Source organism: Bos indicus x Bos taurus, chromosome 2 (assembly GCF_003369695.1).
Source record: "Bos indicus x Bos taurus breed Angus x Brahman F1 hybrid chromosome 2, Bos_hybrid_MaternalHap_v2.0, whole genome shotgun sequence".
NCBI lineage: Eukaryota > Metazoa > Chordata > Mammalia > Artiodactyla > Bovidae > Bos > Bos indicus x Bos taurus.
Genome location: NC_040077.1, coordinates 25,596,248 through 25,849,094, shown reverse-complemented (window position 1 = coordinate 25,849,094; position 252,847 = coordinate 25,596,248). Strand labels below are relative to the sequence as shown.

The 252,847-nt window shown below is 40.7% G+C and overlaps 1 protein-coding gene and 1 non-coding gene across 2 annotated transcripts; both read left to right on the top strand.

Moving 5' to 3' along the window:
- The first annotated feature begins 12,814 nt into the window (after positions 1 to 12,814).
- LOC113880971 (myosin-IIIb-like) lies at positions 12,815 to 238,410 on the top strand. The gene is made up of 17 exons (XM_027523683.1): positions 12,815 to 12,821; positions 13,393 to 13,603; positions 14,400 to 14,547; positions 15,813 to 15,966; positions 17,172 to 17,260; positions 18,966 to 19,095; positions 49,525 to 49,604; positions 58,419 to 58,496; positions 60,496 to 60,701; positions 91,806 to 91,917; positions 93,295 to 93,457; positions 118,058 to 118,157; positions 145,273 to 145,333; positions 146,300 to 146,363; positions 234,627 to 234,733; positions 235,108 to 235,154; positions 235,957 to 238,410. The coding sequence occupies exons 1-17, from the start codon at positions 12,815 to 12,817 to the stop codon at positions 236,093 to 236,095; spliced, it is 1,896 nt and encodes a 631-aa protein (XP_027379484.1). The 3' UTR covers positions 236,096 to 238,410.
- LOC113881530 lies at positions 146,676 to 146,779 on the top strand. Its single transcript, XR_003508054.1, has one exon. It is a non-coding gene; the product is annotated as a U6 spliceosomal RNA (small nuclear RNA).
- Positions 238,411 to 252,847: the final 14,437 nt, after the last annotated feature.

Genomic DNA, 252,847 nt, shown 5'->3' with positions numbered 1-252,847 from the left:
TAGAGATAAGAATGTACCAGGTGAGCTTGGATAGAATAATCAAGTAGAGGAAGGCCAGAATATCCAGGATAATATCCAGGAGAAACTGAAGAAAAGAGTGGGGCCCATGTCACAGACAGGGACAAGGAGTAAAAGGAAGATAAGATTTCTTTCCACAGAGCTACATTGGCCAAGGTGAGGATTTGTGAAAATCCTAGGGCATCAACAGAAGATTCTGACCTCCAAAGGAAAGTAAGGATAGAGAGAAGGACTTTTCAAACTACCTTTATTCAAAGACTAGTTTGTTTTTTTTAATAGTTCATGATAAATTGTGATTTTATTTTTGTAAAATGTAATTGAAGTGTATTACCAGAAAAATTATCATACTCTCAGATATCATAGAAATACCACTTACTATGAAATGTCTGGACACAGACTTTCCAGTTTCTTGTCTCATCATAAGCTGACTGCAGTCCACAGACCACACAGACCACAGTCCAGCAGCACCCACCCTGGCCAGAGTGGCCTAAAAACAGGTACCTTCCACAAGACTAGGTAGACCGGTGCATGCCATTTTTGGATTGTATTTGAAAGAATACAAGTTTGAGACAGTGGAGACCTTAGTTCTAGGACCAGTTCCCTTCCCTAACTTGCTGTACTACTGGTGAGCTGCTTCTTGTCTTGGGCTTCAGTGAAGTAGGGAGTTTGGGTGATCTTTGTAAGTTGGATATCACTGTCTCTGATGCAACATGGGCTTCAAACAAGATGTGTGACCCAGATGCACAGTTATGTGGTCTGGAATAGAAAGATCTCTAAACGTAAGTAACCTGAGCTGTTACCTCCTATAAATATTCCATTCTCTAAAGTCTTCTGTATAAACATAAATGTGCTTTATAGTGTGACACTGTGGAAATTGCTATCCTAATCCTATCCCTATTGCTATTCTGTATTTGGGATGTATCATATTGTACTGTGTGCTCAGTGGTGTCTGACTCTTTGCAACCCTATGGACTGTAGCCTGCAAAGCTCCTCCGTCTATGGGATTTTCCAGGCAAGAATACTGGAGTATTCTGCCATTTTCTTCTCCAGAAATGTAGCATATTAATTGCCTATGAACGCAAATTGGCTACAGTATAATATTTTGCATGGAAGGGAAAAGCCATCGAGTAGAGAAGCCCAGAATACGTTATTAACCGTGTCCTGTCCCTACTTTTTTCCAGAGGAGAGAAAAATTTTCACATATTTTACTATATTTATGCTGGTCTTTATCACCAGAAGAAACTTTCTGAGTTCCGACTTCCTGAGGAAAAGCCTCCTAGGTAAGTGTCAGGGGTTTTAGTTATTAATTTGTAATGAATATACAATTAGCAATTGACAAAACTTGGAAATGGAGCTGTTCTCCTAACTGGACACACAGTCTCTTTAGCCAAAATGCCCACATGAGATGGCAGGAACTTTATTTCCCTTTGCATTTTCTAGAAAGCGTAAAAACTCAATTGCAGCCATTTCACTTAGCCATGCACACCATTATTTCATCACAGTATTAGACTGTAAGGAAATAATCTTGCAAAGAGGGAGCCCAATGATACTCTGGTATTTGGGATGCCATTTGCCAAGTCAGTACTCATTCTGTGTGGTCGTACTCCATGTAGGTACCTAGCTGATGAAACTGGAAGGGTGATGCATGACATAACTTCCAAGGAGTCTTACAGAAGACAGTTTGAAGCAATTCAGCATTGCTTCAGGATTATAGGATTCACTGACAAGGTAAGTGATTGCCAGGACAAAAAGAAACTCAAGTGTTCATATTCTTGGGTCAATGAGAATGAAGACCTGAAAGTTCCAACTTGGGGCAGTACCCATGCTTTTCAAATGCCATGCTGGTCATGTTATAAGGTCTTGCTACTTAAAAGTGTGACCCAAGGACCAGAAACATTGTCATCACCTAAGAGCTTGTTAGAAATGCAGATCCTCAGGTCTAACCAAGAACAGATAAATCAAAATCTGCATTTTAGTAAAACCCAAGGGGAACATTGAAGTAGAAGTATTAAAATAAAAACAAAAAAATGATGTAGAAGTACTTTTATAAATGCCAAATACCTGTGAACTGTTACCTCTGTCATCAATTCACTCCAGCTTTGATAACAAACACCAAAACAACACTGCCCTTTTCTGAGCTGGGGTTGTTCCAAACATTAGAGTGAATTGTCTAGTAGGAGAATAAGAATGTGGAGGTTACCCCCAAGCCACAGGAATATATTTGTGTAAGTAGTTGCTTGTACCTCAGACAAATTAAACCTTTTCAATTTTCTTGCAGTCACTTTCTTCTCCATGGTGCAGAATTGCAATTATTAGCTATAGTTCTAAGTATTATCTTGCCTTTATCATACTAGATACAGGCTGTCTCTATTAAATATATACCAGGGGTGACAGAAAATATTTATTACCCTAGGCTCAAATAATACTCTGTGATACATTTGTGTCATAGTTTCTGGGCTTTTTGCCATCAAATTTGTAAAATATACAGATTCTTTTGCCTTTCCAACAAAGGAGGTGAATGATTAGGAGATAAGTGAAAATGTTTAAATCTTCAGGGATTAGATTACAAGACACTTGAGTTAGCTTGGGACAGCCACTCTGGATAAAATATTGCTTTTGTAATCCTAGGAGTTTGGCCAGCCCTTTCCTCCCCAGCTTGGTTGATTTTAGTTATAATAATACATTTCTTCTTTCTAGCTAGCTGTTAAATTTTTCTGTCAGCCTCCCACAGACTTTAAACTGACAGCAGAAAATCCCAAAGGTCAGATACAAATAGAAATATATTTCCCTTGGCTTCGTAGAGGACAGCAATTAAACAGGTTCCAGTATTATTAAAGGACCTTTGTGGTTGTTAATTTATAGAGCTGGTTGTTATCAAAGATGCATCACCAGAAGAGTCAAAGCTTGACAGTAGAGCCATTTAAGGTCACCTGGCTCATGCTGAAGTGTTAAGGGCATACTTTCTTAAAAGGGCACAGGAACAACAGAAAAGTCATTCATAGGGTTCATAATATTTTGCTTCTAATAAGTACAACAATGGTTGTAGAATACTGTGGAAAGATTGATGCCAATTCTAAAGGAAAGGCTATTATATCAGCCCTGTCTTAATGGTAGACATAATAATAAAACAGATGATGTTTTAAGATAAGAAAATTAAAAACAAAAGAAACTAAATGTGCTAAGTATATATCCTTGAAGTAAGCCATCCCTAACTCCTATGGGAATAAAGTTTAGTAGAAATGAATGAATGATTGCATGAACAGCTATGAAAATAAACACAAAAGGTAGTAAATATTTTTAGTTTATGTCTGGTCTGGACTGTTAAATGAATAATCAGACTGTGATTATATGTATGTGTGTGTATATTCATTATGTTCTATGTTAATTCATGCTGGAAATAAACACAGTTTATGTCAGCAGTCCTGGAAATGGAAGGAAGAGGCTGGATCTTTCTTATCCTGATTTCTTTTGTTGTATCTTTGTCTGTATCTCTATAGACAACCTATTTTGCTGAATTAACTTAGTTTGCTTTATGTTTGTAAACTCAAAGTTCAGTTCAGTTCAGTTCAGCTCAGTCACTCAGTCATGTCCGACCCTTTGTGACCCCATGAATCGCAGCACACCAGGCCTCCCTGTCCATCACCAACTCCCAGAGTTCACTCAAACTCATGTCCATCGAGTCAGTGATGCCATCCAGCCATCTCATCCTCTGTCGTCCCCTTCTCCTCCTGCCCCCAATCCCTCCCAGCATCAGAGTCTTTTCCAATGAGTCAACTCTTCGCATGAGGTGGCCAAAGTACTGGAGTTTCAGCTTTAGCATCATTCCTTCCAAAGAACACCCAGGGCTGATCTCCTTCAGAATGGACTGGTTGGATCTCCTTGCAGTCCAAGGGACTCTCAAGAGTCTTCTCCAACACCACAGTTCAAAAGCATCAATTCTTCGGTGCTCAGCCTTCTTCACAGTCCAACTCTCACATCCATGCATGACCACTGGAAAAACCATAGCCTTGAGTAGACAGACCTTTGTTGGCAAAATAATGTCTCTGCTTTTGAATATGCTATCTAGGTTGCTCATAACTTTCCTTCCAAGGAGTAAGCATCTTTTAATTTCATGGCTGCAATCACCATCTGCAGTGATTTTGGAGCCCCAAAAAATAAAGTCTGACACTGTTTCCACTGTTTCCCCATGTATTTCCCATGAAGTAGAGGGACCAGATGCCATGATATTAGTTTTCTGAAATGTTGAGCATTAAGCCAACTTTTTCACTCTCCTCTTTCACTTTCATCAAGAGGCTTTTCAGTTCCTTTTCATTTTCTGCCATAAGGGTGGTGTCATCTGCATATCAGAGGTTATTGATATTTCTCCCAGCAATCTTGATTCCAGCTTGTGCTTCCTCCAGCCCAGCGTTTCTCATGATGTACTCTGCATAGAAGTTAAATAAGCAGGGTGACACTATACAGCCCTGCCATACTCCTTTTCCTATTGGAACCAGTCTGTTGTTCCATGTCCAGTTCTAACTGTTGTTTCCTGACCTGCATATAGGTTTGTCAAGAGGCAGGTCAGGTGGTCTGGTATTCCCCTCTCTTGAAGAATTTTCCACAGTTTATTGTGATCCACACAGTCAAAGACTTTGGCATAATCAATAAAGCAGAAATAGATGTTTTTCTGGAACTCTCTTGCTTTTTCGATGATCCAGTGGATGTTGGCAATTTGATCTCTGGTTCCTCTGCCTTTTCTAAAACCAGCTTGAACATCTGGAAGTTCATGGTTCACGTATTGCTGAAGCCTGGCTTGGAGAATTTTGAGCATTACTTTACTAGCGTGTGAGATGAATGCATTTGCGTGGTAGTTGAGCATTCTTTGGCATCGTCTTTCTTTGTGATTAGAATGAAAACTGACTTTTCCAGTCCTGTGGCCACTGCTGAGTTTTCCAAAAGTAGTTTGACTAAATTCAGAAAGACTTAATTGACTGTAGTCAGGAAGCAGATGCTAAACAACTGATGTAACAAAACTTTCTCTTAAGTTTTTCTTAGGGATATTTCTAGACAGAGCTTGAATGAACTGGTCAATTTAATAAAAATTATGGTCGCTGTCCTTTCTTACAGTGTCACTAATTCCCTGCAGGAAGCCCTTCAATTTTTCCCAAACCCTTAGAGCCAAAAATATCTGAAAGAACCCTTGAACCTAGGTTTATTGTAAAGAAACTTCACTGGTAGAGAGTCTTCCAGTAACAATGAAATCCCTGCGGGCAGCTGGGGCGGGGTTATACCTAAAACCCTGTAATGAACTGTGCTTTTCTAGTCTTATTTTTGGATTAAACCATACTATTTTTGTTTAATATTATACTTGTCTTACTGGTATATGAATCCAGTTCAGTTCAGTTCAGTTGCTCAGTCGTGTCCGACTCTTTGCGACTCCATGAATCACAGCACACCAGGCCTCCCTGTCCATCACCAACACTCGGAGTTCACCCAAACTCACGTCCATCGAGTCGGTGTTGCCATCCAACCATCTCATCCTCTGTCGTCCCCTTCTCCTCCTGCCCCCAATCCCTCCCAGCATCAGGGTCTCTTCCAATGAGTCAACTCTTCGCATGAGGTGGCCAAAGTATTGGAGTTTCAGACTCAGCATCATTCCTTCCAATGAACACCCAGGACTGGTCTGCTTTAGGATGGACAGGTTGGATCTTCTTGCAGTCCAAGGGACTCTCAAGAGTCTTCTCCAACACTACAGTTCAAGAGCATGAATTCTTCAGCTCTCAGCTTTCTTCACAGTCAAACTCTCACATCCATACATGACCACTGGAAAAACCATAGCCTTGACGAGACGGACCTTTGTTGGCAAAGTAATATCTCTGCTTTTTAATATGCTGTCTAGGTTGGTCATAACTTTCCTTCCAAGGAGTTAAGCGTCTTTTAATTTCATGGCTGCAATCACCATCTGCAGTGATTTTGGAGCCCCAAAAAATAAAGTCTGAACACTGTTTCCACTGCTTCCCCATCTATTTCCCATGAAGTGATGGGACCAGATGCCATGATCTTCGTTTTCTTAATCTTGAGCTTTAACCCAACTTTTTCACTCTCCTCTTTTACTTTCATCAAGAGGCTCTTTAGTTTTTCTTCACTTTCTGCCATAATGGTGGTAATGGTGGTATCTGCATATCTGAGGTTATTGATATTTTTTCCAGCAATCTTGATTCCAGCTTGTGCTTCCTCCAGCCCAGCGTTTCTCATGATGTACTCTGCATAGAAGTTAAATAAGCAGGGTCACAATATACAGCCTTGACATACTCCTTTTCCTATTTGGAACCAGTCTGTTGTTCCATGTCCAGTTCTAACTGTTGCTTCCTGACCTGCATACAAATTTCTCAAGAGGCAGGTCAGGTGGTCCAGTATTCCCATCTCTTTCAGAATTTTCCACAGTTTATTGTGATCCACACAGTCAAAGGCTTTGGCATAGTCAATAAAGCAGAAATAGATGTTTTTCTGGAACTCGCTTGCTTTTTTGATGATCTAGCGAATGTTGGCAATTTGATCTCTGGTTCCTCTGCCTTTTCTAAAACCAGCTTGAACATCTAAAAGTTCACTGTTCACATATTCCTGAAGCCTGGCTTCAATGGTATATGAACTACCGTAACATATTAAATAAATTGAGTTTTAGGTATGTTTATATTTAAAAGTACATGAAGGCTTTTCTGGCAGGTTATCTGTGAAGGTCAAAATTGGACATTTATTGCAGATCCCTTGATGAAGAGGTTACGGAGAAGCCTTTGAGATTAGGGAATATTTTTTTCCCTTTCTTCAAAACAGATCATAAATTGGGAGAATACTGCTGAGGATAGACTGGAGGGGTACATATTAAAGTGTTAATTGAGGGTGTTGAGATTTCCAGTGCCTTAATGACAGACAATAGGACTTATCATTGACTTAAAAAAAAATTCTTTTTTCATGTATGATTGACATGCAAAACAAAATTTTTTTTAAACCAACCATTGACTTTAAAGTTATGAATGTTGGGAGCCTCTGAAAAGGAAACTGAGTAAAGAGCCTGTAAGGAAGAATGCTTGTCAGCTGGGCCTAATGCAGAGCTTTGGGCAAAAAAACACACAACTGGTGAAAAACTAAAGACATAAGCTATATCAAATCCTAAAAGATGATGCTGTGAAAGTGCTGCACTCAATAGGCCAGCAAATCTGGAAAATTCAGCAGTGGCCACAGGACTGGGAAAGGTCAGTTTTCATTCCAATCCCAAAGAAAGGCAATGCCAAAGAAGGCCCAAACTACCACACAATTGCATTCATCTCACACTCTAGCAAAGTAATGCTCATAATTCTGCAAGCCAGACTTCAACAGTACATGAACCGTGAAGTTCTGGATGTTCAAGCTGCATTTAGAAAAGGCAGAGAGGAACCAGAGATCAGTTGCCAACATCCTCTGGATCATCAAAAAAGCAAAAGAGTTACAGAGAAACATCTATTTCTGCTTTATTGACTATGCCAAAGCCTTTGACTATGTGGATCACAAAAAACTGTGGAAAATTCTGAAAGAGATGGGAATACCAGACCACCTGACCTGCCTCTTGAGAAATCTGTATGCAAGTTAAGAAGCAATTGTTAGAACTGGACATGGAACAACAGACTGGTTCCAAATCTGGAAAGGAGTATGACAAGGCTGTATATTGTCACCCTGCTTATTTAACTTCTATGCAGAGTACATCATGAGAAATGCTGGGCTGGATGAAGCACAAGCTGGAATCAAGATTGCCGGGAGAAATATCAATAACCTCAGATATGCAGATGATACGACCCTTCTTGCAGAAAGCAAAGAAGAACTAAAGAGTCTCTTGATGAAAGTGAAAGACAAGAGTGAAAAAGTTGGCTTAAAACTCAGCATTCAGAAAACTAAGATCATGGCATCCAGTCCCATCACTTCATGGCAAATAGATGGGGAAACAGTGCAAACAGTGTCAGAATTTATTTTGGGGGGCTCCAAAATCACTGCAAATGGTGACTGCTGTCTTGAAATTAAAAGATGCTTGCTCCTTGGAAGGAAAATTATGACCAACCTAGACAGCATACTAAAAAGCAGAGACATTACTTTGCCAACAAAGGTCCGTCTCGTCAAGGATATGGTTTTTCCAGTGGTCAGGTATGGATGTGAGAGTTGGACTGTGAAGAAAGCTGAGCCCTGAAGAATTGATGCTTTTGAACTGCAGTGTTGGAGTAGACTTTTGAGAGTCCCTTGGACAGCAAGGAGATCCAAGGGGTCCATCCTAAAGGAAATCAGTCCTGAATATTCATTGGAAGGACTGATGCAATGCTGAAGCTGAAACTCCAATCTTTTGGCCACCTGATGCAAAGAACCAACTTTTTGGAAAAGACCCTGATGCTGGGAAAGATTGAAGGTGGGATGAGAAGGGCATGACAGAGGATGAGCTATTTGGATGGCAGCACCGGCACGATGGACATGAGTTTGAGTGGGCTCCAGGAGTTGGTGATGGACTGGGATGACTGGAGTGCTGCTATCCATGGAGCTGCAAAGAGTCAGACATGACTGAGCAACTGAACTGAACTGAACGGGGAAACCAGGATTCTTCTCAGCTTTCCACTTAGCCTCTTCTTTACAGACAGAATATCTGCCTCAGTGGAAGAAGTGTCTTTTGAGAAAAAGAGAAAAAGAAGCCAAGGTCATACATCCTGCATGGGGCTTTGGTAGATAAATACTTTCCCACTTGTGCTGATTGGTGGTGAAACCAAATTCATACTCATCAGCAGTGAACTGGGAAACCTAATTGTAGGAATTGTTTGTCTTCTTGCTAACTGTTCCTATCCTGAGTGAGCTGACTCCATTTTATGATATAGAAAGTTGGAAATTGGTAAGAAATAAAAAGATAGAGTAGGTAGCTAATCAATCCTAAAGGAAATCAACCCTGAGTACTCATTGGAAGGACTGATGCTGAAGCTAAATCTCCAATACTTTGACCACCTGATGTGAAGAGCTGACTTATTGGAAAAGACCCTGATGCCGGGAAAGATTGAAGGCAAAAGGAGAAGGGGGCAGCGGAGGATGAGATGGTTAGATTGCATCACTGACTCAATGGACATGAGTTAGCTCAAACTCCGGGAGGTAGTGTAGGACCGGAAGGAAGCCTGGCATGCTGCAGTCCACGGAGTCACAAACAGTTGGACACGACTTAGCAACTGAACAACCATCAATGGCAAGCAGATAGCAAGATTCTTCAGGAAAGGCAGGAATACCAGGCAAGAGGAAATGAGCAAGGTGAGGAAGGTGAAAAGTCCTTCCTAGGCTGGCTATGAAGAGAACAGAAGAGGCATTGGATTGCATATTGGGGGGAGAGGAGTAATCACACAGGTGGACATATCACTGATTGAATTCTACTATTAGATGAATAATGTTTTGACCTAAATACAGGAATGGATGTAGGTTCCTAGGCCAGAAAGGAAGAACTAATTGGCCCAACAGTGGGACTGAAGAGTCAAAGGGAATAGGCTGGAAACTGCACAGGCAGCACTGTAAGGCTAATACCTCCATAACGAGGGGAGCATTGGGCACCCTTTCTCAAGTCCCCTTCTCTGAACCAAGGAAGGAGACCCAATCTGCTTTTAACTTAAGTCTTTTGCTCAGTGCTTGAACCCAAAGTTCAAAGCTGAAATATATAGGTAGTTTTTCTCTTTGAAAGAGGAAATCTCTGAGTGGCATGCTGGAAAGAATATTGTCAAAGACACACAGGGTTAGATGCTGGTCTCGAGGGTGTGGTCCTTGTCATTTCCTTTGTGGATGGTCATCCTAGTGGTGAAATGTCTGGATGCCTTATTTTGGGAGGTTTCATAGCTTGTATGCTTATACATGGTGTGTGTATGTGTGTTATAATTAGAGGAAATATTGAGAGTTTTACATAAGCTCTTGAGATAACTATGTATAGAAATAATAGATATAGAACTCACTGCTGTGGAGTCTCTGTTTTACTCTCTGGGATCTGCTTCTGTGGGGAGTCTCTGGATGCATTCTACAAGCCTAACGCTATATTGATCAAAGTAATGAGGTTCTGTCATGTTAAATCCACGCTAGTCCCAGAAAACCCATTTCGTAGGTGTTCTCCTTAGCCACTCTTAAGTTGTGTGATTAAAACAGTGATTCTTGAAGTCAGAAACATGACATCTTGCCTTTGATTTAGGAGTTTGAAGAACAGTATTTTTCTATCGTGGAAGCCTAGTTTAAAATCCTCATTTGTCTTTGTAGCATTATCAGGTATCCAGCAGATGTCACTATTATGGTCCATGTTCAGTTTTTTGGCTTTACTGAGCAGTGTTTGCAGAAAAGGCTCAATTCAGAGGCAATGCTTTATCAATGGTCTAATGACAGTTTTTATTGGTTTGCTGCTATGTAGAGTACTCAATCAAGTGCCCAGCCTGAGTATTTTTAGTCAAAGTACTTTATCTATAAGCATAAGATACAGGGATTTCCTGGCTATATATTTCAGTTCTCACCTATAGGAAATGCAAATATTTAAACAAATAATTGTACTTTTTTTTTTACCATTAATTATTCTTATGTATTCCACCTTCAATATAAAAATAGGACTTAGATCATCACACATCATTTCTATTCTTACCAAATGTGTAGAGTTTTCTTCCCCATACTAACCAGTTCTCCTACAGTTCAGTTCAATTCTGACACTTGTCTACCTCAAGTTAGCTTCAAATTATACAAGTTAGGTGCCTACTCCCACAGGACTGCCCCAACCTCAGTTACAACTCCCAAGTTTTCCTATTTCTAATGGACAGCCTGTAAATAGAGAGTTCCCAAGACTCTCCTCTTCAAGTTCAATAATTTGCTAGAAGGATTCATAGAACTCAGGAAAGCAATTCACTTAATATTCCTGGTTTATTATAAAGGATGCAACCGAGGAACAGACAAGTGGAAGAGATTTATAGGGCAAGGTCTTAGAAGAGGAGGCACCACCTCCTCTTTTCACCTTCATGAGTTTGCCAACCCAGAAGTTCTCCAAACCTGGTCTGTTAGGGGTTTTAGTGGAGGCTCTGTTACCTAGGCATGCCTGATCAAGTCATTGCCTATTGATGATTGATTCGATCTCAAGCCCTGTGCCCTCCTTGAAGTCTGGAGTCCGGCTAAGATTTCCAACCCTTTAATCACATTGTTGGTTCCTCTGGCAACCAGCACACCCATCCCCCAAGAGTCTCCTCCTTAGCACAAACTCAGATGTGGATGAAAGGGGCTTACTGTGATGAACAAAGGACACCCTTCTTGGCTCTATCTATCACTCAAAAAGTCCTAGAGTTGTAGAAACTTTTGTGTCAGAAATGGGTATGAAGACCAGACGTTTATTTCTTATTGTAGTAAAACATGACAGGTAATTTCTAGTGAGTCTTTCAAAATGCTTTGACCTCATTCATAACTATATACTCTATAATTTAACTTCAGATGTTCTAATGAAACATCAGTGAATGCCCTCCAACTATTTCATATAAGCTATATTCAAGATGATAAGGAAACATCTCTACTCTTGTCTTGAAGAAAGACCCATACTTGAATTTGGGAGCTGGTATTAGCTAGGGTGGCTATGGTTTTTCCTGTGGTCATGTATGGATGTGAGAGTTGGACTGTGAAGAAGGCTGAGCGCCGAAGAATTGATGCTTTTGAACTGTGGTGTTGGAGAAGACTCTTGAGGGTCCCTTGGACTGCAAGGAGATCCAACCAGTCCATTCTGAAGGAGATCAGCCCTGGGATTTGTTTGGAAGGAATGATGCTAAAGCTGAAACTCCAGTACTTTGGCCACCTCATGCGAAGAGTTGACTCATTGGAAAAGACTCTGATGCTGGGAGGGATTGGGATCAGGAGGAGAAGGGGATGACAGAGGATGAGATGGCTGGATGGCATCACTGACTCGATGGACATGAGTCTGAGTGAACTCCAGGAGTTGGTGATGGACAGGGAGGCCTGGTGTGCTGCGATTCATGGGGTCACAAAGAGTCGGACACGACTGAGCGACTGAACTGAACTGAACTGAAAGGCTAAAAGTGTCTTAAAGAACAAAGAACAGTTCCCTCTAATGTAAGCATTCCAAGGCAAGAGGTTCAGACTGTAGAACATCTCTGTTCCATCGAGTCGTTGGTCTCAGGCACTCTAATCGATGGCATGATTTAAGGTGGTTTGTTGGGAGTTCCATCCAGCAGTAAGGGAAAAAAAGTCTTGAAGGAGGCATGCTCCCTTCTATAAGGAAAGCCCAGAAATGGCCCACCTCATTCTGCCTGTTCCTTTGTTAAGAATTTAGTTACATGGCCTAACTGCAAGGAAGGCTTGGACATTGTTTGTACGCCCAGGACAGTGGGGTGGAGATGGATGTGGGTGGACTAGTGGTTTCTACCACAGTGCTGTAAGTTTATTGGTTTGATTGGCAATGACCAAACATGATTCTTGATGTCCTTTTCAGGAGGTGCACTCAGTGTACAGTATATTATCTGGGATTTTGAATATTGGAAACATTGAGTTTGCAGCTATTTCCTCTCAGCATCAAACTGACAAAAGTGAGGTGCCCAATGCAGAAGCCTTGGAAAATGGTAATTATTTGATTCGTGTGCATTGTGTTGCCAAATACTTTTACTTGGGCAGTTTTTCAAGACTCGAAGATATAATGTGCTGGTCCTTAAATGTCTCTGGGTGTTTTCACTAACCAGTATTTCCCAGAGAATATCTTGTAGAACATCAGCGTTCATCTCATAAGTGGCAAGTACGTAGACATTCTTCTGAAAAGTCCATGGCAGGTAACTTTGGGCAGTGATTCTCACCAGTGGCTGCTTTTAAAAATCATCTACAAATTTTTGGAAAAGATATGAGAGGTTGGACCTCACTCTGAATTCACTGAATCATTATCTGGAGGGGATAACACATGCACCTATTTATTTTAAAATTTCCACAAGTAATAATAGTGGCACAAAGAATAAGATTCCTGAGTTAGAAAAAAAATTTATTTAAATAACATCTCTTGTGTTAAACTGTAGCACTTAACTATGCTAATGTGCTTTGTGATTTTCTGAGAGCAGACTATAGTCTTCAACAGTTGCTCCAACTAATTTGGTCAAAGACCATCTCCTTCCACATTTTTTTCATCTAACACATGTAAAGAGCTTTCAAAACTGTTTGGGAGGCACTGCATTAGTCTAGGTTCTTCTTGGGGTTCAGGGCCCCACATGTTTATCCTTGGCTCTGAAGTTCTGCAGATACAGCCTGGCACATGGCTGATGTTGAATGAATGCTGGCTAACTGGCTGGCTGGCTGGCTGGCTGGACAGTGGATGTCTACCTCCTCCAGCATTATCCTCACCCTCTCTTCTAGCTGCCTCGGTTCTCTGCATCAGCCCTGAAGAGCTCCAGGAGGCTCTCACCTCACACTGTGTGGTCACTCGGGGTGAGACCATCATCCGCGCCAACACTGTGGACAGGGCCTCGGACGTCAGAGACGCCATGTCCAAAGGCCTGTACGGGAGGCTTTTCAGCTGGATTGTAAATCGCATCAACACGCTCCTGCAGCCAGACAAAAACATATGGCAAGTTCCCCGACGGGCAGAGACCTTGAGGAGGGCTGTCATTGACCCCAGTGTCTCCTAGAATTTCCAAGAGGAAGCATTTGGTCTTCTCTTGGGTTTTCTTTAATGAAGATCTCAGGCATCTCCTTTAAAAGATGGTGTATTTACACCGGAGAGGCTCATGATTACAGAGCCACTGCATTATGGTGTTTAAAAGAACAAGCTTAGCTGGGAGCTGGGCAAACTGGGTTTGCATCCGGACTCCATAGCTTCATCTGTGCACATCCTAAGTCATAGTTTCCTCATCTGTAAAATGAGAATAATATCCTCCTCCTGCTGCTGTTTTTAGAATCAACTGAGACATTTCATGAGAAGTGTTAAAGCACAGAAATCTCACAGTATTGCTACTTCTATAGCTTTATCTGTGCTAAGCATTAGTGTTTTCTAGATTGTGGAGGAACTGACAGTATCAAATTCTAGAGTCTTCTTCTAACTAAGCCTTGTGGGTGAGAAAGTAGAAGAATAAATGAGCAGCAGTTCCAACCCCTTCAAATAGGGTGGCTCCTCTTTAATCTCTCTATAGATGGAGTTTCTGAGGAAAATTTGAAATTTTGCTGCTTAAAATAAGAGAAGTTGGAGGTACTGTTGAAAGGCTTAGGAAACCAACTGTTTAACACAGAGACTGTTCCTTTCTGAAAGGCGGCAGGATGCCGCTTGCCCTGAGTAGCTACATGTGTAGATAAAAATGTAGTCAGTCTCACTGCCCTGAGACTGCTGTTTCCTTCTCTAAAAGGTTTTATTCTTCTCTCTCATGCAGTACTGCAGACGATGGTATGAATGTGGGGATCTTGGACATTTTTGGATTCGAAAACTTTCAGAGAAATTCATTTGAGCAGCTCTGCATAAACATCGCCAATGAGCAAATTCAGTACTATTTCAATCAGCATGTTTTTGCTCTCGAGCAGGTAACAGTGAACTCTGAAGGCCCTGGACCTGGTGGGGAACGTGACTGCAGGCTGCCCAGAGTTTGAAGCAGAAACCTTGTTAGTGAGGTTAACAGGTCAAAGACTCCAAAGAAAAACCACTGATGAGGCAGTCCTGTCAAAATAACTCGACAATCTAAATGTAGTTTGATAAAAAGAGGTCTTGATTTCTGTGGAAAGGTACATTTCCTCCCTTGAGTGAAGCTGATGACAAGCCAATTATTTAAATGCTGTTTCCAAACTGATTCATATGCATTACCCAAAATGCTGCATTCTCTTCTGCTTTATTTAACTAAAAATATTTGTGATCATGTCCCAAATGATACCGGATGATCTGGAACTCAGGATAAGGTTCTTGGTTTCCAACTCTCTCACTGACCATATGAATCCCCTGTCTCCTGCATATTAGACCCCACCAGAAGTGGATTGGTATCTTCAGCGAGGAGTAAGATACGTTCTTGGTTTTCTCAACATGGAAATCTTCACCCCCCCCCCCCCCCATGAGTCTAATGGCAAATAAAACAGGATGTAAAGCTAGTGGACCCAAGGTCTGGGGCCCTTATCCTCCACCTTGACCTGAACCCAACCCCAAGACTCTCCTGTATGAAGAGAGAGTATATAGTTGTAAAAACTAAACATTCTGACCAAACTCCTTGTTTTAATGCAAGAGCAAGGAACCCATTAAACTGCTAGGTTAGATAAAGACAAAGTCATGGACTAAAAACACCGATATTGGTTTTATCATGGAAACTGGACAAATCCACAATGCACTCCTCCCCCACCCATCTTGTACAAAACAGGCCTTGTTTCAATCCAGTTTACTTCCATTTATTTTCCCAGGAAATCTGGAGTTCTTTTTAGTTTTTTTTTTAGTTCAAGATGATTCCTTTGCAGAAGACAGAAATCTGCTTTCCTCCTGGTTTCAACCAAACTTGTCACCAGAATAAAAAATTTTCAGCTTCCCTTCCTTTCTACATCAGCTTCTCAATTTAAGTTACCAAGTACATGTCTGAGAGACAGAGAGAGACAGAGAGCCAAGGTTCTGTTGCCAACCTTACCACCTGCCATAGGCTCCCTATAGGTCAGTCTTAAATCCTGAGCTTCAACAGTGCTGGATGCAGAAAAGCCTTGTCCTACTCACATAAAACAGACCCTGTTCAGTGTTGCCAGACAGAGAAAGTGCATGCAGCCTGGTGGTACCTAGGCCAGTACTGGGCTGGAGTGATTCACGATCCATTTCCTTCCAGATGGAGTATCAGAACGAGGGCATTGACGCTACCCCCGTGGAGTACGAGGACAATCGCCCCCTCCTGGATATGTTCCTCCAGAAACCCCTGGGACTGCTTGCGCTTCTGGATGAGGAAAGCCGGTTTCCTCAGGCAACGGACCAGACCCTAGTTGGTAGGTACCTTTTAGAAAAGGCATACTTATGTGCAGAAGAGAACTTGGCTATTTGGCTCATATCATCAAATGGTTTATGGAATCCTTCCTGTGTATTTTGGCTACCTGGCGATTGTGAAAATAGAGACTCTGCTTTTAATAAATTGAAATATTCAGAACACATCCTGGTAGGATTTGTGTGTTAAAGCAAACCCATCACCATTTCTCAAACTCTCCTCACTTTCCTGTTCCTGTAAAGCAAATTACCTTTACCCTATGTCAGTATCATTTTTACACCTTCTGTTCCCCTTATTTTCCATGACCAACACTTGATACCCCTCCTTTTTCATGCCCTTCTCTCATATCTCTATCTGGACCTCCAGCCATTTTTAGTACAACCTTGTATAGAAGCCCTGCTGATGTTCTGGCTTCCTGGCTCATATTTTATGCTGGACATCCCACCTAATACAGTTTTTGTAAAGCTACCTTTTCATTAAATTACCACTGTCTGTGGAGTGATGGTAAAACATCTCCTTCTAGCATTTGGAGTCCTCTGTACTTACCCCCATACCTCTCCATCTCCTCCTCCTCATCAGTCTTCAGCGTTGCGTGTGACCCATCTCTCACTCTGTGAGATCCTTGGGCAACAAAGTCCGACCGCTGCATCCCTTTACTGCTTAGCACGGTTCCTCACACAGAGTAGGCCATCCTTGACCACAGCAGCAACATTATCTGGAGAGGGATGGAGAGGAAGTTTCGAGCCTTTTTCCGAGATGGAAAATTGATTTGTGGAAGAGATTTGCTTCTAGGAGTTGAGAGTGCCACCTTTGACTTCCTTTTAGCTATAAAATTGTCACAAGTTGTCAAGAGGAATATAAACCAGGATTATTTGCCTTCCATGGAGTATCTTTATGGTTCTAAAGCTAATTGGTTGGTTTTCTGGTGTCATCAGTGTTTATTCTTGGAGTTCTCAGAGAAGAACATGGTATCATCGAGATCAGCTTGACACAAAAGACAACATGAAACACCTAGATGAGAACTTGAATGTAAATGCCCATCATGTAGGGGGGTGGGGAGGGGACCTTTCTCCATCCCTGAATAAATAAGAATAATTTCAGGCTACTCTGAAGTTCCTTATTCTGAGTCGTCATGATTTCAGGAGCGTATTTTTGTCTAAAGGACCAAAGAGTTCCCATTGTAACTTTTAAACATGAAAATCCACACAGATAAATTTGAAGATAATCTTCGATGCAAATACTTCTGGAGGCCCAAAGGAATGGAGCTGTGCTTTGGCATTCAGCACTATGCTGGAAAGGTGAGTTATTAAATCTGAATTTTGACAAGGAACAAGGGTCCACAGTACTCTGTTTGTGGCATTCATGAAATTGCTTGCAGATTTCTTTCTCCTTTTAATTCTTCTTGAATACCTAATCATAATTCTTAAATCTTCTCAGTGGTATTGCTCATGGAAAGTAGCCCCTGGCAAAAAAGCAATTTCTCACTGGGGTGGCCCACAGAGCTGCCATCTGCTTCTCACCTGAGGTTTGGCCTAGAAGTGACAGCTCTCCAGGGAGAAAACATGATGGCTTTTGCAGCGTTTAGTGGTGAATGCTCACATTCAAAAGTAATTTGGAGATGTGTAGGCAACGAAGGAGGGTTAATATCACAGTGGGGCTCAATTTTTAGCACTTTGTAGCACAAGCATATGTCTACAGGGCACCAAAAGTGTCTAGATAAAAAGGGGGGGAAATTCACTTCATCATCCAGATGTTAAGGTTTTACAACATTAACTGAAATTTTCACTTTTCATCCATTATTCTTCAGTCTCAGTTTCAAGTTCCCGAACGAGGTTAGTGAGTGATTCAGGAAATCCCCTCCTCCTGTAGCCAACAATTCATTGCTCATGTTACTCTCTAAGGAGCCATGTGAATTATGGCTAATTGGTTCCGGCAGGGTCTGCTGAGGCCCTGGGCCCAGAAAATGGGTAGGAGTTCAATAAAAGGCATTCTGGGTTATATTGTTGATTTAAGATTTGTTGAAATTATTTTTCACATTCATATTATGGCATGGAAATTAATTTTGCCTGACTGAATGTTGTTTGAAAGGCAATTTAATGTAAGTGAAGAGATTGTTTTTGTCTTCACATAATACATGACAGCATCTATCTTGGATCTTGGCTAGAAATTGCAATCCAGTTTTCCCTCCTAAAAACTTCATTTACCCTAGTGTTGGAGGCTGACTGCACAAGACATCCACCCTGATCCCCGGTCCCCATTCTTCTCCTCTCTCCTGCCTTCCATTCTCATCCCCTTCTTTGCACCTCTCTTCCCATCTCTGTCCTTTTACACCTATTTTCTAACTACCACTCTTCTTCCCTCTTGTTCTTTCTTAATTTTAAAAGGAAAAAGAAAAGATCTTTTTCCTTCTGGGCTCTGTGTCCTTTCTTGAATTCATTTCTTTGGAGCATCCCTTAAAAAGTCTCTGATCTAAATGTCCTTTGCCCTGAGAACCAAGAATGCTCAGAGCCCCTGAGCCACCACTCAGGTGCCACAAGCACCTTGGAAAGCAGCGAGGGTGAAATGTGTATAGGCATGGAGCCAATCTGCCCGGGCTGGGATGCCTGCCCACCCTGGTGACATGTGTGGCTGTGGCCACATGATTCAGCCTCTCTCTAAGCTTCTGTTTGCCCACAGTGAAATGGAGGCAATAGCAGTGTTAACCTCATCAGATGGATGCTTCTCATATTGTGAGTGGCCAATATAATTATTCTGAAGTGATTTATCTTTGATAGGACTCTCTTCATCAAAGAATAGTTGAACAAGGAGTTAAGATAAACTGGCCTCTCAAAAATTTCAATTGTCCCCCTTATCTGGTGGCCTAGGTTTAAAAGCATGGCTATGTAAAGATGAATTCTATACAGAGATCGATTAATGACTGACCTCAGGCAATGCCAGTGTTGCCTGGCAACACTGTGATGGGGACAGTATTGGCTCACTTGTGATTTGCTCTTTATGTTGCAGGTATTATATGATGCTTCTGGGGTTCTTGAGAAAAACAGAGACACTCTCCCTGCTGATGTGGTGGTCATACTGAGGGCATCAGAAAACCAGCTTCTCCAGCAACTCTTCTCAATCCCTTTGACTAAAACAGGTACTGGAGGGACTTCCCTGGTGGTCCAGTGGTTGGGACACCATGATGCCACTGGTCAGGGAACTAAGATCCTTCATGCAATGTGGCATGACCACAAAGAATAAATTAAAAATTTTAAAAAGACAACAATCAACAACAACAACAAAAAATTGGGTACTTGTAACGTCTCTGACAGCCCTAGGCCTGCCTCATGCTTCTACAAGCCTTGCTGGGGTTTTCTCGTTCATGTCTAAATACCACCAGGGCAGTGCTACTAACATTTTGAAATTTGAGCAGGGGTAAAAGTCTATTCACCTGAGTTCAAGAAAAAGAAAGTGATTATTTCTTTTGCATTTAACTGCACAGCATCAGCCTATATATACATGTGTGTACACACGCACTTTCCATAGCATCAGTTTTTAGACTTCTCATTTTCTCTGCATGATTCCTTTCATTCTTCCATTTATAGAAGTGCATGTTGGGACTTTCCTGGCGGTGCAGTGGTCAGGGCTCCATGCTTCTCCTGCAGTGGGCACGGGTTTGACCCCTGGGTAGGGAACTATAATCCTGCAAGCCACATTGTGTGGCCAATAAAAAAAATTAAAATAAAAACATGTATTATTATGCACTCAGTCACTCAGTCATGTCCAACTCTTTGTGACCCCATGGACCATAGCCCTCTAGGCTCCCTTATCCATGGACTTCTCCAGGCAAGAATACTGGAGTGGGTTGCCATGCCCTCCTCCAAGGGATCTTCCTGACACAGGATTTGAACCTATGTCTCTTATGTCTCCTGCATTGGCAGGCGGATTCTTTACCACTAGCGCCACCAGGGAAGCCCATAGTTTATATTATCATAAGTAAGTGTTAGTCGCTCAGTCATGCCCGACTCTTTGTGACCCCATGGACTGCAGCCCACCAGGCTCCTCTGTCCATGAGATTTTCCAGGCAAGGATATTGGAGTGGGTTGCCATTTACTTCTCCAGGGGATCTTCCCAACCCAGGGATCGAACCCAGGTCTCCTGCACTGCAGGCAGATTCTTAACCGACTGAGCTACAAAGGAAGCCCATGCTGCTGCTAAGTCACTTCAGTCGTGTCCGACTATGTGTGACCCCACAGATGGCAACCCACCAGGCTCCCCTATCCCTGGGATCCTCCAGGCAAGAATACTGGAGTGGGTTGCCATTTCCTTCTCCAATGCATGGAAGTGAAAAGTGAAAGTGAAGTCGTTCAGTCGTATCTGATTCCTAGCAACCCCACGGACTGCAGCCTACCAGGCTCCTCTGTCCATGGGATTTTCCAGGCAAGAGTACTGGAGTGGGGTGCCATTGGTTCATGCTAAATGCTTTAGGATGGTCTTGGTTTACCTAGAATTATTGAGAAGATTATTTCTATTTATGTATGATTTCAAGTAATGGGACTGGGGCCAATCAGAGTCATCCAGTCAGGCAGTCCTGAAAAGTTACCTGGTCCAACTTCCCACTTAGTCATCGACTAAGCCCACCACTGTTTCTAACCAACTTGGAACAGATGTGTCACTGGCCTATATTCACAGCCTTTGTCTCCTTAGAGTCAGCTTCTGTGTAGTTGTTAAGTCGGGCCTCATTCAGGATTAGGAGGCCAAAAGATGGACCATCCTAGTCTTTACTGTTTTACCCAATGGGTTCTAACTGGGTCACGCGCCTTTGATTTATCTGGGATTCTGCTGCTGTTGGCTGGGCAACAGACTTGAGCTTCCCATAGCTCTCCTCTCAAGGGCCTTATGTTTTTGAGGCTATGTCTGGAAAGAGCTACTTTTAAAAAAGGAGGCAGAGAACCTCTTTATCATTGTTCATAATTTCTTTTTCTTTTCGTGTCCCTTGTCTGATCATTGGCATTGTGTCTAGCTCGGAGCCTATGCAAGCTAAAAGAGAGTGGTTGCCAGGTCTGAATTTTAGCAACGTGCACAGGAAAGAAAAGCTTACTTAAGAAAAAAGTCACAGTCTACAACCTTTGCTTCATCTTTACTTTGAAACCAGCTTTTAACTTTTTTTAAACATGCTCCCTTAAGAATAGTAGAGTGCCCCCCCGAAGGCTGCCCTCCAGCTTCTTCTCCAGACCTCCCTTGGAAACAGCCAGGATTTGGTTTTATTATCAACTTCTGGGAGAGTGGGCAGCTGTGGGCTGAGCTGGGGCTCCCTCACCAGAGACTGAGGGGTATGCTCACTAGGTGACTCTGCAGAGTCAAAGAGGCAGCCATTTTTTAATAGGAGACATCCTCTTTGAAATAAAATATATCCAAGTGACTTGTTAGCTAGCATTTATACCCTCCTGTATATAAGAGTAATGACTTGTCAAATCCATTGACAATTTTGGAATTTCAAATTTTTCGATCTTTGGCAAAATAAAAACAAGTTCAAGTCTTGGCCACTGGGTGGCGCTGTGCCAGAAGTCATGCTCTGCAGCAGCCACTGCTGCCCGTGATCGCCTAAAAGCTGGGGAGGAACAAAAACAAACAGATATCCTCTGCTTCTTTTTGCTTTTCTCTGAAACAACTTTCCTCCTGTCTTATAACCTCTGAATCTTGCCTTGAAACTGCACCCTACACCACCTGGAGGAAACAAAAGAGAGAACTGAGACGAGAACAAACATGTTTTCCTGACAAGCTTCCTTGTATTCTTGAGTTGTATATTATGCATAATAATTTCTTTTGAAATCCTTAGCTTTGCTTTTCTCCACATTTTGAGTATAATTATGAAAACTTTAGTAAGCACGATTCTGTTTTCTTTTTCTGAAATTATTCTTGGAAAAAATACCTTCAATCAACAAACATTCATTGAAGAGTTGCTAAAAAACAAGGCACTGTATAGGCAGTAAATTGGAATATAATGTGGCTTTGCCCTAAAAGCAACTGGAACTTTCTTTTACCTTCACTTTCTACCTAGAATTGAGCACTAATTTATCTCATTATGACAATATTTGCCTTCAAATCTCAGTTTTAAAGAGATTGTATATCCTCTGTTGAAAGTCTGAACGTTAATTAAGCTTCTAAAGTTTAAAAGTGTCACATTCTATACTTTTTGGTTTTACTATATTACATCCCTTGAAAGTAGAAAAACCCAACTGGACAGAAAAGGTTGTATTGTGTTTGCTAAAAATACAAACGCTTATTTCCAGCACATACCCTTTAGGAAGGGCAGTGTGGCTGTCCATCTCAGCATTGGGGCTGGAAGTGAGATCCCACACATCCTAGCATTTTGCAAGAGAATATATATGTGTTAGTCGTTCAGTCGTGTCCGACTCTTTGAACCCCATGGACTGTAGCTCACCAGGCTCCTCTATTCATGGAATTTTCCAGGCAAGAATACTAGAGTGGTTTGCTATTCCCTTCTCCAGAGGATCTTCCTGACCCAGGAATCAAACCTGGGTCCCTCACATTGTAGGCAGATTCTTTACTGATGGAGCTACCAGGGAGCTTCCCTTGCAAGAAAATATGCTAGTATTTTCAGTGCGTGAGAAACTATTTTCTTGGTCATTTAAATTTTTATTTATCCTGCTTGAAACACTTAAAGGGGGCATTAGTTCAATGAGCATAGATATTATGGGCAATTACTTTACGAATTTCTTTTAGGGGATGAACTACAGAGAGGAAGGAGAAAGGTCAAAGATTGGAAGCCTTGGAGGCTATTAACCCCAAACTTTAAAAAGAGGTCCAGCGTTTGGCTCCTCAGTTTCAAGAAGAGAGACTGCCAAGGGGAGTTTGGCAATACTCTGGTTCCTGGTCTTGGTGGTGACTACATGGATATTGGCTTTATAATATTCATTATGCTGTACGTTTATATTTTGGATACTTTTTTACACATGCAATCAATTTCATAATAATACTTGTTTCCCCCAAAGGATAGAGAAAGTGAAAGTGAAGTCGCTCAGTCGTGTCCAACTCTTTGGGACCCCGTGGACTATAGCCTACCAGGCTTCTCCGTCCATGGGATTCTCCAGGCAAGAATACTGGAGTGGGTTACCATTTCCTTCTCCAGGGGATCTTCCCGACCCAGAGATCCAACCTGGGTTTCCCGCATTGTAGGCAGATGCTTTAACCTCTGAGCCAAGAGATGGTATCTTAAAATGCCTCCTCTCCCAGGACTGCTGGGCGGGTGACAATCCCTTCATTAGTGTATTTCAAACAGAAGTATCAGCACTTGGTTTAATCTCTTATCAAGGTTAAGAGGATTAACCTCTGGGTGTGTTTGTGTAAAACTATAATATAAAATCAGAGAGAGTACTCCAGTTGGCATTTTCCTTTCTCCTGCACCCACCTTCCTGTTCACTGAAAAGGTTATAAAACATGGAGCATGAGATCATGAGGTTCAGGGTCCTCAGCTTCTCCCAGGTTGCTGCAGTGCCCTTCCCAGCAGCTGTTTCTGTGGGCACCCAGCTGTGCCTGGTGTGGAATCACCTCTGCCTGATGGGTGCCTTCTTGTTCTGAGATGCCCAGTGACCATCAGATAAACAGGCAGCTATAGTCAGTAAAGATCCTCTCTCTTCCCCTCTTTGCTTTTGCAACCACTCTTTGGCCACTTCAGACGTGATAAAATTTTCTTTGTAATCCTTCCTTTTGATAAGAAATTCTCTGAAGACTTTATATGTGAAAATTTGTTGTGGCAGCAACACTGCTTTCCAACCCTTCAGCTGGGACTTTTCAAACTAATGATCCAGGTAGAAAAACATTAAAAGGAAAGATGTTATAACATGGTTTCATGGCCTATTTTCCTGTTTGGGGAATATTCCACTTGCTACAAGTAAACTAGAGAAAAGTTCAAAAGGCTCAGGGGAGGAAAGAGAAGAGGAGGTTTCAAAAAGAACTTGAAAAATCCATTTCTGTCTTTGAATCATGAATTTTGATTTTCAAATGGGAGTTTGGGGTTTTAAAAGAATTAGGAACTTTGGAGAAGCTAGGGGAAAAAAAAAAACAAGAGTAAAACTAGAGAGTTATTCTCTGAGCCTCAGAGTCTGGTTTTGCTTCAAAATCTGGAACTGAGTTTTTTTATACTGTTGCCTTCTCTCTGAGGGTTCTGAGGTTTCCTCTCTTGGAATATGCAAGTAAAAATCAATGGTAAATTCTATCTTGACTTCATTGGCTCCCCTTATAATTTGGAGAGGGGACAAGACGAGCCCCCCCATTGTATCTGCAGAGCTTTGTAATACCCTGCTGAAATCCTTGCTGTGAATTGCCTGATCCTGATTCTGTAACTCCCCAAATTAACAGCATTAAGGTCGTAAGGGGATGCCTTTTTGTAACCATCTCTCAGAGTTCTCATTTTCCACTTCTGGCTCTTTTTCCATTCTGGCAGTTCAGCGTATGAGTCTGGCAAGATGAGCTGACTCTAGGTGACAAAGTTCCAAGTCACAGACGTGGACAGTGCTTGGCCCTTCCTGAAATGGAGGAAGGCCCGAATAAGCCAACCCTGTTCGGGAGCCCTGCTGACTCATTTCCTCCTCGAACAGAGACCTGCCCTTTTCTTCTAATTTGGGAGTGCATCTCAGTCAACCGATAATATATATTTATCATCTTTCTATTAATAGATATGGTGCTATGCCTAGGTGCTTTTTAGAAGGAATAAAAGAAAATCCCAGCCAGAATAGGCTGACAGAGAAAGAGTGCTAAGTCCTAAAATGTATAAAGGATGCACAACATCCTGTGTGCAGCAATATATGGGGGGTGCATATAGGCACTGTATCTATACAGTAAAAATAGAAGGAAAAGTCATGGAAATATCATAAGTCAGAGTAGGGAAAGAGTTCTCTTAACTAAGAAAGGCTTCTTGGAAGAGATTTTTCCCCCCCCAATAGACTAGAGAAAATTGAACAGTCTGGTGTAATGAGGCATTCTGCACCAGGGTGTACAGCCCTGGAAATGAGGGGAGGTGGCGGGGGGTGAATAAGTGAACAGGACAAAGAGGAAAGGACTCGGGGCAGAGAGAAAAGTGAAATGAAGCGAAAGTTGCTCAGTTGTGTCCAGGCCAGAATACCGGAGTGGGTAGCTGTTCCCTTCTCCAGGGGATCTTCCCAACCCTGGGATCGAACCCAGGTCTCCCGCATTGCAGGTGGATTCTTTACCAGCTGAGCCAACAGGGAAGGGGAAGCAAATGGAAGAACAATAGTGGGCTCCTGATGCTGATCCGAAATGCTCAGGGTCGGGGGCAAGGTGGACTTCTGCAGGGACAGCTTTAGGGTGAGAAAGGAAAACTTAAATAGGGTGTTAAAGACTAATTAGAGAGAACCAGGGTGCCCCAAGGAGTCTATGTGGAGCTCTGTGTGAAGAGATGCTCAATAAATACTTTCACATTCTACGTTTAGATCTAGCATGAGTTATTTTTTATATAAGGTGTGAGATAGAGACTTTTTTTTTTTCATAAATATGTCTAGTTATTCCAAAACCATTTATTGAAATGACTGTCTTCTCCACTGATTGCTTTTACATTTGTCGAAAACCAATTGGTTATGTGTGTGGGTCTGTTTCATTGGTATGTGTCTAACTCATGGATGCCACAATGTCTTCACTCATAGCTTTACAGTAAATCTTAGGAGCACATAGTGTGATTGCCTCGGATTTATTCTTCTTTTTCAAAAACTTTTTGGCTATTCCAGTTTGTTTGTCTTTACATGTAAACTTTAAAAACAGCTTATCTATATCTATAGAAAGGCCTACTGGGATTCTGATTGCTGTTGCATGAAATCTATGGGTCAATTCAGGAAGAATTTTTATGTTTACTACAATGAGTCTTTCAGCCTATGAACACACCATGTCTGTTTATTTGGATTCTCTTTGATTTCTTTAATTAGTATTTTGTTTTCACATGCAGATCTTGTACATGTTTTGTTAGATTTATATCTCAGTATTTCAGTTTTGGGAACTAGTATTGTTCTATTTGGAGAAGGCAACGGCACCCCACTCCAGTATTCTTGCCTGGAAAATCCCATGGATGGAGGAGCCTGGTAGGCTGCAGTCCATGGGGTCACTAAGAGTCAGACACGACTGAGAGACTTTACTTTCACTTTTCACTTTCATGCATTGGAGAAGGAAATGGCAACCCACTGCAGTGTTCGTGCCTGGAGAATCCCAGGGACGGGGGAGCCTGGTGGGCTGTCATCTATGGGGTCGCACAGAGTCGGACACGACTGAAGCGACTTAGCAGCAGCAGCAGCAGCATTGTTCTATTCTACCATAGGATTTTGTGGATTGACCTTGTCTTAAAGGACCTTGCTAAACTCACTTGTTAGTTCTAGGAGTTCTGTTTGATTTTGTTTTTGCAGATTTCTTGGGGTTTCTACATAGACAGTCATGTTATCTGTTAATGAGAACCCTTCTTTATTTTTCTTTCCAATCTTACACCATTCATTTCTTTTTCTTGCCTTGTTTGGCTATGACTTTCAGTATATAGCTGGATGGAAGGGGTGAGAGGAAACGTCTTGCTTTGTTCTGGATCTTGGGGTAGAGCATCCACTCTTTCACCGTTAAGTATGGTGCTGGCTGTGGTTATTATGTAGGTGCCCTTTCACTTGCTATCCCCTCTGTGTGGATATTTCCCCCAAGACATACCCATACCCATTGCACTTTCTTCAGGTCTTTTCTCAAAATCTACTTTCCCTGGCTACCTTGGTAAAAAATTTCAACCTACTGAATACTTATAAATCCATTTCCTGTTTTATCTTTTTCCTTAGCACTTATCACGACCTAACTTACTATATATAATTTACTTGTTTATTGTCTGTCTTCCTCCAGTATAAAGTAAGTATCTAGATAGCAGGAATTTTGTCTGGTTTGTCCATTACTGTCTCTTCAAAGTTTTAGCAATACCTAGTATATGGTAGCCACTCTCTATGTATTTGCTGAGTAAATGAATGGATGGTTGAACCAAATCTACCCATCTTCCTGCGTCTGTTCCCATTTTGTTTTCCTGCTAATCTAAATGACTGAACCATCCTTACTGTCATTACAAGCGACTCTCTGTTTGCCTCTTCATTCCCTTCCTCACCTTCACAAGGGCTTTCATCCCGCAATTATTTCTCCTCTCTTCTGCATCAGCTATTTATTCCTCTTAATGTGGTCATCCTCATCAACATAGTATCTTCTGTCTTTTTGACTGCTTGTTATGGGTTGAATTGTGTCTCCCTCCCCAAAAATATGTATGTTGAAATCCAAACTCCTAGTTCATCAGGATGTGACTCTGTTTGGAAATAGGGCCCTTGCAGAAGCAATTGAGGTAAAATGGAGTCACCAAGATGGGCCCTATGCCAGTATGACTGGTGTCCTTATTAAAAAGGAAAATTTGGACAGAGTCACACAGAGAATGTCAGGTGAAGATGAAGTCAGAGAGCAAGGCGGTGCCTCTACAGCCCCTCTCTCCTGCATCTCCTAACCAAACTCTGCTTCTGCTCTCTCCTCACCCAGCCTGACAGCTAAACAGTCGTCTTTCTAGGAATAGAAATGTGATGATGTCACCGCCCTGCTTAAAGCCTCCCATGGCTCCTCATCACACCTAAAATAAAATCCAGACTCCTTTGCTTACCTGAAACTCTTAACGTAAAGTCCCCATCTTCTTGAACTCTTTCCCTCCCTCTCTGCCTTCATTCTGTTCCTCAGACAGTCCAAGCCTTTTCCTGACTCAGCACCCGCTGCTCACTCTGCCTGGGACATTCTTTGCCCAGATCTTTACAGATCTATCCTTGTGATCCAGAATTTAGCTTAAACGTCACTACCAAAGAGAGGCCTCCTCTGTCTACCCAATGGATGAGAGCCCCCTGCTTCCCCACCCACTCTGTCATGACACCCTGTTTAATTGTCTCCATCAGGAGCTGACATAATCTTGTCTGTCTCTCTTCTATGACCTGCCCCCTACCCTCCTTTCCTAATGCATAGTGAGTCCTAGTAAATATTTGTCAAATAACTCACTAACTCCTGCACGGTAGAAAATCTAAAGGTAAAATCCAATTCTTGACTTCTAATCTGTGTTAGTTTCCTAGGGCTGACATAACGGGGCACCACAGACAAAACATAACTTAAAGGTACTGTCTCACAATTATGGAGGGTAGACGTTCACGATCAAGATGTGTGCAGGTTTGGTTTCTTCTGAGACCTCTCTCTTTGGCTTGTAGTTTTCTGCCTTCTCAGGGCTCTCACATGGTCACGCCTTGGTCTGTGTGTACACTGTCTGTGTCCTCTTATAAGGATGCCGGTCATCTTGGATTGAGACCCACCTGTATGACTTCATTTGCCCTGAATCACCTTTTAAAGGTTCTATGTCCAAAGGTGGTCACCTTCCGAGGGACTGAGCGTTAGGACTTGAACATATGAACTCAGTGTGCAGGAGGGGGGCTACAATTTAGCCCATGCCGCTGCTGCTAAGTTGCTTCAGTCGTGTCCGACCCTGTGCGACCCATAGACGGCAGCCCACCAGGCTCCCCCGTCCCTGGGATTCTCCAGGCAAGAACACTGGAGTGGGTTGCCATGTCCTTCTCCAATGCATGAAAGTGAAAAGTGAAAGTGAAGTCACTCAGTGATGTTTTGACTCTTAGCGACACCATGGACTGCAGCCCATCAGGCTCCTCCATCCATGGGGTTTTCCAGGCAAGAGTACTGGAGTGGGGTGCCAGCAATTTAGCCCATAGCAGACCACTAATTGGAGAAGGCAATGGCAACCCACTCCAGTACTCTTGCCTGGAAAATCGCATGGACAGGGGAACCTGGTGGGCTGCCGTCTATGGGGTCGCACAGAGTCAGACACGACTGAAGCGACTTAGCAGCAGCAGCAGCAGTAGAATCACTAATTGTTGCAGGAGCTGTTTCATATTAGCCCCCTTACCAGGGGGCATGTGAGGCCACCACTTTTTCCTACAAAGCCCAGGGACTATTCTGTTTACCCAGAGAGAGTTTACAGCCTCACCCAGTCAAAGAGATCTCTGCCCGCTCTCCTTTCCTTCATCCCTCCTCCCACACCAGAGCAGCCAGTTCAGAGCAGACTTATGGGAGACAGGCCTCCTTCAAGTCCTGGAGGTATCCAGCCTGGAGGGAAAGGGGCAGTGGGAAAAAAAGCTTTGACTTGAGGTGATTTTAAAGGTCAAAAACAAATAAGAAGGAATCTTCAAGTCCAAAAGTAATCTCTAATAACAGAAAATCTGTGACGTGGAGCTAAAATATAGTTAAGGGAGCTGCCATCCTCAAAGAAAGGAGAGGTAACAGCATGGATGGGGACGTAACAGGGAAAAGTGGAGCTGTTTCTTGTTTATCCCCAATACACTGAAATCCCTGGGTGTAAGTTTCATGAGGATAGGATTTTGTCCATTTAGTAGACTCCTCTTTCTAGCTCCTAGAGAGGTGCTGGGCACATGGGAGATGCTCAGGAGAGTCTGTCTGTTCAGGCAGGGAGTGTACTTTGAGAACGGATTTCCCTCATGGTCTTGAGAGCACTTGAAACACATCAGAAATGTGTGTGAGTCGTCCTGATTTATGGTGCTGACAGGGAGCCCACCAACGTGAGAGATTTGTTTTAACAAGTTGTGAAATTCAGAGCTCCATCTAGAGCTCTGGATTTGGAATCTGGAGAGACAAATGTGATGCCCTGTTAGGACTCAGGTTCTAGAGAAGTGCAGATAGACTTGTAGTTACATCCAGCTGAGATTGATTGCCAGCCCCTTTCCTTATGTGGAGTGGGCAGGGTAGGGCTTTCTCAGAAGCAAGCAGCACACTCATGCTTAAAGCACAGAGTGTACTTTGCTGGGAAGCACGAGATCCATGTTTTCTCTTAGAAACCTCGCTGCCCTGGGGACTCTGGGTGCGTGTGAAGTCACACTCCCTTCTATTGCTGCCGCAGCCGGCTGGAGAACAGAAGGCCTCTGCTGTCAGTTTCCATGAGGAACAGTGTCCCCTTCTACCCTTTACAGAGGGTCCTGGCAGCAGCTGAACCATCCCAGGAGAGACCTGACACCTTCCTACGTCTCCCTTTGTTAATGGTTTTCAGCCCTCGTCTAGAAGAATCACTGGTTGTCTTTGTTAGACTTGTTGAGGACAAAATGGGTGTGTGGTATGGTTGTGGGAGGAAGAGAGCATCTCTTGAAATTCTTTTGTTTTCCTTTTCCCTGAATGCCTTCAGGTTTTGAGTTGTATTCTCCAAGTACTGTTTTTCTTTTTGCTTGTTTATTCATTTGTCTCTTTGTTCACATGTAAGCAGCTTAAAATTTTCTTTCCTTTTAAAAAGTCTACCTGCAGTTTGTTCTACCCTATCAGCTGTGTGGAGAAGGCAATGGCACCCCACTCCAGTAATGTTGCCTGGAAAAATCCCATGGATGGAGGAGCCTGGTAGGCTGCAGTCCATGGGTCACGAAGAGTTGGACACGACTGAGCGACTTCACTTTCACTTTTCACTTTCATGCTTTGGAGAAGGAAATGGCAACCCACTCCAGTGTTCTTGCCTGGAGAATCCCAGGGACGGCGGAGCCTGGTGGGGTGCCATCTCTGGGGTCACACAGAGTCAAACACAACTGAAGCGACTTAGCAGCAGCGGCAGCTGTGATGGAGTAACAAGCCATGGATTGTAAGTCAGTAGACAAGCTGAGCTCCACCTGAGTTGGTACTTTGCATCCACTGGGTTTAATTCAGTTCTCTGAACAAGCTTCCCATCTGCAAAGTGAAAGCTTTGCATGAACAAGAACCTCTCTATTAGAAGGAAGCTTAAGATCAAACAGACCAACCTCTAGTGACTCCGTGGCCAGATTTTGTCTGCAGTTACTGTGGTTTGACTTCCCTGGTGGCTCAGGCGGTAAAGAGTCTGCCTACAAGGAGGGAGACCTGGGTTCAGTCCTGGGTCAGGTAGATCTCCTGGAGAAGGAAATGGCAACCCACTCCAGTATTCTTGCCTGGAAAATCCCATGGACGGAGGAGCCTGGTGGGCTATAGTCCATGGGGTTGCAAAGAGTTGGACACGACTGAGCAACTTCCCTTTTTTTCACTGTGGTTTGAAAGCTCTCACTGGGCTCTCTTCTGTTCTTTGGTCTATTGCACCATGCTGTCCAGTGGGAAAGAAAATGTTACAGGAGCCACATTTTAAAAAGTAAAAAGAAACATGCCTTAGTCCATTTGGGCTGCTATAACAAAATATTAGAGACTGGGTGGCTAATAAACAGCAGAAATTTAGTTCTCACAGTTCCAGAGGGTGAAAAGTCTAAGATCAAGCCACCAACAGAGTTTATGATTGACGAGGGACCATGTCCTGGTTCATAGTTGGCTGTCTTCTCACTGTGTCTTCAGATGGCCGAAGAGGTGAAGGAACTCTCTAGGGCCTCTTTTATGAGAAAACAGATCTTATTGATGCGGGCTCTGCTTCTGCGAATCACCTAATTAACTCCCAAAGGCCCTACCGCCAAATATCATCACATTAGAGGCCCGGACTTAGTGTATGAATTTGTGTGTGTAGGGGACGGGGGACACAAACATTTAGTCTACAGCACAGAAAACATTAATTTTACTAATATATCTTTACTCATGATATCAAAATATTATCATTCAACATTGTAATCAATATAAAATTATTGAGATGCCTTACTTTTTCTGTTTTACTAAGTCTTTGAAGTCTGGTGTGTATTTTTTGCTCATGGTGCATCTCATTTCGGACAAGCCACACAGTTCACATGTAGTGCAGCCACTACATTGAATAACATGGCTTCAGAGAGCTGCTGCCCTGGCCACAGATGCGCCTCATTTCTGCCCTCAAAGAGAACTGAAGAAATGCCAAAGAGCCCTTCTTCTTGCTCGTCCTTCCAAAGAAAATAAATACTTCTTTCTTCATAAAGTAATATTTTATTACATTCATACTTCAGCCTATTTCCCAGTGTGTGAGAAAAGTCATTGTTCTGGATTTGCAGAGCTCCAGCACAAGCCTGTTAAAAGTTCCCGTGGCTCTCTTTGCCGAGATAGAAAGGTCCCATATTATCAGCATCAAGAGCGATGTTTTCCAACATGTGTTTCATAAAACTTAGGTTTGTGAGATGTGATGAGGTGTGATGTGAAGAAATTTCCATGGTAGAAAGTGTGGGGAATACTAAGTATGAAATTCCAATAAGTATCTTTATTGCAGAAATACCGAGAGATGGCTCGCATGTATAGATCTTCTGAAACCAGTAAGATGCTTCAAAAAGCATCTTGAGGATCAAGAGTCAAGTGGCACTCAATGAGGCAATGCTGTTCGGAAAATTTTCTCCCTGAGTCTTTCTTTTCCAGGGCAATCTTCCAGTGTGGCTCTTAAATCCATTTCCAAAAGTTTCTCATACTTTCCTAGCTCTAGGGACCCTGTTCCTACTATGTCCTTGAAAAACAAAAACTAAAATAACCTTCTCTGATGAGTTATAATATAATGGCTCTAATATTGGGAAAGTATCTGTTGTGAATCAGATCCACTATCTTTCCTCAGTCTATTTTAATATACTACTTCTCTCATAGCTCTCACTTGTGACAGTGAATGCACATTTTAGTTTTAAGTGGAAGTACAATTTAGGGCCATTTTATTTCTTTAATGATCTTGGGAAGTACAGCAAATATGGCAGCTTTGATTTTTCAAATGGTCAAAAATGCAAGAAAAACAAATTCTGCTTCTCTCACCAGCATTCCTTCTCATTCATAGAGAAGAAATATGTTCCCATTTAAGATGAAAGGTTCTTTGCATTTATTTCATAGCTCATATTGAGGAAAAGTCTCAAGGCCATTTATAGTTTATTAATTCAAAATCTCTTTATAATGGGGCTTTCAGGTCATCTTCCCTCACCCCTCAACTTACTGGAAGATAACTCGAGGCACTCGAAATCAAGTGAGTTAGAAAACAAAGCCATCATAATTATAATCTCCCTGCTTAGAAATGGATCACAACTTAATGCTTTTTTCCCAGGAATTTGGGTCATGTTAATAAAAACTGTATTTTTCTCTTTAGAACACAATACCAGCTTCTAACAGTCTGGTCCATATGTTAGAAGCATATAAAAGTTAATCATTTTGCTCTGGTGCCAGCATGTTGTGTGCGAAGAGAAGCTGTAAACCACAGCTGTGTGGAGAAACAATTGTGAACTTTACTGGCTTGCACATGTGAGATGTCAGTAAACTAAATAAAATGTCACTTAACTTTACTGGAGAGTTGGAAGTGGGGAAGGAGCATTTAGTAGAGTGGTTCCATTCTTTACATTTCATAAGGACAGTTCAAGTTACATAAAACCCAGATCAACTGTTTTCCAGATGATTAGATTTGGCTTGGTCACAAGGATAATGATTGCTGGGTAATCAATGGAAACTGTGTGCAGTTGACCTGGTTTGGTGTGTAAATGACTAAAAAATTCAGACATCATCTAAAATCAATTGGGTTCAATCAGTTTGGCCAGGGAGCAGGCCCCTCAGTTACTCAGTGGTCTTCCTTGAATATGACCAGAAACCCTGAAATAACCACAAAATCTATAATTAGGCCATCCTAGTTGATGGGCTCTCAGCATCACTGCTCCATGCTTTGCACGGTGGGCATCTGACCTTTGGCCATAGGCCTGTATACTCTGCCACCATTTTCTTTCTTAGTGAACTGGGGACATGGCTCACAATGTTGTATTAAATACTTCATTCTACACATTTACCATAGTGCCCACTACATTGTAAGCATTTAATAAATGTTAGTAGTATTTTCCCAGGTGAAGCTTGTAGTATAGAACCCACCTGCCAATACAGGAGATGTAAGAGATGCAGTTTCTATCCCTGGGTTGGAAAGATCCCCTGGAGGAGGGCACAGCAACCCACTCCAGTGTTCTTGCCTGGAGCATCCCAGGAACAGAAGATGTAACCTAGCAGGTTACAGTCTATAGGATCACAAAGAGCTGGACATGACTGAAGCGATTTAGCATGCAATAAATGTTAGTATTTAAATATTATTAACTCTTTTCTGATCCAGAGTAGAGAGGCGAATATAGAGCAAAATAAGTGGATTTCTACATATATTTCCTTATCTCTGATCGGTTTTTTAAAAAGACAGTAAATAAAATTATATAGTACTATGAGTCCTCCTTCCTTCTTTCCTTCCTTTCCTCCTTCCTTCCTTTTTCTCTTTCTTTCTGTTGAGTGTTTGTGATTTCTCTGTTTTGAAAATAGTATCTTAAGAATATAAACAGGAAAGAATAAAATAAACCCTCAAATCTTACATCCTCAGTTTATTTTCTTTTCTAGTCATCCAATCCAACATTTAATAAGGTTCTAGGCAATAGAAAATTGTATAGTCTATAAAACTCTGATTAGCCAAAACCTCTAGTTAATAACATTTTGTAAATCTCAAAATATATGCTGAAGAGATGACCACTGAGTCAAGTGATTTAGCTTAAACTAAAACTCTTGGCCGAGTAGGGCTTCTAGGGGTTCCATGTGGCTCTAATCAAATCCCCTATACCAGCAACATCTGCATCTCCACTCACCACTGAAACTCTATTCACTGTAAATTTAACAGAAACGCTTTATTCCCAAAACTCAATAAATGTTCATCCAGCCTTCTGGATGATGAAATCCAAATATTAAGAAGGTAAGTAACTCATTCAAGCCTTCCTACCAAGTAAGTGACAGAGCTGAGAAAAATCCCAGGTGGTCCGACCCTAGCACTCACGGTCTTAACCACTTCACCTCTGCAATCTGGGGCTCCAATAGCTTGAGCAAAGATTCTGAAATATGAAGGGAGTGTGCCATGGCCAGAGAGCAGCATAAAATTCAGGGTACGTGGAGGGAAGTGAGGTGAGCTGCGGCCTACTCCTAAAAGGGCATTGGATGTCATGTTAAATAAATGTAAGGCCACACATATTCACTCATTCGTTCACATATATTAACTGAGTGTCTACTACATGCTAGGTAAATTGTGCTAAGTACCAGGTCTAGAGTAGTAAATAGAATGGACTTAGTGCCTGCCCTAAGGGAGCTTAGACTCCAGTGAGGAGTCACAGACAGTGTTATAATTAGATTCATGGGTAGCTTTCAGTGTCACATCAAGGAACATTTTTGGCTTTGATGAGACATTTTCTGCTCATCTATGGTGCTCTACTAACTGTGTAAAATGGTTCACAGTCCATTGCTATTTCTTTGGAATAATGAGTGTTTCTTTTTGGATGACTGAAAGAAGAATCTGTGATACTGAAGTTTGCCAAGAGGTAGTAGATATGATCCACCTATAAGGCAAGGGTAGGAATCATTTGAAATGTAGTTCCAGTGAATTATACCATGTTCAATAAACTTTTTTTTTTTTAGCACCTACTATTTGTAGAGTGGGCTTCCCTGGTGGCTCAGACAGTAAAGAATCTGCCCACAATGTGGGAGACCTCAGTTTGATCCCTGGTCGGGAAGCTCCCCTGGAGAAGAGAATGGCAACCCATTCCAGTATTCTTGCCTGGAGAATTCCATGGACAGAGGAACCTGGCAAGCTACAGTCCATAGGGTTGCAGAGGCTACAACTGAGCAACTAACCACACACACACATTTGTAGAGCTCTTCACAAGTCTTGTAGAAGGTGCTGAAGAAATAATTTTTGAATTAATGAATGAGAATAGAAATATTTAGAATAGAAATATTTAGTGCCTGGCTTCAGAGATCTTGTAACTGGTATAAGGAAAAAAGCCATTTCTAAAGACGAATACCAATATAAGGTAAAATATTTGCATTGACTTAAAAGGACTCAGACACATATCCATTGACTACCTGAAGCCTTTAGAATTAGTACAGAATTGTGATGCTTGTAGAGTTCCTTTATCAGAGAATAGGATAAGATTTTAATTAAGGGAGATTTGGACATCAACAGTTATTCTGAATGCTGTGTCACAGTTTCATAAAGCCAAGTTCTCAGAAACAGCAATCAGTTCAGTTCAGTTCAGTCCCTCAGTTGTGTCCAACTCTTTGCGACCCCATGGATTGCAGCATGCCAAGCCTCCCTGTCCATCACCAACTCCTGGAGTTTACTCAAACTTATGTCCATTGGGTTGGTGATGCAATGCAACTATCTCATCCTCTGTCATCCCCTTCTCCTCCTGCCTTCAATCTTTCCCAGCATCAGGGTCTTTTCAAATGAGTCAGCTCTTTGCATCAGGTGTCCAGAGTACTGGAGTCTCAGCTTCAGCATCAGTACCTCCAAAGAATATTCAGGACTGATTTCCTTTAGAATGGACTCGTTGAATCTCCTTGCAATCCAGGGGACTCTCAAGAGTTTTCTCCAACACCACAGTTCAAAAGCGTCACTTCTTTGGTGCTCAGCTTTCTTTATAGTCTCACATCCATACATGACTACTGGAAAAACTGTAGCTTTGACTAGACGGACCTTTGTTGGCAAAGTAATGTCTCTGCTTTTTAATATGCTGTCTAGGTTGATCATAACTTTTCTTCCAAGGAGCAAGCATCTTTTAATTTCATGGCTTCAGTCACCATCTGCAGTGATTTTCAGTTCAGTTCAGTTCAGTCGCTCAGTCGTGTCTGACTCTTTGCGGCCTCATGAATCGCAGCACGCCAGGCCTCCCTGTCCATCACCAACTCCTGGAGTTCACTCAGACTCACGTCCATCGAGTCAGTGATGCCATCCAGCCATCTCATCCTCTGTCGTCCCCTTCTCCTCCTGCCCCCAGTCCCTCCCAGCATCAGAGTCTTTTCCAATGAGTCAACTCTTCGCATGAGGTGGCCAAAGTACTGGAGTTTCAGCTTTAGCATCGTTCCTTCCAAAGAAATCCCAGGGCTGATCTCCTTCAGAGTGGACTGATTGGATCTCCTTGCAGTCCAAGGGACTCTCAAGAGTCTTCTCCAACACCACAGTTCAAAAGCATCAATTCTTCGGTGCTCAGCCTTCTTCACAGTCCAACTCTCACACCCATGCATGACCACAGGAAAAACCATAGCCTTGACTAGACAAACCTTTGTTGGCAAAGTAATGTCTCTGCTTTTGAATATGCTATCTAGGTTGGTCATAACTTTCCTTCCAAGGAGTAAGTGTCTTTTAATTTCATGGCTGCAGTCACTATCTGCAGTGATTTTGGAGCCCCCAAAAATAAAGTCTGACACTGTTTCCACTGTTTCTCCATCTATTTCCCATGAAGTGATGGGACCAGATGCCATGATCTTCGTTTTCTGAATGTTGAGCTTTAAGCCAACTTTTTCACTCTCCACTTTCACTTTCATCAAGAGGCCTAATTAGTTCCTCTTCACTTTCTGCCATAAGGGTGGTGTCATCTGCATATCTGAGGTTATTGATATTTCTCCTAGCAATCTTGATTCCAGTTTGTGCTTCATCCAGCCCAGCATTTCTCATGATGTACTCTGCATATAAGTTAAATAAGCAGGGTGACAATATACAGCCTTGATGTACTCCTTTCCCTATTTGGAACCAGTCTGTTGTTCCATGTCCAGTTCTAACTGTTGCTTCCTGACCTGCATACAGATTTCTCAAGAGGCAGGTCAGGTGGTCTGGTATTCCCATCTCATTAAGAATTTACCAGAGTTTGTTGTGGTCCACACAGTCAAAGGCTTTGGCATAGTCAAAAAAAAAAAAAAAAAACAATGCCTGTACTTAAAAAATAAAACTTACATAAACTTCATCCTTCAGCACTATGACACATATCAGATTCAGTAGAAGAGTCTTTTTGGTCAGTGCCATTTTATGAATCGTAAAAACGAACAAAAATTTGAAAGAGAGAGGAAGGAGAGCAAAAGAAGAGAGTGAGAAATATGTATGTGTTGGTGTCTAGAAAACCTGTGGCACTGTAGCTTAGACACAAGTCACACTGGCCAGGTAGGCCTGTTATAAGCTTTGTTGCCTATAGAGTGTGTCTTTCTCAGTTTGCCTCTCCTTATTTTCTGGAATTTTAAGCAGCTACAGTTTTTCTCCAAGTTCTGCACCTGAATGTTTAGAGTAGGTCTTTGAAAAGGTGTTAGGTGATAATAGTCATTCCTTGAAAGAAAGCAAAATAACTGGTAAGTGAGAAAACTGGACTTGAATACCTATAGACCAAAAGTTAACCTTGAATGCTTTCAGAGTCTCAATCAAAAAAAAAAAAAAAAATGACTTATATAAATGATGGTTGCATTCATATTAGCAATCAGCTTTTCAAAATGACTGGTATTTGCTAATATCCAAACTGAAAGAAGCATAATTTTTCATTTGGAGAATACATACTGTGACGATGCTGAAGATAAGCACCTTTGAAATCACAGAATGTGTTTCAGGGCTTAGTGAAACAAAGGATTTTCTGTCTTGGTGTAGAAATAATTCAGTGAGAGTTAGAGTGACAGGCAAGGAAGGAGTATATTAGTGTAGGACACTTGTAAGAGATGCAAGCAGGCAGGCAAGGCAGTGCTTCCCTGAGAACTTAGTGGCTACATTTTTATAATCAAAGGAAAAATGGGGAGGGTTGGAAAGACCGTATTCTGTATCTTTCTTGAGTAGACATCAAGTTTCTGTCATAAACCACTCCTCCACATTGGGAAAGGGAGTTTTTTTGTCCCTATATGGTCAAACGGAAACTGTCATGCTGCTACAGAAATAGACCAAAAGGCAGTAACATACTAAACTGTGATAAATCATTTCAGGTTTTAATATAATACTACCTTTTCCTGTATTTTTGTTTTTAGTGAATGAGGAGAAGCATGTGCGAGGAATCATTCACTTGCTGAGCTCACTGGGCAGGAGGCACATCTCATTCCACCATTGTTTCACTGTTTTGGGGGTGTGTCTCATGTTTCTGTCACATGGTTTTATTGCTAAGCAAACCTGCTTTCTGGGATGATCTTTAATTTACAGGGGTCTCCTGTACTTTTTCAGTTTAATCACCTACTTTCTTCCTTTACTCTGTCCCTATCACCTTGAATTACTTAATCTTTAAAACATCATTGGGGGGAGCAAAATATTATACCTCTATCCCCTCTCTCATGTATTATGTAGAAGAGTGATATGCAAGTTAGAGATCTGAATAAGCTCACTTTCGCCAAAAAAGCAAAGGAAGTGGAGGAGTAACTGGAAAGAGACCCCAGAAACAGAGCCAGGGTTTGTTTCTCATGGTGATCAGCTGTGAAGAGAGAGTTAGCAAATTAAATATCCTCGCCTCTGTCAAATCATTACTTAAGCTTCCTCAATTTATCTAAGCTGGGCTTCCCAGGAGCTCAGTAAAGAATCTGCCTGCCAATGCAGAGACACAGTTTTGATCCCTGGGTTGGGAAGATCCCCTGGAGAAGGAAATGACAACCCACTCCAGTGTTCTTGCCTGGAAAATCCGATGGACAGAGAAGCCTGGCAGGCTACAGTCCGTGGGGTCACAGAGAGTCTGCTGAGCACAGACACGTGCACTATCATCGCCATCCTCCCCTCTCCTGTTGCTTGCCAGATTGCTAGGAAATAATACATCACGTAGACTTTAGCTTTATCCCCTTTGTTTTGTTCTCTCTTGTTTTCCCTAACTCAGCAGTCTCTTAAAATTTATTTCACAACCATCAATAGACTTTCAGACCTGAATGCAAACCCAACACTCCTTAACCTTTTTTACTCCAGTTCATTTACTATATTAATTTCTTCCCTGAACCCATGATCTTTTTATTGTCTGCATAGTTTTGCCTTTCCTATTTGGCATAATACATTTTCCATTTGGAATAATATAATATCTAGCCTTTTCAGATGACTTTTTTCACTTAGTAATACAGATTTAAAGTTCTTCCAAGTCGTTTCATGATTTCATAGCTCTTTTTTAAGAACAAAATAATCCATTGTCTTAGATATAACTCAGTTTGTTTTTCCATTCACCTACTGACATCTTGGTTACTTCCAATTTTTGGCAACAAATTTCTGTGTGAACATGTTTTCAACTCCTTTGGGTAAATACCAAGGAACATAATTGCTGATCATATGTAAGAGTATGTTTATTTTTATAAGAAGCCACCAATCTGTCTTCCAAAGTAGCTGCCCCATTTTGTATTCCCATAAGCAATGAATGAGAGTTTCTGTTGCTCTACATCCTTGGCAGCATTTAATGATGTCAGTGTTCTGGATTTTGGCTATTTTAGTAGGTGTATAATGGTATCTCATTTTAATTTGCATTTCCCTGATGATCTATAATGTGGAGCATCTTTTCATATGCTTATTTGCCATCTGTGTATCTTCTTTAGTGAGGTTTCTGTTAAAGTATTCGGCCCATTTTAAAATCAGGTTGTTTGTTTTCTCATTGTAGAATTTCAAGAGTTCTTTGTATATTTTGGATAATAGTCCATTGTCAGATGTATCATTTGTGAATTTTCCCCTTGATGTTGCTTTTGATCAATATTGTTTACTGCCCTGACCGACCAGCTCTCTGATTTACAGCCTAGGTAAAGTTTTCACATGCCCTGGCCCCAGATGTCATGCAATCTTTTTTTGGTACCAGGTAAACATTACACTATCCCTTGTAGTCCCATCTCTTAAGAGTCTACCCCTCTTATAGCACATTAGCAGACAGTGATCTAGATTCAGCTGCATAGCACAGAGGATTTGTTCCATGAGTGCCATGGCAAAATGCTGCAGCACACAAGTGGAGGACCGCTCATCTACTCAGACTTCTCATTTGAGGTGTCATACTGTTGAGTCATAGAGACTAGAAGTGATCTAAAGTCAGAGATAGGCTTGGGATAAGAATTCAGGTTTCTCAGTTATGAGTCTAGCATTCTTTTCATTGCTTCCAGGCTAAAGAGGGAGAACTAAATAAGCACTTATAATTTCAAGCACTCAGTCATCATTCTGCAACATGTGAAGTTACCAGCCTCTTGTTTTCTGAAACACTGGGTGGCTTTTTCAGACTTAATTGAAAACATAATGTTATACTTTACATAGAGAAATCCATAACTGACCTACCATCAATAGATAAGTTGTGTTGAGCAGAGCTTCTAGGGAGGGATTTTTTATCCTATTTTATATTATATAAAATATAATATTATATAAAAATATAATTATATCCCTATTTTATATTATGTAAAATATTTTTTATTATTTAGTAATCAGTTTATTCTCTCTTGCCTTGTCATTTAGCCTTAGACTGTGAAATGTGGGTTCCCTGTATTGCAACAACCTGACCCACAAGGGATTTTACTCAAGACTCTGCCCCCTGTAGTAACTAACAAATGTAAGTCCCATAGTGGCTTGTATCCAAACCATTCACCTTTGGCCACATGGTTGGATGAGTAGCTACATAAGGCCACTGGAAGAGCAAAATTAGCTAAGCTTTTGTCTGTGGTCCCACCAGTAACTTATGATGTCTTAATAAAGTCTTCCTTTTCCATGTTTTCTCCCTCCAAAATTCTTTACAAAAGGGTCATTTCTACTCAGTTTTCAGAGCCTCTCCTATGATGACTATTTCTTAAAAATAATTAGCCTGAAATAATACTTATGCTAGAGAGGCATATTTTGGGATGACAAATTCTGCTCCCCTTCATATGCAAACATCTCACCTATGTGAAATAACACATTTATCCAACCATGAGGAAAGTGGACCTGGATTAGTTGTCAGGGAAGAATAGTAACATGAAGGTTTAGAACATAGACAGGGGAGCTTCAATGGGAGTATGGAGAAGGTCTGCTAGGGAGATTTCCAGGGTGGGGCAAGGAAATAGGAAAACTGGTTGTTGGGATAGGGAAGAGACACAGCATTAAAGCCATTTTGACCTTCAGAAGTGGGAATAGGGATGTGAAAAGCCGTGTATGGGACTTCGAATATACCCTTTGGCTAAATTACAGTTTTGTCCAAGACTAGGTTTCATTGGACTCAAAACCACTCTGCTGCATATGGATGTTGCTCTGAGACGGAAATAAATGATGCTTATGTGTGTGAGTACTGGCAGGTATGCGTCTGTGAATGTCATGCTTTTCTCAGTGGCTTAAGTCTTCATGGATAGGTATCAACTGTCTAGGTTCCAGCACTTCTGTGAACACATGTCATGCCACTTGGCAGTCATGGTATTTCCAAGCAAACTCCAAGTGAAACATGTGGGGAAGGCAGACAATACTCAGGGCTTTTCTTAACTAGCTCTGTCTTTATTAAGATAGGCTGAACTGGCAGTTTCCACCCATGTGCAGTAAACTGCAGGAAGCAGGAAGCCTCAGCTCCACTATAGACTGAGTTGAAGGGAAGTCTGGTTGCCTCCTCGACACGTTCTGATGATTTGATGCAGTTGTTTGCTGAGATGACATCCTGTTTATGAGTTTTCAAACTTAAAGAGGAAAGGAGTTATTAGTTTTTCCTCAGCTATACAATTTTAGAATCTCTGGGCCACAGATCTTTAAAGCTGTAGTTCTCATTTTAAATGGAAAAAAAAAAATCAGTGGAAACCTTGGTTTGGCTTCCTTCAAGCAGATAGTGTAAAGGTGTTCATTGTGCAGAAATTCCTTAAATTTCCAGACAAATGCCAGTGAATGCAGAAACGGGGAAAGGTTCCCTTTGGGCATGAAATTTCCCACATACATGATAAAGTCTAGGTTGTGCATTCAGAAGAGAACATTTGCTGTATGTGCGTATCTTTCTTCATTAGAACAGCGTAGAGTACAGGCTGATCTCTTTATTTCTTCCCTCCACAAAACTACAGCCACTTCCATATATACATAAATTACCTGTGTTCTTTTCTTGAGAGATTAAGTAGACTGGGAACTCTTCCACCTCCCCCTTGTCCATTTATTGATATTAACACTCAAAGCCATAGATAAAGGCCAGGAGAGAGTGAAATCTGCAGAACAAAATCTAACATTACCCTTTCTCTCTCCTCCTCCTACAACTGTGTCATTTTCTTGTCACTATTTTAAGTTATCTCAGTGTATCAAATCTGAAACAAGTTCTTGTTATATAGACTTATAGGATAGATCATTATCTAAGTGGTTTTTTAAAAAACATACAAAATACTCTAGTATGTTTTATACAACTACTGAATTTAACCCCTTGCATTTTTATTGATTACAGTGTTATTAACTAAAATGAGAACATTTCATTTACTCCAAGCATCACCCCTGCATAAGTCTGTCCCAAGCTGACCCCCTAAACATTACTCACCCTGCCTGTTATAATTAGACAAAGTAGAGTTCGTTGCTCCCCACAGGAAGGGAGACCACCATCTCTCAAAGCTTTGACAGTGTCTTGGAGAAGGAAAGGCTGGGTCAGAATTTGTTGAGAGGTCAAGTTTGATTTAAGATGAGTCGGAGTGAGAGGGCTTAATTAGAACTGCATAAGGATCACACGAGTAAGTGGAGAGGAATGAAAGAAATTCTTGATGAGGAGTGAAGGGGGAGAGTGAAAGAGCTGGCTTAAAACTAAATATTAAAAAAACTAAGATCATGGCATCTGGCCCCATTACTTCATGGCAAATAGAAGGGGAAAAAGTGAAAGTAGTGACAAATTTCTTCTTCTTGGGCTCTAAAATCACTGCAGATGGTGACTGCAGTCATGAAATCAGAAGGTGATTGCTTCTAGGCAGGAACGCTATGATAAACCTAGACAGTATGTTGAAAAGCAGAGACATTACTCTGCTGACAAAGGTCTGTACAGTCAAGGCTATGGTCTTTCCATGTAATCATGTACAGTTGTGAGAGCCAGACCATAAAGAAGGCAGAGCACCTTCAAACTGTGGTGCTGGAGAAGACTCCTGAAGGTCTCTTGGAAAGCGAGGAGATCAAACTAATCAATCTTAAGGGAAATCAACCCTGAATATTCATTGGAAAGACTGATGCTGAAGCTCCAGTATTTTGGTCATCTGATATGAACAGCTGACTCATTGGAAAAGTCCCTGATGCTGGGACAGATTGAGGGCAGAAGAAGAGGGTGTCAGAGGATGAAAGGGCTGGATGGCATCACTGATGCAATGAACAGGAACTTAGGCAAACTTTGGGAGATGGTGAGGGACAGGGAGGCTTAGTGTGCTGCAGTCCATGGAGTCACAAACAGTTGGACACGACTAAGGTATTGAACAGCAATAACAAGGATCACATACAATGTAACCAGCCCATGATTGATGGAAACAGCAATGTGTGAATTTGAAACAAGGAATTCACAGAACCATGGAGTTTAAACAAGGGACATTTTTCATAAAGAGTTGATGGGTCTTGGGTCTTTGGGGAAATTCTTGTAATGAACAATCAAACCATTTGTCTGGACAGGAGACTCCTGGAAAAGAAATTCATGTTAATGGGGACAGGAATAGCACAAGGTCATTCTCATTTAGACAGAAAGGTGTGATTTTGGTTTTCAGTATTCAAACTTGGCTTCCCTGGTAGCTTGACAGTAAAGAATCCACCTGCAATGTGGTAGACCTGGGTTCAATCCCTGGGTTAGGAAGATCCTCTGGAGAAGGAAACGGCCACCCACTCCAGTATTCTTGCCTGGAGAATTCCATGGACAGAGAAACCTGGCAGGCTTGCAGTCCTTGAGGTCGCAAAGAGTTGGACACGACTGAGCAACTTTCACTTTTCACCCACACTGACTGCGGGGTACACATAGTAGTTCTCAGGTATACTCACATAACTTAATCTGGCGAAAAAAAGAGCTGATGTTTTCTTTGCAACTCCTTTTCGGGCAGCAATTGACACCAGCCTTTTACTTTTCAGCATTTCTTTGCAATCATTTATTAGCTTATTAGCCTATTTCTTGTGTTATGCAAAATTGAAACAGGAAAATTTCCTAAACAAATGCCCACCAGCAGTCACCACCAGAACCCTGCAACCAATCCTTTAAACCCAGAGGGGGCAGCAGAGGGAAGTCAAATTTCAAGCCTGATTATTTAAAACCGCAACCCATCATCTCGGGCAACTCTTAAGAGGCAGCTGAAATCCTGGGTGCTGGTTGCTTTCCAAGAGCTGAAAATCCTCTGAAGCAGGCAGGAAATTGCCATCTTTTAAAAGTTTCAGCCCTGTCTTCAGACCACTTGTCTCTTTCGCTTTAAGTTGGAAGCAGAGAAATTATCTGGGATCATTGCAAGCTCCATTTTAGATTCTTTCCTAACCCAGTTCCCACATAGGATACAAATTCCATCCAATGCCTCTGACTTCCATTTTTTCCCTCTCCGATATGTCAGTGAGTCACAGGAGGGTGCTCTGGAGCAGTGAGGCATCCTTAGCCAAAGAGACTGGGGGGTGAAGCACTGAGGATGCTTAACATTTGAAAGAAGTGTGAACACTGTATTTACATTTAAATTAAAATGGAAACTTCTTATAGGTTATGTTTCTGAAAGGTGTGTGTGGCACATCTGCTGAGGTCTATTGTTTATTCATGCTGTAAATCCTTTGAAATGTGTTAAAATGCTTCCCACTCATTATAAAGCTCCTGCCACCCCTGGATTACGACTTTGATGTCACCAATCCTGCTTCAAAGGATTCTTTCTGGGCTATTAATCACAGTTTAGCCTCTGAAGATATCGCCAGAGAAAACATTTGGACATCTTTGTGCTAGACTTGCTAAAAACTTTGAAATCTTTAGTGTCTTGCAAATGCACAAATTGCAGCTTCTCCTTCCACTGACAACTTTTTATTTTGCTACACAATCAAATGACATTTTAGGTAAAACAGATCTCTTGGTTTGGGGGGCTAAGTATGAGAGAGGAGATGAAGGGTGGGTGGAGAGGAAGGGAGAAGAGAGTTCCAGCAGGCCACTCAGACCCTTCAAAGGCAAAAAGCAGCAGAAATCAGAGAGGCTAAGAGATGGACGTTCAAAGTGGAGTTGCCTTATCATTTTTTCTCGTCTTTCATTAATTTTTTTTTTACAAACCAGGGTTCACAGTAGCAAATTAGTACAAGTCCCTGTTCTCTTGCCCTCTACTGAGACCGTGTGAACTGTTCACAGCAAATCATCATCATCAATGCTAGTAACACGAAGTGAGCACTTTCCTTGTACCAGAGCTGTGTTTATAATGCTTTTCATGAATTATTTCATCCAGTGCCCATAACAGCCCTGAAAATCATGTAGTCATCCTTCTCTTTGCAGTAGGGAGAGGGAGATGCCTTTACATATGGAGATTCATTCCTCTTGTAAAGTTTTCTTACAAAAGGGTAATTTCGGCTCAGTTTTCAGAGCCTCATGTGTGTCTACATTTCTCAAAAATAACAACTTAAAATAATCAGTATGCCAAAGGGAGATATTTTATTCCTCTTCATTTATAATCTCCACTCGAACAAGTATGAGGTGATATCTCATTGTGGCTTTGATTTACATTACCTTGTTAATGATACTAAGAATCTTTTCATATACCTTCAGGTCATTTGTATGTCATCTTTGCAGGCATGTATATTCAAGTTCTTTGCCCATTTTTAAATCAGCTTATTTTATTTTTTGCTGCTGAGTTATAGGGCTTCCCTTGTCTCTCAGCTGGTAAAGAATCTGCCTGCAATGTGGGACACCTGGGTTCAATCCCTGGGCTGGGAAGATCCCCTGGAGAAGGGAAAGGCTGCCCACTCTAGTATTCTGGCCTAGAGAATTCCATGGACTATATAGTCCATGGGGTCGCAAAGAGTTGAGTTGTAGGAGTTCTTTATACATTTTGGAAAGTAACCTCTTACGAGATAGATGGTTTTCTCCCATCTTTTTTCCCCTGTTGATATACAGTCCCAATTGTCTATTTTTGCTTTTTTTGCCTGTGCTTTTGGTGTCGTACCTGAGAAATAATTGTCCAGACCAATTATTGGCTTTCCCCTATGCTTATATAGTTTCTGGTCTTACGTTTAAGTCTTTATTATGAGTTGATCTTCGAGTATGGTATAAGATAGGGTTTCAGTTTCATTCTTTTGCATGTAAATGCCCAGTATTCACAGCACCATTTGTTGAAGAGATAATCCTTTCCCCACTGTGTAGTCTTAATACCCATATCAAAGATTATTTGACTATATGTGCATGGGTCTATTTCTGGGCTCTCTGTTCTGTTCCATTGGTCTATATGTTTATCTTCATGTCAGTATTGTTTTGCCAGACTATTTCAACTACTATAGCTTTGTAATGTATTTTGAAATTAGGACATATAAGGCCTTCAGTTTTTTCTTTTCCTTCTGAAGATTGTTTTGGAGTCCTTTGGGGTTCGATATGAATTTTAGGATTTTTTCTATTTGTCCAAAAATGTCATTGAGATTTTGATGGGGATTGCACTGAATTTGTAGCTCTCTTTGGGTGGTGTGGACATTGTAACAATATTAAGCCTTCTAATCCATGAACACAATCCAGGGTAACAGAATATGCCACCCCAAAATATGCCAGTTTGCCATAAGGATTATTTTAAGCTGAAAGCAATTGAAAAGGAGCAGATATAAGAAAAGTTCTCTGCTTTCCCTGCATTTGTCCAAAAGCAGGGCATAAATTTGTAAAAATGTGCCCCCTTTCCTCTCTACCAAAAAAGGCAGAAGTTAATCACCAGAGACAACTCTAGACCCTATCAACTCAGAGACAGCACCATTAGAGGAATTTATATAATAAATTAGCCTTTATCTTATAATAGCTTCCCTATGTATTTTTTGTTGTTTAATGGCTAAATTGTGTCCAGCTCTTTTGCGACTTCATGGACTGTAACCCACCACAGTCCATGGAAAATCCATGGGATTTTCCAGGCAAGAATGGAGTGGGTTGCCATTTCCTTCTCCAGAGTATCTCCTCGACCCAAAGATAGAACCCACATCTCCTGCATTGGCAGGTGGGTTCTTTACCACTGAGCCACCAGGGAAGCCCTTCCTTATATATCTACCCTTACCATAATTTCCCACCCCTGGAAACTCAAAGTTCTTTTTCTTTGTCTTTCACTTCTTTATCAATTTATTGTTCTTTTGTTAATATCTATATAAATCCAAGTTCTAACCACCCCTTAGAATTACTCATCACTGAGTAATCCTATATATATGTGCAATGCATGCATTAGTAAACTTCTGATTGTTTTTCTCTTGCTACTCTATCCTCTGTCAGTCTAATTTGTAGGGCCCCAGCCAATGAACCTAAGGTGGGTATTTTGTAGGAAAGGGGACCCCTTCCAGGGCCCGAAACTGGGCTCTTGTTAACACTCGGAAATGAATTGTCCGAGGAGACACATCTGCTGACAAAGCAAGAGATTTTATTGGGAAAGGGCACCTGGGTGGAGAGGAGAAGGGTAAGGGAACCCAGGAGAACAGCTCTGCCACATGGCTTGCAGTCTCGGGTTTTATGGTGATGGGTTTAGTTTCTGGGTTGTCCTTAGCCAATTGTTCTGACTCAGAGTTCTTCCTGGTGGTACACGCCTTGTTCAGCCAAGATGGATGCCAGAGAGAAGGATTCTGGGAGGTGGGCGGACAGGTGGTGTCTCTTTTTGACCTTTCTCAAACTTTTCTGGTTGGTGGAGGCTTATTAGTTTCCTGTTCCTTACCAGGACCTCCTGTGATAAAACAACTCTTGCAAATGGTTACTATGGTGCCTGGCCAGGGTGGGCGGTTTCAATCAGTGTGCTTCCCTAACAGGTAGAGGAAAAAGTATATTTTTTTCTCCCTCACAATGGAATAGCTTTCCATTTATTTGTGCCTTTGTTGGTTTCTTTGAGGAGTGTTGTATAGTTTTCAGTGTATAAATTTTCACCTCCTTGGTTAAGTTTACTCCTAAGTATTTTATTCCTATTGATGCCATTGTAAATGGAACTGTTTTCTTAACTACCTTTTCAGATTTTCATTGTTAGTGTATATAAATGCCACTAACTTTTTATATATTGATTTTATATCCTACAACTTTGAATTCATTTGCTAGTGCATGTGTATGATCTTTAGGGTTTTCTATATGTAAGATGATGTCATCTGTGAATGGAGATAATTTTACTTCTTACTTTACAATTTGGATGCCTTTAATTTCTATTTCTTGCCTAACTGACCTAGCTAGGGCTGTCAGTATTATGTTGAATAGAAGTGGTGAGAGTGGACATTCTTGTCTTGTTCCTAATCTTAGAGGAAAAACTTCCAATTTTTCACTGTTCAGTGCATGAGTTATGGGATTTTCATATATGGTTCTCTTATGTTATAGTAATTTCCTTCAATCTCTAGTTTGATCCCTGGGTTGGGAAGATCCCCTGGAGGGGGACATGGCAACCCACTCTGATATTCCAGCCTGGAGAATCCCACGGGCAGAGGAACCAGGCAGTCTACAGTCCATGGGTCGCAAAGAAGCAGACACGACTGAGCGACTAAGCACTAGCTTGTTAAGTGAATGGGAGATTTTGTGCTTTCTTATTTGCTTATTAAACTAACATAAATTTAATTTATATTACAAATTATAGCTTATAAATATTATATTTTACTTATAATTTATATAATTGAATTTCAAAATTTTTCCAAATGTTTCAAGTTCAGGGCAGATCATTTAGAACATTCTGAAAAATACAGGGACACAAAGGGAAAAATTACTTATCATACTATTCTTTAACTTTTCCTTTGCCTTAATTTTTTGTCTTCTTTGCACAGGTAACTTGGCCCAGACAAGAGCCAGGATAACAGCAGCCTCAAGATCTTTGCCTCCGCATTTCAGTTCTGGGAGACTCAAGGTGAGTTGTAGGTTTATACCCAAAGTACTGTGGACCACAAGACGTTCCCACCCTAGGGATCATCCTAGGTGGGCAGGATTAGTTTCCTTTATCTGACCCACTACCCAGGAAGTCTAGAATAGAGACTGAGGCATTTAGGAATTTGGGGTTAAGAGATTTGAAACATCATCATGGAATCCTTTACAATCCTGTGTCAGGGGAAAAATTTTTTTCCTCTACCCTCTTAAGTTCAGTGTTTGATGACTGAATTCAACTTGAACGGACAGATTAGCAAGAGAAAAAAAACATATTTTAATGATATACATACAGAGGTTCACCAAAATAGTGACTCTAAGGGCCCGTTAGATTTTGAGGTTTCTATACCATCTTAATAGGAGATGAAGAGAGGAAGAAGGACACTTCTGGGACAATCAGTGACTTTTGGGAAAAATAAATGGTCCTTAGGAAAATAAATGGAAAGTATAACAGTTTTATATGACACTATCTATTTCGGTAATTTCTTATCCCAGTGCTGACCTCTCATCTCTGGTGATAGGAATCAGTCTTCTCTGATTGCAAAGCTCCCAGGGAAGGGATTTATGACAGTTGAATTATTTTTGGAGGCTTTGCTTTTAGGCAGATAAGGGGAGTTCATAAAAGCTTCTTCTTGCAACTGTTGTTACTTATATGTCTTCAGTTCAAAATAATCCTCATGCCACATGGCATATGCAGACCCCTTTACCTGATTCTCAGAAATACTACTTAAGTTTATAGAACAATGACACTTGAAAACAAAGTCCATCTGGGAAGATATAAGGGCTTCCCAGGTGATGCGAGTGGGAAAGAACCCACCTCCCAGTGCAGGAGATGTAAGAAAAGCAGGTTCAATCCCTGGGTTAGGAAGATCCCCTGCAGGAGGGCATGGCAACCCACTCCAGGATTCTTGCCTTGAGAATCCCATGGATAGAGAAGCCTGGTGGGCTTTGATCCATGGCGTTGCAGAGTCGAACACGACTAAAGCAACTTAGCACACGTGCACATCCACAGCCACAGGAAGAAGTGCACACATTCCACTTTTTCTTGAAGCTATCACCAGTGTAGAGTAGGATAATGAAAGGAGTCAGCAGGGAAGAAAGAAACCAAGCCCCCTCCTATTACTCCGCTTTGCTCTCTGAAAAACGAGTGATGCACTTATCCATGCAAAGAGGGTGTTAGACAAGTTGCTAAATGTCCGGTTGTAAAATATTTTTAACTGTTGCATTCTTCCTGCTAATGTTTAGCCCAAATCTCAAGGAATGGCTGCTTAATATTCATTGTGTACACTAGCAGCAAGAAATAATGATCTGAAAGTTGAGGGGATAATAAACAGGGGTCATGTCTCTCAATTTTCTTACCCTTTGTTTATACTGAATATTAAATGATTCATTTGATAAAGAATAATCAATACAACCACATATAATTCATGAATATTACCCCCAAATTGATACAGACATACATATCTATACTCACTTCCTCTGAGAATAAAAGACCTGCACATAGTAAGGATTCAGATCATCTTTGTTAGCAGTAATTCTTACATCCACATTGTTAGCACAATCCTATAGAATATTCCACTTTTCAACCATGTGCATTTGTGGCAGGATATTAGGGCTATTTAACATGAGTTACGTGGGACCCTAGGTCAGGTTTACAGAGGGGTTTCAGTGGTTCTGAGAGTAAATGTATGTACATATAATGAGACATTATATGTAAATGTTGTTTGTGTTCAATGCACTTGATCCTCATTATTCACAAAAGTTATGTTCTATGCGGCTTCTGTGAATGCTGAATCAGCAAATCTTGAAGCAGTGCTCCTAGAAATACACGGTTAGGCTCCTGCAAGCCTCTGGTCACAATACTGTTGTCAACTGATTAATATATAACCTGTATTGTGTGTGTTTCTCTTTAAAAACATTATATTTAATGCAGGTGACCCTTGAAGAACACGGAGGTTAGGGACACCAACCCTCCATACAGTCAAAAATCCACTAATAACTTTACAGTGGGCTCTCTGTATCCACAATCCTACAGATGCAGATTCAATAAGCCATAGATTGTGTAGTAGTGCTGTATTTACTATTGAAAAAAATCTGCATGTAAGTGGATCCATGTAGTTCAAACCTCTGTGGCTGAAGGGTCCACTGTAGATACTTCTTATAAATAATTAACTATATGCCGTATTTCTTTGTATAAACATTATTTCAAATACAGTATTTGTGTCATTGAACTCAAGGCCAGCAGCACTGTGACTCATGCCTGAGTGAAGCTAAACTAACACACAAATATGTTCCAACAGGCACATCAGAGCCTTCTTACTCTTAGGAACTCTCAATAGGACTTCAGTCCTGTGATTAGGTGCTATTCTGAACAGTATAATCACCAGTCTAAAGCACAAAAAAAGGAAAAATTCTGGCACTTAAGTACACCTTGAAAAAGATACTTGTTTATGGTGTGAGAGCTGGAACAGGAAGACAGAGAGTGTCGCTTTGTTCAACCTCAGCTGGGAGCATGCACATCCGGGTATAAGTTTCTACCACTCTGCATGTCTGTAAGTGACCATGAAAGCATGTGAGCATTAATTGATTTGGAGATTAAAAGTACATTTCAAAAAAAAAAAAAAGTACATTTCAGCAAGTAGGCAAATTCACCAATGTAGATCCACAAATGATGAGGATCAACCATATGTGTGGTTTTTTTTTTTTTTTTTTTTTTGAGTCATTGGCTTCCACCAGACTCCTTCTCCAATACTTTGGCCACCTGATGTGAAGAACTGACTCATTGTAAAAGACCCTGATGCTGGGAAAGATGGAAGGCGAGAGAAGGGGATGACAGAGGATGAGATGGTTGGATGGCATCACTGACTCAATGGACATGAGTTTGAATAAACTCCAGGAGTTGGTGATGGACAGGGAGGCCTGGCGTGCTGCAGTCACTGGGGTCACAAAGAGTCGGACATGACTGAGCCACTGAACTGATTAACTGAGACTCCTTCTAAAAAGGATCATGACCAAAAAAAAAAAAAAATGAGAGTCTCTTGTGTACTATTTGATGTCAGCCCATATTGCCCTCCTTTGCTCAGTTTGATGTTTTGACCTCTGGATTCTTCTAGGACCTATTCCTCTGCCTTCCACACTCCCTATCCACACATTGTTATCTCCTTCCCTGCACTGCCTATGTGAGAAGTGTGCCCTCCAGTGTGTGGCGTGTATTTACATCACTACAATATATATATATAGGTGAGATGAAAATGACTAGAGATTTATTTTCCCTTGGAGAGAAGATGAGTTGAAAATTCTAATTAAGGCATCAGAAAATATGAGGGTAACAACAGCAATAAAAAGCTCCACCAATTCCTCTCTGCCTTATCCAAGAAAAAGTAGAAGAGGTGGCCCTGCCGGAAGCTAGCCTCCACCACATTCAGCACCCCAACCCTGGGCTGGTGTCCGCACCAGCCTTGCTTCCTCATTCAGCGCCATGGAGACTTTTGAGGGGAGTGATGCTGCAGGGGCTTTTTCCTTAAGAGATGGATGCATAGCAGTAAAAATTCTTGACCAAAGGCTTTGTCAGGAGGCTAAGTATAAACACTTCTGAGGTTTGGAGATGCAAATCGTAGGTACTTACTGAGACCAAAGGAAAAAATTCCTCCAGTTTTTCATTTATTACTGAGATGTAGATGGTTTTCAAGGCTTTTTGGAAGCTGTGTCTTTATCCTAGAGTAAATTTAGTTGACAGATGAGGCAGATCTTTTTAATAATACCGTGCTTTCAGACTGATTTTTATAACTTATAACAAATCACATATAAAGGCATTATATTATGTTTAAGGAGTAGGTTTTGGAATCAGAACTGGGTTCAGACTTAGGCATGGCCAGTTACTGGCTGCAAGACTCTGGAAAATTTACCTAAAATCTTTGAGCGTTAACTTCCTTATATGTAGAATAGTAGTAACAATGATGTTTACCTCATAGTGGCCTTTTGAGAATTCATTGACATAATGTAGGCAAAGTGTTTAGTATAGTGATTTCACATTGGAAACAATAAATGTTTTATTACTCATGTTTTGATAACCATCTAAAATTCCATGTGTGTAGTCCATATGTATACGGAAGCTTGCTCATTTCCTATGGGCCTGGAGTCTGTACCACAAACTGTAAAGCTTATTCATGACTATTTTGAAGGCTAACTAGCACCACTCACAAGGAATCAGGCAGGACATTTGTCATGTGGACTTTCTTGACAAAGCAAGCTTGATTAGCTCCAGTTGGCTTATATGGTTATATCAATTGATGGTGTAGAAGAAGGGTATACTGGGTTAGACAGACGATGTTTTTGTCCAGAATATTGGTTATACTGATCATTTTGAAATTGGTTTCATTGGAAGTATTTTCTCTGCCAATAAATAAAAATATTTCCTTCCTATGTTGCATGGGAGCTAGTACTCACCTTGCTGCTAAGTCACTTTAGTCGTGTCCGACTCTGTGTGACCCCATAGACAGCAGCCTACCAGGCTGCCCTGTCTCTGGGATTCTCCAGGCAAGAACACTGGAGTGGGTTGCCATTTCCTTCTCCAATGCATAAAAGTGAAAAGTGAAAGTGAAGTTGCTCAGTACTCATCTTATTCCATGAAATAAAAACCCAGCATCCTTAATATTGATTATTGTTGTTCAGTTGCTAAGTCATGTCCGACTCTTTGCAACCCCATGCATTACTAAACTAAAACCGAATCAAACATGGTAATAAAGGATGGGGAACTGACTGACCTTTTCTGTGTGTGCGAATGTGCAAGACAGTGGTTTTTAAATAACACAGACTTTGGAAAGTTAATAAGTCAAAGTCCACATAGCTATTAAGCACAGGAGCCAGAATTTGAACCAAGTGTGTCCAATTCCAAGCCCTGGGCCCTATAGCACAAACCCCCTGAGCCTTGGAAGCTCTCCCAACCTTTTTCCTCCTATCTGAGGTAAAAATTTATAAGAATCTACAGAAAAGACTTTGTTGTTGTTGTTGTTGTGAAATCCCCGCCTTTGGAAAGAACAGTTTGCTAGATGATGGCTTCAATAGAATCTACTTTCTGGATCATTTCTAAGAAACTTTATTTTTTAAATTAAAACCATTGCTTGGGGGCTTCCTGGGTAGCTCAGATGGTAAAGAATCAACCTGCAATGCAGGATACTTAGTTTCTATTCCTGGGTGGATGAGATCCCCTGGAGAAGGGAATGGCAACCCATTCCAGTATTCTTGCCTGGAGAATCCTATGGACAGAGGAGCCTGGTGGGCTACAGTCCATGGGGTCCGAAAGAGTTGACATGACTGAACGACTAACACTTAGCTTTAACTATTAACGAAATCAGTTCAGAAAGACAAGCTCTTAATTTAGACAATAACCTTTGCATTTCTTTTGGCTTTGAGTTTTTTGCTGTTCTGTAGAGTTCATGGTCGGAGAAGGCAATGGCACCCCACTCCAGTACTCTTGCTTGGAAAATCCCATGGACGGAGGAGCCTGGTAGGCTGCAGTCCATGGGGTTGCTAGGAGTCAGACACGACTTAGCGACTTCATTTTCACTTTTCACTGTCATGCATTGGAGAAGGAAATGGCAACCCACTCCAGTGTTCTTGCCTGGAGAATCCCAGGGACGGGGGAGCCTGGTAGGCTGCCGTCTAGGGGGTCGCACAGAGTCGGACACGACTGAAGTGACTTAGCAGCAGCAGCAGAGTTCATGGTGGGCTTCCCTGGTGACTCGGCAGTAAAGAAACTGCCTGCAATGCAGGAGATGCAGGTTCTATCCCTCAGGAAGATCCCCTGGAGGGAAGGCATGGAACTCACTCCAGTATTCTTGCCTGGAAAATCCCATGGACAGAGGAGCCAGTCCATAGGGTCACAAAGTTGGACGCAACTTAGCACAGCACAGCACAGAGTTCATGGCAGGCCCAATGCAGACAAAGTCCTCCTACTTTAAAAGTTCAAGAGAGGCAACTTCTGGTATGTCCCTTGTCCAAAGTGCAAGTCCCTCTTTTAGATCCATTCCATGTACAGGGGAACTTCATAACTATGCAAATACCCTTTGCCAATCCAAGAGACCCTTGACCAACCCAAGACCTTTCCAAATTCTAAAATCAGAAGGAACCGCAATCGTATGTTATTTGTTCTTTAAAATATAGTACTAGATATGTAGGTGGTGAACTACAGACATGCATTAACATTTCCAAGTTATATGTAGGAGAATAGGTTTTTACTACCCAAGAGTTACTCTGTATGTGAGTAAAAGAGCAGAACTTGAAGTCATGCTGGGTGATTACTAAAACTGAATCAAACATGGCAATAAAGGAAAGGGAACTGACTGACCTCATGTGTGTGTGTGCGCACAGCAGTGGTTTTTAAATAACAGGCTTTGGGAAGTTAATAATACTTCCAGCCCTGTATCTTGGATTGCAAACTGGTGCTTCATTCTATATTTTTCCAACTTGCTACAGGGGATGGGTACTGATCTTGAAAACAGTATATATCACACTTTTAAAGTTGTATCTTAGCAGAATTAATATACATCAAAGATTTTCCTAATCACTAAACTGTTAAAATTCTCAAATGCCAAGGGTCTGCTGTATGTTCTGAAGAAGGGTAACAGGTAAATTCTACTAATAAGAGAAATATGGATGAGTTTCCCAGATGCCCTTTCACAGTGGATTAGAGCCTGGGGGGCTGGCACTAGCCGGCTAATTTGAATAAAAAGGGAGGGAAATGAAGGAGGAAAAGCAGAGTTCAAAGCAAGCTGTGGTTCTTCAGGGAGGATCTCTGAATAAAAAGAAATAGTGGAAAAATTCTCAAAAGTTGTGTGTGTGTATGAAAGTCAGGTGGGGAGAAAGAAAATAAGGAGAAAGAATGTTTAGGAAAACTGTCAGAATTTACAGTTTGGCCAAAGGCAGACCGTAGCCAAGATCCTCCTTGCTTCAGTCCAAATTAGCTTTCCCCAAATCTCACCAATGCTGAGCTGTGTCCTCCTAGTGAGGGTGAGATAGGGAAGGAAGCTTCCGTGTGGTCCCTGCAGGTAGCGCCATCGGACCTATGCAGGTGGGGCGGGTATGTTGTGTTTTTTCTTTTCTATGTGAGAGCAACCTTCCTTTTCAACACAGAGCTGTCATTTCCTCCTTTCTCATTAAAAAAACAAAAACAGCTACAGGCAGTTATACTGTTGCTCAGCTACATCCAGATGAAACGATGGCTCTGGGAACAGATCCAGTCTGCAGCCTAGAGAAAGAAAGCTGCACTGCCCCCCGCTCATGGCACTTTGCTCAGAGACACCCTCAGATTCCTGCTCACTATTTAGGTTGCTTTTCTAGTTTGAAAACTTAGTTCCTTGTTTATTCCCCTTCTTAAACATACCTGTTTTCTTTATACAAGCCAGTTGAAGCGTTTTCTTCAGTTTTGCAAACAGTTTCCTAAATGCCCCTCGAATAAGTCTCGTTATTCAGCCACCTCCCATGGCCCTGTCCCTTCTAAGTAGCCTCTTCTCACTGTTGTTGAACAAGGCTGCAGACATCCTCACCCTGTGGGGAGGTAGCTGCCCGGGCAGCAGTCCACTGAGTGGAACACGCGTGCTGACAGCAGCGTCTTCCAGTTCAAATGTTCCTGCTTCATACCCCTGCCACCTGTTCTGAGCAGATGGGAGGCTACCACGGAGGCTGGTGCTGAGACGCTGCTCATATGCTCTGCAAACCAAACAGCTCTGTGTGTGCAGAAGCAGGCATTTTATCATTGAGATAAAATGATGGAATACAGGGTGCCTGCAATTGTTTGCTACCGTGGTTTTCATTCATAAATTCTTCCAGTCAGCCCAGGTATTTGGGGCAGATGCTTGGGAACAGGTGTACTCTAAGCTCTGGTCCACAGTGAACACGTGGGAACTGTGGGCAGCAGGAGGGATGTTGCAGGGTCAGAGTCTGATAGCAGGAAGGCAGTTAGGATTTCACTAATTCTCTTGTGGTGCAACCTGGGCTTTGGGTCTGTGTTTTTGTAATTACAGTGCAAGTGAAAGCCGCTCAGTCTTGTCCAACTCTTTGCGACCCCATGGATGATACAGTCCATTGAATCCTCCAGGCCAAAATTCTCCAGGTTGGGAAGATCCCCTGCAGAAGGGAAAGGCTACCCACTCTAGTATTCTGGCCTAGAGAATTCCATGGACTGTATTGTCCATGGGGGTCGCAAAGAGTCAGACATGCCTGAGCGACTTTCACAGCTCAGACAGTAAAGTGTCTGCCTGCAATGTGGGAGACCCGGGTTTGATCCCTGGGTCGGGAAGATCCACTGGAGAAGGAAATGGCAACCCACTCCAGTATTCATGTCTGGGAAATTCCATGGACTGAGGAGCCTGGTAGGCTACAGTCCATGGGGTCACAAAGAGTCGGACACGACTGAGTGGCTTCACTTTCACTTTGAAATTGCCCAGCTTCATATGTTATTACCCAGTTTTCTTTTTAAAAATAGCATGGTCTCATATGACATTTTTGGAGAACTAAATAAGGGCCCAGTAGAATGTGGAGAAATACAGAAAGAACATGGTTGGGGTTTGTACTGAGACCATATAGTATATCACAGAGTGTGGTCGTTGTCAAATAAGTAGAACGGTGTAAATTCTGTTTTTCTTTAAGATGTCTTTAAATGAGTATGTACTATAGTATGTACTATTACATCATAAACATCAAGGCCCCTCAGGTATTTGATCAAATAGCCTTTCACATTTTGGGAAATGTCAGAAAATAAGCTGTCTCTATACCCAAACCACTGTCTCTGCTTATGTTCCAGGTGGACACTCTGGAGGTGATACGGCATCCGGAAGAAACCACCAACATGAAGGGGCAAACCATGGCTTCTTACTTTCGGGTAAGGAGTCTTCTTGATCTCTTCTCTGCCTGTTTTCAGAAAAGATGAGTCAGCCCTTCGCACAAGAGGCCTAGATACCACAGAGTCACTGAAACAAGAGCAAAGCTCAGAGTCAGTTAGGAAAGATGGAGGTGTAGGGAAAGGAGAATTATAACAGGGAACCCACCCTTGAGTACAGCGTGAGACCGCAAGTGTCTACAGAGGGCCCTCTGCCACTGGCACATAGTCCACTGAATGTGCTGATTCTGTTAGTGTTTCAGCTGCTTCTTGGCCTTAAAGCTACTGGAGTCAGCCACTTTCCCAGCATATTTACTGAGAAGTAAAGTAGTTAATAAAATTCCAGAAGGAGGCTTATCAAGTTCATGAGAAAATATGTCTTAGCTTCAACTTTATTTTCCTAGACTGAATTGACCCATTGCAAGAGCCATTTGCCTGAGCACAATTATTTCCCATCTCTGTTACCCCAATTCCTGATATTTTTACCTGGTGAATGACTCTTTTGAGTGAAAATGTTGTCTCCATAAGGACTCTGTCAAATGCGCATTAGAGAGGAAAGATAAGAGACTGTCACTTTGTACTGATTTGCACAGATTTGTTTATTTTCAAATTATGAAGCACTGGGATTGGGAACCCATTAGAGATCACTCACCATGGGGAACTGAGGTCCAGGCAACTTCACGATGGAGATGCTGTTAGTCCAAAGACAGAAGTACTGAAACCAGGGACAACAACATAAGGTTGTAAGGTGGGGTTGCCAAAGTAAGGGACTTGGCAGGGACAGTAAGTCAAGTGGATCATGAGCTGGAGTTGCCAGGCAGGCTGGAGGGTGGGCCTGGGAGCCAGCATCATGGAAAGAAGGTTCCACCCAAAGCTAGTGGGTTCAAGAAGGACCTAGAGCCAAGAAGTCTGACCTGTGCTTTAGAGGTAGACTAGAATGGGCCTCAGTGTATGGATTGTAGGGACCTAGAGGTCTTTGGGTCCAGCGTTCCATCGATGTAGTGATGCCTGCTACAGCTTCTCCAACAGGTAGGTTTTCAGCCCCTGTTTCATCACTTATGGTTGGACATTTCTAATTGCCATTTATTTCTTATCCTGATCCCCTTAGTGGTTTGATTATACTCTCCTAGTTTCTGCATGTATGGGATTTGAAGGCTCTAACTATAAGGTTATCCTCAAGATCCTAGAGTCCCTCTTTCAGCAGAAGAAGCCATTGGCATGCACTTTTCAGAAGTATATCCATAACAAACAATTGGGTGTCCTCAAAATACTAGTCCCCAAATGCTAAAAAAAATGGCGCATTGCCAAGCTAGGTTAACACCATTTTGGATCAGTAGCAGGTAAAATTATGAAATAATGGGACTGATTTTATGTGTGGCTTGTAATTGCCCCAAAGACATGTCCAAAAGAACTGCTGCTGTGAATGTCTGTGAGAAACAGAGAGCACGCCTAGTTTTCCATGTGCTCTTTCTGCTCTCTGCACAGCCATTTGGTGTATGTTAATTTATCTTCATTAGAATCTCCTTTTACCGTCCAGTTTTCTTGTTTTCTTTGCCCTCTTTATTCTTCTCATTTTGCTTTAGACTTTCTGGTGATTGTTAGGTTAAGGAGGCAACTGACCCCTTCCCTGAAAGCTGGACCTGTGAAATTACAGATACAGTTGATGGAGCATCACCGTGAAATATCAGAGACAAGCTAGTTCTGGCAACAGAGTTATGGGATAATCTAAGCAAATTCTTAGATGGCTGAGTTTCTGCCAAGTGGGATATTGCTTGGCCCTAGGTAATGTTTAAAGAAAATCCACAGGCAGCTATAAGTACAGAACAATATAAGTCAGAACTTATATTGTTATTTCTTTTTGCTGAATTCTTGTTTAGCCTCAAAGGTTCCATGAGTTGTTTACAAGGTGACAAACTGCCCTGGAAGCCTGGGCCAGCCACTGTTGTAATTATCCATTATGATTTTGGTAACCTCACTTCTTGTGCATTTTTTCCCCTGGTAGTATTCTCTGATGGATCTGCTCTCTAAAATGGTGGTGGGACAGCCCCACTTTGTACGCTGCATCAAGCCCAATGATGACCGAGAGGCCCTGAAGTTCTCCACAGACAAAGTGCGGGCCCAGCTCCGCTCCACGGGCATCCTAGAGACAGTCAGCATCCGCCAGCAGGGGTATTCTCACCGCATCCTCTTCGAGGAGTTTGTGAAAAGGTCAGGCTGGTATTTTGGGAAATACATTATATTAAACATAACTGTGCCAAAGCTATTCTGTCCCCTGGGATCATCCCCAGCCCTCTTGCCTCCAAACACGTGATTGGCTAGTTTGTTCTTTAGTCGTTAAGTTGTGTTCGACTCTTTTGGAACCCCGTGGACTCTGCCAGGCTCCTCTGTCCATGGGATTTCCCATGCGAGAATACTAGAGTGGGTTGCCATTTCCTAGTCCAGGAGATTTTCCCAACCCAGTGGTGGAGCCATCGTCTCCTGCATTGGCAGGTGGATTCTTTACCACTGAACCACCAGGGAAGACTTTCCAGCTGCCATTTACTTGCTTAAATGTTGTTTCTGTTGTACTCCAACTGAATTACAGTCGTCTGGAAGACAAATTAAGCTCCCTTCTGATCAGTTCAATTCAGTCACTCAGTTGTGTCCAACTCTTTGCCACCCCATGGACTGCAGCACGCCAGGCTTCCTTGTCCAACACCAACTCCTGGAGCTTGCTCAAACTTATGTCCATGAAGTCAGTGATGCCATCCAACCATCTCATCTTCTGTCATCCCCTTCTCCTCCTGCCTTCCATCTTTCCCAGCATCAGGGTCTTTTACAATGGTCAGTTCTTTGCATCAAATGGCCAAAGTATGGGAGCTTCTACTTCATCATCAGTCTTTCCAATGAATATTCAGGACTGATTTCCTTTAGGACTGACTGGTTTGATCTCCTTGCAGTCCAAGGGACTCCCAAGAGTCTTCTCCAATGCCACAGTTCAAAAGCATCAATTCTTTGGCACTCAGCTTTCTTTTTTTTTTGGCACTCAGATTTCTTTATGGTCCAACTCTCACATCCATACATGACTCCTGGAAAAACCATAGCTTTGACTAGATGGACCTTTGTGGACAAAGTAATGTCTCTGCTTTTTAATATGCTGTCTAGGTTTGTCATAGCTTTTCTCCCAAGGAGCAAGCGCCTTTTGATTTCATGGCTGCAGTCACCATCTGCTGTGATTTTGGAGCCCACAATTTTGATTTAAAGTCTGTCATTGTTTCCATTGTTTCCCCATCTATTTGCCATGAACTGATGGGACCAGATGCCATGATCTTAGTCTGAATGTTGAGCTTTACGCCAGTTCTTTCACTTTCCTCTTTCACTTTCATCAAGAGGACCTTCAGTTCCTCTTCACTTTCTGCCATAAGAGTGATGTCATCTATATATCTGAGGTTATTGATATTTCTCCTGGCAATCTTGATTCCATCTTGTGCTTTATCCAGCCTGACATTTTCCATGATGTACTCTGCATATAAGTTAAATAAGCAGGGTGACAATACACAGCTTTGATGTACTCCTGTCCCAATTTGGAACCAGTCTGTTGTTCCATGTCCGGCTCTAACTGTTGCTTCTTGACCTGCATACAGATTTCTCAGGATGCTGGTAAAGTGGTCTGCCTGGCTCGTTGCGAGCTGGTGGACTGTAGTCTGCCAGGCTCTTCTGTCCATTGGATTTTCCAGGCAAGAATACTTTAGTTGGGTGCCATGCCCTCTTCCACAGGATCTTCCTGACCCAGGGATCGAATCTGGTTCACGTGCATTCCAGGCAAATTCTTTACTGTCTGAGCCACTAGGGAAGCCCCTCTTCTTATCACATCTGAAAAATACAAATGTCTTTAGGTATTTTTGTGTTATAGATAAACATATATATAATATGTGTTATATATAAACATATATATAAACCTTAGGTTTCAAAATCTCCAGATTTTTTTTTTTTTTTTTTTTTGCTGTAATGGAAGTATTCTTCCATGAATGGCTCAAGATTCTGGCAAATGTAAATGCACACAACACCCACTCCTTTGTCAGGATCTGGCACGATTTAATAGGATAGCTAACATCTACATAGCACCGAAAATGTCCCAAATGTGTAATCTCCTTTTGATCCATACAGCAGCCCCATAAGCTAGGCTTTATTATTATCCCCATTTTACAGATGAGGAAATTGAAGCACAGAAGGAAAGTAAGTGATTTTACCAAAGTCCAATGCTAATAAATGATAGGACCAAAATTTGAACCCAAGGAGTCTGGCTACATCAGCCACAGTTTTAATCTCTTCAGTCTACTCCATTCAATAAAAGTTTGCTGCAGAAATTGCTGTAGAGCTTCCTAAACCCAGAAACTGCCTTTACCTAAGAGTGAAATGTTGCTCTTTTCTGAACAGCTGCCATAGGTATGTCTTACATATACATGTGATTATAGGTAGAATTTTCACAAAACTTTCTGTGAAGAAATAAGAATAACAACAGAGAATCTTTGAGAAGCATTATTATCTGAGAATATCCAGAGAGGAAAATTAAAATTATTATAAAATCTGCTGTACCCCACCAACCATCTTTAGTTTCTTTTCACCACCATGCTGAAACTTCTGTCCAAGGTCATTTTTCCAACTTTTCCTCAGGGAAGAATGGATCCTAATACGGCAGGTCACTTCATTGGATCTTCCCAATGCCACTAAATTCCATGCAGATGAAAGAGCAAAAAGAGCTTTTGGCAATGAGAGCTGTTAAATTAAAAATAAGAATGAAATGGCTTTTTAAAAGGAAGTATCTTTGAGCCTCTTTTTTCATCTTAAATTTGGAGGTGGAACAAACAAAAAAAAAGATGATTTTAGCTCATGAATGTGACTAGTCAAGTATTTTTAGCTACCAAGAGTTGAATACATAAAAAATATTTAAGAAAACAGGTCAAATGCTAAACAGATTGGCACTTCTTTGTTCATAATCAGAAAGCCAGTAGGCAAGTATGAACAGGAGTTTCAAAATGTCAGTAAATCTGAGGGTATCAGAGATTTCTGAGCCAGCAAGTTAATTGGTATTTTGATCCTTTTGAGCAACTTAACAACAAAATGGATGAGTTAGCAGTTTCCCCCCTTGATGTTATTCAACAAATAGGGGCGCCTCTTATCTTCCTGTTCAGGAGTGCTGTTTTGTAAACTCTTAGCAGGAAATATGCAGACAAAACAATCAAAGGCAGGGCTTATCAGGTGGCAGTAAATAAAAGATAAAGACTTGTTTAGTGTTACTCTTTACCTTTTGTGTTTTCTGGCACTCGGGACTGAAATCCTGACTTGCACACACCTGAAAGGCAGTGTTTTGAGGATTATGTTGTCTGGTTCGAAAATGAGGAAGGACTTTCCCAAGTCACCCATGTCTGCAGACTTGGCCAAAGCTAAAATGTTTCCTTGCCTCCTCATCCTTGAATTTCCTGGCAAAATGACTTAGAAATGCCCTTCCAGTTTTCTACTCGTGGCACCTTCAAGAAAAGGGCTATTTTCAACACCCTCTCAAGAGTGGGGCCAGGTGGGTCGGAAGCATTCATCTATTCTCAGGCAGGCTTGAAGAAGGCTGCCTGACAGTACTGGGCAGGCAGCTGAGACCTCCTGGAAGTCCTACTGTTGAGCTATCACAGGAAAGATCTGTGAATGCTTGTTGGCTTCATGGTCAGTGGACTCTGAAGCATGGTCCAGCAGAAGGTCTGCTCTGAGACACACGTGTATGATGCACATACTTGGATGTGTTCTGGCAAATGTCTAAAGGATAGTACAGCATATTCAGTTCAAAGTCTTATAGTTTGTTTACTAAACTATTGTAGAAAATAGTATAATTTAGTGATAAGATTGAAGTTCTAGTCTCCTCTTAGATAGAGTATTTGGCAAGTAACCTAATATTTCCATAGAGGATGTTTCATCATCTGCATGGTAAGAAATCAGGAATACACAGAGTCCACATCCTAAAGATTTTCAGAGATTACATGTGGATTCCTGGGCCTTAGCCTCTAAGTTTTCCAGAAAGGCCCACCTCTCCTGGTTTAGCTCACAGGACGGAGAACTGCATCTCCCAGGACTCAGTTCATAATAATTGTTAAATCAGTGTCTGTTGAACAAAGTGAAACTTTTGCCATCTTCTCGGTCATTCAGTTCAGTTCAGTTTAGTCGCTCAGTCATGTCCGACTCTTTGCGACCCCATGAATTGCAGCACGCCAGGCCTCCTTGTCCAACACCAACTCCCGGAGTTCACTCAAACTCACGTCCATCAAGTCGGTGATGCCATTCAGCCATTTCATCCTCTGTCGTACCTGTCTCCTCCTGCCCCCAATCCCTCCCAGCATCAGAGTCTTTTCCAATGAGTTAACTCTTCGCATGAGGTGGCCAAAGTACTGGAGTTTCAGCTTTAGCATCATTCCTTCCAAAGAAATCCCAGAGCTGATCTCCTTCAGAATGGACAGGTTGGGCCTCCTTGCAGTCCAAGGGACTCTCAAGAGTCTTCTCCAACACCCCAGTTCAAAAGCATCAATTCTTCAGCGCTCAGCTTTCTTCACAGTCCAACTCTCACATCCATACATGACTAATGGAAAAACCATAGCCATGACTAGATGGACCTTTGTTGGCAAAGTAATGTCTCTGCTTTTGAATATGCTATCTAGTTTGGTCATAACTTTCCTTCCAAGGAGTAAGTGTCTTTTAATTTCATGGCTGCAATCACCATCTGCAGTGATTCTGGAGCCCCAAAAAATAAAGTCTGACACTGTTTCCACTGTTTCCCCATCTATTTCCCATGAAGTGATGGGACCAGATGCCATGATCTTCGTTTTCTGAATGTTCAGTTTTAAGCCAACTTTTTCACTCTCCTCTTTCACTTTCACCAAGAGGCTTTTTAGTTCCTCTTTACTTTCTGCCATAAGGGTGGTGTCATCTGCATACCTGAGGTTATTGATATTTCTCCTGGCAGTCTTGATTCCAGCTTGTGCTTCTTCCAGCCCAGCGTTTCTCATGATGTACTCTGCATAGAAGTTAAATAAGCAGGGTGACAATATACAGCCTTGACGTACTCCTTTTCCTATTTGGAACCAGTCTGTTGTTCCATGTCCAGTTCTAACTGTTGCTTCCTGACCTGCATACAGGTTTCTCAAGAGGCAGGTCAGGTGGTCTTGTATTCCCATCTCTTTCAGAATTTTCCACAGTTTATTGTGATCCACACTGTCAAAGGCTTTGGCATGGTCAATAAAGCAGCAATAGATGTTTTTCTGGAACTCTTGCTTTTTCCATGATCCAGCGGATGTTGGCAATTTGATCTCTGGCTCCTCTACCTTTTCTAAAACCAGCTTGAACATCTGGAAGTTCATGGTTCACATATTGCTGAAGCCTGGCTTGGAGAATTTTGAGCATTACTTTACTGGCGTGTGAAATGAGTGCAATTGTGCGGTAGTTTGAGCATTCTCTTTCATTAGCAACTTCCAATTTTCTCATGATTGCATGAGAAACCCATGGTGCCCTGGTATCTTCTTCTTCCTTCTATTCCTCTACTTCCTGTCCTTCAGAAAGCTAGGTGTAACCTCTATCTTCTCATTCTCTTCAAACAGTCCATCAAAAGTCCTGTCAACTTTACCAGCTAAGGTTTATCAAAAAGATTCCTTTGGGAATTTCCTGATCCCTTCTCCCAAGCCTTGATTAATCTCCCATCCTTTCTCCCAAGGTCTTTTAATAATAATAGCAACAGCTTGAGATATAATTCATATATGATAAAATCACCTTTTAAAGTGCACAATTCTATGGTTTTAGTATATTCATGAGTTGTGCAACTCACTGCTATCTAATCTGAGCATCTTTTCATATGCTTACTGATCATTTATAATATTTCGTCCAAAGAAATGTTTATTCAGATCCTTTACCCATTTAATTGTTGATTTTTATATATTCTGGATACTAGAATCAGATATACTATTTTCATGATGTATTTTTCGCATGATGTACTCTGCATATAAGTTAAATAAGCAGGGTGACAATATATAGCCTTGACATACTCCTTTCCTGATTTGGAACCGATCTGTTTTTCCATGTCCGGTTCTAACTATTGCTTCTTGACCTGCATACAGATTTCTCAGGAGGCAGGAGGCACATAAGGTGGTCTGGTATTCCCATCTCTTTAGGAGTTTTCCAAAGTTTGTTGTGATCCACACACTCAAAGGTTTGGCGTAGTCAATAAAGCAGAAGTAGATGTTTTTCTGGAACTCTCTTGCTTTTTCGATGATCCAACAGATGTTGGAAATTTGATCTCTGCTTCCTTTGGCCTTTTCTAAATCCAGCTTGACTATCTGGAAGTTCACGGTTCACGTACTGTTGAAGCCTGGCTTGGAGAATTTTGAGCATTACTTTACTAGCGTGTGAGATGAATGCAATTGTGCAATAGTTTGAGCATTCTTTGGCATTGCGTTTCTTTGGGATTGGAATGAAAACTGACATTTTCCAGTCCTGTGGCTGCTGCTGAGTTCTCCGTATTTGCTAGCATATTGAGTGCAGCACTTTCACAGCATCATCTTTTAGGATTTGAAATAGCTCAACTGGAATTCCATCACCTCCACTAGCTGTGTTCATAGTGATGCTTCCTAAGGCCCACTTGATTTCATCCTCCAAGATGTCTGGCTCTAGGTGAGTGATCACACCATCATGATTATCTGGGTCATTAAGATCTTTTTTGTATAGTTCTGTATATTCTTGCCACCTCTTCTTAATATCTTCTGCTTCTGTTGCTGCTGCTGCTAAGTCGCTTCAGTCGTGTCCGACTCTGTGTGACCCCATAGATGGCAGCCCACCAGGCTCCCCTGTCCCTGGGATTCTCCAGGAAAGAACACTGGAGTGGGTTGCCATTTCCTTCTCCAATGCATGAAAGTGAAAAGTGAAAGTGAAGTTGCTCAGTCGTGTCTGATTCTTTAGCAATCCCATGGACTGCAGCCCATCAGGCTCCTCCATCCATGGGATTTTCCAGGCAAGAGTACTGGAGTGGGGTGCCATTGCCTTCTCCTCTGCTTCTGTTAGGTCCATACCATTTCTGTCCTTTATTGTGCTCATCTTTGCATGAAATATTCCCTTGGTATCTTATTTTTCTTGAAGAGATCTCTAGTCCTTCCCATTTTATCGTTTTCTTGTATTTCTTTGCATTGATCACCGGAAGCCTTTCTTATCTCTCCTTGCTAATCTTTGGAACTCTGCATTCAAATGGGAATATCTTTCTTTTCCTCCTTCGCATTTTGCTTCTCTTCTTTTCACAGCTATTTGTAAGGCCTCCTCAGACCCATTTTGCCTTTTTGCATTTCTTTTCCTTGGGGATGGTCTTGATCCCTGCCTCCTGTACAATGTCAGGAATCTCCATGTGTAGTTCTTCAGGCACTCTATTAGATCTAATCCCTTGCATCTATATTTCTCACTTCCACTGTATAATTGTAAGAGATTTGATTTAAGTCATACCTGAATAGTTTATTGGTTTTCCCTACTTTCTTCAATTTAAGTCTGAATTTGGAAAAAGGAGTTCATGGTCTGTGCCACAGTCAGCTCCCAGTCTTGTTTTTGCTGCCTGTATATAACTTCTCCATCTTTGGCTGCAAAGAATATAATCAGTCTGATTTTGGTATTGACCATCTGGTGATGTCCATGTGTAGAATCTTCTCTTGTGTTGTTGGAAGATGGTGTTTGCTATGACCAGTGCATTTTCTTGGCAAAACTCTATTAGCCTTTGCCCTGCTTCATTCTGTATTCCAAGACCAAATTTGCCTGTTACTCCAGCTGTCTTTTGACTTCCTACTTTTGCATTCCAGTCCCCTATAATGAAAAGGACATCTTTTTGGGTGTTAGTTCTAAAAGGTCTTGTAGATCTTCATAGAGCCATTCAACCTCAGCTTCTTCAGCATTACTGGTTGAGGCATAGACTTGGATTACTGTGACATTGAATGGTTTGCCTTGGAAACGAACAGAGATCATTCTGTCATTTTTGAGATTGCATCCAAGTACTGCATTTCAGACTCTTTTTTTTTACTATGATGGCTACTCCATTTCTTCTAAGGGATTCTTGCCCACAGTAGTAGATATAATGGTCATCTGACCATTAAATTCACCCATTCCAGTCCATTTTAGTTCGCTGATTCCTAAAATGTCGATGTTCACTCTTGCTATCACTCATTTGACCATTTCCAATTTGCCTTATTTCATGGACCTAACATTCCAGGTTCCTATGAAATATTGCTCTTTACAGCATTGGACTTTACTTTCATCACCAGTCACATCCACAACTGGGTTTTGGTTTTGCTTTGGTCCATCCCTTCACTCTTTCTGGAGTTATTTCTCCACTAATATCCAGTAGCATATTGGGCACCTACTGACTTGGGGAGTTTCTCTTTCAGTATCCTATCATTTTGCCTTTGCATACTGTCCATGGGGTTCTCAAGGCAAGAATACTGAAGTGGTTTACCATTCCCTTCTCCAGCGGACCACATTTTGTCATAACTCTCCACTGTGACCCGTCCGTCTTGGGTGGCTGTACGTGGCCTGGCTCATAGTTTCCTTGAGTTAGACAAGACTGTGGTCCACGTGATCAGCCTGGTTGGTTTTCTGTGATTGCTGTTTTCAGGTTAACCTGAAAGGTTAACCCGTCTAACCTCTGCTTACTCCTTCAGACTTTGAACAGGCACTATCTCCTCCTTGCTCCCCCCAGGCTAGGTTTGGAGACTGTGATGAGCTTCACTAGTAGCGCTTACTACAGTGAGGTGGAAACTGGCTGCTGGGATCTTGCCTTGACATTCACCACCTGGGAGCCAGGGGTGTTTTCCAGCTCACTTCGTATCTGTACTGGCCAGCACTGTGCCTGATACACATTAGGTGTTTAATAAATATTTACTGAATTGAAGCAAACTCTTATTCCTTCCTCTTCATTACTACCTTCTTTTATCACCTCTTGGTTGACTCTGGCCCTCTCAGTTTTAAAATGCATGACAGGAGCTGGCTTTGTTGAGGTTAAGTTTGGCTTGCATTGTAAAAAGTAGCATCTAGATTGTTAGAGCATAAGAGTTTAGGTAAGTGCTAAGTAGCTCTTTGTCAAGAAAAGGTAAGAAACCGTAATAAGTTAATAAAAAGTCTCTAACCCAGCTTGAATTATTAGAGTTTAATACACTAAAAAAAGTAGCATTTAAACTAATTTGTCTTACTTCTCTCTACAATAAACACTGATCTTCCCCGCCTCCCACCCCCCCTGCACCACCCCCAAAGAAAAGACAAACTTCACAGGACAAGGAAGATTCTCTGTCTGGCTTCTGCCTGGATTTCTAGCCTCTTTTCTCATCTTCTCACCTCTTGGCTCACATTCCAGAAAAGAAAGAATCAGTTAGAGCTCCCTAACCAGCACAGCATATGCCCTATTAAGGCAATAGCCTGTTAAAGAAGGCTGCTTACCCGATGTATTCGTCAGGAATCTTTTAATAACAAGTGACTGAAGCTCAAATGAGTTGAAGCAAAATTTAAAAGGGGATGATATAGTGGCTACATAACTAGAAAGTTCAAAGATATGTCTGGATCCAGGTCATCCAGCAATTTTACCAAGCCATTGTCTTTTCTTTTCACCAACTTTGCTGTCCCTCTTTTGAGTTTTTTGTCAGGTAGGCAGTTCTTTGCCATGTGTTCACAAAGATGGTCCCTGGAAGCTTCTGTAGGAAGCATCCTAAAGGTTTAGCAACGTCAGCCGCAAGCAAGTTCCTGAGACTTCCCATTCAAGGAACACTCTTGTTGTCCCACCTTGGGTCACCTGCTGGTGTTTAATTGGTAGAGTCTTCAGCCAAGTGCCAGGGGATGGAGGTCTGCCCTATGTGAACCATGGTCTGAGGGGCTCTGTTAAAGGAAGGAGAGGAGAAAGATGGATAGGCTAAAAGAATAAGCATTCATTACCCCTTGTTTGACCATGCCATATCTTGGAATCAACTGTAACAGTACAGAAAAGCTCACCCCAACATGGATAGCTAGAGGAGTTTTTGTTCGTTTGTTTGTTTGTTTTACTTATTATTTATGTATTTAACTGCACCTGGTCTTAGTTGGAGCATGTTGTGGCATGTGGGATCTAGCTCCCTGACCAGAGCTCAGACTCAGGCCCCCTTCATTGGAAGCATGGAGTCTTAGCCACTAGATCCATCAGGGAAGTCCCTGGAGGATGTCTTTAGTTTAGAAATTTTCTAAGACGAATATAACTTTTGTTGATAATAACAATGTTAACACTGGAATGAGAACTATATACAGTTTACTAAGTTAAGCTAAGCATAGTCTGCTTTTTGTTTGGGAAGGTATTTGTTTTTTGAACCACAGCTCTACCATACAGCAGGTTTCTGATAACAGTTTCCAGCTCTACTTAACCAAGGGATTAAAAAAAACTCAATCTGTTCTGGCCTAGTTTGAGTTCATCTTCTAGCATTTTGGACACTTTTCTCTGATCCTCATCAGTATAGGTCATGATAGTCTTGTCCCATGTGGGACTATGTTGGATGTCACTTTTCTTTGTCAGAGTCTCTCTCCTGGCCTCTCTTTGTGCTCTAAGAATAGTCTTTAGTAATTAGTTTGCTCAAGAAAGCTGCTTCTTCCCTTTTATACTGCAAAATTATTGCTATGATTTAATATTTCCTTAACAAAGCCTTCGTTCTATTTCAGTTTTTACTCTGAGAGAGAAGAGCCATAAAAGTCTACACTGTGGACATCTCCAGAGTTGACCAATTGACTTTCTCAGATTCTAGAGCAATCCTTTGAGATCCAGATATTTTTTCCAGTGGATGGTCTGGAGCAACTCTAGGCATCCATACATATTTGGAATTAACCTTGGTTTTCAAGTCTTTCATATTTGAACTTTGATCCTTGACTGTACTCATTTCTTAAATCTCTAGTGTCTTGTTTTATATGATGACTGGCCCATGGTGTATATTTAATATTTCCCAGTTAAAGGACTCTTATCAGTCAGCAATGCATTTGACTATGAATAACAAGCAAGCAACTATTTTTGGTGGCTTAACCCAGAGTTTCTCAGTCTCAGCACTGCTGACATTTTTGACCAGGTAATTCTTTGTTGCAGAAGGTATCCCTGTGCCTTATAAGATGTATAGCAGCATCCCTGGCTTCTACCTATTAAGATACCAATAGCTTGCATTCCAAGTAGTGACAATAAAACTTGTCTCCAAATATTGGCAAATGTCCCCTGGGGAGCAAAATTGCCCATATTGAGAACTATTGCCAAAGAGATTTGTTTGTTTATTGGTTTCTCACAAAAAGAAATTGATAGGTAAGGTATTTTTAACGTTAGATTAGCTGTTCAGTGATGTCATCAGGGCCCTGAATATCTTCTGACCTCCTTTAATTCCTTTTTACCATCTTTAGTGCATGGATTGGCTTAGTGTCTCATGGCCACAGTGTGGCTACTTCCTCTCCAGGCATTACGTCTGCATTCAAAGCTGGAAGAAAGGGAAGGGGCAGGATGAATGGCTAAGTCAGTCACATTTGTCCAGCTTTTATTGGGAAAGAAAACATTTCCCCAGAAACCACTTCACATAACCTCTCATTGGCCTGAACTGAGTCAAATGACCCTTTCTAGCTACAAAGATGGGCTTAGAAAGTGAGGACCAGGACTGGGGCTGGGCGCATCATGACCCAAAGAAAAATTGGTTCTCTGTGAGCTAGGAAGAAGTGGGAATGGAAATGGGTGAGCCACTAATAATGCTTGTCACAGAAAAGAAATCTAATGTTTATTAATTAAATAAAGGAGTGGATGAATGACTAAGCGGCTGGATGAATTTGAATAAATAATTTCAGGTCTTCACAACCCACTCATTTCTTACTTCTTGCTACCTAGGTTCTTCCTCAGGATTGTAGTTTTAGAATTAAAAATTCAGAAGTGCCTGAGTAGAAAGTGGCAAGATATTGAGGACCGTTTAATTCCATTGTCATGGAGAGGGATGTTTGCAGTTTTAAGCCTGCAGCAAATTCTTTTAGCTCTTGAACTGAACTATTATCAGTTACCCTGTGAAAACTTCACCTATGAGGACAAGGTCCTTGACATTTCCTTATAGAGCCCCAGGGTTAGTTCTAGCTCACAGGACAGGAGTTGAGAGAGAAATCAGGATCACAGAAGAATCCAGACATCTCAAGAAAGACTGAAATCCAAATTTTCAGTTTTCAAAGAATAAAGCTGCTACTTTCTTCTCTGGGTAGTTGGCAGTGAATAAGAAAACACAAATCCTCCAGGAGCTAGGATGGTGATTCACTGGGTTTTTAATTTTTTCTTTTCACTTGCAATCACACAGGTGAGAACCTGACATGAAATAGATTGAAATGTGCCATTTAGGTGAGCTAATATATCTACAACTCAGTGAACAGAATTCTCAGTGCATCAGTCAATGCAAATGATTTACATAGTTGTGAGGGATATGTTAAGAGATAATGCTTAAGGAGGATAATGGACTGCTTCAGCATTGTGAGTAAAACATACTACATGCTTACGTGAACAGTCTCTGCATTTATAACACCTTCTGGGGCAGCAGCTGCATGGTAGCATTCTCTGGGCGGGATCTAGAATACTGCTGTTCTTGTGTCCTGTCATTCCCACCCTTGTTTTTTGTTTGAGAGAGTGAGTTGCTTACTGGTCCCTAACTGGGTGTGTTGATGTGTTTTATGTAGGTGAGACTTTGGATGACTTTTTTTCTCTCTTAACTCTTCTATTACCATTGTTACAACTTTGATTAATACAATCAACAAAAAGCATTCTAAAAGTCCCTTTTATAATATCATTAAAAGACTCTAAGTGATGGCCTGGTCCAACTCTTCCATTTCACAGATGAGAAGGTTGAGGCCAGAAAGATGAAGTAGCTTTCCCAAGGTCCCATCTCAAGAAAGTGGCAATATCAATAACTCTCCAGGTTACTCTAGACCGAAGAGAATTTCTGTAACCACCTCTGCATTCTTAGCATGCAGTATGGATTCAAATTTGCCTTGCTTGGCCTGACGATCCTTCCCAACTTGCCTGTAGATGATTTAGAATCCCAAAATTCATTCCTGTAAGGTCCTGCCTTTCTCATAAAGCCCACACTGCTGACAGCTGTCTCTTATCTAGTCAGAAAAATCATCTCTATAGCTGAAAGCGCTGCAAAATTCAGCCTAAAATCTATAGTAGTGATTTAAAAAGTGGATACAAGAAGTAATATCAGTCTCACTGGTCTCCAAAGATACTGAGTAGCAGCAGTAATAAGCCCAGGCTATCTTTCTTGCTTCCCTTAGTGTCTGCTCTGTGTGCAGCCTCATGAGCTAATTCAGTGATAGGGAGGAACCCAAGTAGAAAAAGAAACACTGGGAACAGCTATGTAAACAGTATATAAAGAAATAATAAAGGAAAACCAGAAGAAAGATGCTATAAAGATGTTAGACAGTATCACTGCAGTTGAAAAGACTGCCACCCTAGACTTCTAGATTGGCTGCCCAGCTTATTCTATGAAAATCAGAGGCTAAATTAAAACTCTATGTTCCTGCTTGGAGATTCCTTAAAACAAATTTCCAGTGAACTGGCTTCTGTTGGATGATAATGATGAAGTAGCAGAAAGAAAAAATAATGAAGAAAATAATGAACAAAGGGAAGAAGAGGAGGAGTATGAAAGGAAACCTCCTGGCACAGAGACGGCAAATGAGCGCCACTGACTCTCCAGCCCCAGCTGCAGACCTGGCTTCTCAGTCAAGGCACATTTCCTCCAGAGCCCAGATGGGGCTTTGTAGTTCCCTTTCATACGGTGCTCTTGCAAACCACTGCCCAGTCCGTCAACTGACCTCTCAGTCATTCTTGTTCTAGTGTGTTCTGTTCACTTTATGGTACGTATCAGCCCAACCCTAAAAACCTTGTTTTAGGGATGACTCAGAGGAAAGACTGCTAGCTGCTTTGTCATAGACATTTGAGTTGAAGAGGAGAAAAATGCATTTTTGTCAAAGAAAGGAAGAGAAGAAAGGAGAGAGGGGCATTTATTGACTACTTGCTTAAGCCAGGCTTCCTGTCAGTGCTTTACATATGCATCCTACATTTACCACTAGCCCCCAAATAGATGAAATTATTCCAGTTTTACAGATGAGGAAACTGGTTAAAGTCATCACACAGATAGTGTATGGTACAGTCAGGACGTGAAATGAGAATCAGTCTGGTTTCAAAGCCCATCCTTAAAATACATAAATGACACAGTTGAACACATCCAAACAATCATTGCAAAGTCAGTAGAATTCAGGCAGAAAAAAAAATTAATAATTTTACTAGTGGTGAAATAGAATGATCAGTTTAAATTTTAACTTTCTATTACAAATTAATTTGTGAATAAACTCGGACACAATCTCTAATTCTGTTCTTTTTTCTTTAGAAAGCCTCCCATTTAGAGCTGGATTAGGAGACAGCAACAGCATCAGAAACATTTATTAAGCACCTATTGTATGCACCAAGTGCTATAGTAATACTGAATTAGAATTTACAATCTCAGGACTTCCACAGTCTAGTAACACAGATCAATGTGACTTTTATCGCAAGGCCAAATTTGAAGAGTCTTCCTAAGGATATAATGGGTATAATGACTTTTTTTTGGTAGCAGATGGTGGCCAGCTGTTCTCTCTTTATTAAAGGCAAAACATGAAGGGAAAAAATTAAAATAAAAGGGACTTATGGTAAATATGGGAAAGAAGTTAATAAACTAAATCTGGATTTTTATACACACTAAAGGGAAATGGGCAATTGGGGATAATTACCAAATTATCCAGGCCAAAATAGCTCAGTTTCCTCTATTATCTATATTATTAGACAATATAGAAAATTATTTTTATGGATTGAATTGTTTAGATAATTGTCCTGTATTTTGGGTGTCTGAGTAGACGATCTGGGTGGTCACTGATAGAAATTTAGGGTTCCTCAGGGGATATTTTAAAATATGAAAAGAATTGATACTCTTTTGCCATATGATTAAGAATGTCTCTACTTAGATAGAGGAGATATTAATCAAACCTGGTCAAATCAATATTTGACCAGGATTTGGGCCCATTGTAATGAAATCATAACAATTTTTACTTAATATTTGAAATTTAATTTTCAAATTGTAAAAATAGTATATGAATACCTTTTTCTTTAAAAGTTTAAAATATTGTATGTTAGGATAAAGTCTTTCTTCCTGCATCTCTAATTCCATTTCCCAGTATCCACATTATGTCCCCTCTCTAGAGTAGCCATTACTATTTTCAGGGTAGTTTTATCCTTTCAGAATACACCCACCCGCCTCCCACACACAAATACCAGGAGAAAAACGAACTGAGAAAAGAAAAACCCCTAAATTTTCAGCTTAACTTGAATCACACTTTATACCATTTGGCAACTTGCTTTCCTATTTAACAATAGGTATTAGAGATAAATCCATGGTGTTCTATAGCTCGGACAGATTCCTTTTAACTTTATCATTGAAATCTATGGCATTTATTTAGCCATTCCTCTCCTTGTGGATATTGACATTGTGTCCAATTGTTTGCCAACTGCTGCTGCTGCTGCTAAGTTGCATCAGTCGTGTCCGACTCTGTGCGACCCCATAGATGGCAGCCCACCAGGCTTCCCTGTCCCTGGGATTCTCCAAGCAAGAACACTGGAGTGGGTTGCCATTTCCTTCTCCAATGCATGAAAGTGAAAAGTGAAAGTGAAGTCGCTCAGTCGTGTCCGACTCTAGCGACCCCATGGACTACAGCCTACCAGGTTCCTCCATCCATGGGATTTTCCAGGCAAAAGTACTGGAGTGGGGTGCCATTGCCTTCTCCGTGTTTGCCAGCAAGGCTCCATAAATAATCCTAAATGTTAAACATGTGTGAGTATGTCTTTAGGGTAGATTTTAAATGGTTGCCCTTTCCAGGAAAAAACAATGTGCTCCAGAAGGTCATTTGAGCCTAAAAAAGAAAAAAGATGACAGTTATAGGAGCCAGGTTTCTTTCCTCAGCTAGACTGGATCACCTTAGGCAAGCCACCTGACTTCCATAGGATTCTGTTTCTCCAAATCAGTGATTTTTCAACTTTCTCCCACATGAGACTACCCTGGAGGGCTAATCTGTTCAAACACAGATTGCTGAGCCCTAGAGTCTCTGCTTCAGTGGGGAGGTGTATGTGCAAGTTTCCAGGTGATGTTGCTACTGTAGGAGACTTCCAACTTACCAAAGGTAATAACAATAACCCAGGATTTGTGACAGTAGCAGTACTGGGTTAAGGGTGGACATCAGTTCTAAAATCCCAGAAGTAGCTCTATAGGCCAGGTGACAATTCAACATAGACTCTATTGGAAGGATTCTTAAAGGGTCATTCAATTCAAGTACATACCTTAAAACTAGAATTTCTTTGGCAATGTGCTTGGCCTTGTCATTCTGCTTCCTCCTGAATAACTCTGGGTCTGAGAATTTACTCTCTAGCTCCTGAGGGTAAATGTTTTCAGATGTTTGATCACAACCATGTCCTTCCTAACCTTGACCACAATTAGCCTTCAGGAGACTCCTATGCAGCCATCCAAGTTCTTCTCTCTGGATGTAAGACAACAAATCAGCTGTGTTCTCCACTTAAACTTAAGTCAGCTATTATGGTCCCCTGAATTCTCAAACTCTGCTGCTGCTGCTAAGTCGCTTCAGCCGTGTCCGACTCTGTGCGACCCCATAGATGGCAGCCCACCAGGCTCCCCCGTCCCTGGGATTCTCCAGGCAAGAACACTGGAGTGGGCTGCCATTTCCTTCTCCAATGCATGAAAGTGAAAAGTGAAAGTGAAGTTGCTCAGTCGTGTCCGACTCTTAGCGACCCCATGGACTGCAGCCTACCAGGCTCCTCCGTCCATGGGATTTTCCAGGCAAGAGTACTGGAGTGGGGTGCCATTGCCTTCTCCTCTCAAACTCTACCATGTATCAAAATCTCCATCAGATCAGATCAGATCAGATCAGTCGCTCAGTCGTGTCTGACTCTTTGCGATCCCATGAATTGCAGCACTCCAGGCCTCCCTGTCCATCACCAACTCCCGGAGTTCACCCAGACCCACATCCATCAAGTCAGTGATGCCATCCAGCCATCTCATCCTCTATCGTCCCCTTCTCCTCTTGCCCCCAGTCCCTCCCAGCACACAGTCTTTTCCAGTGAGTCAACTCTTCGCATAATGTGGCCAAAGTACTGGAGTTTCAGCTTTAGCATCATTCCTTCCAAAGAAATTCCAGGGCTGATCTCCTACAGAATGGACTGATTGGATCTCCTTGCAGTCCAAGGGACTCTCAAGAATCTTCTCCAACACCACAGTTCAAAAGCATCAATTCTTCGGCGCTCAGCCTTCTTCACAGTCCAACTCTCACATCCATACTTGACCACAGGAAAAACCATAGCCTTGACTAGATGAACCTTTGTTGGCAAAGTAATGTCTCTGCTTTTGAATATGCTATCTAGGTTGGTCATAACTTTCCTTCCAAGGAGTAAGCGTCTAGCTTGTTAAAATAGAGATCTTGAGCCCTGACCCAGAGATTCTGATTTTGTATCTGGAGTCTGGCCCAGGAATCCACATCTTTTATGAAATCTCCACATGGATCTGGTGAAGGTGGTCTGACAATTTAAGGGCCTGAGTTCAGGCCGTACTACCCCAAACTATGACACATGGCATACTGAATATTTTCAACTGAAAGAATTTGAGAAATGGTGTCTGTAGAAAGGACTTTCTGACCTTCCATGAAGTAAGCCACAGAACTGTCTTGTGTGAGATTTTTCTCTTACCACAATTAAGAGTTTAGATTTTTCTTGCTCTTTCCAGGTCTATAGTTCTTCCTTGCTAGTTTGTAGCAATTTGAGAGTCCTAAGCATCGCCTCAGAGAAGGCAATGCAACCCACTCCAGTACTCTGGCCTGGAAAATCCCATGGATGGAGGAGCCTGGTGGGCTGCAGTACATGGGGTTGCGAAGAGTCGGACACAACTGAGCGAATTCACTTTCACTTTTCACTTTCATGCATTGGAGAAGGAAATGGCAACTCACTCCAGTGTTCTTGCCTGGAGAATCCCAGGGACGGCAGAGCCTGGTGGGCTGCCATCCATGGGGTTGCACAGAGTTGGACATGACTGAAGAGACTTAGTAGCAGCAGCAGCAGCAAGCATCACCTAACTGAAGCAGAAGATGTTAAGAAAAGGTGGCAAAATACGCAGAAGAACAATGCAGAAAAGATCTTAATGACCCGCATAACCACAATGGTGTGATCTCTCACCTAGAGCCAGACATCTTGGAGTGTGAAGTCAAGTGGGCCTTAGGAAGCATCACGACAAACATCGCTAGTGGAGATGATGGAATTCCAGCTGAGCTATTTCAAATCTTAAAAGACGATGCTATGAAACAGTTGCACTCAATATGCCAGGAAAGGAAAGACTCAGCAGTGGCCACAGGACTGAAAAAGGTTAGTTTTCATTCCAATCCCTAAGAAAGGCAATGCCAAAGAATGTTTTGCACTCATCTCACACACTAGCAAAGTAATGCTCAAAATTCTCTATGCGAGGCTTCAACAGTATGTAAACCAAGAACTTCCAGATGTTCAAGCTGGATTTAGAAAAGGCAGAGGAACCAGAGATCAAATTGCCAACATCTGTTGGATCATCAAAAAAGCAAGAGAGTTCCAGAAAAATATTTACTTCTGCTTTATTGACTATGCCAAAGCCTTTGACTGCGTGGATCACAACAAACTGTGGAAAGCTTTTAAAGAGATGGGAATACCAGACCACCTTACCTGCCTCCTGAGAAATCTGTATGCAGGTCAAGAAGCAATAGTTAGAACCAGACATGGAAAAACAGACTGGTTCTAAATCGGGAATATACAACAAGGCTGTATATTGTCACCCTGCTTATTTAACTTCTATGCAAAGTATATCATGAGAAATGCTGGGCTGGATGAAGCACAAACTGGAATCAAGATTGCCAGGAGAAATATCAATAACCTCAGATATGCAGATGACATGACCCTTCTGGAAGAAAGCGAAGAAGAACTAAAGAGCCTCTTGATGAAAGTGAAAGAGGAGAGTGAAAAAGTTGGCTTAAAACTCAGCATTCAGAAAACTAAGATCATGGTATCCGGTCCCATCACTTCATGGCAAATAGATGGAGAAACAGTGGAAATGATGACAGATTTTATTTTTGGGGGGGGGGGCTCCAAAATCACTGCAGATCGTGACTACAGCCATGAAATTAAAAGACATGTGCTCCTTTAAAGAAAAGCTATGAACAACCTAGACAGCATACTAAAGAGCAGAGACATTACTTTGCTCACAAAGGTCCATCTATCTAGTCAAAGCTATGGTTTTTCCAGTAGTTATGTATGGATGTGAGAGTTGGACCATAAAGAAGGCTGAACACATAAGAATTTATGCTTTTGAATGGTGGTGTTGGAGAAGACTCTTGAGATCCCTTAGACTGTAAGGAGATCAAACTAGTCAATCATAAAGGAAATCAGTCTTGAATATTCATTGCAAGAACTGATGCTGAAGCTGAAGCTCCAATACATTGATCACTTGATGTGAAGAACTTACTTATTGTAAAAGAACCTGATGCTGGGAAAGATTGAAGGCAGGAGGAGAATGGGATGACAGAGGATGAGATAGTTGGATGGCATCACCGACTCAATGGACATGAGTTTGAGCAAACTCTGGGAGTTGGTGATGGACAGGGAAGCCTGGCATGCTGTGGTCCATGGGGTTGCAAAGAGTTAGATGTGACTGAGTGGCTCAACTGAACTAAACTGAAGCATCACCTTCTACTGGACCTCAAAAATCTAGGAGAATCTTCAAGCTGTGACTAGACTTCCAATGGACTCATCGGTGCTCAACCCCACCTGGACCCTGGAGCCTCCTCACATGTCCGTCAAAGAAAATTTCCAAGAAGTTTCAGCTGCCTCTTAACCTGTCTCTGAAATGTTTATAAAGAAACTTAGTAACTCGCCTCTCAACTCTAGTACCAAATTCTCTTCTCTTCTACCAAAATATCCACCTCAGTAGGATGGACAGAGACTTAGTAAAGGCATACTCTATAGGAGGAGAAGAATGAGGACATTGTTAACTGCTCAGAAAGAAAGGATAGAAAGGATGATTCAGATCATGAAATAGTACTATGGGAACCAATCTCCTCTAACTCAGAGAGAACTTTGGCAGAAGGTAGTTGAGACTGAATCTCTGGAAAGATTTAAATGTAGCTGTCATTTTTGCCTGTACATAGAGATCCTTCTGAGCATATGCTCACAGAGAATAATTATGACATAGAGTCAGTTGAGCCAGAAACTTTGTTCTTGTACTGTTTTTTTCTTGCTAGTAATTTTAGGATCATTATTAAGCAGCCTGGGAAAGCTGCTCTACACTAGGACAGACTGGGTACCAATATTGTAATACCTGTGATAGAAGGTCTGTGATGTCTTTTCTTCTTACATCTCTTTTCTACATTAATACAGAAACTTGCATTTGGGTGACTTGAAGATATTTTAGTTCCACTTCTTGATTTGACACAAAGAAGCACTAATAGGTCTCAAGTATCACTGAGCGACTGAATTGAGCTGAACTGATCACCTGTTTTGGGGCTTCCCGGATGGCTTAGTGGTAAAGAATTTGCTTGCCAGTGCAAAAGATGCAGTAAATGCAGGTTCGGTCCCTGAGTCAGGAAGATCCCCTGGAGAAAGAAATGGCAATCCACTCCAGTATTTTTGCCTGGAGAAACCCATGGACAGAGGAGCCTGGGGGGCTATAGACCATGGGATGGCAAAAGTTGAGCATGACTGAATGACTAAGCATGCACATTGTTTTAAAAGTCTGAAGTCGGTAAGATGAAACCCAATATCAAGAATCTGAAACAGATTAACTTATATGGAAGGAATGTAAAGAAAACATTGGGTAGTGTGGCCAGAGCATAATTAGAGAAAGGTATATTAACTAAATTATCTGGTTTTCAAAAATTTGAACTGTAATAAAAATTTTGATGTGCTATTTCAATTTTCATTAGTAAATAAATGTATATTATTATATGTAAATGGATATTTATAGTAAATAAATTTATAGAGAAAGAGCTGGTCACCACTGAGCAACTAACACACTGATAGAGAATCTTATTAAAATTTGAAACATATTTGAGTACCTTACCAAAAAAACTGTCTTGTGAAAGGTGCCCTTGTTAGACCCAGAGGAAATAAACATCCTTATCAATGAAGACAAAGGGACACAGAGCAGAATCTGGACAGGCCTTGCTAAGTTTCTCCCAGTTTACTATACTTAGCTCATCCCCTGTCTTATTACACATTTCCACACCTCTCCACTCTTTCATCACACCCAGCATAAAAACACTCACATCTAATCATTTCTTCATGTCTTCCTTATGAAGGCTCCTGTGTTACATAAAACTTGTGTGAATAGATTTGAATGCTTTTCTTCTGTGAATCTGTCTGTGAAAGTCTAATTCTCAGACCCCAACAGGGAGGGACCCTAAGAGAGTCAAAGAAAACTTTTTCCTCCCATATAAGACCCTGTTAAATTTTTTGTTTCTAAGTTTGAAGCCCCCAAAGTCTTCACCATTTCCTCAGATAACATGGTTTGAGTTCCCTCCCCATCCTGGTTGCTAAAGGCTGCCTGCCCAAAATATCCCCCAATATACTAATGAACCCCTCTGCCCTGTTTTGCTCTTCTTCACAGTCCTTGTCCCTACTCAAAATGATGTCCTTTGTGTACTTGTTAATGTTTGTCTCCCCCACTAGAATGGAAGCTTTGTGAGGGTGGGGAAATTGTCTGCTTTGCTCGCTCATGTCATTCCAGCTCTTCCATCAGTATCTGGTACATTAATAGGTCCTAAATGAAGTTTTATTTAATGAACAAATGAGTAGTGCGTGCTCAGTCACTTCAGTCATGTCCGACTCTTTGCGACCCTATGGACTGTAAGCCGCCAGGCTCCTCTGTCCATGGGGATTCTCCAGGCAAGAATACTAGAGTGGGTTGCCATGCCCTCCTCCAGGGGATCTTCCCAACCCAGGGATCAAACCTGCATCTCTTACAACTCCTGCATTGCAGGGGGGTTCTTTACCACTAGAGCCACCTGGGAAGCCCAAACAAATGAGTAGAGAGGGGATGAAGAGTCAGTGAAATTTAGAAAGTGATGAACAGTAATAACACAGTTGTATCAGAGCTCTGACACTATACAGAATGAATGACTCTTTGTAAAGGAAGTTACTTTTTAAAGTTTTTTTTTTTCTTTAAAAAGGAAAATAAAATTGTTTGTATAATTAACCGTTTTTAAAATGACTCACTATTGACTTAGTGCACATCTTCATTTAGAATATAGATGTTTTGCTTGCCTTTGAGAGCAAAATTCAAACCAGAGGGATGAAAAGCAGAGCTCATTCAGTATAGGTTGGGATTTCAAAAGCATCTTTAAAGGAGGCACATCCTTCCCAAACAACATAAAGATGCAGGAGGAGAATGATTAAGGTAAGAGGTACAGATTAAAAATGTCAGGCATAACAAAAAGTAAGTGATCGCCAATGCTAATATAATTTTTACCTAAATTAGATACTCTTAGTGTTTTGGGGGGTTTTTTCCTCCTCTTTTCCTTTCCCATTCTAGCCATATGGATAATCATTAGGAAAAACTAGAAGAATTAAATTCATTATATATATTGTTAGAAGATGTCATTGTCAGAAGACTGTTGAAAACAAGAGGAAAATTTCAGCCACATGAGTAATTAAGGAAATACAAATTAAAACCACAATGAAATACCACTTCATACCTATTTTGGCAGTAATCAGTAAGTCTGACAATCTCCAGGGTTGCCATGGATAGACGGCAGCTGGACTCTTGTACTCCACTGGTGAGGCTATAAATTGCTGTGATCACTTTGGAAAATAACTATTTTTTTCAGTAAGTCCCCAAATGAACCTATTGCACTAACCAGTATTTGCATTTCAGAGGTGGAAGAGTGGCAGTATTTCTGAGCACACGAGACCTTTTAGGACTGCTTGGTAGCACTGGGTCTGCCAAGGTATGAGGACTTCCTGCCTCCACTTGCTCATGTGTTTGTGCTCCTTTGGGTCAAAACTCCATAGCCTGAATTTCTCGACTTCTTTCTTCCTCTTGTTTAAAGATAATTTTCATAAAATAAAATCATGACTTACATACAGATATAAAAGTGAATGTGTTTAAAGAATTTATTTTATTTATATGATATGAGGGAACCAGACAGATGCTATAATCAGTTCAAAGGAAAAGTCAAACCAGCACAGGCTTATATAAAGTAAAGGAATGTTAAGATGAATCATGAATAGAAACACCAGTGGTTTTTCCACAGCAGAGAAGAAGTCAATTAAAATTATCACCAGAATGGACAGAATTTATGTATCTATCAGTTACCTACAATTTAGAAAGAGTTGCAAAATAGCTCAAAGAAGATGAACCAGGGCTAGAATCTGATAACCCTGGAGAATACGCTAAAGACAATGTAGTTTTCCATTGAAACAGCAACACCTTACTGATACACTAGTGCAAATAGAGTATTATTTGGATCATGTATCAAGGAGTGCCTGACAGCTGATGTTCAGATGTAGGTAATAAACACTTCTAAGTCAAGTCCCAATATTCCAGATCACTGTAGACACTCCAGTTAGCTGGAAAGTGCTGAAGGATCAAAGGTCCCTGTTAGAGAGACAATGATACTACCTGTGTATATTATAATAGCTAAGAGTAAACACAGGTTAGATGAGTATAAAGAAGCCTGAACTTGGGATTAGAGGACCAGGCAAAGCCTCAGCTCTTATTCTAGGTTTGTGGCCTTGAAGCCAGTTGCTCTGGCTCTCTGGCTTTCTCCCAGGCTTTCTCCTCTAAACAAAGTAAGAATTTTTATTGACGAGTCTAAATTCCCTTCAGGATCTAAATGTTTATTAGATGAGCCAGCTAATCCCCTGCACAGATGGCCCTGCAACAATGCCCAGGCACAGAGAGTTTTGACACAGGACAGGGAAGATCTGTATGTGAACATGTGGAGGAACAGCTGGATTTGAATGTCCTGGACCCCCAGTGTGTGGTACACAAACCCAACATCTGTGGGAAACTTGGGGAGTTCAGTGACAAAGGGGGAAGAAATGAGAGAGAGGAAAGGAAGTTACTAAAAAACAACCTACCAAACTCATTACTTGCCTCTACCATTAGTAGGAAGTTTACCACCACAGTTGGCTCCATCTCCACTCCATGTTTGAATAACAGCAAAAAGGAACTGGGACTATATTAGATTTCACCAGAGAACCCAACCAATAGGATGTGTGTGTATTTATACATACAGATACAGATTTGTCTCTCTCTCAAGGAGAAATTGATTTACGTAATCAGCTCAGGTAGTTGTGGGGGCTGGCAAGTTAGAAATCTGCAGGCTAGAAATTCCAGCGGGAGTTGATGTAGTCTTGTGTCCAAAGGCAGCATGGTGATAAAATTCCTTCTCAGGGGACCACAGACTTTTAAGGCTTTCAGCTGATTGGATGAAGCTCACTGCATTATGAAGGGTAATGTGCTTTGCTGCCGCTGCTGCTGCTGCTAAGTTGCTTCAGTCATGTCCGACTCTGTGCGATCCCATAGACGGCAGCCCACCAGGCTCCCCCGTCCCTGGGATTCTCCAGGCAAGAACACTGGAGTGGGTTGCCATTTCCTTCTCCAATGTGCTTTACTTGAATATTAACAATATTAAATCTTCTGACTCAGAAATATAATATCTCTCTCCATCTATTTAGGTCTTCTTTAATTTTTCTTAGCTGATGTTTTATGATTTTCCGTGAACAGGTCTTTTTATTTTTTTTTTCTGAAGCTAATTAAACTTTATTAAACAATATTTGACAAAAAGACCAAAGTTAAAAAAAAAAAAGCTGAATCTCCAAATCACCTGTATACAACAGAAACACAAAGATGCTATACACTGTTCCTTTCAGATCTACCCTGGCCCTCTACTGTGTAGAACTCTGGCTGTTGTCTTCAAAGACTGAAGAAATGGCACTTATTGTCAGATTTATCACTATTGTATTTCACATTTGTAAATGTTATAAATGATATAGTTTTTCAGTTTTACTTTTTGTTTTTAGTATATAGAAGTACAATAATTTTTGTATATTGATCTGTGGCCTTTTGTTGTTGTTCTCTTGCTCAGTCTCATCTGACTCTTTGCTATGTCATGGATTGCAGCATGACGGGCTTCCCTGTCCCTCACTATCTCCCAGTTTGCACAAACTCATGTTGACTGAGTCAGTGATGCTATTGAACCATCTCTTCTTCTGCTCCCCCCTTTTCTTCCTGCTTTCAATCTTTCCCAGCATGAGGATCTTTTCCAATGAGTTGGCTCATCAGGTGGCCAAAGTAGTGGAGCTTCAGCTTCAACACTAGTCCTTCCAATGAGTATTCAGGGTTGATTTCCTTTAGGATTGACTGGTTTGATCTCCTTGCTGTCCAAGAGACTCTCAAGAGTCTTCTCCAGCACCTCCGTTGTAAAGCATCAATTCTTCAGCACTCAGCCTTCTTTATGGTCCAACTCTCACATCTGTACATGACTACTGGAAAACCATAGCTTTGACCATACGGACCATTGTTGGCAAAGTGATGTGTCTGCTTTTTAATATGCTGTCTGGATTTGTCATAACTTTTCTTCTAAAGAGCATGTGTCTTAATTTCATGGCTGCAGTCACCATCTGCAGTGATTTTGGAGCCCAAGAAAATAAAGTCTGTCACTGTTACCATTTTCCCCCCATCTATTTGCCATGAAGTGATGGGGCCGGATGCCATGATCTTGGTTTTGATCTGTAGCCTACAACTTTACTAAATTCACTTATTAGCTCTGGTAGGATTTTTGTTTGTTTGTTTCATACATTCCATGGGATTTTCTACATAGATAATGTGTCATCTTCAAATTAAGACAGTTCTACTTATTCCATTCTTATAGAGATACCTTTTATTTCTTTCTCTTGTTTGCAATGGCTGGAACTTTTACAATGCTGAATTGAAGTGGTAATGATGGATATCCTTTATTTTTTCCTAAGCTTAGGGGAATAGTATTCAGTCTTCCACCATTAAATGTGGTGTTAGCTGTAAGGTCTTCATAGATACTTTATTTTTTCAGATTGAGGAAATTCCCTTGAATTGAGCTTGTTGAAAAGTTTCTTTTTTTTTTTTTTTAAATTAGTGTTGGATATTGGATTTTGTCAAATCCTTTTCCTCATTTAGTAAGATCATATGTTTTTTCACTTTTATCTCGTTAGCATGACATAAAGTTTGTGCGTGTATGCTAAGTCACTCCAGTCGTGACCCTGACTCTTTGTGACCCTATGGACTATAGTCCACCAGACACCTCCTTCCATGGGATTGTCCAGGCAAGAATACTGGAGTGGGTTGCTGTGCTCTCCTCCAGGGGATCTTCCTGACCCAAGGATCAAACCCACGTCTCTTATATCTACTGCATTGGCAGCAGATTCTTTACCACTAGGCCCACCTGGGAGGCCCCCAAAGTTGTTTCTAATATTCCCTTATTGTATTTTTAATATTTGTAGAATCTATAGAATATCACTAATCTCATACCTTTGTTTGCTTTCCTTTTCCTAACCTATATGGCTAAAGGTTTACCAGTTTCATTAACCTTCTCAAATAACACTTTTCAATTTCATTCAGTGTCTCTTCTTTATTTCAATGATTTTTCACCATGATCTTTATTTCCTTTCTTCTGCTGATCTTGGGTTTTATTTGTTCTTTTCCTAATGTATGTTAGAGGTTGAACTCATGTATTTGAGACCATTCTTCTTTTTTGTTATAGGTGTTTAATGGTATATATGTCTAAACACTACTACTTTTGCAGTATCCGACAAATTTTTGACAGGTTGTGTTTTCATGTTCATTTGATCAATCTGATTTCTCTTTTGATTTGTTCTTTGATACATGGGTTATTTTTCCATGGAAGTCTGTTCATAAATATTTGGGAATTTTCCAGGTATCTTGTTGACTTCTAATTTAATTCTGCTATGGTCAGAGAATGTACCTTGTATGACTAAGTCATGGGGTTTTTTGCCCAGAATATAGCCTATTGTGGTAGATGTTTCATATGTAATTGAAAAGAAAATGTGTTCTATTATTTTTAGCTGGAATTTTCTATAAATGTCAGTTAGGTTAGGTTGGTTATTCAAACCTTGCATATCCTTGATGATTCTTTTTCTTTGGTCTACTTGTCCTATCAATTACTGGAAGAGGGTACTGAATTCTCTTGACTATAATTGTGTATTATTAACAAGACACAATTAACAGTATTAGCACCTGCAGCATTAATACTTTTAGGCTCATGTATTTTCAAGCTGTGTTATTAAGTGAAAAAATGCTTAGAATGTTTAATTTTTTTAATGGATTGACCTCTTTATCACTATGAAATAAACTTCTTTATCCCTCATAATATTTATTTGCTCTGAAATCTACTTTGTTTATATTAATATAACCAGTCCAGTTTTAATTTGACTAGTATTAGTATGGTATGTCTTTTACTTTTACTTTTAACTTATTTTATTGTATTTGTGCATTTTTTGATAAGAGTTGATGATTCAGAGAGATTCTTTGCAGTGGTTTAAAGATATGGCCACAAATTACTTGATACTTAAATCCCTTTAAGAGGTAAAACTTAAATTCTCTCATTAAATGTAGTCTGGACTTTGAGACTTGCTTCTAATGAATAGAAGAATATGGAAGAAGTGATGGTGTATCACTTCTAAGCCTCAGTCATAAAAGGCATTACAGATTCCTTCTTGCTTTTTCTCTGGGATCCGTTGTTCTGGTAGAGACCATCTTCTGTTATGAAGATACTGAAATAGTCCTCTGAAGAGGCCCATGTAGCATAGAACTGAGAAGCATCCTGTCAATAGCCAGAAAGAAACTAAGGCTTTTTACCATTAGCCTTGTGGTGGCACCATCTTGAAAATAGATCCTCAAGCCTTTAGATGACTGAAGCCCTGGCCAACATCTTGACTGTAATCTCATGTAAGACCCTGAGCCAGAAATTCCCAGATAAGCTGCTCCTAAATTCCTGACCCTCACAAACTGTTAGACAATAAATGTCTACTATTTAACCCATTAAGTTTTGAAGTTTTTTGTTATGTAGTAACTGGTACTTCTAGTTTAACTAGTTTAAAAACTCTTCCTTGAAAAATTTGTATTTCATACAATAAAACATTTTAGGCAGAAAACTAAAGAACATTTTTGGATAGAGATTTTTCAACTGGATATTTACTCTTTTAATAACTTATATGTTTTAATAAGATAAAGTATTGTAAAATTTATCACTTTCCGTAGAGCTCTGAAATAGGGAAGGGCTCTTAGGTCGTTGGAGGGCCAACACGAACTATGTGGAACCCTTGATACTGTGTGCAATATGTTATATCAAGAGCATTTTCCTAAGAAAAAATGTTTATAGCTTTTACCAGATTTTCATAGAGTCTTCCACCACGCTCCCCCTCACCTAAGAGCTAAGAACCACTTATCTGGTTCCCATTGCTCCCTTTGAAAATTCAGATACAAGTGACTTACCTATGGTTAGAGATGAAAGACCTTCTCACTCTTAACTCAGGGCTCAAACTCCAATCTGAGAGATGAATTCTACCTATCAGAGACAGCTCAGGGCAGAACTGGTGAACAGCTCAGGGCAGAACTCTTGAATAGAGAGATAGAACTGGTCTTTACAATGTTCTCAAGTACTCAGACCCTCAAGACAAATCTTTACATGTATTATTTTGCTATTGCATTGTCTCCTGCTTATTTAACTCATCAAGCTGCTTCAAGAAGGGGGTGGAATGGATCTTCTCAAAAAGATGTCCCCTTGGTGGCAGGCCTTTTATCTTCATGCCTTTCATTTCATTTTTGCCCTTATATTGAAGCGTTTAAGCATACAGAAACTCAGCCAAAGTGCTTATTTGTCTTGTTTTGTTTTTAACCGTATTGTCTATTAGAATACTCTGTGGAGAAAACACACTGCACTGATACCTCTCTGACCTGACTACTGCAGACATATCACTTGAATGTTCCCTTAATGTTTTTTGAAATCTTCACGTCTTGACCGTACTGTTATCCATCTCTTTCTGAACTAAAAGCTATATATGAATGTTATTATCATAATAAGAGATTTGAATTGAAGTGCTAAAAATCAAAGTTAATTTATAATATTTATATTAATTCAAGATATATTCTGTCTATTTAGAAATGGCTAAGAAGCATCCATGGATGCCCCCAAAACAAGGATAAATCCTTGAACGGATAGTTAGAACATATCTTGTAATCTCATATACTGCATAGTTCTGGTCATTCATTAGATTATCTTTAAATATTTCATCACTAACAGTATTGAGCAATCAGCCTGAGCAAGCCTGTCTGTTTAAGGCCAAAGTGAAAGTGAAGTCGCTCAGTCATGTTCAACTCTTTGCGACCCTATGGACTGTAGCCTACTAGGCTTCTCCATCCATGGTATTTTCCAGGCAAGAATACTGGAATGGGTTGCCATTTCCTTCTCCAGGAGATTTTCCCGACCCAGGGATTGAACCCGGGTCTCCCGCATTGTAGGCAGATGCTTTACCGTCTGAGCCACCAGGGAAGTAAGCCCTTAATCATATTATAAACATATAATCATGCCATATGTTATTTATAATATATAGCCCATTTTATAAATGGCCAGGACTAAAGGAAAAGAGAGTAGGGAAGTCCTGCTTTTATCAATGACTTTTACATCTTAAGCTATCTGTACTTTACCTTTCCCAAGATGTTCACTCCATAGAGATTTGCCATCTATTTCTACCACCCCCATGCACTCTAGTACACAATCTTCTTGCTTTAGCCCAAGCCAAATCCAAGAGCCTATGATTGGAATTACAGTCCTTGAGAAACTAGGGCTAAAGAATCTGTGCTGATGCCATGAACTGCCCAGACCTCAGCCTGACTCCTGGCTGTCCCTCCTCCCACCTAGCTCCAGGAACATTTACTCTGAACAGGTTCCTGGGCTTGGCCAGACGACCTAGCATGGTCCTGGCCACCATTCAGGGGTTCTGAGAGAAAACTGCTTCTCTTCCTCACAGGTGGAAACAGAGACTCAGAGTCTTAGAAACATTCTCAGAATCTCTGAATGCAAATGTTTTCGGCAAAATCAGCATTCGATCCTAACTTGTACAACAATCTTGTAGCACAAAGATAAAGTTAAATGGCTCAAGTGCTAATCAAGTGTGTTTATCTTTCCATAAACAGAAAGCATGGGCATATTTGGTGAGAGGAAAGGACATATTTTATATTTTGGTGATTTTCTTAAAAAGTATAAATGGCTCTACATTTTAAAGCAATTCTAAAATAACAGATCACCCTTGTCTGAGCAATGACAGGAAAATCCTCTGACAAGGAAATACTTCCAAGTGGTTGAATTTAATTACAGATGGCAACAAGGAGCAGAGGAAAGATGCTTGAAAGTTTTTAAAAGAAAAGCTAAGATAAAGTTTTCTAAAAAGATAATATATTCAACATCATGTACATATATATGCATATACATGTATATAGACATACGTATGGACATACACACATATACATATACAAACTTACATATATATATATAATCTGGTCATGTTCTTTGAATCTACCCAGAAACTCTTTCATCTGAAAGTACAGAAGTTTATTAAAATGAGTAATTTAGGAAGACAAATGTGGTTTTGGTGATTGTCTCAAGAAAACATACCCACTTTTTACCTTAAAAGAGACACAGAGCTTAACAGACAAAATCAGTAGTGTCAGGCTGTGATCATTTTTGCTCTCTACACATTGCTTCAGATGGAATTTTCAAAGCAGAGCCAAATTCATACAGTGAGATGACAAATTATTTTTAAAAGAGTAATACATTTAAAATGGTAACTTTTGCTGGGAGAGCTGTCTAAACTTCAGTTTTTTAAAGGATTACATACTTTGATTTTGCATGTAAAAGATGCCAAGTATGCTTTGAATGTGAATTACAAGCAATACTAAAAGGAAAATACATGTAGCAGAAAATATGAAAGTAGATAAGTGCTAATAAGCATGAATTGTGTGTCTTCCACTACCTAGTACACTATTATTGATGCTCAACAAATATTTGATATTGAAAAACAAGGCATGTCAATGGGCCCAGAGCAACTCTATGATGCTGAATCAAATGGTGACTAAAAATGCTTTATTTCACTGTTCTGTTTTGTAGGTATTATTACTTGGCATTCAGAGCACATCAAACACCTCTTGCTAGCAAAGAGAGTTGCATCGCTATCTTGGAGAAGTCCAGATTAGATCACTGGCTGCTGGGAAAAACAAAGGTAGTTCTTACTTTGTTGTTTAGATTGTCACTTGAGATGCTCTGCTGTGTACCTCGGTCTCTTATCAGTGATTTGAATAGCTCTGTAAGTTTTGCAACTTACCAGACAAGACCTCAACCTAACAGTGATCTTTGCTGGTCTTGGGTCTGGAGTCCCAGGATCTCAGAGGCCAAAAGAGGAGAGTTTCTTTCCTGTTCTGCGTGTAGTTTGAGAACCATTTAACATTTCTAGAATGAGATCTTTGAGCTCATTTTTAAATGTCCTTTTTTTCAGTGCTGCTTATTCCAGCACTGCAGGCAAATACACAAATCATGTTAATGACAATAATGAGTATCTTTTATACTTTTGTCCTTTTTTCCTTAGACTCATGTTGTTTACTGCCCACTCTGATTAGTAGTCTCATCATGTCTAGCTTTTCATTTGGGGGAACATCATATTCCTACAAGATTTCAGGTTTTTGTGGTCCCTTCTGAATTGCCCTACAATGCCAGCCTCAGCCTGAGTGTGGATGGCAATGCTGCTGCTCTTCAGCAGAAATCAGATCACTGTGGCCCATTCAAGCCCCCCTCCCTCAGAACTTCTGTCAGCCCTGGTCAGTTTTTCTGGTTTAACACCTCCATCAGAGCTGAGGGGGAAAAGAGGAAGCTGAGAAAATGGAACTCATGGCAGAACTGAGGCCTAGAGAACATTTAGGATCTCCTAAAACGCTGTTAACTTCATCATCTGTGTATATTAATAGTCCCATATTGGCTCGACCCTACAAGGGGAATTAATCGTATTTGCTTCTAAGAAATCAGTAATGTTAGCATAAATCAAGTCACTGTAAACTTTATTTAGATGATGTTTTAATATTTATGTTAATTTGTTGGAGCAGAGTGAATTTCTTTGTGGGAGTCCATTATTCTTGTTTTTTAGTCGCTCAGTCGTGTCTGACTCTTTTGCAACCCCATGAACTGTAGTCCGCCACACTCCTCTGTCCATGGGACTTCCCAGGCAAGAATACTGGAGTGGGTTGCTGTTTCCTTCTCCAGGGGAGAACCCACATCTCCTGTATGGGGAGGTGGTTTCTTTACCACTGAAGAATCACTGGCAGGGTTTATCTGAACCTGGTGGCTCAGACAGTAAAGAATCCACCTGCAATGTAGGAAACCCAGTTTTGATCCTTGAGTCAGGAAGATCTCCTGGAGAAAGGAATGGCTACCCACTCCAGTGTTCTTGCCTGGAGAATCCCACGGACAGAGGAGTCTGGTGGGCTACAGTCCATGGGGTAGCAAAGAGTCAGACACAGCTAAGAGACTAACACACTTCTTTACCCCTGAGCACCAGAGGAGCCCTTGGGAGCCTATATGTAATGCTAAAACTGATGTCTTATTTCAGGTTTTTCTCAAGTATTATCATGTTGAGCAGTTAAATTTGCTGCTGCGGGAAGTCATAGGCAGAGTGGTTGTGCTGCAGGCCTATGCCAAGGGGTGGCTGGGAGCCAGGAGATACAGAAGAGTCAGAGAGAAGAGAGAGAAGGGGGCTGTTGCCATCCAGTCAGGTAAACATCCCTGAATCTTGGCATTTCATTAAGTGCTTGAGGCCACTCACCTTTTGTTCTTCTCAGTGGTGCCTTTTCTTCCCTCCCTCTTGCCTTCAGCAAATATTTATCAAGTATCTACTGCAGGCCAGGCCTTGTGCTTGGTGCTGGGGGTATAGCTGTGAGCAAGACTGCCACAGTCTCTGACCTCCAGATAAGCAAACGAGCCATCCTTACCCACGGCAAGATAGAGGCAGTAGCAGTGGGTGGATGTAAAACCCCAATCACACAGACATGTGCCCCAGCTCCCAGATGACCCACCTCATGCACACTTCATGTCCATTACCAGGTTTTCAGCCTCAGAACTGCTACTGTCACATCTAGGAGGCTTTCCTGGCTCAGACAGAGCTTGTAAACCAAGGCAGCTTATCACTAGGCTCTGTCCTACACCCAGCCCTGTCAGTGCCTCTTTGCACACACATATGTCATTTGTGTCACAAACAGCGTCTGAGCTCCTGTGCTACTGCAGGCAGTTGTCCCAGGTCTTGAGCACAGCAGATGATTTCCTTTGTGTTCTCATAACCCAGAATCATAACGTCCACATGGACTCCATGACCTCATTCAGTGACATGGAGAGCTGTAGCGCTCAGGGAGGAAGTGAAAAGGAGAGCTGGTCATGCTGCTGGTGGCAGCTCAGTGCCTAGCGCTCTGAAGGACTCAACACCCTGCCCCTTGCCCCAGGCTCCCTTTCTCTTCTCTTCATTCATTTCCCACGCATTTTCCCTTTCCGTCACGCATTCCCTCCCTGAACACAGTTCTATACATAGTCTCCCCTCACCAAACGCAAATGTGATGCTACTAATCATTATTATTTATTTTTCTCTCCTTCAACTTTCATGTTTTATACCTTTCTCCCAATAAAAAATACAGAGTGAGTCAGGCCATTCCAGTCCTCTCCTACCCCTCAAGTCCTGAAGGCAGAGCTTCCTCCATGGGTTGGAATGACAGGGACCCACCTCACCTGCACAGGGCTCCAAGTGATTCCTAAGTGGAATCCAGAGGTTGCAGAAATTCACTGCCTGAACCAAAATGACTCCTTCTCAAAAGCATCTTGGAGGCCGAGCTGAGAGTACAGAGAGGCCCCTCTTCCCCACCATCACTCACGTAGCTCTGCTTATTTTGCTCAGTGAGAAAGCAGTGGGGAGGAGGAGAGGGGTAGAGGATTGGAGGGAAACAGCTTATATCAATTCTCTGGCACATTCTTAAATTAATCTCATTCCTAGCACATGGTTTTATATTTTTAGCCTGGAGAGGATATGATGCTCGGAGGAAATTTAAGAAAATAAGCAACAGAAGGAGTGAGTCTGCTGTTCATATTCACGCAGGTAATTAAAACATCATTTTCATAGCATCCACTTGGAAATCTTCTGTGATTAAGTTCATATGAGTTTCAAAAAGCTGAAAGGTTAATAATTCAGGAGCACTGGAAGAGGAGTCAAGAGTTCTAGTGGGTCTAGCGCTTGTTCTGATTCACCCCCGTCCATGTGATGATTGAGAGCACTGGCTGCATGCCAGACCTTGGCTAAGGATGCTCCAAGTCGGTTCTCTTGTATTCCCAATTTTATACAGGGGGAAACAAGGCACAGAGAAGTGAAATAACTTGTCCATAGTCACACAGCCAGTCAGAAGTCGAGTCAGCATTTATTCACAGCCAGTTTGGATAGAGTCCATTTTACATACTGCCAACTGAGCAATTCCCTTCCTCTCCTGGAGTCACCCGTCCCTTGTCTGCAAACAAGAACATTGGCTAGAAAGGTCTGAAAGGTCTTCCAACCTTGGAATTCTCTAACTATATGCTCAGCCTATCTCTTCATAGCACAGAGATAGGACTAACTCAGGTACTTGCCTGGCAAACTGTGTTTCCCACACCCAGGCCTGTGTGTGACTGCAGTGGTCCTCTGGGCCCCCTGGGGTTAGCATGCTGTGGCTCAGCTTGTAGCTGCCTGAGCACCTCAAGCTCTGGCTCCCAGGTCACTCTGTTCTTCTGCAAAGGGCAGTATCCCCAGGGGCTGTGGGGCTCAGCTCCCTCTGTCTTTTGAAGCTGCATGTGCCTAATTGAGGCTTTGGAAGAGACAGGCCCCAGAGCAGACACACCCGGGCTCTGAGAGCACAAGATATCAGAGACAGAACGAGAGAGACGTGACCAGGCCAGCGGACTTGCAGCAGAGAGAGAGGATTTCAGATACTGCCACACTTGGAACAAACTTTTAAGGGAAACAACTGCACCCCTTTCAAGGAGATCTCTACTCAGAGCCTGGCTTCTTGAGGCACTTCTCAGAACTCTCTGGCCCTGTAAGGCCAGACAACTTTATTCAAAAACAAAATGTTTGGGAGGAAAGAGTGTCATTTCAACCCCAGAGTGCAACTTTTAACACCATCCCCTAGGAATTCTAAGCTCCACAGCGTCAAAGCATCAGGAAGAAGGATCCAGCTCTAGTTGCAACAAGTAATACAACTCAAAATGCATTTTCTCTCTTCCTCCCCACTGTCCAACACACACACACACACACACACACACACACACACACACACACACACACACAGTTCCCCTTACCCTCGCCCACACCAAGAGAAGATACTGGACTGATCACACTGTTTGGCTCAAAACCTAACATGTATTTTCAAATATAAACTTTGAGCTTATCTATTGTTGATTCCCTTATCATAAAGTGTGTAGGATCATAAATCAAATTTTCCCTCTCTGAAAATCATCTTTAGATGGCTCCCTTTTGGACTCTGTTATTGCCACATGCATAAGAACAGACATAAGAAAATGCATAAGAACAGACAGGTGAGTGGCTTCATTATATCAGGACGCTCGGCTGCATCTTTTCAGCGCAGCACCTGTGGGGTGGGTACACTATGAAAGGGTCCTTTTGTTTCATGGGACTGGAGAGAACACATTTCTTTAAGTAGCTTCTTTTTTTTTAAACCTTGGAAACATGCTCCTTCTTAGCCTGGCAGCCAGTGTCCTGCATATCAAGTGGTATTGGGAGCTTCTGAGTCCCCATGGGCTTGGGTGGGCATGTAGTTATTGAGGGTGGTACTGACACCACCTCACCCTCTTGGCAGGAGAGTGTGACAGCCAGAGCAAGGGCGGGCAATGTCTCATTGCCCTTCAGCCAACATCATGGACAGGAGTTGAGGGGCTGGTTTTGTGTAAGTGGTAAAGATACTCAGATAGGGTAATGACATTTGCAATTTTATGGGCAGATTACTTTTACTTGAAAATGTTCTCCTTATCTTTCGATTCAAAGGCAGTGTTGATCTAAAAGCAAGACAGCTCATTCCAATGTCTCTGTTTTGGGGTGTGTTCTTCCTAAAGTATAATCCTCTCCTTACAAGCTCTTCATGTCCCGGGGACATTTCAAGTAGAACAAACTCCAAATATAGGGGTACTCTTACTTTTGAAGCCTGCAGAAGTGGCTTAGGGATGCTATCACAACATAACCTTTTCTGGGTATTTTCTACGGTTATTCTCTAATTTATTATTTTTTCAACAGATCATTTCATTTGAAATGTAGACTCTTCAATGTGTTTGGTTTATATTTCAAGTTCTGGCCTATTGTCTTTTTTTTTTTTTTTTTTTTGCTTGTTTAAATCATGCTGCAACGCTATGTTACATAGTTTTTGAAAGAATAGCCCTTGAAATTTAGGAAGCATTTGGCCTACATGTTGCTACAGAGCGGCGCATATTGAAATTTATTTTCCTTTCATCTTCTTCCCAATAAAAGCAGCCGCTCGGCTTATCCCTTTAGCTTCCTCAGAACTTCCTTTCAGAATTCCCGATCTATTACGGCACATTCACATACCAGAAACAAGATGCCTTTTCATGCTGTCAACCTTTTTCATCTGAAATGTAAATTAATTCTTGCTGGTATGCCTTGACAGAGATCAAAGTCAGGGTATTAACCTTCCCGGGCTTTCTCCAGGAATCTGTCCCCAGGACAGGGCTTTGGCTGTTAGGAGACTGGTGTCAGTGTTAAGGGGCCCTCCTCCAGGCAGTACTTGGCCTGGGCACCACCATCTCCAAGTCCCAGGGTACTTTTGGAAATGACTCAATCAGTACTTTAAATCAGGTGAGCTATGATCCGCCGGGCTAGACTTGGGAGAGATGAGCCTGCTCGTTTGAAATGTGGGCCGTTCGCTCAGACTCCCGGAGCTGTTCAAGTGGTTCTGATGGCGAGTGATCTCAGCGGGCATGATCGAGGGAGGGACAGGGCTCCAGACTGGATACCTCTCCCTTTGCTCCCTGGTATTTTCCTGCCTGTCAGTCTTTGAGGTAGGCCACATTTGCATTTTCAAAATAAACAGATGCCTTTCAAATACATGAGCTGGTGGTCTCAAGCTCTCTGTGGGCCTGAACTGTTCACCAGCCAGTGAGCAATGCTGGAAAAGAAAACAAACGGGGGAACATGCTAGGCACATGCACACACATTTCCTGTGTGCGGAACATTGTGCCGGCAAGAAAGGGCCTTTGTGAGATGTGGGTTCACAGGCAGAGAGCCTGCTGAGGATCTGGGCAAAAATGGCCTTCCTCAGTTTCTTTTTTCAAGGAGAGGGAAACGACTTCAAGTGTCACCTTGGTGAGAAGTGGCATGCTTTATTGTGTTTTTATTATTATTTTTGTGTGTGTGTGTTTTTATTTTTGATTAATGCTGATAATAGGCTCTTGCTATGGGAAAACATAACAAAACAATTAAAAATATGTACTTTTTTAATCAGAAAAATAATTGCAAACATATTCCTGTTTGGATAGATGGGATAGTAGAAGTAAAAACCAATAGTTGTCACCCATCACTAATGTATTGTTGTTGTTTTTTCTTAATGAATTCTTAACTTTCAGAGAATGGATATAACTAGATTTTGTCAACTAAAATTGCATACGTTCCTCAGTAAATACTATCAAAACAAACAACCTGCAGGGAATTTTTTTTAAAGGTCTACAATGTCTCATTCTCTAAGTTTTTGAAAGCACAATTTTTAAAAATTACCCCTCTAACTCAAGATCTGTTTTTTAAGCAAGAGCAAAGTGCCAGGCTCCTCATCTCACAGGGGAGAAGCCCTCAGTGACAGCGGAGCCTGAGGGACTGGGAAGGAACTTCAAAGGGTGTCTCCAGGAGGAGCTGGCTCTTGCAGCCTCTCTTCCCCTAGCCCTCCAGGAGCAGGAAGTGCCCATTGGTTTATAGCACTTTCTCATCTAATTGCTTCAGTGCTTTGGAAATTGTTTTCTCTTTCTCTCTGTTATCTGATTAGCTTCCTACTTACTCCCCTCCTTGGTCCTACAGGGGATAACAGCGCTAAAATCTATTGCCATTTCTCCTTCTAATGCCTTCTGAGGGGAGTGGTTTTTGGAACGGCATCCTCAGTCCTGCCAAGGCTGAGAGGCCCTCTTGCTTGAGCCTGTGAGCAGGCATTTTAAACCAGCTGCAGCTGGAACCCCTGGGCACATCATGTGACGCCAGCCAATGGGAATTGCTTTAAATGTAGTTTCCAAAGAGGAAAGCAAGCATAGAATCCAGACAGGCTCTCCCCCTTCTCCAGGTTAACTTCTTTTAAAAGTCTGACCCCACATCACGGCAGAACCAAGTTTTAACACTTAAAACGCCTGAACTTTTAAACCTCTCTCAGGGTAAGCCTTCCTCCTAGTCTTTTCTAATTTTGAAAGGTTGATTCCTTTAGCATTGTTGGTGGGTTGGCAATGACTGTGTTGTTGCAATAATTTCCTAGAACTAGATTCCCAGAAATATCCCTAGGTGCACAGAACAACTATATTTCAAATTAGGAAATGTCTTTATTTCATTCACTTATTCAACTACTGTTTAAGTAACTGCTTTATGCTGGAGCTACTCTCAAGGTGAACAATGGGATTTAGTTTGGGGCTTCAGATTTTTCATCTTCAACACAGAGGATTAAAAAACATGCTTCCCTCAAATGGACGCTGTTTATATAATCAAGTACTCTATATTATGTCAGCACTCCTTGGAAGGGAATTCTATTAAACACCAAAGAGTCAAAATCATTGTGATATATAGCTGAGGATATACTTTGAAATGGCTTCCCCTGGTGCCTCAGTAGTAAAGAATCTGCCTGCCAATGCAGGATATATGGGTTCAATCCCTGGGTCAGGAAAATCCCCCAGAGAAGGAAATGCCAACCCACTCCAGTATTCTTGCCTGGGAAATCCCATGGACAGAGGATCCTGGTGGGCTACAGTCCATGGGATTGCAAAAGAGTCAGACATGACTTAGTGACTAAACAACCAACCATAATACATTGAAATGGCCCAAGCTTCTTGAAGGTAAAAATGATTAGGCAGATGTTTTTCAGTTTGATGAATCTGTGCATAAGCACATTGTTGATCACGAGTCAAACAGTAGAGGAAAGTCAAATGAATGTACCCAGTGAGGGAAAATATCCACTTTGGACAGATAGGAGGAAAACAAGCATGCTCCTCTATGCATCTCTATCATTCCACCCTATTCCATTGTTTCTTCACTCGTTCTGTTTCTGTCTTTTGGAAATATTCCTGGTTGTTTTGCACAAAACATGTGATTTCTCAAAATGTGAGGGAAGAAAAGTTCCAAACTCTTCTTGGCAGGAGCCAGCTGCCTCTCCATTCCTGGTATTTCAGGCCATTTCCACACAAGAGTAAAACAACATCTAGGGGAAGGAATTAACTGGTGCACCTGAGCTTGAGGTGAATGGAGAGCTCACGCTAGCTCCACTGTCTTCCAAGCTCTGATTAACTGAAGGAAGGTGCCTTTCAGGCAATGTGAGGGTCCTGCAGAGTCTACTTGCACTGTCTGACCTTCTCTGACTCTCTGTAGGTAAAGGTCTGCAACTGGTTTCTGATAACCACAGGTATAACTTCTTAGAGAAGGAGAATGTTTTGGGGGGTGATTGTTAAGGATTGTGATTTACTTTGGGAAAATGTGCCTTGTCTGTGTGAGCTGGGTCAGGACATACAGAGAGCTCCAGAAACATGGCTTCAGGGAAGTGGTGTATAGCAGAGACAGAGTCTGGCCTTAGCCTCGAGATTTCTGTCAAGAAATGGGCTCTGCCAAACCTCACTGGGCACAAGCAGTAAAATTCTTACCATAAAGTAACTTGTGATGCAAAGGAATGTCCTTTGTTCTGAAATCAAATTATTGCCCATGTTAGAATTAAACACCCAGCAGGTAAAGTACTGTTAACCTAATTAACAGTTAGAGAAGAAGCTGCAAAGCCAGTGTGGAACTGAGGTCTGCTTTTTCCTGGTATCATACTGACACGGCATGGAAATGCTGAAGATGAAACTTTGGTGCAGTGGTTGGCATCACAGGACTCAAGATTAAATTTCAGAGTAAACCCATGGATAGAACCTCTTTGGGTGGGAATCATTTCCTCCCTTACGGACTTCATGTAGAGCTCCAGAATCTGGCTGCAAAAAGGCAGTTCTTCAGATGGTATCTTTACCACCTCACCATTGAGTGAAGCAGCATTGTAGTCAATAATTGATTAATAATGATGTCAACAACACTCTTGAATTGCATTTATGTATTTCATTTTTTTCACATAGAATCATAAAATGTGATGTCACATTTTATGAAACCCTTATTAGTTTGGGGACTCTGTCCAAGTAATAGTAAAGAAACCTTGTAGGAAAATTAACTGATGTGACAAGAATTATTGAACTTTTTCCCTCAAAAGACTTCTGTGTGTAGAAAAGCAGATTTTGTTTTCTCCCCAAACAGATCAAACAGAAGCACAGAGAGTCTACATAAGTTGTCTCCCCTTATGTGTTACATAAGCTTAATGACAAATATCAGAGCCCTGTTCTGAGTCTTCACCCAATGCTCTTTTTAGTAGACCAGCTCTAACATTGATTTCCATCTTGGATATGGCACCAGTCAAAGCTTTGGGGAGAGTTTTATATACCATCCTAAGCATGTGGACTTGGGAGTCAAAATTACTTTAAATCCTGGCTGTACCACCAGGTTTGTCATATGGTTTAGGGGAAATTGCTTAACTTCTGAACCTTGGTTTCCTTAGCTACAAAATGGGACTCATTAAGGTCTAATTCTCAGGACTGTTGTGAAGATCATAGCAGGTAATTTACACAAAGTATCCCGCATGGGACCTGGCACATGGCAGCTATTCAGTAAGTGTCAATTTCCTCTCTGTCCCCACTTCCTAAGTATGAAGTTACTTGAGGGGGGAAAAAAAATGAGTCTGTGAAATACTCTTCTATGATTAGAATAATAATTTTGTAACTTCAGAAAGATGAAACTATTTCTCTCACTTTTGGAGGAAAGACAGCAAAAGAGACACTGATGTATAGAACAGTCTTATGGACTCTATGGGAGAGGGAGAGGGTGGGAAGATTTGGGAGAATGGCATTGAAACATGTAAAATATCATGTATGAAGCAAGATGCCAGTCCAGGTTCGATGCACGCACGATACTGGATGCTTGGGGCTAGTGCACTGGGACGACCCAGAGGGATGGTATGGGGAGGGAGGAGGGAGGAGGGTTCAGGATGGGGAACACATGTATACCTGTGGCGGATTCATTTTGATATTTGGCAAAACTAATACAATTATGTAAAGTTTAAAAATAAAATAAAATTTAAAAAAATAAAAAAAATAAATAAAATTTATACGGAAGTAAAAAAAGATAGTGCATGTCAGATCTCAAATACAGTTATAACAAAACCTTTATAAAAGAGAGAATTTTCTGAATCTTATGTCTTTGCCTATCTGACAGGGAAAAATTAAAACACAGCAATAGTATGTGAAAGATTTCAGGCAGCTTTCTTTTTGTAATGAGCTATGATCCATTATGCCAAGAGTATGGTTCATTTGTGTGGATACATTTTCCAGTGATCTCAAAATTGTTATGACTTAGGTGATATGCTCCTGACATCATTTTTCCCACTCATGGGTTTGAGGCCCTTCTGCAGCTTGTTCTGTAAAATAGCAAGTTTCCTCTGTACTCTGCCCCCCAGAAGTCAGGAATTCTAAAATCCAGGAGTTGAATATCACTAAGACTGCTGCCTCCTGCTGTGGAAGGCAAGTTGCCTTTGAGATGTCTGAAGAGTTGGAAGATATGGGTAAGCCTATCACATTTAACCCTCAGTGACAGGTGATTGGCAGCATAACAGCTGAGCAACAGCCATTTGGCCAGGAGTTCAAACCCCAACACGAAGAGCCATAGCAGGATCATGGCTTGATTTGCTGTGGCCACGCAGTCTGAATCACCAAGCACAGAGGCGGAGGCAGAGGTGACAGCTGGTAGCCATCTCGTCAATAAAGTTGTGATGGGTGAGATGTATAAGCAACCACAGCCTGCTAATTTCATAGACTTTGAGCCAACTGCTTAGTGTCAAAACCAGCTATGGTCAGTGATGCAAACGTTTTGTGAAGTGTCCCTCGTTGACAGCAAGGCTCTTCCCCCAGACTCTCCTCCTAGTGGGTTAGAAGCAATTGCATCCTCCTGTCCAGAAACAATCCAGTTTGGGGAGAAGGAGGCTTTACCCTTTTTGTTTTTTAATTTGGTAAATTTTTTAAAGTCAGATTCATTGAGGTATAATTTACATATAGTGAAACTCAGTTTGATAAAATTGGGTGATCACATATAGTCAGGTAACCCCCAACACAATCAAGAAAAAGACATTTCCAAAGAGTTCATTCATGCCCTTGCTGGTGTCCCTCCCTTCCGCACCCCCAGCTTCTGGTGACCATACTGGTTTTCCTGTCCCTGTCATTTTATGTTTTCTAAAACACCATGTAAGTAAAGCATATAGTATGTAGATATTTGGCTCTGACTTCTTTCACTTAGCCTCACGCTTTGGAGAGTCGTCAGTGTTGCTCCATTATCAGCAGTTTGTTCTTTTTCATTGCTGAGCAGAATCCTGGTCTGCGGATGTGCCACAATTATGTCCATTTACCAGCTGAAGGACATTTGTTTCCAGTTCCTGTGATGATGAATAAAGCTACTATAAACATTCAGAGCTTTGTCATTTTAAGAAAAATTTAGAGCAAAGTAAATAACTTTGTTTTATAAGAAGACAGAATGATACTGGAGGTAGGAGTTGCTTCTTTCTTGACTAACCAATAGAAATACTTATTTTTACAACATCTTATACTTTTTGCACAGCAGTTTTAAAATTCATGCATTCACACAAAGGACTTCCAATCTCCTTATTACTATAATATCATAGTAACGCTGAGAAGGAGGTTAGAGATTTTACCTCATTTTACAGATTGTGGCTAAGAAACCTCCCTGCAATTCAGACTGCATAACTCCTGATCTCCTGCCCTTCCCTCAAAATGTATTTTGAACATCCTGTCATTCAGAACACTCTGCTGGATGCTTTTTGAGTGCTCACATAAACTACATAAAAATACTGATTTTTTTCCTTCAAAAGATGGAAAGACAGTTGGATGCTCTACATCATATATCATCAGGGAAATAAAATTAAGACATCAATGAGATACCACTGTTCACATATTAGAATAGCCAAAATCTGGAACACAAACAGCACCAAATGCTGGTGAGAATGTGGAGCAATACGAACTCTCACTGCTGGTGAGAATGCAAAATGATGCGGTTACTTTGGAAGAGAATGTGGCAATTTTTTATAAAACTAAACATACTATGTACTCCAGTAGTCATTCTCCTTAGTATTTACCCAAAGGAGCTGAAAATGTATGTCCACACAAAAACCTGTACAGGAATGTTTGTTTAAGACAACTTTATTTATAATTACCAGTCTTGGAAGCAAAAAAGATGTCCTTCTGTAGGTAAATGGATAAGCCATGACACATCCACACAATGGAATAGTCTTCAGTGCTAAAAAGAAGTGAGCTATCAAGCCACTAAAGACATGAAGCTGGAGAAGGAAATGCAAACCCACTCCAGTACTCTTGCCTGGAGAATTCCATGGACAGAGGAGCCTGGTGGGCTACACCCCGTGGGGTCACGAAGAGCCAGACACGACCGAGTGACTAACACACAAGGACATGAAGGAATCTCAAATGCATTTTACTAAGTGAAAGAAGCCAATCTGAAAAGAATACACACTATGTGATCCCAACTATATGACATTCTGGAGAAGGCAAAATTATGGAGACAGTAAAAAGATCAATAGTTGTCAAGGGGTGAGGGGCTGTGAGGAAGGACAAATAGGTAGAACACAGAGGATTTTTAGGGCCATTGACAACACTCTGTGTGGCGCCATAATGATGGATATGTGTCATTATAAAGTCCAAACTCATAAAATTTATAGCATCAAGAGCGAACTGTAATGTAAACTATGGATCTGGGGTAAGTATGATGTGTCAGTGTGGGTTCATCAGTTATAACAAATGTACAGTTGATGAGGGATGTTGATAACTGGGGAGTCTGAGTATGTGTGGGGGCAAAGGGTATATGGGACATCTCTGTACCTTCCCGTCATTTTGCTGTGAACCTAAAATTGCTCTAAAAATATAGATTTTAACAAGGGAGGGGGACAGTCTCAGATGAAACCTGGCCTACTACAGGCTTGAAAAGAGGACTAAGCCAGGTCCAACTAACACAGTCACAAGGAGAGAATGATCTGTGACGTGTCCCTGCCTCAATCCTTTTTGGAAGCAAGCAGGGCATAAATTATAAGAAGTGAATCCAACCTAAGGCTGCTGGGAGTCAGGAGACAGGAGAGCTACTGTCCCTAGATGCCTGAAGGGAAGAGGAATTCCTCAGTGATGCTCCAGGACAGGCAGGAAGCTCATCTCCAGGGGAGAGGAAGGCCTCCCTCCTTAGCCTCCAAGTTAGAGAAAGTGGTTACCAGACGAGACTTTCTTTGAACTCTGTCAAAGTTTGATTAATTTGAAATTAAGTAGTGAAGAATCAGAGTGGAAAATGCTCATAGGCCTAAAATTACTAGATTTGTTTTGTGTGGTAGAGGCGGAGGCCAGGCTTTGTGATACAGCTGTAGGGGTAAAAAAAATTGTGTCAATGAGATTCTGCCCTTTAAGAAAAGAATTCGACTTTGGGCTGCTTTTGGTGGCATTTGCTTGTTGGACCTCCCACAAGTTGGCCTCTTTAAATTCCAGTAAAACAGCTACTGACCAGCTGTAACTCCAGCCAGAAACCACACGGGCTTCTCGTTCCACTGGCCAGCAGCAGTGAGGAGGGGAAGCCTGGGTCTCTGCACCTCGTCTGTGAGCACCCTCTGTGCCAGGTCCATGGTGAGGAAGGCTCAGCAGGCGAAGATCACCAGCCAGGAGACCTACCCAGACAGTGTCCCTGCTGGAAGCAGTGCCTGGGTCTGTCCTCTAGGTGGGTCATCAAACACCAGGCAACGCCAGAGCCACCTCCTGCAGCAGCTGAGCTGTGGGACTCTAAAAGGCCCAGGCACGTGAATGAAATAAAGTCTGAATTTTTATTTCCATTACTAAGACAGTGAGGGTTAATGATTTTTAAATGTTTAAATAAATGGGCTACACCCTGTAATATTTAGGAATTCAGACTTCAGGGCAAAACTGCATGAGTTTGAATTCTGACTCTGCCAGCCTCCAGCTGTGTGTGATTTTCTGGGGAAAACCGTTTAAGCTCCCTGTGCCTCTCCTTAGTTGTAAAATGGGAATGATAGTGGTCTCTATCTTTGAGAGTTCCTGTAGGAGTAAATGAATTAATTTTTGTAAAGAGCTTAGGACAATAGGCAGCCATTCCCTTCTCCAGGGGATCTTCCCAACCCAGGGACTGAACCCAGGTCTCCCACATTGCAGGAGGATTCTTTACCATCTGAACCACCAGGGGAGCCCAAGAATACTGGAGTGGGTAGCCTATCCCTTCTCCAGGGGATCTTCCAGACCCAGGGATTGAACCCAGGTCTCCCTCGAGAGAGAGTGTATCCTAACATGGCCTTAACATGTCCTGTGTCTTAACATGGCCATCTTATAAGAATACTGATGATTGGGTTTAAGACCCGCCTTAATCCAACAGGACCTTATTTTAAACCAATTATATATGTATACACCCTATTTCCAAAGAAGGTTACATTCTGAGGTGCAGGGTAAACATCTCTTTGTATGCTCAGTCTCTGTGTCAGAACGCAAGCTCCATGAGGACAGGGACTCTGTGTGCCTGTTTAAATGTGGTCCAAGGCAGCCTGCATTACTTATCACAGAATACTTATGGGCTGCCTGCAAGGAATGGAGAGACATGGTGCCACCAGGAGGGCCATGCTTGAGGGAGGGGAGCCATCCAGGAGGAGGGAGAGAGACAGGATAGAAAGAAACACATCTGAGGAAATAAAAAAGGAGAAAGTCCCAAATATTCTAGTATGATATGTCTAGAAGCAGTTTTGGCAGAATTAGAAACAGCCTGAGTTAGGAAGCAGTGCAAGATGAAAGCAAACAGCCTGTGGATCACAGGCCAGGGAGGAAGGAGACAGGACAGAGTTAGGGTTGAAACCTCAGGGAGGAGCCTGCTGTGGAGAGGAGGGCCCCGCTGGCAGGACAGTTGCTTCTAAAGCCAAGGGGTCTATTTGGAAAGAACCTGGCTTCTCTAGATACCTGAGGTGGTCTGAGATGTAGAAACATTTTCAACCCATTGTGACCTTGTGGGTCATGGAGCATGGAAGAAGACCTGGGCCAGCCAGGAACATCCCTGCAGCACTTTCTCACCCAAGCCATTAGTGGTCTTGGTAGAGAAGTCTTTAGATGTTTATCACTGTGAAGTAAGCTAGTTCAGTTCAGTTCAGTTGCTCAGTTGTGTCCGACTCTTTGTGACCGCATGAACTACAGCATACCAGGCCTCCCTGTCCATCACCAACTCCCAGAGTTCACCCAAACTCATGTCCATTGAGTCAGTGATGCCATCCAACCATCTCATCCTCTGTCATCCCCTTCTCCTCCTACCCTAACCCTCCATCTTTCCCAGCATCAGGGTCTTTTCAAATGAGCCAGCTCTTCGCATCAGGTGGCCACAGTATTGGAGTTTCAGCTTCAATATCAGTCCTTCTAATGAACACCCAGGACTGATCTCTTTTAGGACTCATCTCCTTTAGGATGGACTGGTTGGATCTCCTTGCAGTAAGTTAACTGTAGTTACTGAAGTATGCTAACTGGACTATGAAAAACTGCACTGGTGATGTTCCGCCACTAAAGATAGTGTGTAGTCTGTCTTTTCCATGACAGCATAATTGACCATGGACCCACAAAGGTCAGTGAACAGGACTGAAAGACAAAAGGAATAGAGAGAGGCCTGCCCCAGGGTAGACATGTGGAGAGACAGAGGAGGCCTCATCCCTCTTTTTCTCTTCAGGTGGCACCGCTGAAAGGTAATGGGAATGCTGTCCAGCTGTCACATCTGGAACCCCCACCTGCTGCACTCATGACCTCGGTCACCCAACTCCCTATTTGACCAATGCAATCAATGAGACAGGTTACCCAACCTCCCCCATGTCACCAAGCTGGTAGAGAGTCCGGCCAGGAGAGTTACTAAGTCTCCTGTTCCCTATACTGGTGCCCTTTCACAACCACCCTGTGTTAACTCTTCAAAATAAGCTCCAAATCCATGGCTGAGATTCATCACCTCAGAGCCTCAAACCATAAGAAAAATGTGGATGTCCCTAGCCATGCTGTATCCTCCACTTTGGTAATTCATCCAGGTGGAGGGCATAACCTTGAAAAGATGCTGTTTTGTTTCATTCCACAGGGTGCCCTTCAGACCAAAGCAGTGATCCACAGCCCACCATCACAGGGGGTCGCAGTGGAACTGCACAGGGTCAGTTCTCCAGCGAGCCTGGCGACCACAAAGGTGAGGTCATTAGAAGTTTGGGATGGGTGTCCTTTATTTATGGACTCTCCAGAGAAGATTCCCGAGCTGGAAATGATCACCTGATGTGATCCCTCTCTCTGGCACTCTTTTTTTTTTTTTCTACAGGTGACAGCTGATTAGGTTCAGGGGCAGTCTTGCAGGGGAGCCCCTTATCTCTGGTGCTCAACACCTCTGCAGCTGTCTGGGTGCCCAGTTACCTGTTCACTGGGGAAGATGGGCCAGTGGCAGCTCTTGCCAACTGCCTCCCTTCAGTTCATCTTCTTGGAGCAAACACTGACATGTTTCTATCTTATTTACCTTAAGACCTTTTGAAAGTTTAGCTTCTCAGGACTATCTTTCTATGATCCTGACACTGATACATTGAGCACATCCATAGGGGGAAGGAACACTGTGGACAAGAAGTTAAGACTTGAGTATCTAGTCTAAGCCTTCCATTAATTACCATCATTGTATAATGAGAGAATTGGACTAGATCAATGGTTTTCAAACATTTAAAAGATATTAGAATCCTCCATTTTTTTTTCAGTTTGAAGGTCCCTGAACTTCTGCTTGAAGAAGCAGCTATGACTTTAAAAATACGACCTTTAATGCTGATGCTCACATGTATGAAATGTGAGGCTGAGTTGCCCTGAATCTCACCATAGAGCTTGGAGGTACAGTGTAACTCCAGGCCCAGCAGTGAGGTCCAGGTGCTTCCTGCTTCTTTGGAATCTGCAACCCAGCCTAGGTTTCAAGAAAATGCACAACTGAAGCCTCACCTCAGGGCAAGGAGGTTAGGGAGAGGGAAAAAAGAGAAGACGGGGAGCCCCAGGAGCAGCAGTATTTCTTGAACTTGAGGAGGCTTGGAGGTGAGACAGGGAGACACTTCAGTTTCAAAAGAAGGCTGTCTAGATGTTACAGACCTACAGTCTAGATCCGTTCTCCCTAGCAGATGTCAGAAACAGGAGGTCTTCCTGTTGTAATCAACACACAGGTATGGTTTGTTTGGCCAGACCAACTTTTTTTTTTTTTTTAACAGAAAACATTGAACCCAAATGTTTTCAAATTGGGTGTGCATCTTCTGGTTCTCCACAAACCTCATTTGTTGCCTGAGTGACCCCAAAGGCATTTTTACAACACCTGCTATGTTGTTTTCTTTTTTTTTTTCTCCTGATGATCAAATGCTCTTTCATTTTATTTCAATGTTTTTATGTTATAGCTTTGTGAGTAGTGCTGCTATGAACATTCAGTTCAGTTCAGTTCAGTTCAGTTGCTCAGTCGTGTCCTACTCTTTGCAACCCCATGAATCACAGCACACCAGGCCTCCCTGTCCATCACCGACCCCCACAGTTCACCCAAACTCATGTCCATCGAGTTGGTGATGCCATCCAACCATCTCATCCTCTGTCATCCCCTTCTCCCACCTTCAATCTTTCCCAGCATCAGGGTCTTTTCAAATGAGTCAGTTCTTCACATCAGGTGGCCAAAGTATTGGAGTTTCAGCTTCAACATCAGTCCTTCCAGTGAATACTCAGGACTAATCTCCTTTAGGATGGACTGGTTGGCTCTCCTTGCAGTCCAAGGGACTCTCAAGAGTCTTCTCCAACACCACAGTTCAAAAGCATCAATTCTTCGGCGCTCAGCTTTCTTCACAGTCCAACTCTCACATCCATACATGACCACTGGAAAAACCATAGCCTTGACTAGACAGACCCTTGTTGGCAAAGTAATATCTCTGCTTTTTAATATGCTATCTAGGTTGGTCATAACTTTCCTTCCAAGAAGTATAAGCGTCTTTTAATTTCATGGCTGCAATCACCATCTTCAGTGATTTTGGAGCCCAAAAAAAAACAAAGTCTGACACTGTTTCCACTGTTTCCCCATCTATTTCCCATGAAGTGATAGGACCAGATACCATGATCCTAGTTTTCTGAATGTTGAGCTTTAAGCCAACTTTTTCAAAAACTTTAAAAGTTGAGGTATAATTGACCTACAACATTATATTTGTGTCAGGTGTACAACATTTCTGATTTAAGTTTATCTCTTCGACTCAAATCCTTGTCGCTGCTCTTCTGACAAAGCTGCAAGACAGAGGAGCAGACTTCGTCTAATCTTTAATAAGAATATTCTGTACCTTTCTATTTGGCTTTTAAACTTCAAATAACTTTCAGAAATCAATATTTTGATGACTGAAGTGCAAGTGAATAAGAAGCAGGAATGAGTTTTCCCTTTAATAACATGATCAGAAATTCTATGGGTTTTTATTGGAAGCCTGGGCAGAGTAACTGGGGGCGATTGCTAAGTGTCAGACAAAGGCGTCACTGCCTCCCCTCTCCCTGGCAGTGGACACAGCACCTTCATAAGGAGAGCCCAAACCAAATGGGGTTAATGGTCGTCCTCGCTTTGCTTGTGCTTCTTTCTCTCTGAATTGCTATTAAACTGCTATCTCTCATTTTCATACTGAGGATCTCAAAATAGATGCAGACAGCAACAACGTCAACCTCCTATGTGGACAAGACCATCTGTGCTTTGGTCAGGGAGTGGTAGCCCTTGGTGCTGCTGAATTGGGCCAGAGAACAAGATTAAAAATGATTTCTGTTGATTTTCCTTCTTAACAAGGAAATAGATATTTTTGTCCCTAAAGTGAGCTTCTCTTTTTTTCTTTTCATATCATTTCTCACTTTTATATTGCTTCTCATGGTATTACAAGTGAGCTTGGGTCAAACAATGTTTAATATCTCCAGGAGGGGGAAGCTTGCCTGGTCCTCTAACCAGAGGAGTTGATCAATCAAGAGAAGGCAGGGAAGGGAGGAGAGGGGATCAGTTCGTGAAATTCTAAAAGGCTGCAGCCATTTTTCTTGATTTCTGCTTCCCACTTCTTTTAATATTGTTGTTTCATGGTTTGGTCATAATGTGTGTTTGCATGTGAGTGTATGTATATAATAATAAAAATGTAATAATGTTCCATATAAAATTTTCTTTTTATCCTTTTGGTGTTTATAGCAATAATAATAACAACAGATGGTCTTATCTACCACCGATAGTGAAAAAAAATCACATTACTGCTACACAAGAGATAAATATGCCTAAGGAACCAAACAAATAATATAAAATCATAGCATTCTCTTCACAGAATAGACAAAACAAAAACAATTGATTTCCATATGTCTTTTATTTATTTTTTTAAATTTAAATTTATTTATTTTAATTGGAGGCTAATTACTTTACAATATTGTATTGGTTTTGCTATACATCAACATGAATCTGCCACGGGTGTACACATGTTCCCAATCCTGAACCCGCCTCCCACCTTCCTCCCCATACCATCGCTCTGGATCATCCCAGTGCACCAGCCCCAAGCATCGTGTATCCTGCATCGAACCTGGACTGGCGATTCATTTCTCATATGATATTATACATGTTTCAATGCCATTCTCCCAAATCATCCCACCCTCTCCCTCTCCCACAGAGTCTAAAAGAGTATTCTATACACCTGTGTCTGTTTTTCTCTCTCACATACAGGGTTATCGTTACCATCTTTCTAAATTCCATATATATGTGTTAGTATACTGTATTGGTGTTTTTCTTTCTGGCTTACTTCACTCTGTATAATAGGCTCCAGTTTCATCCACTTCATTAGAACTGATTCAAATGTATTCTTTTTAATGGCTGAGTAATACTCCATTGTGTAATATGTACCACAGCTTTCTTATCCATTCATCTGCTGATGGACATCTAGGTTGCTTCCATGTCCTGGCTATTATAAACAGTGCTGCGATGAACATTGGGGTACACGTGTCTCTTTCAATTCTAGTTTCCTCAGTGTGTATGCCCAGCAGTGGGATTGCTGGGTCATAAGGCAGTTCTATTTCCAGTTTTTTAAGGAATCTCCACACTGTTCTCCATAGTGGCTGTACTAGTTTGCATTCCCACCAACAGTGTAAGAGGGTTCCCTTTTCTCCACACCCTCTCCAGCATTTATTGCTTGTAGACTTTTGGATCGCAGCCATTCTGACTGGTGTGAAATGGCGTGAAATGAACCTTTGTGGTTTTAATTTGCATTTCTCTGATAATGAGTGATGTTGAGCATCTTTTCATGTGTTTGTTAGCCATCTGTATGTCTTCTTTGGAGAAATGTCTATTTAGTTCTTTGGCCCATTTTTTGATTGGGTCATTTATTTTTCTGGAATTGAGCTGCAGGAGTTGCTTATATATTTTTGAGATTAGTTGTTTGTCAGTTGCTTCATTTGCTATTATTTTCTCCCATTCTGAAGGCTGTCTTTTCACCTTGCTTGTAGTTTCTTTTGTTGTGCAGAAGCTTTTAATTTTAATTAGGTCCCATTTGTTTATTTTTGCTTTTATTTCCAATATTCTGGGAGGTGGGTCATAGAGGATCCTGCTGTGATTTATGTTGGAGAGTGTTTTGCCTATGTTCTCCTCTAAGGGAGTTTTATAGTTTCTGGTCTTAGGTTTAGATCTTTAGTCCATTTTGAGTTTATTTTTGTGTATGGTGTTAGAAAGTGTTCTAGTTTCATTCTTTTACAAGTGGTTGACCAGTTTTCCCAGCACCACTTGTTAAAGAGATTGTCTTTAATCCATTGTATATATTGTATAACCCTAAAACTTCCAAAACTATGTTGAATAGTAGTGGTGAGAGTGGGCACCCTTGTCTTGTTCCTGACTTTAGGGGAAATGCTTTCAATTTTTCACCATTGAGGATAATGTTTGCTGTGGGTTTGTCATATATAGCTTTTATTATGTTGAGGTATGTTCTTTCTATTCCTGCTTTCTGGAGAGTTTTTATCATAAATGGATGTTGAATTTTGTCAAAGGCTTTCTCTGCATCTATTGAGATAATCATATGGCTTTTATTTTTCAATTTGTTAATGTGGTGAATTACATTGATTGATTTCCGGATACTGAAGAATCCTTGCATCCCTGGGATAAAGCCCACTTGGTCATGGTGTATGATCTTTTTAATGTGTTGTTGGATTCTGATTGCTAGAATCTTGTTAAGGATTTTTGCATCTATGTTCATCAGTGATATTGGCCTGTAGTTTTCTTTTTTTGTGGCATCTTTGTCAGGTTTTGGTATTAGGGTGATGGTGGCCTCATAGAATGAGTTTGGAAGTTTACCTTCCTCTGCAATTTTCTGGAAGAGTTTAAGTAGGATAGGTGTTAGCTCTTCTCTAAATTTTTGGTAGAAATTAGCTGTGAAGCCGTCTACCTGGCCTTTTGCTTGCTTGAAGATTTCTGATTACAGTTTCAATTTCCGTGCTTGTGGTGGGTCTGTTAAAATTTTCTATTTCTTCCTCGTTCAGTTTTGGAAAGTTGTACTTTTCCAAGAATTTGTCCATTTCTTCCACGTTGTCCATTTTATTGGCATATAATTGCTGATAGTAGTCTCTTATGATCCTTTGTATTTCTGTGTTTTCTGTTGTGATCTCTCCATTTTCATTTCTAATTTTATTGATTTGATTTTTCTCCCTTTGTTTCTTGATGAGTCTGGCTAATGGTTTGTCAATTTTATTTATCCTTTCAAAGAACCAGCTTTTGGCTTTGTTGATTTTTGCTATGGTCTCTTTTGTTTCTTTTGCATTTATTTCTGCTCTAATTTTTAAGATTTCTTTCCTTCTACTAACCCTGGGGTTCTTCATTTCTTCCTTTTCTAGTTGCTTTAGGTGTAGAATTAGGTTACTTATTTGACTTTTTTCTTGTTTCTTGAGGTATGCCTGTATTGCTATGAACTTTCCCCTTAGCACTGCTTTTACAGTGTCCCACAGGTTTTGGGTTGTTGTGTTTTCATTTTCATTCGTTTCTATGCATATTTTTATTTCTTTTTTGATTTCTTCTGTGATTTGTTGGTTATTCAGCAGCGTGTTGTTCAGCCTCCATATGTTGGAATTTTTAATAGTTTTTCTCCTGTAATTAAGATCTAATCTTACTGCATTATGGTCAGAAAAGATGCTTGGAATGATTTCAATTTTTTTGAATTTACCAAGGCTAGATTTATGGCCCAGGATGTGATCTATCCTGGAGAAGGTTCCATGTGCGCTTGAGAAAAAGGTGAAATTCATTGTTTTGGGGTGAAATGTCCTATAGATATCAATTAGGTCTAACTGGTCTATTGTATCATTTAAAGTTTGTGTTTATTTGTTAATTTTCTGTTTAGTTGATCTATCCATAGGTGTGAGTGGGGTATTAAAGTCTCCCACTATTATTGTGTTATTGTTAATTTCCCCTTTCATACTTGTTAGCATTTGTCTTACATATTGCAGTGATCCTATGTTGGGTACATATATATTTATAATTGTTATATCTTCTTGGATTGATCCTTTGATCATTATGTAGTGTCCTTCTTTGTCTCTTTTCACAGTCTTTGTTTTATAGTCTATTTTATCTGATATGAGTATTGCTACTCCTGCTTTCTTTTGGTCTCTATTTGCATGCAATATCTTTTTCCACCTCTTCACTTTCAGTGTGTATGTGTCCCTTGTTTTAAGGTGGGTCTCTTGTAGACAACATATATAGGGGTCTTGTTTTTGTATCCATTCAGCCAGTCTTTGTCTTTTGGTTGGGGCATTCGACCCATTTACATTTAAGGTAATTATTGATAAGTATGATCCCGTTGCCATTTACTTTATTGTTTTGGGTCCAGGTTTATACACTTTTTGTGTTTCCTGTCTAGAGAATATCCTTTAGCATTTGTTGGAGAGCTGGTTTGGTGGTGCTGAATTCTCTCAGCTTTTGCTTGTCTGAAAAGCTTTTGATTTCTCCTTCATATTTGAATGAGATCCTTGCTTGGTACAGTAATCTGGGCTGTAGGTTATTTTCTTTCATCACTTTAAGTATGTCTTGCCATTCCCTCCTGGTCTGAAGAGTTTCTATTGAAAGATCAGCTGCTATCCTTATGGGAATCCCCTTGTGTGTTATTTGTTGTTTTTCCCTTGCTGCTTTTAATATTTGTTCTTTGTGTTTGATCTTTGTTAATTTGATTAATATGTGTCTTGGGGTGTTTTGCCTTGGATTTATCCTGTTTGGGACTCTGGGTTTCTTGGACTTGGGTGATTATTTCCTTCCCCATTTTAGGGAAGTTTTCAACTATTATCTCCTCAAATATTTTCTCATGGTCTTTCTTTTTGTCTTCTTCTTCTGGGACTCCTATGATTCGAATGTTCAGGCGTTTAACATTGTCCTGGAGGTCTCTGAGATTGTCCTCATTTCTTTTAATTCATTTTTCTTTTTTCCCCTCTGAATCATTTATTTCTATCATTCTATCTTCTACTTCACTAATCCTATCTTCTGCCTCTGTTATTCTACTATTTGTTGCCTCCAGAGTATTTTTGATCTCATTTATTGCATTATTCATTATATATTGACTCTTTTTTATTTCTTCTAGGTCAATGTTAAACCTTTCTTGCATCTTCTCAATCCTTGTCTCCAGGCTATTTATCTGTGATTCCATTTTTATTTCAAGATTTTGGATCATTTTCACTATCATTATTTGGAATTCTTTATCAGGTAGATTCCCTATCTCTTCCTCTTTTGTTTGGTTTGCTGGGCATTTATCCTGTTCCTTTACCTGCTGGGTATTCCTCTGTCTCTTCATCTTGTTTATATTGCTGTGTTTGGGGTGGCCTTTCTATATTCTGGCGGTTTGTGGAGTTCTCTTTATTGTGGAGTTTCCTTGCTGTGGGTGGGGTTGTATCGGTGGCTTGTTAAGGTTTCTTGGTTAGGGAAGCTTGTGTCGGTGTTCTGGTGGGTGGAGCTGGATTTATTCTCTCTGGAGTGCAATGATGTGTCCAGTAATGAGTTATGAGATGTCAATGGTTTTGGAGTAACTTTGGGCAGCCTGTATATTGAAGCTCAGGGCTGTGTTCCTGTGTTGCTGGAGAATTTGCGTGGTATGTCTTGCTCTGGAACTTGTTGGCCCTTGGGTGGTGCTTGGTTTCAGTGTAGGTATGGAGGCATTTGATGACCTCCTATCGATTAATGTTCCATGGAGTCAGGAGTTCTCTGATGTTCTCAGGATTTGGACTTAAGCCTCCTGCTTCTGGTATTCAGTCTTATTTTTACAGTAGTCTCAAGACTTCTCCTTCTATACAGTACCATTGATAAAACATCTCTTTTTGAAGACAATGGGCTGCTTTTCTGGGTGCCTGATGTCCTCTGCTGGCATTCAGAAGTTGTTTTGTGGAATTTACTCAGCGTTTAAATGTTCTTTTGATGAATTTGTGGGGGAGAAAGTGGTCTCCCCATCCTATTCCTCTGCCATCTTAGGACTGCCTCCCCCATATTTCTTTTAATGCACTCCATTTTTATCATGTTATATTTTCCATCATTATAACAGAAACCTTCACTATTTTATGCACCTTCCACACTATGTCACAATTGAAAAATGTGTAGATTATCTTCATTGGTTGTATTTTGGTTTGGCTCTTTCTAGATGATCTAAAATAAGGAGAGAAAATAGGTACAGAGTCTCCTTCTGACCCTAATGGATTGGTGGTAATGATGTGTAACTATGGTTCTCAACCCTGGCCACACCTTAAAATTATCTAGGGAGCTTTTTAAAAATGATGCCAACTCCACACCAGACCAGTATCAGAATCTCTGGGAGTTGGGTTCAGGCATATTTAAAATCTTACTGGGTGATTCTAATGTACAGTCAAGATTAAGAATTGTTGATCTGAAGCAGTGTCTTCCAGACCTCAACATCAATCCTGATTACCTCAAGAGCCTGTTAAAAACACAGATTGCCAGCCTCCACCCCCAGACTTTCTGATTCATTTAGGTCAGGGTGAGGCCCAAGAATTTTATTTTCTAACAAGTTTTTAGGTGATGTTGACATTTTCTGTGATGTGTTTTTGATTAGCTGTGATAATGTGGGGCCAACACCTTGAGAACCACTGACATGAAACATTGTGTTAGAAAGGAACTTGAAGCTGAATGAAAGTTCAAGAGAAGAAGGCAATGGTTAGTTAGTCACAGCTGCCCTGGTCATAAAAGGAGGAATTGTACTTGTCACTCTCACTCTTGAGAAACTCTTCAGTGAGCTGTCTTCAATCACAGTACAGAACTGAGTTCCTCCTGAAATGAATCACTAGTTGTAGTAATCCTACCCACATTGTCTGACGGTAGAGAATCTGCCTGCAGTGCAGGAGACTTGGGTTTAGTCCCTGGGTTGGGAAGATCCCCTGGAGAAGGGAATGGATACCCACTCCAGTATTCTTGCCTGGAGAATCCCATGGACAGAGGAGCCTGGCAGGCTACAGTCCATAGCGTTGCAAAGGATCAGACATGGCTGAGTGACTAACACTTTCACTTGCTTACACACATTGTGAAGGTATTTCTTGACCACCATCCTCACCCACAGGCAGCTCTGCCCAGCCCAGCCAGGACTGGAAGCTGGACTCCTAAGACTGTCCAGCACCACACCACTCCAGCTCATGTGTTCTGCTCACCAACTTCCTCACCTTGGGGCCTCCAACCTGTCTACTCTTTATATCTATTGTCATAGACAGGTGGCTTGTTTTCCTACAAGATGAGTTATTTTATCCAGTTTGTCAGCTGGGACTGAGGTCAAAGCAAGGCCTGTCATCATGGAAGAAGTCACTTTTGATGATGTGTCCTAGACAAAGGTTACAGAAAGTCAGGGAGTAGCATGACAGGCAGCAAGGTGCTGCAGAGAGAATAGATGGCTACTGAAATCAAACCCTACCTGCCTCTGAATTTATCCTCAGTCTCTAAGCACTTGTTTGTTTTCTCTTAGTTCTGAGGGGCTCTGGCAATCATAAAAGCAGCCCACAAGCAGAATCCAGCAATGGCCATGCAGAGGCTTCAAGCACCTCTCCTGTCACTGAGAAAAATTGGTGAGTCTTATCTGTAAGATTTTATTCCAACAGACAATGAAGCAAAAGTATTTCTCACTCTGTGTTATTTTGGTGAGTTGGAGAGAGTGGAGCCAAAAAGTGTTGCCCACCAGATTCCCCCATGTCAGAAGTTCATTAGTCTGTGGGCAAAAGTCTTTGATCTACAGGGCAATCTGGTTACAACCTTCTTGTGAGTTCTCCTTGTAGTGAAACCTGTATTTGGCCTCAGTAGGTTAAAACAGTGGTTCTCAACTGGGGGCACTTTTGCCCCCTCCCGCTCTCCTTCTGAGGACATGTGTGGTTGTCACAACTCTTCACAGGGGGTTTGTGTGAAGGATGTCTAGTGGATCGAGGCCAGGGATGCTGCTGCCCAGTCTACAGTGCGCAAGACAGCTCCCGCCCACCAAAGAACTGACTAGCCTAAAAGGACAAAAAACTGTGGGCTTAAGCTAATGCAAAAAGGGTATATCGTTTTCATTAAAAGTTTACTCCAGGATTTTGAGGAAGTAAGCAGGCCATTAGAAAATTCATTGTATCTTTTTGGAAAAAGAGGTGGTCTTAATTTGTAACTTCTAAAAATAATTCTTAATTTTTTGAGACATCTTATTCGAAACTTGACAAATTAAATCCTCAGTACTTCTCTAGCAGTCTCAAATTGCTTGAGCTGCTTTTAAAGTAATTTGTGGTTGTCTCTCAGTAACCACAGGGAATGGTTCCAGGAGCCCCCACAGATACCAAACTTTGCTGTTGCTCAAGTCCTTTACATACAGAATGTTGTGGTACAGTTTGCCCTCCACATCCATGGGTTTCACAACCACAAATTCAACCAACCTTGGATTTGCACAAAACCCATAGAAATGGAGGGCAGATTGTACTTAATAGTCAGAATAGCTCATATAAGGGTACTTGATGAAATATTGTAGGCCTAGTATCTCATATTAGAGATGCTCTCATATTTTGAACAAAGTTCAAAATTTCTTTCAGCAGAAAGACCAGTGAACTTGGCAGGTGGAAGACTTGGGTTCTGATCCTAAAGCTAGCATTTTCCAGCCCTGTGATCTTGGGCAAGTCAATGAATATAGTTTGGGAAATGGCTCCAGCCCCAGCCTGACTCCCATCAACCTCCACTGATGACCAGCTTTACTCAGAATATCAGGGCTGTGCTGTGAGCAATGCCCACTTCCCTTCCCTCTACCTTAGAACTGCTCCTTCTATTCAGCTGTCCATTCTTCATTTGCTCACCCAGGTGAGCTCTCCCTGGCTCACCTCTGTGATGTTCCTGCTCTCCAGGTCCTGCCACCATCAGGCAGACAAGCCTTGGCTTTCACATCTTTCTCCCTCTGCTGCCTCTTCCCCATTTGCTGATTCCTCTTCCATGTAACAAAAGTCTTCCCTGGGCCCTGTTCCTCCCTCTTCTTACTTTTATACCTCAGACTTCCTCAGACTGACTTCCAGCTTGGTTGCCTCATTCCCTCACCAACCCCTGCCTCTCTAAACCCAAAATCATCTGTGCCCTCACCACATCCCTCAAACAGTCTTGGGAAGCTTAGCTCCCAGCTAAGAGAGCCTTGTATTCATCAGTTTGTGCAACACTTGGTGCCATGGACCATGGTTTCTATGAATTGTGCTCGTCCATGGTTTTGGCAGCACCATGGTCTTCAGCTTCTTTCTCCCAGATGTCCTCCGTCTTTATCCTGCTCCTCTTCCACACACCTTGAAATACAGGCAGTTCTCCAAGTCCTTGACTCTCTTCTTTCTTCACTTCTCCCTGGGTGATAGCCTCTCTCACTAGTGTATTCTGGTACCAACTCTCAGCTGAGACAGCATGATTCTCAGGTCTCTTGTTCTGAGCTCCACCCTACTACACCCACCGCCTGCTGCCCGTAGATTTCCTGATCTATACACCAGAGCCTCAACAGAAAAGCCCACCAAAGGACCTCCACCAGCTCACCAGACCTCACCACTTCCATGAGTGCTACACACATTCTCCTGTGACCTGGTCTTCAAACCTGGTGCTCATTTTTGATCCCTACATCTCACTTAACCCCACCTCCAATCACTTGTTTAGCATCCTTCCCTAGCCCAGACCTACCATTATCTGTTTCTCTCCACTCTCTCCTCTGTATATATCAGCTTTCATTTCTAACACCTTATCAATTGTCTTAAAGCATATTCTGACTTCTCAAAGAACTTTAGTGGCTTCCTATTTCAGACCAAAAGAGGTTCAGACTCCTCAGTCTGCTTTTGCAAGCCTCTCTCTATCTCACTCCAGTTTGTCCTCTAGACTCAGCTCCTGCGTGACCCTTTATGCACCCTCTGGCTTCCTGGAGTCAGACTTCATATTGTTCCTACAAGTGCATCTCCTTCTGTTCTGTCTGCCCTCTCCTTTCAGTTCAGCTCTTACCTATTTCATCAAGATACAACATCATATCTCTCTTCTCTACAGAGTCCTTAATTCTCTTTAACACTCCTTGAACCATCATGGTCCATTTATGACTGTACTACTCAAAGGGCTGGTTCATAAGAAAATGAGGTTGTGTCCTAATGTACATCAAGCTACTGTTTCTTCAAGGAAGTCTTGCTCCCCCTCCCCCATGTATAGTCTCAGCCAAACGAAACAAGATACTTGGTAACTAATTGAACTGATTTGTATTCTGACACAAACTCTTTATGACATTGTGAGTGATAACATTGACAGACTGGGTCCTCGGACCACTTTGGTATATTACTCTCTGTGGCTCCCCATGTTTTGTCTGGTGTTGTGGTTGACCATGTGCCAGCAGTTCAGCTTCTCAAGGGCAAGGGCCAAATTTTCCTTCTTGTTTCTAGTACATGCAATGGGTCTCAATAAATTTGTCAGGCTGACTTCCAAGACCACTCCTCAGAACTCATATTTTTATGAAAGGAATGTTCTCCCTCAATCTTTAAGTGGTGGTGGCAACAACAGGATTCAGAATAATTCATCAGATAGTGTTTCAGGTCATCCGTGCCCTAGGGAAGGTGGGAGCCCATCTTTCTCTCTGTATTTGATGTTTACCTCAATGCCCTGTGGATCAACCCAGGGATTGAAAGGAAAGAAGTCTTGAGGCAGTCAGGCGGGGCATAATGAGGAGAGAGCTGGGTCATGCCAGTGGTGACTCTCCCAGCAGCAAGTAACAAAACTCAGCAGATTCAAGGACCCCTCAGGGTAACAGGTCTGAAATCAGAAGTTCCAGTGCTGGGCTGGCCACTCAGATATGTGGACACAGACTCCTTCCATTACTTTGCCGCTGTATCCCAGCACATCAGAACTTAGAAGCACAAGTTAGCTGAAGCAGCATGCTAAGGATCCCTTGTTCACATGGCATTGTCCAAAGAAGGAAGGAAGAGATGGATGGAGAAGGCCTATCGTCAGGAGTCTCTCCCTGTTGGTCATGAGGGAGACCTTTCCTAGAAGTCCCCAGGACACTCCTCTCACATCTTATCAGATGAAATTTGCAGAGGTGGCTCTGCAGGGGAGAGGAGTCCAGCGAGGGAAGCTGGAAAGGTGAGCATTTTCAGCTTCTGCAGAAGAAAGTAAGCAAAGAATAAAGGGGTTAGAGAAGCAACCCATAAAGTGTTCTAGAAGAATCCTAAAGAGGTAGCGACAGAACAGATACATTCAGGGAATGATGGAGGGAAGGCAAAATCAGAAGGAAGAGTTTATAAGGAAGACCCAGACATAAGAATAAACACTGTGAGACTAGAATGACAAGGACATGTTGAGGACATTGTTCTGACTCACCCAACATTTATGGCAGTGGCGAGTCTTCCTCACAGTTATCTCACAGAATGCACACACCAGTCTTTTGCATGATGTTCTCTATGAGTCAGATGAATACAGGGATGGCTACTCAATCAGCTCTCAAATGCTGGACTGGAGGCCACTACTGGGTTGGAGGCATCAGATTTACCTGCTCCTGCCCCAGTCGGCTAGCATGGGGTTCCCTCACTGTCACAGAGAATAAATGGCAGGTCTAGGGTTTGAGTCTGGATTTTCTGTCTCTAACAATAATAGTAACAACTAATATTTGATATTCATTAACAACTTCCTCAGAGAAGGCAATGGCACCCCACTCCAGCACTCTTGCCTGGAAAATCCCATGGACAGAGGAGCCTGGTAGGCTGCAGTCCATGGGGTCTCTAGGAGTCGGACACGACTAAGCGACTTCACTTTCACTTTTCACTTTCATGCATTGGAGAAAGAAATGGCAACCCCTCCAGTGTTCTTGCCTGGAGAATCCCGGGGATGGGGGAGCCTGGTGGGTTGCCGTCTATGGGGTCACACAGAGTCAGACACGACTGAAGTGACTTAGCAGCAACAACTTCCTAGGCACTGTGTTAAGGATTTCGCATGAATGATTCTTTTTAATCCTCATATTAATCCTGTGGGAGAGGCGCATATTATAGAAATTCTGACATTTAGAGAGTACAAGGGACTTGCTGTTGATGTTACCTTGTCAGCAAAGTGACAGAGTCAAGATTTGAACTCAGCTCTAACTCCAGAGCCCATGTTTTTAGCCAGTACATTCTGCTGCCTCTCCCAGCTCCAAATGCCTAGCCCAGGGTTTTTTGTATTTTTTTTTTTAATTCTATATTCTCTATTTGTCATTGCAACAAATCTTGAATCACAACCAGCTAAGGAGTAAATTCTGATGGGCAACAAACTCTCAGCCTGTGATTGGTGGAGAAAATTCCAGGTCTCAACCTTGGGAGAAAGCTTCTGGCCTCATGGGAAAGGTGTTCCCATGGGTACGTGGTGGGGCGGGGCTCACTTGGCTGGGGAGAAAGAAACCTCATGTTGCAAGTCCAAGTCAGTGGTTGGCCCGGTGCTCCTCTGTTCCACTTCCTGTGTAAGCCTGTAACTGTGTACAGTGAATGACAGAATGGAAGTAGTCTTTTATGCCATGGGGCTTTGTTCCCATGATGGTAATCCTCCATTTTAATGCTGATAAGTACAATAGCGAGGATTATGCCCCTTAATTTAATTTGGCCTGCGTATGGCAAAGCTCTCACAAGGCTTTTATTTGACATTCTTTAGCACAGCTAGCCTGTTGTTGTGTAAAAAGAAGCCCCTATGAGGGACGCAGCAGATTGACCATGCTGGTGCAGATGTTTTTACCCAGCAGCTTGTAACACACCCCCAGAGAAGCTGCTTCGTTGTTGGCCACTTCAGGCTCAAGAGAGACTGAAACTTCATGACTCAGACAGCCCGAGGGGAGCTGGCACTTTGCAAGAGGGGAAAATGGACTCATATTTCTCCCGTTTGTCATCCTTACGGCCCGGGGCTTGAAGCCAATTGGGCTGACCTCAGAATTGATGAGCCAGAGCAACAGCCTTCCCATCAGGGCTGACTGTGGGCCAGATTTTCCTGTGGGCTGTGAAGTACAGATTGCCACATATCTTGACAGACTGTGTGGGGGGTCCTTGTAGAAATATGTGGCAGTGCTAAGAAGATTCAACAAAACAAAACTTTTCTTTCCATGTCAGTATCTGGAGGAGGTCCCCTTTCCCACCTTTCCTCTCCCACCCTTCAATTCCCATGCTAATTTTCCTTCCACTTTCATTTCACTCACGCAGGGGGCTAGTGCACATTTCCTGCCCCTGTGGCCAAGTTATTGCACTAACATATTAAGAGACACCCCCACCTCCCCATGACACCAGGGGAGAAATATCAGCAGGTGTGAGAGGAGCTAGGGGTGGTGGCCTTCTTTTATGACATGCTTATGATGCTATGGGTTACCTTCTTCCAGTAGAAAATCAAGTAACAGACCTGGGATTGAATCTTAGTTTAGCTACAGTAGGTCCCCTGCATACAAACGAGTTCCATTCTGAGAGCACATTCATAAGTCAAATTTGTTCATTAAGTCAAACACGGTTTGACAGGGAGGGCTTCCCTGGTGGGTCAGCGATAAAGAATCTGCGTACCAGAGCAGGGGATACAGGTTTGATCCCTGGGATGGAAAGATCCCCTGGAGTAGGAAATGGCAACCCACTTCAGTATTCTTACCAGGAAAATTCCAAGGACAGAGGAGCCTGGCGAGCTGCAATCCATGGGGTCACAAAGAATTGGACACAACTGAGCATACACACACATGCCCCACTGACACAATCGAGTAGATAGGTCTGTCCTGTAATAAGTTTATAATACTTTTCATGCACTCTGATCAAGTGGGACTTATCCCAGGGATGCAAGGATTCTTCAATATACACAGTCAATCAATATGATAAACCACATTCAGTTCAGTTCAGTTCAGTTCAGTTCAGTTGCTCAGTTGTGTCCGACTCTCTGTGACCCCATGGACTGCAGCACACCAGGCCTCCCTGTCCATCACCAACTCCCATAGTTTACTCAAACTCATGTCCATTGAGTTGGTGATACCATCCAACTATCTCATCCTCTGTTGTCCCCTTCCCCTATACCACATTAACAAATTGAAAAGTAAAAACCACATGATTATCTCAACAGATTCAGAAAAAGCTTTTGACAAAATCCAACACCCATTTATGAACAACAACAACGACAAAAAAAAAACCGCTCCAGAAACTGGGCTTAGAGGGAGACCAGTCCTGGGTGTTCACTGGAAGGACTGATGTTGAAGCTGAAACTCCAATACTTTGGGCAGGAGTTGACTCATTTGAAAAAACCCTGATGCAGAGAGCTGACTCATTTGAAAAAACCCTGATGCTGGAAAAGATTGAGGGCAGGAGGAGAAGGGGACGACAGAGGATGAGATGGTTGGATGGCATCACCGACTCAATGGACATGAGTTTGAGTGAACTCCGGGAGTTGGTGATGGACAGGGAGGCCTGGCGTGCTGCGGTTCATGGGGTCGCAAAGAGTCAGACACGACTGAGCAACTGAACTGACTGACTGACTACCTCAACATAATAGGGATCGTATATGGCAAACCTATAGCTAACATCATACTCAATGGTGAAAAGCTGAAAGCATTTTCTCGAAGATCAGGAACTAGACAAGGATGTCCACTCTTGCCACTTTTATTCAACATAGTTTTAGACATGTTAGACTCAAGAGAAGGCAATGGCACCCCACTCCAGTACTCCTGCCTGGAAAATCCCATGGACAGAGGAGCCTGGTAGGCTGCAGTCCATGGGGTCACTGAGGGTCGGACATGACTGAGCGACTTCACTTTTACTTTTTACTCTCATGCATTGGAGAAGGAAATGGCAACCCACTCCAGTGTTCTTGCCTGGAGAATCCCAGGGACGGGGGAGCCTGGTGGGCTGCCGTCTATGGGGTCACACAGAGTCGGACATGACTGAAGTGACTTAGCAGCAGCAGCAGACTCAACATAGTTTTAGAAATCTTAGTCACAGCTATTAGAGTAGAAAAAGAAATAAAAGAATCCAAATTGGAAAACAAGTAAAACTGTTATTGTTTGCAGAGGACATGATACTATACATGTAATGATGCTACCAGAAAACTACAAGAGCTCTTCTATATATTTGGTAAAAAATGTAGGATACAAAATTGATACACAGAAATCTCTTGTATTTCTATACACTAACAATGAAAGATCAGAAAGAGAGGTTAAGGAAACAATCCCATTTAACATCACATTAAAAAGAATAAAATACCTGTGAATAAACTTACCTAAGGAAATGGCAAGCCACTCCAGTGTTCTTGCCTGGAGAATCCCAAGGACGGGGGAGCCTGGTGGGCTGCCGTCTCTGGGGTCACACAGAGTCGGACACGACTGAAGCGACTTAGCAGCAGCAGTAGCAGCAAGGAGGCAAAGGACCTGTACTCAGAAAACTATGATACTGATGACAAAAATCAAAGATAAAACAAGCAGATGGAGAGACTTGCCATGTTCTTGGACAGAAGGAATCAACATTGTCAAAATGACTATACCATCTAAAACAATCTACAATTCAGTGTAATACCTATCAAATTACCAATGGCATTTTTCATAGAACTAGAACAAAAACTTTTACAACTTGTATGGAAAAACGAAAGACTCCAAATAATCAAAGCAATCTTGATTACTACAAAGCTACAGTAATCGAGACAGTATGGTACTGGCACAAAAACAGAAATACAGATCAACAGAACAGGATAGAAAGCCCAGAGATAAACCCACATAGCTATGGCCACCTAGTGCACAACAGAGGGGACAAAACAAAAGAAAACACAATCTTTTCAAGAAGTGATGCTGGGAAAACTGAACAGCTACATGTAAAAGAATGGAATTAGAATACTCCCCAACATCATACACAAAAATAAACTCAAAATGGATTAAAGTCCTAAATCTAAGGCTGGATACTATGACAAAACTCTTACAGGAAAATCTAAACAGAACTCTTATGGACATAAATTGAAGCAAGATACTTTTCAATCCACTGCCTAGAGTAATGAAAATAAAAACAAAAACAAACAAATGGGACCTAATTAAACTTAAAAGCTTTTGTACAGCTAAAGAAACCATAATAAAACAAGACAACCCTTGGAATGGGAGAAAATATTTGCAAACAAAGCAACTGACAAGGGATTAATCTCCAAAATATACAAATGGCTCATGCAGCTCAATATCAAAAAAACAAACAATCCGACCAAAAAATGGGCCAAAGATCTCAATAGACATTTCTCCAAAGAAGATAGACAAATGGCCAAAAACACAGAAAAAGATGCTCAACATCACTAAGTATTAGAGAAATTAAAATCAAAACTACAAGATATGACCTCACACCAGTCAGAATGGCCATAATCAAAAAAATCTACAAGCAGTAAGTTCTGGAGAGGGTGTGGCAAAAAGGAAACCCGCCTACACTGTTGGTGGACATATAAATTGGTACAGCCACTATGGAGAACAGTATAGAGGTTCCTTTAAAAACTAAAAAGAGCTACCATATGATCCAGCAACTCTACTCCTGGACATGTATCTGGAGAAAACCATAATTCAAAAGGATGCATTCAGACTGATATTCACTGCAGCACTATTTATAATAGCCAGGCCATGGAAGCAACCTAAATGTCCATCAACACAGAAATGGATAAAGAAAATGTGGTACATATATACAATGAAATATTACTCAGCCAAAAAGGAATGAAATAAGACATGGATGGACCTAGAGATTGTCATACAGAAGTAAGTCAAAAAGAGAAAGACAAATAATTGTATAATATCACTTATATATGGAATCTAGAAAAATGGTATAGATGACCTTATTTGTAAAGCATAAACAGAGTCACAGATGTAGAAAACAAACATCATTAGCAAGGGGGAAGAGAGTGGGATAAATTGGGATTGACATACATACACTACTGTATATAAAATATGTAACTGATGAGACGGAGAAGGCAATGGCACCCCACTCCAGTACTCCTGCCTGGAAAATCCCTTGGACGGAGGAGCCTGGTAGGCTGCAGTCCATGGGGTCTCTAGGAGTCGGACATGACTGAGCGACTTCACTTTCACTTTTCACTTTCATGCATTGGAGAAGGAAATGGCAACCCACTCCAGTGTTCTTGCCTGGAGAGTCCCAGGGACGGGGGAGCCTGGTGGGCTGCCGTCTATGGGGTCACACAGAGTCGGACACGACTGAAGTGACTTAGCAGCAGCAGCAGCAACTGATGAGAACCTACTATATATCACAGGGAACTCTACTCAATGCTCTTTGGTGACCTAGATGGGAAGGGAATCTAAGAAAAAGTGGATATATGTGTACGTATAACTAAATCATTTTGCTGTACAGCAGAAACTAACACAACATTGTAAAGCAACTATACTCCAATATCAATTAATAAAAAATTAAAAATCAGTTATCTGAGATTAGATCTATACAAGATTAGATGTAATCTATACAAAGGCATTAGCACAGTTGTAGACATAATAAATGCCTGATAAAAGATGATGGCAAGCTGTTGTTGATCGTGGTGATAGACGTAGTAGCAATAATAGTAGTAATAGTAGTATGTAAAAGTTTCCTGCAAAGCTACCATTATATGAAAAGTTAAGACCTCTGGTTTAGCTCTAGCGCTGTGATCTAAAATAAGCACTGAGGATTCCAGTACTTTAGAACAATGCTCACTCTCAGCTTGACACTGAGAGCCAAATTTTCTTTTCTGTGTTCCTGGTTCTTACCTCAGGAATAAATCTGAGGTTGATTTTGGGCCCAAGACTCACCCTTGTCAATATAGCTAGGTTTCATTGGCAACACCCTCAAATGATAACTTTCAGAGTTTCCGTGATTTTTAGCGCCTTCTTAGAGTTTCTAGATGTTTAAAATAGTAATTGATCACGTGTATTTTCAAAACCTTTTTGAAGCCAGAAACCTTATCACCAGCTGCAAGGATCTTCAACAAAAAGTCTGTTTTGAATTATATTTTTCCTTGTGGATTTGCTTATGGCTGTACATAAATATTTATCGGAACTGTTTCAGCAAACCTTAAATCATCAGTGATCCTTATGCAAAGAACTCTTTTAGAAGGACTGTGGATGTCCAGGATGTCAGTAATCAGAGTTCTGTTTATAGGATCAGATTCTCAGGGCCAAAAACCTTTTAAAATGTTTGATGGTTTTCAAAATCTTTTGTTTTCCTATTTCTGTGTAGTTTTTCATGCTGTTCCTTCTGAATAGAATTCCCTTGCCAGTTCTTTCTTTACCTGTTGGTATTTAACCATCCTTCAAGGTCTCACCCATGAGGCGTCTCATGGTGCAGTGCTTTGAAGCAGACTAGAGCCAGGAGAAAAGTAGCCTAGGTGGCAGAATAGAGTGGGCCCTGGCCCAGAGGCAGGATGTACGGGGGGTGTTGGGGCGGGTATGGCTCTGGGGAGAGATGTCCAGTGGGATAAGGACTGAGTGTGGGTAGAAGTGCTGTGATGCAGGGAGAACTATGATACGGAATCAGGCAGATGGGAACTGGATATGGGAGACCTTAAAAGCTGCATGATATTATGGACATTATTCTATAAGCTAAAAGATGCACACCCACAGTCATTGGATAGAATATGGTCTGCAGACATATTTTCTTTAACCTGAACAATATCTTTGAAATTCTCAATGTTTCTAATATATAAAAATAGAAATATTTCATATCACAACTCAGAATTCTGATAGCTCCTGAAAGCTGGAGTATCTAAGCAGCAACCACTTAGAACTGAGTAGAGGCTATGTTCCATTGAGAGTAACTCACAGTCCTGCTTAGTTCATGGCCTGGCCCCACCAGCATCTGAGTCTGATTCCTGCCCATGTGTATTAGGGGCTCTGTGAAGGTAGAGGAAACAACTTAGGCTACAGATTCTGGAGACAGATTGTTTTCTCTTCTCACCTGGGTCTGTGTCCAAGTAGTTCAGTGACAAGTTACACACTTGTCACTTGGGCAAGTTAAACAAATTTCTGATAATGGTACCTATCTCATATGGCTATTGTGAGAATGAGCCATAGGAAATTTTTAAAAGACTACCTAGAATGTAGTAAGTACACAGAAATGTTAGCCATTATTACTATATTCTACATGAGATAATAAACTCCAGCACTGAAACTGTCATTTATTTCTGTACGACTCACTGAATCTAGAATCTAAAATCTTCAGCTATTATACGCATAAAACAAAATGAATGGATGAATGGACGAATGAATATACGCTCCTTGAATTTTTATTTCTGTTAGATCTAAAGCTAACTTTCATTACTTTTACTTAAGAAATGTTTCCTATTTATCTTGAGTTTAGCTTGAACACAATAACTAATTTTTGATAAGGTAGGAAGCTGACTTTCTCAAAAGTCAACAGTGCTAACGATATAAATAAAGGGAGATGCTGTTAACACTATGTAATTATTCTGTAGTGGATATACTTTCCTAGCTCAAAAATAAGCCCTGAGTTTGGAAAGATGCTTAATTGTGTGTTTTCTTTAGAAGCTTAGTTATTGGCAGGTAGCCGTCTATGGTTGATATCTTAAAGATATCAGTTGCCAGGAACCAGCATGTAATAAAGTTAAGCAGAAATGATGTTAGAATGCATGTCTGACTTGGGTTCTCTGGCCACCTCTACCCCTGTGTGAGACCCACACTTTAAGGCAATGTTTTTGTGTCTGGTACCTCAGACAAAGACAAGAGCGTGTCCAGAAACAATTTAGACAGTTTGGCATGAGAGCTAGTTTCCGATATGTCCAACACATCTTACAGATAGACAACGTTACTCTACCACCCCAGCAACATCTTTAACGTGATCACCCGTGGACAGACTTAATCTGTCCCTAAACATATTTGCCATCAGCAAATGATAAGAACATTAGCAAACAATGTCTTGAGTTCAGCAAAGTTGGCCTGTAGTGTTAGATTCACTCTCTGTCTGGAAAACTTGCACATTTACAGAGAGCTTGGGTCCAGCAACAGTTGGAGAAACATCATCTAAAACTAAAAGATATTTTCAAAAGTCTAAAAAGCTGCTTTCTAACTGTATACTGTAAATGTCAAGCAGTTCTCTTCTTTTTTTTAAAAAAGGCTTTTTTTTTTTTTTTTTAGTATGATAATGCCTGTACTTTTTCTAAAGAAATCTCAACCTCTATCTGTCTCCCTTTCCTTCTTTCTCTCTCAATCTCTCTTTCTTTGTCTCTCTCGCTATAGAATTAATACCTCTAACATTCTGATTTCTAACCTAAAGGACAACTTCAGGACAATTTCCAGTAATGACAAAATCTGACAAATTCTTCTGACCATTTTGCCATCCCTTGTTCCCTTCCTGCATTACTCATTCCATGAGTTTAGGAAATTCTAGAAATTCAGCACATTTCTGGTGTCAACTTTTGCTTGTGTCCTCATCAAGACCTTTGTTCAATTCAAGCTCAGAATGAGTTTTTGACAAAAAAAATACGTTTGCATATGGGGCTTCCCTGATAGCTCGGTTGGTAAAGAATTCACTTGCAATGCAGGAGACCCCAGTTCAATTCCATGGTTGGGAAGATCTGCTGGAGAAGGGATAGGCTACCCACTCCAGTGTTCTGGCCTGGAGAATTGGGGTCGCAAAGAGTCAGACACAACTGAGCAACTTTCGTTTCATTTTCACCTTTGCATATGGAGGCTATTTTGAAAGAAAAGAAACTTGAGAAAAGAAAACTTGCTAAAGTTGAAAATATTGTAGGAAACAATATTTGTGTAAAAATGAATTCTATGTGAAAGCAATTCTTTATGAACAGTTAAAAAAAACTGAGACTATAATCCTCCAGGTTGAAAGAAGATTAATTTTGCATGTGTCCACAGCCTTTTAAACCTTATTTCATTTTACCCTCTGGATTAGAAGGAAAAAAATATTAGTGTTTCAGCTCTAAGTGTATTTTGTGAATTAAACAGCAGCTTGCTCCTACCTGTAGGACACAAATATGCAAGCATATTTCCCATTAGCATTGCTATGGTTACTTTAAATTCAGAAGGAACCCTAACAAGTGTTTGCCACAGAAGCTGTTGACAGTGGCGATGCCACACTCTCCGTATGCATCTTGGTAACTTCTCAGACTTGTCTCCTTAATGAGTAGACATAACAGGAGGAGAGTTGAATTTTTTCTTTCCCTCATGAATGGTGTAGGTCAGGGAGACAGAGAAGTAGAGAGTTCTGGTGAAACAAAGCTCCAGCAACTGCTGTGATTGGGAAATTAGATAATAAACAGCCCCTGATACCGAGATTCTAATGGCTTAAGATCAACACAGTCTGGAGAGGCAGGCAGGAGTGGCCTTCCACACTCTGGCCCAGACCCTCCCTGGAGAGCTCTTTGTGTCAACAAGAACAGCTAGAGCTCCTGGCCAGCTCCCAGCACTCAGAATGGGGCTATCATTTTTGTTTGCTTTGCAAATATCTTAATGGGAAGTGGTTCAACACCACCTATGGGTTAATCTGAGAGGTTCTGCTTGGCAGCTGTTAGCTCTGAGAACCACATGGCCATTCTCCAATGGAGGGAGTCAGGCTGACTGTTAACTGCCCAGTGCCAGGTTGAGGCATCTTCTTTGCTTATTGGATTTACCAACTGGCAGGAAGCACCTTGTTGTCTTTTATTTTTAGTTTCTTCCTCCTGGGAGGGTAAGGATGCTATTCTCAGATTCAATTGTGCTTTTCCCTCTAGGGCAAAATGGTTGTTTGAATTAGTTTCACTAGCAGGTAATATGTTTATTTCACCCAAACTTATTTTCATAGGATCTGAAATATAATAATAAAAGTGGTGTGATGGTGATAGAGATGCTAATACTGTTGCAGGAAGAAGGATCTTGTATGTTAGCCTTGGTGGGAGAGCTACACAGCCCTGTCTTCACTTGGGATCTCAAGAGATGAATAGATACTGAATTTCTTCAGAATCCCTACTCTACTGTTCCCTCAGTTGTCTCTTCTCTGCCTAAATTCGGGTTTCACTTGTCTCGACCCATGGGAATGCTTCCTTTGGTGACTTGGCCAACTCATGTCTTTCTGGATCTGTGTCAGCTGACATTGGCACAAATGAGTCCTTTATGCTTTCCTCCCTGGATTTTAGGCAGGGTTAGATGCTTTTCACAATGCAGGTTAGGGAAGTTTCTACACTAATGACAGAATTGTAGGCAATTATTGCCCCATTTGTAAAAATACAAAAAGCTTAGATGACTCTGCAAATCCTGGTACTAATGTCCAGCTGCCCACAGGAACAGTGCAGCCTTGCTTCTAAGACCTTTTCCTTTCCTGAAGGTTTCCACCCCTATTTGTAGGGTTGCCTAGTGGTTGAGAGCAGGGACCCTGGAGTCCACTAGACTTGCTACTACTAAGGGTAAGATCTTGATGAACTTACTTATTTTCTCAGAGTCTGTCTCCTTATCTTTAAATGGAATGTAAAATTGACACAATGACAACCTTACAGGGTCATGAAAGTTAAATGAGACAACTTACACAAATCACGCGGCATCTCATCTGATGCACAAAAGCACTCATAAATAGTAGTGATAAGGAGAGTTATTGTTTTTTTGGAGGAATTCACCTTTCTTTATGTACTCCTTAGTATTATACATTCCTTTCTGAAGTCCTTGTTTTGAAGTCTGTTACTCCCAACCCATTAAAATTAAGCCAAATGGAGGACAACTTCACTGTCAAAGTAAATAATGATAAAAGAATATAATACATTGGATAAAGTAAGAATTCATGAATCCACATTGATAGAAGGAAGGAGGAAATGAAGGAACAAAGGAGGCAGAGGAAGGAAGGGAGGTAGGGGAGGAAGTGAGGGAGGTGGGGAAGGAAGAAAGAAACAGTCAAATGTGAAACACATGTAAAAAGAATGATGAAGACAGAAAATCACCATTGGCAGCTATCAAAATAATCATTGTTTCAGGCAGGAATCTTCCACAGATGCTAAAACAAATAGGTGAAAGCTTAAGGGGTAACAGTGTTTTAGAAAAAATCTTCATAAGATGTTTATTAGTTTCAAAAGAACAGTGGGAGAAACCTGGTGGACACCACCTTAACCAAGTGATGCAAGTTAGTATCACCAATAATCAGACAATTGACAGCACGTGCCTCCTGATAGGATGCACCGAAAACAGCATCACTTCAGTGGATTTCCAGCACAATGTGCATAACTTGAATTTAATCATGAAGAAACAGCAGACAAACCAAACAAAAGGCCTTCTTCCAAAATGACTGACCCGTGGGCTTCAAAATCAAATGCCAAGTGTGGCTGAGGAAGTGTTCCAGGTGAAAGGAGATTAAGGAACATGACAAATGAATACAATGTACCATCCAAAATTTTCTTTTTCTATGGAAGACATTGAGACAATTGGCAAAATCTGAACGTAATCTATACATTGGGTAATAGCATTGTAGTAATATTAATTTCCTGACTTTGAGCGTTGTGCTATAGTCATATAGGAGAATACCCTTGCTTTTAAGAAATACACACTTAAGTATTTAGGGGTAAAGGAGTATCAGGTACAACTGACTCTTAGATGATTCAGAAAAAAGTTTATGTATTTGTATGTGTGTATTATCAGTATACATGTACCAAAAGAAAGTCAGAGACACAAAGAGAGGATAAAGCAAATGTGCACGTTCTAATATCTGGAGAATCTGCTGAGGAATATACAGAACTCCATACACTATTCTTGTGTCTTCTTTCTAAATATGAAGTTGAGTTAAATTAAAATGCTAAAATGAAAAAAAAAAAGGCAGTACTACATCCCTCTTCTAGACAGGGCAGTCCATCAGCCACTTTCTCTTTAGAAACTGATCCCTCTCCATCCACACCTGCATCTCTGACCACATCAGCATGGCACCGCCAGGTATCTGTCCTTGAGCTCCGCTGTGACCTCACTGACCAGTCAGCACCCACCACACACAATCTTGGACTTTTTCACCTCATTTTTCAACACTTCCTAAATAGCGTTTCTTATGCCCCCTCCTCATCTGTCTGTGGGTCCCATCCCTTCAAGCCATGCTCATCCTGCTCTGCGTTTCAGTGCTTCTTGCTTTTCTTTCCGCAAATGGAGCACTGCTTTCAGAACTAAGGGAGGAAAACGGGACTGAATATTATCTTTGAGGACTGCACTGCTGACAAGAGCATCATCCAACGAATGTGGCTGTTAGACCCGTTCTCCCTCTAACTCACTTGAACATGTTATATCAGCCCCTGGGCCTCAGTTTCCCCACTTACAATGTGAAAAAAAGTGTAGTGAATGGTCTCTGAAGTTTGCTTTGCCTCTACAAGTCTTTAAAGTGCTAAGCCTGTAACTTAACCCACAAGTTACCTATGACCCCACCCAAAGGAGAGAGGAAGGTGACAGGATGAAAGCCATGCCAGATACTTGTCACTGTCATTCTCTATCCTGTGCAGCCTGAAGTGTCCATGTTCAGGGACTTGTCTTGCAGAACTGCAATAAGTATAACACGTTACTGAGTGTGTGTTTTATTTCTAAATTCTAACCATATACACGTCTCAGTTTAACCCTTTTTAAACCCTGTTATATTTTTATTTTATTCTGCCAGAAAGGACAAGTTAATCCTTTTGCCCCAGTTTGGCAAGACTTTTTATTTATGTTTTGCTGATGAAGAAGCTGAGTGGCTGATTTGCCCAAGTTAGACTTGCCATATTTGGCAGATAAAGATACAGGATACCCACTGATATTTTAATTTTATGTAAAAAACAGATTGCTTTTTAACATAAGTATGTCCCATGAAGTATTTGAAAATTTTTATAGTAAAAGAACTATTCATCTTGTACCTGGAATTCAAGTTTAACTGGGTGTCCTATATTTTATATAACAACACTAGCCTAAGTGCTTTGGAACTAATGTATCATGAATATGTGTATATATATCATGAATATATATATATATACACACACACACATCATAAAGTGTGTTGCTAAACTTTTACCAAGTGTTTACATCAGTCCTCCAGCCCCAAGGTACCATAACATATAAAGTTTTTTTACCCATTAGGAGTTTTTTATTGATAACACTTTCAAAGATGTGAATTCTCTTTTATTTAGTAGTGTTAGGCACTCAGTCATGTCTGATTATTTGTGACCCCATGGACTGTAGCCCGCCAGACTCCTCTATCCATGAAATTCTCCAGGCAAGAATACTGGAGTGGGTTGCCATTCCCTTCTTTAGGAGATCTTCCCGACCCAGGGATCGAACCCAGGTCTTCCACACTGCAGGCAGACTCTTTACTGTCTGAACCACAAGGGAAATATATTTATTTACTAAGATCTTTTACTTATATATCACCTTCTGTACCCACTTAATCTAAAATTGCAGACCCTGCCTCCAACACTTCTTTTACCCCTTCTTTGCTTTAATTTTCTTCTTTGGCTCTTCTGTTTAACATACTAACATATTTACTTATTTTTTCATTTATTGTATACTTTCCCTGCTAGAAATATAGTTCTTAGGAGCAGAGGCATCTTAGATTTCCCGTTCACTTTTGTATCCCCCCAAACAGTAGGAGATAAAGGGGCTCAATAAATATTTGTGGAATAAATGAGTGATGCCTGAGAGGCTATTCAGGACCTTATATTGTCAATGTATCTATTGTTCTTACAATCATACAGAATCTCAAAGCTTGCCACCAAATTGCAGCCTTGAGTGTGGCATAAATGTTTATAATCTTAATATTAGCCCACAGACATAAGGTGAGTAAAATGTCAGCAGGTCAGGGTTTAAGAGTTATCTCCAGACCTAGTTTAATTTAATCTGCCCCCAGCATGTTTTGTTTTGGAGAAAGCAATGGCACCCCACTCCAGTACTTTTGCCTGGAAAATCTCATGGATGGAGGAGCCTGGTGGGCTACAGTCCATGGGGTCGCTAGGAGTCAGACATGACTGAAGCAACTTAGCAGCAGCAGCATGTTTTTTATAGTTAGATGTTTGTCACCCCAGGTGTCATTTATTAAGATCCCAGATATGATTGAGTGAATATCTGGAATAGTCCAGTAACAAAATGGCACTGCAGACTGAGACCACAGGCTCTGCGTCCATGGGATCTGGATTTGTATATGCAGATCTAGGTGCCTCCAGAGCGGGCTCCTCAAAAAACCTAAGCTTGAGCTGTGAAGTGGAGACCCTGGTAGGCTCTATATTGCTCATGTAGATGTGGTGACTGAATGGTCAGCTCTTCTGGCTGTGCTGGGGCCCTCAGCCCGTGGCACTACAGCCCTCTGGGTCATGTGTTCTTCCTCACTACTCTATCTTAACTCCATCCCCAAGCCTGAGGTCAGATTTTCTCATGGCTCCCGTGGTTGCTAACAAAGAACTGAAGTCAGTTTTATGTTGAGTGTTGAGTGTCCTTTTTTTTCCCCCCAATAAGACAAGAATTCTCAGCAGAATGAAGAAAATCTTCTGCTCTTACATTTGACTTTACACAGTGATAGCTGCCTGTAATAAAATAGTAAAGGAGAAAAAAATTAAAGAAATGAGGATACAGAAGTGGCAAATTAAGGTTGTATGGACTCATGGTTGGGGAAAAGCAATGAGGCAGACAAATATGATCAAATTTAAAGGGCTCAGTGGGATTTGGGAAATTAGCATAAGTACATAAACTAGTAGTGCTAACTTGAAGCAACGGCATCATGAAACATTTGTCAGCCTTTTTGAGCCCTTTTATGAATTTCTCCTTGAGCCATGTTCTAAAATTTAGAATGTGTCCAAGAGCAAACAAATATCCATATACTTAAGCATAATTTGCATATTCAACTTATTGAGTAATGGTACTTACTTGGGGTAAGATACAGTGCATGCATTCAAAACAGAAAAGTTACCAAGTAGCAAACCCAATGGAAAAAAAAAATACAAAAGCTGTGATCATTCCTTTATGTTTCCTTTTTTCCTACTATAGTGGTGATCTTATTTTGTATGATTACTCTTTTCATTTCTCCTATGCTTTTTATATTTCCTTCATATCATATATTAAACCCCAGGAATAATGTTTTCCCTTTTCAGAATCAAGAAATGTCAATTAAAATAAAAATGAGTTAAATTTTTTTTTTTACTTAAGAGGTAAGCAAAGATGAAAAATACTGATAATACCCAGTGTTGATGATATGACAAGTGGGGCCTTTCATACTTTTATAGTTATGAATGTTAATTTTTGTTACTTTTTAAAGGAGAATTTGATGATACAATTCAAAAGCTTTAAAATAGAAAATTTGTTCATCATTTAAGCTAATAGCTTTAAATTAAATTTATCCTAATTAAAAATTGGAAAAATTTTGGAAATTAAATTGGATATACTCATAACTATATGCACATATCCTTAATGACCCATTATTTACCAGGTGGTTCTAGTGGTAAAGAATCCATCTGCCAATGCCAGAGACAAAAGAGATGCAGGGTCAATAACTAGATTGGGAAGATTCCCTGGAGTAGGAAATGGCAACCCACTCCAGTATTCTTGCCTGGGAGGACCCATGGACAGAGGAGCCTGGTAGGCTACAGTCCATGAGATCACAAAAAGTCAGACATGACTAACTGAGCACATTTATAATGTCATAAAACTGGAAACAAATATCCAAAAATAAGAGATTACTTACATCACTTGTGATACCAACCAATTATGTAGTATTGTACAGCCATAAATATGACATAGGTGTATATTACATAAATGTTATATTGTATTCCACGTACATATGTGGGAAGATGCTCATAATACAAAAAGTAAGTTATAATGGCAAATATATCATGAGCCATTATTTTTTAATGTATATTATATACATAGAAAAGCATCTGAAAATATGTGAAGCAAGATATTATATCTGGGTGTGGATATTCTTCCATTTCTTTATTTTCTTCTCCTTGAATATCTATATTTTATACAGTACAACAGTGAATATATATTTTTAATCAGAAAGAGGGAAAAAAGGAAACATTTTGCTACCAGTTCGTTTAGTCATTTACTTTGGGGAGAAAGTCAGATATTGCTTCATTTTCATTGATTAGTGATTGGTGAATATTCAGACCACTTGGGAGTTGAGAGCATTTTCATCAAATAAAAACTAGAGAAGAAAAGATAAAACTGATGAGCACAGCAATAGGAACAGCTCTGATATCTCAAAAGCCAAGAATATTATGGTGCTTGCTCTTTGCTTTCTCTCCCTTGATCAAAATTTGATAAAGCTCACCTTCAGTAGATGATTTTCAGACGTTTTTAATTGGTCAGGATGTAGTACCAGATAAGTCAGTTGCAGAACCAAGTTTTCAGTATGGTTATGCTCAGTAGACTGTGGAAATACACCAAGGACCTCCAACTCTGCCCCAAGTGGGAGAGGTAGCCGGGGTGGGGATGGGGCAGGAAAGACTCTTCAGAGGAGCAAACGCCAGAGCTAAAGGGTAAGGATGCAATGGCCAGGTGGTCAAGGGAGAAGATGACATTGCAGATAAAAGCACAGAAATATGAATACAACCCTGGGGAGATTTAGCATGTGCTTGGCAAATATTTATTGTGGTGGTGGTGGTGAATAGAAAACAACATAGCATTCTAGAAATATTAACTTCCCAGTTTTTGTAATAAACATGCATTAACTTATATACTCTGGGTGTCTTCCAACTTAATAATTTGTGTTCTTAAAACATTATCCTCCAATCTTCTGTGCTTTCAAAGCTATTTAAATAAATGTAAGCAGTAAGAATCAGAGAAGGCAGTGGCACCCCACTCCAATACTCTTGCCTGGAAAATCCCATGGATGGAGGAGGCCGGAAGGCTGCAGTCCATCGGGTCGCTGAGAGTCGGACACGACTGACCGACTTCACTTTCACTTTTCACTTTCATGCATTGGAGAAGGAAATGTCAACCCACTCCAGTGTTCTTGCCTGGAGAATCCCAGGGACGGGGGAGCCTGGTGGGCTGCCGTCTATGGGGTCGCACAGAGTTGGACACGACTGAAGCGACTTAGCAACAGCAAGCAGTAAGAATTAGCAATGACACCGAGCTGATATAATTCAGGAAAGAGTTAATACATAGTTGATACAATGCTGGTAGATTCAGATCTGGATATTGTTTCACATTTATACCCTCAGCCCTTTGAATGTTCACATTCCATATAAGAACTAAACAATAATTCTTGAGTTGCCATTTGGGTTCAGCCTATGGCCAGCTCACATAGAAGCCTTGTTAGCACTCAGGTTAGCATGGGATCTTTTACAAAGGGCAGTGTCCTCTTCTCTGATACCATCCCTTAAATGTCTTAATTTATCTTTAGAACTTGAACTTACTGAAACCATTTCTCAAGGTGTTTATGTTTTCTATTACCTTTCATAGTAATAACTTCCAGAAGGAAAATTGTTTGACTTATTTGCCTGAAGCGTGCCTCCCTCAAGATTCATGGGTCTCCTACTGTGTTAAAATATCTTAGTCTGAGCATAACTTTGGCAGGGTGGATTGATTGCTGCTTCTTAGAAAAAAGAAATTGACCTCTTCATATTAAAAACTCCATGTACAAAAGGTTTTTTTTCAGAGTTGTCAAAGAGGCAGGAACAAATTTGCTTGGTTATTCTGATTAGCCTTTCTCCCAGGGCTACCAAGTAAGACAAGAGTTTCCAGGAACTATTCCCAAATCTGAAGACAGTAGGAAGCTAAGAAAAATCTACCCACAATGAATAACTGCCATCTTATTTAGAGATTGCAGAAATTAAGGTTGAGTAACCTTAATTTCAAAATAAGCTGCTTTAAAATAGAATGTGCTTGTAAGTGAATGACTAATTGTCTCATTAGTGAACAACTAGTGGGTTTCTCAGTTCTAGAAACCATTCTACATTATAATTGATAAAAGATAAGATACAATCTTGCAAGTTTTATCAAAATTAATAAAAACTGCACAAAGAAATTTAAATGAAATCTAGAAAATGGCAAATCAAAGGATAGCCAGCATGTCTCTATTCCTGTCTAAGAAAAAAAGTGACTGATTCTAACCCTAAAGTTAAAAAAGTCCAGTTATAAGACCAGCCTGATTGGTCAGATCCTCAAAGAGCACCCTGCTTCCTCTGTTTTCCTTCTAATGTGTAATTTGGTCTGCAGAGTATAACAACGAATTAGTTAGGGGGAAAGTTTGGTCCAGATTATTGTACTCACTGTAAAGTCACACAATAGCATTCTACTTTTCAAATATGACTGTTTTGAGTTTGGTTAGTACAACTCAGCTCCCGAAAATACATTACCCCTCAAAGAACTGGCAGACTAATTTTTGGAGGCTGCAAAGCTGAGACCCAGTTTTGGACCAAGGTGACTTCCCCTAGTGCTGCCAGCCCAGCATGACAAAGCCAGCTGGCCTCATGGATCTTTGCTGCACAGCAGAGATGCTATGGCATTCTCAGTAGCCATGTGCTCGAGAGCCAGCCTTCACCCTGCCCCTCATCCTGTTGCACTGGGATTGGTTTAAGAAAAGAGAATTAGATTTGAGTTTATTTGGGGGCTTATTCAAGGGAGAGACCGAGCAGAAGGGTTTTCAATGGTGACAGAGTTTTCATCTCCCCGAGAACCTACAATTCAATGAATTGACTGCAATAAAGCAGCGGAGTGGCCAAGCCCTTGAGGCAATCTGCTTGAGACCTCAGTCGTGGCTTCTGAGAGGCTACAGGAGCCCTGGAAATATGCAGTGGATCATTTCCAGAGAGACAACTACCTCCTATTCACCGCCCTTTGATAACCAAATGGACTGCTTCTGTCATTTAGCATCAGATTTCTAACAGAGGCTGAGAACAATATGTTATTTCAAAAAATTTCTCCTACAGGTTCAAAATAATACCATGCTTTAAAATAAATAATTTGTTATTATCATCTAATACCAATAAAAATTTCCTAGATGTTTGAAGAATGGTCCTTTATACCTGTTTGTCCAAGTCAGGATCTAATGTAGGACATTACATTATATCAAGTTGTTATGTCCCCTAAATCTCTATTCACATACAAGACTCCCCTTTTTCATGACACTGATTTGTTAGAAGAATGAACCAGTCATCCCATAAAATAACTCATCTTCTATATTTGCCTGCTTGATTTTTTGCAGTCCTAGTTTTCCCCCTCTATACTATGTGTTTTAGATAAACTATACATTAGATCTAAAAGCTTTGATTAAAGTTAAGTTTTTAACTAAATGAAAAAATATAAGTATCCTGGGTGATGTTGAATATTTCATATTGTCTCACGTCACAAGACAGTGTTGTGTGGGCATCAGTGGTGCTAAGATTGGCACTGAATTGAGGTGGTATAAATATCCAGTACGCAGTTCCCTTACTCTCCTTGTGACCTAAAGAAGGAATCTGTATGGTGGTGCTTTGGCACCATATTGCACGTCCTATTCACCATCAACCATTTGTCTAACATTTTATCAGCAATTAATCGTTTGTATCTGAATCAGTGATTTCCCTTTGGAGTCTCCTTTTTATGTAGGCAGGTTTTATGCTGCACTGTTTACTAGTTATGACATTTAAACAAGTCATTAGCTTGAAAGTGAAAATTGCTCAGTTGTGTCCGACCCTTTGCAACCCCATGGACTATACTCCAGGCCAGAATGCTGGAGTGGGTATCCTTTCCCTTCTCCAGGGGATCTTTCCAACCCTGGGATTGAGGCCAGGTTTCTCACATTGCGGGTGGATTCTTTACCAGCTGAGCCACCAGGGAGTCATTAGCTTTTTGATCCTTAATTCCCTCATCTGTAAAATGGGTATAAAAATAGAACTAATCCACATGGTTGTTGAAAGTATTAGGTGGGATAACCATGTATCCACGTTTGACCATGGTCTGGTGGCACATACGCAGGTAATAAGTATTGACTGTGTTTTGGTGATGACAACTTGCAAAGTGTTATCCATTTGCTGCCAGGCTCAAGTCCCTGAGGCAAATGACAAGATATCTGATAAAATTGCTACAAAAGAGTTGAAGCAGTTATAGACTTTTGAAGAAAAGTGACTTATACCCCTTTTTTTTTCTTTTAAGGCAAAAGTTGTTTCACATAAGGGCTGCTCAGATTAGTGTTTTCTAAGATGTGTTGTAAGAACCAGGGCCTCAACATGCCCCAGTGAAGGGAGGCTTCCACTGTCAGGATAATGTCTGGGAAATGCTGCCTGTTCTCTCCTACTGTTGAGGTTTCATTGTGCATATTATTAAGTTAAAGATTCTGGAAATCTTAGGAAAGAAACCTGCTTAACTTTGTTTAATCAAGTATTTTCTAATCTGTTTGCCTTTGGACACTACTCATTCTACCTTTGCCTTTTAAAACCAAGTAACACATGTAAAAATTATATTGAGATGCGTTAGATCCTCCCAAAGATTTGAATGACAAAGTAGTCAAACTGATGAGCCAACCCTCAGTGTATTGTTGGAAGGTATGTGCACTGACCTTTGGGTCCTGAAAATCCTTGCAAACTAGAGGAGTTAAAAGGTTTCATTCTTTTGTTGGGGCAGGAAAGGCAGAAATTAGAGACCCCTTGGTAATTCAACAGCCAAATTATCTTCCTTAGATTTTCTCCAGAGCCCACCAGGACTCCTGGAAGACCTGAATCCACCTCTCTGTAGGTGTCCCACTGCCACTGCGACCTGCCTAAGCTGACAGGAATGCGTTCCATGGGCCCAAGGGCATGGGGGTCATTCTTCAGAGGGAGAGCAGAGTATTTGGGATCAGACTAACAGGGCTCAGTGTCTTAGCTCTGCCAGGTATGTGCCATAATCCCTGGGCAGACCTCTTAACCTCTCTGATCTATAGTTTCTTCATCTGTATAATATAGGCAATTAAAGCACTTAGCTCAAATGATTGTGAAATCCTTATTAGATATATAAACACATTTTTAAAATATGAAAACTATATAATTGCTAGTTAATTCAATTTTAATGTAAAGGGTATTCTTCATGGTCCATATTTTGGGAGTCCACTAGTCATCATTTTATTCATTCAACTTGTGAAATATTTATTGAGCACTTATAGTGTACTAGGTACAGGGTTAAGTGTTGATACAGAGTATATAATAAAGCAGACTGTGTCCCTACCTGCTTGGAAGCTAACATTCCATAGTGGGAGACATATGACAAACAAGTATATATACAAATAAATATATCAGCAGAGTCTCCTCTCCACAGATATTGATGTGATATTTTTAGATGGGTATATTGCTTATAACCTGGAGTAGGAAATCGCCACCTACTCCTGTATTCTTACCTGAAAAATTCCATGAACAGAAAAGCCTGGCAGGCTACAGCCCATATGGTGGCAAAGAGTTGGATATGACTGAGCTCTTACATACATTGCTTATAATCTATATATAGATGCATTTTGAAGGTAATACTAATGAACCATTCACAGAAATTCAGAAAATGAAATGCTCAGCTTAAATAAACAGTTTTTTAATGTAGAACTAGGAGAGTTCTTCAGTTCAGTTCAGTTCATTCGTTCTTTGCGACCCCGTGAATCGCAGCACGCCAGGCCTCCCTGTCCATCACCAACTCCCGGAGTTCACTCAGACTCACGTCCTTCGAGTCAGTGATGCCATCCAGCCATCTCATCCTCTGTCGTCCACTTCTCCTCCTGCCCCCAATCCCTCTGAGCGTCAGAGTCTTTTCCAATGAGTCAACTTTTAGGAATAGTTTATTTCAATCCCCTCATTTTATAGATGAGGAAAACTAGAACCCAGAATACCATAGAAATTTACCCAATTGAATGTGTGTAAATGTGCATGCCTGTGTGTATGTGTAAGAGAGACAGAGACACCCAGAGAGAGAGGATGGATTTTGAAGCAGGACTTAGATACCCAGACTTCCCTTCGCCTAGTCAGTGCTTTCCATACTCCTGGCTTCCATCTGAAAGGAATTGTAAGAGCCGGTTTTAGCAGTGAGTGAGTTATAATCATCACACTCTTAAAACATTTTTAAAAAAATAATTTCTACCATTTTTTGGCTATAATGTGCAGCATACGAGATCTTCATTCCCCAATTAGGAATCTAACCCATGCCCCCTGCAGTGGAAGTGCAGTCTCAATCACTGGACTGCCAAGGAAGTCCCTCATCACACTTTTATACCATGTGTTCCAATTTCTGGATTTTTTATATAAGTTGATTTTTCCAAACTTTGCTCCATGAAACAATAGTATTTAAATAGATGTTAATTATCACTTTTTAAATTTCTTGCTCAAAGTAGTTTAGGGAACTGAATTCTCCCCCTCCCTCACACACCCCATTTTAGAAATCCTTAAATGCATATTGTCAAAGATCATTCTGCAATAAGGAAACCTCTTAAACTACACACAGCTTAGCATTCCCCAGACTTATTTGACTACAGGATCTATTTTGAATTATTTAACAATGTGATTAAGGTGCTGGATTGGAGGTTCAGCCTTAGCATCATGGTTGGCTACTTGGTAATGTTTGTGAACACCCAGCAGTAAAGTAGATTAGATCACACAACTTTAAACGGGCAGGGTCTTGGGTCTTAGGATCTCAGGCTGACTTGAGCAGCACCTGATAGGATACATTTCCTTAAGCTGACCATGTCCTCCTAACCAAGGATTGGAATGGAAAGCAACAGATGCTGAATGAGAGTTTGTTCTGATCCATCTTTGGAGGAAAGCAATCCTCTGTAAGTTTTTTTTTTTTCAAGCCTTCTAAAAATATTATTATAATAATTATTATTATATTTTTATTTTTAGGCATTCACAAGCCCAGAGTTCTTCCAAAGGGTGTGATGTCTTCGCAGGACACTCAAATAAGGTAGCTGGACATCCTTGACTCTGAAGTAACTGTCTATCCTTATTACAGACTCGTCCTAGTCTGTGGTCATGGTGCCTGTCTGTGGCTGCTTGGTCAAGCCATCCAGACATGAACTGTTAGTGATATTTTGAAGGCTTTGAGACAAAAGCCCAGCTTGCTTAAGAATTTTGGTTCAGCAGAGAGGCAGGGAGGTACAGCGAAGAGAGAATCAAAAGCCTGGAAATTTGCTGCTGAGAATAAATGCTAGCTGATCCCTGAGGTGGTTTGTCTGTACACTCCACTCTCTACAGATGTTAGAGCCTCTTTTTGAGTAAGGACCTGAGGTTCTTTGGTAGCACTTTGATATCCTGCTCGAATTCAATATGTGAAATGGAGGCGTCTCTCTGTGACTTGGAGCCCACAGCAGGCTTTGAAGTCTGATCCAATTTTTGCTGCCTACTATTTGATGTTGAAAGGATGAAATGAAGAAAATGTACAGTTTTTGCCAGTAACTCTGCTGAGCATATGTAAGATTAAAAAAACAAAATCCTTTGGATGATGTACTTAGAAATGTTAAGTAGATTAATACCTTCCTATAGGTTTTCTTTTTTCTTTCTCAGGGATAAAAATTAAGTATAAGAGAAAATCGGCACAAGCTGTTTTTTATACGGACTATAATTAATTTACAAGGGGGCTAGGTTGGCTTGTTCAGAGGAATAAATAAATGGATGAGGCAAAGGTGTTGAGACTTTGCAGCTAATTGCCCCCAAGGAGAGGACCTCCACTCAATTCTACTGTAAGGCATGAGCAACTCACCACATGACCCCAATATACTTAAATTTTTCCCTAGTATGATTGAAGTTCAGGGTCCCTTAGTTAAATGGAAGCCGAGTTCTAAAGGCTGACTCATCAGAGGATAAAAGTAATAATTATTTTACTGGGTCTTTCTGAAGCACTCAGTTTCTGGGACTGATTCTGTCTTTTCAGACATGCCATGCTGCTCCAGATTGCCCAGGACTGAGTCCTTCGAGGGGAGCCCCTGCAAAATCTGGTAAGAAGAACATTTTGAATTGTAAGCTATTTCTACTATTTGCATGCTTGTGTACTTTTTAATGAGTTGTTTAGACAGGCTGTGTAGAAGGCAGTACTCTGATGCTAGTATGGGCTAATGTTAGCAGAACATTCAGATATAGAAAGCCTTAAAGACTGGAAACAAAACTTTCATTAAAAGTAGCAGTTTACTACCTATCTGTGCCACTTAAGTTTACTTTTTCTAAAGGAAAAAAAAAATGAATATCAAAGATCATACTTTTCCCTTTACTTGTAAGAAGCCTAAATTAAGAAACTCCTTTAAAACTTTCTTGTGCTCACTTCAACAGCATGTATACTAAGTTTGGAAAGGTACAAAGATTAGCACGGCCCCTGCACAAGGACGGCATGCAAATTTGCAAAGCATTCCATATTAAAAACAACAACAACAGGGAAGATAGACAACTGACCGAAGCAAATAGTTCAGAGTCAAAATCTAGGGCTTGGTAAAGAATATGGATTTAGAGAGTAGTTCTGCCCTTTTGGCAACATGGCTATTCTTTTAGCAAGAATACAGACATCTTGCCACACTCATGGAAAATGATATTTTTTGCCCCCTTTCTAAATTCTTGCTACAGAATATGGTAAAAGTCAGTTTGGGGTGTTATGAGTAGCTATAATCAATACTTCTGGAAGATAAACTAGAAGCAAGATCATAAGAAATATTTATGAACCAGAAAATACTAAACACATTTTGGATCATTCCCAAGGAAGAAATCTTTTCAACTTAAAATACGAATACTAAGAAACTACTGTGCCTTTACTGTTGACCTCATTTATTTTTCTGCAATATATAGTAGTTTCTTAGACTTCTCAAAGTTTCTTCTTAGTCTGTTTCAGTGATAAAGTGGTAAAATATGAAGTAGAGAATGTGTGATATATGTGTTAGGACCTTCAGTCCATATGAAATTTAACTCTTCAAGAGAGATGAGAGAGGATTCGTGTATTATGGCAGAACCTTTTAAATGAACATGCAGAAAATGATAAATATGTCCAATGGACTAATTTCCTCACAGCCAGGTAATATTCAGGAATAAGGCCACACTGAGGTAAGGGGAAGAGTGGTGCAAAAATGGAAATTGAGGAAAAAGATCACATGGTGGAATAGAATCTATTATGCAAGAATTTGGTTGGCATTTTTCACTATCCAAACAGATAATCTCTACCTTTTAATTTGGATGTTTAGACCATTTACATCTAATGTGACTGTTGACATACTTTGGTTTATAGCAGTCATCTTGTTATTTGTTTTCTTTGTTCCATCTGGTCTTTGTTCTCTTCTAGCATTCTACTTTAAAATACGTGTAAAAAGAAAATTTTAAAGCATGATTGAATAGCCAAAGGCACAGATTCTGCCTATGGAGTCAGATCTGCCTGGATGCAAATCTCTGCTTTCCTGTTACATAGCTTTATGTAACAATTCCTTACCTCAGGACTTACACATGTAAGATGAGGGAAATGGTAATTCATAGCCAAAAGGTTGTATTGAGGATTAAATAAGCTAGTAGAAGTAAAGGGCACAGTGTGGTGTCTGGCTCATCATAACGGTACACTATTATGTCGGGTGTTGCAATGGTACTTATGCTATTGACATTATACAAATGCAAAGTTAAATATGAAAAACGGGTCGAGAAATAAAGTTCTTATTTTGAGGCATCAAGTTTTGGTGGTATCGTTTAGGAGGAGTAAAAATATATTGCATTTTGAATTAACTACCGAAGAGACATGTTGGATTATAATCATCTTTCCCTGCCTTTAGATAAGTGTCCGCAAAAGTCAAACTTATTAATAAGTTGCTGCAAATGTTCATATGTATTTCCTGTCACTATTGCTCCTTCCTTCCCATCTAGAGGTTTCTCTGTTTGGTTTGCCACCATCACTATGAGTTCTCCTTAAACTCTTGTAAACTGTATCCTAAGTGGTCTTCCTGCTTCTTTTCTTCTCTCAACTTGCCTCATGCATGGGTATCTGAGGAGCTCTTCTAAAGCATTCCCTAATCATAACTTTCTCTTCCACCATAATCTCCAGTGGCTCCCTGTTGTTCTAGCATCAACTTTAAGCTTCTTGGCACAACATACAAGGCTGTCTCTGTTCTAACTCTTCCTGTCTTCCTTTCTAGCTCTGTCTTCACTGGTGTCTCTTCCTCATTTTGTGCTTTGGCATACCAAACTACTCTCTGTCCTCCATGCATGCCAAGTGTGTCCTTTCTCTCCTCTGTGATTTTGTTCATGCTGTTGCCTCTGCCTCACTGTTCATTCTCAAGGTCCCCTCCATTCTTCAGAGTCCACCATGGCTCCCTCTGAGTGCTTTGACTTTCCTTTAGTACTTATCACGTCCTTCCTTGTATTACAGTTATTTACATGCATCTACTAGATTTTAAACCCTCTAGAACCATGTCTTTTCATTTCCGAATTCTGTCCTTGCAAACTAGCCTGGGTCCCCAAACTGAATTCTTAAGCATTCACAACTGTGATAGGATATAGTGGAAGCAAGAATGAAATAAAGCTCAAGTAAATGAGTCAGAGAAGTTTTAAACTGTACTTCTAACAATCCCGGAACAAAATAAAGGTCTCTTGTGCTGTGCTTGGTCGCTCAGTCATGTCTGACTCTTTGTGACCCCATGGACAGTGCCCCGCCAGACTCCTCTGTCCATGGTCTCTTAACACCCCCAAAGAGGTATAGCATACCAGTGGGACAAGTTTAAAAAATCCAAGCCATTTCATTTTGTTGTTATTGTTTTGAACAGGGGGAGAGGGAAGGAAGGTTTGGGCAGGAAAAAGCATTTTATAAACCAGATTCCTCTTGACCTTAGAAGCCAACAAAGATGGCTGAAGAACAAAAGATTTCCAGTTTTATTTATATGTTCACAGTGATAAGCTGCAGAAATGAGTGTATTTACTCTGTAAGAGACATTTTAGCCGGTTATACCTTTGTGTTCAATTCATTGCCTTAAATGATCCATTATTGCAATCCATGATTCTATAGAAGCCTGAGAATATTATGACCTTTTCAGTTTTAAGAAAACACTAACATCCAACAAGCTTGCCTTCTAACTTTCAGTGAGTGCTAACTGCATTGTTTTATAAAGAGATGTGAGGGAGGTGAGGGTAGGGGAAAGCAGGGAATAAATCTAAAGTTACTTAATCAGGCCAGCTTTGCTCAGAACAGCCAGGCAAAAAAGTGTCCAGATGTGGGGCTTGGACAAAGGCTATCTTCAGTCAGTTATTCAGGGAGTCTCAGAAATTTCCTTCATTGATCATTTGAGCCTTATATTTTTCACATGGGACAAGAAAGCACAGTATATCGAGGAAGTGCAAAACATGAATCACGTTGCCACTAATCCAGGCAGAAATTATTTAATTGGACTGCCAGGCATAGATACAAACCTGATTTGCCTTTACTCAGTTCAGTTGCTCAGTTGTATCCAACTCTTTGCGACACCGTGGACTGCAGCAGTCCTTTACTATGTAAAAGTTTATTCTTCAGGCATTTGTTCTTCTCTTTATTTCTTCAGCAAACAATTATTAACACTAAGTGCCAGGAACTTTCCTGGGCCAGTGCTTCTCAAACTATTTTTAAAAAGACCAAATTGGGAAAAAAAAAAAAAAAAAAACAAATTGGAATTGGATGTTTTCATTTTCAAACTGCACAGTCTGATATTTTTGTAAAATACAGTGAAATGAATTACTAGGTAAATAATCACCCATTTAGGTGTTGTGTCAATATCAAATTGATTTATAATTTTCTAAATTTCTTACTCTAACTTAAACTACTCTAAGTTTCTTCAGTGATCCAGTTGAGACCAGAGGCGAGAGTCAGCCTGTAGACTACACTTCATGGGCACTGTTCTGGTCACGTGTGACATCAAGGAACAACACAGTCAAAAAGTCCCAGTTTCATGCTGCTGCTGCTGCTAAGTCACTTCAGTCGTGTCCGACTCTGTGTGACCCCAGAGACGGCAGCCCACCAGGCTCCCCCATCCCTGGGATTCTCCAGGCAAGAACACTGGAGTGGGTTGCCATTTCCTTCTCCAATGCATGAAAGTGAAAAGTGAAAGGAAGTTGCTCAGTCGTGTCCGACTCTTCGAGACCCCATGGACTGCAGCCCACCAGGCTCCTCCATCCATGGGATTTTCCAGGCAAGAGTACTGGAGTGGGATGCCATCGCCTTCTCCATTCATCAAAGGGACAATAAGCAATAAGCGTAATCCTAAATCAGTTGTGTGGGATGTTAGAAAGGTGAAGTATTATAGGGGAAAAAGTACAGCAAGGGAGATCGGGGGTGGTAAGCATGGAGGACGAGGATGGAGGATGGTTAACTTTTAAACGGGGTGGTCAGAGAGCACTGCACAGAGAGGGCGTGAGGAGAACATTACAAGCAGAGGGAACCGCTGAGGCAAATGCCCTGAGGAGACAGTGTGGAGTACAGGAGGAGTAGAAGGAAACCTGGGTGACTGGACCTGAGAGAGCAAGAAAGAGAACCATAGAAGGTAAGGAGCCAGGTGATGCATGTCCTACCAAACCCTGAGAATCTGGTTAAAAAGAGTGTTCTGATTCAGCAGGTCGGGGTGGCTCCTGAGATTCTGCAGTGTTAAAGAGCTTCTAGGTGGTGCCATGGTGTTGACCCAGGGTCCACATTTTGAGTAGCAAGGGTGAAATGGAAACCACTGGTTTGAGGAGAGACGATAGACATCATCAATGAAATGAGATATTCTATTAAGTTACATATTCCAGACAGCTGGAACTTTCTAAAACTATGACTCCCCTTTCATATTGAGTGTATTGGACACAGTTCTCCTTACTCACAATGTCTTGGGACATGATTATTAGTAACAGTTCACACTGGTGCTAATGCAGAGCTCCTTGGAGATCATTGTGAAATGGGACCACCTCGTGTGCTCAGTCACTCAGTCATGTCCAACTCTCTGCGACCCCATGGACTATAGCCCACCAGGCTCCTCTGTCCATGGAATTTCAGGCAAGCATACTGGAGTGGGTTGCCATTTCCTTCTCCAGGGGATCTTCCTGACCTAGAGATCAAATCTTAGTCTCCTATGTCTCCTGCATTGGTGGATAGATTCTTTACCACCGAGTCATCTACCCTTAAAATAGATGACTCTCAACTGTTATGATTTTTAGTTAATGCACCTGTTTATTTTAACTTTCTTCTCTCTCAACACAAAGCTGTTATTTCCTGCTATTGCTAATGTGCTCATTTTTTATAACATACCTTCCTTTTGCCTTCTCTCTTTTTCTCCTTGTGATGGTATAAAAACCAAACTTTAATTGTTTTTTCTATATTTTAACAAAGGGAATCTGAGTTGAGGGTGTGAGGAAATCCCAGTGAAAGAAAGAAAGGGAACTGCCACAGATGTACTATCGACTTTGGGCACATACTAAGTATTTTACCCGTATTTTCTTAGTGTAAAGTGTACGCTACTAAGTTTGTGACCTACTTATTCAAGGGCCTTCATTGTCAGGGCCTGTGATACCTCACTGACATTAGGTAGTCCTGCCCTTGGTTATCTTCTTGTCTACGAGTGGTATAAATTATTCATACTTCTTTTGGAAGGTAAAAAAAGTCATTGCATTTGCTAAGAGTAACTTTAGCTATATGGCTTTTTAAAATGGAGTCTAGTACATTTTCAGGGAGCCAGGGAGAGGTGGTATTATACTAGCCTCCCCAGGGGGGTGCCTCTGGTAGCTTGCAGTGTCGGGGTATGGTAGAGTCCCCATCAAAGTGGCTTTAGAATTCAGTGATCTGGTTCCATATTGTCTTCAGATTTGCTGAGCAAGTCATACACATTTTCTTTCACCCACTACTTCTCTAATGCCATCTACTCTTATTTTCCTGCCTTTCTCACTACTTATTACTAAATTTTATTGGTCTTGGCAGAAGTTCAGCTATCAGAAAGCAAACTTGGGCTGTGTTTTTATCCTTGGAACCCCAAATCATTAGGGTGACCAAACATCTCAATTTTCTTGGGACTGAAGGTTTTCCAAGATGTGGATTTTTTGGAATTTTCCCAAGCAAACTAGGACAAGTTGGTCACCCTATAATAATATTGGAAGTTGAACTTGACTGGTGAAAACTAACTTTTAATTAGATCATTGTATCGGGCAAAACTGAGCCTTAGATTTATGCTACACTCTGCTACAGCTCACACTGCTGCCTGTGTTTGGAAGGGGATGCAAGCAGCTTGCCAAACCACAACCACTGTGATCGTAAAGGGCTCAGATGTCACCCATTTGACAGGGAGAGCATGTTCCTACAACAGAGACTCAAAGGCAACATAATCCCTGTTGGGAAAGCACGTGGGAGCCAGACCCTATGGAGGCAAGGCTACTGGGCCTCCCCGTTCCCACACCCAGGGCCACGACAGAAAGCCACATACAAGACTTGGAGACCACTAATAATCTCTCAAGCCTCGAATCCCTGCTCTTTTTGACTCCCATAATGCTGAGCCATCTTTTCTTCTTGCCTGGGTGTCACAGAATTCACCATAAACTCTCATCATGATGCCTCGGTCTCAGGACTTTTCTCAGTGCAATAGTGAAGGTACTATTGGTGTGGAATTCTTAACCTTTAGTGTGGGAGGTTCAGAGAAGGCGATGGCACCCCACTCCAGTACTCTTGCCTGGAAAATCCCATGGATGGGGGAGGCTGGTGGGCTGCAGTCCATGAGTCCGTGAAGAGTCGGACACGACTGAGCAATTTCCCTTTCACTTTTCACTTTCATGCATTGGAGAAGGAAATGGCAACCCACTCCAGTGTTCTTGCCTGGAGAATCCCAGGGAAGGCGGAGCCTGGTGGGCTGCCGTCTGTGGGGTCGCACAGAGTCAGACACGCTGAAGTGACTTAGCAGCAGCAGTAGCAGCAGTGTGGGAGGTAATCTTTCTTAAAGGATCCTTTTTAAATTGGTGATTCTCAGACTTCAGTAAGTGTTAGTATCACCCGAGTGATTGTTAAAATACAAATTACTGGTCCATTCCATAGTTTCCAGTTTTGTGTGGGGTACAGGAGAGGAGGGATTTGCATTTTTATCACATTCCCGGGTTATACAATGCTACCTTTTGAGAACCACATCCCCTATCTCTATGATATTACATTGAATCAGAAAAAGTAAACTTTATATAGATGCTTTTTTATTCTTTCACTTAACAAACACTTATTGAACACTTACTGTATACCAAACACAGGCCAGGCAGTGAAATAAGACACTTAAGAGACAAATGCAATTATAACAGCTTGGTCTTTGCAGCTGTCATTTTCCAAAGCAAGTTTGGTAACATATTGAGTGTCCATATTTATCTCAAGTGGTCTCATTGAATTGTCAGGAAATTGTCCGGAACAAAGTTACAGTTACTTGTCACTTTGCTGTAGAGGAGGATGAAGGGAGTGTCCCAGACTTTTAAAAGTGTCTCAATTTATAAAATTATTAGGAATTACTGCCTTTAAAAGATTTTTGTCTTTTATAAACTCTACTACCTCTGCCAGCCTCCCACAAGGCAAAACTGCTCCAAACTCTACCAGATCTGAATATGTGCATGTATCTCTAATACATATGTCATTGCCATAAAGTTTGTTACCTGGCTTTTTGCAAAAGAATTGAAAGCATGAGGACAGATAAATGGGCAGATAAATAGAAGTAAAAAGGGGAGAAATTATAGTTCTCTTAATCCCAAATTTGATTTCTAACCTAGTGCCATTTATGTTAATCACACACCTTTCCTTTAAAAGACTTTCCTCATTCTTACTAGATCTTGTCTGGCTGTTGTTTGGTTTTGTCTTGCTTAATTTCATAATTTTGGAGAATGCAGAGTGCTTGGGTCATCAGTTGCTGTTCATGGCAGTTTACGCCGACTGAGGCCTCTGTGCAAAATTGTGGCTTTCTATAGGAACTGTGCAGAATACCTAGCAAGAGGCAAAGATTCCTTGACAGACCATTTTCCCGGAAATTTGGAGGTGATGATGATAAGGAAGAAAGGATGCAGTCCACATAGGTTGGCACCATCCACCCCTCAGCCAGCTGAATTGGTGAGATCCTGTCTCCATTGCAGGAGTTGAGGCTAGAGGGAAAAGTGGCTGCCCTTTGAGGGCTGGTGGGTAGAAGATATGGAGGTCATTTGTCAGCCACAGTTCTTATGGTCATGTACCTCAGGGAAAGCCCTGTGACAGCATGTTCTCATTCCTGCAGCTCATTAAAGCATGTTACAAAGTTGCATAGTTTTGGGACATTATTTCTGCTTAGATTGTTAATGTAAATGTATCTGAGGAAGATCAGTAGGAACTTTTCTGGTGCTTTCCTGAGTGCATTAGGTCAGGATGCACTCTTTGCCAATGCCAAGTTAGATTCTGGCATTGACCCAGGACATCAGGAGCACAGCTGCCAAACAAGCAGGGTGGGGAGGGGTGGAGGGAGTGAGTCAAGTTAGGGTGCTTGGCTTCCAGAATTTGATGTTGATGGCGTGGCTGTAAAATGTGCCAAGAGGAATTTAATTTTTACATTCTTTTCTTACTTTATGTATTTGAAACTGCATAAACTCATTGTTAACCTTGGCTGGCTCCTTTGTTTCATTTTAAAGGATTCTTTTCAACTTTAAAGTGAAACACACAGTTGTGTAGTAGGAATGGAATGATTTTTCTTCTATTTACTTTTGTTTGTTTTCCAAGATTGGGAGTAATAAATTTTATTAGTTTTTTTAAATTAATAGCTTTCTCTAGTAGTTTTGGGTTTTTAGAAAAATTGAGTACGAAGTAGCAAGTTCCCATTTACTCTCCTCACCTTTCCCTCTCTCCCCATTTTCCCCTATTATTAACATCTTGCATTAGAGTGACTTGCTTGCTACAGTGATGAGCCAGTATTGATATATTATTATTAACAAAGTCCATAATTTACATGACAGTTCAGTCTTTGCATTGTACAGTCTGTGAGTTTTGAAAAATATATAATGACATGTATCCACCATTGCAATATCAAACAGAATAGTTTTATTTGCCTAATAATCCCCTGCGCTCCATCTATTCATCCCTCTCTCTCTTACCTTAAGCTCCTGGCAACTGTTAATTTTGGCTTCCCTGATAGCTCAGTTGGTAAAGAATCTGCCTGCAATGCAGGAGACCCCAGTTCAATTCCTGGGTCAGGAAGATCCCCTGGAGAAGGGAAAGGCTACCCACTCCAGTATTCTGGCCTAGAGAAGTCCAAGGACTGTATTTTCCAGTCCAAAGAACTGGAAGCGACTTTCACTTTCACATAGTTTTACCATTTCCAGAATGTCGTATAGTTGGAATCAGACAGTATTTAGCCTTTCCGTATTGACTTCTTTCCATTAGCAATATGTATTTAAGGTTCCTCCATGTCTTTATGTGGCTTGACAGTGTATTTCTTTTTATTGCTGAAAATAATCTGTTATATGGATGTATCACAGTTTGTTCATCCATTCACCTACTGATGGATGTCTTGGTTGCTTCCAGGTTTTGGCAATTATGAAGAAAGCTGTTATAAACATTTTTGTACAGGTTTTTGTGTAGACATAAGTTTTTCAAGTCCTTTGTGTTAATACCAAAATGTGTGGTTGCTAGATTATATGGTAAGTGTGTATGTTTACTTTTATAAGAAACTGCCAAACTCTCTTCCAAAGTGCTGCACCGTTTTGCATTCCTACCAGCAGTGAATGAGAGTTCCTGTTGTTCTTCATCCTTACCAGCATTCGGTGTTGTCAGTGTTCTGGCTTTTTGCTGTTTAAATAGGTATGTAGTGGTATCTCATTGTTGTTTTAATTTTTGTTTCCCTGATGTGGAACATCTTTTCATATGCTCATTTGCTATCTGTATAACTTCTTTGGTGAAGTGTCCGTTCAGATCTTTTGCCCGTTTTTAAATTGTGCTGTTTGCTTTCTTATTTGAGGGTGTACCAGTTCTTTGTATATTTCAGTACCAGTCCTTTGTGAGATAATGTGTTCTGCAAATATTCCTCCCGGTCTGGAGCTTGTCTTTTCATTCTCTCAGCAGTGTGTTTTGTGGAGCAGTAATGAATTTTTTTATGCACGTAATCAAGGAGAAAAAATTTTTTAAATAAACCTGACTCTCGGCATAGTACCTACTCCCTAAGAAAATGAAACAGCCTAAGAGGAACAAGGTGATTGGTTGTTCAAAATGAAACAGCCTAAGAGGAACAAGGTGATTGGTTGTTCAGTAGTTGAGCGTGTAAGGACCATGACACAAATGTGTTCCTTAAATTAAATGTAATCAATTCTAAGTGTTACAGGGAGGCAAGAAAGACATAGTCCAAAATTACGTAAGTGGGGCGGGGGGTGGGGGGTGGAATCTGTGGTTATATGACTGTGTGCAGAACCATGGTAAGGTTTTTCTCTCTTTTCATTTTTATCTGACTCTTTAAAGTAACTAGAACTCCTAGTTACTTAAACTTGCCGGAGGAAGACTCTGGGGCTGTCTTCTTTCAGTAAAAACTGAATTTAGCAAGGGAGAAATTGTTGGTTTAAGTTCAAAGAGGGGTGGGGGAGCATGAAGTGCACCTTTACTACTCATTGATTCAAGTATTCAGTCAGCTGGTGTTTACTGAGCAGTTATTAAGTGGTGGTGGTGGGTGCTGTGTTGGGTGCCAGTGGTATATAATGGAGCAACAGCCAAGATTGTCTCGTGGGTTTACATTCTAAGGGAGAAATAGACAAGTAAACCTGAAAGCAGATCTCTGGACAGGATATTAATAAGAGTGGCCCCTGGAGCTATGCTCTGACAGGGGTACCCTTGTGATCTTGTGGGAGCAGAGAAGGGTCAGTGGGCTGACACCAAAGCTGAGAACTGAAGGGGATCAGGAACTGACCAGATAGAATGGAGAAGGATATCTCTGGCCCTCTGCCTGTTCCTTTTTTTGTCTTTTATATTTTTCCTACCTCCTTTCGAAGACAATGGGCTGCTTTTCTGGGTGCCTGATGTCCTCTGCCAGCATTCAGAAGTTGTTTTGTGGAATTTACTTGGCGTTTAAATGTTCTTTTGATGAATATGTGGGGGAGAAAGTGGTCTCCCCGTCCTATTCCTCTGCCATCTTAGGACCGCCTCTCTGCCTGTTCCCTTTTCACACCAGGAAAGGCTCTCACATGAGAGATGTAACATTGAGGTTGTTTTAATGTGCGTGAATGCTTAGTTGCTCAGTCATGTCTGACTCTTTGCAACCCCTTGGACTGGAGCCTGCCAGGCTCCTCTGTCCATGGGGTTTTTCAGGCAGGAATACTGGAATGGGTTGCCATTTCTTCTTCCAGGGCATCTTCCTGAACCAGGGATCAAACCTGTGTCTCCTGCAATGCAGACAGATTCTTTACCCACTGAGACATCAGATACCTTTTAAAATTCTGAAATGTAACATGCTGACAGAAAAAAAAGAAAAAAGGTTTATAAAAGAGATGGACAGTGTAATGAATTATTATGAAGTCTCTATACAATTACACCTGAGGTCAGAAAACAGAACTTGCCAGCATCTCAGAAGCCTTCTGATACCCTTTCCTGATTATGATTCTCCTCCTCCCTAGAGGTCACCCCCTAAGTGTGCATCCTAAATACCATAGTTTGACTCCAGATTATGGGCTTAATGCATGAAGACAGAGCCTGACATGTGTAAAGCACCTAATAAATGTTTAGCTGTTGCCACTGCGTTTTCCCCACTCCTCAGATAATCCTTCTGAGTACTTAATTTCAAGTTAACAACTCCTTCCTTCCTTTCTTCTGCTCAAATTGCCAAGTCTTACAGAGTGTGCTGGTTTCTAAAACTGCACTTGGTTTTTTCCCATTGCCACCACAAGTCTGAAGAGTTTATCACCTTGAAACTTTACCACATTTAAAACGAGTTGGACTAATTTGTTGATATTTTCTTTGTCTGGCAATTTGTGTATTGGGAAAGAGTTATGTTTCATTAATCCACCTAAATGGTATAAGGGATTCTGAGAGCTCCCTCTGTCTCAAAACCCCGTTTTCGTTCTCCACTATGCAGAAGGTCCGTTAGGCTGCTTGGCAGTCAGCAATTAGAACAGCCAGTCTACCCAGATATTAGGCTGGATTTGTCTAACCTAATATACATGGCGATCAGTGGTCCCAAAGGGACCCTTCCTTTTTAAAGGAAGAAATTAATGATATCCCTTTTCATTACATTGGTGCCGGGAATTTCTCTAAGCAGCCTCTTTAAAAGAACAAATTCAAACAGGCCCCAGAAACAAATGCAAGAGATCTGCAAAGCTCTTGAGGGATGAGTTACACACTATCCTAATTTCAAAGGAGAAGTTTTGATGCCAGGATACAATGGCTGGGCTCTCCCAGTGGGCTTTAAATGCCAAATTCTGCCTTTGTGTAGAAATCAGATAAGTGCAAAGAGCTCGAGGCTTGTTTCAGCTCTTAACTGATTTGTCCTCCAAAAGGACAGTTCGCATGCTAGTTCATTACCCAGGGTCTGAATGTTTGGGGTATGAGCCGGGGACAGAGCATCCTAGGATCCTCTCCAGATCTCCAAGGGTCAAATTACAAAGTGTCCATTCTGTTTGTCCTTCACTGCTATATTTATCCATGCCCAGAGCAGTTCAGCTCCCAGCCTCACACTTGCACTCTGCGCTCTGATTTTCAACTTCGGTTGCCATCTGGGGACCAGGTTCTTCTCATCTGCTGTGGGCTGCCATTCTTTGTTCTAGACTGCATCCTCTCATTCAGTTTATTAATGGTGAACCCACTTCATGTTGCAGCTTCTACCAAACAAATTCTGTGGGAAAGCGTTGGGAAAAAGTACATCACATTATCTTGCCCCATAAAGGGGAAGTTAAAATAGATGTTCCCTCCAACCCACCACTCTGAGCAAATTAACCCATCTGAAGGACAACCTATAAATAATGACTGAGTGATTAGAGGATTGAACACACACTGCATTAAAGTTCTGCTTACATTATCTGTAACCATTGAATTATAAACATTGAGCTTAGAGTGATTATCTTCTCTGTAGCACTCCTGACACATGGTCATGCAGGCTGATTTCACACATTCTTTTGCAGACCTTTTTATATCCAGAGCCCCTCTGAGAAACTAATGTAATCCACATCCCCTAATTCCAGAAAAATGGGCAAATGCACAGCTATACTATTTTGTGCATAATGCCAGGCTCTCCCCAGACATCTTCATAGTCCCATCGGGGTCTTCATCCCAGGTTAAGAATCTGTACTGGTGAAAGTAGCTGACAAACTTTGAAGACTATCAATTTTATAGTTAGAAAGCTTGATAGAAGGACTTCTCTTCCTGTTTCCCAATAACTGAACAAGAAAAAAAAAAAAGGTACTTCTTTTTCCGGGTTTAGTTCTTCAACTATTTGTAGATTGTTATAGCTTTCTCTTTGGGGCCGTTCATTCTGTAATTCATCAAATAACCTTTAAAAGCTATGACCACATCCAAGACATTATTAATGCCAAGATCTAAGGTCTTGGGACTAGAAGACACACATGCAATCCAAAAAAGATAGAGCTACCTAGTTCTCAAAAATGCCAAGGCAGGTTGCTATAGTATTTTCCTTCTTCATTAAAATAAAAAAACATTGATCCCTTTAAAAAAATTTTTTTTAAACCTCAGAATTCTTGAAAAGACTAAAATATTGAACCTCATTTATTTCTCCATCACCTTAACTCTTTTTTTAATTAAAAAATATTACTTAGCTATTGTTCAATTTTCCATGCTTCATAGAGAAGGAAAATTCTTAGAATTTTAGACTGGAAGTTGGAACTTAAAGATTGAGAAAAAATTATTTTGCTTTTTACTTTGAACTCCCTACAAAATGGGATTAATATTTTCTGAGCCACTTGTAAATGCTCAGATAATTTATACACAACATATATTAGTATTTATGCTCTCCTTGAAAGCAGTTTCTTCTTGGTTCTCATTAATATCAGTCTGAACTTAGATGCTACCCTGCTTTGACTTCTTAGGCCACTAATTTTGTAAAAATATTAATGGTCCCAGGAATCTCATATGTTGTATTTTAGAGTTTTAAAACTGCTGTTGGTTTTTCTCTTTCATCGAAGGCTGAATTATAACTAGATAGAATTTAGAAAAAAATCAAGATACAGATAAAACAAAACAAAACCTCATAAAATCCCCCAATTATAACAACAAACCTGATCAAATGTCTAGAGACGAGGTGTTTGACTTGATTTTAGGCAGTCGGTTAGCCCTCACTAAAAAGTGAATAGGTTTGATCAAGTCATGCCAGAATTCCCTAAAAGTTATATAATTCTGTAAAGAGAAGATATCTGAGTTGGTAACGAGGTATGTGTGTTGACAGAGTCTTGACATCTTCCCCCCAGGTAGTAAAATGATTGCAATGTCTGCATTTTAGAAAATATTTTTCAGAAAATGATTGTGATTCACTATTGTAACATTTTACATACTTCCTTTGAGTCTACTCACCACCTAACAGTGTTTTCTTGCCTATCCTATTACAGTTAGTGCTCTTTACCTTGACATGGAGGCCTGAAGGTGTGAGTCTATACATGTGTGTGTATATATGAGTGTGTGTGTGTGTGTGTGTGTGTGTATAGATAGATAGATACATGCATGTATGTGTATAATAAGAAACATATCAGACAGCATCCCTGCAGGAAATAGATTGTACAGTCAAATTAGGATAGATTGAGAATTGTTAAGGGATTATTTTATAGTAAAAGGTTATGGATAGAATGTAAGGAAACTATATAGGATACTATCGTACCCTGGGGGCTAGTGCGAGTGGCGCTGTTAGCATATATACCTAAAAGGTAAGGAAAGGACATGGCATCTGGAACCCAGAAGGAAAGAACCATGTGAGTAGAGGGGTCTTGAGAAGACAGATGACCTTCAGTCAAGAACACAGTCAGCACAGTATGGTACTGGCACCAAAACAGAAATATAGACCAATGGAATAAGATAGAAAGCCCAGAGATTAACTCACACACCTATGGGCACCGTATCTTTGACAAATGAGGCAAAATATACAATAGGGCAAAGATAGTCTCTTTAATAAGTGGTGCTAGGGAAACTGGTCAGCTACATGTAAAAGAATGAAATTAGAACACTTCCTAATTACCATATACAAAAGTAAACTCAAAATGGGTTAAAGACCAAAATGTAAGACTGGAAACCATAAAACTCTTAGAGGAGAATATAGGCAGAACACTCTATGACATAAATCACAACAAGGTCCTCTATGACCCACCTCCTTGAGTAATGGAAATAAAAACAAAAATAAACAAGTGGGACCTAATTAAACTTAAAAGCTTTCATACAGCAAAGGAAACTATAAACAAGGTGAAAAGACAACCCTCAGAATGGGAGAAAATAATAGCAAATGAAACAACTGACAAAGGATTAATTTCCAAAATATACAAGCAGCTTATGCAACTCAATACCAGAAAAACAAACAACCCAATTAAAAAGTGGGCAAAAGACTTAAACAGACATTTCTCCAAAGAAGACATACAGTTGGCTAATAAACACATGAAAGGACATCACTCATTATTAGAGAAATGCAAATCAAAACTGCAATGAGATATCACCTCACACCAGTCAGAATGGCCATCATCAAAAAATTTTACAAACAATAAATGCTGGAGATGGTGTGGAGAAAAGGGAACCCTCTTGCACTTTTGGTGGGAATGTAAATTGATACAGCCGCTATGGAAGACAGCATCGAAATTTCTTTAAAAACTAGGAATAAAACTACCATATGACCCAACATTCCTACTACTGGGCATATACCCCAAGAAGACCAAGACTGAAAAAGTCACGTGTATGCCAAGGTTCATTACAGCACTATATACAATAGCTAGGACATGGAAGCAACCTAGATGTCCATTGACAGATGAAAGGATAAAGAAGCTGTGGCGTATATATACAATAGAATACTAATTCAGCCATAAAAAGGAATGCATTTGAGTCAGTGCTAATGAGGTGGATAAACCTAGAGCCTATTATACAGAGTGAAGTAAGACAGAAAGAGGAAAACAAATATCGTATATTAATACATATATATGGAATCTAGAAAGATGGTACTGAAGGTACTGTTTGCAGGACAGCAATGGAGATGCAGACATAGAGAGTAGACTTATGGACACGGGGGTGGGGGCGGCAGGTAGGAAGAATAGGGTAGGACTAATGGAGAGTAGCATGGAAACATACACTAACATGTAAAACAGATGCATGCTAAGTCACCTGAGTCCAACTCTTTGTGACTCCATGGACTATAGCTCACCAGGCTCCTCTGTCCATGGGATTCTCCAGGCAAGAATACTGGAATGGGTTGCTATTCCCTTCTCCAGGAGATCTTCCCGACCTAGAGATTGAACCCACATCTCTTAAGTCTCTTGCATTGGCAGGTGGTTCTTTACCACTTGCGCCACCTGGGAAGCCCATAGCCAGTTGGAATTTGCTATATGACTCAGAGAACTCAAACCAGGGCTCTGTGACCACCTAGAGGGGTAGGATGGGATGGGAGGTGGGAGGAAGGCTCAAGAGGGAGGGGACATATATATATATATATATATATATATATACCTATGACTGCTCTGTGTTCATTTATGGCAGAAACCAACACAATATTATAATTATCCTTCAATTAAAAATAAAAAAAAAAGAATGTTGTCAACACACAACAACCTGACAGGAAGGGAGCTGTGGAATAAGAGAAAGTATTTTATCTCTCTTTGCTCACTTTCTTCCTTCCTTTATGTCCTGTTAGGACCCCTTATTGGCCAAGCCACTGGGAAGACAAAGTACTCCATACAGGTCAGTTTCTGGGTCAGAAACTGTGGTAGACATAGATGGAGAATGGATATGCTGGGAAGAAATGCTGCACCACTTAAAAGTACCCAATATAACTTCAGTTACTAATAAATTCACATTCCTAATAAGTTCACTCCCTTTGACAGATGAAAGATGAAAACACTTCTCTGAAATATATTTTTTAAAACAGTGCCTTAGTTAGGAATTGTTCTGTATTTAAATAAACAGACTGCAATACAGTGACTTCAACAGATAAATGTTCATTTTCTTCATGCCACCAGAACTCTGGGGGTATGCAGTTTTTTATATTGACTGAAGAGATCAAGAATGTCAGGCAAGGCCATGCCTCTGCAATTCTCTTGGCTTTTTATGATCTCAAGATGGCTGCTGGAGCTACAGCCATCACAGCTGCATTCTTTGTGAAAGGACAAAAAGGATTTTCCTGGAGGCCCTATGAAATGCCTTTTGTTTACTTCTCAGGGCCCTCCTTTATCTGCAGGAGAACATAAAAGAAATTTGAGTTAATCAGTTTGTTGCCCCTATGAGAAAGCATTCTGTTGGGAAAGAAGCAAGCAAGAATGAATGTTGAGTAGACAACCAGTAGTGCCTACCCAATATAGACTTTAATCATCTCAGGCACATATGCTAAGGACAGAGTTTCTTGCTGGTTTCTGAACTGGGGAATTTTCAAGTCATATGAATAAAATAGTCCCTCCTTAATGATCAGATTTAGCCTTGGAGCTCTCTTCATGGAATACCAAGGCCTGCAGGAAAGAGGCCACTTATAAGAGATGGTTATAAAATCCAGCTTGCTCCTTGGAAGGAAAGCTATAACAAACCTAGACAGCATATTAAAAAGCAGAGATATCACTTTGCTAACAAAGGTCCATCTAGTCAAAGCTATAGTTTTTCCATTAGTCATGTATGGATGTGAGAGTTGGACCTTTAGAAGGCTGAGTGCCGAAGAATTAACTGTGGTATAGGAGAAGACTCTTGAGAGTTCCTTGAACTGCAAGAAGATCAAACCAGTCAATCCTTAAAGAAATCAACCCTGATTATTCATCGGAAGGGCTGATGCTAAAGCTGAAGCTCCAATACTTTGGCCACTTGATGCAAAGAGCCAACTCATTGAAAAAGACTCTGATGCTGGGAAAGATTGAAGGCAAATGGAGAAGAGGGTGGAAGAGGACAAGATGGTTTGATAGCACAACCAACTCAATGGACATGAATCTGAGCAAGCTCTGGGAGATAGTGAAGGACAGGGGAGCCTGGCATGCTGCAGTCCATGGGGTTGCAAAGAGCTGGACACAACTTAGAGACTGAACAATAACAACAAATAAAATTCTAAGACAGATATTCAAGTATGTTTTGTGGAAACAGTTTGTTCAAACAAAGTGAAGCTACTTCTTATGGTAGAGTCGAGAAATGAGAGCAATGGAAAAGACACACTTTTAGAATGCTGGTAGAAGTATAAAGGAACAATTTTTACACAGAAATATTTTTCAGTGTATATTGAGGGACTTCTAAAAATGGTCAGATCCTTTATCCCAATAATTTACTCATAATCTGCCTTTTTAAAGTCTAGAAAAAGTTATGAGAACAATTAAATTTGATACTACTGTACCCTATGGACTATAGCCCACCAGGCTCCTCTGTCCATAGAATTCTCCAGACAAGAATACTGGAGTGGGTAGCCATTCCCTTCTCCAAGGGATCTTCCCGACCCAGGGATCAAACCCAGGTCTCCTGCATTACAGGCACTAGTGAAACCCATATATTATGGAATAATATATAACTATTAAAATTATATTACAAAGCATTTATGATAGCATGAGAGAATTGATTTCATTATCACATTAGCCAAGATTCTGCTGCAGTTTTTCTTGAGTATTTTAATTCTCTAGGTCTCCTTTTGCTTTAATATCCACTGAAATGACCAGAGCCTAGTATTAATAGTAGGATTATTAGTATTCTAGTATTAATAATAGGATTTATACCCTCAAACTGCCCATCAGCACCTCAAACTGAAGGAAAAAACAAACACCTCTTTAGAAAGAATTGATCAAGAGCTTTAAAGGGAAGTTCATAAAAGGAAAAAAAAATACAAATGACCTAGGACTCTATGCAAATGTTCAGCTTCAAATTTAACACAAAAAAATGAAAATTTCTTTTTTGCTTTACAAATGAAAATGAAAGTGTTAGTCACTCATCTGTATCTGACTCTACAATCCCATGGACTGTAGCCTGCCAGGCTCCTCTGTCCATGCAATTCTCCAGGCAAGAATACTGGAGTGGGTTGCCCTTCCCTTCTCCATCAGATCTTCTTGACCCAGGGATTGAACCCAGGCCCCCACATTGCAGGCAGATTCTTTAACATCTGAGCCAGCAGGGGAGCCCCAAGCTATGATTTTTTTAAAAAAAAGATAATACCTGGGCTGTCAGGAAAGCAAGGAAACAAGGGCACTCATAGAATTGTTTGTGTCAGGGCAACACCCTCTTTGAGGACAAATCTGCCAATATATCAGTTGACTCAGAAACACCTGCACCATAAACTTATTCTCTGTATGTAATTGGACAAGCGCATTGGAAGCAATTTATACTATTCTGTGGCTAGTTGTATTGAAGTATAAAAAAGAACCCAATGATGTTAATTCTTGGTCACTCTGAGAATTTTGATAGATGAGAAATAAGAAAGTGCTTGACATGGTACCTAGCACACAGTAGGTGCTGAATAAGTGTTTATTAAATGATAAATTGATTCAGATGGGTAGACACTTTAGGGGAAAATGAATTTTGTCTAAAAGAGCATCTTGCATTTTAGTCTCATGTTGTAAATATTTCTGGTCAACATTGGTAACCGTGGACTAGAGCTTAGGAAACAGGACACAGCCATCTGTCAAGAACAGTGGGAGACTTTAGGGATGAGATTTCTTTCTGTTTGTCTGTCTTTCCTTTCTTTTCTTTCTTGTACAAATCAGCTATGAAAATGAATGTGGTCTCCAAACAAGGCTGGAGAAAGAGATTAGTAGTGAGCCTTGGAAAAATCTGTAGGGAGCAAGGTAGACCAAATCAGGTTGCTCGGTGGTTTATTTAGCTTATGCAGTGCTTTGACTGAGAGAAAAACTAAACTGGGTCATCTGATTGACAAGCATAATCATTTTAGAAAAATTTGCATAGTCTGGAGAGATGATCTCAGGCCCTGCTGAAAGGAGGGTGTAGCTTACTTTAAAGTCTTTTCTCCTCCTTTCCTCAAACACTTTTCCCATAACACACCTGAAAAATCCCCTAACCTTTGTTGCAAAAGAATTTGACTAGAGTAATCAGTGAAGACAGTTTGAAATATTGGACTTCATATCAGCAGGTTATAGCACATTAAAATACTCTTGGATTTTAATGATGAAAATATGTTGAAATAGAAACTTCTGCAGGTTGCATTATTTTCTCAGAAATTCCCAAAAGAATATGCTTAAATCACTTAATGTAAGAAAGTATCTAAAATAGGTTAAGAGACTTGTTCTTCACTGTTTAAGCTACAAAGGGAAGGATGAAGTAATGCTGCTGAGTTAGAAGGACTTTGACTAGAAAATTCAGTTTATGTGCATAACATGGTATCTAAGAAAAAATGAGCTTTAGAAAATGGCTATGGCATTATTATTTTACTGATTGTAATACTTGAGAATTTTTACCATATAAATTGTATAGACAACTAAAGAAAATAAAGCTTACATTTTAGGTTCATTTTGAATATGCATTATGGCTAGAATTCCATCATTTGAATTTTTCTAAGTTCTGCTTACCCCAGAAACTAAATATCATTACCCATTTTATGGGGAAAGCTATGAGTGGCTGGTGAGAAAAATCTTAATTTTTTCCACAGCATTAACATTATCTGCACCAAACTTATTCAAAGTATGGGAATCTATGGTATTATCAGATCATGCCAGCAAAAGAAAGCTCAATTTTTAAAAAATTATACACCAAGTGTGAATGGGTTTGGCATTTTGAAAAGGGTCTCATTCTCAGTACGTAAATCCTCTCTGTATCATTCTGAAGCTCAGATGTTTCTGATTAGTGTCCTGCTGTCTCACTGGTACCTCCTAGAAGTCAGGAAGATTAGTAGAGTGCATGCAGTCCTCACATCTCAGCATGATTGAGTCCAGGTTTGAGAGGAGGGCAGTGACCTGATGAAGAAATACAGCCTTCTCTGCCTGAGTCACACACTTAGAGCCCTAGAACTTTAGCACAGATATTCGTCAGCCATCTAACCTTTAATATTGTCATATTTTTAAATGAGAACTCAACCCAGTGGCCTGTAGGAAACAGATTATAGAATTTTTGCAAGCAACCTTTAGTTAAAACAAAAATTTGAACTGCATTCATTGTCATGAAGAGAATGTTGTCTTTCCAGAGACTCTAAGAGCAAAAATAAAATGATGCAATGCAGGATGAAGAGGGAATGATTTCAGTTATTAACCTAATGTTTAGTTATAAGCTTATTATTATAATACGATTATATATTTATATGGTTAGATAGCATACAAGATGGTTAGAGAGCATCACCAACTCAATGGACATGAATGGGAGCAAATACCCGGAGGTAGTGGAGGATAGAGGACGGTGGGCCACAGTTCATGGGGTCACAAAGAGTTGGACATGACTTAACAACTGAACAACAACAATAATAATTATAATATATTTCTACTGAAACTGTCATTCTGATGCCAAAATCAAAACTAGATGAGTGTTAATGAATTTAATAAGAATTTCAATAAGATCTTTGTAAATTTCTCTAAGTTTCGCAACTGAAAATATTAAATTTCTCCCCTACCAATGAATTTTAGGTGATGCTAGTGAAGATTGTGGGAGATTCAAAGAATGGGACTTATAGAAATATTTGAAACTCTTTGGACCTGAAAGTGTGACATTGCTTTGTTCATATAAAGTCATGTAATGAAAGGTTTAAGAAAGTTAACAGGATACAGATCCAATCAGAGACTGAAGAAGTTTTAAACCACTGAGCTTCACTTCTGATCAGCATAAGATGTTTTGTTTGGGGCCTTTGGCTGAAGTTGGAAAGGAATGATTTGACTTGCTGAGTGGATGCTGAGATGCCTCCAGGCAGAAAGTCCAATGGAAAAGAACAACACAGAGCCAGAGTCACAAAGTGAATGCCACTGTGAAGAAAGCCATACCTTTTACTGCTTCTTATGTGGAACAGAAATAATTACAAGTGTTTGGAAATTAGGGTCTTAAGTAGTCTTCAGTTCAGTTCAGTCGCTCTGTCGTGTCCGACTCTTTGTGACCCCATGAATCCCAGCACGCCAGGCCTCCCTGTCCATCACCAACTCCCGGAATTCACTCAAACTCATATGCATTGTGTTGGTGATGCCATCCAGCCATCTCATCCTCTGTCATCCCCTTCTCCTCCTGCCCCCAATCCCTCCCAGCATTAGAGTCTTTTCCAATGAGTCAACTCTTCGCATGAGGTGGCCAAAGTACTGGAGTTTCACCTTCACCATCACCCCTTCCAATGAACACCCAGGACTGATCTCCTTTAGGAGGGACTGGTTGGATCTGCTTGCAGTCCAAGGGACTCTCAGGAGTCTTCTCCAACACCACAGTTCAAAAGCATCAATTCTTTGGCGCTCAGCTTTCTTCACAGTCAAACTCTCACATCCATACATGACAACTGGAAAAACCATAGCCTTGACTAGACAGACCTTTGTTGGCAAAGTAATGTCTCTGCTTTTGAATATGCTATCTAGGTTGGTCATAACTTTCCTTCCAAGGAGTAAGCGTCTTTTAATTTAATGGCTGCAATCACCATCTGCAGTGATTTTGGAGCCCCCCAAAATAAAATCTGACACTGTTTCCCCATCTATTTCCCATGAAGTGATGGGACCAGATGCCATGATCTTCGTTTTCTGAATGTTGAGCTTTAAGCCAACTTTTTCACTCTCCTCTTTCACTTTCATCAAGAGGCTTTTGAGTTCCTCTTCACTTTCTGCCATGAGGGTGGTGTCATCTGCATATCTGAGGCTATTGATATTTCTCCCAGCAATCTTGATTCCAGCTTGTGCTTCTTCCAGCCCAGCATTTCTCATGATGTACTTTGCATAGAAGTTAAATAAGCAGAGTAGCAATATATAGCTTTGATGTACTCCTTTTCCTATTTGGAACCAGTCTGTTGTTCCATGTCCAGTTCTAACTGTTGCTTCCTGACCTGCATACAAATTTCTCAAGAAGCAGGTCAGGTGGTCTGGTATTCCCATCTCTTGAAGAATTTTCTACAGTTTATTGTGATCCACACCGTCAAAGGCTTTGGCATAGTCAATAAAGCAGAAATAGATGTTTTTCTGGAACTCTCTTGCTTTTTCCATGATCCAGCAGATGTTGGCAATTTGATCTCTGGTTCCTCTGCCTTTTCTAAAACCAGCTTGAACATCTGGAAGTTCACGGTTCACGTATTGCTGAAGCCTGGCTTGGAGAATTTTGAGCATCACTTTGCTAGCATGTGAGATGAGTGCAATTGTGCAGTAGTCTGAGCATTCTTTGGCATTGCCTTTCTTTGGGATTGGAATGAAAACTGACCTTTTCCAGTCCTGTGGCCACTGCTGAGTTTTCCAAATTTGCTGGCATATTGAGTGCAGCACTTTCACAGCATCATCTTTCAGGATTTGAAATAGCTCAACTGGAATTCCATTACCTCCACTAGCTTTGTTCATAGTGATGCTTTCTAAGGCCCACTGGACTTCACATTCCAGGATGTCTGGCTCTAAGAGAGTGATCACACCATCGTGATTATCTTGGTCATGTAGATCTTTTTATACAGTTCTTCTATGTATTCTTGCCACCTCTTCTTAATATCTTCTGCTTCTGTTAGGTCCATACCATTTCTGTCCTTACACAGATCTAAACTGTGAAAAGCTGAATGAGATTTAGGAATGGAATGATGAAGAGTCATGCACATTTTTGGTGCTAAATTGCTTCAGTTGTGTCCGACTCTGTGCGACCCCATAGACGGCAGCACACAAGGCTCCACCATCCCTGGGATTCTCCACGCAAGAACACTGGACTGGGTTGCCATTTCCTTCTCCAATGCATGAAAGTGAAAAGTGAAAGTGAAGTCGCTCAGTCGTGTCAGACTCGTAGCGACCCCATGGACTGCAGCCCACCAGGCTCCTCCATCCATGGGATTTTCCAGGCAAGAGTACTGGAGTGGGGTGCCATTGCCTTCTCCACCATCTCACCTAATTCTAAGTTATCTTCAGCTTATGGTGATAGTTAAACAAGACAGCATCCTTGGTATATAAGGGCAGAGTGTGGAAGAAGGCCCTGGAGGAGTTCAGGGGACTTCCTGTTGGGTTTGTTTTGTTTTTTTTTTTGCTTGCTTCACTTGACCACACTGACACTCTAACAATAAATACTCAGAAACATTCTAGCAAATGTTCAGGAGTGGTGGCATATGGAGTGTTTGATTTTGTTTGTGTTTGAAATATGATTTCCACACAGATGGCATTGGTTTAGCGGTTGTGTGACTTTGTTTGGATCTTTTTGTGCTCAATAAAGAGATGAGAACCATAGCTCTTTGAAACATCCAGCTCCCAGGTTTGATTGTGTGATCTGCCTCCCCACATTTGCAAAGGTATAGGCTTTTCTCCCTAAGATACCTTTACTTGTCAGTGAGATTTCAGTGACTCTCAACAGTGGGTTTCAGTTGGATCTTGGAGTATTAAGGTTAAGGCAATAAATGGAGGCTGTGAAAATTCCACGGACCAAAAAACTTTGATATTTTGATTCCAGAATGCAGTTACTATAGTAGGAATATGGTCATGATACTAGAGCCGACGAAGCCAACTGTTTCTTTGAAAAGTTGGATTGCCAGGGACAAGGCCTAAAAAATGAAGTCAGTGGCATGTGTGTCCTGTTAGATAAGTTGGTGTGTAATATCCATAGATATTTTTAGACATCCAGTCTGTCATTTTCTCTTTCAACCTTGGTGGTAAGGGAGGTTGGAGGAGAGGGGGAAAAAAAAAAGCTTAAAATACTAGTGATTCATAAAATTGTGAATGTCACTGTTTTGTTTGTTAATCATCATACCTGTATTTTCCCATTAGCTGGGACCTGAATATTATTGCAAGGAATATTGGCATGCCAGTTTTGTTTCCTTTTGTCTGTATTTAGCTTTCTCTGATGGCTGTTCACCCATCTTTCCAAAAGTTAGCTAAAGTCAGTGTCTTTCTTTTACATTCCCCACAAAAAAATGCAACTTCCAGTAATGTTCAAGTAATATGTTCTTCTCTTTACTAATGTGGTTGATGTCTTAGGTAAAAATGGTTGTATAAGAAGATACACATTTCATCACCAATAGCCTCTGAAGGATATTTCACTGGAAGTTATGAAGCTGCACTTGAATTGTGTATTAACTTATAAGCAGAGGAGTCATTTCCTTCCTAGGACCTTGAAAGAGAGAGACTCTATAAAACCAAACCGGGTTATCTTCTCAAACTTCAAGTTTTGAATTGTGAATGATAGAAAACTGAAAGTCATGGAAAATATTTTGCTCTTTTAATCCCTAAATTCTAGAATTCAGGCTATTTTGCTAATTTTTTTTTCCTGCAGGATCTGGCTCTTTTAACAATGTTTTCATTATAAGGTAATGTGGATTATTTGAAGATGAGAGTATTTGGTAAATACTTCATCCACCTAAACCTAATTTAACTAATTTGGAAGAGGATTAAGGAGACTCAGACACGGGTATGATCCAGGGAGAAGAGCCAAGATTAACGTACTGAGCTGCCAGAACTATTGTTTCAAACATTGTGAAATCAAATTTAGATCTCATACACAAGTTCTTGGCTGAAGAAAAAGAGTTTTCCAGTTTGGAGTGAAAACCAACTTCTCCCAGCTGCTGTAACAGGAGCATGAAAATGGTGTTTGAAGGAAAGAAATTGCATGTAAAAAATTGGTTTAAAGGATTGGAGTTGAGTTAATTTTCTGTCTTCCTTTTTATTTAGCTCTTTCCTTTATGCTTGGTAGCCTTGGGTTACTCTGAATTAAAATTAATCTTTTTTAAATTGGATCTTTGTGAACAAAATAGCAAAATATCTCCATTTCACAGATAAGGAAACTGCTGTTCCAAAAGGTTAGGTGCCTTGCCCACACTCTACAGCCAGGAGCCAAGATTCCACATGGGTTTTTCTCACTGAAAAACCTGGGCTCTGGACCGCTCTATCATCTTCCACAGCAAATACATTTCTCCACTTGGTGTCATTACACATTGCCTCCATCTCTTCCAGCTGCTATAACAAAAATACCACAGGCTGGGTGGCTTAAACAGAAGACATCTCTTTCTTACAGTTTTGGAGGCTGAGAAGTCCACGATCAAGGTGCCAGCAGATTCAGTGTCTGGTGAGGGCCTGCTTCCTGGTTCATAGACAGGGGTCTTTTGAGTGTCCTCGCGTGGCAGAAGTGGTAAGGGACCTCTCCTGGGTCTGATAAGGGCACAAGGCCCATTGAAGGCTCCTAATCACCTCCCAAAGGCCCCACCTCCAAATACTACCACACTAGGGATTAGGATTTCAGTGTATGAACAGTTGAATCAGGGTGGGGGGACACAAACTTCTAATGTAGCGGATACCTAACCCTGCTTTTTGGTGGTTTTCCTTAATCATTCTTGTATGACTGGCAGGGCTGATTCTATTTAGCAAATGGCCATTCTGATTATTGGTCCTTGAAGAAATAACCATTTGTGTTTTATTCTGGGCTAGTTTTTAGATTATTTGCAATTTTTTCTTTGTAGTTTTGCAGCGCCCCAGACAGTTTCTCAGTTATCACACAGATATCTGTATAAACATTTATTTCACAAATTATCAGCACCCCAGCAACCCATCTGTGAATGATAGGCAGGAATCTGAAGTTCTCACAGCCTTCTCCTTCAGCCTTTTGCTATTGTTGTTCCCTAACGTGGTACTTGGAACACAGTTGGGACTTCATCTTTGTGAAATAAATGAGTCTATCTGATCATCCTGGAAGACTCACCAATAACATCTCCCTTGCTAATTTAGGATTACCTTCTAAAAGCCTGCTGTTCACATAACCTTGTATTTATCAAGATAGTTAACACTTATATTTATCAGGCTAACTGGCTTTCATTAGCAGTGAGTGTGGTGCTGGAGAAGACTCTTGCGAGTCCCTTGGACTGCAAGGAGGTCCAACGAGTCCATCCTAAAGGAGACTAGTCCTGGGTGTTCATTGAAAGGGCTGATGCTGAGGCTGAAACTCCAATACTTTGGCCACCTCGTATGAAGAGTTGACTCATTGGAAAAGACCCTGATGCTGGGAGGGATTGGGGGCAGGAGGAGAAGGGGACGACAGAGGATGAGATGGCTGGACGGCATCACCGACTCGATGCACATGAGTTTGGGTGAGCTCTGGGAGTTGGTGATGGACAGGGAGGCCTGGTGTTGCAAACAGTCGGACACTACTGAGCGACTGAACTGAACCGAACCGAACCAAACCGAATTTCTAAAGGAATTGGAGATGTTGGTGGATATTTTTAAGCAAGAGCAACTAAAAGATTTATTCAGTTCTTAAATAAACACTCATTTATTATTTACTTTGATATAAGCCGCAGAAAGAGAAGGATGAATATGGTTTTATACTTGTCAGGTGGGATAACTGTTATTATGTTGTTCTGTACAGGTTGAAATGGGAACCCAGAGTTAGGGCATTCAACTTGCATTTAGGACTCAGGAAAGGTTCCAGGAGAAGAGCAACCTAGAGATGATTCTTCAGGGCTAACAGATGGAGTGTTGTGCTGGAGCCTAGGCCAAGCTCTGAGGAGCAGTAGGAAATGAGCTATAGAGGGAAGTAGTTGTCAGATCAGAAAGGGCCTTGTGTGCTGAGCTGTAGAGTGCCATCTTCTGAAGTGATGACAGACAGAATGATTCCCATAGAGAAGCTAAAAGGGCCTGGTGATTGATTCATGGTAGAAACTACTGGAGAGAGATTCTGGCTTGTGCTCTTCCTCAACACATTGTAGAAAAGTGATGCCTTTCCAATAACTTTTTAAGGCAATGAGTCTCAATGGCAGCTGTTAAGGTTATGATAAGTTGAAGCTAGAGAAATAAGTCTGAAACAATGGTTTGTCTTTAATGCACAAATGAAACTTGGTGGTCAGGTGGTGGAAAAGTAGAGGAGGCTGTCAAAGGCATTTTCTCCACCTGGCAATGGAACAGGCCCTGCCTCATGGCCAAGGTTGGCACCCACTTATGTAAGACACCCCCTGGTGCAACATGGCAGATTTTGATAAGCATAAATATCCATAAGCATGTTTGGCTAAATTTGGGAAACAAATTCGCAGTGTAATTCACAGTGTAAAGTGGGGAAACAAATTCACAAAATTGTGAAGCTCTGCCTGTTCTCATTTTTCCAGGTCAGTCTGTTATGAGAATTAATCTGTGTCATGACTGATTTTCTTCTAGGTATTCCTCATCCCTTCAGTAATTTGTCATATAAACTCCAATCTTCCATACTTGATATTCAGCTATACCTTGAAGTTGGTCTCAGTGTGCTACTAGTCAGGAATAGGGCTCAAACAAAAGGTGTGTGTGTGTTTGGATTGTATATTGTAAATTGTAAATTCTAAAGGATTGTAAATTCTAAAGCAAAACCCCCTCTCTATAGAAGATATTTGTTATTCTAGAGATTCGACTTCTTCTAGGAGATATGTATGTAGACTGTTGTATCAGCAAAGTTTTACTGAACTGAGAATCAAACTGAGTTATATAATAACTAGTAGGATATAGGATGTTTGTTGATCAAAGTCCAAGAAATTAGGGAGTGGCTATTTTGGTAATTAATTCACAATGTACACATGATTACACTCTTCCAGAAGGAACTGCATCTGGACCTAAGAACTCTAGTCCTCCTACAGACCAAAGAGGGTTCTTACCTCCATTATGAGCCTGGGAGACTTTATTTTCCAAAGTAAAATGAACAGCTGACAAAAGGAAATTAACCTTATAAAATAAGAAGAATAAATTGTGGCATGCAGATTATGGACCTTTGATTGACACAAAGTTTCCCTAAAAATATTTTATACTATTAATTGAATAAGCTCGAAGGGGAAGGAAAAACTATCCCAGCAATAGCTAGGAGAATACTTCAAGTTAAGAGGTGAAAAGATAGTGCCAATATATATTTCACAATACATTTTTAAATAAAAAGCTTCCTAAAAGACTGGATGGCCTTAAAAAGGATATATAAATGGTCTTGTTTAGGATAATTTCCATCAATCAACCATAGGTGCACTTTTTCTTCTCCAGTTCTTAAATTAATTAGTAACTACAGTCCCCGTTAAGTTTAAAGTTCCTTTAACATATGTTACATAACAGCCCTGTTATTACTTCCAATTAGTGCTTAGAGCTGGAATATGCCTTAGAATTCAACAGCCTAATCACCCCCATTTTATGGTGAAAGAAACTAAGGACCAAGAAAGTAAAGTGAGTTGCCATAGCTCAAAACAAATGAAAAGACTTTCACCCAGAACACTGAAGCACTTAATATAGCATGCTGATCTTTGTTAATCAGAAAATCTTTATTGTGTTCTGTTTATTGAAGTTAAGTAAATCACAAAGCCTTAACCAGTTTCACCCTGAAACGTGACCATCTTGATGATGTGCATGCATGGGGGGGCTCTCATTAACCTTCATCAGGTTTAAGATATTTAATTCTAATTGGCTTCATTTTCAGTTGGCCATTATTTAATCTATTGAGATTGACCCGTGTAATATATAGTTTTCAAGATTTCAACACAATTTGGGGATTTTTTGCAATGCAGATATTTTCCTTTTGCCCAAGGCAATAATAGACAGGGATGCAAACACTGCTTTAAAGAGAGTGTCTGCTGATTTACATATTTTAAAAGTATTAAGATCAAAGGTAATGAGAATTTAATCCATATGGCATGCAGAAGATAAATAAGAATATTAATACTGTATCAAATACTAATTAAAAGAAACACATGGATCTAATTTTAAGAATGTAACACAGGGATGAAATACTGTTTGTAAAGTGAAGACCCAATTCTCTCATAACAAGGACAGTTATGGTGAGTGGCTTTTCCACCCTTGCGGTGAACTGCTGGCTGTTTCAGATAGGTAGCTTTCATGATAGTAATTATGAGACAGTGGTCCTTCTTTAACAATTTACAAAATGCTTTCACATCTTTTTTGACCCTTAAAGCAAACCTTGTAGTTCCAGAGCTCTCACCAGCATATCACTGAAGAGGAGCTATGCTTGTAGACCTGCACCTAATCTCAATGTTAACTTCCCCCTTTCTCTTTGTCTCCCCTTCCTCCTCTCCTTTTATCTCCCCTCTCTCTCCTTTAATGATGGGTACTCGGAGGGTACTAAGAGACGATCACTCCCACTCACTGAGAATAATGGATGTACAAATTGATACCGCATTTCTTTAGAGTATCTATAACTATCCATATAATTTATGCTAGTCATCTCCCTTCTAGGAATCTAATTTTAGGAAATAATAAGAGATATGGTCAAATATTTATGCCTAAGGATGTTTCTGAAAATTATAAGTGAACATTTTTAATAAACCAAATATCCAACAACATCTTAAATGATGATGTAATACTAGGAAGCTATTAAGTCATGCATTGGAGAAGGAAATGGCAACCCACTCCAGTGTTCTTGCCTGGAGAATCCCAGGGACGGGGGAGCCTGGTGGGCTGCCACCTATGTGGTCGCACAGAGTCGGACACGACTGACGTGACTTAGCAGCAGTAGCAGCAGCAGCAAGTCATGTTTACAATGAATATTTACAGTGACCAGTAAGTGTCTGTATTTAAGTGTTAAGAGAAAAAAGTAGGATATAAGATACATAATGTAATACATAAACCCACATATTTATATTTATTTTATCTACATCAAAGGTTAGCAACTATTTTCTGTGATGAACCAGATATTTTAGGTTTGGCAGGGCACAAGATCTGCTGTTGTTGAGTAAAAGACAGTACATAAGCTAACCAGCATTATTATATTCCAATAAAATTTTTTTATAGACACCTATATTTGAATTTCATATAATTTTCACTAGCCACAAAATTTTATTACTCTTTTGATAATTTTTCAACCATTTGAAAATGTAAAAACCACTCTTTGGTCACAACCATTAAAAAAATAGCAGTGGACAAGATTTGGCCTGAGGGTCAGAGTTTGCCAACCCCTAATTTACGTCACTGAAAGAAACACCCTAAAACAGCTGATTACCTCTGGGTAACAGAACTATGAGAGATCCTTATTTTCTTCCTTAACATACTTGCTTGTATGTTTTACATTTTCTATAGTACATATATTATACTTTAACAATAGGAAGAAAAAAATAAGCATTATTTCTTTTTAAAGAGAGACTTTGTCCAAGTTTGACAAATGGTAAGTGGCAAGGGCAGGTTTTAAACAGAGAAACCCTTTCTGCCATACCCAGTGCCCTCTAGAATCACATGACTGGAAGAGTCCTTAGAGATGTGTGAAGAGTCCAGCCTTTTATTTTACAAAAGGAAGTGAAGACTCCCAAAACGTAACAGCTCACTCAAGATACATGGCAGTCAGCAGCTCCAGGCCCCAGCCCAGGAGCAGTGCTCTTTCTACTTCCTCCCTAGGCACCATTAGATAGAGGCATGGGTGGGTGGGGGAACATCTGTTCTTTTGAGGCGGGGGGAGCGAATCTCCAAGTCACTTTTATTTTGTATAGTTCCCTTTTCTTTGAGGTTCCTTTCTTTTTGTTTTTAATCCCATAGCCAATTCTGTAGGCCATTGTGCAAAAACACCAGAGGCCTGGTGGCCTACTAATTCTCCGTGAGAGAGTCCCACATGTGGAAGGAGGTTTGTGGAGTCAGCTTTGTCAGAAAATGAGTCAGTTGATGAAGGCTCGGTTTGGTGGTTAACCGTCAGCCCTACCCTATGCAAATATGTCCAAGCCGGCCCCCTCCAGACGAGCTTCTCTGTTCCTGTCCCAGTTCCACCACTGAACTCTGCAGTCCTAAGAATGTTGTAGGGAGAGTCACTGTGCCAAAGCTCCTTTGTCTTTCATTTTCATTCACTAGCCTGTATTTCCTGATCACCTCTAGTTACATCAAGGTCACCGTGCTAGGTTGGCCTGGGGAAAGAAGTCAATCAGGATAAGTCAGTCATGGCCCTGGTCTTCCATGTCAGTAAAGTGGCAATACCTCCCCCGTTCACCTTCTGGGAAGTTTGGTATCCAATTTAAATTATCTGTCTAAAGTATTTTGAAAATTAGAGCACTATGCAAATATGAGGGGTGATTTTTATTACTGGTGCCTTTTCTCCTCACGAAAGTGTCAAAGGCCCAGGGTTGAGGCTTTGACAGTGTTTAAGAATGTATAAGAAGGAGAACAGGGAATTCCCTGGCAGTTCAGTGGTTAGGACTCTGATTTTGAACTGCAGAGGGCATGGGTTCAATGGCCAAAAAAATAGGAGGTCGGAGGCAGAGGCGGGCCCTGAAGGAGCCTCAAGATCTCAGGTTTCTAGAAATAAGAGCAGGCTGCCACTGGTCGTTTCCTCCCGATTGGCCTGTCAACATGCTACCATAAGAAGCTGAAGGCGAAGCTGATGGAAATTAGTTTCCAGGTTTTGATTCATTTGAACTTGTATGTATTCTAATTGATCTGAATTCCTATCCCCAGAATATTAGAAATACCAACCAAAAAAATTTAAAAATAAACACATTTCCATGTCCTGATGAATATGAAAAACAGACTCAGAAAAACTTTTCCTACTCAGATAAAAAAAGATTTTTTTTAAAAAATGTTTAAGGTACAGAGGGAAGAAGACAGGTTATAAAAGATAACTCTAGTTGCAGGACCCAAACAAAGGTGAAGGACTTGCCATTCTTCAGTATTTACTGTATTCTTCCCATTTGGGTTACGTGCTCTGTGAGTGCTTAATGCAAAGCATGTATATAAAACGGTATCATAATGTAAGTCCGTATGGTCCTTTCATTTCAGTTCAGTTCATTTCAGTTCAGTCGCTCAGTCGTGTCCGACTCTTTGCGACCCCATGAATCGCAGCACGCCAGGCCACCCTGTCCATCACCAACTCCCGGAGTTCACTCAAACTCATGTCCAGCAAGTCGGTGATGCCATCTAGCCATCTCATCCTCTGTCGTCCCCTTCTCCTCCTGCTCCCAATCCCTCCCAGAATCAGAGTCTTTTCCAATGAGTCAACTCTTCGCATGAGGTGGCCAAAGTATTGGTTTCAGCTTTAGCATCAGTCCTTCCAATGAACACCCAGGACTGATCTCCTTTAGAATGGACTGACTGGATCTCCTTGCAGTCCAAGGGACTCTCAAAAGACTTCTCCAACACCACAGTTCAAAAGCATCAATTCTTCGGCGCTCAGCTTTCTTCACAGTCCAACTCTCACATCCATACATGACCACAGGAAAAACCATAGCCTTGACTAGACGGACCTTTGTTGGCAAAGTAATATCTCTGCTTTTTAATATGCTATCCAGGTTGGTCATAACTTTCCTTCCAAGGAGTAAGCGTCTTTTAATTTAATGGCTGCAATCACCATCTGCAGTGATTTTGGAGCCCAAAAAAATAAAGTCTGACACTATTTCTACTGTTTTCCCATCTATTTTCCATGAAGCGATGGGACCAGATACCATGATCTTCATTTTCTGAATGTTGAGCTTTAAGCCAACTTTTTCACTCTCCTCTTTCATTTTCATCAAGAGGCTTTTCAGTTCCTCTTCACTTTCTGCCATAAGGGTGGTGTCATCTGCATATCTGAGGTTATTGATATTCTCCCGGCAATCTTGATTCCAGCTTGTGCTTCTTCCAGCCCAGCATTTCTCATGATGTACTCAGCATAGAAGTTAAATAATCAGGGTCACAATATACAGCCTTGACATACTCCTTTTCCTATTTGGAACCAGTCTGTTGTTCCATGTCCAGTTCTAACTGTTGCTTCCTGACCTGCATATAGGTTTCTCAAGAGGCAGGTCAGGTGGTCTGGTATTCCCACCTCTTGAAGAATTTCCCACAGTTTATTGTGATCCACACCGTCAAAGGCTTTGGCATAGTCAATAAAGCAGAAGTAGATGTTTTTCTGGAACTCTCTTGCTTTTTCAATGATCCAGAGGATGTTGGCAATTTGATCTCTGGTTCCTCTGCCTTTTCCAAAACCAGCTTGAACATCTGGAAGTTCATGGTTCAAGTATTGCTGAAGCCTGGCTTGGAGAATTTTGAGCATTACTTTATAGTCACACATATGTTTAATTATAAGATGACTTCATTGTAAGGCTTTTGCTGTCAAGTAATTGCACACCTAACTCAAAATAGCTGAAACAGTAAAGAGGATTTATTGGCTCACTTAATTGAAATGTCCTGAGTACATGAGGCATGACATGCTCAGGACTTCAGGCTCTGTTCTTTGAAATTCCCTTGACTCTGTCATCCTGCCTGGTTTAGCTTCATTCTCTCTTTGGTTTCTTTTAAGATGGCAAAATGGCTTCAGCAGTTGTAGATTTTACATTTAAACAAGGCCCTGTTCCCATGGAGATAGACCCTCCACCTCCCACAATTTTAGTGGACTAGCCTAACCAGTCCCCATGGCTGTGAGCTAATTGGCTGAGGCCTGGGTTGTATACACCAATCATCTAAAGAAGGGAATGAAGCTGCTCTGATTTAGACCAATTAGGGCCTATCCCTGGGTCAGGAGCAGGGTCAATCTTTCCCAGACAGGACTGCTCTGTATAGTTGAAGGGGTGGAAAGGATATTGGAGAAATAACAGTGTGTATCAGTCAGGAGACAGAAACCACACCAGTTACTTTAACTGGGAAAATTTAGCTCTTTGGTTGGTAACCAGTAATAGAGAACTGAAAAGGCAAAAGAGACCCTGTAGTTTCCTGGAGATAATAGCTTTAGGAAGCAGCTATCACTCTTAAAGCTTGAGGAGCAAAAGATGTTGATATTGTTAGAATTTAGACTTGGATGAGGAGCCTCCCAGAGCTGCAGTCCAGACCTCTGGGAAGGGTCACTGTCCAGCCAGTGCTGGTATCTGAGGGGAGGCAGTGAGGCTGGCTCTGGCAGTGTGTGGACACTGCATGCTGGGACCAACTGTGACTGCTGGAATTAAGCATTGCTGCCAGGATGAAGATTCCTGGCTGTGGTCATGTTGTTTGGAACAGGAGCAAACAGGAGGAATCAAACCTCACCTTCCCCCCTCCAGCCTCACAGCCTCCCTCTAGCACCTCCTGTTGGCAGAGCCTAATAGGAAGTCATATAGCAAAGGAAATGTGATTTTTGTCAGGTCCCATCCCACCATCACAAACTGTGTGAAACTGAGGGTATTGGTTAATAGTATGAGAACAAGAAGAAAAGGAAAAAGAAATTAGTGTACTTGTGTATACACACTTGTGCATAAGAAAGGCTAAAAGAAAATACATAGAACTGCTATAGTCCTTGTATTATAACTGAGAAAACCATAAAGCTACGTGTTGTGCTGTGCTGTGCTCAGTCATGTCTGACTCTTTGGGACCCTGTGGACTATAGCCCGCGAGGCTCCTCTGTCCATGGAGATTCTCCAGGAAAGAATACTGGAGTGGGGTTGCCATGCCCTCATCCAGGGGATCTTCCCAACCCAGGGGTGGAACCCAGGTCTCCCAAAAGGCAGGTGGATTCTTTACCAGGTGGGGAAGCCCTCATAATGCCTTAGTTGATGCTTATAATATCCTTATTACTTACCCTGTGATCTCTCAGACAAGATTTCAGCTTGCTTACCGCATTCTTAAAGGGTCTGAATCTTCACTAGTTCTACATATTTCTGCTTGCTGTAGTTTTCCATTAACTTTTACTGTTGGACATGGAAATACTGAGAAGTATCTGGAGAACATCCCGAGTCCTCGCTGACAATCAAGATCAATCCATCCAGTAATCCCTTTCGGTAACCCGTTGGTTCAGTGAAATATAGAGCTGCAAGGGCCAAGTGGCAGCCTCATCTTCCAATTCAGTGGAACCACTGTTATATCTCCAGGTGGAAACACTCCTCTCTTGGGGACCAAGGCCTTCAGATTAGGAGAGGTAGAAGTTGTGGGGATAAGAAGCAAAAATTTCATATCTAACTATTTTATTTAGGAAGTAATAAAAAATTATAGAATGGGCCTGTTATCTGATTTATTATCCACTGGGAAAAATGTTTTTGCCTTTAGACTTTAATCTCCTGGAGGGCAAAGTTTACAGCTCATTCTTGTTTGGATGCCTAATGGGGCCTTTTTTATAACATCTGTAACCTGAGAGGCAGTCAATAAATGCTGGTTGAATGTATTGGTAAATAGATAGCTAGATATGGGCTAATTGGTTTGTATCAGAAGAGTAAATATTTTTGTTTTTGTTTTCACTTTAATATTGCTAGCTCACACATAAAAACTAGGTTTCTTCAGTCTCTGGATTTAAGAATAAATTCTAGTAATCTGTGACTCAGCACCCCATTTATCAGTATTGGGTTGAAGATTACTAGGATGTGAATTTCTTCAAGGAGATGATGGGTCCCTATTTCCCTTTGGAGTATCATGGCTTTCAGGTAGTGGTTTATATTACTATGCACTTTAAAATGGAATATCTTAAATTTTTAGAAGATTCATTTTCCTGTGACTTTAAACAGGGAAATATTTCATTAGCTCCTCTTCCCAAATTCTGAGGAGCTTCTGAAATGTGAAGCAAAGCAGTCTTCCACTGCCTGGAGCTCCTTCACAACATCAAACACTTAATGAAAATGTTTTCCTCAAACCTCAAGCATTTCCAGATATTGAATGTGAAGAGGAAAGATTTTGCTCTAACTGCAAAGTGTTCCACAACTGCAGGGTATGTGAGAATGTCTCTGTGCGTGTGCACGTGCATGCATGCCATATGTGTTTCTCATTTAATACTTGAGATAAATTTAATGTTATGCCCAAATCCTCTGTAAACAAGGTTGCATAAACAATACTTGTTTGGGGTAGTCTCCAGGGTTCGTTATGAAGAAGCAGGAGGTACATGTGCCCTCCCCCAAATACAACCACGCTGTCAGCCTGCGAGAAAGTGGGTTCCCACACACAAGGTTGCTGTGCCCTCTTAGGGCTATAACCTCTAGTGACTCAACATGGTTTGTTTCAGGGGAAGAGGCAGGAATGGGCAAAAAGGTGACCAAGCAACTTAATGTTAATTAGATCTGTTTTATAAAAACACAATATTAAAGGCTGGCCTGGACTTTAAATACAGAACAGCTGTTCTGTATTTGAAGTTTCACCCTCTCCTGAGTTGCTATGAAGTACTTTGTTTTAAACAAATAATATCAAAAGTAATTCCCTGTGAGAGAGTATTGGAAACTTAATAAACATTTCCTGTTAAAGGATCTCAAAAGCATCCTAAGGTAAATACAGTGAACACTCTTAATTACTCTTAAAATTTGCATTTTACATAATTTATACTTTGTTTGAAATGTATTAAATATCTTAGGCTATTAATATATTTGCTGTATTATCCACAATCTGCACATATTCTCTGAACTAACTGTTAAAATATTTACATTGTTCACCTGTGAAACTTGCTTTAAAGAGTAGATACTATGGTCTCAGCGAACAGAGCCCCCAGGATTGTGTTTTCCCCCGACTGCTGGCAGCATTACAGGGAGGGCCTGGAAAGCTTACTGAAGCCTTGGGTCTTTAGCAGTAGCTCCAAAGAGCTTATCGCTTTCTTAGAGAAATGACTTTATTACAGAAATTCTATATGTTATGGGGAACAAGTTATTCTTTTTAAGAAATTCATATTCTAATTAGTCCATAAATCCTAGGCAACAAAAAGTTTGTGGATTGAATGTAATTACTCAGCATGTCACTATAGAAGTAACTATTCATATTAAGGCTATGAAATGTGCTTCTTGGTTGTATAATACAACGGAGAAACTATGACCAGCAAAGGACTGGAGAATAAGCATCACCAAATTTAAAGATCTGTCATTTTTTAAACGATATCCTTTCTTTGGACAAGACCTTTTCAAGTCATTTGAGCATGGAGGGGGCACTGCCAGTTACAACCCCAGCAGTCGGTGCTTTGATTTTTATAGATGTATAAAGTAATAAAATATTTTCAAACATCCAGAAAAGAAGAAAAATAGCATGAAAATAGCCCCATAAGTGGTCTTAATATCTCACCCTATTTGCTTCAAGTTTTTTTTTTTTAATTTGAAATACTGTTGAAACCTCCCTCACCCTATCCCAATCCTACTGTTTGTCTCTTATCCCCACAGTCATCACTATCCTGAATTTTCATTTCATACCCTAACAAGTTATTAATCTTCTGTTGAACGTGTAGTGACTCGGTTCAGGACACACTACTCCAAACTATGACATGCTGGCAAACTGACTATTTCAAGCTGAAGGAATTTCAGAAACGTCATGTGCAGCAAGGACTTCCTGCCTTTTGTGATGAGAGCACATCATAAAGCGCTCATATGAGATTTTCCTCCTACCTATGCCCAGAGGAAAGGAGCATCCTTATATCCCAAGAGAAGGGATGCATAGAACAACCTGATTAAACACACCTTGCTAAGTTTCCCCTAGTTTACTACACTTAGTTCACCTTTGTCCCTTTGTCCTAGAACATCTTTCTACTCTTCAACACACCTAGCATAACCATTTCTTTGGGTCAACCATTTCTTTGAGTCTTAATCATTTCTTTGGGTCTTCATTTCCTAATGAAGGCTCCTGTATCATATACAATTTATATTAAATAAATTTGTTTTCATCCTATCTATTTGTCTTTGTCAGTCTAATTTTCAAACCCCTGGGGCTGCCAAGACTACCTCTGTAGCCTTCCAGCTCCCAGAAGCCAGAAATGTTCTGCCCCTGATAGATTGCCCCCGGTTGATTTCCCTCAACCTCAGAGAAGAATCTGCTCCTTGCTCAGAGGCCAGGCTCCAGGCCGCCCTGGGAGCCCTGCCCAGAAAGGTCAAATTGCCATTCTGCTGTGCAAGGACAGAAGTTAGAGTTGTGATGCTTAAAGAATCTTCTCTAAAGGATCCTTTTTTGTCTTTTATTCGTTGATCAGCCATGCCAGAAAAAAATGGAATTGTCTTTGAACGCTCACTATAAAAAAAAAAACCTGTTACAAAATTGCAATCAACTTGGATGGACCTAGAAGTTGTCATACTGAGTGAAATAAGTCACACAGACGAGAAATATCATATAACATCCCTTATATGCAGAATCTAAAAAGAAGTGATCCAAATAACTTATTTGTAAAACAGAAACTCACAGATTTAGAGAATGAACTTAAGGTTGTGGGAAGTGGTGAAGACTGTGGAGAAGAGATAGGGAGTGTAGGATTGATATGTCTACCCTGCTGTATTTAAAGTGGGTAACCAGCAAGATTCCATTGTATAGCACAGGCAACTCTGCTCAGTGTTCTCTGGCAGCCTGAATGGGAGGGGAGCTTGGGGGAGAATCAATTCATGTGTTTGTATGGCTGAGTCCCTTTGCTGTCCACCTGAAACTGCCACAACATTGTTTGTTTATTAAACTCCAACATAAAATTAAAAGTTAAAAAAAATTTTTTAATTGCAGTCAAGGAGAATGAAGCTAACAAATATAAGAAAACGTTGTATTATATAAAGATGTGTTGAATAGCTAGTAATCATACTATGTTGTTTTTTCTGGATTTTATTATTCCAGATATTTGTCAGCTTTTTAAAATGTGTGATTTGTTGTGTTTTCCTTATTCAAAATTAATATTCAATTCTGTACCTAATTTTATATTCTATTTTATATTTAAAATTTTTATTTATAATCTTTTTCTTAGTGAGGATACCGCCTGCAATTGTATAAGCTTCAGATCCTATACAAGCTTCTCTATACAAAAGCATAAATAGTGTATATATTTTTTAAGCTTTTTATTCTGTATCGGGGTATAGCTGATTAACAACGTTGTGATAGTATCAGGTGAACAGCAAAGAGACCCAGCAGTACATATACATTCTCCCCCAAGCTCCCCTCCCATCTAGGCTGCCACATAATGTTGAAAAGTATTCCATGTGTGAAAGGCATTACAAGTATTCCATGTATTCCATGTGATTTTAAATACAGCAGTGTGTGCAGGCAACCAAAAGTTCGTTCTCTAAGTCTGTGAGTCTCTTTCTGTTTTGTAAGTTCATGTATGTCATTTCTTTTTAGATTCCACATGTAAGGGGTATCATACAATATTTCTCCTGCTCTGACTTCCTTCACTCTGCATGACAGTGTCTAGGTTCATCCATGTTGCTGCAAATGGCATTCTTTTATTCTTTCTAATGGCTGAACAATATTCCATTGTATAAATGTACCACATCTTCTTTATCCATTCATCTGTCGATGACATTTAGGTTGCTTCCATGTCTTGGCTATAAATAGTGTGTCTTTGAAGCCTTACAAGTGCAGAATGTATTCATCACGCTGCAAGTTTAGTTTTTTCCTTAAAATGTTTCCAGTGTTTATCCATGTTGACACATGTGGCACTCTTTTATTAATTCATGGAAGCAATACAGCATCTATTTTATTTTTCATTGGCATTTAGATTGTTCATGAGTTTTCACTGTTCCAAAGGATGCTATGACAGATGTTCTTGTGCACGTCACCTTATATACAAGGGCGCATCCCTGCCTAAATAGGAATCTGGGTCACACAGGATGCACATATAATGTTCAGAATACTGCCAAATTTCTCTCCAAAAACAAATTACAGATTTGTATTCATTCCAGAAGACTATGACTCTTCCTTTTTCCCATATCCTCACCAATCCTTAGAATTTTCAGATTTTTTAAAAAAACTCTCCAGTCAGATATACAACAATGCATGGCTTTCTTTGCTCATCTCTGACTGATAATAAAGATCAGCACTTTCTCATATGTTAATGGGCATTAGAATTTCTTTCTTATGAACTAATTATTCATATCCTTCATTTGTTTTTCCAATGGGTTGCCTTTTTTTCATTGATTTGGAAAATTTTTTTCTATATTGTGAATATTAATTTCTTGTGTCTTAGATGCATTGCACATATATTCTCCTAGTCTGTGTCTTGTTTTCGGTATTTATGTATAGTATCTTTTCCTGAACAGATGATTTTAATTTAAATATAGTTCTGCCAATTTCTTTTCTTTATGGCTCATGCTTTTTGTGCCTTGTTTAAGAAATGTTTCCTCTCCAAGCTCATAAAAATATTAAACTTTATGTCTCTTAAAAGTTTTACTATTTTGCTTTTCACATGTAGGTACTCACTCTACCTCAAATTTGTTTTTGTATATAACATGAGAGAGGGAACTGATTTTCTTTTTTTTACATAGGTAACCAGTTGGTCTCACTCCACTGGTAGACTAGTACGTTCTTTACCTGCTGGCTTGTAACATAGATTATATTCATTTCCTATGACTCCTGTAACAAATTACCACTATTTGGTAGTGTAAAACAACACAAATTTATTATCTTAAAATTCTTGAGGTCAGAAGTCCAAAATGGGTCCTAGGAGGCTAAGATCAAAGTCTAGGCAGAGCTTCATTCCTTCTGAAGGTCCTGGGGGAAGATTCATTTCCTCGCTTTTCCATTTTAAGCATGCCTTCTGCATTCCCTGGCTCATTACCTCTTTCCTCCATCTTAAAAACCAGCAATGCCAGACCAAGCCCTTCTCACAATGCCATCTGTCTGACACTGACTCTTCTGCTTCTCACTTCCATTTTTAAAGACTCTTGTGATTATACTGTGCTCACTCAGTTAATGTAAGATACTTTCCCTATTTTAAAGTCAAGTCAGTTGATTAGCAATCTTAATTCCATCTGTACCCTTAATTCGCCTTTACTATGTAATCCGCATATTCACAAATTCTAAAAACTAGAATATAGGTATCTTTTGGAGGTGGGGATTGGGCATTATTCTGCCTATCACATCAATCAAGATTCCAGCTCTCTTTCTGGGCTTTCTATTCTGTTCCATTGATTTGTTTGTCTATTCTTATGCCAATACCATGCCATGTTCTAGTTAAGCTAGAACAGCTTTGTAATAAATTTTGATATCTGGGATACAAGCCTTATCTATCCCGCTCCACACACCTGGAGTTATTCTTCAAATTTTTCTTATTCTTGCTCTTCTGATCTTCCATGTAAATTTTAGGATTAGCTTAGCAAGTTGCAGGGGAGAAGGCAATGGCACCCCACTCCAGTACTCTTGCCTGGAAAATCCCATGGATGGAAGAGCCTGGTAGGCTGCAGTCCATGGGGTCGCTAGGAGTTGGACACGACTGAACGACTTCACTTTCACTTTTCACTTTCATGCATTGGAGAAGGAAATGGCAACCCCACTCCAGTGTTCTTGCCTTGAGAATCCCAGGGACGGGGGAGCCTGCTGCCCTGCCGTCTCTGGGGTCGCACAGAGTCGGACACGACTGAAGCGACTTAGCAGCAGCAGCAGCAGCAGCAAGTTGCAAAGGACATAGATTTGGGATTTTGCCCTGAATGCTGCTGCTAAGTCGCTTCAGTCATATCTGATTCTGTGCGACCCCAGAGATGACAGCCCACCAGGCTGCCCCGTCCCTGGGATTCTCCAGGCAAGAACACTGGAGTGGGTTGCCATTTCCTTCTCCAATGCATGAAAGTGAAAAGTGAAAGTGAAGTCGCTTAGTCATGTCTGACTCTTAGCGACCCCATGGACTGCAGCCTACCAGGCTCCTCTGTCCATGGGATTTTCCAGGCAAGAGTACTGGAGTTGGGTGCCATTGCCTTCTCCATTGCCCTGAATATGTAGCTTAAATTGGAAAGAATTTCTCCCCTTTAGTAAAGAATATTGTAGTTATTTAATGTCTTTTATGTCATTTAATAATTAAAAAAAAATAATTTTCTATGTCTTCATATCTTTTCTTATATTAATTTTTGAAATTTTTCTGAAACTTCTTTATCTATTGTTGCCTAATTAGCCTAAAACTTAGTTACTTAGAACAGCAAACATTTACTATCTAACAGTTTCTGAGGGCCAGGAGTTCAGAAGTTTAACTGTGATTCTAGCTTAGCATTTTTTATTTATGAGATTTAAGTCAAGATATCAGCCAGGGCTGCAGTCATATGAAGGCTTAATTACGGCTAGAGGGTCTGCTTCCAAGACAGCTGTTGGAAGGAAGCCTCAGTTCCTGGCTGTTGTCAAGAGGCTTTACTTCTTCATCACATAGGTCTCTTTTGAGGGCTGTTCTAGTGTCCTCATGACACGGTGACTGGCTTCCACCCACAAGTGATCCAAGAGGGAAAAGATGAACCCACAGTATCTTAAATGGCCCAACCTTGGAAGTCATACATTGTTATTTATGTGTTCTCCTATTGCTTACACAGGAATACCAGGAAGGCAGGGTTTGTGGGCGGGGGTTCATTGGGATCATCTTGGAGATGGCCCGCCACACTTATATTTTCTGTTGTTATTATTATAAGTGGAACTGAAACACTGTTGATTTTTGTATGTTGATTTTGAATATCAACTTGCTAGATACTTATTACCCACTCCAGTGTTCTTGCCTGGAGAATCCCAAAGCCTGGTGGGCTTCCGTCTATGGGGTGCACAGAGTCGGACACGACTGAAGTGACTTAGCAGTAGCAGACACTTATTAGTTTCAATAGTTTATGGATTGTCTCAGGCTTCCTATATAGCCTATAACAATGCTACATATAAGAGGAAAATTATCTCTTCGTTTCCATTGATAGCTTTCTTTTTTTTTTCTTGCCCCATCATGTTCTCTGGAAGCTTCAATACAGGATTGGATATTAGCAGAACTAATGAGTATGACTATGTATTTCCTGACCTTAATGAAAATGCCTCTAAAGTTTCACCGCTAAGTTTGATATTTACTGTAAATTTTTAATAAATTAATTTTATGAAATTATCTTCTATTCCTAGTTTGATAACATGTAAGAGTACCATATTTTGTCAAAATCTATTTCTTCATCAATTTAGATGAATCACAGAACTAAAGCTTTTCTTTAACTTTCTAGGTAGTGTGGTATATTAGCATTACACATTTCTAAGACTATAAAAACACTGAACCATCCTTGAAATCTTGGTATTCTATTTGATCATAATGTATTTTTTATACACTGACCTCTGCTTGCTAATGCTTTATAGCATTAAGTATAGTTTTGTAGTTTTTCCTCAGAGCTTAGCATAGTTCTGTGGAGTCAGTGACTTATGTAAATGTCTTGCAGAGGTTTATATGCAGAATCCTGACAGTGCTCTTGGGTGCTTTCTTACTGTTGAGCTTTTGGTCAGCCAAAGCTCCTGTGATGTCACTTCACTGATAGTCGTAATACTGCAGACAACTTGCCTATTTAGAGAAAGCTAAGACTGAACACTGTGCCCCTGAAATACACACACACACACACTTTTTAAAACTTAATCTATAGAGGAACAAAATTGAGACTGAGTTCCTTTTACTCATTCTCATGAGCAGTGGCTAAATATCTACAACAGTAACAATGACCATAGGGAGGAATTGAAATCCATGTGATATTACTCAATATTAGGAGAATCAGAAACTGGCAACCCTTGGTTCGGAATTTTTTCTTTGTGCTATTGTCCGGTTTTAATTTTGTATACTTTAAATATATACACGCACACATATACTTTGGCATTTATCTGTACTTTTCCCCCCTCTCTTGTGAGAGGACTTCTTCTAGGCAGGGGACATTATATTCAATTAAATAATTCTTATAATAAACATGAAGCAAATTATGTACTAGGCATGAAGTTTTAAGATATTGGCACATAGTTATAAAGAAGACAGAGAGCTCCCACCTCATGAAATTTACAGACAGGAAGAAAGACATTTAAGCAGCGAAAAACATGAAAGGGATTATGTGAAAAGGGAAGTTCAGGAGGCTATGGGAGCAAATAGAAAATTAACATAGCCTTGTCCCAAGGATCAGAGAAGACTACCCTAGAAAACTTATAATTAAGCTTATATTTAAAGGATGAGAAGAAATTAGTTTCATACAATATAGCAGAAAGTATGTTTCAGGCAAAAAAAAATGATGAAAAAACTGGGAGAAAAAGGAAAGCAGGGAACATTCACAAAACTTGAAGGACTGGAAGAAGTTCAGTCCACCTGCAAAGGGCTGGTTGTGTCAACAGGCTAAGGATTTGGGATGTTATACTCTGGACATTTTCTGTGACATCTTAGTAGGGCTCCTTGCTCACTGGTAGATATTAATTAATGTTTGTTAAATGATTTAATACAAAATCAGTTGGATTTCCTTCCTTCTTTGCATCTCCTCAGTAAATGGGAAACTCCAAACACTGCTTCTCAGATACCTATAGCCAGTGCTGGCTCTGGAATCCCCACATGGGCAGATATTAGGGACTGTAAGCTGTTTGGAGAACAGCTAGGAGACTGGCCTTGAAGCTGTGTTTACACTGTAGTCCCCCAGCTTCTACCGATACTGTGTGCTTATTGAGGCTGCTGTGGAAGGGCTGCTGGTCAGATTATAAGGAGGAATCCCCAGCTGTGCCCAACTCTCATTTGGCCTTCTGATGGCTACAGCCTCCTCTGCAAGCTTGGGTCTTGCTGAACCCTCACAATTTTGGCTAAGCAATTTAATTTCTATCTAATTTATTACAAAAGCTAATGTTTACTTTAGATACAACAATACCATTATGCTCTTGATGATGGTATATGTTAATAAGCTATCTTTTCAGGTAAGAATCTTTTGTGGCAATTTTAATAAAACTTAAAAAATATGTGTTGGAAAGCAGCTGAAAGGTATGTGTCATTATTAACAAGTGAAAACAACCCAGAAAGCCAAGACTTATCTTAATCTAACGTTAAGATACGGGCTTCCCAGGTGACACTGTTGGTAAAGAAGCTGCCAGTTCAGGAGACATAAGAGACATGAATTTAATCTCTGGGTTGGGAAGATCCCCGAGAGGAGGGCATGGCAACCCACTGCAGTATTCTTGCCTGGAGAATCCTGTGGACAGAGGAGCCTGGAGGGCTGCAGTGCACAGGGTCACAAAGAGTCAGGCACACACACAATGTAAGATAACCTCAAGTTGGATAGGGTACAGTTGTAAGACACCCAGTTGATTTGTAAACTACCTTCTAACCACTTAACTTTTGCAGGGGCAAAGGAAAGGCTCTTTCATGTTACATAACTTTGTGAGGAAGAGGTTCTAGGACTGTAAGCAGATTGAAGTTGGTGATATCTGGAGAGACACACTACTAGTAAGTAGGTCTGGAAAATTCCCAGGAAGCAAGGAACCTGAGCTCCTGGGTTTGATGTTACTCAGAGAAAACAGTTTGGGAAGGGTTGCAGGTGGAGATAGGAAGTTTGGTGGACAACTGCTACTTTTTGTCTTAGACTTTGGAAGAAAACAAAACAATATAGGCTTGGAGACAAATGTGTGCAGGACAGAATGAAGTCTTGGGGGAAAAGCACTGTTTTGGGGGAAGGATGACTTCACCACTCTTTTCTTTAATTCTGGGCCCATTGCTGGGGTCACTGCGTTTATTTACTTATTTACTTATTATTGAAATATAGTTGATTTTCAATGTTGTGCCAACCTCTGCTATACAACAAAGTGATATACACTTATATACATTCTTTTTTATAGTCTTTGCTTTATGGTTTACCACAGGATATTGAATATCGTTCCCTGTGCTATACAGTAGGACCTTGTCTATCCATTCTAAATGCAATAGTTTACCAACCCCAAATTCCTAGTCCATCCCTCTTCTACTTCTCCCTCCTCCCCTCCCGCTTGGGATTGCTGCCTTTAAATACACATCCCTGGCTAGTCTCCAACACACATCACTGTCTAGTCTCTAACCGGCGCCTGGTGAGAACTCTCCAGTTTTCCTCACCCTCTTGCTTTTACTCCCAGTTCTCCTCCTTCTTCTTTGCCTCTCTTTCCTTCCTCTACTTATTTCTTTCTCTCTCATCTTTTTCTTTAAGAAAATACAAATCCCACCTAGAGTTGTGACTTTGAGGTCCCCCAGAAGACTGAAATAAGTGCTCAGCAATGTTCAAACATTCAATATTTAAACCTTTCATAGTTGTGGCTTTTCTCTCTTGGGGTCCAGGGAAGAGGAAATGGGACTATTTCTTTCGCTCTCCCACAGAATGCCCTCCTGAGCTTACTCTCTAGAGGTTGACAGGTCCTTTTCTGCAAACGCTCACTTCAAAGGCTGTGAAAGTCACAGCTTGCAAGGAGACATAACCCCTCTGCACAAATGCAAAAGTAGCCTTGGCCAGAGCACCAGGAGCCCAACCTTGCCTCGGGCCCTCTGGCCACTCCTGTCACCCCACTGCCCCTGGACTGCTGCCACACTGCAGAGTCCACCCCCAGGTCCTGATGGAACTCAAGGGGCTCTGATTTTGGTGTTTAAGCATATTTGTGTTTCGCTAACTCTGGTCTCCACTAATAGCTTGATAGATTCTTGAGAACAGGTCCCCGCTGGTCCACCTCTGGGCCCCGCTGCATCCTGACTCAATGGAGGGAAGCTCAGCCTTGCTGTCCCCCTGAGTCAGAGGCCCCCAGTGAACAGTCAGGTTCATTCTCCCTGAGCATTTTTCCACAGGCCGTGGCAACACTGCATCCCTTCTAAGCTTGCTTTCACCATTCCCTTGGCCACATCCAAGATCTCCATGAGAGATGAGGATGACAGGTCAGAGCTCAAGGCATCAATTTCCTGAATTTTCATTTATTTTATGAAGGATCATTGATCTGTATTTACATCTGAATCTGGGTCTTTGCTCTGTTGGATCTATTTCTGTAAGAATTGAATTTCTCTAGGAAAAATCAAGACAGGTAGTAAGCCGGTAGTAAATAAAAGCAATAATAAGTGTTTCATGAGCATTTTCTTCTCTGCCCATACCTGGTTAAAATGTTTTTCACACAGTATCTTAAATAAGATAATGTCTCTATAAGTAGGTACCATTATTCTCCCCAGATGGGGAAAGATGTTTAGCATCTTGCCCAAAATCACACAGTGATCAAGTAGTACAGCCTGGCCTCAGACTGAAGTCTCATAAGTGAAAGTTGCTCAGTCGTATCTGACTCTTTGCAACCCCATGGATTATATAGTCCATGGAATTCTCCAGGCAAGAATACTGGAGTGGGCAGCCTTTCCCTTCTCCAGGGGATCTTCCCAATCCAGGGATCGAACCTAGATGTCCCACATTGCAGGCGGATTCCTTACCAGTTGAGTCACAAGGGAAGCCCAAGAATACTGGGGTGGGCAGCCCATCCCTTCTCCAGCGGATCTTCCCGACCCAGGAATCAAACCGGGGTCTCCTGCATCACAGGCAGATTCTTTACCAACTGAGCTATCAGGGAAGCCCAGGTCTCATGGTGAGGGGAAAAATGTTTCTCTCTGAAGATGTTATTTTCACATATGTGCTATGCTGTGCTGAGTTGCTCAGTCGTTTCTGACTCTTTGCAACTCTCTGCAGCCCACCAAGGCTCCTCTGTCCATAGGGATTCTCCAGGCAAGAATACTGGAGTGGGTTGCCATGATCCCCTCCAGGGGATCTTCCCAACCCAGGAATTTTCATATATAGCAGAACCTTATAAGATTTAAAAATAAATAAAACCTCAGATAGCAAGCTAATTTACAAAGTGTCTCTTCGTGTTCAGGGGATCCTGGCAAAGATGTGTTTTCATCCTCTCCTGTGCCTGCCTTGTTTCCTCTTCCTCTGTCTCTAGTTACGTTCATGCAGTGACAAACAACTGGACCAAAACAAAAGTGTGGTAACACCCAGATTTAGGGTGTCTCGTGTACATGCTACCGGGCATCTGGCTAATTAAACAAATCTGAATTTGTCACTTAATTATAAACTTTTCACCCAGAATTGTGGCCCACCCTGTGGGGCTTTATCTTTGTGGTATAACTCCCTCCAACAAACTCAGCAGTATTATAAAATCAAAGTGTATGAGGTGTGGTTATCTCTACCGAAGCCATAGTTAAAAGGTTTTTATGGTTATTTTTTCTTTTTAAAAGAAAAACAGAATCTGTAGACCCATCACCATTTTCATGAAGTATTTATTTACCAATTAGTCAGCACTGTGAACTGGTTGATTTAATGATCTCTCCTATGACTTATGCATAGCTTTTATTAATTGAGCCTGTGGAGATGAAGGGCAGATATAAATTAATGTGGAAAATGTATCACTTGCCATTCCTTTAAGGAAATACAGTTCTCTTCAAATATCTTTGCTGGTTTTTTCTCCTTTAAGTGTCTCTTGAATTTTAGGTAGAAGGTTATGTCGGCACTGGGGTATACTCAGGGTTTGTTTTGGAGCTTTCATATTTGTTAACACAGTGAACAAGACTTTTTATTGATCTGTAAGGTGATTCTTAATACTTAAAATATTTCGAAGGGAGAAGACAATAAGCTTAAGTTAAAAAACAACTTAGAACTTCCAAAATTTTCATCAACCAAACAAGTTGTTGATGAGTTATTTTTCGGTTGTGTGCCTTTGATTCTGGCCTTTAATAGGAAAACTGAAATAACTTTCCAATAGACGCTAGGTAGTACTAGTCAGCGTAACTGACAGCATTTCCGTCCTTCTCAGCTCCTGAGTCGGGGTCTGTGCTTCAGACTGTCATTCCTCTGATACAGCACTTCTCAACCTTGGCTGCATGTTGGAATCACCAGGGGAACTTAAAAAAATATTGACCTGCCTGGATCTCACCTGCAGAGATTCTGATATGATTGTTCTGGGGTGTGGCCTGGCCATCAAGATTGTTTGAAAGTTCCCCAGGTGACTCTAACGTGCAGCCAAGGCTGAAGACTATAGCTCTGGGGACATGCAGAGAGAGGAAACCTGACAACTAAGTCTTGCACATAAATTCCAGCATGTCCTCAAGTTACAAATGTTTCTACTAGCCTGAATAATGCATCCCAGGTGAATAATGTGTTACTCCTAGTGATTCTTTGTGTCCTGAGTCAAAAAGAGTTTCAGGAGTCACTTGAGCATATCTTTCTTCTAAGAGGGACCAAAAGAGTATCTGTTCTTATACCTCAGTCACCTTTGAAGGCGTCTCAGGGTGGAAAGAAGTAGTGCGGTTGTGCAGTCTGCTCACCTTCTCAACCCCACTACCCTCTTCTTCCCCCATCCCTCCCACCCCACACTGTAGGGCCTTGAGCTCTTGTAAAGCCGCCTCCACTTTTGCAAACGCTTTCATGATTTTCCAGGAGTAGACACAGGGGCACATCAGGCACAGCTGTGATCTCAGACTTGCCTCTGGTGACATTTGTGAGATGACCAGCCAGCACTGCGGTACCATTTGTTTTTTGTTTTTTTTTATTTTATTTTATTTTTAAACTTTACATAATTGTATTAGTTTTGCCAAATGTCAAAATGAATCCGCCACAGGTATACATGTGTTCCCCATCCTGAACCCTCCTCCCTCCTCCCTCCCCATACCATCCCTCTGGGTCGTCCCAGTGCACTAGCCCCAAGCATCCAGTATCGTGTATCGAACCTGGACTGGCAACTCGTTTCTCACATGATATTTTACATGTTTCAATGTCATTCTCCCAAATCTTCCCACCCTCTCCCTCTCCCACAGAGTCCATAAGACTGTTCTATACATCAGTGTCTCTTTTGCTGTCTCGTACACTGGGTTATTGTGATGGTAACAATAACCCGGTGCGGTACCATTTGTGACCAACGGAACAGACCCAGATAACCTACAGCTGTGACTTCATTAGCAACAGCCTCTGAACAAGCAGCTGAACAAAGAAATAAGTAAAGTCACAACTCTTGGAGTTGGAAATCACTTTAAGAAATCACACGGTGTAGGTGCAGGGAGAAGAGGTTTTATTATCCTCAGTTGGGAAAGTGGCACCTTTGGCGAAGTGAATTTAGTGAGCAGTGGAATGAATAGTAGAAACTAGAATGCAGGTCTCCTTCTGGCACAGACTCTATCATAAGACTGTATCATAAGCTCAGGTTTGGTCTTTGACTTGGTGCTCTGTACTATTTGTTTCAGTTGCCTTTACCTTATGACCTAAAGTTCACAGGCCCAGTGGATTTTTGGTTCCTCCGCACTAGACTCAACAGAAATATGAGGCTGAGAGCTGTCATTTTCACAGCAGGCTGGGCCTCACCAAAGTGATTTATGTGTTTTTACTTGCAGGCTATATTTTAATGCCGAGATTTTTCTGATTATCTTTTTTTGTGTGCACCCGCTCACCACATGGGCTCTTAATTTAGAAAATATTCAGCAATTACATGTGGAATTGATACTTTACATAAAAGCAAAAATGGTGCCTGGTTATGTGTGTAACTGAAAAATTCGATGCCTTTTATTTTTCTGGCAACAGAGATATGTGACTCAAAGAAATTGCTCATTATTTTTCATTTTCTGTGAGATGAAAAGTTCTTAATTGAAAAGTAGACCTGCCCCTAAATAAAGGTCACATGGTGGAAGCTTTGGTTTCAGTGGCCAGGAAGACTTTGCCAGGCACCAGAGACTCTGCTGTGTGCTCGTAAAGTTTAATTATCAATGGCTCCAAATCAAACCTAAATTTGATTTAAACTAAATCTAAAATTTTGAGAAATTAATTTTGATGTTGAAATCAGATATTTTGGCAGCTTCATGAAAAATGATTCTTTCAGGAACCGCTACTTTGACACTTGATTATCCAAATATTTAACAGTTTGGGTAAACAACACTTAAGTAAAATCTCTGGAACTCAATTCATTTTTAATAAATGGATATGTTAGTTTTCTGTCTTGCCAACTCTTCCCAGTGCCAGCAAAGTAAGAAATGCAGCACCTTTACTGAAGGGACACTTTGTGATAAAGAAAAATCAACCACTGTAGCAGAGAACACTTGGATAACTTTTCACACCTGCTTTTGCAACAGTGCATGGTATGGGTTTTTGTTTTTTTGTTGAAATCACAAGACAGGTAAAGGAAAGAAAACGACTGTTCCCAAACACAAAACCATAGAGGACTTATGTCTGTATTATCTTGGTCAAAATATGCCTCAAACTTATTGCTTCCTATAGTTAATATTCTTATCACAAGCACTGTCTAAATTATGTGATCTCAGAGGCAAAATTATTATCAGTTCAGTCGCTCAGTCGTGTCTGACTCTTTGCAACCCACAGACTGCAGCATGCCAGGCTTTCCTGTCCATCACCAACTCCCAGAGCTTGCTCAAACTCATGTCCATTGAGTCAGTGATGCCATCCAACCATCTCAACCTCTGTTGTCCACTTCTCCTCCTGCCTTCAATCTTTCCCAGCATCAGGGTCTTTTACAATGAGTCAGTTCTTCGCATCAGGTGGCCAAAGTATTGGAGTTCAGCTTCAGCATCAGTCCTTCCAATGAATATTCAGGACTGGTCTCCTTTAGGATGGACTGGTTGGATCTCCTTGCAGTCCAAGGGACTCTCAAGAGTCTTCTCCAACACCACAGTTCAAAAGCATCAATTCTTTGGCGCTCAGCTTTCTTTATACTTCAACTCTCATATCCATACGTGACTACTGGAAAAACCATAGCTTCAACTAGATGGACCTTTGTTGGCAAAGTAACGTCTCTGCTTTTTAATATGCTTTCTAGGTTGGTCATAGCTTTTCTTCCAAGGAGCAAGCATCTTTTAATTTCATGGTTGCAGTCACCATCTGCAGTTGATTTTGGAGCTCAAAAAAATATAGTCTGTCACTGTTTTCATTGTTTCCCCACCTATTTGCCGTGAAGTGATGGGGCCAGATGCCATGATCTTAGTTTTTTGAATGTTGAGTTTTAAGTCAGCTTTTTCACTCTCTTTCACTTTCATCAAGAGGCTCTTTAGTTCTTCTTTGCTTTCTGCCATAAGGGTGGTGTCATCTGCATATCTGAGGTTATTGATATTTCTCCCAGCAATCTTGATTCCAGCTTGTGCTTTATTCCACTCGGCATTTCACATGATACACTCTGCATATAAGTTAAATAAGCAGGGTGACAATATACAGCCTTGACGTACTCCTTTCCCAATTTGGAACCAGCCTGTTATTCCATGTCTGGTTCTAACTGTTGCTTCTTGACCTGCATACAGATTTCTCAGGAGGCAGGTAAAATGGTCTGGTATTTGATCTTTTAAAGAATTTTCCACAGTTTGTTGTGATCCACACAGTCAAAGTCTTTGGCATAATCAATAAAGCAGAAGTAGATGTTTTTCTGGAACTCTGTTGGTTTTTCTATGATCCAACAGATGTTGGCAATTTGATCTCTGGTTCCTGGTTATATATATGTAACACTTTTGGCAGAGATCAAATTGCCAGTATCCATTGGAAAAGTATTTTATATATATAGATAGATAGATAGATATACACACATACATATGCACACACATACATGCACACATCTCTGTGTATATATATACAGAGACATACTATATATACACATATGTATATATTATATATTTTTACATCATAGACATATATACATATATAAACAACATACACATAAATATAGAAGTATACATATATACAAATATATATAATTATATGTATCTCTCTCTGTCTCAAAGTCGCTCAGTCATGTCTGACTCTTTGCAACCCCATGGACCATACCCCACCAGGCCCCCGTCCATGGAATTCTCCAGGCAAGAATGGGTAGCCGTTCCCTTCTGCAGGGGATCTTTCCAAGCCAGGGGTCAAACCTGGGTCTCCTACATTGTAGGCAGATTCTTTACCATCTGAGCCACCAGGGAAGCCCAAATATGTGTATACATGATAAGAAATTACTTTCAAGAACAGAATACTTGGTACAGTTACTTTCTCTGAAAACAACCAAAAGCCATAGGAGAGTGAATGTTTCCTATGAATAAAAGGACAAAGATTCAAAAATTAAAAGGTGGTTTTTTTTTTCTCCCTGTAAAGTTCTATCCTAACTTATCTACTTTGAGAATAAGAGTTGGCCCACCCCCACTTTAACTTATTTTATTTTTAATACATCTGTAATGAGGGAGCCAGGTCCAAGAAGGCCAGGACCCAAATGCTCCACTCCTTGCACCAGCTAAGACTACTGTCTTCAAACTTTTTTTTCAAACATTTTCATTTCCATTATCAGAAGTCATGCACCATATGGTTGTTTGTTTCTTTCTTTCTTTTTGTTTTGTTTGCCTCAAATCTCTCTGAATCTACAAAATCGTTTCCTGAGAGATCTTTCTTCATCTGCATATTTACCTCTGTGAAGGACAGACATAGAACCGAGCCAAGAAAATCTGTCTGAATTTGGAGGGAACAAAAATGATCCACTGCTCTCTTTTAAATGTACAACGGAAGAGTGGGAGGAGGTGCTGCACTTTGATGCCAAATTTAGAATTTCCTGGGATGTGGGCTGGAGTATTCACCTGGCTTCTCTCCATTAGGACCTCTAGGGTGCTGCTGGGGAAAACACTCGGCTGAACCACTCTCTTCACGCTCGCCATCCCTCAGGCTTTCGATTTTGTAGTGGAATCTTTGAGTAAATTAACTTGAAAGAGTATGTCCCGATATTCAGAGGCCACAGAGTCCTGTCACAATGGGCCGAGAGAAGAAAACTGTCATAATACCACATTTGCTCTCAACATTTAAAAGTGAACATCACCAAGCTGAACCTTTGGATATTTTACTACCTCTCCTCCTTACTTGGAACTTTTTTTTCCAATAGCCTCAGGCACGATAATTTTTTCCTTGCCTTAGCAAAATTTATTGACACAATAACTAGTTTAGGTTTTGATTGCTGTCCTTTGAGCACCAGAGGATTCCTGGGGATTTAGGGGCTTGTTCAATGTCAATATGCACCTGCAATTTGAGACCTTCACCCTCATTCCCAGGAGGGGAACTCTCATCTCTGTGTGAAAGGCACACAGGGCCTCTGTTGTTTCTCATGATTATGCTAAGTGAGTTCCAACCACTTTCTCTAAGATAAAAAATTAAAAATCAAAGTATGGTTGTAAACCATACTTTCACATTTCACTGAACAAAACAGATTTTCTATGAAAACATAAGGTTATGACAAGACAGGTTGGTGGCCATTATTTGACAAGTCCAGTATGGAAAGAGAGGGTGAAGCAGAGCAGGACCAAAGAATTTTTTTTCCCCTTTTGGCAAATTCCCCCACAGACTTTTTTTAGCAAAGCCTGGAATTCGAGAACTTTAGAGTTTAAAAGAATCTTCAAGGTCACCTAATCCAGCCCTCTTGTTTCATAGGTGAGCATTGCACTTCCTAATTAACTTTCATGATATCTCTTCCCCCAACCTTCTGCTAAAAGAAAAATGTATTAACAGAATGCACAAATATTATGTACTACACTCATTTAAAACATAATAAGATTAATAGTTCAAATTTAGAACCAGCTGCAGGTGCTTTACTTTCCAGCAGAAGTTCCTTACATTTACCATTTTGCAGTTAACAGCCAGTCACTTCTCAACTCAAAGTAGTATATGCCATTTACTAATACACTCCACACCAGGCACCACCCCCATACATTATCTTATTCAATCCTCACAATAACCCTGTTGAAGTGGATTTTTTTCTCCTCTCATTTACACGTATGGAAAATGAGGCATGAAGAGGTTAAATCATTTGTCCAAAAATTCCTTATTAGTGCTGAGATTTCAGCCAAATCTATCTGAATGAAAGCCCCCGTCATAACCACACTCTCTTACATGTCTTATAAAATCACTCTCATATGTGCCTTTATGTTGATAGAGGTGCTTATTGAGGCTGATTCAGATGGGTGGGTGTAAACCTCTGCAAGCTTCGCATTGGGGTCAGGTTGATAGCGTGGGTGCCAGCTTGGCAACAATAATAAAGCTGCCCTTTAAAGCAGGATTTAAGTGACAGTCCCCAGGGAGGTTCCCTTAAATAAGCCCATTTTCTGTGCCCTGGGTGAAAAGGAAAGAGAACCAAAGATCTGCAGAATTTTAAAGCAAGATGAAATATTAGAATATCTCTAAACCCCTCAAAAAACCCATGAGAAAACTGAGGCTCAGAGAAATTAAGAGATTTGCAACCATTTGGGGATTAAGACAAGATGCGTGAGTTGGTTGGCGGGAAAATAATTCATAGTTATTAAGCACTTACTGTGTACCAGGCTCTGGGCCAGGTGTCTTTTGAATATTATTTCCTTTCATTGGTCTCCTTCGCTGATGTCAGGGATCCTGTCCATGCTGTTTAGTGCTGTATCCTTGGAGCCCTTCACACAGCCATGCTAGATGCTCATCACTGTTTGAACATAGTAATGAATGACTCTCTCACCAATTTTAATGAGAGTCTTAACATTTCTGTTTTACAAAGAAGAAAACTGAGGTTCGGTGACCTGACGTACCTCAGCCAGGTTCAGAGAGTTTCTCTAAGTCCACTGACTCCAAAGCCCATGGCCTCTTGCACACACCAGCATAGAAAATGTACATCTCCAAGCAGATAAATAGATCTGAATATCAACTTTCCTGCTTCTCTCCCAATTCTTAGCAAGAGCTGAGAACACAGACCCAAGTGAGGTCTGTGACTTCGACGACGTCATTAGTCTCACAAAACATACTGAGATCCACTTACAGTATGCTGTGAGGTATCATAAATAATTAAAAGAGAACTGCACATCTTAAAATAATGAGCTCCATATACTTGAACACGATGCAGCCTTGGCTTTCCACTGTTATTTTTTTTCCCAGTTCTCTCTGATGTGCACCCTGGTAGTCATTAGTCAGGAGCATCTGTGAGGTTTTCCTGTGTCATGAGATGTTAGCCCATTTTTCCTAGAGAATCCATATTATTTCATGGAGCTCTCTGAATTTGTACACTGTGATATTCATGACACTGTAACCAGCAATGGTTAGTGTCAGCATTCCTTCTCCTCCACTTCTTCTGATCTTGTCACTTTCCTTCCTTTGGGAAATTGCTCCCCAACACATACACTTCATGTGGTTCTGATGAGGCTCTCAGGCAAATTATGCCAATTCCTGGTCTAAACTTGGACTGTGTGACCCAGGCCTGGTATCTCAGGTATCCCCTCAGCCACTGTGACTGGCGCAGGGTGGGAGAAATGCCCTAAGTTAGGCCCACTTATAATTTTTTACATATGGCTGCCTCCCTCCCCCAGATCACATCCTCTGGCATTGTCACTCCCCCATCCCTGCCAGGGAGAGAAAGGCTGTACAAAAGAGTGTGGTCAACGCCTAGGGAGGAGCAGAGTTTAGAGACAGAGAAAAGCGGGGTCACTGGGTATACAGGAGACAGTAGGAGAGAGAAAATCCAGGTTAGATGATGCGAGCCCCCCAGAACATCTAAAGCCAACCCTTCCTCACAGACTATTCTGTCAAGTAAACCAATGTTTTCTGTGCTGGGTAAACAGACTTGAAGTGGCTCCTATCACCTCAGCTAACAAACATTGAACACATTATCTAACAGCAAATGGGACTTTACCACAGAAGTAAACAACAAAATGGCTAACTTGTGCTACAAGATTATTTCCCTGTGGGTGGCAGGTCCCGAGCATCTCCTGATGCCCCAGCCAGTGGCAGATGTGTTGAGGTAAACTGTGCCCCAAGACCAGCCCCTCATATGCAAACCCAACCCCACCCATGTTCCAACCCCCTCCTTCTTGCAGCTTTCCCCTTGCTTTTCCCTGTTGCTCTTGGCCACCCCGTGGCCATGCACCCTCTCCCAGCACACACACCCTTAGGGCCAAACTGCACTTACACATCTTCATCTGTTACTTTTCTATCTATTTTGCCAAAGGCAGCCCAGTACCAGGCACAGAAGATGATCATTAAAGCCTCACTGGCCCCAGTGGACTCAGCTGTGAGGGTTGTGTGGAGCCCAAGGTCAGGGAAGTACCCCGCCAACCCCCCCCCCCCATTCCCCATCTACAGAACACCTGTGCAAGAGAATGACATGGGCTCTGGAGCTGTCTGCTCCCATATTCACCAGCCCTTGGGATCTTGGGCAAGTCACTTACCCTCCCAAGTTTCATCTGTAAAGTAGGAACCATGACCACCATTTTACAGAGTTGTGGGGAGGACAAAAGATAATATATTCTAATCAGGCAGCCCAGCCCTCATGGGGATAGGAGGTGTTCAAAAAATGGCAGTAGTTCTTGCACTGCTGCCTTAACTAAAGATGGGCAGATGGTAGGTGGAAAGCTTATAGCCGCTGGAGAGGTGAGCTGTCCAGTACAGCTTGAGACAGGCAAGACTAGATGATGAGGTAGAAGCTGTTATTAGTCCTATACCTCTGCCCCCACCCAACACAGCCCACTTCTCCTTGTTTTCTGTTGCTTTCTAAGTGCCTCAAGGGTGTTCCAGGGTCTCCCAGCTCCAAAGGACATACCATCTGGGCCTTCATAGGCCTCCCTTCTCACTAGTAACCCCAACCAATTCTTGCCCCTTTCTCAGCTAGTCTAATGAATGAATGAGGCTCCTGTGGTCCCTATACCTAATGAAATCACGCTTCCTGAACCTGGCTGCATTTTAGTGGAGACCTTTCCAGTCACACCTGGAGGAGGGCATGGCAAACCACTCCAGTTTTTGTGCCTGGAGAATCCCCCTGGACAGAGGAGCCTGGCAGGCTGGAGTCCTTGGGGCTGCAAAGAGTTGGATACAACAGAGCAACTAAACCCTTGCAGTCAAAATGCACAAGTGCAGGTGTTCCCAACATGTCTGGTCACTTACAATACCTACTATTATTTCTCTTGTGGATAATATATTTTGAAATTTTATCTTCTCCCAAGCATATAGTTTATTTAGTAAAATTAATTTCACCACTTTATTAATTATGGGAATGGTTGCCATTCGGGCTTAACCCACCATGATACAGTCAATGGCACTGCATTGAGGAAGTTCATTTCAGGCCAAAAGGAAAGAAATTTGAGTTTGTAATTAGCCCGTCTTTGATGCGGCTGGGTTTTCTCAAATACTGAAAATAGTCTAAGAAGCTTCATCACAACCATTCTGAGAGGTATCCCTCCCTTAACCCCTGCCCCCCACCCAAGAAGCTGTTGCTTCTGGTACCAGCCCCGAGAGAGAGTGGGCCCGTCAGCCCCTCATGTCTCACCTCCTAGGTGGGCCTTCTGTTGACTGGTTCCAGCCTGGGGCTCTCCATCTGCCCCTCCTCATCTGAGCTAGATCTTACCTAAGTTTAGCTGGGCCTCAGAGTACAATGTAAATCGTGCAGAACGCTGCTTCTAGCTGTTCCACATACCTAAGCATTACTGCACATTCCTAATTGGCCTTAATTTGGCCATGAAATTCCTTAATTCTGATTATGTGTTTTCTTCCTACCCATAACATTCAAGGGGGGAAGAAGCCATTTTAAATAAGCATCCGTTCCTCTGTTCTTTTTTCCACTTCTGCCTTCAACTACCGCTACCCGCCTGCCTCACTGCTTCTGGAATGGAGAAGGCCCTGTAAGAGGATAAGAAACGAAGCATGTGGTAGAAGGCAACCTCCCAGCTGAAGTAGGCCTAGGAAGCCATTGCTCTAAATGGCTCTAAATGCCCCCTAGGATACCAGTCATAAGCCTGTGAAAAAAGCTTCAATTCTTTCCGGAAGGAATCTTTTTCGCTTGCCAGTGTCTGCTGATTAGGTGTTGTGTCTTCCTTGGTGGCTCAGACAGTAAAGCATCTGCCTACAATGCGGGAAACCCGGGTTTGATTCCTGAATGGGGAGGATCCCGTGGAGAAGGAGATGGCAACCCACTCCAGTACTCTTGCCTGGAAGATCCCATGGACGGAGGATCCTGGTAGGCTACAGTCCATGGGGTCGCAAAGAGTTGTACACGACAGAGAGATATAACTTTCAAGTTTCACCCTACCTTTATATTGTCTGTGAACCTCATAGAGTTGGTTTTCTATCCACACATTTTCCTGCTTAGGTAGGAAAACATGGCCTAAAAATGGCCTCCATTTTAGAAGTGTGGTACCAGAATTTTTGGCTGCCTATTGTTGACTCTCAGCAACCCCATCTTTTGGGGGTAATTTCCTTACCATCTAGGTGGAAAGTATGAGCAATCCTGCCTTCTATTATAGAACAGCCATGGAGCAACCCTTAAAAGAGGTCCTGCCAAGGTGGTGCCCCCCAGGATACCAGCCAACCAGGCAAGGACATGGGAAAGAGGAGGCGGAGGCATCAACACAGCAGTGGTCATGCTTCTTTCCACTCCCGGGCTCTCCAGAGTGCCTCTAGATCCTACCAGGCTGGGTTCACTACCTGCCCATCCATTCTGTGAGTCCCTGACTTCCTTCCAGTGAATTCCCCTTTTTACTTAAGATGATCTCAATTGGTTTCTGATGACTGCAGCCAAGATGCATAGCTCATTCTGGTACCAACCGCATTGTGAAGGACTCTTCCGACCAAGTAGATACAGCAGTATCTATTAGTGGTGGTTCTGCTGCCAATATTTCTGGCTCTGTGGCTCTGATGTTTATTGGAACTAAAAAGCTTTGTATTTTGGTATAATGAATTGGAATAAAATGGCTAAGAGAAAGATCAGCACAGTACTGGAGTAGAGAACAAACAATTCTAAAAAGGTCTAGTTGTGCAACTTATTTCTCAACATAGCATCTAAACGTAATCATAGCATTTGGGGACAGCTAAAGTGATTGATTTTGCAGAAAATATTTGTTGTTTAATTACAGGATCATATGGGTCTTTTGGCAACCAACAGATGCCAAAACAGACTTTAAGCACCATCTTGAGAAACTTGTGATTTGCTTAGTGTGCTTTTAATTTAAAGCATATGGCTTCACATTCAAGTGCAGTGTCCAAAACGAAGACATTAGTAATGAATCACCCTATTGGAGAAAACGCAGTGCTCCTGGACCAGGTCTTTGGTCTGTATACTCAAATGGTTCTATTTAGAGGCATAAACACGAAGCAGCTCTCCCTGTTTTCGCTGGATGTTCCTGGGGTGCATGGGACATCAAAGGACCACACGGACAACTTCCCCGGCAACGTCCAGCACTTGGCACCAGGGCCTGCCTCCATCTGAATAAACAGGGTGCAGCTTGGTCACTGAAAACTAGAAGGCCTAGAGAGACCATTTCTTTTGTGGTGGCTTTTCCTTTTTTAGTCTCTCAGCCTCCTAGCCTAGCCTGATACTTCATGGCACTTGGGGAGTTCAGCCATCCTATGTGGAAATTCAGAACTACAGCCCTTCTACCAAGAGTCGTGTTTGTGGCTGCAGGCTGAGAACCTGGATCCATTCAGACCACATGTGGTATCCCTGGTAATAAGAGATGGCCAGTGAGGAAATGACCAGAGTGTAGTAGTAAGAACATGGGCTCTGGTGTCAAATTTTAATCCCCTGGCCATTTTCTAGTTACGTGAACCCACGCAAGGCATTTCAGTTTCCCGAGTCTCGGTTTCCCAATCTGTAAAATGGGGGTAATAGTACCAATTTTCAGGAGTTGCTATGAGAATTAAATGAAATTACCTATGTCAGACCTAAGCTAAGCCTCTGGTACCTAGTAAGTCATAATCATATAATTAGCTATTATTGTAATTATTATTAAAGGGAGGGCCTGCTTCCTTTCACTTTTCACTTTCATACATTGATGAAGGAAATGGCAACCAACTCCAGTACTCTTGCCTGGAAAATCCATGGACGGAGAAGCCTGGTGGGCTGCAGTCCATGGGGTCGCTAAGAGTCGGACACGACTGAGCGACTTCACTTTTACTTTTTTGCATTGGAGAAGGAAATGGCAACCCACTCCAGTGTTCTTGCCTGGAGAATCCCAGGGATGGGGGAGCCTGGTGGGCTGCCGTCTATGGAGTCGCACAGAGTTGGACACGACTGAAGCGACTTAGAAGCAGCAGCAGCAGCAGCTTCCTCTCTGCCTCTAGTTTGTCAAGCCTTTGCTTAAATTCAGTACACTTTTAGTAAAGTGTCTTACTGCAGGCTGGGTTCTGTGTTTTAGATGCTTTCACATTCTTAGTGTGTTGTGTTGCTTGAAAAATAGATTTACTATTTCTCTGCTATTTTTTTCTGATCAGGAACATGACCCAGAAAGGATGTTTGCACACATCCTTTCTTCATTTTTATAAGACCTACCCCGTCTCCATCGTGTTCTTATTTATCCTGTCTCCTCACCAATCAGCAGAATGGACTATATCAAGCTAAGGTATATAATTCTGTTAACACTGGGAGCATCCTTTGGCCATACTCTGGGTAACTATGACTGCCTTTCCATCAAAGGAGAGGCATTTCAGGTTTATCCAGTGGGCTGTATTCCCTGAAGAGAGCTCTGAGTAGGAAATACCTTCCTTGCAAACATTTATGATAGACGTTTATACGTTATGCATAGTGATCTGTTGTTAAATATAAAAGTTGTGAATATTTTCCACTTTATTGTTTGTGTTTTATATATTTTCTCTTTTTTGTTTGCTCTTTCACTGTTAAAAGTTTTTTATGATTTTTTTTCTCATTTTAATGTAGTCAACTCTATATTTTCCTTAGAGTATCTGCCTTTGGTATAATACTTATAGAGTTCTTTCCCACCCCAATTATATATTCACCCATATCTTTTATCATTTTAAAGACTTCATTAACATTTAGATTTAATATAAATATCCTTAAAGTGTTTATTCTTAAACCATCTGGAATTTACCTAGCACAAATGATTAGGTTCATGAATCAACCATCATTGCTATCTTCTCTTCCTGGAGGTCTTGCCTTCCTGCCTTATAACAGCAATGGCTCATGAAAGGCACCAGAAAAAAAAAGCAAAAGCAGCCCATTCAATGTAAGCAACAGAAAACTCTAAAGACACTCACTTCCTTGTTTATATATTTTAATGATTTGTTGTGACATGCTTTAATGGTTTAGCCTTTTAATTGAGTTTTCTGCTGCATTTATAACAAAATTTTGAATGTAGAGTGAGTCAATGTTAATTAATGGGATTTGTCTCACTTCTCAGGGGTGCTGGGACAGAGAAAAAGGTTAAGATTCACTCTTAGGTCCTTTTCACATTTTGTTTCGTCTGTTCTCACTCTAGCCAAGGTTTTCATCACCTCAGCTTGGACTCCTGCTGTGTCCTTTTCCATTTTCCCTTTTCCCTCTCCTCTAATTCATTCTATTACACTACTACCAATTACAGTCAGCCCTCCCCTCTGTATCTGAGGACTGGTTGGACCCACAGATACAAGGGGCCATTTTATATAAGGGACTTGAGCATGCATGGATTTTGGTGTTCTTGGGGTATCCCAGAACCGATCACCCTCAGATGCTGAGGGACAGCTGTACTGTGTCGTGTTCCTGATCAGAAACCTCAGTGCCTCTCCAAGGCTCACAGGATAAAAGACAAAATCTTTAAGATGACTTCCAAACCTTCACAACTAAACCTTATTTTATGTGTTTTCAAACAAATGTCCAGCTCCCTAACCCCTGAAACACACCTTCCTAATCAGTGATGATACTAGGAGAGGGCATTTGAGCCCTTTACTTCCATAATACATTAATTTTGTTGTTTAGGTGCTATGTCTGTTTCCCACTCTTTTGCAACCCCATGGACAATAGCCTGCCAGGCTCTTCTGTCCATGGGGTTACTGGAGGAGCAAGAATACTGGAGTGGGTTGCCATTTCCTTCTCCAGAGGATCTCCCTGACCCAGGGATTGACCCCTCATCTCCTACACTGGCAGACGGAGTCTAAATTTTTTTATTTTTTAAAATTTTTATTTTGCATCAGACCATAGTTGATTAGGGTTTCCCTGGTGGCTCAGATGGTAAAGCGTCTGCCTGCAATGCAGGAGACCTGGGTTCGATCCCTGGGTTGGGAAGATTCCCCTGGAGAAGGAAATGGCAATCCACTCCAGTACTCTTGCCTGGAAAATCCCATGGATGGAGGAGACTGGTAGGCTACAGTCCATGGGGTCACTGGCTCAGAGGTTAAAGTGTCTGCCTGCAATGCAGGAGACCTGGGTTTGATCCCTGGGTCGGGAAGATTCCCCTGGAGAAGGAAATGGCAACCCACTCCAGTATTCTTGCCTGGAGAATCCCATGGACGGAGGAGCCTGGTGGGCTAAGTTCATGGGGTCGCACAGAGTCGGACATGACTGAGCGACTTCACTTCAGTTCATAGTCGATTAACAATGTTGTGTTAGTTTTAGGTGTACAGCAAAGTGATTCAGTTATACATATACATGCATATATTCTTTTTCAAATTCTTTTCCATTTAGATTATTATAGAATATTGAGCAGAGTTCCCTGTGCTATACAGTAGGTCCTTGTTGGTTATCTATTAGAAATATAGAAGTGTATACGTGTCAATCCCGAACTCTCAGACTGCTCCTCCCCCTCAACCAAAAGCAGCATTATTGTTTGAAGTTGAAAATACTAATTGTTCATGTAACATAAAGTGTGAAAGAAAGTATCTTTAGAAAACCTTGCCAAGTTGAAAAAATCTAGTAGCATGTTTATTATTCAAGAAAATAAAACACCATGTACTTGTTACATAAGCCATTTGATAGCCCATATACTGTTTCTTTACTCTAAAGGAGTGTTTTTCCTAAATGATTTAAAACTTCCATATTCATTCTTTCCTTAGTATTCCTATGACTTATGCTTATTATTTTTAAAGGCTAAAGCTGCTGACATCTCCAAACATCATAAATGAAAAAGTCACGAGGACACCAACTATCTTTCTTATCACAAAATATGAAATATCAGTTATTCCCAGTCTAATCTTCTTTGGGATTAGGGATAACAGCTATTTAATTAATCTGGGGCAAAGTTTTCTGTAATCACTTGACTTTTTTTTTTCTGGTTTTAAAATGCTAATAACCTATATCTTCATCAATAGAAACTTAACAAATGATGGTGCAACCATAAAAAATGTAATATTAGGAAGCCACAAAAAGTGAGTTGTATCCATATGTATTCTTATAGAACAGTCTCCATATTATATTGAAATATGAGAAAAGTCAAGGCACAGAGTGTAGAAATATGCTACATTTGAGGGGCTTGGGGGTTTGGGTTTTGCTCTAACAGCAGAAGTGACTGCTTTCTAATTGTATCTACATAGGCTATTTCACACAATACTGTAATGCCAGTGATTCCTCTGGAGCAAGGGGTAGGGGTCTGGAGAGGAATTAGTCATTCTGTCCTCTTTTGTGCTTGTCTGGTCCTATACCTAAAGTGTGTAAATTTTTCAATTAAAAATATTAATTAAACATTGTTTTGACTAAAATGTATAATGAAATTCTACTCTCATCTAATAACCCTTAAGCTAAGAGGAAACTGAACTGTACCAAGAGATACAGAATCCAGCTAGGTCAGCATTTTCCATAAATATAGGAAAAGAAAGTGGAGGAGGAGACTGTGCTTGAGGAACATGGTATTTCAGAGAGTGGCCGTGTATTGCAGATGTGCAGGGTTATAACTGGCTAGCTAGTTCTCAAGCCTACATTTCTGCTAATGGTAGAAAACAATCTGGTAGCTTCTAGGTATAAGCTCAATCATTTCCAGGGTTTTCCACAGTCTTTTTAAAACAAATACAGTTAATTCTGAACTCTCTTCCCTCACCCTTCTTCTCTGTTCCACTTCTTAGCCAATTGTTTTTGCTGTTTCAGATTTTGCAAATGTACTTTTTTTTTTTTAACCTTTTTACTGGAGTATAGTTGATTTACAGTGTTGTGTTAGTTTTTGCTATATAGCAAACTGAATCGGTTATATGCATACATAGATCCACTCCTTTTTATTTTCCCATGTAGGTCATACAGAGTACTGAGTAGAGTTCCCTGTGCTATACAGTAGGTCCTCGTTGTTTATCTATTTTATATATACCAGCGTGTATATGCACTGGCAACCCACTCCAGTACTCTTGCCTGGAAACTCCCATGGACAGAGGAGCCTGGTAGGCTGCAGTCCATGGGGTTGCAAAGAGTCGGACACGACTGAGCGACTTCCCTTTCACTTTCCACTTTCATGCATTGGAGAAGGAAATGGCAACCCACTTCAGTGTTCTTGCCTGGAGAATCCCAGGGACGGAGGAGCCTGATGGGCTGCCGTCTGTGGGGTTGCACAGAGTCGGACACGACTGAAGCAACTTAGCAGCAGCAGCAGCAGTGTGTATATGTCAATCCCAAATATTAAAACATCTTTGGTACCTATTGCCTTTATCTCCTCCCTTACAGAACTTCTTGGGTTCATCACTCCCCTGAAACACACTCCCAAGTCATTGGAACACCTCCGATTTGCTAGGTCCAGGGGAGCTTCTCTGTCCTTTTCCTATTTCTCTTCTCTCGGCCTTCATAAACCAGCCCCTTTCTTAGTGTCTGTGAAGGTTACTCTCCTGGCTTTCCCCCAGCCTCATGATTACTCTTTGATTTCCTACTAAAACCTCTAAATGCTGGGGTTCCTCAGGCATCCAATAATCATCTTTCTTCTTCATCTATATTTATTCCCCAAACCTAAAATCCCGCTGAGGTGTTGATGACTCTTCAGTTCCTATGTCCAGCCCAGATTGTTTCTCTGCGTTCCACACATGCTTCCCATTCAGCATGTCCACTCAGATGTTTCGTAGACATCCCATGCTTCACGTATCCAAAACCGAACCCCTGATTTCCTCATAGCCTCGGAAGCCTCTGTCTTCCCTGGGTGTTCCCTATTTCAGTACATGGCATACCGTCCATTCAAGGACCCAAGCCAGCAATCGGGAAGCCTCTCTTGATTGTGCCCTTTCCCTCACCTTCTACATCCAGTCCTTTAGCAAGTTCTGTTTTTGTTTTGACTTCAACGTTTCTTGATTTTGTCTCAACCTCTTCTTCACCACCACAGCCTCGTCCAAATAGCCATCACCTCTGACCTCCTCACTGGTCTTCTTACTTCCACACTTACTCCAGCCAGAGAAAATGATTTTCATTAAAGAAGTAAACTGTTGCATATCTTTTTTCTTCCCATTCTCCTTCAGTAGCTTCCCATTGGCTTCAAATTCAGATTCCCTCCACGGACATCAAAGCCTTGGATGATTTGTTTCATTTGAGATCATTTGCAATAATCTACCTGTTTAGAGTTGAACTCCACCACTAGAATGAATGGACTGTCCATGAAGACGGGGATCATGTCTGTCTTGCTCACCAATGCATCCCTAGGACCTGACACATGGAAGACGCTCAGTTGATCAGTGATATTGCTGTGGATTTAGGAATGCATATTTAAATTCCCACCATTTTCTGACTTTGCTATGATATTCCTCATAAAAAGAAAATAAAAGTAATAATTGTGCTCTTAATAAGCAATTACAGCTTAGAAGGAAAGCAGTCATGAATACAAATTTATATTACAATTTTTCTCAATTATAATAAGCTGAATCACATGAGATTGCTCTATTAGATCATTTATTACAACCAATGGCAATTTCATAAGATGCCAGCTAACAAATAGTTAAATGAAGTGTCTATCTCTAGTTTAAGATGTTGTGTCAGGATAGATTCGATTATGCTGCAGAAACAAACACCCTGCACATCTTAGTGGTTTACAACCACAAAGGCTCATTTCTCACTCATGCTGTACCACTGTGGCTTGGCTGTGGCTTTGCTTTGTGTCATCTTCACTCCGGGGCCCAGGCTACTGTAACAGTTTTCATCCAGATCATTGCTGGTAGAGATGGTGGCAGAAATTGAATGAACCACTTTCTAGCTTGTACCTAGAAATACACACATCCTTTTGTGTTTCATGGGCCTAAAAAACTCACATAACCATTCCTGAGTTCAACAGGGCAGGGATGTGAATCTTTCTGCTGGGAGAAGCACTTGAGGGGTAGCAATAGGAATATTTGGGATAAAAGTAACACCCTATGACAGTAATCCTGAGCAGCTACTGCTTTCACTTGATGTGCACGCACGTGTGCTCAGTCGTGTCTGACTCTGCGACTCCATGTACTGCAACCCGCCAGGTTCCTCTGTCCTTGGGATTTTCCAGGCAAGAACACTGGAGCAAGTTGCCATTTCCTTTCCCAGGGGATCTTCCCAACTCAGGGATCGAAACCTGCATCTCCTGAGTCTTCTGCATTGGCAGGCGGGTTCTTTACTGCTGAGCCACCAGGAAGCTGCTTTAAGTAGTAGGTACCTGAATTTCAGGTCTGTGTCCTAGTAGTACATAGGACTAGGTTTATGCCATTTAACCCATTTGTGAAAGCAATATTACTCAGAATATGTACCTTAGAGTTCTGACTTGTATTTAGCATTTTATAAGTAATAATGTAGGCTTGTTGTATATGGCAAGCTCTAGGTAAAGGCACAAAGCTCGTAGAAATCAGGAATTTCAGAGAGTGACAGAAATCTCTCTGCTTGCTGATTTGAAAGATTAGTGAAAGGGAAATAATGATTAGGGGTCACTGATTTTTATGTACTTTTAAAAACTTGTATACCATTAAAACAACCTATAGACAAAATCCAGGGATGTTTAAGAAGTTGCCTGAAATTTGGGGACTGGTTCATTTTTGGAGGCTTTCTATTCTGCTAAGTTAGTCTTGTGATATAGTTATAAGCATGATGTTGGTGAGGGAACAGAGTGTAGGGTTAATCTTTTGTCTTACTTGCTATGTACTTTCTCTTTATACAAGATATAAATATTTATAGTGTGTAAGTTCCACAGACTTCTCAGTACAGTTCACGGGCCTCAAAGTAACTGGTAAGCAACTAACAGAAGGTAAAACGATGGCACTTGGTAAGCATTGCTCAGACTTCCCAGTGAGATTAAATAAGATGGAAAGATCCAAAATTCACAAATGTTTCCATAAGTGATAAATAGCATTCCTCACAGGCTCCTCACCTTCTCTTCTCCAGAGCCAGTACTGCAGGTTCTTATTAATGTCTAAATGCCCTTTACATAGAAGCTCTTGGAAAGACATCACCCAGTAAAGGGAAGGAAAAAAAAACCATAACTTTTCTTATAGCCTCCATGTACTCTGAGCATCTTATTCGAGCCTGAAGTCCTTTCTCTATCATCCTCCCCTCCCCATGCTCCTAGCCTCTCTTGTGAAATTAACCATTGATCTGAAAGTCAGAGATGCAAATCCCAAGAAAACTGGAAGCATTCCAGGGCCCACAAATACGAAGTTAATTATCTAAGGAAAACTACAAGAAAGACTTTTGTTTTCCACCAAAATCTCCTCCCCAGGCTGTTAGTTATGTCGTACATGGGCCCGATCGATACATTAGCGCTTGAGAACCAAAGTCCCTTGGAATAAATTAATCTGTCAGGGAAAGAAATAAACAAAGAACAAATTAACATGTTTTAAGACATTGCTTAAATTTTCATAAATATAGACCTTGAGATGGGATGATGAGTTCCCTGGGGCCAGCTAATATTTGGTTGTAATTAAGAGTTACTCTTTCATGTTTTGTCTGATGTAGGTGGGAAATTGCCCACGTGCTTGCTGAGTTCCTTGCTCATGTTTCCTCATAAATGCCTCTGTTTACTTCATTAATAAGAAATGGATGCCTCACAAATTACACTGGCACATTTAGCTTGTTCCACCCCTAGCTAATATTAAAATTATGAAATGCTATACACACACACACACCATACATGATATTTCTTTGGGAACCTCCATGTATTAACTTTTTAGAGGCTCAGAAGGACCTAATGACCTAATCTGTGATGGACTACACCCATCTGAGAAACTTAGGCGTTCCTGAAAAAGGGACCCAGTGAGCTCCATATTGGGTGCAGTTTGGAGTGTCAATGCTGGTAATTAGCAGGAAGGACAATAACTATTTAGGTTACTTGTTTGTAAGAACTATGCAAGGACTCATATAGATCCAAGAACCAGAAACCCATCTCAAACTAGCTTACGCCACAAAGCACTTTATTAGGGTTTAAACAATGTCATTAGGCCTCTGTCTATGTTTCCCTCTCTCGGTGCTGCTCAGCCTTTCGGGATGTCACTTTCAACGTTAGTAAAATGGCCACTGCCAGCCCTGAGCCAATATCTACTAGGTAGAACTTGAGATCTCAAAGAGCAAAGGGCTCTTTCTCCTCCAGTGCCCTATCTCAGATCTCCTAGAGGAGCTCCAGCCCTGTGGCCTGTGTGCCCACCCATGAACTCGTTTCTGTAGGAGACACTCTTCCAGGCTCCCAGGCCTGGAACCAGACCTGGACCGTGTGTTCAGCCTGGTCTGGGGAAGAGGCAGAGGACGGGCAGGCAGCCACATCCACATTCCTGGAATATGTTGCCCACAGGAAAGATAAAACTCTTTTACCAGAGCAGAGGGGAGGAGATATTAAGGCGAACAACCAGTATCCACTTAGAAATTTTTATTTCCAATATATTCATCATGCTCTGTGGCTGAATGTAGCAAATTTTCAAAAGGGGAGGCTGACGCAGAGATCTCTGATTACACATGTCTAGGTTCTGTTGATGAAATTGACTGTCCTCTATCAGGTGGTCAGTACTGTTCTATAAGTTTTAAACAAAACTCCCAGTGGGTCTTGAAGAGCAGAAGTGAAGTACCTTTGGATATTCCTTTTCCAGCTATGGTAGTTCTCACAAATAAATTAAAATTGCTTTCCCTATACATGTGTAAATATTATTCTATTTCATAGAACATATTGATATTTACACTAAATATCCTGATACTTAATTATTACTAAATCATACCCAGGAAAAAGAAACAGGGTATAGTATTTTTTATCAGTTGAAAACTTTTTAGAAATATTTGTTTGAATAATTTCGTAACTCAGCCCTCTCAAGGATTTTGTATTTAGGTAGTAGATAGAATCTGAATTGCATATTTTGATGTGAGATGCTTGTTCCAATTATTAAGCAATTTATATATTGTGAGCCTCAAACATGTAATTCTCAGTATGTAGAGACAAAGCTGGAAATATACTCTTTAAAGCTTTGTTATCACAGAATAGGGACTAAAGTCTCTGGAGCAAGTAGTTATAGACCTTGGAGGTCAGAAAAATTCAGAGTCTATTTTATTGTTTGTGATTTTACTAACCTTCATGAGGATTTACAGATCAACCACAGTTAATAGCACAGTAAATTCATCAGCACTGCAAACCAACTATGTTCTGGAATGAATAGAATTAGAAGCTTAGCTCTGTTGGCAGTTAGATGATATATCACCTAATCTTTATGGAGCAGAAATTTGGCTGCTGTGTTTCAAAGTAACCTATGTAACATCACACAGAAGCAGGACATTTAACCCAAGATTGGGAAAACTTGTCTAAATAAAGATTCTATCAACAAGTCGTATGTGTTAAACAATTATGTTTTTGTTTCTTTGTTTGTTTTATCCTTTTAAAGAGCAAGGGCCAGAGTCACTTGGCAAAATGGAATATCCAACAACTAGCTCTTGGAATAATATCTATTGTGGCAAAACTTCACCAGTTGCACAAAATGGGAGCATTAAGCACAGGGGAGCCTAAGGGAACTCTGCAGATTGGAAATGGAATCAGTTGTTCAGTATTTCCTCTCTGAGGACTTCCTTCCTAGGGATGGGAGAGGACAAGGCCGAAGAGCGCAAAAGTCTTCTTCTATTGCCTTCAATAAAATAAAAGATGTCACGCTAAAGAGACAATAGTAATCTGTAGACAGATCTTTTGTGGAGTTTTAGTATGAGATTGGCAGTAAGTTTGTATCAAGTTTGGATGTTTTTACCAAACAATTTATTTGAAAGAACTTTCTCATATCCATTCCCAGGAACCCATAACCCTAATCAGTGCTCAGTTTCCATTGTTTAGAAGTCACGTTCACGTAGTCACACTTATATACCTAAGAAAACTTCCCATGGGAACTGTCCAAATCAGCATGAGCCCAGCTATAGAACTTTAAGCGTAGAATTCCTCCATGCCTTGAATCTACAATGTTCTGTCTCTGCAGATTTGTATATCTCCTTTTAAATAAGCTCTGTCCTGTGTGACTGGACCTTTGTACTTCTGACAGGATAGCCAATAATGGATATAAATTTGTCCAAAGTTTAGGATAGGATGACTAAAAATTATCCAAATCCCAACTCTCAGAATCTTGTGTTTCTATTGGCCTGCCAACCACCTTGATTTCTTCTCCAAATTATGTATATTGCCTGGATCAGCAGCCAGTGCCCTCTGACCCTCCACTCCACTCTGGTGACCCTAAATCTGAGAGACTACTGTGTCCTAGATCTTCCTTGTTTCTTTTCCCTTTCCCAGGCATCTATAAACTTGCCAAAAACTTCTTGAGGATGATTTTACCTACTATTCATTCTTAACAATTCCAGAAGAGTACATCCAACCGTGTAAAAACAAATACAACCCTGAGTCTGCTTGATTGCACTGGCTTCTTTGTTATCAGGGTTAAAGGTATACTGAAGACCAGTGTTAGAATCACACAATAATGAACTTGGGATGCAAATTCCTCTTGAAATTCAACTATAATATTAATGATTCTTACAAAGAGATTAGCAGCTTGTTCTAAATTAGTCTTGTAATATATCTTAGGGATCACGTTATAAGGCTTATCTATCTGTAAACCTACAACAATCTGTGACCAAAAGAAATACAATTCTGTATTGTAAACATTTGATTCTTTCTTATTTATAGATAAGGTGAAGTGGGAGGAGGGACCCAAAGTGAAAAAAAGAGAGAAAAGCAACTTAATGAATAATGTGACTGTCAGTGACCAGGTAGATGCAATTATGACATCTATGACTGCCTGTATTTGCTACCTCTTTGTACAGATTGCCTAAGAATGACCTTAAGAAGTGAGCTTGGCTTGTTTTTAAATTTTCATAGTGTCAAAAATTATAACTTGAATGATCAACTTGGAATATCCTAAGTAAAGCTGTCAGGTTTTCTCTTTTTTGTCACAGATTGGTTTATAATGCACAGACATACAGTTAAATGTGTTATTTGCTATGAAGTCTGCCCCTCACTCAGGCTTCGCAATGCCAGTACCTCATTATCCAGCACGGATGTTCTGATCACTACCCACTATCAAGCCATTAGATAGTCCTGGGCTGGCCCAGCCCCAGGTGCCAGCCACTGGTCCATTATGGCCAGGGATTGACCTGGAAATGTGGCTGTTTGGCCCCGCTCTCAAAAAGGAAGGACCCACTTGGAAAATAATATCACTGTTCATGTATCTTCAAGAAGGGGATCGCCACACAGTCTTTTTTTTTTTTTAAATCCAGCTTCGACAGCCTCTTTTCTTCCAGATGGTGCACGGAGCCAAGCCTGTCAGAGACCCTTAGTCTCCTGCTGCCTTTTAATGCTGGTCCTTGATTGCTAATGACCCCCAGCTGGACTGGCTCCTCAACCCATTTAACCCCTCCCTGCTGGGTCCCCGGCTCATGCAGGGTGAGAGGCAGTGAGAGCTGGAGGTGGGAAGGTGCCAAGTCATCCAGGAGCTCCGGCCCTTCCAGAGCTAGTGGCGCGTTTCCTCTCACCATCACACACGTCCAAGATCGCTCCAGTGGAGAGCTCCTGTTAACATGGTTCTCCCTACATTGTCACATCAATGCTACCAGGCTTCTGATTGCTAAAATTTCATTTGAATAAGCCAGGAAACACTGAAAGAGTGTTTCCTGTAGGTTCAAGAGTTGAAGACTTCTGATATGAATCCCCTGAAATATGTTAGTTTGGAAACTTAAAATTACACCAGAACGTGTCTTTTGGTCAAATTTAGTAATCACAACTACTCATATGTGTCAGTATACAAAATCACTCCAAAAGAAGCCTGAGGGAAGGTGATAATTTCCTTCTTAAGGCCTAAATCACTGTATAACCCAGGAGATACCCATTTCAGGTATGCTGATAATAGCTGTAAGTATTTACTTTGGTTAAACTTGGCTTGTTTTTTTCTGCAACATGTTGGAACATGCTTGTAGCTATACTGGTCAGGTGACTCAGAAAAGGGGGGTTTAAAGGGGAAGAAAGTTGATGATATTCATTTGTTGAGAGATCTTGAGTCCAGTGGAGAAACTCAAACTCAGGTCTTGTATGACCTGCTTATGACAAAATAACCTTCTATAAAAATAAAGGGAAGTAGAGAGCATGAGAGATCAGTATTTTGTTTATGAGTTCATACCACTAGGAACCATATGAGGTTTTTGTTAACCTCATATCAAACTGTAAGAAAACAAGCAAAAGAAATTAAGTAATTCTGTATGACCCTACAGAACTGAAGTCTGAACTCTTAATCTGAGCAGAGAACTGAGAGCTTTGAGTCTCACTATTTTTATAAATCTTTATATGTTTACTGGATAGTTGAATCAGATTTCATTTACAGTGTACCAAAGAATTTTTTTTCCAACATGAAGCACAAAATAGGAAAATAACCCAAATGTAATTATTTTCTATTTAACCTTGTCTCCCCCAGATACGTCCTATTTTATTGGGTTTTTGGAGATTAAAACTGAGAGAACGAGAGGAATCTATTTTTTCACCACTAATACTACATTGATTTCACTTTTGCATCTCATTAGTTTAATGCAAACAAAAATCATACCTGTGATTTCTTTTCCTCTGTTATTCACATTCTCTCTGTTTCCCACAGGTACACACATACCTGTCAGTCATTTGTGTGTATAATCTCCCTCAGACCAACTCATTCATACTAATGACTGCTCTCTCTATTTGTAAAAATAATGTAGAATTTATGAACCTGGGTGAGTGTTTGTACAGCTGTATGACATTAATCTGTAAATTGCAGGTTTTGCTCATGTCTGGGGAAAGACTAAGTGAGCTTAAAATGTGGTCTTTTAGTCCATCAGTAACCAAATGACCCAGAAAGGTGTTCAGATGAGGCCACCTTGTGCAGCATTGCATTTTAAATGACTGAATTGTGTTAGAATGAAGTTCTGGTGTAGTTATGGAGAATTTAACCCCCCGAATGTATTTTGATTGATCATCTTTAAATTCCATCAAGCCAGTAGGGTCAACAGCATTTATGTCCATTTTTCAGATGAGGTACTAAGAGGCCAAATGGCAGGAAGTCTGTAGTTACAGCATCTTAAAGTTGGCAAGGACCTTACAGAGCATCTCAGCTAATGGTTCTCAGCCTTTACCTGCTCTCACACTGGTTTCATGCAACAAACCTCCATCAGGTGCATCTTTCACTGTACACAGATGCTCACACACTGGGAAGGAGCGTGACCCCAGGGAGAACAGCTCAGAATCTCCAGGCAAGCCCACATCACCATCCTCTGTTGAAAAAAAAAAAAATCACTGTATTAGTCCAACTCCATTTTACAGATAAAACGTGGCGGCCCGAGGAGGTAGACAATTCACCCAGAACTTGAACTATGCCCAGGCCTTCTGACCCCAAGTCCAGTGCTGGTGTCAGTACAGCTGACTGGCCCTTTGCACACTCACAACAGAAACCGGAACCAGGTGCCCAATTTAGAGAGCCAGGCAGAGCTGGGGAGGAACAGCCCAGAATCCCCTGCCATGAGGAATCAAAGACCCCGTCACAATTAGTTTAGTAAAACCAGCACTATCTGGTGTCCCATATCCTCAAGCATTTAAAATGTCGTTCCAATCTTCAAAGACATTCTTCGTTCCATTTTTATCTGCTTTTACCCAGGACATTGTTTCCCAGCACCCGAGTAGTTCACTAGGTGATTTGCATCTCATTAGGAGCTCCAGAAATGACATCTCCCAGCCTGCTGCCTGGCACTGTGGGTCTGCTAAGCAGCAGATCCAGGTTGTGGATTTTTTTCATGTTGACATTTTTGAAAAAGCTGAATTAATGCTGTTTACCCACTGGACACAGTTTGGGTGGCCATTTTCGCCTTAATTCCTGTCCCCCTACAGGACCAAAGTTATAGAACAGAAGAAGTGGGTCATCCCCACATGAAGACACCTGGCTGGAAAGGAATGCTGTGAGACCTCAAAATAAGCAGTTTAAAAACTCCTAAAAGCAGAGAGATGGGACATGTTATAAGCATTCTGACCACTATGCAAAGTAAAAGAAAAAGAAGGAAAAGTAACACAACCCACTGGAATCTGTATAATTGATTCTAAGCTTGTACCTTTTAAACATTTTTGACCAGTTTCAAGCCTCCTAACACCTCAGAGATTTTTGCCTTGCATTTGTTTTGCTTTAAAGGAAGTCTTAGTAGGTTCAAATGGCTTTTCAGCTTTGTCACACATTCATATAGAAACTTCCAGAAGAGTACTGAGCAGCATTGTACTTCTGGAAACCAGATATAATGTTTCCATGATCAGCAAAACTTTTCTTTTGGAATAAGAGAAGTGATTTTCCCAGTGTCCAGGGAAATCAATGTCTGCTTTGGGCTCAAGCCATTGGATGCAGCTTCCAGGGCAAAGAAAATGCTTGGTCACGTTGAGGGCCCTATTGGAGATGCTTCCCCTTCCCAGAATTTCTTCTATCCTTGCAAAACCTCTCATCCTGGGCTGACTTTCAAGATGGCAGCTAACAAGTCCACAAAATCAACCTAAGCTCTTAGGAAAGAGTTAAATCTCTGGTCTTTTCCAATCCTGGCTACAAATTAAAATCATCTGAAAGGGGGAGGGGCATTTTTAAAATAGTAACAATTCCAGAGACCTAATCCTAACCAACTGAATTAGGATTTCCAGGGGTGAGGCTGAGGCATTAGTGCTTTTCAAAAGGTCTTTAGGTGATACTAATGTATAAACAAGGCAGAGAACCACTTTCATGTACCAAAAATTATGGCAGCCCCTTAAGCGTACCCGCTCCGCCTCCGCTGCCATGCTTTCTCTTTCCGTGTTATATGCCATCCTCACTGCAGCCTTACCTGCATGATCATCATCAGCAAGTTCAGACCTGTAACAAGTCCTAGAGCTGGGATTCGTACTTAGGTTTTTCTGACTCCCCTGCCTTTTTTCTTCTGCAACATTCATGTTTCTTAAAGCGTGGGATGTAGATCTCTGATAGTTTGCACGTTGATTTTAGATGGTGTGTGGCTATGACCTTAAATAACATTGAATTGTGTAAAAGAAAGTTATTCCTTTTACAATTCTCACTTTAAGTTCTTCAGATTAAGGAGAAAGTCTTAGTGGTATTAGTATGTCTTAAATTCTTCTCACCTGTCTTTTTAACAAAACTTTAAGAAGCCCAGAACATTCTGTGGGAAATAGAATCTAGCTCAGGTGTAATAATGTTGTTTTATTCTCACTGAATTTACTTTGTGATTTTCTTCTATTTATGGCAAATAACACTTACAATAGTGAGTTTCCACTTACAATAGTGAGTAAAGCTTCATTTTAAAAGAAGTGTATTTAAGTTAAAAAAAGAAATTAAGTTGATTTTTAAAATATTGAAGAACAGTACAGGTGTCTTGAATATAGCAAAAAAAAAAGTTTATGTGGCAGCTCAATGACGGAAGTTTGAAAAATACTTTCCTGCAACATGGCAATTTTAAAAATAGGCATCTCCGCACCTGTTAGCCAATGGGAACTTTCATCTACCATTTGATTACACCAGACAGGCAACTGGTTTCTCAGGGTCCATGGTTCCAAAGTCCAACTGGTTCCTCAAAGGTCCAGCCAGGACCTTTGAACTTTGTTGCTGCTACCAGCTCAAGAGGAATCCTGAAACACAGGTGACTGATAACCATGGACAGCAGGAAAGGGCAGGCATTCACCCTCTCAAGTAGTTAATGAAATGCAGATCAAAACAAATGATACGCCATTTTTTTCACCTATTGAATTGTCAGGCTTTTTCTTCAAGATGCTGGTCCATGATACTGAAAGCCTTCAGAAACAAGTCATCTCAGGTACAGGTGACAGAAGTGTATTTTGCTACGTACTTCCTAGAAGGCAATTGGAAATAAAATTTGTAAATTTTAAAAATATATATAATCTGTGGCCAATAATTCCACTTCTAGGGACTTATCCTAAGAAAATAATGTGAATTGTCAAAGCTCAAACTATGAGTATGTTCCCCGCAGCATTGCTTATTATTGAAAAACATTGCAAGCAACTTCTGTGCCCAAAACAAGAAATTGTATAAGTTAATTATAGTTCATTCATAAAAAGAAATAGCATGCAACTTTAGAATTGATGCCATTTAGATAAATCTGGAAGACAGATAAGAAATATGTTCCAACATTTACTGCTATTATGGCAATGGGATCAGGGTTTTTTGTTGTTTTGTTTTGTTTTCATTGCTTAACTTCTTTGAACATCATGTTCATTCATTACTTTAAAAATGTAACTCAAAGTATGATACTATTTTTAAATTAGGCTAAATAATGGAAAAATATTTATGACTTTACTGTTAAGTATGAGGAAAAGTAGTAACAAAGTATATGAATGACTAATTTTTTTTTAAAAAGTGAATATATATTCCTAGAAAAAATATTGAAATGATTTTAAGAAAAAATTACACATGAATCTTGTTTGTTAAAGGCCATTTTCATCTTCCTTGTTGGCAGACTAAGGTTCCCTAGAGGTATCCTAGGATAAGAAAGTCCTTGGCAATATCCCAATTGACAGAAACAAAGAGTGGACCACAGAAATGGAACAGGCCTTAACAAGAATAATGAATAGTCACCATTCATTCATTATTTGGTGAGTGTATGCCAAGCCCTGAGCTATGAAATAGTTTCAGGAGAAGTTATTACCACTTCCCTAACTAATAAGGAGAAAATTCCACACAGACAATTTAAAACTGCACCATCTTCCACAGGCACTAATGTAACTCAGGGGTGTTTTCTTTGTAGCAATTTTGCAATTTTGAAGAAGATTGTTCATGACATAACATGGCAACTGGGAAAATTTGTAGCTTTCCTTTCATCTTAGAAAGGAAGATCTGAATTACATGCACCCCAGGAGAAAATCTCTCTTTCTGGTTGTGTGTGTGTGTGTTTTACAAAAACCTACTGAATTCCTTAGTCTTCCCTGAAGTTAGATGTAGTAAGCTGAAAACTTGTCAGAATGTCTCAGTTAAAGAACAAGCATCAAAATACAGGCCATGACCTAGGCCATGGGGTTCGAATCAAAAGACCTGAGTCCAAGCCCAGGTTCTGAGCAGAGGCCAGCAGAGGGGCCCAAGCTCCCTGACCTTCAGAACCCCTAGACATAAGAGCAGGGAGCTGAACCACAGAGATTATCATCCTCCATATCATGACTTAAAATGGAACATTTGAACTTCCAAGGCATGATTTCTCCCCTTTGACTCCCTATCCAGTATGTATGGATATGAGAGTTGACCCATAAAGAAGTATCCAGTACGTATGTAGCCAGTACATACATACTGGATACTTACTGTACATACATACTTACTGTATTCAGTATGTATGGATGTGAGAGTTGGACCATAAAGAAGGCTGAGTCCCAAAGAATTGAAGCTTTTGACCTGTGGTGTTGGAGAAGACTCTCTTTTTTATTTATTTATTCATGTATTTATTTTAATTGGAGGCTAATTACTTTACAATATTGTAGTGGTTTTTGCCATACATTGACATGAATCAGCCATGGTGTACATGTCCCCCATCCTGAAACCCCCTCCCACCTCCCTCCCCATCCCATCCCTCAGGGTCATCCTAGTGCACCGGCCCTGAGCACCCTGTCTCATGCATCGAACTTGGACCGATGATCTATTTCACATATGATAATATACATATTTCAATGCTGTTCTCTCAAATCATTCCACCCTCGCCTTCTCCCACGTGGAGAAGACTCTTGAGAGTCCCTTGGGCTGCACGGAGATCCAACCTGTCAATCCTAAAGGAAATCAGTCCTGAATATTCATTGGAAGGACTGATGCTGAAGCTGAAACTCCAATACTCTGGCCACCTGATGTGAAGAGCCAACTCATTGGAAGAGACCTTGATGCTGGGAAAGATTGAAGGCCGGAGGAGAAGGGAGTGACAGAGGACGAGATGGTTGTATGGCATCAGCGACTCAGTGATGAGTTTGAGCAAGCTCCAGGAGATGGTGAAGGACAGGGAAGCCTGGCATGCTGCAGTCTATGGGGTTGCAAAGAGTCAGACATGACTGAGCAACTGAACAACAACTCCTTATAAGACTCTGAGCTTCTCTGACATAGCCCATGTCCAACAGCATATCAGGAGCCAGTGGTTTACAACACACTGGTTGGTTACCTGAAATTCAAATCTAGACAAATATTTTTTTTTCTTTTCCTAAGTCTGGCAACCCTAATTCCACAGACTTCATAATTATACAATTCTCTATAGACTGCATTCTTTTTTTTTTTTTTTGGCTGTGCCCGAGCAGCACGAGAAATCCTAGTTCCCCAAGCAGGGATCGAACCCATGCCCCCTGCAGTGGGAGTGAGGAATCTTAACCACTGAATCACCACCAGAGAAGTCCCCACAGACTGTGTTTTTAAAGTAGTACAAATCATTGAACACGTTATGCCAATGTGGTTCCTATTGGTCTAGTACCATGGCTGTCAACCATGCTGCACATTAGAACCATCTAAGGAAATTAAATCTGTCTATCTATCCATCTGGTCTTCCCTGGTGACTCAGCAGCAAAGAATCCATCTGCAATGCAGGAGAGACAGGTTCTATCCCTGGGTCAGGAAGATTTCCCCTAGAGAAGAAAATGGCAACCCACTTCAGTATTGGCTCAGACAGTAAAGCATCTGCCTACAAAACTGGAGACCTGGGTTCAATCCCCAGGTTGGGAAGAGCTCCTGGAGAGGGAAATGGCAACCCACTCCAGTATTCTTGCCTGGAAAATCCCATGGACAGAGGAGCCTGGGAGGCTACAGTCCATGGGTTCACAAAGAGTCTGACACAACTGAGCGACTTCACTTCACTTCACTTCAGTATTTTCACCTGGGAAATCTCATGGACAGAGGAGCCTGGTAGGCTACAGTCCATGGGGTCCCAAGAGTCAAACTCAACTTAGTGACTAAACTACCACCAGCACCATCTATCTGTCTGTCTGTCTGTCTGTCTGTCTATCTACCTGTATCTATACGTATCTATATACAGATATGGGGCTTGACTGGTGGCTCAGTGAACAATCTGCCTGCAACGCAGGAGACCCAGGTTTGATGCCTGGGTTGTGAACATCCCTTGGAGGAGGGCATGGCAACCCACTCCAGTATTCTTGCCTGGAGAATTCATGGACAGAGGAGCCTGGTGGGCTATAGTCCATGAATGTGTAGTAGGTCCTGATCTGGGCATTGGTAATTTTTTAATTTATTTTTTAATTGGAGGAAAATCGCTTTACAATGTTGTGTTTGTTTCTGCTGTACAACAACTCAAATCAGCCATCATTATACATATATCCCCTTCCTCTTGAGCCTCCCTCCCCTCCTTCCATCCCACCCCTCTAGGTCACCACAGAACACCAAGCTGGGCTCTCTGCATTATATATGGACACTGGTACTTTTAAAAGCTGAACATCTGCTTTAGTGTGAAGAAAATGACCCTAAATAGAATGTATCTCATAACCTCATATAGGATTTGCCATCTGTAAATCCAAATTCTGTTTGCTTCAAGAGGATGTTTTACTTGGCAAGCAAGCCTGGAAATGCCTCATCCACAAAATGGCAATCAAACCAGCAGTCCTACTGCTCTGAAAGTATCCATGTCTGCTGAGGCCCTCAAGGAGGGTGCAAAAGTCTGGCTTTCCCTGGAACTCTGCTCCCTGCCTGCCCACTCCTCAAGACTTGGAATCCGTACTGTCCCACCAAGCCAGAGAATATTCAGGCTGCATGACCCATCCTGCCATCCCTGTGGTTGTCTTTCCCTTGCTGTAACCATGCTAGGAAATTTACCAGAACTGGGACATCCAGATTAGGTGATAAAAAGGGAGACAGTCTTAGGGTCAATGTTTGGGAAGAGCATTTGTAGCCAAAACAGCTCTAGCTCAGCAAGTCAAATAGAACAGAGGAAGTCCTTGTTTATCTCTGAGATGCTAGGAGAAAAACAAAAAGCCTCATTTGTGACTTAAAATTGTGTTTGAATTAGGGTTGCCAGATTTAGAGGAGAAAATAGGACACCTGGCTAGATTTGAATTTCAGATAAATAATCAATCACTTTTTAGTATATGTCCTGAATATTGCACAGGATATACTTACACTCACAATGGCACCCCACTCCAGTACTCTTGCCTGGAAAATCCCATGGACGGAGGAGCCTGGTAGGCTGCAGTCCACGGGGTCGCTAAGAGTTTACGACTGAGCGACTTCACTTTCACTTTTCACTTTCATGCACTGGAGAAGGAAATGGTAACCCACTCCAGTGTTCTTGCCTGGAGAATCCCAGGGACGGAGGAGCCTGGTGGGCTGCCGTCTATGGGGTCGCACAGAGTCGGACACGACTGAGTGACTGAACTGTACTTACACTCAAAAGGTATCAGTTGCTTATCTGAAATTCAAATGTAAGCAGGTACCCTGTATTTGATCTAGCCACTCTAGTTAGAATATACCTGCATGTTCAGTAAAGAAAATTGAAATATTAAATTCCCAAGCAAGTCATTTAAAGTTACAGAACAAAGCCATCAACTGAATTCAGCCATTTGTTTCTCACCACAGGCTTGAACAATTGTGCAGTCATGCCATGTAATGACTTGGAATTAAGGAATAAGGAGTTCAGTTCAGTTCAGCCACTCAGTCGTGTCCAACTCTTTGTGACCCCATGAACTGCAGCATGGACTATGACCCCATGGACTCCAGGCCTCCCTCTCCATCACCAACTCCTGGAGTTTACTCAAACTCATGTCCATTGAGTCGGTGATGCCATTCAACCATCTCATCCCCAGTTGCCCCCTTCCCCTCCTGCCTTCGATCTTTCCCAGCATCAGGGTCTTTTCAAATGAGTCAGTTCTTTGCATCAGGTGGCCAAAGTATTGGAGTTTCAGCTTCAACATCAGTCCTTCCAGTGAATAGTCAGGACTGATTTCCCTTAGGATGGACTGGTTAGATCTTGCAGTCCAAGGGACTCTCAAGAGTCTTCTCCAGCACCACAGTTCAAAAGCATCAATTCTTCTGCACTCAGCTTTCTTTATAGTCCAACTCTCACATCTATATATGCTGCTGCTGCTGCTGCCAAATTGATTCAGTCATGTCCAACTCTGTGTGACCCGTAGACTGCAGCCCACCAGGCTCTGCTGTCCCTGGGATTCTCCAGGCAAGAACACTGGAGTAGGTTGCCATTTCCTTCTCCAGTGCATGAAAGTGAAAAGTGAAAGTGAAGTTGCTCAGTCATGTCCGACTCTTCACGACCCCATGGACTTCAGCCTAACAGGTTCCTCCATCCATGGGATTTTCCAGGCAAGAGTACTGGAGTGGGTTGCTACCTTCTCTGCATCCATACATGACTACTGGAAAACCATAGCTTTGACTAGATGGACCTTTGTCGGCAAAGTAATGTCTCTGCTTTTTAATATGCTGTCTAGGTTGGTCATAACTTTTCCTCCAAGGAGCAAGCATCTTTTAGTTTCATGGCTGCAGTCAACATCTGCCGTGATTTTGGAGACCCAAAAAATAGTTTGCCACTGTTTCCCCATCTGTTTGCCATGAAGAGATGGGACCAGATGCCATGATCTTAGTTTTCTGAATGTTGAGTTTGAAGCCAACTTTTTCACTCTCCTCTTTCACTTTCATCAAGAGGCTTTTCAGTTCCTCTTCACTTTCTGCCATAAGGGTGGTGTCATCTGCATATCTGAGGTTATTGATATTTCTCCCGGCAATCTTGATTCCAGCTTGTGCTTCATCCAGCCCAGCATTTCTCATGATGTACTCTGCATATAAGTTAAATAAGCAAGGTGACAATATACAGCCTTGATGTACTTCTTTCCCTATTTGGAACCAATCTGTTGTTCCATGTCCAGTTCTAACTGTTGCTTCTTGACCTGCATACACATTTCTCAAGAGTCAGGTCAGGTGGTCTGGTGTTCCCATCTCTTTCAGAATTTTCCAGTTTGTGGTGATTCACACAGTCAAAGGCTTTGGCATAGTCAATAACGCAGAAGTAGATGTTTTTCTGGAACTCTCTTGCTTTTTCAATGATCCAAAGGATGTTGGCAATTTGATCTCTGGTTCCTCTGCCCTTTCTAAAACCAGCTTGAACATCTGGAAGTCCATGGTTCACGTACAATAAGGAGTATTCCCTAAATCAGACATGACTTAGCATTTCCTGGTGCTATTGAAACTCCCTCCATATTTCTTGCATTTTCTGACAGATTTATATCCAGTTTATTATAGAGTTCTGTGACAACTCAGAAGAGAAGGGTGTGTTCAAGATCTCAAAAATGAAATCGAAAAGGTGCAGGGGGAAAAAATGTACAGAGATTCTTGAAAAGGAAAGAGACCTATGTTAAATGCAAACCGGTATTCATGATATAATATACTTTTAAAAAGCACAGTAGATAGGTGGCACCCAGAGTACGGGCTTCCCGGGTGGTGCTAGTGGTAAAGAACCCACATGCCAGTGTAGGAGCTGCAAGAGACACGGGTTCAATCTCTGGGTCAGGGAGGTGTCCCCTGGAGGAGGGCATGGCAACCCACTCCCGTATTCTTGCCTGGAAAATTCTATACAGAGTAGCCGGGCTGGCTAAAGTCCATGGGGCCACAAAGCACAGGACATGACTGAGCATGTACACACAAACAAAACCAAAGTATTACAAACTGAAGTTTGGCTTGGCTTACAAGTATTTATGTGAGGCAGAAGTTGGCTACTTACAGAATATGAACTTCATTGTCTCCAAAGTAAATAACTCCTATTCTAATGTATGTCTTCAAACTCAAATTGCCCAGTTTATCTACATAAACTAGTCAAATGAACTAGGAAATTGCCAGATAATCCTGTTGCTTTGTATCTCTTATGGGCAAATTGATTGGCTCAAAGGCTAAAAGACAGGGATTCGTGCATCCACTCTGCCACTTACAGACTTAGTCTTTCTCACTTGTAATTTCTTTATATACTGAAAGAAACAATAATTTTTGTTCTACATGCCCCATTATTTTTTTTTTTAATTTTTAAGGAAAAAAATCTTGACAAACTTCTCAAAGTGCATACATACATAGATTTAATCAGTGTACCATATGCTATTTTGTGTTTTGTGTCTTTTTCTTAATTTTGAATTTTCATGTATCAGTATCATAGCCATTTTTATCCTCATTGGTGCTTTCATGACATGACGTCATATTTATATCTCAGCGGTAATTTCTCCCCAATTATTAAATATTTATTATGATTCTAGCTTTTTTCTGTTGAAGAAAGTGTTACATCCATCTTCATACAAGTGGTCTTTTTGTTCTCTTTCAGTTTACTTTGTTGGAACATGGTCCTTGAAACAAGTTGCTTAGCTTTTGTTATCTATTGTCAAGTCACTTCAGGAGAGGGGAAGCCTATAGACTCATCTGTGTATCCAGGGCCACTGCCACATTGTCTTTTGACCTTTCAATTTATTCTAATAGAAAGTCAGTAGTAATTGTTTTAACTGAAGCTCTTTGTCAAGGTGGCTGAATATTTTTTCAGTATCTCATTTCATAATTGTATTTCAACATATATAAATATATGTTAGCTCAGTTGGTACAGAATCTGCCTGCAATGCAGGAACCCAGGTTCAACTCCTGGGTCAGGAAGATACCCTGGAGAAAGAAATGGCAACCCACTCCAGTATTCTTGCCTGGAGAATTCCATGGACAAAGGAGCCTGGCGGACTACAGTCTATGGGGTCACAAGCGTCAGACATGACTGAGTGCCTAAACCACCACCACCATCTTTGTCCTTCCTCAGCCTTTCCACATTATGTATAATATCGTGTCTCTATATTTTAATTTGTTTTTAATCTTTCTGTTGCGCTTTCTTTCATCTTAAGGTTTTGTTAATGTTCATCATATAGAATATTTTACTTTAATATAATTGAACCCATCCTTGTCCCTATTATCTTCTTCCACAGTTAAGATAGGTAGTCTATTTCATTTCCTTCCACAGTTTTCATGGGGCTATTTAAAATGTTTAACTATATAACATCTGGAATTTATTGTGGCCTGTGAGAATCAAGAACTGTATTGAGAAAAGTAAAAGATATAGAATTTAAAAAGAACTAATTTGAGATCAGCAGCAATAGCTATGGCCTTAGGCAGGTCACTAACCTCTTAAGGCACGGTGTCCTCTACTAGACTGAAGGCAAGGACCTTGTCTTATTTCTCTTTGTCTTCCCCACGTTATCAAGCAAACTACCTCACATATAGAATATGATTTGTAAGCTCTGTATTTAAGTGATATTTTTGCACACTGCTGTCCAGTTGTTGTAACAGCAGTAATTGAATTTGTTTCTCAATTTAGTTGGCTGCTTGTGATTGACCATATATCACTAATACTCAATTTTGTTCCAATAGCAAAATACCTGTTCCAGTGTTTTGAAAAACATCATAAAATATGGAGGTATTAAAGTTAAAATAATAAAAATTAAAATTTGATGCTAAATCAGACATCAACTTATGCTAGATTCTAGTATGGTATCAGATATTAATATTTTGTTTTAATTTATGGGAAATTTTAAAAAGAGAAAATTCAATGCAATAACTGATTCTTTATAAGGATCGGGAAAAGAACACCCACCCATGGTACAGCAAGTTCATCAGGAGCAAAAATTGAGAACCACATCTTGTATTAAGCATTTCTAGTGGAGAATATAAATAAAGGCTTCTGATCAATTGTAATCTTTACATAAAGAACAACTGAACTGGGCTGAACTTCAGCTGAATCTCAAAACTATTTAAGATCAGTCTTTTGAGGTGCTAGGGTTGGAATTTCTGTAATAGTAGAAAGTCTAAAAGAGAATAGATGTCAGATCTTCAGTACATGCTTAAAACAAGCAACCTTAACTCTAAACACTTGTGTTCATTAATCTATAAATCTGAAGGTATAATGTAAAAGCCTCACAACCTCAGGTTCTACCATATTACAAAATATGGACTTTGCAAAGCATATGGAGGTAGGTGTGTTGGAACTATCAGAAAGTACCCATTTCAGTTCTGGATTCCTTATAGTCTGAGGTTGCTGCTAGTACAAGAGGCTGGAGTCCTGTTCTCTGCACAGCTCCTGAAGAAGTGGATGGGGATGTCTGTCCAGGCTACTGGAATCCTCTGCAAGCACCATCATTCTGCTGTGCTAATTAATATTTTTTCATGGAGCTTACTTTTATGCAGACCTTTGACTTTTTAAAAGAATTTTGTATTAAGACAACATGATATAGTTTTTTAACTGCTAGAATAGGAGGTAGGAGATCTAGGGTTGGGTCTCTACTCTGCCACTTAAACTGGAGTGAGTCATTCCGCATTTATGGGCCTCGGTTTCCTTTTGTGAAAAAATGGGTATTTAGAACAGACAGTTCCTAAAGCCCTGTGTGGTTCTAATAGTCATGTTCAAACATAGATGTGTTCCAGTTAAAAAAAAATGCAAAACTTCATATTTAGGAAACTGATAATTTGCTCTTCATAATGGTCTTTGCTGAGTCATTCTTCACTTAGAAAATTCCCCTAGAATTTCCTTGTAGAGTAAGAATCTCTAATAAAATCAAACTGTGATTCCAAGTGCAAATCATTCTCATAATTAGTTTATGGTATACATATCCTTGGTTGAGGAAAGTGATATCTCTTCTCTAGACCATGACACTCATGAGCAGTATTTTATGGCAGCTGTGTGTGTGTGTGTGTGTGTGTGTGTGTGTTTGTGTCTGTGTGTGTGTTGGCAAGAAGTTAGAACTGCTGAATTCTGATTCAGATATAGTACAAAAGGATAGCAGGTTTCACAGAAAGCACCTGCTTGGAAGAGAAATAAGTCATGACTTCGTTGTACACGTGGCTTCTTAATCTCCAGTGCACCCTTGGTCCAGGGTTCTGAAATCAGGACTAAGACAGAGAGGCTGCTCTGTGAAATCAAGCAATCATCCTTTCCCCTTCTCCTTTACACTACCTCCAGGGACTGCATGGATCAGTGGCATTGTTCAAAGCATTTCAGAAAATACTAGCTGAAGCCACTTTGCCTCCAAAATGTATCCCACCAAAAGGTTTGTTTCTCATCTACCCAGCAATGTGTGTTCTCCAGATGTCTTTGAACTCTCACTGTAGGACGTGGTACAAACTGCCCCAGATTGCCTTCATTGCCTTAACTATCTCACCAAGAGGGCATTCTCTACTCTACAAAGGCTGACCACCAGCCTCTACTTCACCAGCATGGGCAAACCAACTTGCCTTCTGTCACTGTTGACTGCTGACTCAGATAGGAAAGATGAAGGCAAAGTCCCTGATAGCTGCCCTTGTTTACACTTAGCAGTCCGTGTGTGTGTGTGTGTGTGTGTGTGTGTGTGGCGTATTTCTCCTGATATTAGCAAAGCTCTAACTTGCCTGTTAAAATAGGACAGGGTTTCTGCTAAATGCATTTATGTGATGAGCAATTTTACACTTCATTTTCCCAATACCTCAGATAGTTGACAGAAAAGTTCTGCTATCCTGTTGCAGATTCAGAAAATGGTCTTGCACAGAAGCAGCGAACACCTCGCCGAAGATGTCAGGAGCCCAAAATGTTGAGTAGCCCTGAGGACACCATGTACTATAACCAGTTAAATGTGAGTTCAAAGTGGCCATAAAGCGGTTTCACTGGCTTTGTTTCCAGTTAATAATTCTGTTATTAATACCTGTTCCAGCCCCTCCAGCCCCACCCCCACTCTCTTATACTCTCGTCTTGAACATGTGCTTAGGCTCTTTATCTGTTGCTTTCATGTCAGGATGTCTGCCTTCACGGTGAATAATTGATGTGGTTTATCAAAGACGAGCAAGATGCATGCTTCATCAGGCTCACTTGAGCCCTTTGATCAAAAAAATTATGCTGTGACTTCTGATATTATCAGCATCTGCTTGCATTCAACACAAAATCACTTTGAATTAAAAATTAACGACTTGCTGCTTTGCTTTGACTGTGTGTTCTTGGCCCTCTCCACAGGGAACTCTAGAATATCAAGGGAGCAAGAGGAAGCCAAGAAAACTTGGGTAAATATCTGTCTTCTTAGTTCTAAGCAACTGTAAACAGACGGGGTCCTTTGTGATATTCAGAAAATGCAAAACTTTCTAGAGAGGCTTCTAAAAATATGCAGTGGGGATATCATCACTATTATTGACATTGGAAACTACTTTTCACAGTAGCAAGTATACAAAACTTGAATCTATTCTGTCTGAAAAGACTGAAATTGCCACCAAAAGGTAAATGTTTCTCATAATTATCCCAGGGAATTATACTGTCTTTATAATTCAAGACATGTATTGGGCTATATAAAACTCTCCCACAATCAGAGCACCCCAGTTGTGCAAATACTCCTTCCTCCACATTCCTCTACTCCTGAGCCTTAAAGGTACACAGAGGAAATTTTCTCCCAATGATTAGCCAGGGGACACTACAGAGTTTGTGGCTGATGTGACTGTTAGCGTCTCTATTGAGAATAGCAATGAGATAGGTAATTGGTAGTAGTTTGAGAGCTAAAGATGGTCAGGAGGGGAACTTTCTCATCTAGAGGGAACCAGACAAGTTAATTCACAAAAATCAAACTGCAATATGATCACAACTTCCAGACACCACTAAATCTGGCCCGTTATTAGTGTGTCACCCAGATGTGAAAGGCTTTGTGAATCAGACCCCAGTTTCCATGCGGGGAGGCCCTGAGCTACACTAAGCTCTGCCCCACCACCCAGTGTGAGGGCCCAGCCCTGTTCCAGGTACTCACACAATTTTAGCTGCCCCATTGATGACTGCTGCATTTGTTTTCTTTTTCTGCTGAAACTCTTTCCTTTGTTGCAGCCAAATCAAAGTGCTTGATGGAGAAGATGAATATTACAAATCTCTGTCACCTGTGGACTCTATCCCTGAGGAAGACAGCTCAGTCCACCCTTTCTTTTTTTCTTCATCTTCAAAAGGGGCATCTTTTGCTCAGCACTGAGCTATACTTTCTGCCTCCCAAGTCTGTTGAGGGTAAGAACAATCATGGTAATTCACTGACTGTCATTTAATAAGAAAGGTGCAATGGGACCAACTTCTTTGATTGATCTTGATGTGGTCTGTGCTGGAGCCTTACTGAACAATTTTCAGATTCCAAACCATTTTCTCCTACCTCCATCACCTTCTCCCCTCCCCCTGTAACATCTGCTCTGTAGCCTGAGCTGGGCAACCCCTCCTTTTCTTATCTCTTGAGTCCCTGTAGGACATGAGCACACCTCCACTACAGCAATACCCATAATTCATGCCCCAACATCTACGAGAGTAACAGTCTCACCTGAGGACACTGATGATATTTCTTTATTTTTCCTACCACATCGTTCCATGCAGAATCTGCCCCTGTGAAAAGCCAGGAGTCCCTTTCCTCCTCACCTCTGCACTGCATCCTCTTTCCTTTTGCTGGTCTTTTCTGTCCTTCCCGCCTCACCACAGTGTTGGGGCTCCATTGCTGAGTGCCCCCATCCCAGAAGGATACACTCAAGGTCTCTGAGGCCAGGATAATGTTTCATGCTTAGGGGAAGAAGCCTGAACCTTTCAGGTTCCTCCTTTAAGGCAAATGAACCCCTCTGCTGCTAGTTATTATTCTGATAAAGCTTTGCTTCTTTATTCCACCTTACTAAGACACCTTCATCACCTTGACGGTAAAAAGAAAGGAATGAACTGGAAAGAAAATTTGGACTCATCAGAATTCGTGTCACATCATTTTGTAGCTGTCCATTCCCTGGTTGACTGTCTCCATGGGGCCATGAGTAGCTGCAGAGGAAATATCTTGTCTCGTCCATCTTTGTGGCCACAGAGTCTAGCACAGTGCCCAGCACAGGGAGGACATGCCCACCTTGAGTGAGTGGAGAGACTTAGTTACACAAACATATCTGAAGTTACTTTCAATTATATGTGATATAGGATTGATCACTTTTCTTATACCATAAGCTCTGATTTTTCACTGAAGCTTGGACTAGTCCTATTTAATCATATTATACCATATATGACTCAGTGTGATCCAATGCAACAAACTCTTTTGAGTAACTACTCTGTGCAAAACAATATGTGAGACTGCTGTGTGATATGAAAATCCAAAAAGACCCTTTCTCTAGAAAAGATGTTCTTTATATTCTTTCTACTTTAAACATATTTGGCAGATAGTACACATGGGAGTACCTAAGTTTTGACAAAAATATACTTGAGGAAATAGAAAAAATAATTGTTACCAAAGTTTTAAAGGGGAGAGTTCTAATAAGCATTTTACAAACACAAATGATGAAATGAGGTATTTAAAGATCTCAGAAATTGTAATGTTACAAGAAAAAGAAATAGAGCCAATTATTCAATAGTTAAACTTTACTGTTTAAAAAATGAGTCTTGATCTTTTTTCCAGATCTTCACCCTAAATGTATGTTCATAAGGTATGCAAATAGAGCAGAAACACAAATGCATTTTATTTTATTGTTTAAAATATAGTATATAGAATATATAGATTTTAACATTATTATTAATATGAGTAGTTTTGGCAATTTCACTTTCATCATTGATTCATCTACTTTTGATTTGATAATGTTAGCTGTTCAAACTGTTGAATATAAATGATCGTAATCTCCCACTTGTCTGTGTACAATTGTATACACAGGCTTGTTTCTAATTAAAATATATCCATAAATAAAGTTTAAAAGGAAATAGAAGTAATTATAAAATCATAATTCAGAAGCTCTAAAATATCTGGTCACACAGAATAACTGCTTCGGTAATATCACAGGTCCTGACAGTACTTTAGAAATGCTGCTCATTATCAGTCACTGCATAGAGAAGACAGACTACAGATGTTACTCTTTGACTAGTTATAATGCCACAAACTCAAAGAGCATTCTTAAATCTTTAGATGAGAATGATGCAAACTGGAATCTCATAGATGTCTTACTAGATTTATGAAGGTAATGTACATATAGCAAAACCAAAGCAAAAGTCAAACAGTCCAGAGCATTCTTCTTCTCGATGCCCCAAACTTAGTCCCTCTCCCAGAAGCAGTCATTTTTAAAAATTATTTCTAATTCTTTTAATGGTTTCCATCATGTCTCTGAATAATTTGCTTTGATGTTGATTTGTCATTTTAGACAATATCTACTCTCCCCTCTATGAAAGATGTGCATTTATGTCAATTTCTTCACCCCTCTCTTCTTCCAGTGCTTACAATTTTGTGTTTAAATTGTTGTTGATTACCTTTTAAACTTTAAATTATATAATTAAATACCTATTTTTTGTGCCATTGACTTCAGATAGTAGCTCTGTGAGAATGCCTGGCATGAAGAAAACCAGAAGACTGAAGGATAATATCAAAACAGATAGAATAATGATCCTTAGACAAAATAGAAATAATTCCAAGAATAGTAGAACAGTAGTTTTAAAACTTCATGGAAACCATTGGTGTTCATGTTCTGAGCTACTGTTTCTTCCTCCATTTTGGTTCATCTGCAGATATGCCTCCATCTCCTTTCTAAACTTAATTTTTAAATATAGTACATATACAGAAATAGGCACAAATCAGAAGGCTTAGCTCAATAAGTTATCAGAAAGCGAGTATCTATGTAACCACTCCTACAGTCAGGAACAGAGCACTGTCAGCACCCTAGAAGCCTCCTTCCTAATCACTACCACCCCCACCTCCCTCCCCAAAGAGAAGCACTCTCATGACATTATGGTAAATACTTTTTGATCTTCATCATAGTTTTACCATTTACAAGTATCCCTAAACACTACAGTTAGGTTTTATCTTTTATAGATAGATTTGAGAAACTGTATATAAATGGAATCATATAGTATGTAATTTGAGAGGGCCTTGTTCTTTTTATTCAATGTTATATTTGTGAAGTTCATCTGTGTTATGGGATGTAAATGTAGTTCATTCGTTTTCATGACTGTATAGTATTCCAGGATATAATTATGCCATAATTTATTTAGCCATTCTACTTTTGATAGACAAATATGAATTGTTTCCAATCTGGGTCTGTTTTGCAAATTGCTACCACAGCATTATTGTATATGTCTCTTATTTATATTTGCATGCCTTTCTACTGGCTATATACCTAGGATTAGAATTACAGGATCCTAAGGTACACATACCCTCACTTCAGGAGATGATGCCTAACTTTTTTCCTAAGTGATGTACCAATTTAGCCATGCTGGTAGTATAAGAAAACTCCCATTGTTCTGCATTCTCACCAGCTCTTGCTGTGATCAGTCTTCTTCATATGAGCACTCTGACAAGTATATAGTAGGGTCTTACTGTGATTATAGCTCACACATTGCTGACTAATAATGATATGGAGAATATTTATATGTGTTTAATGGCCACTTTAGATATCTCCTTTTGCTACGTGTCTGTTTTTTATTCATTGACTATTTTTCCTTTAATTTGAAGAATGTATTACACATTGTTAGTTATACGTGTTGCAAATAATTCCTCAACTAGGTGGCTTGCCCTTTCTTCTTCTTAAAAAGCCTTTTGATTGAAAAAAAGTTTGTCACTTTAACATAGTACAACATATCAATCTTTTCCTTTTTGATTAGTGCTCTTTTATAGCCTGTTAAGAATCTTTTACTTAACAAGGTCATAAAGATATCTTTAGTATCTTCAGGAAGCATTAATTGCTTTGCCTCTCACATTTAGATCTTCAACCCACACAGAATTGACTTTGTGGATGGTGGAAAGTAAGGGTCAATTTTCAGGTTTTCTGTAATAGATAGTTGTCTCAGCCCCATTTAAGGAAAAGGCTATCCTTTTCCTGCTGTTCTAAATTACTACTATTTACATAAACCAAGTGTTCATGAGCCTGTTTCTAGATACTCTATTCTGTTCCATTGATCTATCTGTTATCCTTACCTTAAATGCCATACTTTGATAATAGGTCTTAGTATATAGCAGAGCAAATCTTCCAACATTGTTTTTCTTCTCCAAAACACCTGTGATTAGTTTGGTCCCTTTGTATATTGTAGAATTAGTCAACTTCTAGAGGAAATAAAACCTGTTGGGATTTCTTTGGAATTATCTTGAGTCTATAAGTCAGTTTAGAAGGAATTATCATGTATACAATATTGGATTTTTTAATCCATGAACATGATATATCCTTCTACTTATTTATTTCTTCTCTCAATAATGGTTTAGAGTTTTATGTGAGAAATCTTATACATATTTTGTCAGTTGTATTCCTATGTACCATATGTAATTTGTACCATATGTAATTTTTATTTAAAAATTTCTATTAGTTGATTGCTATGGACTAAATGTTTATGTCCCCACAAAATTTGTATGCTGAAACCTTAATCCCCAATTTATTTGATGGCATGACCTTTAAGAAGTGATTAGGTCATGGCTTCCCTGGTAGCTCAGCTGGTAAAGAATCCGCCTGCAAAGCAGGAGACCCCAGTTTGATTCCTGGGTCAGGAAAATCCTCTGGAGAAGGGATAGGCTATCCACTCCAGTATTCTGACCTGGAGAATTCCCTGGACTGTATAGTCCATGGGGTCAAAGAGTTGGACATGGCTGAGCGACCTTCACTTTCACTTTCATGAGAACAGAGCCCTCATAAATGGAATTAATGCCCTTATAAAACATATCCCAGAGAGCTTGCTTGCCTCTTCTGCATGTAAGGATACAGTGAAAAGGTAGCTGCCTATGAATCAGGAAGCAGGCTCTCACCAGACACCAAATCTGTCAGCACCCTAATCTTGGACTTCCTAGCCTCCAGAACTGTGAGAGAGAAATTTCTGTTGTTTAAGCTACCCAGTCTATGGTATTCTGCCATAGCAGACTGAACAGACTAAGACATTGTCCTTATATGGAAATGCAGTTGATATTTTGCACTTGAGATCTATCAACATGGCCAAATTTACTCATTAATTCCAATAATGTATCTGTAGATATTTTTGGATTTTCTACATATAAAGTTAGACACTCTGCAAATACTATAGATTTTTTCTTCCTTTTCAATATTTGTACTTTGTTTTTTCTTGACTCACTGCCTGTTTCAATTAGTTATTGCTGCACTGTAAACCACCCAAATCAACCATATATTTCTCACAAGTCTATGGATATTTTTGGATTTTCTGCATATACAGTTAGACCCTCTGCAAATAATTATAGACTTTTTCTTCCTTTTCAATATTTATACTTTGTTTTTTCTTGACTCACTGCCTGTTTCAATTAGTTATTGCTGCACCGTAAACCCCCAAATCAACCACATATTTCTCACAAGTCTATGGGTTAGCTGAATGTTTCTGTTATTTGAGCTGTTCTTGCCAGGGCCCACTTGTGCATCTGAAATTAGCTGCAGGTCAGCTAAGCAGCTTTACTGATGTTGGCTGGGTTCCTTACATATCTAGAGCCACAGCAGGGACAGGTGGGCTAACTTAGTTCTATTCACTGTGGTCTCATCCTTCAGTTTGCTGTTATCCCCAGTGGCAGTGTCTGTCTCCAAAAGAGAGAGATGCCTCTTAAGGACTGGCACATTGTCAATTCCACCACATTCTTTAAACCAAAGCAAAATACAAGGCTAGCCCAGATTTGAGGTGGATAAATAGAATCTATCTCTTGATGGGAGATATGCTTCAAAGTCAGATATGTCACAAAAGGCATGTACACGGAGAGACAGAAAATGGAATCATGTTTATAATCAATCTGCCATACTGACCTGGCTAAGATTTCCAATACAATAGTAATTAGGAGGGTTAACAGTAAGACTCTTATTTTTTCCCCAATCTCAAAGGGAAAACTTTCAGTATTTTACCAAATGATTGCTATCTCTTCTATATGTAGGAGAGTTTTTTCTTTATAAGGAGATGTTTGATTTTATCAAATACTTGGTTTTTGTGTGTATTTAAATTACCTATGAATTTTCTCCTCTATTTTGATAAATAGTGAGTTATGCTGATTTTCTAATGTGAATAAATCTGCATTCTTATATACAACTCTATCAGGTTGTATTATCCTTTTACATATTGCTGCATTTGATTTGTTCATTTTTTAAAAAAATTTTTATAGCTCTGCTCATGATAAAATTGGCATGTAAAATTTTAATTCTCATAATATCCAATCTGTCTTTCTTTGGAATAGTTGGTATAAGCATGACAATAATCCCTTCTTAAAATTTTTTTAATTTACTAAGGGAGCTGTTTGTGCCCACAATTTTTTATAAGGGAAAATATTAATTATGGAATAAATTTCTTTATTAAATGACTATTCATATTTTCTATTTCTTTCTCTGTCAGTTTTGGTAGGTTTCCTTTTTCAAGGAATTTGTCCATTTCTTCTACATTTTTCAGATTTGTTTAGAATTGTTCAAAAACTATCTTAAGATATTTTTTATATTGTAGAATCTACAGTAAAGGTCTACTTTTTCATTTGTGGTAACTTGTGTTCTCTCTCTTTTTCCTTGAGTAGTCTTTTCAGGTTTGTCAATTTTATTAGTCTTTTAAGGAACACAACTTTTGATTTTGTTCATCCTTTTTAGTATCTATTTGATTTCTATTTTACAAACTTTTCCTGCTATAGTTATTATATCTTTTCTTTGATATAATTTGCTGTTATTTTTCCTAACTTTTTAGAATTTTATGACTTCCTTTCTAATATATTCATTTAAGCTATCACTTCCCTCTAAGTATAAAATTAGCAGCAACATACAAGTATTTTTTATTATTGAAAGTGAAAGTTGTTCAGTCATGTCCAGCTCTTTACGACCTCATGGACTATAGCCTCCCAGGCTCCTCTTTCCATGGAATTGTCCAGACAAGAATACTGGAGTGGATAGCCATTCCCTTCTGGGATCTTCCCAACCCAGGGATTCAACCCAGGAATCAAACCCAGGTCTCCCACATTGCACTGGATTCTTTACCGTCCCAGGAATTGAACCAGGGTCTCCTGCATTGCAGGCAGATTCTTTACCAGCTGAACTACCAAGGAAGCCCATTTTTTTCTGTTGGGCTCAAAACATTTTCATTCCTTTTATAATCTTTTTTAAATAAGATTTTTGGAATTTTATTAATTTCTAAACATACAGGCATTTTCTCTTCTTTTTGTTTTTGAACCTAGCTTAATTGTGTTATGGCCAAAGAATTAATTTACTATGATTTGTTGAGACTTTCAGTTCAGTCACTCAGTCGTGTCCAACTCTTTGTGACCCCACGAACCACAGCACGCCAGGCCTCCCTATCTATCACCAACTCCCAGAGTCTACCCAAACCCATGTCCATTGAGTCGGTGATGCCATCCAACCATCATCCTCTGTCATCCCCTTCTCCTCCTGCCCATGGCTTAGCATATGATTTTTGGAATAAAACTTTTATAAATAGTCCATATATACTTTAAAATTAGGTGTGTTCTACAGCCTTTAATTTATACACAGTAGTTCAAATTTCGGAGAAGGCAATGGCACCCCACTCCAGTACTCTTGCCTGGAAAATCCCATGGAAGGAGGAGTCTGGTGGGCTGTAGTCCATGGGGTCCCTAAGAGTCGGACACGACTGAGCGACTTCACTTTCACTTTTCACTTTCCTGCATTGGAGAAGAAAATGGCAACCCACTCCAGTGTTCTTGCCTGGAGAATCCCAGGGATGGGGGAGCCTGGTGGCTGCCGTCTATGGGGTCACAGAGTCGGACATGACTGAAGTGACTTAGCAGCAGCAGCAGCAGCAGTTCAAGTTTGACAGTTGTCATCTTCCCACTCTTACTGATTTTTTGACTGCTTCTGTTAGTTGTTAGTTGTTAAGAGAAATATGTTACAATCTCCCTCTGTGATTGTGAATTTGCCTATTCCTTTTTATTTTTGTCAATTTTTTTCTTTTTACATTCTGAGGCTATGTTATTAGGCATATACACACACACTTTTATCGTTCTCTTACAGTTACCCAAGAAATTACAGTGTGTACCCTTGACTTATCAAAATCTAATATTACTTAGGCTACTTATACCCTCTTCTTAGATAATGCAAGAATCCAAGGACCTTAAAACACTATTCACAGTATCTATCTATCTTTTGATCATATTCCTTGACTATATTCCCACTGTTATGAGGTATCTTAATTTAACACGTATTTTATATCCCACAAGACATTATTATTGTTTTCATTTCTGTTCATTTTTTCCCACATCTCTGACCTTCTGTTCTAGAATCTGATTCCTTCTGCCTAGAGTTTCCTTTAGTGTGAGTCTGCTGCTATAAGGTTTTGTTCAACTGAAAATATCGTTATTTGACCTTAGTTCTTGAAGGATATTTTTGATTAGTGTATAATGCTATATTGGTAGTTATTTTCTCGTAGAACTTTATTTTTTTTTCTCTCTTAGAACTTTAAAGACAACACTTTATCTTCTGGTTCTCATTGTATCTGTTGAAAGGTCAGCTTTAGCCAAATTGTTCTTTTGAAGGTAATCTGTCTTTTTCCATGGCTGCTTTTATGGTTTCCCCTCTCTTTGGTTTCCAACAGTTTTACTAGATATGGTTCTCATTCATATTTTCTTCCTGTCTTAGTTATTATTTATTTCATGATGGAAATTATATGTACAAAGTTGTTTGTAAAGGTAATTGAAGGCTCAGAATAGTATTCTCTTCCTCCATAAGGCAGTAATATTTGCTGGGGCATGAATAAATCAGGACAACTTTAATCCAACTTCAGAGTCTGGGATGGTTGGAAATGGACCTGCAGTCCCTGTGAGAGCAGCTGCATCTGGTTCCCTATCTGCTAGAGGGGAGCTCTTTGCAATCCAAGTCAGAGTATGTGTGCATGTGTTGGAGGTTAGATGTTTAAGAGTCCAACTTTTGTCCCATTGGCCCCACACTGCTCAACCTAACAGCCTCTTCTTCTTAGTTGTCTGTTCTGGAATTGGCAAATGTCTCCCAGAAGAAAAGTTACCCCCAGTGCTGAGCTATCCTCTTAGAATTGCTGTCTTCTCCTAGACCTTGGTTCAGTATTTCTTTACTCTCTTGCTAGCTTTCCAGTGCCTTTAGTTAGGTATTTTTAAATTTTTTTTCTTAATTTACTATTTGACCTCAAAGAAAGGCAGTTTGAATTACCTATTTCTTAATGACTGGAAGCAGATACTTTCTTTTTCCACTTTTCATCTTCCAGAAATATGTTAAAATCATTTCCCTTGACAATTCCGTCTTTGAGTTTATTCCCATGACAAATTTGCATTTATTCTTTTCAGTTCTTCTTTACTGCCATTTAAATGAGATCTCGGGCTTCCCTTGTGGCTCAGCTGGTAAAGAATCCACCTGCAATGCAGGAGACCTGGGTTCGATCCCTGGGTTGGGAAGATCCCCTGGAGAAGGAAAAGGCTACCCACTCCAGTATTCTGGCCTGGAGAATTCCGTGGATGAGTCCATGGGGTTGAAGACAGTTGGACACGACTGAGAGACTTTCACTTCACTTCACTTCACTTCAAATGAGATCTCAAGAAATAGAACAAATGTGTGAATGCTTTATTTGCTTTGTTGTAACTTTTCCTACTTAAGTGTTAGTCACTCAAGAGTGTCTGACACTTTGCAACCCCATGGACCATAGCCCACCAGGCTCCTCTGTCCATGGAATTCTCCAGGCTGGAATACTGGACTGGGTTGCCATTCCCTTCTCCAGGGGATCTTCCTGACCCAGGGATTGAATCCAGGTCTCCTGCATTGCAAGCAGATTCTTTACTATCTGAGCAATAGGGAAACCCAGTGCTCTGCTTAAAATTATGTAAATGATTTTAAATTATTTACAAATATTAGTATTTGAACTTCCATTTTTATGACAGCTTTATTGAGATAAGTTTCACATACCATATAATTCACGCTTTTAAAGTGTACAGTTCAATGAATTTGAACTATTATTAAAAATAAATGATTTTATATAAAAATAAAAAATAAACCTCCAGATATTACTGTTTCAAGACACTATTATTGAGCTGATCTAGGAGCTTACAATATAGAAAGGAAAATGTGACACATGGATAAATATTTATTAGGAAATGGCAGAGTAGTAATATTAGAGGATAGAACCTAAAGGAATGTTTCATGAAGGTATCAGTATTCATCCTGAATCTTGAATAGTGAAGCAGCAGGAAAATTCAGGTTATTTTCTGGTTTGATTAGTGCATAGAACATATATAATAGGTAAAACTAGAGACATTGATTATAGAGAACTTTGAATGTTGTGCTAGGGAGTCTGTACTCTACTGGCAAAAAGAAACCACTGGAGACTTTGTTCAGAGAAATGCCATAAACAGAGCTGGGATTTGGCAAAGGCTTGTTGGCAGTAGTGTAAAGGGGAGAAGTGAGCAGCAAGATCAGCTGGAAGTCTTACGTGTTAGTTCAGCAAAAGGCAGCAAAGGCCTAGGCGGTGTCAGTGGTAAAGAACCCGCCTGTCAATGCAGGAGATGTAAGAAACATGTATTGGATCCCTGGATCTGGAAGATCCCTTGGAGAAGGGCATAGCACCCCACTCTAGTATTCTTGCCTGGAGAATCCCACGGACAGAGGAGCCTGGAGAGCTACAGTCTATAGGGTTGCACAGAGTCAGACACAACTGAAGCGACTTAGCACACGAGCATGCACCTGAGTGAGAGTATGGAAGGAGAGTAGAAAGGGTATGAAACCAATACCTCCTGCAAAAACGTCATTTATGTGTTGAGTGGTAGGGGATAGGGAAGGAAGGGATAGGGAGGGATAAATTAAAGATGACCCCATGCAGAAGAAACAGGTTAAGGTCTGGAACTGCTCTGTAATTTATTAACTGGATGTCTGGGACAGTCACTTTAGTTTCCTGTGGCAGCTGACCACTTCTCCAGAAGCTTAGTAGGAAAAAGAAGGAAAAGGATAGAAAGTTAATTCAAGAAGATTGTAGGATTATCCAGATTTTTAGGATGGAAGCAATCAGAGACTGCAGAGAAGGAGTAGAATTGAGATTTAGAGTGAAAATGGGAGAGATTTAGTTTTTTATTAATGAAATAGGTGAGGTTCAAAAGTGAAAAATCATTGTAATAACTAGACTGCCCTAGACATCAAAGCAGTCATTGAAAAGTGGTTTGTTCAGGGCTGTGAGTGTTGGTTTTTCATACTGTTAATGTTGCTTTATGGGATTTCATAAGTTATTTAATGCCAGTTCCCTGATAACAAGTAACATAACCTTCAAGAGGAAGAGATTATTATATCATATATATATACATACACATATGTGTGTATGTATATATATGTGTGTGTGTATATATATATGTATATATATGTGTGCATGTGTATATATGTATATGTGTGTGTGTATATATATATATGTATATATATATATATATATATATATATAAAATCTTTTTCAAAGTTCAGAGACAATTTCCTAAAATAAATTTTGGGGGATTTATTTTTTATTTACATATGGGACCCCTTTTCTATGTAGCTATTATTGAATTATGATAGTCTTCATCCTAAGTCAAATTTGTGTGAAGTAGAAGCTTTTTTTTCAGACTTTAAATGTTTTATTTTGTATTGAGGTATAGCTGATTGACAATGTTGTGGTAGTTTCAGGTGAACAGCAAAGGGACTCAGCCGTGCATATAAATGTATCCATTTCCCCCCAAAACTCCCTTCCATCCAGCCTGGCACATAACATTGAGTAGAGTTTCATGTGCTATACAATACGTCCTTGTTGGTTATCCATTTTTAATATAGCAATATGTACATGACGTTTCCAGACTCCCTAACTATTCCTTTCCCCCAGCAACAATAAGTTGGTTTTCTAAGTCTGGGAGTCTCTTTCTGTTTTGTAAGTAAGTTCACTTGTATCATTTCTTTTTAGATTCCATATAAGTGATGTCATATCATATTTTTCCTTCCCTGTCTGACTTACTTCACTCAGTATGACACTCTCTAAGTCCATCCATGTTGCTGCAAATAGCATTATTTCATTATTTTCAATGGCTGAGTAATATTCCATTCGGAGAAGGCAATGGCACCCCACTCCAGTACTCTTGCCTGGAAAACCCCATGGACGGAGAAGCCTGGTAGGCTGCAGTCCATGGGGTCGCTAAGAGTCGGACACGACTGAGCGACTTCCCTTTCACTTTTCACTTTCATGCATTGGAGAAGGAAATGGCAACCCACTCCAGTGTTCTTGCCTGGAGAATCCCAGGGAAGGCAGAGCCTGATGGGCTGCCATCTATGGGTTCGCATAGAGTCGGACACGACTGAAGTCACTCAGCAGAAATATTCCATTGTATATATGTGCCACATTTTCCTTATCCATTCCTCTGTCGGTGGACATTTAGGTTGCTTCCATGTCTTGGCTATTGTAAATAGTGCTGCAATGAATACTGGGGTGCATATATCCTTTCAGATCATGTTTTTCTCTGGATATATGCCCAGGAGTGGGACTGCAGGGTCATATAGTAGCTATGTTTTTAGTTTTATAAGGAACCTCCTGACTGTTCTCCATAGTGGTTGTATCAGTTTACATTCCCACCAACAGCACAGGAGGGTTTCCTTGTGTGAAGTAGAAATTTTAAAGGGATGTTGAGATATTTCCTCTTAAATATTTTCTTATTTGTATCCATGACTTGCTCACAGTACTGTGTCTAATAAGACCCAGTGGTTTAAATCATTTGATCCATTGAGGACCTCTCAATAAAGTCAGACTAGTTATTGATCAGGCTAATTGGTTGAAAGACTGACCCAGCTATGCGTAAACACCAGTTTGGCTATTTTTATTGAAGTGCCCAGTCAAATCAGGCTTTCATTGTAATAAACTTATGTTAAGGTAGAGAAGGATTTTGTGCATTTACACACGACATTACATGAACCAGTGACAACCTGGGGAGAGCCTGTGTTTATTTATTTAGTTGCATAATGTTTCCCACTTACGTAAACCTCTACTGTTTACTGTTCTCCAAACCAGCCAGCAAAGAATGCTAGTCTTTTGAGTCACACAGAATGTTTTCTTCATTCACACACTCTTGTAGATGTACTGAGCCACATACAGTTCAAAACAAAAGGAAGGGAACAAAATAAAACAACAAAAGAGGTTTGATTTGCCAAGAAAATATTTCTACAAATTAACCTTCCTTGACGTCACCGGATAGTTGAATGTCACTTGCTAGACTTCGGGACATAAAAATGACATGTCACTGCCCTGTACGCACAAAGGTTCTATTTTGGGATAGTTATTAAGACTTAGAAAATCTCTAGGCCAATCTACTCTTTTCACAGATGACAGAGCAGAGGTCCAGGGACTTACCCTGGGGTCACACAGGGAGGCAGTGACAGAGTAGAGGAAAGAATCTAAGTCAATTTATTCTGTGTTCTAGGCTCTTTGTACCAAACTGTCAGGCTTCCTGGTTATGTCATACTGTCTAAGATCTGCCTCACTTGTACACGGAACAGATATCTCTTAGAAAAGAGATGTTCTTCTTTCCAAAAATATTTCTCTAACTCTCCAAATGTATAAGATGTTGATACCAGACCTAGTGCCTGGCAACAACTTCACAGATATTTACAGATATAATCGAGGACATCTAAAGCCATTTTTGAAATTTAAATATTTAGTGCATTTATTTAACACAATTTCACTGGCGTTCTCCTATCAAATCTTCACACCAGCTATGTTAAGTAGGTGAAAAGTATAAACCGAAAGCTCAGAAAGGTTACCTGACCCTGGTCAGAGAGCTAGGAGGAAGGAGCAATAGGCAATCCAGATGTATCAGAGTCCTATAAGCAAGTTCTTTCCAGGAGCCATGCAGCCTGCATTTCACTGTCCTTTAAGGTACATTGGTAGTTAAATGACGATCCACCTGGGACAGATAGCCAAAATGCAGTTTAATATATAATATCCCGATGCTTTCATTTAATCTTTATCTGAGAATAATTGAACTGGCATGTATTGAGTACCCATTATATGCCAAATCTTGGGCTTTACCCCCTAATGCTCCATTTAATCTTCACAGTAATCTGTTAGATAGATGTTATCATCATCATTAGTAGCATTTTTACAGGAAACTGAGGTGTGGAAATGTTCAGCACAGTCCAATGGGGCAGTATTTGAAAAAAACTTGAAGCTTCAGACAGCTATTAACTTATGAAATATGAAATTACTGAATGTCTGGAGGCAGTGTGGAATAGCCTCAGCAGGAATTTGCAGAGATATCCTGGATTTCTTGGTGAAAATTAACAAAACAATGGGAAAGATGATGGTGAGCCTTCTGTTTGAAGACCACCTAAGCCATCTTTTATCCAAAAGAAGGGTGCATTAAACTCTCTTGTCACAATCTACATTTCTGTTGTGATTAGTTTCTCAGATGTGCTAACTTCTGAGAGCTGGTACTAAAGCAAGGAACCAAGAAAAACAAACTTTTTGGAGACTGACAGGCAGTAAAAAGTCTGGGGTGTGTTATGCAAAGGCAGCCATAGGCAGTAGTTCTGACTGCTAGAACCTAAGCTAAAAAACACTGTTGATAAAATAGATAACTAACTGATCATTGACTGTGGAAGGAGGAAGGCACTATGGGGTGCTTAGCAGCTCACCAAGCACCCTTCAGAAAAGAGGGGAGAAAACATGGTCAAAGAGGACAAAGAGGGTAGGAGCTGGGACAGAATCTCTTTAAAACTGTAGTTTTTTCATCTGTCCAGTGAGGGCATTGGGCTCCTCCATGGGCCTATGCCTGGGTTTCCAAGGACCCTCAATCAGTAGCTTCCTTGGCTTTTCCTGAACCAGCATGAAATCCCAAGACTTTATGTCCTGAAATCCAGCATCCTACATTCACTTCCAGATTTGGATCCTGCCAATCAACAACCATCAAACCACTGAAGCACCTATTCAGTACACTAGGTCTCTCCAGTTACTGACTACTATTCTAACATCTTTATTCTGTTTATATTTAATATGTTTGGGTGACTTAGCACCTTTAAAAAATTATTAGCAAATTCACATCTTTTCCCCATTATTTATACTTACAAGCTAGATATAACAAGAAATAATTCTTATTAAATACTGTAAGAGTTTTGAAGTTCTACAAGGCCTCCACAGGGTATTTCTGTCAGTATACACTTAATAACTACTGCAGACAAGCCTATGCATTTTGGATCAGGTTAGTTTCTTGTTATATGTGGTGATGATCCTCTCAACAGAAGCAAAATCAGTCAGCAAGGAAATGTTTGATAGATTTAATTGAAATAGTATAAAAAAACTTGGTTCAGTTCTTGTTTTCACTGGGGTTCACTCCTTTCCCCTAGCAAGTAGACAAGGGGGTAGGTTTTGTCACTGATGTGAAAAACTAGTCTTGATTTCACTTCTTGTCCTACCTGACCTCTCCCCCACCCCTATCTGAAGACTGGAGTCATCAAAATAACACACCACACTACGGGTATCCTTAGGAATAAAAGGCTGGGGACAAGGTCATGATTCATAATAGAAACACTTCCCCATGACCATCATATTGAAAGCTCCAGTTGATCACATTATGTGATGGCAAGTTAAATGTATAATTCATTTGTTTTTGGGGAAACCAATCCTACAATAATGGTACATTTTATGTGTACTGTGTCAGCTAGTGCTAGTTTGGTCAAGAGGCCATATCACTAAGACATTTATAGAACCAGATTCAATGAATCTTAGCAATTGATTCTTCTCTTTGGTGATCTATTATTACTGTGAAGGCAGACAGGCTGATACTGGATTTCAGGACTTCAGAAATAGACTGAAAAGTGAAAAAATTCAGTTGTCCTTCGGACAATTGTGGTCTGTGACACACCCATCATTATTTGGCTTTTTCCAGTAGTATCAGCATGTTCCCCAAGTCTCAGGAGGACAGAGTTCCCAGATTGAAACCTCAATTTATCAGTCTTGGGTTTGGGCTCTGTAGACATAACTCCATACCGTAATTCATAGGAAAAAGAGTGGAAAACCTTTAACAAATAGGATAACTGCTTGCTAAATTAAATTTCCCTGACTTAGAATATATAAGACTTTATGTGGTTCACAATAAAATTCCCTCTGAATTCTCAAGATCTTATTCATGAATAAGAAGAGTCTTATTTGCTTTAGTGGCTTTTCCATATTAAAGATTCAGGAAAATAAGACCTGTCCTCAGAGCCTGAGTGCAGTAATTCATTCATTCTCCATTCTCATAAAACTGTGTGTTTATTAGTTTTTAATGGAAGTCAGCTATGAACTACAGTGCTTTTATTGGGAACAGTTTTCCTTACTGGAGTCCATTTTATATTAGAGAGTAGTACTTTATATTGAATAAAGTATGATTACCATTTGAAAAGCTATATAATTTAGGCCTTATACAAAGTCAGACTGTCCATAGCACAAATATACATCCATTCTAAAGTAATGAAATATACCTGTACTAGCGCCTTATACTAAAGTATAAAATAACACAAATGTTTCAGTGTGTAGTCCACAAGCTGAAAACTACATGGGAAACATATGGAAAAGAACACAGAAAATTGGGGGAAGAACAGATGATTGTTTGTCCCTAATTCTTAATAGTGAATGTCCTTCCCTTTGGACTTTTCTCTGTTATTGGATAAGAGGAGAGAGCTCCAGGTGAAAATAACAAGGAATAAGAACAGACAAGGCTAAGATGAAAGCAAGTTTGCCAACCATCTGCCAGATGGGAAATACAATTCATGAGCATCTGAGTTGCCCAAGATATTTTAAAGAGAGACATAAGTTGTACATAGAAGATAAA

Bases quoted from the DNA above. Each gene is read 5' to 3' on its own strand.
- LOC113880971 (XM_027523683.1), top strand. The intron at 13,604-14,399 runs GCAAGTTCCCCG...TCTCTCATGCAG, and splicing joins CAGCCAGACAAAAACATATG to TACTGCAGACGATGGTATGA. The intron at 14,548-15,812 runs GTAACAGTGAAC...ATTTCCTTCCAG, and splicing joins ATGTTTTTGCTCTCGAGCAG to ATGGAGTATCAGAACGAGGG.